We start from the raw sequence: 253,374 nt of genomic DNA, 5'->3' as shown, positions 1-253,374 counted from the left end.
CTATACCGACTGGGTGGGTTTTAGAATTAAAGTATTATGACTTAATTTTTTTTAATTAAAATGTTAACCAATTTGTAATCTAATATTCTTTTATGTGTGCATATTTTGAAACAAGTAGCCAATAGGTTGTGCTAATGGCAAAATAATTTTTTTAAATACTTCTATTGAGAAATTGAAAAATAATGATTGTAAAATGTAATAGTGTTACTCAAGTTTTTCAGTTTTTGTTTAGATGGTTACGCGTTAGTTAAAAGTTTGAGAACTGCTGATCTAAAATATTACTCTTTTTTTCTGTAGTTTTATCGTTTACGCTTAACAGTAATTTGTTCTTAAACATGATCGAAGTGTTTTCAGTCAATAAACCTATGCTTCAGGTTTTCAATAATTATATATATTTTTTAAAACTTCTGTAATTCCGAATGGAATATTTCTTTGCGAAACGTATCTTTCTACGTACGACACATTTCTTGTTATTGAGTCATTATGCGAGAAAAAAAATTGAGGGTGGAACTGAGCGAAGTCGTATTGTTATCTATATGCTGCTGAAGGCTGTTGCTAACGACAGGTTCATTCTTGCTCTCCTTGCCACGAGGAATTTCGTGGACTTGTTCTGATGTTACTGTTAGACAAGTGAGTTAACTCACAATAACACAATACAAGATAGGAACTAATTTGATTTTGAACGTTCTCCACAAAGGCCTCCATTCCGTTATATGGATAGCCTTCAAGTACTTTGCTATAACTGATGAAACTGATGAACTAATCCAGCATCTTTAACCTTTTTTTTTTTTGCATAATTTGATCTCTCAAAATGTTATATACTAAACCACTTGATTCATACCCTACGAATACGAGTTAAAAAATTAATGCATTTGTGAATACCCTATTTGCTGTTTTTAGTAAATATGTTATTGAATGATTGTTAAAGCCAGCAGTTTGAAAAGTTTAATTTTGAGTTATTTTTTGCTTTATGGAATTGTATGGTATTTGGTTAGTAATAAAAGATGAAATGTAGTTTTCTGAACATTTTAACGTAAATGAAATTAAGATCTGATATGATAATATTTATTTCAAAACAAAACAGTAAAATTACAGTAAAACAACAGTAAAATTCTATCCAGAATTAGGTACTGATTAAAGAATCAAATTAAGAGCTAAAGATTTCGTAGTTTATAGCTATTAAAGAGAGCTTTTTATTGTTTGATTGAGAAATTTTAGTTTATCTGGTTATCAACGGATACTGTGCTTTAGTACAGAGTCTTTACTTCATAGGATATAATTTATTAATAAATTATAATTATATAACTTATTAATAATATAATTTCTGATATCAAAGTGATGAAAACAAAATATTAATAAATTTCACGTAATAATTTATTTTTGAGGAAACACTAGAACTGGTAAAATGAAACTTATATTGAAGGGGTCTTTTAGTACCATTAAGAGTAGCATTCTATTTTAGATAATACTGATTTTTAGACTGAAACTTTTAAATCAAAGTTTTTCGAAATAGGTGATAAAAGGTAAAATGCAATTTCTATATATTCCTCTATTGGTGGAATGTGCATTAATAAAATAATATTGTCTCAAATTTTCAAAAATATATTTCGAGATGAAAGTGATTTCATGGATGAGAGATGGAAAGTAGTTTTGCTTTTGAAATTTGAATTTTAAACTAAGATAGTGTTTGGCATTATATCGTTAATGCACTGTAAAACGAAACTTAACAGAGAGTTTTTTTATTAACAGCACTCACACAGTGCGCTGGATATGAGTAATTGATTCAAATAATACTTCGGGAGATACGATAGTGAAGGAGAGAGACACATAGTAATATAATTAAAGTGTATAAAAAACCCTTATAAAGAAGTAATTATACTGCACTAAATGTCATAGTTTAGATCAGGAGAAACCATACTTTAGAACAGCGGTTCTCAACCTTTTGACTAAAACGTACCATCTGAACAAAAATGGAAAATCTTTAGTACCACCACTACAAAGTACTTTTACCACCACCACTCTTGAACAAAGTTCAGATCGCATAAATTTACAAATGTTAGAGAAAAAACTCAATGAGGATGTTAGGATTTTAATTTTTGAATTTAATATTTAAAATTACTTTGCTTCTTTGCGTACCACCTATTTTACTCTTGCGTACCACCGGTTGAGAACCCCTGCTTTAGAACAATGTCTTCCTTTTCCTACAGCACGCTAATAGCTACAGGACTATTTTGTGGTGATAAATTCTGTAGTCTACAATATATCTACTCAGAGTGGCCCTTCGAACCAAATGAATATGTGGTAAGAATACTTCCTGCAATAGAATTTACTAACTCTTCAAGGTCAAACGATGCACTCTTCCTTTATGATCTTCGTGTGTCGTCATTGCCGCTCGAGAGGACTAGTGAATTTAAGCAAATTTGAAATTTGCAGCAATTTACAAGGCAAGCCAAAAGCAGAAATGGTGTTGTGCCTATTCTAGAGTAATATACAGCCTTGTGTGATCATCTTGCATAAAAACCTTGCCAGACGAAATCACCACACTTTCCATTTCTATGTATTTCAATTTTGTTCGCGAGATGTCATCATATACCACCTACTTGCCAGATTAACTGATGCCTAAAATCATTGGTAAGCTCCTCCCTTTAATAAACACCACTGCTCCCTTTAATAAACCCCACCATAAATTAACGCATTGTTACCGGTTCCTGATATTTTTTTACCATCTTTATTTATCCAATGCCTGGCCATTGACCATCAGGTCATTAAGCAACGAGCTGTCCAATACTTCTCTACAATACAGTCCAAACTCTTAAGTGCAGAGCACACGTCCAAATGAGCAGCGCCCGTGACTTGTCCAGAATCACACAAAGCACGTAAAGGTAAGGCAGTCAGATTAAAATGAAACAAATGAACACCAAGGCAGTCATGACCAGTCAATAGTCTAAACTCTATTTGCGGCCGTCGCAGTAGCAGATTTTGCGTTACCCAGGGTGCACCACTTAGAAGCCTGCTACCGACAATTTTTAATTACCCCCAATTAACCCCAATTGTTTTCGCATCTAAAAGCAGCAAACTTAAAAGGGACGAAACGAAATGGCCGCAGTACACTTTATATCGTCTGATATCATTAAACCATGATGTCCGAGCGTTAGTTGGTACGCAATAGTTGGTTTGCAGTGAAGAAACTACTGTGTGGTCCCGGTCACATTTTGGTAATAAAAATATAAAGTGGTCACTATTTGACATTATTGCTAGAAGCAGTCCTTCAAACAGCCTTTGCTTGAGGTTCTGAAGTCTTTCCTGCCCATGGTAGCATGGGATTATGAATTTCCTCCAGAATCCCAATTATAGTACCTCGAATAAAATCATTTATATATTTTTATAGTGCATAGTTTTGTTTATGATATCTTAATCGAGCGTCACTATACGCAATAGTTGGTTTGCACTGAAAAACTACTGTGTGTCCCGGTCGCGTAATGGCAAACCGCACATTGAGTTGATCAATGTTACCAAACTTTGCTTACTGCGCATGCTCAATAGTATACCGCTGGCGTGGGAGGAAATCCTGGCGACTAATAAGCAACACAAGGCTGTTTGTTAGCCATGTTAGAGAGTAAATTTTTTTTTTTTTTTTTTTTTTTTTTTTTTTTTTACAATTGCATTACTATAGAAATTTGTTGTGTGCTTATTGATGTGCTTCTGTTTCATTTAATTTTGTCTTATTTTGTTCATAAATATTACAATTAATATCAGGTATTTGACTTGTTGCTAGTATACAGTAACAAGCAGTCCTTCAAACAGTCTTTGCCTGAGGTTTTGAGGTCTTTCCCGTCCATGGTAATGGGATTGTGAATTTCCTCCAGAATCCCAGTTAAAGTACCTAGTACCTCGAATAAAAACATTTATATATTTTTTCTAGTGCACATTTTTGTTTCTGATATCTTAAAGGAAACGTATGAAATAATTAGAATGATATGCTCATCATTTGGAAAAGTCTATAGAATTACTGAATTTTGAGCGTTCACCATTTGAACATAGTGATGCCATTAATGGAAGGAAAATTTTAAAACCTGAAAATGCGCTAGCTTCCCGTTGGTGATCTATGGTTATGCAAATCGCCAACGACTAATTCTTAAATTTTAATAAAACAAGTATTACAGTAATAATCAAAGCATTTATTTTTATAGGTTATAACAATAATCATAAAAAGTACCGTTTTTACGAAAGACTGCCACACAAAGTAGCAGTTTGGATTCTGACTTCGCTGACAATTTAATGCGTATTATTTAATTTACAACATATATTGAAAACATCAGTTCCAATTATATCGATTTAAATTAGAAGAAATTATTGTTAAATCTGTTTGTTTGATAAAACATTGAGATGATAAACCATCAAGCAGTTTTTCTAACACATTAATGACAGTTGTTTTCGCTTATACGTAATAAAGAATTAAATTAAATAGAGGGAAAGATTGAAAAAAAAAAGGAAGAATAGAAAAATGATGTTGACTAGGCTTTTGCACGAGCTTAGAATGGAAATAAAGATATGTTATTTCTTACTTTACTGTGTTACTTTATTGGAAAGTTTTTGTTATTCGAATTTACTAGAGAATAATATCTGATAAATTCAAGCAATTTTCAAATAATTTCCTTTCATTATTTCAGAGTTTCCTTTATATAGTGTCAGAGATAATCCTTAAAAACAAAACATAAGTCATGAAGAACTGACTGTTTTAAGGAAGGAAAATAAGACATTAGGCAATAATCCGACAGATGATCGGAAAAGTGTGCACATTTGTTATGTTTCAACACAGTGTAGTAATTAAAGCCTGATATTTAGGCACTTAAAATATTTAGGCATTTATGTACTTAAACCCTCAAAAAAATCTAAGCGAGCGGTATAAGGAATGTGCGAATAATATTACACACAAATTATTAATAATTATAAATCATAGCCAGTCATTATTTACAAAATTCAAATTGACTGGCCATTAGTGAAAATTTTGCACTAGTAATGTAAGAATCACTCAAATCTTATTTACAGAATTATATATTACTTATTTCACATTATTATTTTTGTTTAATTTTTAAACTCAAAAAGCGAAACAAAAAAATTTATTCAAAAACATTTACACAAAACCGATCTATATTAGTAAAATTATTATCGAATGCTTCAACCAACAGTGTTCGCATAGTCTGGAACTTTTACGTGTAACGGATTAAGACATAATTAATACTTTGATTAGCTAGTCGTTTCCAGAGCGGTAACAGCGCTAACTCTGGGAGTTTAGCCTGTGTTTAATTTTCATGCGGGAGCATTTCCGTGGTTTTCCCCACGTGTAAATCAATACTAGCCCGTTTCCCTTAAAAAGTCTTCCAAGGAAGCAACCGTTCCCTTACTCAGATGGAATTTGTGTTCTTTGCTATAAAGCAAATAACATTAGCCAGGGTCGTCCACTTTTCAAGCTGATGCCTTGCCTTTCAATTTGCATTTTAATCACCACAAATTCAAAACAATAAACATAAAATTATTTAAGTCTGAATTAACCTACATAATTATTCTCTCTTACGAATATTTAATGCAGTTCAAAAGACTGGAGGGAAAGTGTACCATATATCAGTTGGTTGTTATTTTTTTCGAATAAAGTTTACTATTAAATGAGACTTGGTTGAGACTACTATTAAATGAGACTTGGTTGAGACTACTATTAAATGAGACTTGGTTGAGACTACTTTTAAATGAGACTTGGTTGAGACTACTATTAAATGAGACTTGGTTGACACTACTATTAAATGAGACTTGGTTTACTATTGAAGGAGATGTGGTTGAAGTCTGATTCATATTTAATTCATCTTCGGACATGTACTGTTACACATATGATTATTGCCCGAAACTTATATAACTGTTTTTGTAAACAAATCGCAACCTAGTTAAATTTTCTCCCAATATTGGTGTACTCTTGTATAGACTGTAAATAGCAGACTATGAAATGTAACTTCAGGTGTAAAATAAATATATAAATAAAATAAAGAATAGCTGTGCATCACCAGATTTGCAATAGAAGCTATTCTATTGACATTTTATCAAATGTAACTAATTAAATTTTATCAAATGTAACTAATTAAATTTTATCAAATGTAACCAATTAAAAGTCAAAATTGTAAATTGCTAATATTTCTGCGTTTGTAAAATATTAGTTAAAATTATATCAAGATTTTCAGAAATGGTAATTTCTTTTGAAGAGCCATTATAAATTGTAGTTGAAGAATCAATACACATAAATACCTGGAAAAAATTAAATTACTGTCATGAGAAAAGACAAAGTAAGATATGCCTTTTCCTCTTCCGAATTGTTCTGTTGTTTATGTAAAGAAATAACATAAAATGTTTAACAGCAACGAGCGAGAAGGGGAAAAAAGCTTTGAAATTTATTATGAAAAACGTACGATAAATGCCGTAGCTAATTATAAGATAATTGATTAAAACAAAATAAAAAATCTAAACGCTTTCTGATTTTATTACGCCCAAAGGGGTAGTTCTGCCATTTACACATACATGCACATTTCAAGAGCATTTGGGCTAATGGCCCTTTGGGCTAAAAATATTTATAAACAGCATATCTTTAGAATTTCCGATAGGCAGTTCCGCGCGCTGAAGATAAAAATGCTTTATTCCATACAGTGTTGCCACTGCTCGCAATACAACCAGTAGCTATACTTTAAACTACTAAAAACGTTAAAATACAACGCATTTCAAAACGAAAGCTAATTCAGTTCGCGAGGAACTAAAACAAATCGCAAATGAGCAAATAAGAAAATGAGCTGAGATGTCTCTCGCCGTCTTTTTATAGCTTTTAATCGGTCGCGAGATATTTCTGGTAATTTGTTTGCTTCTCAAAATTTCTGTAAAGCAAAAGAGTAGAATTACTGTATTGTAATACTATAGTAGATTATATTTTATATTACGTCTTTTGTTCCAATTTCATAAATTATTAATAATATTTTATTATAACATTCGTTAATTTATTTTATATTTGTTCATAACAAAATTGTTTATATTTTTATAGTTTATGTATTTTTTATATAAAACTAATAAATATGGCAAAGACTAATAAATATGTATCTTTTTGGCAAAACTTTCTAATACCAGTATTCGGGTAGAACACTTAAAAAATGTCGAACACTATTGATATGTTTTTTTTTGGGTCCGGTACTTCAATCACTAGCACCAAACCATTGATGATGATGCAGCGAAAGTTGTAAATTACTTTTTTCCTTTTTCGTTTTGGCATTTTTTGCACCTATCATGCAGTTTGCTAATGTGCTTATGTTATTTGTGTTTCTAAATATGATTCGTTTCGAACTGAATATGGAATGGATTTTAAACGTGTTATTTTAATTTATTTTGCATTATTACCACAACTTTGTTGCAGACTTCAGAGCGCAATTAGATTAGTTTTTGATCTTATTTTTAATATGAATTTATTCCTATATATATATATATATGTAATAATAAAATTCCATAGTCAAAAATACACTTAAAATTCTAACTGTATGTTCTTTTCATTTTTTAATGGCGACGGTCTTTTATTTGAAAGTACGTGGAATTAAACCCACAGCTCCGTAGTCAAGTTGGTTTTCCCACCTTTTCTACACGTACAGTTATAGAATGTTCTGGAGATATTTAAAGCGAACTGGAATGGTTGACGAGGCTGACGTCATTTCTTGGAAGCTCCGCCTTTCCAGAGGCTATAAAAGGACTCACAAAGGAATATCGGGGTATTTTCTTTAATGTAATGATGCAGTAAACTTCATACAAAAAGTTATTAGTAATTCTTTTTTATTTACTCCGGAAATATGATTTTTGTAACTGCTATTTCTCCTGACCAATAATAAATGGATCCTTTGTTTTTTAAACTTATCGTCTGATAATTTAAGCTACGACTACATCTATATTTCTTCACCAATCTATTTATTCCGGACAGAAGCTGGTACATCACACACACACACACACACACACACACACATATATATATATATATATATATATATATATATATATATATATATATAGATAGATAGATATTATATAGATATATATCCCTCTAAGTGCGACTTTAAAATACTTTCAGTTTTTTTTTCTTATAACATAAGTTTGTTACCCAATATTTGCAAAACAGAGCAAATAATAAATACACAATAATGTATTTGTCACTTAGCTTTAAAAACATTTAGTTGTGTTGCTGCCATTACAGTTTTTTAGTATAGGAGAAATGTATAACCAATATTAAGTTAAAACTGAATTTAACACCAACTACTAAGTCAAACTAAATTTAAACTTCGTTTTCTTTCTTTTGACAAAAAAAAGGATAAGTTAAAAAATAATATCCACATTTTTTTGCTATTTCCTGTACATTTATTGGCCTTTTTATTTCCTAAGATGATATTTAGTAAAAACATTTAGAAAGTTAAACCTTTGTTCTCTCTTCCAGATGAAATAAAATTAAAATTCAACAATTTTAGTCAAAATTTTTGTCGACCTAAATCATGAATGCATTATGTCTTGGAGTTTTTGGGCGCAAGAGCCATACAGAAATGTCTCAAAGATCGCCCTGAGCGGTAGCTTAACAGCCCGAAATAAGCCTATACATTTAACACATACAGAAATTTTATATTTATTAATAACAACAATATAACACATATTGCTATTGTGTATGAAAAACCTACTTAACCAAAAAGATATTTAGTAAAGAAAAAACTAAAATAAAATTCTTAAAGCGAATATTGAGTTTGTATTTTACATAGCATTGCATCTATATCTAGATTGCTGGACGTGGTAGACGTGCAAAGAGTATATAAAAATAGTAATCTGCATATTTTGTTCTTATTTTAAGTTTTGTATGCTTCATATCGGAAAACAAGGTGCCAGCGAGTATGAGTATTATTTAAAAAAGACGACATTACATAGAAATAGTTGTGAAGCGTTGAAAACTTTTATTTAAATGGGTACAGTTTACATTAAAAGTTTATTCGAATTAATTTCCTGCGTTGCGTATCTAATTTAAACTCTGATTAAATTTAATAGTGAACTTTCGAGTTCGCTGGTAAATCTGATGTTAGCTAAGAATGGAACAACATATATGTTAAAATGTTTTTCATATCTTCAGAAGTCTTAAAATGTATCATCAACACGTCTTTTTGTAAAACTGTAAAAGTCCCTCATAGTTGTCGTTGTAAATATTACATTACTGTTATAGAGCTCCATAGTTGTAGTTGACTATGTAGTTACTTTTAAAATGAGATTTCAGTTTTTTCTATTGTTGAAATTCTTTGAAATATCTTTTATTAATCGCTTTTGAATTAAAAATGCATATTCGGTTCGTATAAGTAAATCGTATGCAGTCTAAATTATCTAACTGGTTAACATTTGAAAAATCAACGAGATATACACTCATCTTCTGGTTCATTTTTTTGATTCGATACAGGACGCATCAGCGGCTTATGATAAATAGGGGGTGACATATGACTTAGGAACTGCAGTACAGTACCCTCTTTATGTACGAGAGGGGGGGGAGCTCGCGAACATAGGAACACACATTTTGACAAATGTATTGATTTTCTTGAGAGAATAGACAAATATCTAGGAATAATACAAAAACTTGGAGGGCTTATGATTTTTTAAGAGGGTTTTGCCTCAAATTGGATACCTGTGTTCTAAAATACTGTCAAAAAATGAAATATCAAATCCTTTTTTTACCACTTCAATTTCATAATTTCCAGCGTTTTTAATAATGGAGTATTTCAATAGTAACGCGGGGATTACTAATGAGATATGAAATCATTATTCACATGTTTTGCCTTAAAAGTTGCATTTTTTAATTATAATAAAAGTACATTAAGTGGCAGAAAATAATAAAATATCCAGAATACTTTATTTTGGAACAACACACCAACAGTTATGTACATTATTAATGATGAAAATCTTCTTTTAGAGAATGAAAATTAGGTTAAAAAAAGAATATGACATAGATGTTTTCATTGAATCAAAAAGTCATTCAACAATTGAAACTGTCTGACGATCCCGACTTACGACAGCAGCTTTGCAGTATACTTCCTTTTGAAACATCCAACTATAGCTGTTATCAAACACGATGATGTCTGCAAAGAAAATTGTTATTGTAAGGTTAAATTAAATTTAAATGTAAATAATAAAAATATTACAGCTTGAAATGAAACTTTCTAATACGGAACACGTAGTACGCATTTGTTATCCATAGCCATTTTCAAATTGCAAATATAATTTATTCTAAAATACTTAAATAGGTAACAGTGAATGAAACTATTTAAGGAAAACACTTTAAAAAGCTTAACAAATACTTCATTTTAAAAAGAAAAATATTGAAAAGTTGAAACAGTGAATAATGCTGAAAGTTAAGAACATACCAGTGGCACGTACTTGTCATTACTGACAATAGCTAATTGTCGAATAAAAAGTATTGTCAATTATTTGCTGAATTCTTTTTTAACAGTTAATATCTGATTTCTTATATGCTAGAAGTTGCAATTCAATGAAAAGCAATAAATATTTTCCTTTTTTTACACTAAGGGGCTTTACTTCCTTTTATAATAGTCATTAAAGGTTTTTCAATGAACAAATATTTTAAAAAATGACACATTGACAATTTATTTTACAGTTTACAATTTAAAAAATTTCCTTGTTTTAAAAAAATATTCTGTGTTTTTAATATAAATTTCTGTACGAATTGGATGTTTGCTCTTATGTCTGTAGTTAGAAAGAAGAAACATTTTCGTAAACAGCTGTTATTTTATTTTAAGTTGATAGTTTTCTTAAAGATACTACAGACGGCTAGATAGGATATCAAATAAATATTAATAAAATGTTAATAATAATCTAAATATTAATTTAAATACTCAAAGATATTTTTAGATACCAAAATTACGAATGTTCACGTAAACACTTCACTTTCATTTCATTATATTTCATCATCATTTATAAGGAAATTCGGATTTTATTATATAGTATATATATATATATATATATATATATATATATATATATATATATATTTAAATTAAAATATAGGTCGGTCTATAGCAAGGTCTAAGCATTAGTTATTAAAAACCGAATTACAAACTATTTAATTCACAACAGCTTGTTTATTCACGTCATAATATCAAAGATTTTAATATTGGTTAAAACATTTTATTATATTTTGTCACTCTATGCAGTGTATTCAATAAAGTGTGGTTCACACATCTAAAGGAGCGTCTTTTTATGCATATTTGTTTATAATGATCCTGATATTACTACATTGTTCTGTTATGTATAAGAGTTGGTAAATTCGTTTTATGGATTATTCAGAAGCAGAAAAAGGTTTCACAAGTATATAATAAAGAGGAAGTGCTGAGTATATCAAACATATAACTGTAGCAATTTTCTGAATATTGGTTTTGCAAGAACTTCACGCGTGGCAGCTTTTCTTTTTTAAAACCAGATGTGTTTCACTCGCGTGTCATGGTTCCATCGAAATGGGCACGCCTGTAATGGATATTATCGAACGCGGAGCTCTGGAACTGGTATATGTTTATGGAGTCTCCTTTAAAAATTTCCGAAATTGTCGTTTGGTGTTCCACGCCAAAGAGACATATTTTAAGGCTCCTGTCATTTGAAACAAACATAGATACTAAGAATTACCAAAATAAAAAATCTCCTGCATGCATTTATTAACGTATTATTACAAGAGAATGAGCATGTTTCCTGGATGTTGCAAAGTGGTGCAAAATGTGATACAGTAGATTTTACCACGAAGATGCTGGACGAGTGTTTTTAATGTAAAAGCTATTACCATTGATATAACCAGCTCTTACCAGTCTATTTTACTGTTTGTGAGGTTGGTTAAAACAAAATTTGAATTTTGTTCATAAAACATTCTCCCCCCCGCGTCGGAAGATTTGAAATTGAATACCACTGTTGAATACCAAACTCTAAACAAGGAAAAGCCTCAGAAGGCCTCCAAGAATATAGAAAACGTTAGTGAAATACATCCAACTAAAGATATGTCATATCCAAAAAAAAAAAAAAAAAAAAGTTATATCTCACAAATATATATACTTACTGCTTCTGCGATGAGGCTACTTTAAATTAAATGTCCTGTACAGAATGAGATTTACATAATTTAAAATCTCCAACTATTATGTGCCATTTGTTCTATTTTATGGAACTGACTTCCCATTATACTCAATATACTCTTTGTATTCTTCTATGAGCTAGATCAGGGGTTCTCAATTTGTTCTACGTGTAGCCCTAGGGCTACGAGACGGCTTAAACAGAGGTTCGTGAAAACATTATCAGCAATGGTGAAAAACAACACAGAATTGTAATAAATGCTGATAGAAAGCAAAGTATTTAAGAAATTCTCATTAAATAAAAAGGAAATAACTTTCCATTTTGATTGATTGATTCTTGAAGGCCGTCTTTTTAAAAAAGGGCGCGTTACTTCATTTTTGGAGGACAAAAGTATGAATACATTAAAATGCTTTTTTTTTTCGTTTATAAACACTGAATGCATGGCAAGAAGACTCTTAACATATATCTGTACTTAAAAATAATTATCGTAACAAACGGAATTGTATTCCTAATTTTAGATTTTATCTATTCAAATCTAATCCTGACTTGCATAGTCAAGTATCATATCCGTAAGACGTGGACAACAATTCAAGACTACCTTACAAACATTGTTTTAAATGATATCGTATTATTTAAATGATTTCGTATTGTGTTCAAATGTAACAATTTTTTAGATAAATAATATGATGTAACATTATTAGTTTTGTGTTCAAGTGTAATGACAATCAGCGTTTTTCTTACGGGTCGAGTGCTTAGGAATATTTTTGTCAGAGATCTAGACTTAATTAGTAATTAATAAATTCTTAAATTCGCTTCTTTTCACACGTATTGTTTCAAAAACTGATACTGAGTATATTAATAATAGTATACATTTATTTAAAAGAAAAGTGTTAGTGTTGCGTTTATTTCGAAATAAATAATACAATTATTAGTTTGTTTGATAAAATTAATATTAATCTGTTTGATTATATTTTTCTGTCCTAATTCCTTAAAGTATACAAATTTTATGGTAGTAATATAATACTGTACTTAGGTATACTAAGATAATACTGGAGGGGAGAGGGGACTTATGGTTTCTAACGAAAGGTTTGGTACTCTATAATCACAAATTCTTATTGAGGGCTTAAGGTATACAGGAAAGAAAAGAAGACTGGGACCGCTGGCTTAGATTAACCAATTAATTCTGTTCTAAAGATAGCGATATTTTTGTTTGCATCGAATAAATACCATATTATTGCTAACGATCACTAAAATCACAAATACTGCCATTTTGGATTTTGAGAATCTAATCGATAGTTTTAATTCAAGAAGTTTAAATTTAAATAAAAGGTAGTTTTTAACAGATATAAATTAAAATCTTACAGATTCCAGGCCTTTCACATTTATACATGCCCATTTCTGAGGACATGTATGTATCAATCCTTTGCTTCGGTATAAGTTCTTTGACCTTGGAATTGTCCATATTGTCTTCTTTATATAGCAGTGAGAAGCCAATATCCTTACTCTTAGTTTCGAATTCCCATTCGACGTATGAACCAGGTTCGGTTACGGTCATGATGAGTTCTACTTTAGACATTCTTGTTACAGTATATTTCTTGATTCCAGGGAGTTGAGAAAATTGTTTGCTTGATCTGCGAATGTAATAGCGTTCTGGAACCAATCCACCATAATTTATCTACAGGAAAGCATTAAACAGACAAATAAAATTTATCCGTGATATACTTAACATATTAAAATTAAAAACAGAGAGCTAAATGTTAACTGTAGAAGATAACAACTTGAACGCTTTTATATTTAGGAAGGGCTCTGCTTTATTTATTTGATTTAAGAAATACATTTGGATTTATATCGTTATACCGGGTGATCAAAAAGTCAGTATAAATTTGAAAACTTAATAAATCACGGAATAATGTAGATAGAGAGGTAAAAATTGACACACATACTTAAAATGACATGTGTTTAGTGTGACATGTGTCTAAATGTTTTATTAGAACCACAAAAAAAAAAGTACTGTTATCGGGCCTTTTTTCTTCGAGGAAATGCGCGATTCTGATTTTGTAACTGCTACCGTGATGGGTGAGAGGTACGCCGACATGTTACAGAATCGCATCGTGCCCAGCCTGGCTGATAAACACCTGCTGAACGTACGATTTTTACGCTACTTTCGTCATGCTTGGCCTCCCAGGTCCCCAGACCTCAGTCCGTGCGATTATTGGCTTTCGGGTTACCTGAAGTCGCAGCTGTATTGTGATCGACCGACATCTCTAGGGATGCTGAAAGCATCCGACGCCAATGCCTCACCATAACTCCAGACATGCTTTACAGTGCTGTTCACAACATTATTCCTCGACTACAGCTATTGTTGAGGAATGATGGTAAACATAATGAGCATTTCCTGTAAAGAACATCATCTTTGCTTTGTCTTAATTTGTTATGCTAATTATTGCTTTTCTGATCAGATTATTGCTTTTCTAATTATTGCTTTTCTAATAAAACCCCATGTCATTCTAAGTATGTGTGTCAATTTTTACCTCTCTATCTACATTATTCCGTGATTTATTAAGTTTTCAAATTTATACTGACTTTTTGATCACCCGGTATATAATAGTTTCATGTATGTTTAAAGTATCTAAAATGCTATGTTTGCCTATGTAATAAATAAAACAAATTAACTGTTTTCGAATTACAAAAATATTTTATCAAATAAAAATGAATAATATATTGCATTGTGATTACCGTAATTTCCGGAAGAAACGCCGCGGCGTTTACGTGTTTAAAACTTAAATTTTCAGCGGGTGCGGCGTTTAGGTGCACTAAAAATAAAATATTTCCTATGATGGTCATAGTACATAGTTTGGATGGCCTTGTCATTGTGCATAGACTGGTGCTGTTCCCACACAAAAGACCACTCAGTTGCTTTTTGCGAACGTTATTTTGTTTTCATTCTTTCCCTTGAACGGACCTACATGCCTTATTCACCCTAAACGAGATCTCAGAACAATAACATTCTTCCCCCTTTCAAATCAACATTCTCATCAGTTTGAATAGTCTCTCTCCTCTGCCATTCGATGAATCTTCCAGGACCCATCCTCTCCCCACCCCTGCCTTTTCTGCAATTTTTTTCAAAGACGGACACGACTCCACCTGCCTCGAAATAACGAACTCTGACGTATTTCCCCTTCAGCATGAATGGATTTTTCTTGGCATTCTGCCAAATACAGATCCCATCAGTTTGGGTACAAGTACTTGTTGGATAGTTTTTAATTAGGGAGCGGACAATTTTTGAAAATGTCTCTAAACGGCACAGAAGCTATACATTTCTTACCTTTAATTTATTTTTGAGTTATGGTTTCATTTCATGCTTTTTTCTTAACTGGTATGTCATATATCAGAACTTAGGTTGAGTTTTTGCATCTATACGGCCCACGACGATGTCACGCGCAATTTAATCTATTGCGGCGTTTACGCTGATACGGCGTTTCTGTGTAATTTTAATTTTTTTCCCGCCATTTTTCTCGAGTGCGGCGTTTACGCTGATGCGGCCTTTCTTCCGGAAATTACGGTACCTGCAATAAATGTTCTGGCTTTAAATTACATGCAGATGAGCATAATTGCAGTACAAAGGTAAATTAATTTAGTCTGTGAAATGTATATGATAAGCTAAAAATTAATTATTCTTCATAATTGTACAAAATATTATTCTGTTACCTAAATTAATCCACACATGAGAATTAAAAAATGTTTGATTACTACATGTCTATAACAAAAGCAGAGACTGATTATGAATCTCACTGATGATGACTACAAGAAATGACTATTTCATATATTCGAAATCTAACAGGTGCCCCTTATTGTTAAAGATTATGTCAGAACTTACAAAACTTGTTGTTGCAATGAATAAACAAAAGATCCAGAAATACTTACAAATGTTTTACATGCTGGATTTCCATCAGGATCAGTGCGCGTACCACCGAGAAAAGCAGGCAAAACATCAGCATCAATACTTTTTAGCAATGCTTCTTTCCATCCATCTACAAGAAAAAAAAAAAAGTAAGCATAATGGCATTTTCATTCGTACTCATGCTTCGATACTCAAAAGACGTGCTGATATTTAAATTCTAACTTTTTAATGTTATATTAAGAATGCGTCTGCATCTTGCTGCCACTTAATATAGTGCCAATGGGAAGTTTCAAGCTGAGAACACTTGAAGTTCTCGACTGCCAAAGAATGTAGAAATTATAAATAACTAAAGAGCTTAAGTGAAAGAAACTGTGCCATTAAATCGTAATTTTACAGGAAAAAGGAATATTGCTTGTAATAACATGATATCTAACAAGAAACTGTTCAAACGTATATGTATGTCTCATGAAATTACACTCACATTATCAGATATTGGATGCAAATAGTTAAGAACTAAGCCATTTCAGATGATTTTAGGTGAGAGTAATAGAATGAAGACTTGACACATATACTCTTTAGACTTGTAAAATGGGGTTTCAAGTATTTGTCATAAAAATCCCATATTTCAATACACGTTGCTAGACTGAGGTGCAATCGATATTTCTAAGCTCGTTATAGTATGGGGATGCATTCTGTTCCCAAGTGAACTATTAATTGTATAATTTTTACTGGTAAGCTAGTAAACGAGAAATAATGTTTGAAACTTTTGTGTATCCTGATGAGCAGGGTGATCATAAATAACTCGACGATCTCATGAAGACATCGGGAGCACAGAAAGCGAGAAGGAATCCCTTGCAGCTTTTACGGGACAGTGCATCGGGATCACAAAAAGCGAGAAGGAATTCATTGCAGCTTTTACAGGATAAGTCAGGGTGATACGCGCTTGCGAGGATAACAGTGGCAGATTACTTATTCTAGTTGAAAATAATGTGACGGTATCTTGAAAATTTTCAGTGAGAACACCAGGATTTAACCATGGTATGAGGTTTTGTATTACGGTAAAAAGCACAAATTGTGTGCAAAGCAGTATGAGTAAAACAAAAAATAACAAAAATATTTCTCAACTATTGCTTTCTGAAACGTGAGAGTTAAAATAAACATGAACCGAGAAAGAAATAAAAAAAAGTTCCGTAAAAGTGATGAGAAAATATTCAAGTATAAAAGTTACAAATATTTTATATGTTCTTCGTTGTTATCTACATATAACTTGATTTGCCCCGTCTAAAATTTGCGTGACAGTGGTTGGATGCGTGGTTAAACACGTGCGAAGATTTGACTGGTCGTCAGATATGCTACCTGCCAACACTACAAGGGCTCGGACCCTTATCTCTGTGGACCAACCACACCAGACGGAATTCAGAATTATATACTCTCTCCTTACCGAAGGAACACCACCCTCTCCGGTGGGCAAACCGCCTGGCCAAGTACAGAGATATTACCTCTCTCCTCACAGGACAGTAGTCTTTGCCAATGCCTCCCGCAGTCCAACCATATAAAACGACCTTTCTTTCGGGTTTCGAAACCGGCAAGTTCATGAAGTTTATACCCCCGTGGCCGAGATTGCCTAGTTACACTTAGCCAGTAGCTTCACAGAGTTTTCTGAGTCGATCCCCGGGGGGATAAACTAAATATAAGACAAAATTCACGTTAGCATGATGCATATCAGCTGGAAGATAGCCTGTATGTTTCTCAAGATGCTTTTCATCGAGCTATTATGTACACAGAATTTATTCCGGTGAGTCATGGAGCCAAACCGTACGTAATCTTCCCAGACCGTTTATACACTTGCAACAATTGCAACAAGGAAGGATATGACGAACGTCAAAATCGCATGAAAAAAGAGGTTGGGATATGCAAATGGTTAGCATTTCAGCGCATTAAGACGACGCAGGAGGGAGAAACGACATTCGAAACACTGCATAAAAGAAAAGCTGTGTAGTTGATTTCTCATTCGGAATCTGCTTTGTAAGGTTGGAGTTTGCTCAGAATATCGTGTTATGCTTCGAATAAGCTTGGATTGCTGAGGGTCATACTGAACGGCATACAGGATCTGAACGCCCTCTTATGATTATCGCCAGACAGGACAGATATATTGGGAGGTCATCCCTGCAAAACCGTACGACCATATCACGGAGCATTAGTCAGGAAATGGGCATGTTTGAACCACGCCCAGTAGTATCAGCTCATAAGGGGCGTCAACGTTTGCAGCAGCGTGGACTATCAGCAGGGTGATCATTACTTCGGTTTCCCTTGACAATGCAGCATAGAGAGAGACAGAGACTAATAGTTCAAACGACAAAGCTGGGTAGAGGAGTGGCATAATGTCGCCTTTTCAAACGCATTCCGGTTCTACGTGCAGTATTATGATAGCTGTATACGTGTCTGGAGTGTTCGAGGAGACCGCACATGACCTGCTTGCATTCGATATCGGCATAGGGGCCCTGCACCTGGTGTGATGGTTTGGGCAGCCATTGGGTTCACGACACGCAAATTTCTAGTTCAAATCGACGGTAATTTCAATGCAGTTAGGTGCATTTCTGACATTTTACGTCCAGTGGTTTTGCTCTGTCTTCTCACCTTCCTCGATACACAGGGTATTCGATTGCTGCCCTGGCGTGTATGGTCTCCAGATCTGTCACCCATTGAGAACATATGGTCATGGATTGCTGACAGACTGGCCCGCCACCCCTCTCCAGCTATGAAGGTTAATGAAGTGGGGCATAGACTTGAAGCAGCATAAAATGAGTTGCCCATTTCTGTCATCCAAGCTCAATTTGATTCCATGCCTAATGGGGTTAAGGGCCGTTTTAGCTGCCAGGGGTGGCAGCTGTTTCTAATAATTTCGCATCCCTTTAAACCTCCAAAATGCTTACAAATTTAATCATTTTGTCTTCATGCCATACTGTTTACGTGCAATAAATATCTTTTTTGTACTTTCTTTCCTTCATGGTGTTGACATTTTAATGGCCAGCAATGTGGAACAAACTCGGAAATTACGAGAAACCACACTTAGTTTCTTAAATTGTTTTATAGATACCTTTAGCGGATTAAATTCTTTAAGCAACGGGAAAATATAGAGTAAATGATGCAATGAACGAAATGATCTTGAAAACATAGTTTCATACTGATAATCACATGCAGTGGTATGCACGCTACACGTAACTAGCATTCTGCAAAACAGGACGGACTCAACTGTGGAATCACATGCGTGGACAATATTAATGCATTGTTCCTGTCTATGATATTGAATGACGTGTAAATTGTGGCAGATAATTTCCGAAAAATCTGGGATCTAAGCATAATTCAGCGTGTCTGCAATCCGCTGCAATTCTGCAACGTGGTCTAAAAGTAATAACGATTAGTGTCCGAGTAATAAAAAAAGTTTTTTCTTGTTTAGCTTCTTGGCATAAATTATGGATCTGATGATATTTGCACAATACTTTCGTAACAATCTTTCAAGTAATACGAATGAATTCCTAATAATTGCAACTGTAAAATTTTCTTAGTTCTTTTCCCTGAAATGCGTAACCAATGTAGAAAATATGGAAATTAACGAGTGAGAGTATATGGTTACACGGAGAATACATGGGTAATTTCTAAGATCGCCTGATATAGCTCTTTCTTGCTTAAATCCCTTTAAAGGGATTTAAGCAAGAAATGACTGACTTATGAAATGTCATTCTAATGCTCTTTCCCTATACCAGAGGGAGGTAGTTTGGAAAGAAAGTTAAAAAAATTCACCCTATAGGAAATTCTGAAGTATGACAAACTGCCCAAAATTCCTATGGCAGAAACATAGGGCTTTTGCAGCGTTCCTCGTGGAGTTGTCAAGTAGAAACAACCCATCCAAATCTGGCGAAAAGAAGCAGTACTGATCAAGCATAAATAGAGTACTAATACTGAAATACTTCTGAATAACGCATTTAATACTTGAAGTACACTCACTTTGTTCAGCTCGGCAGATGCATTTATACTCCATTTACGGTACTATCAACCCATGTGTGAATATTGAATAGATGTTTTTAATGAGTTATTGGCTTGCTTGTTTTCTTTTGTTAAAGAATATATCTCTGTTGCTTTCCCTTATTAAATCTTTCTAACGCCTTATGGGTTTCTTCGTCACGCAGAATCCCGTGTCATTATGAAATCGTGCTTTACTTAATGTTATAACTTTCCTTTGCCTGACTTTTGTTCTTAAAGAGTTCTAACAGTCCAAACAAATATGCATCGTATTTGTTTGGACTGTTAGAACTCTTTAAGAAATGGGTTGTAATCTTATTGCCAATGGAATATTTTAAATATCTTTCGTTTCTATTCTTCATCAAGTATAATATATTTGCAAATATTTAGCTGACAGTATGGATCTTTTAGATAAGGAAGATTGGTTGTTTTTTTGTTCATATTGTTTAACAATGTTTCGTAGTCTTTTCCTTCCATTATTCTTTCACATACGAAAATTTAACAATATTTTCCTTACGATTGTTTTGCATTTTCTTTGGAACATCGTTATCTACTACTTACGACTTGAAAAGCATATGGTAGTTTAAATAGTTGATTAGCAGGAAACAACAGTGGAAAGTAGATCATAGTTTAGATTGTTGAACGCAGCCGGAAAATGAGAAACGTTGACATTTAAGCAGTGATTTTAGTGACATGAGACTCCTCTGCTCCGCAAATATGCAGTGTCATTAGGATTCAAGTTTTTATACTTTTAAATAACAGGTATACGCTATTGTGGCAACAATTCTTATATATAGTAAAATATATCAGAGGCTAACTGATTATGAAAACTTAAAATCAATATATATGTTCTCATACATTTCTTTTTCACAAGGTGCTTCAGTTACAAATAAAGAAACAATATGCGGAATTTTTCGAAACTTTGGTTTGAGTGACTGTTATATTTGAGAGAGATTTCATATTATTACAAGTAGCAAAGACGAACCGAATAATCGTTTTAAAGAATGATCTTCAAACGAAACGTACAATAACATTCACAGTCAATTTTACAGTTTCAAGAGCAAAAGCAATCGAACTTCAAGGGAAAACTTGCAAAAACATTTTCAGTGACTTTCTAAATTTACACTACAAAGTTCGCAATAAAATTCAAGAATTCCAATCACTTTATTTGAATTAGAGTAGTAGTAATTCAATTTAGGACTACATGGTGCGCCAAAATAATCTATCCCGTTTCAAATAATTTTATTTTTGAAATTTACGAACACAGAGAGAATATTAACGGCTGAAAGGAAAGGAGTTGTATGTGACTCCTTTTAGTTATACGATAGACGATAATGATATCCCTGTCACAATTACTCCAGCACATCCTTTTTTATCACCTTCGCAGCAACAGTTATGGGCGTTTTGAGATCATGCCTGCTAATGAAGAATGATAGAAAATAACACCAGAGCATCGTAAACAAGTCCCCCCTAAAAAGGAAAAGAAAACTATATGATTAGAGACGCAGATTAAAAGGAAAACTGTAAAACTAAATCAGGTGTTTTAATGAGATTGATTCAATACATTAAGAGCAGCACTTGATCAAGAAAGCTTCGCCAGCACTTTATTGACGTTCGAAAAGTTTGAGATTTCCATTTTTTCATTTAGTATGTATCAAACTAATAATACTAAAAATGTATGGCATTATGTTCATCTAAAAATGGCTGATCCATTTTAAATCACCATGTAATAAAAATGTAATTTAAAAGTTTAATTAATAATGGGATGTTACGTCAGAAAAAATAAGTATTAATTTTTAATTAATTAAAAATTTGTAAGTGATATTTCCCAAGTATTTTCAGCAAACAGTTTAAAAACGAAATGTAACTTTCGATAGTTTGTTACAAAGTATTTAAATTGCTTTAACATTTAAAAACACACATAAATTTATATTCATACCTCTTCCAAATATGTTGATTTTCTTGATCGTTGGACCAGATAAGAAAGGTTTGATCACAGAAAATGCTAATGTGAAGTAAAATTGCGCTGAAATATAAAACAAAATTCAGCTATTACATAAAAAGAAGTTTCGAACAATCCTCTTATTCTGAAACATTTTGATAATTTACTTGCAATTTTAAGCATTTTAATATTGAGGATAGCTGAACTTGGTTATGTAAATTAAATACTCTTTTAAAACAAGAATAAGCATTTAAGAATAGAAAAAATCATTAATATTATTTTTATATTTTGATAGGAGTCAATGAAAAACAGAAAATTATTGGATGTACATATAATAAATTTTCACCATTTAGCAATTTATTTTTAGAGGATGATTTAATAATATTTATACTCGCATATTTCGAATTATATACAATTAAATTACTGCTGTGAATGAAAAGCGTTCTTAAATAGCGGTGAATCGTCTGTTGTAATTGCTATTATCGAACGCATTTTCTTCTTTTTTATATTTCCCATGGACGTTTTGTTTTATTCTGGTGTTAATAAAAGCAAGTTTTCCATCGTTCAGCAATTAACAAACTTAACCCTTTTATTCAAGGCCTAGTTAAACCGCAATCCAATTACTCCGTCTCCGGTTGATCGCGAAATGACTGTAACACGTAAATAGAAAAACAGTGAGTATTTTAATATATGTACGTTAAAATACAAGGTTGTTATTGCGATTTCGATTGTCACATTGGCGTGTTTCTCTTCTATTCACGTAAATAGAAGTTTTAAATTAAAAAAAAAGATGAATATCATTATAGATTACTATAACTTGATCATTTCATAATGCGAAATCTGGTGAATATCTACAAGCAAAATTTAGCAAAGAATGTTTTAAAGCGAAACACAAAACATTGTCTTGGTCGCGAATAATATTAACAGTACTTTATCATATAAATTTACTAAACAGTTCATAGAAATATATCAATAAAATTTAATTTTAACTCAGCCAGTAAGAAATTAATTTATGATGCGCGCATTTAATAATGTGAGTAACTAAAAGTACTCTTCCAATATGCGTTTCGGTACAGTGTTAACAAATCCAGCTAGAAAACTGGAAGCTTTCGAGTTTTCAATTTGCGCGAGGGCATGGTTAATTATCAAGACTTTCACTCTCTCTGTGTCAAAGGAAAAAGAAATAATCACTTCATAAGGAAGTCTGAACTAAAATGGAAGCGGACGGTAACTCGACATTTTTTTCGCTTTGTAACGATCAAGTTTGATCTCCTCTCTCAAGCTCTATTGGAGGTAGGAAGTAAGACCTCCATGTCAGTCCAAGTCCTTTCTTACCTTCATGTCAAGCCCTCTTTATACTCGGGGGGGGGATAAGGAATTTAAAGTATGCCTTTCTTTTCGTCATGGCATACATGTCAAAGAATCTAGCGCAGGATATGCAGGAGCAACAAACTCTTTGCCGGATTGAAAATTATGTCAGCTTCGGAATCATTTTCAGTTCTGTATCTGTATCGATCCTTTTACAGGTATCTAAATATAATAATTCAAAGAAATTCGTCCGGTTTTGATTTTATGCCGTTGCTAATCAAAAGTCTTATCTACGGATGAGACATTTTCAATCGTATGCTAGGTGCAGTCTTAACGCAGTGTCGATCCTATGCTAGGTTCTAGGCAATGCTGATTCATATCTGGGCAATTAACTCTGCACTGCGTCGGTATTATTCCGTTGTCTACCTTATTATACTCTGTCGATCGTACGCCTCTGATGATTTTGCTTGTGATAAAACCTGGTTTAATCTTCTTGCTTATTTAATACATCATTTTTTTGTGCCTGCTAATGTGCTCCTTGAAAAGTTTTACACCTCTCGTCTCTTAAAACAAATATATAATCATTCTTTCCGACTTTACAAATTACTTCTAGTATTCAATAGCTTCTTGATTTTCATAAATGGATTACTTATCTTAAATTCTCACTTTTCTACAATTTTTATCAAATTTAAAAATAAAATTTTCTTATAAATTGATGGTATTCAGACTATGAACACCAAATTTTCAACATCTATTTGCAACGTTTTTCGGGAGAGCGAAGTGCAAAAATTTAATTCTGTGAAAAATGTGATCAAATTATACATTTATGACCTTATCACTTTCAATAATTTGGAGTTAATTAAAGCAGCTAATATTTGTCCCAAATGTTTTGAAACTTATTTCAACTAATTACAATGATAACGAAATTCATTATCTTGGCATTAAAATTCTCAATTGTTAGTAACTAAACTTTTTGTAAAAAATAAAAGACTTTTTAACTTTCCTTAAATTAAATTCCTACATTGAAACTCCAGTATTTAAAAAAAGTTATTGCTAACACTATTATCAACCATATTTTAAAATATTTTAATATACATAACGCACGTGTAAAATAATTTGCACTACACTTAACAATTAATCAAGAAATTAAAATCCTAAAATCATATTTATTATTAATCAAATTCCTGTCAATTTTATTAACTTACTTCCCCACAAAGCAGAAAGTATACATTACGTCAGGGGTTCTCAACAGGTGGTACGCAAAGAAGCAAACTATTTTTAATTATTTAATTCAAAAATTAAAACCCCATCATCCTGATTGAGTTTTTTTCTCTAACACTCGTAAATTTATGCGATCTGAGCTTTGTTCAAGAGTGGTGGTGGTAGTAGTACTTTGTAGTGGTGGTGGTACTAAAGGTTTTAAATTTTTGTTTAGATGGTACGTGTTAGTCAAAAGGTTGAGAGCCGCTGCATTACGTCCTTTTAATTTTAATGTGTTGTTACTTATACAATATACTTAAACCAAATTTGGAGGTATTTACTGGAAGCATACAATATAGTTAGAAATTTGTCAATAATATTCCTATATAGTTTGTAAATATAGTTAGAAATTTGTCAATAATATTTCTATTTCTTTTACTAACAAATGGCCATTTCTATTCCAGTTCTATTAAATGCCAAACAGCTGAAGTTGTTTTACTGTAAACTCACTTTTTTCCTCTTGAAAGCGTTTGCTACTCCCATCGCCCTTCTTATCCAAGGTTCTTTTTTAACTAAATTTTTAGATACACTTAAAGAATTTAATACGCATAAAAATAATTTACTTCCGTTTTTTTCAATTAATTAGTTAATTTTAAAATTTCTTTCCCAATTTTTACATTTTTAATAAATATTTTTTTTAAATATCAAATATTAAAAAAATAATTTGCTTAATTATGCGAAATTAATGACAATGGATGTTCGTACATTTTTTAAACGGTTTTCATTGTTATTGCAGAAATATTTTACCTAAAATTTTTATGTTTTAAATGTTCCATTTGCTAACCCTTATTCTTCACTATCTTTATACACCATAATTTCCAAGACAATAAAGCCTTTTCTAGTATCGGAAGAGGTATTTTATCCCATCGCTCTCGAACAGCTTTTCAAAGTCTAAGGAGGTTGTAAGTCGACGCTTGGCCGACCCGCTTAAGAAGCGGTCCAAAAGCGTCCAAAAGCGCAAAAATACATTGTTGATAGATCAGGAGATTTAATAGGGCTATGAGTGAAGGGTATGGCTTTGATACCCGTTTCTTTTCCATTTTTTCACACAAATTTAACAGTAGATTTTGACATGTCGCTAGTTGTATTGTCTTGATAAAATTCTATTGATTGATTCAAAAGAATAAATTGAATTTAAATAAATTAAATTTAAATAAAAGTTTAAACAAATTTAAATTTTAACAAACATTAAAACATAACATACGTAAAAAAAACCTACGTTTGTAACATACGTAAACAAACAAACATACGTAAAAGAGCAAATTAAAGTTAAAATAATTAAAAAATGTGCAAACATATAAAAGATTTAATTTTCGAACTAATCTACAATATCATTTTAAATTCAGATAGCATAAGTAAATCAAGTGCAAAACCAAACCATGAAAATAAATTCACCAATTTAGCAAATTAAAATTAATCTAATTTTTTTTTTAAAAAAATGCATTAGTGAATGACTGTTGAGCAGGCAGAAGACAGACTTATCAAGGAGAAGTTGCCTCCAAACCTAACTCTTCAATCATTCAGTTCGTGTTTCGTCATTCATGAAGGCAAGGATAAAAGTCAAAACCAAAAGTAAAGAGTGAAGAATGTCCAAAAAGAAATACCAATAAAGAGAAGGTATTTTATATTTGAAATTTGGGTATAAAATATGTTTTTGATAATATGTGCAGTTGATCTTAACATTTTTATCCTTTCCTTTTTATCTTAATTTGCTGTTACATGAAAAAACATGAAAAACCAGCAACAATCATAAATCTCTTAGAAAAATTATCTTTAGAATCCTTGAACCATGTTTTAAGATTTTTTTCTTGTCTTTGATGATAATAAATGGATCTCTTTTGATTGCAGTCATTTAAGTACACCCAATATTATTCTACACTCATGTCCATAAATTAAGGATAATTCGGAGTCACGCGGAAATCGAAATCTAAAATAAATATATCACCTGTATAATCACTACACACATCTTCAAGAATCATATGCAAATTTCAGGAAGTAACCAGATGACACCGATGGTACGTCACAATGACGAGAGTGTAAGAGAGTGATATAAAAGGAATACAGGCAAAGAAGTAAAATTGTTCGCAGGCGCTTTATAAACATTTCAGTGCAATAACCGAATAGTTATGACACAAAGGACGCATTTGGATGATTTTTTACGTGGTAGAATTATCGGCCGTCTGGAATGTGGGCGTACCCAACTGGAAGTATCAGGCGAACTTGGAATTGCCCAAAGTGTCATCTCCAGGCTTCGGCAACGATTCCAAGATGAGGGTAATGCGAGTAGACGTTACAGCACAGGTCGCCCCAGAGTTACAACGCCGAATGAGGACCGGTATTTGGCAGTTACTGCCAAAAGAAACAGACGGACCACAGCCTCAGACCTATCTCGTCAGCTCTCTTCAGGCACTGGTGCGACAATTTCAAGGCAGACCATGTACAGACGCTTAGGGCAGATTGGTCTATATGCTCGTAGACCTGTCAGATGCGTTCCACTTACTGCAACTCACTGTCGCCTGCGGTTAGCCTGGAGTAGAGAGCATGCATTGTGGACATCGCAACAGCGGGCTTGTGTGATGTTTTCCGACGAGTCCAGGTTTAGCTTGCAGTCTGATTCTCGCCGGACTTTTATATGGAGAGCTCCAGGTACCCGTTACCACCAAGAAAACATCATTGAACGACACCATTACGGTGGTGCAGAAGTGCTCGTTTGGCGTGGAATTATTCTGGGCTCCAGAACTGACCTGCATGTTCAAATTGAAACCATGACATGCCAAATCTGTCGGGCGGGGCGCCATGGGCGCACAATTTGTGTTTATGGATGACAACGCCCGTCCTCGCCGTGAAAACATCGTAAGCGAATGCCTTCATTCGGAGGATATCACCCGTATGGAATGGCCAACATTCTCACCGGACTTGAATCCAGTAAAGCACGTGTAGGACATGCTTGGCCGACGAGTTGCAGCCCGTCAACCTCCTCCTTTATGTCTACCGGAACTTCGGAGAGCATTGCTTTTTGAGTGGTGTAATATTCCCCAAGATCAGATCGATAATTTGATACTCAGCATGCCTAGGCGCTGTACGGACTGTATTGCATCGTCTTGGAGACATACAATGTATTAACAATCATACCAACCATGTAATATTGGTTTTTTGTAAATAGGATTTTTTTTTTTTTTTTGTAATTTGCTCCAGGGAGAAAGATCGCTAATTTTTTTAATAATATCAAACATATAGCATCGTTTTTTGCTCTTTACCTTTTGTTTAATAAATAAACTTTACAAATAAGTCAAATTTGTTTTGCTTCTAACTCTTCCTTTGCCTGATTTTGCATTATCCTTAATTTATGGACATGAGTGTATTTTGAGAACATGTTTCCACGTTTATCCGGATAAATATTTCTCATAATTTTGCGTTCTGCATTCTGCGATATGTCGTGGAGAAAGACGATGCACATATGTTTTTTCGCCTTTTTAAGATTCAAATCAGCATTAATCACTTTGTTTACTGTTGACACCGAACATTTTAATGATTTTGCAATTGTCCTTTGACCTGGCGGATTTTCTTTTAAAATCTTACTTTGCAACATTTGAAACATTCCGTTTTTTCTTTGGATACGTATACGGAACAATTTTTCCACTTGAAGGTAAATTTTGACGTTTTTTCCTTTTGTTGTTGACAACATTACCTATGCGACATTTTGCATGAAAATGAAACTGTCAAGTAGCGGACGATAACTTATACTTTCAAAAATATAGTTGCAGTTAAATTAAAAATTACAAGCAGATTTTTTTATAGCAAAGCAAAATCATCTAAAAATTGTGCGAACAACCTAGTTTTACACCACTTTTTAAAAAATCATTTAATTATTAGAAATTAATGTCATTTTAATTTCCACGTTTGCACTGCATTTTCATATTTCAATTTTTCAAACTAAATATTTTGTACCTCAACTCATTTCTCGCGATCTATCATTTCCACAATATTCTAGCTTCCTAACTGCAAGTCAACTAACTGAATTCCTTTTTTGAGATGAATTTTCGAAAGTTTGAAGACAGCCACATGGATTTTTGCGCTTTCTTTTCATTTTATAATTTCATTTTAATTCCATTCGAATTAGTTTATTAATTCTATTTTATTTTATTTTACCTAGTTACAGGTATATTACTTTTTAATATTTCTAATTTGTCACTGAAGCTATTTAACGGTTTTGTTCTGGAATTTGCAACTTCCTGCACTAATTATTATTTTAAATTCTTACTTAATTTTGATTAATTTATTCTGAATAAATTCGTTTCTTCATAATTATGACTTCAAAAATGTTTAGCTTTTATTTTACAACAGCTATTTTTTATTTCTAAAGGTTTTTTTATCAGTTCCTGCAATTTCTTTGGTTCGAAATTTAATTAATATTTATTTAGCATATTGCTTTTAATATTTATGTAGCACGTTGCTCTTGATTTATATGGTTTTTATTGCTTTTTATTTTTTTAACGCATTGCTTTTCATTTACCCAATAGTTATTCACTGTTTTTTCACTCGAAAATTTAAGTAATAATTTTAGCAGTTAGCTTTTGATTTACTCAATGGTTTTTCTAGTTTCTTTCTTCCTTTTTCTTCTTTATATACTTTCCTATTCTTTTTTTATCCTTTTAACATGTTTGTAATTTTTATTTTGGGGTTACATCGGAACATGTTGTTAGAGAGTAGATCACCTTTCAGAATTTAACTTTGATTTATTATTCTCTTTTGATCGTCTTGCTTCATACTGTTTCATCTGTTTAATTTGTATACAGTATTTTTTGTTTAGGGTCACGTCTATTTAATTTGTATACAGTATTTTTTGTTTAGGGTCACGTCTATTTAATTTGTATACAGTATTTTTTGTTTAGGGTCATGTCTATTCAATATTTACCAATTTATGGTTACGGCATTCCATTTTCGAACCAAATGACTCAGTTTTGTTTACTTAAATTTTGCTTTAAAAATTTAATCTTTTTTTTTATTTTTAACAGTTATTTAGCATATCTTAGTTTCAATGTTAATTGAAAAATACTAATTTAATTGCTTTTAATTTGACTGATTATTTTTCTAATTTCTAATTTTAAGAATTCTTATTTTACACCGCTTAATTTTTATGCACAATTTCTTGTTTTGTGGGATGATCTTTGAAATATGGTAACAGGTAATTTGGCGATTTTGGTTATAGTTTGTATGGCGATAATGGCTACTAGCTAGGATTCCATCTATAATCTGAAACGTGCACACTTCCAATTAGAGTTTATTTATCCTAGACAAAGCTAAGGACGCATATATAGACAAACCAGAGATCATGTGACATGTCATGGAATATTCATGGAGGAATCTAAAACATAATTCATGAATTCAAAAGGGGAAAGGGAAATTCGCAACAATATACGAGGGCTATCCAGAAAGTAGATTACGTTTTGGAATAAAAAAATAAACAAAGTATAGGAAACAAATTTTATTATATACAGATGAAAGACACACTCAAATACTACTTTTCTACATAGTCACCATACAAATTAAGGCATTTATCGTAGCGATGTACGAGCTTGGAAATTCCTTCGTCGAAAAATTCGGTCGCCTGCGCCTTCAACCACTTCGTTACCTCTTTTTGCAGCTGTGCATCGTCATCAAAACGCTGCATAGCCAGCCACTTCTTCATTGCTGGGAATAGGTGGAAGTCGCTCGGTGCCAGGTCGGGACTGTACGGCGGATGAGGAAACAACTCCCACTTAAAAGATTCAAGAACTTTACGAGTGACATTTGCCGTGTGGGGCCGGGCGTTGTCGTGAATCAACAAGATCTTAGAGCTCAACATTCCTCTGCGCTTGTTTTGAATTGCTCTTCTGAGTTTTTGGAGAGTTTGGCAATACCTTTGAGAGTTTATTGTAGTGCCTCTTTCCAGGAAGTCCACCAAAATTACACCTTTTCTGTCCCAAAAAACAGTCGCCATCATCTTCCTTGCCGACATTGTTTGCATGCATTTCTTGGGTTTTTGGGGAGAACTTGTGTGCCCCCACTGCATTGATTGCAATTTCGTTTCACAGTTCACATGTTTCACCCATGTTTCGTCACCAGTAACGATGCGATCGAGTAAAGAGTCACCATCCTTATGGTAAGCGTCCAAAAAGTTCAACGCTGCAGCCATTCGCTGATTTTTGTGGTCCTCTGTCAAGATTTTTGGAATCCGTCTTGCACAAAACTTGTGGTAACCAAGCTTTTCGCTGATGATTTCGTGCAACAAACTTCGCGAAATTTGTGGAAAACTCAAAGAAAGTTCCGTTATTGTGAAATTTCGATTTTCACGGACTTTAGCATCGAGTTTTTCGAGAAGTTCGGCGGTCACTATGCTGGGTCTCCCACTTCGATCTTCGTCGTGAACATTGGTTCGGCCATTTTGAAATCTTATGACCCACTGACGCACTCCACCTTCAGTGATAATGTTGTCCCCATACACTTCACGAAGCTGCCGATAGATTTCTATCGGTTTACAGTTTTTTGCAGTCAGAAACCTTATTACTGAGCGCACCTCGCAGCTCGCGGGATTTTCAATTAACGCAGACATTTCAAACCGTCACAGTATCTGAACGGAGCACAGCACGAACCTCTCACTAGCACGGCTAGATGCAGACTGAGCTGCGCAACGCTCTGACCCCAAGATGGCCGCGCTAGCCCCGCCCCTAGCGGACACAGACGGAAACGTAATCTACTTCCTGGATGGCCCTCGTATGTAATACTTCACGCAGTTTTTTTATCTTGTATGAAGCACTGTTGTGTGAGATATGTTCTGTATATCTGCGCTGAATATTTAGATCCCATGCCTTCTCAAAGGTGAATTAAAAAGTTTTGAAACATCTATGTAATGATTAAAAAGAGCTGCTTGAATGGTGCATTTATGTAGGATTGATTGCAAATAAGTATGAATGTCCAACATGTGGGAAGAAGGATATTAGAGATGATGATTAGAGATGATGAAATGAAGAATATTAAAGATGATGATATGAAGGATATTAGAGATAAGGGAGCATAAGGAACGATACTTGGTTCGCTGAACGTCATTTGAGTATGGGTGAAATTTTATATTATTTGGTCAATTGTCTGCTAGTTGGTTTCTAGTTTATGATTTTTGTTGAAATTGATAAAACAAGTTTGGAAATCGCAAGAATCAGAAAGGCAGGAGAGTGGAAAGAAAATGAGTGTTTGGTGAGGTCGAAAGCGGAAGTAACATGTCCTTCTTAAGGCTGTGCCAGATAGAAGTAAAGATTGCTTATTAAGTTTCATTAAGCAATATATTCTACCATACACTCTAATATCTGATTGCTAGAAATCGTACGCCTATTTGGAGAACGAAGGATTTCAGCATCTTGTTGTTAACCATAAATATCATACTAATTCAGAAGTCAAACAACAAAAATCAGCGTTATACCTACAAAATTATTTTATTATACCTACAAAATTTTGTAGGTATAACGCTGATTTTTGTTGTTTGACTTCTGAATTAGTATTTATTCGGCGTGTTATTGTGTCTTAATCATAAATATCATTTCAAGGATCATGGGCCAGGAGGACATGCGAATATGATTAAGCGCACATAGAGTACCATTAAAAGTGCAATTAAAATATGATATGCAATATGATAAAGATAACTTTGCTTTTTATTTAGCAGAGCATGTATGGCGAAAAATTCACATAAGAAATCCTTCAATGATTTTGTTGAATCTATTAAAAAGTATATCCGCCATATACTCAAGATTCTGAAGACAATTAGGTCAGTCAGTATTTTTTATTATTTGAAGAGATTATTTTTTACCATTATGTATCTATGTTATTGTGTATTATGTCGTGGTGACGATTTTAAATACATCCTGTGCCAAATTAGTTTACACACTATTCTAAATATAAGCAATAAAGAAATTAATATACTATTATTAGAAAATCTTGTCCTCGGTATGAAACGTTTTTAGCAGTAAATTAAGTTTTAAGTAACCAAGATATCTTCAACCATATTTTTTATTAATTTAGTGCATGTATTTTTTGTACATTAGGCTTTTACAGCACTTCACAGTAATTGTGTCAGTAAAACAAAACCTACATGCAAATAAGTTCCGTGTTTTAAATAATTTAAATTAGGTTTTCGAAACCATTTTCAATGCTTGTCTTATAAATTCAGAGATATATTTTTAAATGATTTTTAGAATGGATAATTTAATGCAAACGATTTTTAATCTAATTTCTTGTACATTTTATCTATTTATTTTACATGTGTATATGTATTTTATCCTTGTATATAGATATATGCAAAAGTATGTATCGAAACATGCATAGAATACATATTTTTCAGCGATCAGGTATTTTCATGAATGTTCTTTTTACCGATTTTAAAGATTCAACAAATTTTCGCTGCATTTCCGTGCAAAATTCTTTTAATTTATGCCTGAGATCATTTAAATGTTGCATATATAAATTTATCCTACAAAAAAACGGATTTCTGTACATGTTTGTTCTGCTGCTTTTCGAAAAATTTTATTGCGATTTCCGCTAATAGACATTTCGAAACAATTTCGCTATCCTCTAAAATGTTATGCACAGAACTTCAGAATAAATATCAAAATGTAACTAGTTCGTTCAGTTCCAAAACTCATAATTTGGAATTAAATTTTCTTTAAAGAATAAAATAAAATAGCTTAGTAGAATGAATGCCGTAATTTAAATTGATTTTATCCATAAATTGAGGTTAATTATTTATTTTACGGCATAAAAATTAAAAGATAGTTAATAATAATGTAAATTGGAAATAAAAGACAAATTTAACATTGAAACACTTACCATTTATTAAATAACCTGCTTTTAACCTCTCTGGATAGTTTGCTTCATACATTGTGACTAAACTGCTTAAGGTATCCAGAGCTGCCAAGAAATCGAAAGAAAATGAGTAATTCAATTAAATAGAAAATTTGAGGCGCAAAATCAAACTTATATGCATTTTTATTTCAAGTTAGATATATAAATTGAAAAAGGTTGCAACAATATAAGATAAACATTTTTTTTCCTAGTGTTGATACAAGTGAGAAAAAGCTTTTCTATAACACCTGAAGAAAAATTCAAGGTTAATTGGTTCTAGTGAAAAAATGGATAAATTTTTATACTGGGACGAAGCAGAATATCGCATTATAATAGTGTAAGAAAGTTACACCCTGCTTTCTATCTATGGAAACGGGAATTTTAAGTTTTGATTATTCAACTAGTTTATTCAACTATGGCAAAGCACACTAAGGCTATCTGCCTATGGGAAGGGATGCAATTGTGGAGGACTTCTTAAGGAAATTGGATCCTATACACGTTACACATAAGGATAACCACGAAAATGCTTACGCAGCCAGCCCGTTTGCCGGGATTCCAACCCCGAACTACCAGTATTCAGCGATGTTACCGCTCGACCAGTGGGTAAATTTAAAGGCATAGATGATGAATATCCTATTTTATGGTTTCAGAATATACATCTATGAAACTCAGAAAGCATGAAATGTTATTAAACATGCTTTGAAATTAGCCGTCAGTTTCACACTATAGGCTCCTTTTTAAAATAATTTTCATAACAAGCTTCTAACAATTATATGTAGATTTAATTCAGTATCACTACAGTTCTTAATGAGTAAAAACTTACTTTGTTTGTGGGTAGCTGTTGAGAATGAAAAGTTTTCGAAATTGAATATATAGATCCACTTATCCACGGTTTTACCTCGCTGAAAAAAGTACACAAAACTGAGTCCAAAATCATGCTTTTACAACGTTTACTTAGTTAGGAAAAAAACTGATAACATTAAAAACATATTTTACCTTAGCACTTTCTTCTTTCATAGCTAAAATGTCAGTTTCAAGCCTTCTTACAATGCTTTTCATTGCATCGGATTTTTTTATCGATTTAAGCATGCCTAAAAAAAATTTTAGATACTATTTTTTATATTTATTTAGATGCTATATTATATAAACATGTATATGCCCTTTATTAATGAAATTTTTCATACATTATAACAACTGAAATTTATACAGATAATAATTTTCTATTTTATTTCTTTACTTCATTTTTAATATAGTTAAAAATACGGAGAAATGTAATAAGGGTAACGAAGGCGTTAACATTTTTATAAATGATATAATTATGCTAATATACAACAATTTTTTATATAATAAAATCATAATTAAAAGCACTTTATAAGTAAAATGGGAATGTTTTAAAAATTACATGATATGTATAATAGCCTGGACACTGGTACAAAATTTAGCCGATTGACTTGAAATAGTTGGTCTTAACAGCATATTCTGCACAGATTACGGATAGCAGCAGTAAGCCTTCTTATTCTTCTCTGTTTATTCTACATATATATTGGATAAAATTTTGTTGTATGAAAATATATATATATATAGTTAACATATACGTAATAGCAATGTTGATGGCGTAGCATGCACAGTTCACAGAACCATATTGAATCCATATTGAAAAGGAAGCATTCTGATTGTGTAGAATTTTAAAATTTAAAATTCGTAATGACTAAGAAACTTGGGACTCGATATGGATTAAATTCCATTTTTATTTAAATTAACATTTGTGGCCACAATTCACTTTGCATTCTAATCATGCCCTTTTCCAGAACATTTAGTTTTTTCAATACTATTGCGATAGGAAAACGGCACAGCGAAATTGCGTCCAAACAGCACACAGAGAGAAGTTAAAGTGCGCATTTATCAAATATGGCAGTCAGTTAAGAGAAAGGTTTTGGTTTAGGTTAGAAAGGCTTCAGTTCTCAGAGTTTAGGTTCCGAATTAAGTATATTACGAGCGTTACTTAAGCTCTAGAATAGATTTATCTAGAAATGTCGCAGTCCAGAAATGTTATTAATTTTTTTAGAATAAAGGGGAAATATCCAGATTAAAAACGAGGAGTTAAGAGGATATTATTAAATTAAATCATAATTATATATTTTTGATATTACATATATTAAATATATACATTTATGTGTGTGTATGCAAAAGGTTTAATATAAAAAAGTATAAAAATATATTTTATGCCTCAAGGGAGCAATTTTAAGCTGAAATTAAAGTATGAAGAGAAATTAAGCCAGCACAGCAATACTTAAAAAAATCTTTTACAATTTCAGAATCTGACTTACGGTATTGTTCGATGTATTGAACACAGCTGAAATTGAAATATGATTCTGCATAAACGCTTTTAAACTGTTTTAATATAAATATTTGAATTCCAATATAAATGGATTTGATTGTATTTCTTTATCAAATAAGTAGCAAGTTTAAGATAACAGGCTTACCTTTTGTGTCTAAATTTCCAAAATGCGAATAAAGAACTGGTGATCCTTCTTTATCGAAACCTATCCTATTGAGAGTAAGATATTTTTCAACAACCTAAAGTGAAATAGAAGTTAAATATTAAAATAACTGTATTGTTTTTTAATGTTGTTTTTTCCATTTCAACTTAGTTTCATTTATGCAAAATAGTTTATAAATGAAACAGTAAAAAGCAATAGTGCAAAACAGTGGAAATGAAATTCTTACAATAAAATTACCGAAATCCTGAAAATATGGGAAAATTCAGTTCGAGAGATTTTATTTAAGTTTTAATTTTATTCTTGCAAGTTCGTAGAAAATAAGTTTAAAATGATTTTTTTAAACATTTTATTAAATATTGAAAAATAAACAAAGAAAGAAAACGAATTAAATTCAAAATGAAATAGCTGATATTTTTTTTTCAAACACTTGCGAGTATGCACTAAGAAAGTATTTAAAAATACATATTTTCAAGCTAACATATATATATATATATATATATATATATATATATATGCATCTTTTAAACCGAAATAACATGCTTATTGTTTAATTTACAACAATAAATTCATTTAAAACTTTTAACTAGAGTGGAATAAATTGTCAGCTTATTGCAGTTCGAAAATGAGATAAAAAATTTCACTGGTAAATAGAGCATTCTTTTAAATATGGTTGTATAAATTTATGAATCATAAATGAAATTCTTGAAAATGTTATTATGGATATAAAATAGCAAGAGAAAAAACTCTTACCTCTTTTAAGGTATAATCAGTCAAAATTGTGTCGATATTATTTGCTTTTTTCCATGCAATATGCTGTAAATTTAAAAAAAAAAAAAAAAAAAAAAAAAAAAAAAAAAGATTAGTGTAAAAGCAGTTTAACGTATTAACTTTGTTACATCATGGGAAATCTCGTGACAACAATATCTAAGAAATGACACATTTATAGTTACTGCTCAGTGTTTATTAAATTGTTAGCAGGTATTTCAAGTGAACGAACAGAAACTTAAATAAAATATTTCTTAATCTGCAAAATGGATCGCCATGATGACGAGAAAGAAAACGCAGGTGAATATCTCATTCCAGAAAATATTTATCACATCTTAGTGTTGTAAATATCTGGTCATTAATTTATGTGTGAATCAAAATTTAAAAATCATAGTTTTATATACTTTAAGCAAGTTGACCTAATGTATTTTACTTATTGAACACAACGCAAATTTTTCTTACAGAGAAGATTTATATATTTCTCATAGAAATGAGATCTTATTTTAATTCCTTTTCTACCAGATCATTCTTCGCAAGATTTTATATTGTTTAATTTGTTTCACGGTTTCTTCGGCATTTTGGGAGTAACAACACCAATAGTAAATTTTCTTTTAAATCGAATAACTTATTGATAACTTTGATTTGTATATTGATTAAAAATGTCTCGCGAAAAACCTGTTCCGAAATTCAATAGATTACACCTTTTTGGCAGTTAAATAAACATTTCTTTAGGCATAGCAACATTTAACAAAGAGGCCACAGGTTAGATGATCTAGCTAGAAATGTTGCTACTCTTTCATCAACTACAAATTACTATATCTTCCAAAAACTATAAAAAGAAAAGATTTCACGCTTTTATTTTATCTCTGGCTATTTTTTTTTTCTATTGGCTATTTTTAAAATTTCATAAGACTAATCTATTTTACTCGTATTATACTTGCGTAATAGATAACAGGCTAACATAAGATGCATTAGCCTTGTTTTGATACGGAAGCTACTGTTTTTGTATACTTTTTAAGGAAAACGAAACAAAAAGAAGGCGGATGTAACGGTCTTTTTGCTAACGTGTAGAGTCATTAAGTGTTTTTTGAAAGCCGGAGAGATTAAAAATGAGCAGTGCTCTCAGTTCAGGATGAATCTGAACAAGAGATCGAAACTTTAGGGTGGATAGAAGGCAGCTATACGAGCAATATTCGTCATAGAATATATGGTCGGAACACAAGCGGTGAGAAGTTAAAGGGTAGGTTTAGTTTTCCACTGGAGCATTTAAAAAATTAACTCAAGAATGAGAGGAGATGCTTCAGAAAACATTTTATTAACAGAACATGCTCATAGAAATTGCTCGAAGACCTTCCGCCAGCTTTAATGCAGGCTTCACACCTACGGAATAGGGATTGACGCACATGTGCGAAACACACCAGGCATTTGCAGAATATCGCCGGCAACAATGGCGATCCTGGCGACTAGATCCATATTGATTTCAATGGGGCACTAGCAGATTAGGCGTTTCATATGGCTCCGCGGAGAAAAGTCCAAACACGAGAGATCCAGCGGTCTTGATGGCCAAGCTATGGGACCATTTCGACCAATCCATTGCCATGGAAATTTCGTGGTTCGTATAATCAGCAATCCTCTCGGAAATCCACCGTAGAAAAATGCCGCTGGGTGCGAGGACCGACCCTTTTGTACCATTTATTTACAATACCACCTAGCAGCTTTCCGTTTGCATTCCCACCAAACCTTCTATGACGAATATTACTTGCATAACTGCGTTCTATCAGCCTCTAAAGTTTTATCCACTTGTTCATATTCACCTTGTATAATGCAACATAGAATTAAGCTTCTTTTATAACATTTACGACTGTTTTATGAGAGTTTTAATTTTTTATCAACTCTTCGCAGTCAAGATTTCTGCAATATTGTAAGATGATTTTATCAAATGCATTACAATAGCACAAAACATTATAAATTTGAAACAATCCATTAAATTATTAATGGTTCTACTACTGGCGATCATAATGCTAGAGAGCCTGACAGGAAGAGAACGAATGCTAAAGTTTGGTTGACACGACAGAACCCATGATATCTTCAAACATTCAGGGTATAGTTCCAGGAAATGTTGACTTTTCGATTCTAGCAGTTTTCTTGCTCAAAGAATTTTATATAAAATGGAACTACAGAAGATTAATTTAAAAATATTTAATTGATTAATTTAAAAAGAAAGATATTTAGGTATTTCAAAAAGGCAGCAAAGAAGTTAGTTGTACACATAAACACATACTGTGCACATCCTGCCGGATTAATAAAATTAAATGAAGGGATTTGCATTATATTTATTCTGCAGTATAATTTTTATTGCATAATTTATATCAATGAAAAAAAAAGGATCGACAGAATTTTATCTTGGTTTTTTACTATCTTTCAATTTGCTTACTTTTTGTTTAATTTATGGAATTAAAAAAAAAAAAGGCTTGATATTGCTAAAATGTTCTCGTACTTTGACAGCAATTTTAGATATAAAGATGCAGTGTATTTCAAGAGGCAAAAAACTTCCTTTTACTAGCTACTTGAAAGAGTGCATTTTTGGCGATTTTAGAAATAAATCAATAACTAAATATAGTAATAAATGCTTTATCAATATTTAACTTATGATGTTGGGAAGCCCCAACTTGTCAGCAACAGCAGTAGTGACTGCTATGAACTGGAAATTACACAAACTCTTAAGAAGGGTTTAACTCCCTTTTTATTTCACTTTAGAAATCACAGTTGCGTTCACTTGACGCTCACAAACTACGCCGACCCGGCGGTTGAACAAAATAGACAAAAATGCAACTAAAAATAAATGACAGGATGAATAAATAACGAAGTCACTACCTACGAGGCTCTATAATCGTAACTAACTTAATCTCAGCTGTATCTAAGATACAGCTGAGATTCAGCAAACTTTCTGATTAAGAATTTGAAAGATTCAACGAACTGTCGAAATAGGCACACAGGCCGAAACGCGCGGTTCTTAAACTTTCTACCAAGCAACCTTCACGCTCGTGATTCAAGAAGCACACTTACAATCTCGCTTCCCTTCTATTTAACTCAATTTCTGCTAAAATTTGAATACTCTGCTCGTTCTACTACGATTTATATACTCTGGCATTGGCAATTCTAGGGGAAAGTAAAATAAATGTTAGTTAAAATAAATATAAACCCTACAAATTTATTTATTTGAGAATTCCCGTAATACAGCAGTTTTTAAAGCTATTCTTATCATATGTGATGATTCTTTTTTTAGTAAAACCAAGAAATTATTTATTAAATTTTAAACAGGTATGTACGACTACTACATATTTTGAACCACGAGATACATGTTGGTATAAGAAGAGATGCTAGAAGTGCGTGCCTCTAATATCCAGGGATAGTTGAACAGAGGTCCTTTACTGGCGCATATTATGGCGCCGGGGTTCAGGGGCGATGCCGGCTTGGTCTAACTCTATCAGTACTGCTTCTCCGCCTTCTTTCTTATTCCACAAATTTCCTATGTATACGTTTTATAACTTCTTAAATATTAGCATTTTCTTGGGTGTAGAACCGAAAGAAACACTGAATATAACAGTGAATAAAAGTTTCGTAACTTTTAGATCTAACAAGAATATTTTGCTTTTGATTATATGTGATTCAGTTTTTAATATATGAAAAAATCTTCATATTCAAAGTTCCTTCTATTTTGAGTTGAAATTAAAAGTTTTAAAGATTCTTGTCTTTAGGTTATGAAGCTATATTCATTGAATTAATATAATTTAAATAGTCCAGTGTCTTCAGTTTCTGAATTAATAGGGTTTAAATAGCTAGGGTCTTCAGTTTACCATATTCGTTTTCATATTCCTTGTTGAAGATTTAATACTTTTACTAATGCATCTTAATTCCCATTATGTATTTTAATGTTCTTTGAAAAGTTTCGAAACACGGCCCAGCTATGTGTTGTTTTCTAAATTCATAATTATTTAATTTGAAGTATTGTTTTTTTAATTTGGTTATTCATTTCCAAAAAACTAGGTGAGCGGGATCACAGAAATCCTCTCATTCATAAATATTTAGGTTTCAGATTTGTTCTTCAGCTTAGTTTGCATTTTAAATATAAAACAGATAAATGAATTATAAAGAAAGAGGAGATGCTACACTACAAGCATTTTTTAATTCATTTCTTATGCAAGGAACTATTACTGTAGTGCCATCTTATCTGCGGATCATGATGAAGTTTTCAAGAACTGTCGTGGTTTGATGAAGTTACTAATAATACCAATTACTGTACATTCACGATATCCATGTAACGGGCATAATTATTGAAATAAAGTTTCATTCATAAACAAATTACTGTAGTGTACTAAAATATCAATAAAATACGCGGCTCATTCACATTGTGTTATACTGCATATATGAAAGCAATGCATTTTAACGTTTCAATCTGATACTCAAAATACGATACAGCAGGGAGAAATGCAAGGGATTATATTGTATGTTTGAGAGGATGCCAGCATAACAAAATTATTTCTTTTTATTAAAGCACTACAAAAGCAATTAAATATGTGTTAATGTTCAACAGGATGTTCATGATCGAGATTGGTCTGGTAAGCTAGTTCTAGACATTGTATTTTTTAACTGTATTATATACAGTCTTAGCTTAGTATACCCTTTGGATATTATATTTCTCCAATTTAGCATTTACAGAGAAAGAAAATCAGGGCTACAGTAAAACGCAGATTCTAAATCAGAGGATAAGACGACCATATATTTCATCTTCAATTTTTTTTAATAAAATTAAAACTAACATAATGTTGTACGTGTAGATATTTATTTTCGCACTTACATTTCGCAGCATCGTCTCAGCCGGATTCATGTTGAAGTTTCGAGCTATAATAAAGTAATAATTAGTTAAATACAATCAAGCCTTTTATATTTCATTTAGTAATGCTATTAAAATGAACAAAACATATATGATCTTACCTCTCAGAAAGCGAATAAACATATTATCATCTTCAAACATTTCTTGACTCATTTCACCTTCCACTGCGCCTCAACTGAAAAAAATGAAACCAAATTTTATTTAACTTAAATTTACAAAAAAAAAAATGTGTACATGTTGGTTTATTTAAAAACTATTTTTTTAATCAATAGATGCATTAAATATGCATTTCACTTAAGATAACTGGATTGCATGTTAAGCTAACTGTACCGACAAACTACCAGTCTAATTTGTTCTTGGAAAAGAAATAACATGCATTATAAGCTTTTCCTTTTCAAATTAATCGTAGTAAATTCGTTATTTATCAATTTATCATCATTATTCCATATTATACACTACATTATACACCGTGTCCGCAAGAGTCCTTATCTGTGTTTTACTTTTCGAAATCGTTGGTCGTAGCCATAAATTTCCAGAAACAAAAATGTTTTAAAAGACGCAAAGATTCATGTTTTGGCAATTTTAAATTTAAAGAAATCATTTTCTTAAAAATTATGAAATTTAACTATTTTTATACGTTTTTCTGGTCTTTATGCTTATCTTTAAGAGAATGTTGTACTCGTTATAAAAATTAGAACATAAAATGTTTGATCCCCTTACGACAAAACTGGCCGAAGTATTTGACACGAAAATCGAATATCATAATAGAGAACCGTACAAAAATCCAAGAACCTAATGCTTGCATTGGTGCGCAACTAAAAATAAAATATTGCTTAGAAAAATGTTTTTAATATTTAACAGTTTATGTAAAGAGAATGTTTGCATGGATTCTTGCGAAAAATATTGATCTATTTAAATTTCTTTTGGAAAAAATGGACATCATATTCATAGAATCTTATAGAACTCATGTTATAGAAAACGCTGGCAGCCTCCGATATTGGCACGTATTCAGCTCGTAATACTATCCTCATTAATTAAAAAGTGAAACGTATCTTTAGATTAATGAATTTTTTTACCATTATTTGATTATGATTCTAAAGTAATAAAACATCATGAGGATATTAAGGCTACACTTTGAAAACTTATAAATCACTTGTGCGAAAATTCTTTCGATATACGAAATGTAACAAAATTATAAATAAAGACATTAGTAAATCACAAATAAATATCATTGAATCGATTTTAAGAAAGAAAAATCAAACTCGAATTATTCTAAATTAATTTATTTAATCGACTCCTCAAAGCAAGTTGAGAATGGTGCTAAATATCACAAATTTCGAAATTGAATATCTTAGTCATTTTTTTGTCGTATGGGAGTCAAACATTTTGTATTTTGTGTTTTATAACGAGTATAACATTTTCTTAAACATAAGTATAGGTTCAGGAGGAAGGTATGAGAAGCTGATTTCGTATCGTATATAAAATTCATTTTTTGAAATCTAAAATTGCCAAAATATAAATCAATGCGTCATTTAAAACATGTTTTGTACTTTTGTACTATCTGCAGCAAAAAATAAGGGCTGAGTAAGGACCTTTGTAGACACGATACATATACAAATATTCCTCATCTTAACAAACTTTCATTTTACGAAATTTCGCTTTTTAAGAAAAATCTAACCTAGTACCTTTTCGGTTAATAAACGAAATCCGAACAGGAATTTCGTTTTACGAAGGGAGGTGAAAAACGAAAGTACGGTACGATGTTTACTTAAGCCAATGACTGAAGAGAAGTATGACATTGCGATACATTTTCATTTCTTGCTGAGAGCTGTGTGGTTTAACAGAATATGTCAACCGAAGTAGTTAGGTGAAAGAATAGGGCCCATAGCAGCATATTTAAAGCTGAGAGTACCAAAGCACAAAAAATTTCGAATTTTATAATGCCCATTCAAGCACAGAAATTGTAGCCACAGTGATATAAAGAATACAAACGACGACAGCATATAAATAAATGACTGTTAGCATCTATCATCACTGTGTGATGTGCATCTCCTATCACGAATCATCTACATATTTCGTATGATCTGATAGGTTTTTGTTTAAAGTCACTGGAATGTTTAAAGCCTTTTATCATATAAATTAATAGTAAGTAAGACTCTTGAGCTATTTTAGCTTATGAAAGGTTATAGAGCAATGCCTCAGCTTTCTTAAGAAGAAGTAAATATATATAGTATGTATATTAACCAAGTTTTTGAATTCACAGTGAATTTATATGTTAGTAATTTAAAATTTGCTTTACAAAGAAAAACGTATTTAAAATAAAGACATAAAAACACAGAGACTCCATCACAGGCACGGAGAGGGTATTTAAAGCTAAACGCTGGATAGTTCAAAAGACTTTAAGAAACATACAAATCTACGCAGCCACATTATCATGGGTAAGGTAGCAAATGCAGATACAAATGGCGCTAAGGGAATTTGGCGAACTTCTGGCGTAAATAACTGATGAGATGAAATGTTTTCCTTAGCAGATATTTAATATTGACAAAAGCGCTCTGTTTTGTAAAAGGATGCCAGCACAGGTATTTATTTTAAAAGAGGAAAATCTATGCCTTGATTCAAGGTAGCGATAGATCGGATCACTATTAACACGGGAGGCAGTAGTCCACGTTAGCCAGACTGCAGCTTTTCACAAAGCGTTGACTCTCCCACTACAGAAACAATTAATTAGCACAGCGCATTTTTTAATTCTATATTCCTATACACAACATACATATGTGTAATAATTAGGATAAGTGTAAGTCATGATATTGAAACCCAAAACAGCATATGTGTAGTGAAGAACGTGCAGATGTGGCCGAATAATATTTCCTTTTTTTCCGGTTCCCCAAACATTTCAGTAAGCTAACATTGTGCTTGCGTTTCGAGAATTAAAACTGTACCCTTACATTTTAAAATTATAATTCTGAAGCGAACAAGCGCTTGTCTTGTTAGCTGGAAAAGCAGAAGCAAAGTGCAATATGTTCGAAGCGAAATCTTATTTCAGAGTAGATTATTAATTTAGAAGTCGAACAACAAAAATCAGCGTTATATTTGCAAATTTTTACAAGATTAATTTCGATGGTTTTTATCAAACCATCATCCTCAGCTGCCAAATAGCAAATGAACGAGATGAGATATAGTGATAAGATAAGATAAGAATGGCTGGATAGGAGTTAATATACTGGTGCCATCTATTGATGGAATAAGAAAACTAAAACATAATTTCCTTAAAGGCTGAAGGTAAAGATGGATTAGAATTAGGGTCGTAAACTAGAACAGAGAGATTTTTTTGAATGTGAAGCGCCCCTAGAAAATCTAATTCACCATTGAAGCATTACCCACATAACTCTAAAGGGGTTGTATTGTATAGAAAATAACTAATTCAGTAATAAAAATGGCTACAAGAGAGAATTGCTGTAAAATATTATATACATTTCTCACTTTGGCACAATAAGATAAGAATGGCTGGACAGGAGTTAAGCTACTGGTGCCATCTATTGATGGAACAAGAAAACAAAGATTTTAAGATATCCGACTCTCATCATTAGAAAGTATATTAGGTACAGAAAACACACGCATTTACAGACCATTATAATTTAATAAATTCTAATATATAGTGAAAAGCAGTTAAACATTTTAAATAAAATTAACATAATTAGCTGAACCACCTTTAAGAAGAAAATCAAGATAAAAATTTAATCCGTATAAAAGAAAATGCGGGCATTTTGAATGCAACTGAAAATAAAGCATAAAAAACGCCAAATAAAGCATAAAACCGTTAAAATGGTTAAAAATATTAAATAAAACAATTTTTTAACAACAAAGGAGACTTATTAAAGAATTTACCTAACACCCCAAAACTACAAATAAGTTTTCCCCGTTTTTACTGAAAATTAACATCTTTCAGTTCTTTTACAACTTTTCTCTAAAAATTAAAAATTAATAAATAAAATAATGGAAATTCAATAAACGTAAAAGATTCAGTAGAACTTAGATCAGTGTACATATTAATTAAAATCACAGAAGTAGTCCATCGGATATCCAGATAACTCATTTGCAATGTTTCCCAAAGTGTGAGTCAAGAGACAGGTTTTGGTGGGTTACGAAAAGTTTTAAGTACTCTTTTTTTTACTGTACAATTTGTAACGTATTTTCTCCCGCCTTTCCGCGTATCTTTCTGATATCAATGGAAGCACGTATGGCTGGCATCAAGAAGTCCGGAGTTCGATTCCTGGCGAGAGCAATGCACACGTTTCCTGCTCCTAAATAAAATGTCTACCGCTTCCTATAAATTATGTCTTATATCTGTAAATACAAATATTACCCCAACCAATGAATTGTTGCTAATTTTATATGTTCATTTATTATTACTCTATTATTAAATTACTTTCTTCTACGTATCTTTGTTTTTCATTTTTTCTTAGAAATGACGTGTATGTGCGTCACAAAGTTAAAAAGGTTTCGGAAATACAATGTATATGCAAATGAGAGATTTCATTACTTCGTTTCTCATATTTTTTTTAATAGAAACTACACAGTCAAAAAATAAAAAAAAAAAAGAAAAAAATTCTATTCCTCTAAAATAAAATGAGAATTTTTTTTTTATGATCACTTACAAAATTAAGAAATAGAACTGTTTTTTATTTGCCCAAACAAACAAATCATTTCTCTTAATGAGTTAATTTCTTTTACTTAAGCCCTAAAAATACATAATCTTAATTCAGAAGTGAAACAACAAAAATCAGCGATATACCTACAAAATTTTCACAGGACTAGTTTCGATGCTTTTACCGAACCATCATCTTCAGCTGCAAAACCGCAAATGAACAAGATAGGAAATAATGATTAGATAAGATAAGAAAGCCTGGACAAGAATAAGCAAGTGGCGCCATCTGTTGGCGAAACCAGAACTAAAACATAATTTCTCTAAAAGCCGAAGCAAATTTGGATTGGAATTAGGATCGTTAACTAGAACAGAAAGATTTTTATGAATGTGAAATGCCTCTAGAAAATCCAGTTCTCCAATGGAAGATGTTTTTTGAATAATTTTGGCAGCAGAAAAATTTAAAGTGTGATTTTCGGACCAACAATGTTGAGCAACAGAAGACTTCTGTATTTCCTTTTTTCTAACATATGCCTCATGTTCTTTGACGCGAAATTTTAAGGCTCTCTTAGTTTGACCAATGTAAATTAAACCACACTGGCAAGGAATCCTATAAATACCCCAGGAATTCATATCCGGAATGGGGTCCTTGAGTATAGAAGTTGGAATTTTATTGATGGGAGAATAAACAGCCCGAAAGTTAAATTTCTGCAAAATATGTGCAACTTTATAGCTAATTGATGGAAAGAAGGGAATGACAACAGAATTTTTATAATCTCCTAAAATAAGAGTGTGGCTTTTAGTGTGTTCAGATGAGAATTTTTTAACTGCTTGATTAATAATGTTGGGTGAAAAGCCCCTGTCAATGGCTATTGCTTTTAAATAATTTAGTTCTTCATCAAGGGCTAATTTGGAGGAGCAAACTTGAAGAGCACGGAAAACATAGGAATAAAATGAAGCTAACTTTTGTTTAGTCGGATGACATGATTTAAAGTGTGGTGGAAGGCAAACCGATGAAGGTTTACGGTAAACTGTAGTACTGAAGTTAGATGTGTTACGTGTGACCAGAATGTCGAGAAACGGAAGAGAACTGCAAGTCTCAAGTTCAAAAGTGAACTGAATAGCAGGATCAATAGAATTCATTGTTGAAAGAACTTTATTTAAATCATCTTTATTACCTTCAAACAGGGTAAAAGTATCGTCTACGTAGCGGAACCATGTCGGGAAGTTTAAAGTTTCAAACAATTTTGATTCATAATAATGCATGTAGATATCAGCCAGGATGGGACTGAGGGGGCTTCCCATGGCTAATCCCTCAGTTTGTTTGTAATATTTATTTTGGAAAACAAAATGTGTTTGTTTCAAACAGAGTTGAGTGAGAGAAATTAGCTCCTCAATTTCGATGCAAGAGAAATGAAATTCGCGAAGTCTGGTTTCTAGACATCTTAATGCACCCTCCACTGGGACATTGGTGAATAATGATTTTACATCAAAAGAAACCATGAGTGAATTACTAGGAGAAATGTTTTTAACCTTTTTTACAAACTCTATTGAATTTTTTATGGTGTAAATGTTATTGTCTAATAGATTGGAAAATCTAGAAACCAAATATTTAGCTAATGGATACGAGGCAGTACCTAAATTTGATACAGTAGGGCGGAAAGGAATACCACTTTTATGAATTTTGGGAAGAGCATATAATCTGGCACAATTCGCAACAGATGGGATAAGCGAATGTTTTAAGTTGCTTGAAATGATTTGCGAAGATTTGATCGCAGTTTTTATTTTGGATAAGTCCGAAGGTGAAGGATCTTTAGGGATCGGATTATATGGTCCTTCGTTTAAGAGTTTAGTGACACCATCGATGTAAGTGTTCTTATCCATGACGACTATCTGGCCGCCTTTGTCGGCCTTTGAAATGATAATATCCGGGTTAGAATGAATTTCGCGCATTGTAGCTCTTTCTCTCGCAGTTAGATTTGGTTTCAAAGGTTTATTATTGAATTTCACATTATGAGCGATAAGATGCCTAATCATTTCTTTCTGTGAATCTGAAACTTTACTGAACTTGAATCTGAAACAAGTTTCAAGTTCAGTAAAGTTTCAGATTCACAGAAAGAAATGATTAGGCATCTTATCGCTCATAATGTGAAATTCAATAATAAACCTTTGAAACCAAATCTAACTGCGAGAGAAAGAGCTACAATGCGCGAAATTCATTCTAACCCGGATATTATCATTTCAAAGGCCGACAAAGGCGGCCAGATAGTCGTCATGGATAAGAACACTTACATCGATGGTGTCACTAAACTCTTAAACGAAGGACCATATAATCCGATCCCTAAAGATCCTTCACCTTCGGACTTATCCAAAATAAAAACTGCGATCAAATCTTCGCAAATCATTTCAAGCAACTTAAAACATTCGCTTATCCCATCTGTTGCGAATTGTGCCAGATTATATGCTCTTCCCAAAATTCATAAAAGTGGTATTCCTTTCCGCCCTATTGTATCAAATTTAGGTACTGCCTCGTATCCTTTAGCTAAATATTTGGTTTCTAGATTTTCCACTCTATTAGACAATAACATTTACACCATAAAAAATTCAATAGAGTTTGTAAAAAAGGTTAAAAACATTTCTCCTAGTAATTTACTCATGGTTTCTTTTGATGTAAAATCATTATTCACCAATGTCCCAGTGGAGGGTGCATTAAGATGTCTAGAAACCAGACTTCGCGAATTTCATTTCTCTTGCATCGAAATTGAGGAGCTAATTTCTCTCACTCAACTCTGTTTGAAACAAACACATTTTGTTTTCCAAAATAAATATTACAAACAAACTGAGGGATTAGCCATGGGAAGCCCCCTCAGTCCCATCCTGGCTGATATCTACATGCATTATTATGAATCAAAATTGTTTGAAACTTTAAACTTCCCGACATGGTTCCGCTACGTAGACGATACTTTTACCCTGTTTGAAGGTAATAAAGATGATTTAAATAAAGTTCTTTCAACAATGAATTCTATTGATCCTGCTATTCAGTTCACTTTTGAACTTGAGACTTGCAATTCTCTTCCGTTTCTCGACATTCTGGTCACACGTAACACATCCAACTTCAGTACTACAGTTTACCGTAAACCTTCATCGGTTTGCCTTCCACCACACTTTAAATCATGTCATCCGACTAAACAAAAGTTAGCTTCATTTTATTCCTATGTTTTCCGTGCTCTTCAAGTTTGCTCCTCCAAATTAGCCCTTGATGAAGAACTAAATTATTTAAAAGCAATAGCTATTGACAGGGGCTTTTCACCCAACATTATTAATCAAGCAGTTAAAAAATTCTCATCTGAACACACTAAAAGCCACACTCTTATTTTAGGAGATTATAAAAATTCTGTTGTCATTCCCTTCTTTCCATCAATTAGCTATAAAGTTGCACATATTTTGCAGAAATTTAACTTTCGGGCTGTTTATTCTCCCATCAATAAAATTCCAACTTCTATACTCAAGGACCCCATTCCGGATATGAATTCCTGGGGTATTTATAGGATTCCTTGCCAGTGTGGTTTAATTTACATTGGCCAAACTAAGAGAGCCTTAAAATTTCGCGTCAAAGAACATGAGGCTTATGTTAGAAAAAAGGAAATACAGAAGTCTTCTGTTGCTTAACATTGTTGGTCCGAAAATCACACTTTAAATTTTTCTGCTGCCAAAATTATTCAAAAAACATCTTCCATTGGAGAACTGGATTTTCTAGAGGCATTTCACATTCATAAAAATCTTTCTGTTCTAGTTAACGATCCTAATTCCAATCCAAATTTGCTTCGGCTTTTAGAGAAATTATGTTTTAGTTCTGGTTTCGCCAACAGATGGCGCCACTTGCTTATTCTTGTCCAGGCTTTCTTATCTTATCTAATCATTATTTCCTATCTTGTTCATTTGCGGTTTTGCAGCTGAAGATGATGGTTCGGTAAAACCATCGAAACTAGTCCTGTGAAAATTTTGTAGGTATAACGCTGATTTTTGTTGTTTGACTTCTGAATTAGTATTTATTCGGCGTGTTATTGTGTCTTAATACATAATCTTATTTTCATTATTTTTTTGGTTCTAATGAGCGAACTATATTTTTGTGTTAGGGGGAATAAGAAATGGAAATTTAAATGTATCATTTTTATTGACATAATATAATACTGGGATTATTATTTAAAATTCTACAAAAAGCTGAAACTAATTAACACATTGTCCAATCTTTCTCTTTCTTAACGTCTTATATCAAATGGAAGAGACACTCGTCAATATGAAATTTAAAGATTGGGCAAAGAGTCAAAATTAGTTTGGCGTAAATTGATTAAAACCCTATCAAGGCGATCAGACAGAGGTATCTCTTCTTCAAGGGCCAAAAAAAAAAGTTTTCTTTGAGTAGATTATATATGAAGCACAGGAAAAAAGTTTCTGAAATTCGTTAACCATACGCGGTTTCCGAACAACGCGAGGAAATGGAAAACTCTGAAAAGCTGCAAGACTAATACGGGAGCATTCAGAGAAATTTGGATAAGTTGCATGTATGGAAAACATTAATCAAAACTCATGCAGAATTATAGTTGCGTTAGTAACATTTTAAGGAAATCTGGCACGTGTCCACTTTCTGCAAAAGGAAAACCCCGAAAACCGAACATGCAGCCACATCATTCGGCTGAGGTCGAATCCAGGACGTCCTGCTTAGCGACTTTATCCATTCGGCCAGTGATGGGCGTAAATTTCCTTACAATTTGTTATTTAATGCAGATGCGCTGGAATATATCTAATAAAATTTTCGCAATAAATACTACAGCGTAAAACAGCAGAACTAGTTAAAATGTCGTACTCACCTCTTCAATTGCTTCTTTCTCTTCCAACGTGTATTCTTCTAGAGTCATCTTCAAATATTTTGCTTAACAACTGCAAAAGTATTTAATATTGAATTAAACACAAAGAAGTGAAGAATATGCATCACATTTCGAGCAAAATGTTTACTTTAAATTATACAATATATTATCTTTAATTTGCTACGTTTTAAACAAATGGATAACTAATATTTAAAAAGCAGTCGCATACAGTACACTGACAGGATGAAAATAATAAATTGATTACTGCTATTGGTACTAACTTATTTAGTTTATCGGAATCAAGAAATGAACAAGTAAGTTTGCCCAGACTTACACAATAACTGTTCCAAGAAATTTGCTTTTAAAATAAACCTCTTTATGACATTTAACTTCAGTTTCTCTACAGTTGCAGATCATAGCGACATCGTTCACTAATCCAAAATCTTATCTTTCTAGATTTTATCTGCTTTCTAGAAAACTTTCCGTTCAAATGCATTTTATGCAACTTGCCTAGAAGATTGTATTATTAAATAAGGAACTTAAACCAGGAAAAAGTATGAATTTAATATTGTAGCTAGGAATAAATTTTGAAAGAAATTTTGATTTGCTAACTAGACAGAGGAAATGCTCCATGAAATAACTTCTAATTTAGATAAAAGGGAAAGTAAAAAATACTTATAATCAAAGCGTTCTAACATTGTGTAAATTTAGGCTTTGCTTTTCTCAACATCCGTCCGTTTTTGCCTCTTTTCATAAGTGCTGCACAAGCTAATATAGCTACGCGTATTAAAAAAATGTTTTATAATAATCGCTTCTGCACAAGAAAAAGGGGAAAGGAAAAAAAGAAAAAATTCTCAAAAAAAGGCAGTCACACATAACAAGAATATATGGCATTTTGAAGTTTCGAAGTAACCTCCTCTAACTGTCTTTTGCAAGTGCGAAAGTCAGGTGTAGTAAACAGCAGTCAGAAGTCCATTATGCTAATTATTACAAAACTAGCAGCTGGGGACGAGTGCTTGAAACTCAAAAGGGTAGGTAATGTCTTAAGTTTGGTACCCAAAATAGTAGGTAAGGAATTCTTTTCTTAAGGTATACGTAAATGAATTAAAATAGGATATATCATTGTTATTGCTCAACATGCATGAGTTTGAATAAGTATGTTGTGTATGATACTGGTATCAGAATCAAATTGCTTGCATGCCGAAAGTACGATTTGAAAGCAATTGCGAGGGCCTAAATTTTTATTTTTGAATAAAATAAAATATTTTAACGAAATAAATTTTTTAAAACTAAATTTTAAAATTCACGTAATGCATATTTATTAAATATACATTAATAATAATAGAAACACCGCTGAGAAAATATTCAGATTTATGCTTTGTGTTCAACTTGAAGTATAGAAATTAGTACCTGCAAGGAATTGCAGTTGGTTACATTTTGTAATTCAGATGTATTGACAGCTAAATAGTAAATTTTCAGACTTTCATTTATTTCAAATAATTTAAATATGTTCAACTAGCGTCTAAATAACTTATTTTTATTTTACACTAATAATAAACAAATTATGAGAATTTTTCAAGTTTTCAGAGAAAGCGTTTCAAATGGAACAAAACTTGAGAATAAATTGTAACAATATGTTCGCTTTCTTTTATTTATTGGATTTGTCTTCGACATATATCGAAAAAATTAATATGTTTATATGTAAATACTGATAAACTTCTTTATTTATTACAGTTACTACAGTTTGACAATCGACACCATTTTTTTACTACAGTTTGACAATCGACACCATTTTGATTCTGATAAAATTTGTAGCCTTGGAGAAAAATTTCGAAATACTAGCTTTATCATAGTAGATACTCGGTTCATACTTACTTTGAGTTTCTTGAAGCAATGTAACGTATTCCCTATGATTTAGAGTTTGTCCACAAATAAAGTTTACAGCTTTAATTACCATTTCCATAACTTCCATCCGCAAACGTTAGGTACAAAATATTTCTTGATTAATATAATGTATTGGTCAAAGCATGCTGTGAAATTTATTGGTCAAAGCATGCTGTGAAATTTGTTTTCTTTCACTATACTTCTGAATTTTACCTTTACTAAATTATATCCATTTTGCAGTTTTTATTTTAGAATGAATATCCTGTGCAGCAGTTTTTCTTTCACAAGAATTATTTCCATGAATTTCTTAAATATTTCATCAAAAATATCTCATTCGAAAATAGCAGGAACCTTTTGCTATATCTGTGATGCCAGCCAGCATTCTCGTGAACAATTAAAAGTTCAGAAAACTTCAAAATCTGTATTGTTTCTTTCATTTGACATCGTAAATCACTAGGCATTTCGTAAGAACATTCTGCTGTCGTGCTGGCTGAAAAACTATTATTTTTAAATAATTATTATTTGTCAGGACAAAGAAGAGTAGCAGGTTTAATTGAACAATACTTAAGGAATATGCCAGCAGTAAATGGTTTTGATCGTTTTATAATGATGCGCTAGAGTAAGTGGACTGTTGCTTCAACTGAGTTTATTTACTTTAGTTTAAAAAAAATATGATAAAAAATCTGACATCTGAAAAAAAATTAGATTCATTCTTATATGCCGTAAATACGATCCCATATATTTAATTTTTGTTTGATAAGTAATTAAAGTCTGTACTTTATACTTTATCTTTTGCTTTTTTGAGTAATTTATCATGAATTAACGATAAAAGAGAGTGCTGATCGCAAGTATTCAAAGAGATTCAAAGACCTCATATTCAGCAGATGATGCAGAGGACGTTGCTGTATAAATTGCTCAGGACATTGCTGTGTAAATTGAAGGATGTTGCTCATCAGGACATTGATCTATAAATTAAAGATCTTTGCTTAAAGATTCAGCATGTTTAATTTTCACATTAACCTTTTCATCATCATTCTCAGTATCTCTCTCATGACTGCAAGCGATGTCTTCGCATCCGTTTATCCTTTGAGAAACATGCCTAGGAATTCATTGTAGACAGTTGGAGGCTACCAGCAAACGACCAGTAAAGTCGCTGAACTCGGGTATTATGGTACGGGGTTTGAAGCCCGGCGGGTTCGTGTACGTTATTGCGGTTTGCCCCAACTGTTACGAGTATATGAACTAGTTCCCTTTATAAAATCCTCCACGTAAGCATTCCACCCGTTAGGCGGAGAGCCCTCGAGTGCTTTGCCATAATCCAAATAAACCAAACCAAACCATTGTCAACTGGTGTCTGACTGCTATTGTTGCTTTCATCTTTAACACATGTAAATAATTTTTTTCTATCGTAATTTACATTAGAAGGGCCATCAAATAGCTCATTCTTAATAAGAAAAGCCAGAAGAGCAATCACTTAATTTCTCAATGATTTCTTAAACTGATTGCGGCCTCAATAGAGATTTCTATTGGCAAAGACCCGATTAATAAAAGTTCTTACGTATTTCCAATAAATTTTATTCAGTGTCAATAAAATGTGTATTTTTCGTTTTTATGTCGACACTTACTTCTATGTCGATATTTCTTACTTAGGATACAATAAATATATCATTTCTGGCTTGACAAATATTGCCACTGCGCAAAATATAATGTTCTGCATTTAATCTTCTACGCATTCGCACTTTTAATAAGTTTTCGGAATGTTACAATTCAGCAAAACAAACGATATTAATTTTTTAATTTAATAAATCTGTAAACTGCTTAACAAATGAATGATTAAAAAACAACGCATTTCTTGGTACTTTAAAATCTTAATGTTTTTGACAGTATATTTTTTCGATGTAAATCAAAAGCATGCTGCGTTACTGTAATTATTATTGCAAACTCAGATCAAATATTGCAACGCTCGGGAAATCTACTCGAGCGAATCTGGCAACGTAAAGAAATAATAACAATAGATTTAATGTATAGAATTTTATGATTGCAGGTTAAGATTAATGCAGATCACAGAAGCTTAACGTTAAAATACAAGGATGATTCATTCAGTTATAAGTATAATATTAATGTAAATATACTGCATTTAAAAATTCTCTTTATTTCTTCCCCTTAAACGTGTTTACTCATTAACGAACTGTAATCACATTTCCATAACACCATTCTCGGAAGCACAAGTAATGCGCTTCCTTGCATGTCCTAAGGAATATAGAATTAGGAATCTGTACGATAGCATTGTTCTTTAACGAACCATTGGAATTACTAAAACATGTATAACATAATTGCGGCCTACTATTGCGTCATTGTATTGCGTACACCCATTCAGAACCCACAAATAAACGTTTCCATATATAATTAATTTTTTCGTATTTCGTATTTTCTAAATATTTAGTTTGCATTCATTAGAAACATGCGTGTAATGCATATTTGTGCAATCCACGTAAAGTCATTTATAATTCTTAGGTTGAGATCTTCGAATAGAATTTCAACTGAATAACTAATGATTTTGTTTTTTACATTATTATATAGTTGATTTAATTTCAAATTAGGATTAAATTATGATGAAATTATTTTAATTTTTATCCCGAGTTAGCCCAGAAGGGCTATTAATTTCGTTTTGGCATTTGACGTTGAAAACTAAATGTCCGTTTCCCTTTTCAAATTGTTGCCACCAAATATTATCGTCCTGTGTTAAATTTAAAGAAATTAAATAATGAAGAATCTGTATAAATGTGTATGTGGATCTCGCATTGTGATAAAACGACGTTACCTAGAGGCATTCAATTTATAATAAGCTACGTCTCCACCCGAATATGGGTATCTGGAAGCCAAAGTTTGAAATTTGTTTTATTACCTATTTCATATTTTGTAAAGCATTTATGAGTTTCTGATTAAGAAACTCAACGATTTCAAAACGAGGAATGGCAACACTTTACCAAAAAATAAAAAATAAAAAATATCTCCAGTGTGCAAGACTGTGGAAATGCGCTTTTTAAATTATTTTGTGATATTGCTGTTGAATTGAACTTTATGGTTTAAAGTGCCAAGAACATAATATTTAATAAATAAAGGTAACATACAAAACGTTAAAAAACGTCCCTCTGTGTGTAATATAAAATCTAAAAGCTTTCATTTTTTTAAAATTTTTTATCTATGCAATTTCTTTTGCATTATTAAAAATTTATTTGCTGTTGAAAATTTTATTTTTCTTCACTTGGCGTTTCCAAAGTTTTCAGGAGCGCAGTGTCTCAGATTTCGCTGATTCGTTTTTGGTTTGAAAATAAGCCTATAAACTATCAATATTCTGCTTTTATGATATTCAGCATTTTATTTTTATTGGAATACTGTTTATATATTTTGTTATATTAATTAAGGATATTTTATGTATTCTGTACATGAAGCGACTTTTCAGCCTTTCCCATTTCAGTAATATCTAGAAAAAGGGTAAAAAATCGGTCCACTTCGGGCCTTTTCTTTCCTTTTGCAGGCTTTTGGGGAAACATAAAAATCGGGCTATTTTGATCTTTCATTACATTCCCCCTCTTTACTATACAGCGAAACGAACACGGTTTACGAATTTAATTTGTTCTTAAAGGCCGTTCTTGATATGAAATGTTCGTAAACCAAAACTATTTCGCTTAGCAATTAATCTAAAAGAAATTAGTATGTACTTGAACCACAGATAGTTTCTCATTCAGATGAAAAGGTTACCGTATCTGTACAATGGAAAGTGGACGGCATAAATAAAAAGTGATGAGGAAGAGAAAAAGAAGAGAACTATTGTTTCAATGAAAAATCCTCTTTCATAAAAAATGAGGTAAATATTTTTCTGAGACATTTCCTTTTATTTTTATTTTACAGTTTAGAGCCACTCAGCTGTGTCTAAGAATCACGTCGCTCAAAATGTGTCCGATGTGATGTTATTCTCTAGGTTTGTCACTGAAATTGCTTGCGTTGTACCTTACTACTGTTTTATTAGGGTGGCATTGTTAAATGAAAATTTCGCATCTTACTCATTTCGTACAAATTGCGCGGATTAAAGAAACAGAACCATATTTTTTTCCCTTCCTCCGATTTCCTGTGTAACACTAATACGATGCTTTTATCTACTGCTCGAAAGCGCCCTGTATCACGTCAAAGCGTCATTTCCGCACACACATTCCCTTACAAATTCTACTTAATTTGATTCCTCCGTCTGTCTTTCAATTTTTGCCATATATTTTTAAATCACCTTGTATATTTACAACCATTAGATATTTTTCAGGTAAATGTCACTTAAAAAGCGTGTAAATCCGCGTGTAATCAAACATGTATGTATAACGCGCATGCATGGATCTCCTAACATATAGTCGAAAACTTGAAAAAATGTATTTCTGCAAATGTTGAAACAAAGGTTATGGATAATCAGAAAACTACTAACCCTAAAAAATTCTTTTAACATATAGTGAAGGAAAATTCGAATTTTATCCACTAAAAAGCTCTCTAAAAAAGCAAGCTCTATAAACTCTGAAAAATATTGTTTTATTTCCTTGTTGCCAGTTCTTTTATGACTATCGATTTTCTTTTATATTTTTACGTGAGTGCTTTGAAATGACACTGAACGTTGAACTTTTATACGAACTAGAACTTGAACTATAACAATATTTTTGATAATCTTTAGTAAGAATAGTTTGTTTCAACATGAAAATTTTGATCATAGTGTTTACATGATATACACATTACTAATCAGCCAATAACTATACTTCCTATCTGCGTACTGTACTAGCTGTTCCAAAACATGGCTGCGATAAAAACTGATATAGATTACTGGAGAAGTCAAACAACCAGAAAAAGCTAATGTTTATAAAATTTGCAGGACTATTTTCCATGGTTTAACCACAGAGCCATATGCCTCAGCTGCCTAAGTGCAAATGAACGAGATAATATATGGTGATAAGATAAGAATGGCTGGATAGAAGTTAAGCTATTGGTGCCATCTATTGATGAAACAAGAAAACTAAAGCAAAATGTCTTTAAAGGCTGAAGCCAAAAATGAATTGCAATTAGGGTCGTTAACTAGAGCAGAAAGATTTTTTTTGAATGTGAAACGCCTTAATAAAATACAATTCCCCAATGAAAGTTGTTTTGTGAATAATTTCTGCTGCAGAAATATACAAAGTGGGATTTTCGGACTAACAGTGCTGGGTAATAAATGATTTCTTAGTTTCCTTCTTCTTAACATATGCCTCGTATTCTTGAACGCGAACTTTTAAGACTGTCTTAGTTTGACCAATGTAAATTAAACCACATTTGCAAGGAATCCTGTAAATACCCCAGGAACAATACTGATAGGAAGAAAAACTTTTAAGACTGTCTTAGTTTAACCAATGTAAATTAAACCACATTTGCAAGGAATCCTGTAAATACCCCAGGAACTCGTACTGATAGGAGGAAAAACACCCGAAGTTTAAATTTCTGCAAATTACATGCAATTTTATAGCTAATCGATGAAAAGAAAGGAATGACGACATAATGCTTGTAATCTCCTAAAACGATAGTGTGCCTTTTTATGTATTGAGATGAGAATTTTTTAACTGCTTGGTCAATAATGTTGGGTGAAAAATCCCTGTCGATAGCAACCGCTTTTAAATAATTTAGTTCTTGATCAAGAGTCAGTTTGTAGGAGCAAATATGTAATGCACGTAAAACAAAAGAATAAAATAAAGCTAACTTCTGTTTAGTCCGATGACATGATATGAAGTGTGGTTAAAGACAAAGCGATAAACATTATTAGTGAAGTTAGTTATGTTACGTGTGACCGAAATGTCGAGGAACGGAAGAGAAGTAGATGTCTCTAGTTCAAAGGTGAACTGAATAGCAGCATCAATGGAAATCGTTATTATCTTTATTACTGTCAAACAGAGTAGAAGTATCGTCTACATAGCATAACCATACCGGGAAGAGTTTCAAATAATTTTGATTCATAATAATGCACATAGATTTCAGCAAGGATGGAACTAGTGGGATTCCTATCTGAAAGGATGGAACCAGCGGGGCTCTCTTAGTCCTATCATTGCTGATATCTAAAGTATTATGAATGAAAATTATTTGGAACTTCAACGGCATGCAAAATTTGCGGATTTACGGAGTAATTTAAAATAAATTATACCCAAAAAGTGCTTTTGATTTCTGCAATGAGTTTATTTTATAAATACATACCGTGAGAAGTTAATTCTTACTAACCATCAAAACTTTACCAACTGAATATTTTTGCATGTCTTTTATTGACGTAAATTTAAACCTTTTAATTTAAACTTAAGTCGTGATTACAAAGAAAAAGGTACTCAATTTTACTCAATTTTCGGTAATTAAAATTAAGTAAAATTTATTTTGAGCAGTGTTGCTAAATAGCAGCCCGCAAGTTAAATCTAACTCGCAAATCTAATTTTTATAGCCCTTTTATTACTTTTCTTCGGATAATTTTATTTTTCGAGCTGCTGGAATGCAATTTTGCACTCGCATGCGTGAACGTGTCTTCAAAATGCTTGTCACATTTCATCAGGTTTTTCATGTTTTCTGGCCTCCAGCACAGTACAGAATTTTAAGGTATTTCAAAGTTAGATAAAATCGGGATATTTTCAAAGAATTCCGTTACGTCAATGAAAGCTATTCCAATTGAGCATTCAGAACAATATTTTCCTTGTTTCGTCATCATAAGTAATTTTTAGAGGAAAATATTATGTTATAAATAAATCACAATGAAGAATTGATTCCGGAATTTTATTAACTACACAATTCTGAAATATTTCAACCATAAATAGAAAATTTGGTCCATATAAATGTACTCTTGACAACTAATAAATTTGAGTTTGGGGATTTTCGATGATATCCAATGCTCAACACGACGTAAAAGAAAAAAATATTGGATTTGAATTGTGGAAATTTCTCTCACATCAGCAGTACCCATTTCGGAAGAAATAGGTGGTTTATTAATAGTTTACATTAGAGAGACACCTTTTTTCCATGCTGAAGATTTTAAATCGAACTCCAGAAACAGCCTAAAATTTGCCCAACATATTCTAATATTCTCAGATTTGTAACCTCAGAAATTGAACGGAACTTCAAGCAGCCAGTGAATCGCATGTAAAGTCTATTTTAAAATGTAAGCTATGTTATTACAAGTTTAAAATAAATATTTAATTATAGACGTATGTAAAATGTTTAATAGTCTTGATTAGTTCTGCTCCTTTGCTTCTATAATCTGAAAAAACGAAAGTAAGTGTAGTTGGTTGTTAACCTTTATAATTTTAATCTACGAAAAACACATAAAATTAACAGTGTATTTTAAGATACTTCGCTTAAAAAATGAAACAGCTTCCATAAAATTATGCACCATATTTTAAAAACACTTTATTAATTTAAGTCTGCGTCTGTTATTAATATTGAAAAAACTAAAACTTCCAGAAAATTTTCTGTGTACTATAAAACATCCTGCGGAAAGAACTCTGATTAACTGTATTCCTCTACTTCTGTTATTATGACGCAGTTCAACCATGCATTTGTTTGATAATAGACAAATTTACATTACTGATAGTATACACCATTTACATTGTTGATAACACGCAGGCCACTATTCATTGTTGATAACATACAAATTTGCTTTCATTTCAACTAAGATACACACAATACAGTAAACAAAAATTCCGGTTGGAAAAGTCTAAATTATATTTGAATCTTCACTCTCATACCTTTAGTTTCAATTAGAAATAATATTCTGCTCGACTTTATAGTTCTGGAAGAATAAAATTCAGATTTCGGTAATTCAATAATTGCTGTGAAACAAGTAGAAATGTGATTATTAATTAAGAAACAGGTTTCAAGTTCTTTACTCGTTGAAGCTTTTCAAGCATAACAATAAATACGGTGCATAACAACATTGCACCCAAATGCTTTGTCTCAGGGTATAACTTTATCTCATTCTACAACGTACAGCTCACAAAAAAATTTAACGAACTTTTATCTGGTTTCAAAGGTACAGCAATTACCAAAATCCAAAATCAATATTCAGCGTTATGATAATTTCTTTAAAGTTTTTATTATAGCTGAAAACATTTTAAGAAATATTCTTTTATTTGAGAAATCAAAAGTGCTAACTTTCCCGAGGTGATGATATGAGGTTTTATTTTTACTCTTTATTAGTTGCAAATATGAAAATAATACTCGTTTTTAATACTCTCTGTTCATTCTGCAATTGCATTATCACTTCATTCCCAAGTTTTCCACTTCCAGAAAAATTACAGCCTTTGATTTCTTAAGTAGAACTTTTTTTTATTGCTTCTAACCAAAGTTAAAACTTGCTTTTCGGTTCAGTTATGACAGCTTCGAAGATTGCGTAGACTTTACACACTTTACAGTATTTTAAAATCAAAGCAAAGTTGATCAGTGTTAATTAATTCTCAGCAAATTCAAAATTCTCATCACTATACTAAATTTTATGAAAGCTCATTTTCCGTTTAAGTGACAGATATGTTCCCACTTCCATCTACAGTGGTACGTATCTTTGCAAGCTTTTCCTAGGCGTGTATATCTGTGCATGTGTGTGTGCATGCATGTGCAGAAAATTTGTATATTTCTTTGTATTTTGGAATGTCCACAAAAATCATCATTTAGTAACATGAAATAATTTAAAGAATGCAAAGTATCACAAATCATTAAAAGAATCAAAATTACCAGGAAAATTTCAAACCAAACTTCATCTCTTTAATGTGTATTATGTAGCCTACGTAATTCTAATATGCCATTTGAAGATTTTCTTCATCTAAAGATTGAGAATTTTCTCCGTTCCAAAACATATTATTATAAAAGAAAATCGTTCTCAGTTTCATAATGTTACGTTTTCTGTTATCTACATCAGGTACAGTAAAATCAGATTCGAGAATTCATCCAACAATAAGGCCTTTAATTCTTCTTAAAGTAAACCATTTGCTGTCAGAACGTTTTGCAAGCGCCAGAGTTTATTTAAATAGTTAGATTATTTGAATAAGTCAAAACACACAAGAACAATCTATTTTAAGAGAAGGATCCCTTCGTGCACAGCTTTCTATGGGAAAATGGCTTGTAGCCACATTACATATGGAAAAAACTATGATCTATAAAAAGAAAAGGTTCGATTTTTTCCAAAGCAGGAATTCGATTTTCGATTTTTTTTATTATTAATTTTTCCATGACTCACTTGACGTATGAAAGTGAAAGAAATAATGGCAAAACTGCATAGGAAATAACAGCTTTTAAGTCAGGAAATCACGGATAAGCAAATCATGAAGAAACCCACGAAAGAATTCATGCAGCCGTTTGCCTGAGTTAGATTTCAGATTTTTACCATTGTAAATATTCAGCCACTAGTGGGTGCTAACAACAGAACAGCAGTAATGCATTTTAGTGTCTTGTGCGAGTTCACCAGAGTTTAGTAAGTGTATGAGCAGAAAGCTCTGCAGCTAGATCCAAGGAGCAATTTAGTTTGAAAGGAAATTAGTTTCGATTTAGTTTGAAGGACTTATTAGGATTCAAACAATTACGCAAAAGAAGCTTACAAATCTTTACAAACCAGTAAAGTTACGGGCGCAGGTGAAGATACAGACTCGTTAAGGAAAGTTACTGAACCTCTGTCAAAAACGTGATAAAGGAGGATATTTGCTTGACAAAATGGAACTATTTGGAAGAGAATGCCAACACCAACGTTTACATCAAAAGAGAAAACTCTATATGGAGTTTCAAAGGTCACAAAATATCGGAGCACTGTTATGACGGGCAGAAATGATTCACGGGTCTTAAATTATTATTAGTCCAAAGGAATTTCAGTCCCGAAGGACTATTGCTTTCGTTTTGGTATTTTGCGTCGGACTCATAAACGTCGGTTTACTTTTCAAACTGTTGCCACAAAATGTTAGAGTTCTGCATTATATTTGAAGAAATTAAATAATGAAAAATCTGCATAAATAATTGTCTATTTCTCGCATTGTGATAAAACAATGGTACATAGAGCCATCGAATTTTGAATGACGAAATCCTACTGCGAATATGGGCATCTGAAATCCCAAATTTGGAATTTGTTTTATTATAGATTTTATATTTTGTAAAACTTTAACGAATTTTTGATTTACAAACTCAATGCTTTAAAAGCGAGAAATGGCAACGTTATATATATAAAAAAAATACTTTTATCTCCAGCTCGCGAGACTGTGTATATCGGAAATTCTAAAGATATGGTTAATTTAACATTATTTTGCGATATTGCTCTTGAACTGAATTTTATGGTTTAAGTGCAAAGAACATGATATTTAATAAATAAAGGTAACACTCAAAACGTTAAAAAAACGCCCCTTTGGACGTAATTTAAAATCTGAAAAATTTCAGATTTTTTTTTTTTTTTTTCTACAGAATTAAATATTAGCTTAAATTATTAGCTCTCTTCTTTACAACTCCAGTGCCAACTATCCTTCTCCAGAGCTAAATCAGCTATCACCTGATATTTTCTCATTTAAAAAGTGTGTTTATTTGCCTTTGTTTTTATATACTTTTATATGTTTTTCGCATTTATATACTTTTATATATTTTTCCCATTTGTATAATTTACATCCGAGCAGTGGCGGCTCGTGGCTAAAATTAGTAGGGGGTGCTGTTCGAAAAAAATTTAATCTTTAAAATTGCGTAAAAGGAATATAAAAAGAAAATTTAGTTTGAAACTTCATGAAATCTATCTTACAAGAAAAAAAAAGTAAACATTTCTTAATTATTTTAACAAAAATTGTTACAGTTCAATCTTTGTATATTCTTTTAAAAATGAAATCCATTCCTCTTGTTTTAATTTGCGCGAAAAGATCAATAATTTTCTCCTTGATTTCTGGATGACAGCTGAGGAAATTTTTCTTTACGTAATGCAAGCGCATTTAGTCTTTCCGAATTCCTAGTGCTTCTTAGAAATGTTTTCATTCTTTTCAATGTTGAAAAGCAGCGTTCTGCTTCTGATGTAGTCATGGGAACTCTCAAGAGAATTTTGATCAGTTTCGTAATTTAACTAAGAACATCATTTAGATTATTTTCGAAGATAAATTTCAGTAGCTCAATTAAGTATTTTTGGATATTCAGACCTACAATAGAATACTTTTAGTTCAGTTTCAAGCTTTTCTTTGTTAATCATTGGATATGCTTCAGTGGTCAGTACTATTTCTTGTGTAGAATGTTCATTCCCAAAACTAAGCATTTCTTGTTAAACAATTTAGCAACTGCTAACTGTTTAGCGGAAGAATATTTGTGCATTATATCAATACATAGTATAAAGTCACATATTTCCTTAGATTCTTCCATCAGTGTCTTTGAAAAATTCTCACAGTACTTTGAGTTTCTTAAATCTAAAACAGCAGTTTTGAAATTTGTTTTAAATTCATTAACTTTAAACACACTAATTTCTCTGGATTGCATTTAGTTGTATATTATTTCAACATGAGGCATCTGATAAAAACGCTCTAACCAAAATTTGAAATTATCATCATTTAGATATTTTAAAATTCCTGTTGCTTTTGCAATAGTTTGATCTGCATTTGCGGTTGAGTGAAGGCAATTTTTTAAAAGTTGCAAATTTTCATGAACTCTGTATATGGTCCGTATTATGAAGTTCCACCTTGTGGAAGAATACCACACGCGTGGAATAAAAAGAAGTGCTCTTCTCCATGAGTATACACATAAAATAATAATATTGTAGTTTTTTTAAAAAGTTGCACTTAAGCAGTTTAGAGATTCGACTTACGTAAAAGTTTACAGAACGCATTATTTAGGTAATTACCTCAACCTCAGGTACTCATTCCAGCGAATAATGAGAGGCTCATTAAAAGAGCTAACTTCTGCTTTCAACTTCTGTTCGTAATTACGCGCAATATATAGCCTGCATTTTACTGCACATTCCTAGATTGTATGACTTGCTACCGTTTTTGTAAAGAAATCAAAATTTATTTGAGTTGTCAGAGATCCGTCAACATTTTAAATGCGTACTTAGTTTGGTTGGTTTGATTTATTTGATTAAAGCAGAGCACACGAGGGCTATATAACTCAGGAGAGGGATGCCTTCGGAGACTTTTCAAGGCGAACTGGCTCGTATTTACGTTACACGTGAGGAAAACCACAAAAACGCCCATGCAGCCAGACATTTCTCCGGAAATCGAACTGACCGGCTATCATTAACCGAACTATATACCCCAGACCGAACTATCATTGTTCAGCGAATTTACCGGTTGGCCGCTGGTGGTCCTCTAAATAGGTGCTTAAATTATCAAACGTTGGATAAACTCTGAAGAAACGCCATTTTTCGAATATTTCACAAGCAAAAAATTCTAAGAATTTAGTTAACTCAAACAAGAAAAATAATGTTCAAAGTAGAAATAAAGTATATTTTTATGATCTAATGAGCAAAAAATATTTATAAAATAAATTTATATATATTACATAAAATATGTATATTTAATATAATAATTGTATATGTATTTAAATTATTATAACTAAATATATATATATATATATATATATATATATATATTTGTAATAAAATTCTATGTAAATTATGAACAGAATAAAAATGCTTCTGACCCAGAGCTAATACTTCGCTTTCGATTAAAATTCAAACCGAAATAAAATCCTATTTAAGCCTTTCTTGGAATCGTTATTATTAAAGTAGACTATGTCTATGAGTTGACAATTTTGTTTAAATAATGCTTCTTGATAAACGATGTCCAGTTGATTAAGGAACTATGACTTTCCTAAAATACCTTCGGAAATTTTGGGTTTTTTCCCAAGATTAAATATATTTTTCAAAGACTATCTTTATCAAAATACCTGTAACACAGCATAACTGCGAAACAAAAATGTTTCTTCTACTATCGATGGTAAAGCTATATGATGCTTATATATATATATATATATATATATATATATATATATATATAATATATAATATATAAGTATAACCAATACTACCATTAAACTATTTTAATCGAAAATTTTGAAACGCAGGTGGCCCCTGAATATTTTTTAATGAGATAATTCTAGTAAAAACAAATAAAAAAATGGAAACATTTTGTATCTTATATTTTTTATAAATGTGTACGGTTTTCAAACATTATTAGATGCTAGATTATAATAAATTGAAATAACTACTGTTGCAATCCCATACATATTGACAAGTCTTTCATAACAATAAAACAAAGTATCTTAGCTCACCTAAACATATCTCAAACATAAATTATACAAATTATAGTAAAACAAAAATACTTACCCAAAAGTATTGGATTATATATATACCGAATGCTATAGATTATATATACTGAACTGATCAAAATGTCAAGATTTCATTCAACAACAAAAGATCCAAATGCATTTTGACGAAAATATTCCTCACCCGATGCACAGGATACCAGAACTGAAACAGGTAATGGTTCTTAAAAGATGCGCTTTACTATTCATATGCAATCCGTATAATCACAGGAAAATACAGAATCACGTGTTTGCCGTATTAATATTTCACTCAAGTAATGCTAAGAATTGCCTCACACGAGTTTGAGGAAAACAAAGCGCCAGTTGGAAACAAAGAACCAAGTACAATTATCAACAATTTGGAATATTACCATTTTTTACGTTAACATTCATTGTCTTAAACATATGATAAAAATGATGTATTGCATAATAAATGGACAGCAGTTAAGAGTCCATTATGATGAGGACAAAACCTGGAGTTAAACCTTCAGATTTACTTCAGATTACTAAAGAAAAATATACTATATTTTCGTTGATATTACGATGTTATAACTCTTTAAAATTTAAAAGGATTTGGGGAGTGTAGAAATATAGAAATCTACTACAAAAGTCATGAAAATGTAATTTATTATTAAAATAAGAATTTGTGGAGGTTTTATTTAATTTACTTTACAGTTATTTTATGTTTAAGGACTTTACTATCGCTTTTGCTCTCAACTCACACTTTCTTGCCAGAATGCAAAATTGTCTAACGCGTGTATATTCAAATGAGGTAGAAAGAAGTCAGTATTTAACGGAAGGTTTTTGGAAAGTGAAATCAGAGCGTGCTCTGCCTGTCTGAAAACCACGTTGCTAACTTGATTTTTTAGCGATTAGATTTCTGTAGCGTTGGGCCACTCTTTGCCATTAGATTTGTTTACGCCGACTATCGAGTCAGAACCAGCTTGCGCGATATTTAGCCTGTGAAGCCGTTAAGATAACTTAAATTCATTTAATTTTAAGTTATACATTACTTTATGAGTCAAGCCAAAAGTGTTGCCATTTGTAAGCACGAGTTGAAGACCAACTGTGAACTTTATTTGAGTTAATAAAGGGTTCTTTACAAACTTTCCCGAACTCTGTCGTACTTAGGATTATTCTCTAAACAAACGTCGAACTAGTTTATGATAGCAAAGTTTAGGAGACATTAAAAATTTAACGGTCGCAACCATTTGGATGATCTTAAGAGGGGTATATGTCCTTTCATTCAACTCTGGTGTGTATTATTTTAAAAGTGCAGAATTCATCTTACCAATAAAGCACCGCATTCATTATTTTAATTAATAAAGCCAACTACTTGAAAAGGACTAAATTAAGACTTTGATTGCTTCTCCAACTTATCACTGACTTTATAACTGCGTGTTGTTAATCCTGTTGGCAACTTCATCAGTAATCACGGCTGACTCAAAGTACGAGTGTCGTTGAGCCCATGTCTTAAGCACAATAAGTGACGACCCAGCTCCATCTCAGTTTCAATAGAGAGCGTAGGAGAACATTCAAGAGTGATGGTATATGAAAGTCTCTTACTTTTCTACACCTGCTAATTCTCGATCAGTATATTTTAATCTAATCCATTCGTAAAGGCCCATCTGTAAACATATACCAGTGACTGTTCCGAGATTAGAACCCGAAACCAGAGATCATGAAGTTCATATAAACATTTGGTATTTCGGGACCACGCAACAAAAACAACTTATAAGATACACTCAAATCATCATGAACTATCTATGGGATATTATGCACTCCGCTTATAGAGCCTTTTTTTAAAATCTCGCATGGTTTAATTACTTAGTTATGAGAATTTCTTGGTTTTCCACCACTCCTTAAAAGGAACCTCCTCTTATTACGCGAATTTAAATATCTTGTACTTTTATTCTCTTAATTGTTTTGATTTACAGTGAAATCATTCCGCATTCATGTCATCAGGTATACACCCGATAGGTTACAACAAAATGCGAAATAATGTCAGAGCCTGATTTTTTCCCATTCTTTTCTTTCCTACGTAATCTTATGAAAAAGTACAGTGTTTCATTTTAAAAACCGAAATTTCGTTTTCTTTTCAACATGTTGTCTAGTAAGGATTTTAAGTTTTGCTAACGTTTATTTTATTTTAAAACTTTGCTATCCTATCTTATTTTCCATGTCCGGCTAGAATAAGCGCAAGTAGGAATTGTTTATGCTAATGAGGTTGCTAATAGCTATTTAAGAAGCAGCTTTTAGCCAAGGGACGAGAGCGACGTCTTGCTGCCTTGCCACGCGTGTGCTTTTCAGTCAGTTCATGTCTGCCTTTAAGGTCAGAACTTAATTCTTGCTGATATTTGAAGACGTATTGTAGTTTTTGCATTTCGCTCACTACATACGTAGTGACAAAAAGCCAATCTTCGCGTTAAAGGTCTCTGTAAAGCAGCATTTTAGTTCTTATTTAGTGAAATAACCTTGTTTCATATTTTCTACGTTTTAGACCAAAAGTGTTGGTCTCTGTTCCCGAAGTGCGGGAGCGACTGTACGCTGGGAGAAATAAAGGGTAAAGTTAACTCTTCTTATTGGTTTTGTTTGCCTTACACGAGCATAGTTTGAGTAAGCTCCTTGCTCCCATTCCGGATTACCAAATGTTCCCAAAAGTAATTAAAAGGAATAGCAGTCCTGACAGTCTATGCGAATTCCTCAATGTTGGATAACCAAGACTGTCATTTTCTCATTGTTTTATCTGAAGTTATCAAATTAGAATTTTCGAAGTAGTCTTTGAGTTGCAAATACAGAAGGTTTGAGAAAAGCTTTTCTGTTTTATTTTTTTCCTTGATTAAAATGTGAATTTAATTTTTTTCAGATGTTTCTTTTGCTAAAGCATTTCCATCAATGTCCTCTTTAAGTATTTTTATTGCTCTTAAAAAAGAGGAGAATTTGCAAATCAAATTTTAATGCTTGGTAGCACCATACACCCGATAATTTAAACAAGTAAATAATCAGCAACGTTCCGATATTTGGAAATCATCTAAAACAAGTTAACTAAACTAAAATCGTATCGAAACCTATTTTCAACTGTAGTAAAAACGTTATGCAAGTAAGTAAAGTATTTGTTTTTCTCTCGCAAAAGTCTTGAAGAAAAAAGAAAATCTGAAAGATTAATTTCAGCATTTTTTATTCTTCTTTGGATATCACTCAGTTTATTATGTGAACTTTCAGTCAATCCCGAAATTGGTATATTATGATCGTTTGATTGATTTATGTTGTTTATAATTCATGAATGATCGTATGCCAATATAATTAACTTGCCATTTTATTCACATTTAATAAATGAAAAAAATCAGGCTTTACTTGTCATTAACTTCAAGTCAAAAACTTCTCTGCATTTACATAAACAAAAATGGGTCTTTCAGCAGTAGCAATTTTTTAAATTAAAATTTCCGTAATTATTACATTGTTTAGAAAAATTTCCATGTTATTGAACTGTTTAAATTATCCACGATTTCGTTTTGAAAATCTTGAGATGAATGCCTGCTTTAGAAGAAAAACCAAACATAGTAATTTATTTAATTAAAAATAATGTCCTCTTTAAGTATTACAAATTAACAAACTGTTCTGAGGTATGCGACGCTTAGGCTACTTTAAAGACCAAAACAGGTTACTTGAAAACGGTTTTAGCAATTGTCCTCCTTTATCAGAGGTAAGCAAAAGCAATTACCTCACTTCAATATGTCTAAGAATCATGCACGCGAAAGTAAATACCCTTCGAGACAGCAAGTGTATCACAATCAGTTCAGTAATGTTCGAATGGGAGCAATACTATTCTTAAATAATCTGGTATTTGAAGAAGGAAACTTGTGCAGTTACATAAAAAAAAAAAGGAAAAACAAATTCACAGTAATTTTTTCCCTTCTTTAAAAGAACTGCATAAATTATCTGTTTTGTTATTTCATATTTTTCAGAAATAATTGAGTACATTAGTCTTATCTGGATTAAGAGGCCTTCATTTGTTAAAATACAGGAATTATATCTGACGATATATAGTAAGTAGCGACTCTATGAATCTGTGATTTTCATTTCTGAAAACAAGTTAATTATGTGGTATGAGACTCTATTTTTAGATATTATGAAAAGAACAAAAGAGTTTAACATTATGTAAAAATTCTTTCTAAATTCTTGAATCCTAAAAAGTTAAAAAATTATTGGAAAAAAAAAAAAAAAAAAAAAAAAGGAAATGCAGGAAGGAAATGTGGTAAATTTCATAAATCTAATTTAGTTGAATTTAAAATGCATGAAATAGCATTTTCGTTACTATTCAAGGAAATGGAAGGATTTTCAAGTATTTTGGAATATGAATTTACGATTAATATCATAATTAACATTTTTATTTTTTCTTACTTATTTTAACAGTCATATGATATTGTAATAATATCATATAGTAATAACTAAAAACATACAAATTCGATAACCCGGAGTACTTCTTTAACTGACTGAAAATTCTAAATATTTTTAAAATTTATTATCGGCAAATATGAGGTCCCAAACACAAAACGTCCGCACAGAATTAAAGACTGTAGCATAGCAAGCACAGACTAAAACTCAAATTACAAATTTTATTAACTTAAATATGAATATGAATACTAATATATAAAATTCAAATATGTTTAAATATGAATACTGCTAGGTTGAGAAGCTGTCTAAACAAAGTTATTCTCAGCATACAAATAAATATGAATATTAAAAATGAATATTAAATTAGTATATTTAGATTCGGGGCCGGATATAACATCAATTGAAAATACATTTTAAGAATAACGTGAATTAAGCATCGCCATTCATTGCTGCATAATTTGGAGAACATCATCCCAGTTATCTATCAAACATTGATGTAAATTTTCTGTGAAAGACATAATTTGAAATATGTGTTAATCTTATTGAAAGCATTAAAATATTCCGGATACATGTGACTGTTCGTATGCATGCAAGCTTAGCAAAATAAATTAGAATTCTTGAACTACAATGAATGTTTGAATCATTGTTATTATTATTTTTGTTATTCTATAAATACATAACTGACTGTTACATAATACACAAAAGAATAAATGCCAATTTGAAATTTATAATTAGACAAAGTGCAGCTCAACTAATATTTGTTTTTGAGAAAAATTGCTATTTTAATAGAGATAGATCTTACAGAGGTACGCAAGATTTTTTAGTAAACCTAACACCAATATAATCTGGAATTTGCTTATATTTGTATTCTATTAAATTAAAATGTCTCATATAAAACGCAGTCTACTGATTCATCTTTTACAAAATATTGGAAATCTATATGGACCCGGCTACCTACTACTGAAACTTAACTCAGCTAACATTTGGTATTATTTCCCATGCTGTGAAGATAAAGCACGAATTCTGATAAAGCACGAAGATAAAGCACGAATTCTGATAAAGCACGAAGATAAAGCACGAATAACGTTATTTCCAGCTGTGACATGCTATAAATTTTTACGTGACTTTTTCAAAGCCGTAAAATCTGAAAAACTGAAAGTCTTTGCAAAGGGTATGTAAGGTATTCAGTTTGAACTTTAAATAAAAAAAGAAATTAGCTAGAAACATACAAAACAATCCAACACAGTAAAGTGTTAACTAAGTAAAGTGTTTTTCTAATCATTTATTTTTGAATTCATGTTTTACTATATGTTCCGTTCCAAATAGAGGACTTTGGCTTTTGAAAGTAGAGCATTTATGCGAGACATTGTGTAAGCTTAAATGATGTAAATTTAAGAAGAAATTATCATTAATTTATATGAGGAAAGTGAACGTAACCCAGATCATAAAAACCAGTGCTTAAAATTTAAAATAACATAAAAGAAATAATGGTATGATAAAGACAGAGTCCATGTATGTGTAAGAAGTTTTGTGTACCATAAACCACGTATGTGTAAGGGAGTTTCTGTGCCATATGTGTGTAAACTGCATAGAGATCGCATACAGTGAAGGAAGTAAGGGTGGTATTAATGATGTATGAGAAAAGATGAAGATAATATAATAATATCTTAATCAGCATTTGTAGGCATTAAGCCATGGCGTTTATAATTTTTATGATTGCATCGCACGAAGTAGAAGGTCGATATTGTGATTTACGGTAACCTTTAAAGAAGGAAAGTACGTTTAATTCTACGGATGATACATTTTTCCCACGGCTCAGTTCTTTATAAGCGATCAAAGCGTCATATAAAGCGCGTTAAAGCTATTTGGTACTTTTATAATCAAAGTCCTGCATTATTGCAATCACTGCATAAACTAAAACCCTCTTCAGATTTCTTATGTTAACCGAAAAAGCTTTTAATTTAGGCCTTTCTTATAAAGCGAAATGACACTAAACGAATTTTCTAAACATCGTGTTCATAAACGTTCTTGCGTGGCCTATATTTTTGGAGCGGTTTGTTGTAAACATACAATTCCAGTCACGGAAATAATGTGATTCTACAAAACTGATTTTTAAAAATTTTTAATTTTCGAAACATGAATATTTGCATCATTTAAAGCATTAAGTGAATTTTTATATTTCTACACTTAAGGGGACTCGTACACCTTAAAACCCATAAGATCTTCGAATATGTGACTGTTGTAAGAATTGGGATAACTTATTTATTTTAAAAGCAGTTACTTCCAACTTTTTACAGCTGACTACACAATATAGCTGCTTTTTGAAATACTGATCAGAATGTTTGTGTTGCCACAAATATTTTTATAATTTAATCCGCTTTGTGACAAAATCTTTTGTCATGTTTCCACCTTGCGCGCACAGTTTAAAACATTCTGTTGCATAATTTAATTCCATATTTAATAGGTAGCTTTTATAACATTTGGAAACTACTGTAAAACAAAATTCCTAAGAATTGCATGTTAAATTTTTATTTTTAAAGTTGAGTTTATAAAATGTATTTTATTAAAAAATCTGTAATGTTTTCGTGTATAAAATTTTTTAATATTAAAATATTCATCAGATTTTTGGTTCAGTTAGAAAATAGTGCCCATATAAAGAATTCCATCAAATTTCAAGTTTGTACCATTAGCCATTTTTAAAATATCATTCGTGCCATGTGGAAACATGACGGAACGTTTTGTCACAAAGCGGATTAAATTACAAAAATATTTGTGACAACACAAACTTTCTGGTTACTAGTTCCCAAAGCAGCTATATTATGGAGTCAGCTGTAAAAAGTTGAAAGTAATTGCTTTTAAAATAATTAAAATAACACAATTCTTGCAACAGTTGAATATTCAAAGATCATAAGGGGTTTAAAGTGTATGAGCCCCCCTTAAGAATTCCGAAAATAAAGATCACATAAGGCTTTCTGCGGACATGATGTACAATTTTAAATATGTTGTAGTTTATATAGAACGCTTTATTCATATAAAAAAACAACTTTGTAATTATAATAATATTGTAGAGACATTAGGTTATTTTGAAGGCAGGGGACATGAAAAATAAGCAAAACCCTCGACGAGATTTGAACCTCGGACCTCTCGAATACGCGCCGAGCATGCTGACCACTACACCAAGAAGGCATGCTAAAAAAGCGAGAGAAATACCTTATAATATTATGAAATGCCTTTCTAAAGTAATAAAATTCACTAAAATTGATATATGAAAAGAAAAGTTAATCTAACTATATTGTTACGAAAAAGTTCATTTTTAAATGTCCCGTTTCACCTTTCTTCCATCCTTAAGAAAATGTTTGGAAAAACTTTGTATAAACAGATTAAATTGGTAACTAAGAGGCAAAAATATTTTCAGTGAAGATTAGTACGGTAGTTTCTCACTGGAAGCGCTTTTATAGAAAAGACGCTATCTGCATTTGGAATAGAGAATATTCTGCCTCGCTAAAAGTACAACAGACAGTACAAAAAGTGCATTCTCTATAGTGTTTTACAGAATAAAAGTTGATCAGCTTTCAACTGATTTTAAATTAATTCAAAGTTTATCAGGGTAGGGCTATTTTAAAAGCTATTTAAAGCGGTGCGGAAAGGGGTATATTTGGTATATTAGACAATTGTATGGTATATTTCAAGGGCTTTTGGGCAGCTGCGGTAGAGGCGATAAAGATGTTAATTACATTCTTCTTGAGAGTATTTATCATGGACAGCAGAGAAAGTTACTTCAGGCAACTTTAAAGGGCCTGTCTGAATCCCAACCACGAATGTTTCTGAACGTTTTTGAACTAAAAACACAATTTATGTTTTTTAAAATTTCCTTATCAATTTAGATTTTTTAGTTTTTCTTATTTTTTCAGTTTTTTTCATTTAATTTTTAATTAATCTCTTTTTCATTTTTTTGCGGTATTTTATTGTATGGCTGTTTACTTATATAGTTAGCACTATGATTTACATGGGTAAGCCTATTTGTGGTACACGAGGAGATGAAAATAGAGATATTAGTAATAATAATAAAACTAAAGGAAAAGAAAAACAGAAAAAAGATAAGAAAAGAAATTCTCTTTAATGTTTCTGTTCTAAGTTTGATGTAAACCATTTTTCACAAGCAGAAGAGGAATTCTGTCGACTTTAGAAATATGTATCCACTGCAACTTATTCATTTATGAATGTTAATAAAGAATATTTCACATTACATCTAAAATTTGTTATAACCACTTTAACCATTTCAGTTCAAAACTTAAGTATTTCAGTAACTAAGACAATAACACGCCGAATAAATACTAATTCAAAAGTCAAACAACAAAAATCAGCGTAATATTTTCAAAATTTTTACAGGACTAGTTGCGGTTTTGCAGCTGAGGATGGTGGTTCGGTAAAACCATCGAAACTAGTCCTGTAAAAATTTTGAAAATATTACGCTGATTTTTGTTGTTTGACTTCTGAATTAGTATTTCAGTAACGTTAGTATCTCAAATTTATAAATGCATTTTATAATTTAATGCGTTTTGTTTTAGTTTTATTCTCTCTCTCTCTATATATAAATGGAAAAATAATTTGATTCCATTTCAGAAGGACGGAAAAACATCGACGTTTATGACTTAACAGAACAACGACTCAAATAGAAACCTTTTTGCTAGATGTTATAAAAAGTTTCTAAAATTTAGAAAAATTTAACAATTTAAAGAACCTTTGACGTATACAAGCAGAACGTTTGCAGATACTGAGCGTACAATCACTTAGTCAACGGGACATTTAGCCGACACATACTTTAGCCCACACTGACAGTTAATCGACTAGATATTTAATCGACAGGACCAAGTAGCCGGAACGGAAATTTGGCCGACACGGACATTTAGCTGATAAGACACTTAACCGGCAGCACATTTATCCTACAATGACATATAGCCGACACGGACATTTAACCGACAAGACATTTTACTGACAAGACATTTTGGCGAAAGAAAGTTTAGCTGACAAAGCTCACATGTAAACAAAAAAAGAAAAAATACAACAAAGTATTAGGTAAATTTGCCCATATTTATAAAACAAAAGCTTGTTTCGAGGCATGGTTTATGGAAAATGTTATGAAGGTTATGGCACCACATTTTTCACTTTATTTAATGTTAAAGAAACAATAGGTTTTAAAATTACACAGAAAAAAAGCAACCTTATTTGCAGATTTTGATATCAATTTCGGGAACAGTCATACCTAGGTCTCTCCATTTCAGAAGGAACATTTCAGCAGTCGAGGAGCGAAATAATTATTAAATAATATAAATAAAATAACTAAATATAACTAATAAATAATTTATTAGTTATATTTTGTTTTGAATTTACGTAATCCAAATGCAATTTAGATAGATGTTACATTAATTTTAATTTTTAACTTGAATATATTATTACGAATCTTTACCATACAGTAAGAAACGTTACAATTTATCAGCGTATAGCGTATAACAACACTTAAGGCAACTAAGATGTACTCTGGCCGTCATAAAACTTATTTCGCAATTAAAAATAATAGTAACAGCACTGTAATAATCTGAAAGAGGGTTTGACATATTTCGTCAGGGAACATGAATCGTATGTTTGAAAGGAGAAATAAACATATTTTTGAAAACTAATCACAACTGGACACTTAACCATAATTTTGACTATGGATCTATAAAAGTCTTCTGTAGAGCTTCTTCAGTAAACTGGATTTCTTTGAACCCTTTCCCATTTACAAAAAATTTCAAAAAATTTAGCTAATGATATAAAATTTTCAACATTTTCAAAATTCTAAAATCTTAAGCTTTTCACGTTTCATTACTATTTTTCTAGACACATCGCTTTACATTTGCTCCGCTCATTTCTTTCTATTTAAAATCGTTAAATAGAAAAAAATTCTTATTTCATTCCCTAAAATTTTCTTTCCTCCCTCTGAAATAGAAAGACCTATGTATGATTGCTCGCGAAATTATTTCAAAAATCTGCACCAAAATAAGGTTACTTCCCTGTCTAATTTTAAGATCTACACTCTGTTTAGCTTTACATAAAGTCAAAAATGGGGTACCTGTCTATAAACCTTCCTTGGAAACATCCTTTTATCAGATAAATATGGATAAATTTACTTAAAACATTGTCTCATGTTTTTGTCCGCATGAATTCACTGTCAGGAAAGCGTGCTGTGGACTAAATATGCTGCCAGTTACACGCATTCGCAATTAAAATATATCGCTGGTTTAACGTACCGTACGCTAAATGACATGTCGGCTAAGCTTCCTTTCGACTTTATGCCTTGTGGGTTAAATGTCGCTGTCGTCTTGATGTCCTGCCGAATAAATGTTATGTCGGCAACTTGCTGTTGTCTAAGTGTCCACTCTACTACACGGTTGCTGGCTAAATACCACGAAAATCAAGCGGAATCTATAGCGCCTCTCATAAATATAACTTATGTCTTGAATTGCGACAATATAAGAAGTATAATTACAAACTGAACAACGTGTTAAAAACATTAGACGTTTCTCTCTCAGTGCATATGTCGCAGCCTAGAAGGTCATTTGAAATTGGTACTTTGAAAACATTTGAATTTCGTTTATACGATATTTCCTCCTTCCATCAAAATTATTTTTAAATTAATGATTGCAAATAGGGATTCATCTTTTATTTGGTGTAAATCAAGATATGTCACTACACAATTTCATTCATGTATCAAGAGATGAGGAAAAAGCTTGTTTTCCTTGATTTATGATTACGAAATAGCAATTCTTGTCATTTCCCCTAATTATAAGATCTTTCACCTTCTCAAACTGTGACGGTAGGTAAAATAATATCTTTATCTTTAGACAGTTTTAGAGAGATGAGCGGCATATTAGTTTCTTACAATCATTCGTACCTTAAATGAAAAAGGGGAGCTGTCATATACAAAAACGTAATTTTGTTTCTTCTGAATATCAATTTCGTATTTGCAACAAATTAGTAGTACTGCAAAGAGCCTACATTCTACCAAAATAAAAATCAATATACGTAAGTTCAATGTATAATTACAACTTATAATTTAACGTATTACAACAAAAATAATTAAACGTAAAATTACAATTTAAAATATAACGTATAATTTGTAAGTGCAGTGACAATCAATATGCAAGCAGAAAGCTACGTAACCATGTTGTGAAAAAATGCTAAAACGATAAATACATTTGCCGTATCTGTGTATGCGTATATAAGCCAAAATTAGGATGTAATATGGAGCACTAGCATTATTAAGTAAAAAAAAAACAGCAAGTAATATGCTTTTTATTTATAGAATTTGCTTTTCTTTGGGAGCATAAAATAGTTCCAAACTAAAGCGAATTATCGCTGTGTAACAAAAGTAGTAATAGTAACTAACAATAGTAACTACAAAGTTGTTGTTAACTATGTGTACTATTATTACAAGTAGTTACCATTTATAACAATAGTGACTACAAAGACATGAAAAGTTTTAAATAACTTGTTTATTAAAACAGAACTTAGAACCTAAACGCACTTCGTGTGCTAACAGTGCTAACCATCATTTGTGGCGATATAAGTGAAGTTACAAAAAGTGCTAACCACCATTTGTGGCGATAAGTGAAGTTACAGTCAAATTCAAATTTAAAACCTCAGCTAGTTTGTCAAGGACTACACAATTAAATTTAAATCTAAACTGGCTCAGAAATCTAACCGGCATATCAAATGTAAGTGCCGTGAGCAATAACACAAAGCCGAGTAATTACAAACCTATCAGAGCTGATATGAACTGAGTAACGTTCCCGTGAGAGGTAAAAGCACGCATTTTTCTTACACTCTCAAAACCTCAGCTTTAATACTCTCTTAATACAATTTACATTCTGGTAAGGAAATGGAAAGGAGAAGCTACAATAAAGGTTGAAATTATTAATAACTGTTTAATATAAAGAATCTCTGGACCATAGAAATCTTGCATTTTATTTTGATAATAAGTTTTTAAGCAACTTTGTGAGTAACAATGATTTCAGTAAATGTATGATAAAATCTTTCTTTTATATTAACTGATTTTTGAAATGCCAGTATTTTTGCAAATAGGTGTGTTAACTGAGCTCAGTACAAGTAAGTTTTATGATAGGAACTTAATTACAGTACTATTCAGTCATGACGCAGATCGATGTACTGTGATTTTGGACATTACTTGAAAATTCAGAATTACAAACTTAAACAAAAAAAAAAGAAAAAAAAAACTTTTATTGCCATTGAAAATTTAGTTGTACGACAAAATAGAGAATGAGATCAAAGGGGAAGAATGATGACCTAGAATGACGTAGAAAAACTATCTCGAAATGAAGAGAAGATGGAAGTTGTGAATAATGTTTTAAATCTTCAAAATGCTCACTGAACTGAAACCATGCAATAATCTATAATAAAAATTTCAGTTTAACAGATAAAGTTAGAAGCTTAATATTTTGTATGTTTTCTTAATAATAGCTCATTACACAATACATTTTATGATTTTGGATAATACGCATACATAGACAGAGCCAGGACAACGGTGAGGTAGTTGAGGCACTGGCTCAGTTGAGCAAATAAAAAGGGCGACAAATTAGAAATGAAGGTACAGAAATTTGTTTTAAAATATATTATGATTTTTATCTTTTAACTTCGAAATTGTCAGTAAAATTTATTACAAGTAAAATTTTTAAAATAGCATTATAGAGCTAATTTATGCTTGTGTAACGATTTGCATAAACTAAACTTACAGACCATAGAAAATATCATACTGCAGATAGTAGTAATTCTCTGCTATCTCTCATTCATTTGAACTGGCTCTTTTTGTTTCTTCTCTGTTGTCTCTCATTCATTTGAACTAACTTTTTCTGCTTCTGCTTCGTCATAATAATTCAGTGTTGCCAGATCGTTCGATTTTGCGCAAATTTGCGACCTTTGACAAAACTTGTGCTACTAAAATTTTAGTATTTGCGATTTTGAAACATCCATCATTTTCTTATGCTATTTTTTGCGACTTCAAAGATTTTTTTAATGTATCGTAAAATGCTTTTATTTTTAAATACCTTATCAATTAAATATAATTTATATTAAAAAATAGTTTATTTAGGCTTAAATAGAAGTTGACATCTGGCAATCTTATTTAGATGTGGACTTTCCTTTTCAAGGCTGCACATCCTGACGCCGGTGAACGAGAAAGGGGTATGGGAAGTGAAAAAATTGAAGAAAGAAAACAAAAATGCTTCGGGACCTCTCATCCACCCTGCCTTGTCCCCCGTGCATTTTGTTTTCAGTTAGTCCCCCCCCCCCAGTTCTATGATTATAATGAATCGAACCAAAGAACTTGCAGCTTGCTCGCCATATATTGGGTATCCAAACAGAGAAATAAATTAAATTTATACTAAACTTACAGATTATAATATTGCTAATAACTATGCAATGAATTATGGAGTACTTGAAAATCAAAGCAGCGGCATTTTTTCTAAATAACAACAAAAATATATTTAACAGTGAAAGAACAAGGTTTTCTTAAGTAATCAGAATCTGAAACAGATCCACTACACAGAACGAACGGAAAACTCACTGAAAAGCATTTCTCAATTAAAATGTTCACAATTAACTAAAAAAACAATGAATTAAAAAAATTAACTGCCAGCTCAAAAGATTTAATTCAAAAGAGCTAACAGTCTAAACATGAGGAATCTCTTAAGTATGGATATCCGTAAATTAATTTTAAAATCAAAACCCAAACTAAATGAGAATTAATCAATTAAGAAATGGATATTTAAACAACTGAAAATGAGCAATATTGTTTTAAAATTTTTCGTTAAAGCTAAGATACGTAATTAAACAGACTAAGAAATCGAATACAGTCTGTAACTTACAGAACTAATAGACAGTAATTTGTGATGATGTCAGCGGTCATGTGATGCTGCGTAACTATGACGTCATAAAATCACGTGATCTCTGACGTCATTTGCGATTTTTTGCGACGTTTTTAGTCTCATTTTGCTATTTTAGTTAAAAATTTTCTGGCAACACTTTAAATAATGACATTAATGTCTACTAACGGAGCGTAGAGGGCAACGCAACTGCTGAGAGAACTAAGGAATAACGGTCTTTTAGAATAGCACCCGAAGTGTTATTGAAAATGTAATGCACCACGTTTTTAGTCTTTGCTCCATTTTTTTAAATAAAATTTTCCAATGAACGATGCTCATGGACCAAGGTTTTTGTCTTGTATTCATATTTAGTTTGAGCGAGAACTGTACAAGCAGTTTCATTACTTCCGAAGTAGACACAGAATGCTAAAGGATTAAATAAATTTCCTCATTTTTTTGTGTCATTCTTTGCTAACTGGACTGTAAAGTTAAAATATGAAGCACCATTAAATCTCATTATTTTTTAGATTATGCGTATGTCCAGGAATTATGAGGTCGTTAAAAAGCGTAATATGAGAGTTGGTCTATTGAAAAATTTAAATTAGAATTAGCTGACATATAAATTTTTCGCTCAAGCTGAATAGGGCTTCTCTCGAGGAAACCATCATTTAACAGCTAAAATATCTGCGAAAATTAAAGACTCGTTTCATTGCTTAATTGATTATAACGAAGCTTGGGATACTATATGTAGTAGGAGAAATGCTTTTGTGGATGATATTCTGATAGAAATGTCACATATTCAAGTTACAAGTCTATATTCAGCCAATATGTTCACCATAAACTATTCCAAAACAAGCTCATGTTTAACAAGCCCTCCACGAAGGCATCCCTCCCCTTAGGTAGATAGCCCTAGTGTGCTTTGCCGTATTCTCAATACACACAATACACAAAACACCAAAACAAGCTGCCTGTGTTATAGTCCGGCCATTTGTGTAAACGAATATTAATGTAAAAACCAAGAGCTTAGAACTTATTACTGACTACATGCTAAGAAGCATTTTCAATATCCGCGAAACATCGCTTTAATTGCTTAAAAGTAAAGTCCTGAAACTACGAAATTTACTGCACCTAAGAGAATTTTAGCCAACGATAGAAACACGTTCGGGTAATTTTAGAAAAGCCTAATCTCAGTGTGATTATCATGTTTAATTTGCATTAATATTACAATATACAAAGGATTATTAATCTCAGTTAAGAATTGGATTATGAATCTTAATTAAGAATTGTCATGGATTCTCGCGCATTAGTAACTTAATCGCGGCATAGCATTGTTTCAAACTTCATATAACGAAATCATGACTCGTACTAAAATATGTGATATTTTCAGTTATAAGACAACACGCGCCTCAGAATTTCAAGACACGTGTGCCAAGGGTGCCTTATGACAATATTTTTGTTTTCAAACTAAGTATTGTGAATATAAATTTTGTTAAATTATGGCATTCTATTTCATTCTCTGTTTATTGAGGTCATTTAGCTAAAAGACAAATTTCTTATGTGTAGAACATTTTCGCCTGGGTCGAAATTAGCTGATTATAAAAGTTCGTTTTCCAGTTGAAAATATGAAGTTGAAAAATATATCTTTCTCGAGAAAATTATCTGGCGCGTGTTATCTTATAGTGGAAAAAAATCCAAAATTTTCGAGAGAGGAAAATGAAACGTTGTAATTAAAATAAAGCGTTAATAAGCGAATTTCAAAACGAAATCCTAATCGTAGTCAAATAAAAATGCCAAATGCTAATCAAAAGAAGTTTATGGCGCCAGTATTGAAAATATAGACGTGATAATATTTTAATATTTTATGATACATTCGTTTTCATTTGACAGGCTGGCGAAATGTGGCCATTCACATTCAATAAGTAATTCATCCAGAAAAAGTATTACCAGATAAGTCAGAAGTAAGTATGGTTGAAGTTCGAGAATTTAATTTTATTCAAATAAAAACACACTGGTACTAGAAATTTCTAGAAACGAGGAGAATAAAATAAACATTAAATTGATAAATTTCAATGATCCTCCATTACAGCCAATAATTTCAAACAAAACAAATATTTTCTTAATAGAACATGGACCGGATCAAAGGCAAGATGCTGATTTCAGAGAATCCACTTCAGAGCATGGCAGAAGATTTTCACAAGAATGGTTTTTAACAAATGTTCTAAATGCAACCGGCTTAATTTTTCAAACTGATTTCTGTGGTTATTTTGTTTTCCATGCTTTTTGCGAAGGTAAGACAGATTCTATTATTTTCAATCCAAACAGTGGTTCCGAAGATTGGGGAAAACTGAAACTGAATTTCCAATCACGAAAATTCTGTTTCCTCGAGATGCTTATTTTCAATCGAAATGTTTTCTAAAAAAAATAAGGGAGTGATTTCATAGATGATTTCCTGCCTAAAACAGTAGAATCAGTAAAAGAAAAGGGCGATATATCTTACCCGTTATATTAGAGGGCATTTTTGTTTCTTCAAAACGTAATTTACCTTTTACTGTTACACATGAAAATATTGTCAGTAGTGCAAGAAAGTAAATTGAAAAAAAAAAAAAAAAAAAAATAGGGGGGGGGGAGAGCAGTTTTATATATCTCCCGTTCTACTGGGCCAATTAACAAAATTCAACTTGCGTTTTTCATGTCTCGAAAGCGCGACTTAAAATATGTATTAGATTTATAGAGCATCGTTCTAATATAGGTATTTTTACACAAAATCGGACTTTTTCTGAAATAACATACCAATTTAAGACACAATAACACGCCGAATAAATACTAATTCAGAAGTCAAACAACAAAAATCAGCGTTATATTTACAAAATTTTCACAGGACTAGTTTCGATGGTTTTACCGAACCACCATCCTAAGCTGCAAAACCGCAAATGAACAAGATAAGAAATAATGATTAGATAAGATAAGAAAAAAAAGATTTAAAATATTCTCATTTCAACACACTAAAAGGCACACTCTTGTTTTAGGAGATTATAAAAATTCTGTTGTCATTCCCTTCTTTCCATCAATTAGCTATAAAGTTGCACATATTTCGCAGAAATTTAACTTTCGGGTTGTTTATTCTCCCATCAATAAAATTCCGAGTTCCATACTCAAGGACCCCATTCCGGATATGAATTCCTGGGGTATTTATAAGATTCCTTGCCAGTGTGGTTTAATTTACATTGGCCAAACTAAGAGAGGCTTAAAATTTCGCGTCAAAGAACATGAGGCATATGTTAGAAAAAAGGAAACACAGAAGTCTTCTGTTGCTCAACATTGTTGGTCCAAAAATCACATTTTCAATTTTTCTGCTACCAAAATTATTCAAAAAACATCTTCCATTGGGGAACTGGATTTTCTAGAGGCCTTTCACATTCATAAAAATCATTCTGTTCTAGTTAACGATCCTAATTCCAATCCAAATTTGCCTTCGGTTTTTAAAGAAATTATATTTTTAAATCTTTTTTTTTTCTTATCTTATCTAATCATTATTTCCTATCTTGTTCATTTGCGGTTTTGCAGCTGAGGATGGTGGTTCGGTAAAACCATCGAAACTAGTCCTGTGAAAATTTTGTAAATATAACGCTGATTTTTGTTCTTTGACTTCTGAATTAGAACATACCAATTTGTTTCCATAGTTCAATTCTACGACTCAAAGTACGCCACACTACCAAGTTTTGCAATAATTGCACGAGTAGTTTTTAAAAAATTAGCTCTCAAAATATTAGCTCCTCAGTGTTAATTGAGTTTGGTATATATTTATTAATCTCTCTTTTTATTAAACGTATTTGATTCTTCCTTTCACATTTCGAAATTTAGGTTCATTCCGAATAAAATTCGCCCATTTTTAGTTCGAAGGGCTTTGCTCCTGAAGGACTCTAGTTTTCGTTTTGCGATTGTACGTTGAATCACTATAAACGGCGAATAACGTTTCACACTGTTGCCACCAAATTTTAGAGTCCTGCATTATATTTGAAGAAACTAAATAATGAAAAATCTGCATAAATGTATGTATGTTTCTCGCCCTGTGATAAAACATAGGTACATAAAGCCATCGAATTTTGAATGGCGTAATCCTCCTACGAATATGGTCATGTGGACGATCAAATTTGAAATTTGGAATTTGTTTGATTATCGATTTCATATTTTGTAAAACTTTAACAAATTTTTGAGTAACAAACTCAACGATTTAAAAGCGACCAATGGCAACACTCTACGGGGGAAAAGAAAACTTTTTATCTCCAACGTGCGGGACTGTGTATCGGAAATTCTAAAAGATATGCTCATTTTAAAATTATTTTGCCACATTGCTATTGAATTGAATTTTATGGTTTAAGTACAAAGAACATGATATTTAATAAATAAAGGTAACACACAAAACGTTAAGAAAAACACCTCTTTGGACGTAATTTAAAATCTAAAACCTTTCAGATTTTTCGCGTTTTTTTTTTTTTTTTTTTTTTTTTTTTTTTGGATTCATTTTTAAAATTTGTAATTTTATATAATTTTTATAAATTTTTCAATAAAAAAAGTTTGAATTATAATCTAAAAAATCTTATATCATCATCTTAAAGTAGGTGTATTTCTAAACATTCCTACAAAACATTACAGTTTTTTATTCAAAATTTCCAGAGATATACGTGAATTTATATATTGGCTCGTTTTGAAATTTGGCTTATTAGCTGAAAGCGATAAAACATCAAATGTGGTTTAGACACTTTGCTAAAGTTATTTGGATGTAGAAACAGTGTGACCTTTTTCCTGCTCCGTCATAATGGAAGAGAAAGGAAAATTGGTTGCCACATATTAAAACGTTCGCAAGTGAATTATTCGCGGCGCAAACTGACAAAATTTCGCCAAGATAAATTATTGAATTTCTTTGTAAATTTCGCACCAAATTTACAACAGTTAATATCTAGGCATAATTTGAGTCGTATAATCGAAATATGGAAAAGATTGGTATGTTACCTCAGAAAAAGTCCGATTTTGTGTCAAAAAACCTATGTTAGAACAATGCTATATATATCTAATATATAATTTAAGTAGCGCTTTCTTTTTTTTTTTTTTTTTTTTTTTTTTTTTTTTTTTTTTTTTTTGATTCATTTTTAAAATTTGTAATTTTATATAATTTTTATAAATTTTTCAATAAAAAAGTTTGAATTATAATCTAAAAAATCTTTTACCATCATCTTAAAGTAGGTGTATTTCTAAACATTCCTACAAAACATTACAGTTTTTTATTCAAAATTTCCAGAGATATACGTGAATTTATATATTGGTTCGTTTTGAAATTTGGCTTATTAGCTGAAAGCGATAAAACATCAAATGTGGTTTAGACACTTTGCTAAAGTTATTTGGATGTAGAAACAGTGTGACCTTTTTCCTGCTCCGTCATAATGGAAGAGAAAGGAAAATTGGTTGCCACATATTAAAAAGTTCGCAAGTGAATTATTCGCGGCGCAAACTGACAAAATTTCGCCAAGATAAATTATTGAATTTCTTTGTAAATTTCGCACCAAATTTACAACAGTTAATATCTAGGCATAATTTGAGTCGTATAATCGAAATATGGAAAAGATTGGTATGTTACCTCAGAAAAAGTCCGATTTTGTGTCAAAAAACCTATGTTAGAACAATGCTATATATATCTAATATATAATTTAAGTAGCGCTTTCCAGACATCAAAATCGTAATTTGAATTTTGTCAATCGGTCCAGTAGAACGGGAGATATATAGAACTGTCCTTTTTTTTTCCCGCAGTGTACCTTGATTGAATTAACAAATCATTATGATAGAAATATTGCCTATCAAATAGCTTATCATAGAAAGGTATCCGTTTCTTATCTGTCTAATAAATGAGTTTAACTTGCTGTTAGATAATCATATTCAATTTGAAATTCGATCTAGAATCGAAAAGCAATTTGGGGGGGGGATATTTACTTGCACAACAGATGTTTTGGCTTTGAACAACTAATTGTACCGTATGATTAGGTACGTGTATATAAAAGACGAATTCATTTCTATTGAAGAAAGCTTTATAAATTTTATAGAAACAACAGAGAAAACTGGTAGCGGTTTAGCATACGAAATTATTAATAAGTTAAAAAAAGATAGTATCGACATTCAAAATGTTCGCAATCAAGGATATGATAATGGAGCCAAACATGGCTGGACTGTTATGTGATGTAAGGGTAAAAGTTGGACCTTCCTGGTAAACTTTACGTCATTCTATTGTCTTTTATGGGCTGTACATGTGGTCTTTTTATGCCCTTAATTTTTATGGCTGGATTGAATGAAGGTGTGTGAAAAACATTATTTCTCTAAGTAATGATTCAAGCTACATACTTTCCTTGTTAGGCTCATAGTTTATACTTCATATGCGAAAATGCCACTACTACAAATTCAAGCATGTTAATATTTTTTAGAACTGTACAGAAAATTTATAATTTTTTGCATCTTCAACGAATAGATGAGATTCACTCATATCCGATTTAAAAACAACATTAAAAGGTCACACGGATACGTGATAGACATCATGTTGTAAACGTTGTTAAAGAGCTTACATCTAAAAATAACTGAAGTACATCGATTATTAAAAGACATGGCGTTATATGACAAACTTTTGCAGTGATATGAAAATAATAGCCTTTTGAAACAAATCAATTTTAACTCTTCATGTCTGTTATGTTATCTCCTTAGAATTTAATACTGCAAGAAATCGAAAAAGTAAATAAAGCCTTGCAGTCAAAAATTGTAATTATCTACGAAGTCGCATGCGAGAGAGATTATGTCTTTCATTACACGAAATGAGAGAAAAATACTTTTCAACGCATTCTTAAAAAACCTAAAACTTCAGCTTTAAAGATGAATACATCATAAGAATTTAAATAAAAATGAAAAGGAAAGGTTAAACACGAAAGGTTAAATTGAGAAGAATCAATTGATATGAAGTGTATTTTTTCAGAAAAATATATTTCTATAGCAGAAATTAAAGAAAAGTTGTTTTAATCTCGCATTTGAAATAGTGGTATGAAAAAGTAAATGAAATATCTTCCGATTTTCAGTTTTTAACTGGTGAACAATTTATAGCATTAGATTTGAGTAATTTATAGGCAGCAGCTTCTAATTTAACACATGAATGAATGCTGAATGCTATTTAAATAAAAAACTAGAAGCTTAGATCTTTTAAAAATAATTCGTGATTGCAATTTAATTCAATTGTATTCAAATTTGTAAGCAGAGATAAGAATTATTTCAGCGTTGCCAGTTACTATTGATCGTGGCGAAAGAAACTTGAACAAACTTAATATAATGAAGAATTATATGACATCTTAAGGTCATTAACATTTTCTGGTAGATGCAGTCGCATTTCCATCATATCGCAAACATGCTCGATGGGAGAGAGATCTGACGATCTGGTTGGCCGAGGAATTATTTAACAAGCTGTAAGACAGTTCATAGCAACACTTTCTGTATGTACTCTGGCATTATGTTTCTGAAAAATAAACCCAGGGTACTGCAAAAGGAATGGTAGCAAAACAGGTCTCAGAATATCGTTGACATACCACTCTGTTGTAAGTGTGCCTCTAATGCCGACAAGCGGGGTCTAGCTATCAAGAGAAATGGCACTCAAGATTAGACTCCTGATTGAGAACCTGTGTGGCGTGCAATAGGGAAAGTAGGATCGGCACGCTGCTCTGGGCGTCTCAAGGCACGTCTTCGATGATCGTCAAGACAGAGTTTCAAGCGGGAATCGTTGCTAAAGACTATACGTCTCCAGTCAGCATCATTCATGCAGGCGTGAGTGGTAGGTGGTTTAACGGTCGGTACGAGCGTAGATTTTGCTCTATCAGCTGTCTGTGAGTGGTCATAGTAGACACTCGTGTGCAGGTCACACGTGTGATGGTTGATGTTAGCGATGAATCAGGCGCTGTGACAGCTGATCTGACAATCACTCTGTCCTCCCTATCTGTTGTTGCCCTAGGTCGATCGCTACCATCATGACGTTGCCATTGTCAACCCATTCTTGCTAGCATCTTCTAATCGCCACATCGCTTCGACTCATATGACGAGCGATTCTTCTATTTGCCCAACCTGCCTCTTTCAATTCAATAACACGACCTCTTTCAAACTTTGACAGTTGCTCGTAATGAGCTCGAATCCTGAGGCGAGGCAATTTTTCAGTCGTTGAAAGGTATTCTAAATCGCAATGCAACAGAAAATTTTAACAACAGTTCAAGAACAGCTCCTTATATACATCTGCTGGATACACAGTTCCCGATGCACTGGAGATCACACTATTCATTCATTGTAGACAAAATTTTTACAATTTGCATAATTGGTCAAACATTTATGCATACGAAATTTCAAAGCAATCGGATGATTCCTTCTTGGTGCGTCGACGTGTTTGTTATAGAGTGTAATTGTTAAGTACAGTAGAATCTCGGATTAAATACGCCTCGAATAACGAATAATTTCACACACGAAGAAATTAATGTGAACACGAAACGTCTCAAGTGACGATTAGTGTCTCTTCAGTTAAGAAACACGCAAGTTGGTAGCAAAATATTTTCAAAGACATTTTAATGTAACCTCTAAGATAGAATTAACCACCAAGGACTTCTAGAAACATTATTTTATTGGATTCACTTGCTGAACTGTCATTAACAAAGCTTGGCAGTAAGTGATTTACAGGGCTATGAATTCACTCTGGAGGAACTTATGACCGTTTTCTTTTGCAGTCAAAGGTTTTCGAGGTTTTGAAATGGAAACACAAAGTATCTATACAATATGTATGATATTATGTCTGTATGAAAAACATGGGCTAAGAAGTAAACAAAAAGACATAGAAGATTTATTACAGAATCATAAAAAATAGCTCAACAGAAAAGGCTGGATGCCTTCAGAAGACGTAACAAAAAGCAATTTTGGAGGAAATAACTTTAAAGGAATGTGAAAAAAGAGATGGACCTAGTTAAGTTTTCATCCAAAAAATTTGTGCAAAATAGAGTAAAGTGCAAAATTACATGGATTGATGTATTACCCTAGTGCAGTAGCAAGCTACAGTAAAGTATTTTCGATGACATCTCCATGCCTCAATTTAAACATTTTAAAACACAGACGAGAACAAATCAGATTGGATAAATCTTGAAAGAAACGAAGACCTGAGAGTCTAATGGCACTAAAAGGTAAAGAAAAGTAGAAGAAGCCACATAAAGACAGTTTTATGTGTTTACAGAAGGGTCTTCTCACCCAAACTATATCTATCGATGCACTCTTCCTAGTTACTCCCTAATTATGCCATTCACTTATGGTCGATGTAAAACTAAATTATAGTTGCGTCTGTTTTATGTGTTTAATATTGTGTAAAATTAAATTTGTGTCTATTTTATGTGTTTGATATTGTCTTAGATTTAAAGATTCTGTTGGTTTGTGTTAGGAATTTGAGCACAAAGCACTGTTTGTAAATTTTTAGTACGCAATCATACGCTATCCAAGAACAAATAATCCATTTTACATTTATTCCAGTGGGGAAAATGGTTTCGAAATGACTCCTCAGTACTTTCCTCGACCTAAAGGGGATTTCACATTTAATTGCTTCAAACATTTTTTAATATTACAAAATAAACAAAATTAAAATAAATAAAATTAAACTTTAATCTGAAAATTTCATATTAAAATTGAATACTTTAAATGAAAGATTAAAATTAATGAAATTAACAGCATTAAAATTTTAAAGAGTTTAAAAACCTTAAAATTTAATAAAAACGTAAGTTATAAAATTTCAAAAAAATTTCAAATTAATCTTCAAAGGCTGATTCTAAACATAAAATCATATATTTAAATCGAATTGAGACTTATAGAGTGCAAAATTTTGTTGAAATATCATATAATTACCGCTACGTGGAGATCTCTGGGCTTATGTTATTGAAAAAAAAAAACTTAATTTTTCATCACATAGCTATGTCTTATTGGAACTCCAACTCTGACTTATCTTAAATCTGATTTTACTTTACCAATAGTAACTGTAAATGTAGCTGGAAGGACATATTTAGAAGTATGATTTCTCTATGGAAATTCTGATTTGTTAATTTGTAAATTAGTCCGTTATGCTAGACGCGGTCGAAAGCTTTCGCAACTTCTAGCATGAGTAAGGCAACGTTTTGACGATAATGAAGCGCCACGCCAGCTAACTCTAAAAGTCTTACTAATTGTTTAGTAGTAGAAAGATTTTGTCCGAATCCAAACTGCTCAATTGGTAGAAGTTCAAAATACGGTTTAATTCTACACAGAATGATTCCTCCAAAATTGTTTCCCAAGCCTGATAATAGGCTGATTGGCTCGTAAGCATCTGGCCTGTTTGTATCTTTACCAGATTTAGCAAAAAGGATAATTTTCGCGCATTTTCATTTTACTGTGAAAATAGAAAAATATTCAGACAGGCATTAACTAGCAAATCTGACAATAAAACTTTTTGGTAAGTTTTTAATTGCAACATTAGAAATATTGTCGAAGCCTGGTGCTTTTTGAATTCTTAATTTTTAAATGATATTGACAATTTCATTAGGGATTGCAGAAATCATTTCGGTTTTTCACAGCAGAAGCACTTAGTCAGTCTCTTGCAAAGTAGCAGACTTCGTACACAAACTTGACATCACAAGATGAAGCATTTGGAATAAACCGGTTACGAAAATTGTCCTCAAAGACTGCAACATTTTTTTTTTCATGTGATAATGCTGCTTTATTATTCATGTAAATAGGTATATTACATGTATAGCTTCTTTTAAATTTATTAATAAATGACCAGAAGGAACCATCAGTGGTACCAAGACTCAAAATTTTATTTTTCCCAATTTTACTTTCTGTACTCATTATTATTTTTCTTATTTCTTATTTTTTGAGTCTGCTAAGTTCTCTTTTTAGATTTGGATCGCACGTAGTATCCAATAATTTTCTAAGTCTATTGCACTGCCTAATAAGAAAGCTAATGTAGCAAGGCAATCCAACAACAAACTGGTCTTGCGGCACAGTACGTGAAGCTTCTTCTAAAGCAAAATGGATGCTGTTAGTAAGATTATAAATTGCAAGGTCAGTCGCTTTAAAATTTTTTAATCCATTAATATTTGGGGGATTCTTGTACATTAAATTATGAAAACGTCATCAGTCTGGAATTTTAGTAGTAGTATTTTCTTTAAACTTAGTGGTACCTAATGTAATTAATATAGGGATATGATCAGAAGTAAGTTCATGCTTTACCTCCAGTCCCATATTGATTGCAGTAGTAGTAAGAAGAAGTCAAGAATAACAGTATATTTGGGGATTGTGTGGGTGAAGTACATTCGGCTGGCGGATGAATAGCACCAGGATGACTAACAATAAAATTATGAAAGATCTTTCCATCATTTGTAGTTCGTCGGCACCTCCAGTCAAAATTCTTAGCTTTAAGATAACCAGCTAATATAATTGGTTTGTCTTTTGGAAGTAACGTGAAAAGAATATTTTCAGTAAGGGAATTTTGTGATGGGTTTTATATTTATAGCGCTAAAGTAAGTAGTTCCAAAGAAATGTAAAACAACAGAAACTGTAACAAGTTCAAAATGAAATTTTCGTGCTTTCACCTATGAAACAAGATTGCAAAAATTCCGGACGTAGAATCCTTTATAGGTTATTTTTTTATAGGTTGTTCTGGTCCCATCTATATAATCTATAATTTTAATTTTGCAACGTTTTATTAATCTTTAATTTTTGAACGATAGTTTTTAATTTTAATTTTGCAACTTCGTGTAGCAAAAGTTTCAGAAACTAATGCGATATCTACAACATATTCTGTTAAAAATATTGAAATTCAGTTACTTTATTAAGAATGCTAAACGCATTTCAAACTACTAGTCAAATGGGTGCTTTTAAAGGTGACCGCTTAACCATTAACTGCTTTTTGACATGGAATGTCCTGAGTTAGATTTGAGATTTGTCCGAGTTGCTGGAATATTAATGCAAGTCTAGAATCTTTTAAAAGTGTGACTAATGTAGTCAAATTTTCAAAAACTTGTTAAGCTTCTTTAACAAGTTCTAATTTTAGCGGAGATAGCTTGGATGTATGATTTATTTGCTACATCACGATCAGAATACAGTTTACGTTTGGTTTCTTTAACTTTAGGTAACTTTCCACATCCTCGGAAACCGGAGGTGTGTTTTTGTCCACAATTCGAACTCGTGAGCGTGAAATCTTTGCTGTTATGTGTACAGTCAGAAAAGAGATGATTTTAGCCACACCTTACACATTTGGGCTCATGATTGCATCCTTGTTGAGTGTCGTGGAACCCCTGGCAGCGAAAACATTGCAGGGGTTCTTCACGTCCTATATAGGATTAAATTTTAATTGTTAAGTCACACAAAAATATTTCGTTAAATATTTATTTGGATTTTTCATTCTTATGTAAAATAACTAAGAATAATGGCAGTTTTAAGACTTCACCATTGCGTCGTTGTTTGGCATCAATAATTTGATATTCCATTTTTAATAGGTCTTGTTTTATTTCCTTCGTCTCGGTGTCAACATGTAAACTGCGTATTACCACTTTTAAGTTTCTGTTTTCAGATAGAACATAGGAATGTAATTTAATATCTAATTTTTTGAGTAATTTGGTCATTTTTTGGTATGTTTCAGCATTTTCAGCAATAACTTTAAAAGCTCCAGATTACTGTTGATTATAGTCAAATTTGAGTTTGAAGTGAGGGCAGATGCTTTCTCCGGTCTCATACAGCTTTCACCCGTACTAGAAATTATTGGAAGACATATAAGGACTGAATTACGGTTACAGCTACATAGGAAACCAATTAGGTATTTAATTACAATACCTATTAGGGGGGTGATACAGGGATTGAACCAAAATGTCACCAAGTTTGGCGATTTTAGACGATTTCTCGCCAAATTATCGAGATAGCCATTTACTCAATGTTCAATAGACTTGCCTGAATTCTTACTTTTTCGTCAGAGCATTCTCTCTGTAGGATTTCATATTACGTTATACAGAAAAATACAGTTTCTGATATAATTGCATTAAAATCTTCTATCTATGTACAAGATTCGTAAAATTATGCATATCTGATACTATTTTTGCGTATAATATAATAAATGTAATATTAAGTAAAAGATTGGAAATAATTGGTATCTAAAAGATATGGCTATCTCTTAACTTTTGCAATACATCCACTTATTCTAATATTTTTTGATAATTTGCCATTGTTTGCTTTACACAATCAGTTTTAAGTACCCAGGATATCGCTAACCATCTCATTCTGAGCTTCTCAAAGTCTTATCAGTCTTAACGTATAAATGTAAATAAAATATGCAAAAGAGTACTTCCTTCGAAGTACTTCAATAAAACGAACGAAGGTTTCTTCAGACAAAGCACACCAGGCGTATCTACAAAATATCAAATGCTAACATGGAGATCCTTCTAAGAAAATCTGACTGATATGCTGTAATAGAGTAGAGCATGAAACACACATGTAACGTTTCATTCCACTCCTGATTTGAACTCGGGAAGAGCTATCAGAATTCAGCTCCTCATCCACTTAGGCATGGTGAACTAGCGACAAAAATTAATTTTTGAAACACTCTCAGAAAAGTAATATCTTCCTTTGAATGATATAATATGTGTGTTTAATTTTAGGTTAATAGGTACACATAAATTTCTAGTAGTTCAAAAGTCCTAACATAAGGTAAACATTAAAAAAATATCCTTTATTTTCGGAATAATAGTTTTGTAAAAGACGCAGTTGAAAGACTTCTCTGTTTTTATCATAAATGTTAACTAATTCCGATATAGTTAATATCAAAATTTATTACAGAATCATTGCATCATATGTAGAAAGTATTATTTTTAAACCGTAAATATATGTATTAATAAATGCAGAGGTAGGAAGAATTCTGCAATTTCTCAAATTCAAATACTAAAACAATTTTTGTTCATTTCGTAACAATGAGAATCAGGAAAATAAATGTTATTTAATACTCGTATTAAGTTTTCTTATTTGCGCCCTATTTTCAAATATGTGTTTAAGGAAAAACATATTTGATAATAGATTTTTTTAAATACACACCCTAACTTATTTATATTAAGAAGATAACGTGAAATTTAGTGAATGAAGTACATAGTAAAAACTTTTGTATTTTTTGAAGTTCACGCTTTTATAATAATTTTTTTATAATTACAATAAAGTGTGATAAAATTTCTTTGAATAACGTTTCAGATTTTTTATATTTTCCAGAATTTTTTTAAATCAAAACAATTGTAGAGGATTATTTCAAGAGTTAACACAGGCAAATATTGATATAGAATGCTAAGTTCTGTCGAGAAAAGCTTAGCAGAGCTCTAACGGTTAACCCGCTGAACACTAGTAGTACGACTCGAGTTCGAATCCTAGCGAACGGGGTAGGTGCATGGGAGCTTTCGTGGTTGTCCTCATGGGTAGGTGAATAAAGAGCCAGTTTTTCTTAAAATATCTTCCACGAAAATGTTTATAAAACTATATATATATCCTGGTGGCTAAAATCGAATTTTTAAAAAAGCAAAATTCCTTTGCATTAGATAAAAAATAAATATATATTTTAAGGAGAAACAAATTAACATTTTAAACCTTTAATTACAATTCGTGAGTTTCGAGGATTTGAATATCTCAACGTTAAGTAAATGCAAAAATACCGGAACTGAAACTATCAGAATTAAATACAACTTTTAGACTTTTCAAGGTGCAGTGTAATTATTTAGTTTTTCTTTATGTCTACTGTTAAATACTATAATACCGTTATTCATTTGATTAAATGTGGTAAAGCAGGCGAGCGGTAGCTATCTGTCGGTGGGATGGCTTCATGGAGCATTTCTAGTTGAAACTAACTTGTATTCACACTTTTTTTATAATAAAAGTAAAAAATTTTAGTTGGCGTAATTAAGAGGCACCATTTTGATAAAAAAATGGTTCTTCTCTTAATAAAAAAAATCTCGCTTTATATAAAAATAAAAAAATATATAATTTAGAAAAAATAAAAAATAAATCTATAATAATAACTTTTTTTTTATTTTTCTCAATTACATTTTAACTTTTTAATAAGAAATAAATTTCCCTTAACTAATAGCATAACTAAATTATTCTTGCATTTTAATGAAGTTCTTAAGGCATCCTTTCCCCTAGGCAAATGGCCAGGCTTTGACATAATCTAAAAAATTGAATTCATTTTAATTAAAAATGTTTAAAGTAAGTTATTTTCTGTAATTGTACAAAGTACAAATTTAACCATAAACCGTAAATGTTTCTTACATAAAGTGCAGTTATTTTTGGAATACAAAAATTTAATTTTAAAATTTAGGCTTTTGAATGCGTTATGTTTTAATTCCTTTTCTCTATTATTAAGGAAAGAGAAAAATAAATGTATTATTTATTAAAGTTAATTTGGCATCATCAATAATATGAAGTTAAAGTGAGCTATTTTTATTAAGAAAATAACTAGAGCCATTTCAAATAATATCAATATAAGAACAGTAAACTTACATTCGTAGGGGAAACTCTGGAGAAACAAAGATAAATGGAGAAATAGAAGCGTTGCGAATAGATAAGAGATACCTTGTTGCAACTGCGCCAAGTTCGATTTTGTCCTGGGTGCGTCTTGTTTCTGACAAAAGAGCACGCTTTCTGATCAAAATATTTCGAAGAGTAGAAAACTTAGAAGATGATTTCTTTTCAATTCGAAAAATTTTAATGACGTAAAATGTATTACTAATTCTGCTTGCGTCATATAATAAAATGGAAAAGGAAAACACACTATATTCATTTCGCAAATCAAATTTCAGGTTGTCATTTTTATGAGAACACATGCCAGACAATTCGCCAATTCACAAATTTTGATTTATTTAATAACTTTCCCTAAGCCATCAACGACACAAAAGATATATGACGGAAAAGAAATGATTTTGACCCATGCCATTTGCTTTTGAAGAGTATTTCGTTTCAAAAGCTTCCTTCTGATGTATAAACGGTTAATTAAAAATCATTTTCTTTTAAAAATAAATACTGTTGCAAATTTAACCGTCTCCACTGATGGCAGTGTTTTGTTAAATATCTTGAAACGGAAGTTAGCAAAGTAAGACTTCGGGGAATGTATTACAAGGCCATGGATAGTAGAGTAAGTTTCTAAATAACAACCGTCTGATTTCCTTTTCTGTACATTTAGTTCAGTGTATGTTTCCTTTCATGTAACTAGTTTGTTGCTAAAGGCAGTGGTTGTTAACCTTTTCAGTGAACGGCATCTTCTTGAATTTGAAAATAGGTTTTTCACATTGCCTTGAAAAACATTTACTTTTTTATTGCAAATTTATTGCAAGATCATTTGTTTATTGTGAAATAAAGAAATATATATAGTTACGTATAATACAAAATCGTTGTACCAGTTTTAATACCTAAGCTGTTCTTCTTTCATAACAATAGACCCACCAGCGGCCGAGCGGTAAAGTCGCTGAACACTGGTAGTTCAGTCCGAGGTTCGAATCCCACAGACGGGCTGGCTGCATGGGTGGTTTCGTGGTTTTCTCCATGTGTAACATGTATACGAGCCAGTTTCTCTTAGAAAGTCCTCCAAGAAGGCATTCCTCCCTTAGGCAGATAGCACTCGAGGCTTTGCCGTAATTAAATAACCTAACCTAACCTTTCATAATAATATCTTTGATGCCAGGTCTCTTTATTAAAAGTGCCTCACGTGAGTAATCACTTTTATTTTAAGCGATTTCTGCCTTTTATTTTATGAGTAAAGTGAAGAAAATCTTATTTCAGGCAGGTAAGCAAGGATAAAATTATTTGTAATGCTTCTTTTACCAGCTACGTATAGTACATCAGAAACGTCTCATTTTTTTATTATTTTTCATTAATTAGCTAAAATCAGTTGAATTTGAGTCAAATTAGAAATAAATCTAATATAGACTCCATGTAAAGTGTCCATGAAATAGTTCATTCAGTTGTTGGACGTCTACAGCAAATTTAGCTATACAGTTTATAGACTTCGTTAGAGCTAATTTAGGTATAATTATTATTTTTTCGTTTCCAGGACGATTGAATCAAGCAAAGGACATGATTCTTTTCGTTTTCCAGAACAGGTGAATCCCCTCCCCCGAAAAAAAAAATCATACTCGATTTCTTCGTTTTTTTTTTCAATAAATGTGGATTATTTTCATTAGTTATGGTATATTCATCTTCTAAGTAAGACTGGTTTATACTCCTGCCTAATAATATCTGGAAAGCGCAGGGATTAATGGGATTAATGAAACCACTTATTCATTTGAGTCTATTTCCACCATACTGTAGTCAACCATAATAGACTGGAAGGCCCTCTAGGGCTGCCAACAAATGACTTTATTAGATAAATTGTTCAAGTTGACAATTACAATTAACTAACCAAATATAAACTTTACATACATCTTGTTTTACAACAGATTAAACAAACAGAAAACAATAACTTAAATAACCTTTAATTAGGTTTACAACAAAAATATTATATAATGTAATACAACCCGTATTGCAATTAAAATACATAATTACAAAAACACATAAAGCCATATACCTTCATCACCTACTCAGTAACTGCAATTATTTTAATAAACTTATCTTCAAATTATTTAATCTTATAATAACAATTCTTTTATAATTACAGATATTAACGTATAAGACATTTTCATTTTTTGTATCTTTTTAAAAATCTTTACTAAACCTAATTTTGTTATCTCGTTTTGAAACAGTTTATTCAAGTCCTGGTTTCCTGAAGAGCTGGTAAAAGCTCAATCCACTCTTTACTTGTACGAATTCCTTTAAAACTTTCAAAAGCAGGCATAACTATATCTACAGAATTATTTTCAGGAGCAATTTTTGCATATAAATCAGCCAATTCATTACCGTAAATCCCAATACGTACTAGAATCTAATGAAATTTTATATTTCTTTTAAGATATTCGTATTAAACACTGATATGTTTCATGAATCAAATTAGTAAAAGTTCTTCCGAACATCTGGGCTTGTAATGCGCTTTGACTATTTGAATAAACATTCCCTTTTTCTGAACGAGAATTTGTAGCCAGCCAGTCCAGAGCTTACACTATAACACAAACTTCTGCTTGCAAAACAGATACATTATTACTTAATCTATATTTATGAATTACACTAATATGAGTTCCAAAAAAGTCTATAAAATAAGTATCGTACTTTTGAGTTTCTAAAATCTGCGAAAATCTTAAATCCTTTACCCAAATTAAAATCATACAATAAAACAGGACGAGATTTATTCTTTAAAGATTGAATTTCAACTTCTTGAGCATTTAAATATAGTCCAAAACCTTGGATTAAGTCGTTACAATTTTGAAGTTCAAACAAGAACTTTTCTTTTTGTGCCACCGAAATATGGATTCACATCCACTTAATACAAATAAACATTTGAGACAGTCCTAAAACATCTTGTGATGTGTAACATAGACATTCTTTGTATTTTTAAAATTACGTTTTTTTATTCTTACATCATTTCTGTTTCAAGCGGGACAAGCATAAAGAATTTTAAGCTCTTTTCTTCTTTTATAAGAAATTTTCTTCATATCACAAGAAAGAGTCCAAGAAGCACGGCAACGTCGTAACGACATTGCAAACTCGTCGCGGATGTCGTTGCAAATACGTTGCAATATGTCCTCTTTAAGACGCCCAGATGTCCGCGAAACTCCACTGTTTTGCAAACGTTGCAAAGACGTCTTTATTACGTCTTTGCAGATGAGGTTTTTGTCGCAAAAACGTCGTTATTGCATCTTTCTTATATTATATTTCGGTTGTGAAAGAATGCTATAAGGTCGTCTTAACAACGCCTAAATGTTCGCAGAATTCGACCTTTTTGCAACAGTTGTGAAAACGTCGTTATTATGTCCTTCCGTTATTATGTACATTACATATTGATTTATGCAGAAAAATAACCTTAAATAAATAATGCATTTTTCTTCTTTTTTAGAATTTTGTATTCCTTGTATTTTTCTAAAGTTTAAATATTTTATCATTTCCTGAAAACCAGAAGATAATACAATTTGTTCTCTTTAGAATAAATATTCATAATTAATAATTGCCTTAATTATTTTCAGTACTTTAAACTATATTTTTAAAATAAATTCCAAGTTACGATTATTTAAGATTTCATCATTTTTTCCTTAATCCTTTAGAAGTGAGAGTAATTATGAAAGTGGTCATTATAAATACATAACAATAATAATAGGTTTTAAGTAAATAAAACTCCATCAGACATAAATAAAAGTAAGGCTATATATGTGGGTAAAAAAAGAGCGTTTTTGATTATAACAGCATTATCACATTTAGTTCTGTTAAATCTCAGAGACAATGAAAATTGCCCCTGTTATGATAAATTAGAAAGCGTAAGGTAACATAATCAGTATTTTATCTGAACTCAAGTATAAATTTATTCGCGTTTCATAGTAAAAAATATAACCATTAGCTTCTATATCTCCAAGATATGTAAATGAAAGACTATAAAGTAGTTAATAAATATGATCAAACATATTTTATACAAAAATATACCTAAAGCTAATAACCAAAAAAAAAAAAAACTTCCCATATTCACATATAAAATGAAATAATAACCTAACAAACAACATACATGACAGCACTATTTAAGAAAAAACATGAACTAGCAGTGTTTGAAAGTATAAATAGCAGAAGGAAGGTAACAGAACAAAAATTTCCAATTAATAAAAAATTATTTGCGTTTTTTAAATAGTAAGCAGTTAAGAGTGCAATAATTATGGATTGCAATATTTACTAGTAATGCTGTTTCTTAACAACATTTCTTTCGATCATATGTAAATTTATTTACTTATTTTTAGTTTATACATTTTAGAATAGGGGTAGAATACAATGATTATTTCATGCACTTTTTATAATCAATAACTTTCCTTTTGATACTGTACAGAAGTAACTTAAATAATATAGTATACGATAAAGAGCTAAGTACGTTAAAGTAAGTTCTTCGTTAAATAGCACACGATGAAACTTTTTGTTCCTATTTATTATAAATTTCTCTGTTATCACAAGCACATAAAATGGAAGCAAAGAAAATAGAAGGTACTTAAATTTAATAAAGAACAAAACCTAATTTTCAACATTCATTAATTGAGATAATCTAATAGACATACATAACGGCAATATTAAAAAAAAAAAAAAAAAAAAAAAAAAACGCGAAATACACAATGTTTGGAAGAATAGATACCAAACGACAAGTAATGAAACTGGAATTTGCAATCAATAAAAATATTTAGTGTTTTTTAATATTACACAATTAAGTATCACATAATTATAGATTACGATATTTCATAGTAATGCTAATGTTTCCTTAACACTATTTTTTCGATCATATGCGCAAAGGCTGAGCACTAACCTGTCATCATGAATACAATAATCGATTAATATGAATGATATACGATATAGCATTTAGGACGTTATAACCGAATCCGTGTATCCAAATATTGCACCCCTGGAACCACTGAAGATTAGAGAAACCACCATATAATTGGAATCACCGGAAACACATAAAACACCAAAACAGAACACTATTTCACTGTATGGACGATTTTAGCATGATGCAAGCAGATATTCGCAAACAAAATAAGCAGAAATTCTGCATTGCCACAATGATTTCTGGTGAATTCAAAATAAACTGCTATTATTATATTCTTGTAGTACATCGTTCTCTTTCTGTATGAAGCTCTCCAGTATTTAATTCCGGCAACTGCAAAAGCGTGAAGAAAATATTCCTGAAAATAAGATGGAGTTTGAAATTATTGCGCAGTTACTAACTTCTTGGAATTTGGCAGCTAGCCAAAGCGCGCAAGCCTTGATGATCAGATGTTCGCTTATATAATCATCCAGTAAATAATATATGTACATGGAATGTCAATCGGTCGAACAGCAATTCTGTGTAACCTTTCAGCGATTTGTAGGATTGCATTAAACCTTTCGACGGTTCTTCTGATAATTTAATAGAATCCTTTTTAAATGGCACAGAAGAATTATTTCAACTGAATAGAATTACAAACTATGTTCGCAAGATTATATTTACAAAAAAAATATTTATCGGGCTCGCTAAAACATTTATAATGTCAATGTCGCCAAATCCCGAGTGTACCGTATACTAGGATTAAAACAAGCCTTTTTAAATGCATGGAGATGGACAAAAACGTCACAAACAGTTCATCAGAATTTTTATAGTTAATGAATTTCGTATTTTTGTTCACAGTTTCTCTAATTTTGATGTCAGCATTTATTACTAATTTATCAAAGCCGTTAATTTTGTCGTTTTCCATTAAAAGTGTTAATATTTCTTTCTCCTTTTCCATTAATTTTTCCGTCCTGCTCCTCCTGAATGTCGGTGAGTTTTCCGTCATATATATTGGACAGCCATTAAATATGCATGGATATGCATCGTTTTTTAACATTGGATGGTTTTTCGGAATTTTTAAAATCGCCCCATTTTTATCCGTAAATACATCTTCACACACAATAATATCTTCGCGAAAATTGTACTTTTTGCTCTGTATGCGGTAAAATGTTTTAATTATGTCAGCATATTAATTCGAATAAATTCGTTCTTACTTCAAAAATAATAAATAAAGTCATATTTTAGCAGTGCAAAAATTGCTAACGCGATTTGCATTGATTTCGGAAATATGATTTTTTTTAAATATATAAAATGCATAACTTGATAACTTGGTTTATAGATTAGTTTCATTTCTAAATATTTTGCTATACTATTTATAAAAATATTTTAAGTATTAATTATTTTAACAAAATTTTAAACAATAATTTTTAGTAGTAATTAAATTTAATAATTCTAGTATTTAAATTAAATTTATATTTCATTAAATGAACCTACGTTAGACTAATATATTTAGGTGAAATAAAGTAATGAAGCATTGCAAAATAAATCTTATGCGGACTTCAGATTCTTGAACGAGCAGATTTAGTTTCTTTTCATTCTAAAAGTAACACTGATGAACTATGAAAAAGATGCTGAAACGACCACGTCTAAAAGCGGTCATATCATGACGTTTCAGCGAGGTCGACAAAATTGCCAAGATGCAACGGCAAGTATGTTACGTCTTCGCAACGTTGTAAAGACGTCGTAAAAGTTACCACGACCACTTTGCAACCTCTCGAACCAGTTTTGCAACGTCGTGTGCTACTTGGGAGCTTTAAATGACTACAGTTTATTTAATGCCAATGAGCACTGTGTTTTAGTTTGCTTCAAATGAGGAATGACAGTGAGTTGATCATCAATTACGATGCCCCAATATTTAATCTCTCTTACATTCCTTAACGTTGTACCGTTCATTCTTCCTCTAAGGAGGCATAATAATTCTTCCCGTCTTAGCGATTACAGTAATAGAATGTTTTCTTGGATCAAACTTCAACTTCACTTTCTTAGACCAATTATAAATTTGCTTCCATTTATATCCATGTAAATAGTGTGTCTTCCACTAGCGGAAATTAAATCATTGGCATAAGCCTGTAATTTTACATTACACATAAAGTTCAAATCAAAAATAGTATCACAGATTAAGTTTCAGAGCAAGTGACCAGAATTTGATCCTTGAGGACATCCTTTAAAAATTTCTTATTAACGTGAATATTGCCTTTATTAAAAATTATAATACGGCCCTTTAAAAAATCTGTAATAAATAAAAAAAATCTAGGACACTTAATCTTTTTTAATTGAAGTAGCACATATGGCCACCAGACATTATGAAAAACCACGTACATTAACAGATACCAAAGTTTAATGCTTATTTAATTTTCTGTTATTGTTAATTTCCTTTAAACAATTTGAAATTGCCAAAATGTGGCTTTTTTCTTCAATAAAACCATAATGATCACTTTTTAATACATTGTTAATATTTAAATAAAACCATAATCTATCTATTAGTTTTCAACTTATCAAAATTTTACCAAAGGTATGTAGTAAACAAATTGATCTGTAGGAGGAAGGAACATTTCGATCCCTACCCTCTTTATTAAATAATATCAAATTAGCATCTTTCCATCTCTTTGGAAAATACTACTTGAGAAATATAAATTGCAAATGTTTCAAAATGCAGAATCAATTTCTATACTATCTTATATTGAATTAAGAAATAGGCCATCATTCCCAGAAGCACGCGCTTTCTTCACTTGATGAATAACATCAAGAAGTTCGTCCACTTTAAAATCTAAATCATTTATCTCATTTATAAACACGATTACGATTCTTCCTTATAAGCTTTTGTGCTTCCGAATCCAAACTTGGATCGTCTTTACGAAAATGGTAATCTATCAGATATTCCATGGTTTCTTTCATGGACGGAGTCTTAGAGTCATCATCGTTTTTCAATACATTCAATATCACATATGTTCTATTTTTATAACTCCAAAGAGAATACCATATGATTGACTTATGTTGGTGCAACGACACAGCTCATCCCAAGAATGATTCTTCCTCACATTCATTTCTTTTTAATAAGAAGCTCTGAATTTCTTGTATCTCAATTCATGAAAACTTCTACCTTCTTCATTATGCACACACTGAGAAAATTTCCTCTTAGTCCTTAACTGATATCTTAATGAAACCAAATTTGAACTCCACCAAACAGAAGTTATTTTTTGGTGGAATCTTCTTTATCTTATTTTTCTCAGAGATGTTTATTAAAGTGTCTGTTAACAAGCTCCCATTATCCTCGATATTTGAAGTATGTAAATCCTTCTTTTTAATGTTATGAATATATAGAACAATGAATATATAGAAATTTTTACTTCCTTGTACGAAGTAAAAAGGAAGTATTGTAATCGCGAAAAGTTTCAGGCAGCATATTTCAAAGAAAATATCCATTTTGACCGCTATCGAATGCAATTTAACGATGTTTTTGCGTGATATCTGTACGCAAGAACAGAATAAAATACTGTTTTCCTTCAAAAAAATTATAAAACTGCTTTAAAATTAATTCTGAAGAGAATTTTTCGTGGCGTCTGTACGAACGTATGTACGTACGTGCTTGCGTACGTACGTATCTCGCATAACTCAAAAACGAGTAACCTCAGAACGTTGAAATTTTGTATGTAGGACTGCTATAACATGTAGATGTGTACCTCGTATTTTGGTTGCAATCGGCCGCACCAAACGTATATAAATATATTTATAAATATATCCACTCTATTACCCGGCTCAGTGATCTCAGTTTCATTACTCTTATATGTTTGTAAATTGTACATTTTTTGCTTTAAAAATGATTGAATTACGTTGTTTTTATCTTCCGGTTAAGGATTTTATGCCTTTAGTAAATCTGTGTGCAATATTTTTAGAATTATAAGCAATTTTAAAGTTGTTTAATTGCCGCTAAGCCTGTTTTTAATGGCGGCCAGTGATGTTTACATTTGAAACAGGAGACTAGTGGATTTGTTGCCAATCTAGAGAAACTTAGCTTCGCAACAGCAAAGATAATGCATTCATTTATTATTGCCAATTAAATCATGCTTAATTCTTTCTGGAATTTTTTCGAGGAAATAAGCGTTTGAGATTTACTTCGTAAATTTTAATATAAATATTTTGAGTTTTTATGTACTTTTGCCTTCTCGCGAAGTGAGAACTGAATTAATTAAATGAGAAATACTCAATCGTCTGTGAAAAACTGTTTCTTTTTTGTTTTGCTTTCTTGATTTCTTTTATACATAGTTCTAGCTTTATTATAGTATTTGAATAGAACATGTGGCAACGATTAGATAATTCTTTAAATGATATACATTTTGTGCATTCTGAGTTATAATATGAATGAAATATAATACTGTTAAGTAAATCTAGCGCCAGAGTGTCGCTATGGTAAACAAAGGGAATTTTTAAAAATGCATTTATTCTATTGTGGTTTATGCGCTGTCGGCGAAGTAGGTTTAATTCAATCTAATAAGTTTAAATAAAATGCAAGAAAAAATGCGTATAATTTAATATTCCGTACAAGGAAGTCATGTGGTGTACACATCAGATTTGTTAAACTGTACTTCTGAATCATGACACTGTACTTATTTTATTTCCAAAAAATAAATTAATATAATTCTGATCACTATAAGAAATGTCAGTTCTCTCCTTTCATCCAACAGGATAGTCCATTCTTGCAATTGTTATATCAATTCATGAATTCCCCCTCGCTCCATGAAAAGGTGGAGGGGAGTCTGGATCATTTGAAAAACAATATGGATTAATAAATTCAATTGCAAGTCTTCCTCTAGACTCCTCTTCTTGCAGGGTCCCAAATATTATTTAGTACATGAAAATCGGCTCCAGTCAATACTTCAAAATTTTCTGCATATAAAATTCTTCGAGATTTGAAGCAAACAGTCATTTAATTCAGAATAAGGAGAATTATGTGCAGCAATTAATACAAATCATTTTGTCCATGATTTATTTTTAGAGCCAAAATAGTTTAAGGAAAAATTTTGAAAACAAACTGCATTATTAAAAATGATTATTCCCGCTAAGGGATTCTCTAAATCACATTGATAGATTCCAAATTCATGAAAATTTAAATTCTAATGAAAATTCTTTTATTTTACTATTTACATGATAAGGCTTCCTCAAAAGAGCAAAAGAATAATTTTGCGAAATTGACCTTTATTGAAGTTAATACATCGCAGGTCTATCATGATAAAGATTAATTTGAACACCTTTTAAATCCTTTAAAGAACTATTAACCATAAGCGCTTCTCCTTATTAAAATATCACGTTATCTTTTCAAACAAATACAATTTTTATCTAAGCTAGTATGCTTGATGTCTAAACCTAATTTATATTCATTAATTGTTCTAATGCAATCCCAATTCCAATGATTACGTCCTTTTTGTACACATCTTGCATATATTAATTCCTTTTTACATTTTTTATAAAAATGTCCAAATTCTTGACATTTATAATATTTTACTACATTAAGATATTCTTTTACAGAAGATTCATTTACAGAATTACGGAGCAGACATTGTTTTTGTAAGTGTATAGCGGTTATGCCGCAGGAAGCTCTTAAAATATTGTCCAGCCAAAAGCATTCTCAATAGATTTGCAGAACAGGAATATGCATGGGAGACCTGTGAATTTATCCCCAGAGGATTAGACTTCAAAATTTGGGGTAGAATTGGGGAAATTTATGCTGTTATCTTATAAAATACCTAATGATTGAGCCAACAACAAGACTCTTTTGCCCTCTTTAGCGTGATAAAATGTATGGGTGTATGTAATGTATAAATGTAAAATGTATGTTACTTTATGATAAATGTATGGGTAAATGTAAAATGTATGTTACTTTCAGACAACTTAGATAAGCCACAATAACATGTTATAAATCTCCAGTCGTTGAACTCATCTCTTCACGAAACAAAATTAAAATAGTATTTCAAATAATCTAAATAAATAAGAACATAATAACAAGAAATATAGATAAATTTCGCTTGCAGAAGCTAGAACAGAACATAAAACACAAAGAAAACAAAATGTTTAAATTTTTCAAAAACGAATAAGGAAAATACTGAAAACCAGAAAATATATTAGCTTCTCTCCGCAAATGCACATATTATTCAAATAGCTTATAACTACGACAACAATAATCAAGTCACAGATTAAAACTTTCTAATAAGACGCGGTTCGGCTCTCGGTTTTAAATATTGAAAGAGGCATTAAGTCTCACTCTGAGGACAGAAAAGCAAAATTTATCATTTCCTTCAGCTTCCACTAAGTGACTTAAACTGACATATTTTATGTCTCCTTTATTTTTTTATAATATATTAATTTTCTCAAAATTTCTATGTTTTTTCCTATTTTTACAATTAGGGTACCCCTTGGGAGACACAACATCGAAGTAGCATTCGCTAGTTTCCTCGTAGAGGGTAGTTTCCATTGAAAATTTAGAAACCTCTCTCGCGTTATTTACAATGCTTTCTCGCACCCTTCTCCCCGTATTCTCGCCCCAGGTTTAGAACCGGTTTCAGCAATCACGTTATGCCAACGGTAATACTAAAGCAAAGTTGTTTCGCAAGTCGCAGATATTGCAATATTTTATGTACATTTACATTTTTCCCAAATCTAAAATTAAATTTATAAATAGAATATCAGGAAATCAATAAAAATAACACGAAGAAATCAGTTTTAAAATTAGCGTTGATTTAACAGTTGGCTTCACTCAACCAGTAAATTAATAAAAAATTGAAAATCAAAAAGATCTGGCAATTTTTTTTTCCTCCTTAATAAAAGCACTGCCTCTCTATTAGTCTGGCAATTTTTTTTTTCCCTCCTTAATAAAAGCACTGCCTCTCTATTAGGAAAGCTATTGGGCACTCAGACACCAAATGTTACGAAACTTTCAAGACTGATAAAATGCATAACCAAAACATTTAATCCAAAGGGTTCATTTCGCAATTACCCGCAAATCCCAAAGCAGGGCATGTAATGTGGCGTGCACTGGCAAAATTTGTAGCCATACGTTGGCAAACAAAACATTCCTGTGAGTTACAAAGTCATGTATGATAAGGCGATTTCTGACAAGTGGCATTTGTGTCGTAAGGCAGTGAGAATTGTTTAAATACTGTGATATGCAGCAAAAATGCCAACAAGTAGGTTGCGACCTACCGGTCTATAACGAATTGAATTTTTGATCGATCACAGACGGAGACAATTTCAGCATGCAAACGCCACTTAATCGTGATTGATTAGAAACAAAAGGCCGTGGCTTCCTCAGTATCTTAATTCAATGGTCTCGAATCGGCGGTCTGTTGCGCTGCATGCAGATCTCGAACTATTTTTATGGGCCTGTTAATGCGTTTCACATATGCATTCGTTTTAATACCGTGCATCCAGATTTCGTTATATCAGAATATAAAATTTAAAATCTTAATATCAACTGCATAAGAGACATATGGATTGTGTTCATATGCGCGTATGCTATCAAAAGAAAAAGAAACAAAATGGCTAGTTTTACCATGTAAGTTAAAAACTATACATTTACAAGGTTCAGGATCGGCTGAACGCAACTGCTGCCCGCAACGTCACTATGCTTACGTCATTTAGTAAAGGAGATTATTAAGAAATTAAAAAAAGCACTAGGCATAAATGGAATCACTAATCCTGCGCTGAGAAACCTTCCTATGAAATCGCCATTCTCATCTCCAAAACTGAAAGCATTCTCATCTCCAAAACTGGAACAAAATCATGCAAAAACCGATGAATACAGGCTCATATGCCTACTCTCAGCTCTATCCTTAAGAAAATGAACATCTATCTCAGTCTTCTCCCCCCCGGAACAGTTCGGCTTTCGGAAAACGTTATCTAGTACTAAGGAGTTGCTCCTGAGTTTGTTGGAGTTGCTCTAGACAATCATCTGACCATCGCTATCCTCATGATAGATGTGTCAAAATCTCGATCGCGTCAGACATGAGCGGCTGATTACTAAGCTCATCGATCTCGGCTTTGATAATGCTAGTCTGTGTCAAAGATGCTTTCTCGTCTGAAAGGGAATTCCACAGGGCTTGGTCTTAGGACCAGTCCTTTTTTTATTCTTCGTCGCAGACTTTCCTAATATTCGCTCAAATAACTCCATATTAGCCTGCTACGTGGACGACACTACTCTTACAGTGAAGCCCGCAAATGTCAGTTTTGTTATACGCAAAATACAGGACTTTGTGCCACTAATTGAAGACTAATGTGCGAAGCGGAAGATGAAAATCAATGCACAATAGTCACAATTAATGCTCATTCGTAGGAGAAAAAGAAACACCCATATCAAAAAGTAGCTATACTTATTTAATGAGCTTGTCCCCATCGTGGGCCATTCTAAATATCTCAGCGTCACCGTAAATAATCGTCTCACGTGGGCACACCATATTGACAACACTCTACTTCATGCTTTCAAAGTTATGAATTGCCTCTTCCCTATCATCGGAAAATTTTCCAAGCTTGATCTTCGCAAGAAGAGACTTATCTCTCACCCGATTATCCGAACACCTACGGTTCGCCGGCCCGGGCCGCTGTCACGGATTATCATTTAAATAAATTACTGATTGTGCGAAATAAGTGCCTTACGACCATCACTACCGCACATTATTTTGTCAAGAACAAGGTTTTGCACGATGACTTAAAAATCTCCACGATTAGAGACTACCTGCAAAAGGCATGAAAGATTCTTTTATGATGCCAGATACTGTAATTTTTTTAAAGTTTTTGCGATACTTTCCACTATAAAGTACTGACGGATGATTGGCATTTAAGACCTTTTGCAGATCTTTACATCTGCAGCAGTCATGATTTTCCCACTTAGTGTGTGTTATATTATTTGCATGAATTATCCTTTGCTTTCAGCGAAATCAAGCAGCAGACCCAAGAGCCAGGACTTGGGTGAGTGACCACCCACGTGACCACGGACTCTCTTTTTATGGACTTTTATTAGAACTGTGCATTATTTTTATGCCTCATCTATATTTTTCTGAGTAGCACACATAGCTCAGGAGTAAGGGAAAATTTTGTTTTTGTGCCTTACTACAGCCTTTATTTACGAAAATTTATTTTATTCATCATTTTGACTTATTTTCTGCTCCAGCCAATGAGAGTGCAGCAACTCACATGATTGTAGCTCCATGCGTAAACTGTGCTATAAATTATATTTTAATTATATAACTTCTTACGAATGTTCAGTACATATGTATATAAACATCTTTACTGGAGACTATCAGTTAACCCAGCTGTACGGCCGTTTTGACTTTTCAACTTTCTAATCATCTTTACTACTGCATCGTTTGATTATTATAAACATTGCACTTCACATTTACTCACCCAAGCAGCGATGCCCAGAGCCTGGACTCTGCAGGGTTGCCTCCCACCTGCGGACTTTCCACACCTTATCTCTGCATTCCTGTATTACCATGCTTTGGAATCATATTTATTAGATGGTTTACAAACCGTAGTTTACGGGAAAATTATGTTTTTTGTACCTGATATTGTACATATTTTTGTCATCGTGTTTTGCAGCATTTCTACTGTTATCTCCTCGGCCTATCAGATATCTTGTACGCATCACGTGATTAGGCGTCACACTCCCCTTCACGTTTCATCCTTTCTCCTAGACTTACCACGACATTTCTCTCTCTGCATCGCTCTATGCTGCATTAACTGATGACAGCTGGTAAAAAACCTGCAAATATATTGGTTAGGGCCGGCATATAGCGGAAACTGGAAACCTGGTAAGGAACTCATTCTTGCACTTACTTTTGCAAGTGATAGGAAAGGCTGCTGCTCTTAGTGAATTTAATAGAGCGTAGAATGTAATGGCCCGAAGACTCGGAATGAGTATCTCCGAAACTGCCCGACTAGTAGGTTGTTCACGATCTGCCGTTGTTAGTATTTATGCAAGGTGGATAAATGACGGTGAAATCACAAATAGACGCCAAGGTGTTGGACGTCCATGCGTCATCAAAGAGAAAGGACGTTGGAGATTGTCTCGCTTGGTACAGTAAAATCAGCGCCAGACAGTGCTTTAGCTAACAGCCCAATTCAAGGCAGGTCCAAGTTTTGGAATACATAGTTCAGCGGACACTGTTGGATATGGAACTGCGCAGTAGACGTCCTACTCGTGTGCCTTTGTTAACCAAGCGTCATTGCCAACTGTGCCTACAGTGGGTCCGGGATTATCGAGACTGGACCATGGATAAGTGGAAGACAGTTGCCTTGTCGTATAAATTACGTCTATGGCGTGTCAGGGTACGCGGACTTTCAGGTGAATAGTTGTTCCCTCCTGTACAGCAGATCATACACAGGCTGCTGGTGGCGGTATTATGCTCTGAAGGGCGGCTCTGGGAACCTTAGTTGTGCTAGAACAGACTATAAAAGCTGCGAACTATCTGAACATAACTGCGGATCAATTGCAACCTTACATAGCGTTTGTCTTCCCAACTGGAAACTTCTTCCAGCAGGAAAACGCACCATGTCACAAAACTCGAAACGTGTTGGGGTAATTCGAGGAGCATAATGATTGAGGTTCGAAATGAGATATACTAATTCTAAGGAAAGATGCTAAATGTTCATCTGTCAGTCTACTTCTGAAATAATTCTTTTTAAGATTCATAGTTGAAAACACTTTAGCACTGATTTTCTGAGCGTGAGATATTAAATTTGGGAAACTTACTTCCGATAATGATTTGTAAAACTAACTTTGGCATATTTAGAAGCAACTGTTTGAGATGATAATTAGATTGCATCTCAATTAATTCAAGCTGCAAATCTGACCTCACTGTTTCACAATTTACGTTGAAAGGCATCGTAAAAATATCCAATTCTGTTTGAATGGCACTGAAATCTTGAAATCAGAGTTCGAAATCAAAATGCAGTTTTTTCAAGCCATTTTCATAATTCTTAAGCTTCTCTTCATTTACTAAGGGTATTGAATTTAACCTCGGGAAATGAGACAAGCCGTCCTTAGCTAGCTGCCCAGCAAACGAATAAAAGGTTTAGTTTAAAAGCTTTGAGATAAGCCCATATATCGCCGATAAATTGATTATTCCCTTGCATCTAGAGAAAGTAAAAATATCATCAGTCCTTTGAAAAAAGGGAAGAGGAAAAAATAATATTTAAACAAAATAGAAAAGGAGATGGATATATAATATATCAATATTTATTTCTTTTAATTTGCCTCGGACCGGTAAATTAAAATTTTATCCGCGGTCCGGATAGAACTTTCCGGCGGACCGTAGTTTGCCCATCCCTGTTATACCGTCAACAGGAAAAACCTCTTCCCTCCTATCGCTTATTTATTTATTATTTAATTTCGTTTAATTTTATCGCCAAATCTCGAAATGTATGTACAACTTTAAAGTTGGATTTATCTTTACTATTTGATCCTCCCTTTCGTAGTCCCAAGCAATTCATACTATAGCGAGTTCATACTAAATGAGTTATGTTATAATTGTGGAGTTACGGGTTCAGTTAAACATTTTGTAAATGAATGTGATTTAACTTATGATATAAGACAAAAGTTTGGACATATTAATACATTTACTGGAAAAAACACTGAATTTGAATTTGCTAGGGAATTAATGAATTTTATTAATAATAATCGTGTTAATGTCGGAATTTTGATTTAACATGTGTTTAGTGTTTTTATGATAGAACATAGTCTGTGTCTTGTGTTTTGTCCTTTTGTTTAGTTAGTTTCTAACCATTCTATTTATTTTAATTATTATTGTGCCGCCGGAACCTTGCGGACATCCTTGGGTTTGGTCTTGCTGGATGACACCGCTGTTATGCGGTAGAATCAATTTTCGCTCTGAAAGGTAACTCTCCAGGGTGTGGTAAATAATCCGCGGACATTTCGCCTCTCTCCGGGCATGTTGTATAGCCGGCCACCACAGAGTGTCAAAGGCACTCTTTAGGTCTAATGATATGAATGCTGTGTGGTGGCCGGTAAATTTGTTCTCTAAAATGCTCTCCTTGACTTTCATGAGTGCGTGGATTGTTGATCTTCCTGCTCTAAATCCGTATTGGTTTCCGCTTAAGTATTTGGTAGTATGCAGGTGGTGTCGCAGTCTGTTCATGAGTAACTTTTCAAATGTCTTGCCAAGCGCTGATAGTAGGCATATTGGACGATAGGAGTCCGCTCTTTTTGGGTCTTTATTCTTTTTGAGGAAAAGAATAACTTGGCCAATTTTGAAGCACCTGGGGAATGTTCCAGTGGAAAGCAGTTTGTTGAAAAGGGTACGGAAGAGGTTGACGTGCGACCGTATTGCGATCTTAACTATTCGGTAGTTTATTCCGTCTGGCCCCGGTGCTTTCTTTTGCGGTAGCTGTCGCAGGACATGTAGGATTTCTTGATTTGTGAAAAGAGCATCGTTCATGGCATCTGTAGTCAGGGTTTGGTTACGCATGGTTGCTTGTGTCGTTGTGTCATCTGTAGGATCGTCCTTCGTAAAATCCGTGTTGAGCACTTCTGTCAATGTAGCTTCAGTGAGGTGTTCATTGGTGTTAGGTGTGGGCAGGAGATGAATGGAGGCCTGTTTGAACAGCTTTCCCGCCACTATCTTGTGATGTATGCCGTAGGTATTTGTAATTTCTGTACAGAACTTTCTCCAGCTGTCCAGTTTGGCGGTAATGATCATTTTTTTTTTGTATTGGGCTCTTTCCTTCTGATATATAGTTAGTTAGAGGTGATGCTCAGTCGTCGCTCACTTTTTAGCCGTCGTCTTAAGGCCCGACACTTTTCTGTTGCGCTCGTAATTGGCTATTCCACCAGTTTAATGTGGTGACCCGTCGTATTGTTCGTACTGGTAGGATGTCGTCACAAGTCGTCCTAATGGTTGACATCAGTTCACTCGTGAGTACATGTAGTTCCTCTCTAGTGGTTGCTTGCTCAATTCGATTGCTAAAGGGTGCCAGTCGTGATTTGATACCTGTAACGAATGACCTGACCTTGCGACCTGGTAGGTTGTACCTTCTGATGATAGTTGTTTCTGTGGCTCTGGCAATAGTGAATCGTATGTAATTGTGGTCGGAAAGGCTTACGCCTTCCACGACTATCCAATGTACTAGTTGTGCCATTTGAAAGGTCGAGACTGTGAGGTCCGGCCACCCTCTTGAGTGGACGCGATCAAAAGTCGGTGGCGCATCTTACTGGTTATGCAAGATCAGGTTGTTGCTTGAAATAAAATCCTCCAAGGTACGTCCCTTTGGCTCTGTGGTACCATATACCCATGTTGTACTATGACAGTTAAAGTCTCCCGCAAACAACACGTTGTCTATTTGTTTGCTCTCGCATCAGTTGTTGCATTTGCAAAATACTGTTTTCGATATCTGCCTTTGGCGGAGAGTACACGGAGACTAGGATTGCTGTCAGATTGTGCACCTCTAGCAGGATGGCCACTATGTCCCTTTCCGCAATGATTACAGTGGGGGTCCACATAGGGTTGCAATTTACTATAATGGCTCTTGGCAGCTCGTTGGTATCTTCCTTTTGGAAAACAGTCCACTGTAGGGGGTAGCCCACAGCTTTGCCATGTAAACAATAAGGTTCTTGTCCTAGTAGGAAGTCGATCTGTTCTGTGGAGGTGTATATGGCTGCCTGTGCCGTTGCGGCACGAGCGCGTTGCAGATTTATCTGCAAACATTGTATTGCGTCCTGTCTGCGCGATTGCGTACTGTTGATGTTCAACTGTATATTGTTATGCTGTACATTTGAGGGTTGCTGATTCTGTCTACTTCTTGTAGTATTTTCCATTGTCTGATTGTTAGTATTCCGTATTGTTACGGATGTTCTGTACGTTTCGCTGGTATTGCGGGCAGTCTGAATGGTACGCTGGGTGGTGAATGTTGTATCTGTCCCCGTAGCGGTAGTTAGCTTCTCTACAGTTGATACATTGTGGCATCTGAGTGTTGCATTCTCTAACTCCGTGATTGCCTGCGCAGAAGGAGTAGAACTGCTTGCTTTTGCAGTCGACCTGCGTGTGTCCGAACTGCTGGCATCTGTAGCATCGCTTGATGCCAATATGCTCAGTGATTCGGTGGGCCTGCCAGCCAAGGAAGATTTTTCTCTGACGCATGATGACCTCAAAGCTTGCGGGCTCACATTCAAATATCCCCTTGACCCTGCCCTCGCGGCGCTCTTGGAGTCGGTGGAGAGTCCTGAAGGTGGGGCTGGGCATATTTGAGGCACCCCTAATTTCTGCAAGTACGTCTTCGGAATTTGCTGTTTCGGGCAGGTCATGTACCGCGAATCTGGGCTTACGCATTTTTGGCCTGCTGATGTCCACCGGGATTTCTGTCTGCTTGATCTGCTGTTCAAGGGCTGCGACATCTTCTTTGGATTTGCAGACTACTTCAAAGCCGCCTTTGTTGCTCTTTGTTACTCTTTCAACGCCGACTTTGGCCAGCGTCTGGAGTGCAGCCAGTGAATCTAGTAGGCGCGCTCGAAGATCTGTTGACAGAAGGAATTTGGCGCCTCGATTTGTCGTAGTCGCTACCTGCCTGATATCCTTGTATATGATGGTGACTTTCTCCACGTGGGGCAGGTCCGATGTAAGTACTGCTGAGGCGTCTATTATGGTATGCGATGTAGAGGTGGAATCACTATCAGCTGGAATAAGCACGAGACATGATATTCCGTGTAATACTGTGTGCGCTATTTGGTGTGCTGAGGCTAAATCGATAATAGTGGTGAGTTGAACTTGGGGTGATGATCTAAGATAAATTTAATGTTGCACTCTAAAACTGTCACTGAAAGGTAATAGTTGTGGCACATAATATGAGCTCACTGTAGCTGCATTATTTACATTTAACAGAATGACCTTTTAGAAACGTGTGAACAGCCGTATGGTGAATACACTTTCAGAAGAGTCCGATAAATATTACAAGATAAATATTACAATTAATGCAATTACAATATAATATTTTAGCACATTATAATGCAAATAAGGATCTTAAGAGGGTTCCATATTATACTGCATTCAAATGAGAAAACACAAGATCAAACAAAATAAATGTAATAATTAATACAAATTAATAAACAGAACCAGATAATAATTATCGAAAAACACACTAGAGGCACATATAACCAATAAATGTTAGTTAAAAAGGTTGATTAAGGAATCAGAAATAACTAAAAGCTAAAAATTAATACAAAATTAAACAATTGTCAAACCGTAAGGACGGACCCTGTGCTGCTTTTGCAAGAAAATAAAACAGGGTATGTTGGCAAGATGGCCGACAGAGTACGAACATAGAGAATTTACAATACAGTAGGCAGTAAATAATCAGAACATGGAATAACAATGATACAGGGAAAACATTTAAATAAATTAAACAACCATTAAATTCTATGCGAAAAAAACCTTTTTAGATGGCTGTTCTAGGGCGTATGAGGTCAAAGTTATTGATTTTTACAAAAATAAGTAAAATTTACACTTGATATTAAAATACCTTGAACATATAATGTTAACAGTGCATGTAATTAAAGATACCCAAATGCAAAAAATAAGTTGAAATAAACATAAATGCAATAAACAGAAAGAAAACTATTAGACAGTTAAAAACATCTTTAGAGCAGATCGCTAAGGTTATTAAGGGCCAAGTTATTGAATTTTAACAAAATAAGCAAAATATGAACTGAGAGAGACGCTAGAATGGTCGAAGAATATTCTAAGTTCTGATATCAAATGTTGAAAAAATTCAGTTACAGGCTATTGCGGTATATTAATGGAAGGAGAATAACAGTCCTACCTTAGTCTTCTTCAGATGGAGTGGCTATGTCGAGTAGATCGCGAAATTTTGAATTTTGAGAAAATAAGACTAAAGTTTTGGGCACTAAAGTTACACTGAAAACTTAGACCTACCCCGGTCGCCACGTGGTAGCTCGTCGGCACGTTTCCGTCGAGGTGACGGTTATGCTGGTAAGCACAAACACCGTTGAAATGCGGCGGACGGATTCCTTTGTATTTGGAATAAAAATTTCTTCTGTGGGGTAGATATTTCTGCGGTTAATAATGCTTGTTATGGGAGCTCAGCTGACACACATCTTACCTCACAGGCAGATCCAGACCTATCCTAAGTTATTTGCAGCCGTATTTTTTGATGAACCGCAAACAATACACGGCCTAGCTTAAAACAAGAATCAGAAATTCAGTAATGATTTTATAGTAACTGCGCACATGACATTGCATATCTGGGGGTGATTCTATACATAGTTTGTCTGATCATCACTTCTGTTAAGTGATACGATAACAGTTTCTTTCAAATACTTTGTAGTGATTACTTTTATATACTCAATAACCTTCAAAAATGACAATTCTACTTTGATTTAATGTTACTGGTGTTTAACTTAACAATTATCTAGTATCTCACAGCCCAAGAATGGCTGCGTAGCTGATACCTCAGAACATTAGGGGGTTCTTCGCAGATTGAATTTTCGACTAAAAGCACTTCAGTCATTCGCGTTTCTGAGCTTTTTCTCTTCGATTTGAGTTAGGCTAAAAAGCCTGGGTATTAAAAGGTTTTCCTTAGGAAGTTCTTAAGCAAGCATTCTTCTGTAGTCAGGCAACTCTTGAGTGTTGATCTATAATTAAGTACAGCTACTCTAAAAAGTAATCGACCTTAGTTAAATTATCTAAGCAATGCGTCATTAAAAACAATGAACTAGAAATTTTATTTGAACAATGTGGAAATTACCGAACGAAGATATGCCTCATACATATTTCCAAAGAAATTAAATAAATTTGTAATTCCTTAGTTCGGGGTCTAGGTTTTTTTTCTAAAATAGGAACAAAAAAGAATTTATATTATAATTAATATTTTCTAGGATGTCCCTTAGTAAGGGCTTTTAATCTTACAAGTAGTTTTTTTAGTGTAATCACTTTTTATTTTATACCATTCTTCTCTAAATTTTGTTTTAGATTCTACTTGTTTGCAATATCTTTATTTCTAATACTTCGACCTATTTTTTCACATAAATATTCAGTTGGATTTAAGCAGATTGTAGAGGCGTTTCATGTACTTCTGTTGTGCTGCACAACAGCTAAAGTCTGATATTTATCAATTTATGCTTCAGATCATTATCCTGCATGGATACAAAATCTTTCGATAATCCCCCAGAAAGATAATCCCCAGATTAGCATTGGCATGTAAATTTGTTTTCAAAATGTTAATATACACCTTACAGTGCATTATATCATCGATAAAATACAGTTTCCCTACACGGACATGCAAGTCCATGTAGGGACATGTTCCCACAAAACCATAACAGAACGGCCGCCATGCTTTACTCTAAGTCGGATATTTCTGAATTCAGATTCTTTATTTGGTTATCTCTATACCTTATGATTGCCATCTACTCCAAAAAAGTTATACTTACTTTCATCACTAAATAAAACGCTTTTCTAAACGTATAGGGACTCGTTTACATATTTGTTTCATAAATAAAAGCCTTTTCTTTCTAATGACTTTAGATACGTAATATTGTTTTCGAGCTAATCGTACTTTATAACCAAACTCTCTTAAGGCATTTATTACAGTTAGGACACAGACGTTTTTCGTAATCAGTACTTTCAATTTTGGACAATTTAAATATCGGATCGTTTTTAACTTGTTGTAAAAGATATCTTGCATCATACCTAGTCAACCTTTTTGGTCGTCCGAATTTACAAAATTTGTTGACTCCAGATGCCTTTTTACTACGCACTCACAGTTGAAAGTGGTCATTTGATAGTCTGAGCAATTTTTTAATATGTTTCTTGTTTCTCATATTAATTACAGTTTTCCTTTCTTTAACTGTAGTTTCTTTTCCTTTGAGAGGCATTTTAAAATTTCTCTTTTAAAATTGCAGAAATGAGTATGATTCAAGCATAAAAGTTTCGAATAACCTTAAGTAAATACTCTTGTAACATTTAAGGATGTCTTCAAATGTTTAATTTAAACCCTGTAACTCTTCAAACGACCTATGAATGGCGAGCGTCGAATACCTTAATGACTAGTATACAGCTTGATAAAGACTACAGTAAAAGAAGGTTAACTATAAGCAATCAGAACTATACTGTTATATCATTTTAAAGACACTGATTAATAAAGTAGAATACCTTTTAAATAAACTGTAGTCACTACCGCTGTGCTTCTGAGAGAATCGTCACGTTTTACAAATATTCCAAAGTGAGGTAAGCACAGAGAAATAAAATCAAAGATATAGTTAAATCGTAATTTGAACCTTTCAGTTCTTTAATATTCAAGAATAATTATTAGTTTTGGTTTGGTTTATTAGATTACGGCAAAGCACTCGAGGGCTATCTGCCTTAAGGGAGGGATGCCTTCGTGGAGGACTTTTTAAGGAAAACTGGCTCGTATACACGTTACACATGTGGAAAACTACGAAAAAAACCTATGCAGCCAGCCTGTTCGCGGGATTCGAACCTCAGACCAAACTACCACCGTTCAGCGACGTTACCGCTCGGCCGCTGGTGGGCGAATAATTATTAAAGTGTTTTCAAATACTTGTTTGTTAAAATTAGTGGAGACTAAAATGTTGTTATCCGCACTCTTGCAATGAGTGGGTGTGCAGTATTTGAGTTCCATAGTTCAGTTTAAAAATCGAAGGCAGACTTTTGACCATAGCGACAGACACCATGATGGAGTTTATTAAATTTTACAATTGCGGATAGTTTAAAAAATTCCAGACAGTCAGGTAATTAACATTTTTATCATCCTCGACTTAAGAGATGGCGACAAGTTTGTTTTATAACATTTGAAAATTCCAAATCTTTAAAAAGAGATACATTTTTGTACGTTAGAATAGTGAAGACTCTGAAAATAATATAATATGACGTGTCATAATAAATTGAGAAAATCAGCTCTTAAAGTGAAATTTTGAGGAAATATGTATAAAGTTCTGAAATGGGAAAAAATAAATTAATCGTTAGAACTTATTGCTAATACTTTTAAATGCTAATTAATACTTAAAGTTTACTGTTTTGTAGGATTTATGAAATAAATTGTAAATATAAAATCTGGGTATAAAAATTGGAGGAGAGACATAACATTTATAAAATGACGTAGGACTCTGTAGTAAGCTGCAACTAATTATTTGCAGGAAGGGAAGTGACGTAATGACATTATGCGATAGACGTCATTATGACGTAATAACATTAACCAAGTAGCCCTTCTATTTCACGCTGTATCATACTCTTTTTTTAGTGTAGAAAATCACCTAATTCATATTTTATTATCATCCTTGTTTTAAATGAGAGAGAGGAGCTTGTTTTTTGTTCTGGAAAGAGTCCAAAATAGTGTAATCGATACATTTTGAAATCTGAACATCATAAACGTCATATAAAGGGATTATCGAAAATTCACCTAAACATCAGACAGGAAGTTAAAAACTTTTGAGAACTTTCGTGTGTTCGTTAAACAAAAATATCTTTGAAAAACGTTTAAGTATTAAATGTAAAAATATCTAGACAACGTGTGCCAAAACGTGAATAGTTATCAGGAAGTAGATCAAAAACCAGTGACAAACTTTCGACTTTAGCGACAAAATCACCATAATTAACTACATAAAAGTTTATACAAAATCGCTCATATGTATTCAGAAGATAGACACAACGTTCTATAATTAGACAGTTAAAACTATAAAAAAAAACAACGAAATTTGTCGATGCAGCGCTTTTGGGGGATTTTTCCAAATGCAGGTTGAAAATATGGAAAGTCGCTAAGCTTATCACCAGTTCACTCAATGAAAATACAAAATAATTAATGAAGATATAAAAATAGAAATAAACATATTTTGAGTATCAGTACACAGTAACTTAAAAAGAAATATGAAACACAACCAATGGAAAACTTTAGAAAGACATCTTATATTTTAGTACTGCTAACGCATTACAAAAAGTTTGCATTTTATATGATAATAAATAACTGATTACTGATTAATGCATATCGCCGAAAAAGTGCACTGAAATGATCATAGTAGTAATATGTTTTACTACAGCAATTAACATATTGAATACGCTTATAAAATGCAATGCTGTCGGCAGCTGATCATTGTTTCGACACAAGTTCAAATAGCCGGTGAACAACTTGCATTGACATTTTCATAGGTAACATTAATAGGAGCCATTTCCTCGAAACATCTGTGTTTATTTAAAAATAAAAATACTGTAAATTTTCATTTTCTTTTAAACATATTGAAAGCTACATTTCTATTTGGTTTGTTAACTGTCTCTTTATCACAGACATCACAGATTTTTCTTGTAATTCCGTTCATGAGATATTGGACTTCAGATCCAGTATCTGACGGAACCACTGGGTTTTTGAACTGGACTATAACATTCCATAAAAAATTGTAACCACTCTTCATATATATATAAGAATAAAAATAATAATTATATATAAAAATTAAAAAGTGGGAGCCTTCAGCGTTTATCTTAATGTATAATGACGCATAAATGTTAAAGATATATTCTTTCTACTCATGACAATTATGCAGGTTCTTAAATTACTCATATTTATACACGTGATTACACTATTAGTATAAAAATATTTAATATTTACTACAGTAATATTCAAAAACACAATTTTTCAAAACTCTTTAATTCACATCATTCTCAAAATAATTCACAAATTTTAATAATAACTCACCATTATTGTTATCAATCACAATTAACCCTCCTCAGACAAAATATTTGAAAAATAGTAAAATTTGTTACTTAATTTATTCAGCATAATAATTTAAAATTAAATATATGATACCATAAAATTTTTATTTAATTTTTTAATTTTTATCAAACTATGCGACATTGTTAAAAAAATCATATATTGAGAATAAAACATTGAAACTAATTTTGAAGAATACTGAAATCGGTTGTGTAATGTTTCACTACGGCAAAATTTTCAACATCTAAATAAAAGCCTTTTACGACTTAGCCACCATAAACACATTTGATGACGCACTTACGAATAAGCAATGACGATGACTTTTATAGATGGAAAAAACGCAAAGGCATCCCATGACTGACACAGCTTTCAGAATATTTTAGATTCAAAAATGGTATATCCTTGACCTATTCTTACGAGGTAGAAGAAACGTTTCGCTGACGTAACATGGCATATACGTAGGTAGTTAGTTCATCATGCTTTAATTTCTGATTTTGCAGCTACTTTACCCTTGGCATTAAAGCGTATCATGACCGACTGGGCTGTGGAAATGAAGAAACATTTTTTGGAGAAACAGAGGGAGTCCGGTATCTTGCAGTCAACCGGGTGGTGATGGAAGATTATCCGTTACAATTACGCTGTGTTGTAGATAGCTGCACGTTTGAAGAATCACAAAACAATTTTTATTTTCTGAAGAATGATATCTTAGAAATTCAAATGTGCTGATCTGGGACAACATTATGAATACAATTACTTTACGACAACTATACAACGTATCATATCTTCAAACAATGGACAAAGTCAACAAGCGACTTCTACATGTTAGTGGAGCAGGATCTAAGAGCTTTGATGCTTTGTAAGATTTTGAGAATTCAAATGGCTTAAACATCGTAAGATCTGTTTTCCCCTAAATGAAGAAACAGATTTGATTTAAATTTTAATATTTGTATAAAGAGGTCACAAAATTAAAATCGGCAAATTCAGAGAATACGCTCATAGTATGCCTAGTTATTTTAAACCACAATGCACTCTCGGTATCCGTGTTTGTCAAATAACAACCTTGTTCAGCTGTATGACTGATGACGTGAAAATGACACTGATCAATCGTTTCAGGAAAAGGACGTGAAGGAACGTTACCATTCAACATCTTTGTTTCAGTGTACTAAATTGAATTTGCAAATGGATGAATCCACTTATATCTTCGAATTACCAGATTCAAAAACTCACATAACTTTGGCTCACAATTCAAGGGCTCGCATGCTTACACACATAACTTTCAAAAGGAGCTTATTCTTTGCAGACGCATATCAGGAAGTGAAATATTTAATCTTTTGCATGAATTTATATCAAGTTAAATATCGTGGGAAAACTGTGCGGATATACGCATTGATAATGAAATGGTAAGTCATTGCTAAACATAAAGGTGAGACAAAGAACTGTAGCAGCGTTCTTTGTAGATTCGCGTTAATTTCGAGAAAAGTACCTTCTGAGCTTTTGACAGTATTAAATGAAACATTAAAAATAATAAACTATATAAAATTGCGACCGCTTAAAACCAGGCTCTTCAGACTAATGCGTAAATATTGGAAGCCATCCATGAATCCCTTCTGCTGCATACTAAATAAAATGGTTTTCTCGAAGAGAAGCTTTGGCATGTTAATTGAACTGTGTTCAGAGGCAGTAGCATTTTTGATGTGCTATAATTGTGTACTGGTGACCGTAGTAAATGATGCAGCTTGAATGCAAGCTATCATATTTGGCCAGCATTTTTAGCAAAATTAAATAAAGGAATCTGTTACTACAAAGAAATAAATGCTACATTTTTCTTTTACAAACGTCAAAAACATTTTCTTCTATAAGAAACGAATGTAATGGTTGGGAGTGCATGGAAAAAGAGAATATCGATTGCTTTCCTAATACAAAGAGCTTTTTGAATAAAAATAACATCGAAGTTTTAAAAAAATTACGGAAAAACATTGACGAACATCTCGAAGCCATGACGGACTTGTTTCAATAGTATTTTCCAGCAGCTCAAGAGAAGGAGGACCTTAAATTAGTTTATAAGATATTTCTACCCGCCTTCTTAGCTTCCCTTCGTGGTGTGGTGGTCTGCACGCTGGGCGCGTATTCCAGAGGTCCATGGTTCGATTCCCGGCGAAGGCGTTGCTAATTTTCCATGACTCCTACTTCCAGAAAAACACCTAATACCTCTACAAGTTCATCATGAAGAACAAAAATCCAACGAGCTTAAATTCAATAGAATAGGTGGTCTTCATAGATGCGAAAACAGCGAACTAAACCAACTTCTGCGGGGTTTTAGCTGCATTTACAAGACAAATTCAAAATCTAATCTGAGAAAGCAAATTAGTAACTGCTGCCTTTATTGACCGCATACCTCTGTTTTGTTACATTTTCCGCTCATACTAACCTAGTACCAAAACAAAATACGGTTAATTCCTAGTGTACGGTATACACGGGATTTGGCGACTTTCGGAGACATTATGATGAGCAGTAAACGAGTCATTTTGGTGTTGGCGACAATTTTCAAAATTCCGCCAAGGCCATACCGTATACTAATATTTTACCCGAAATACAGAAACCGCTTAAATGCAGAACCAGAAATTAGGCTATAATCATCATCTGAACTTAAAATAAGAAAAATCGCACCCAAAATTAGAACCACACGAATCTCATTAAACGTTTACGTGTTATATCTTAATTCCCCTTCCCTCGAGGTCTTTTTTTTTTTTTTTTTTTTACTGAGATTGTTTCAGATTTGTCTCTCTCTGTACTTTGACAGTCTTGACTCTGAGGTATGAAATATACTAGCTCGACTCCAACTTAACACATAACCAAGTGGGTAGAGTGACGGCCAGTCTTTTCACATGTGGGTTCTCGACAGTTCCACATCCTTTATGGTGTGTTCGAATGTCATGAAAGTCGGGAGACCGACTTTCATAAAATTCGATTCCCAAATACTTTCATTAGCACGTGTGCTTATAAGCAAATGATGTCTTAATTCAGTCCTACTGTTGTACTACAGTGCGCTTTAATAAATAAAATTAAATCCAAAATGTTTTCCGTGAGAAAAAATAAAAATTTTGAATACAAAATAATCGATCTGTTTTCGCTTTAAAAAAATTACAGAATTGTAAGGGCACGTCTTCGTACAGCCCTCAGTAACAATGGCTATGAGGAAACACATTTCCTCGTTGTTCCTTTCGGAAAAGTTTCAGCAAAAGCTCATATTTTAAAACGAAGTTTAAAGCAAAAAATAATCACGATTTTCTTATAATAACCGTTGGAACTTGGAATACAAGCGTAAAGAATGGGTACGAAAATTTCAGCCTTGCTTGACAGAAGGATTGTTATGAACATGGTTCCCAGAAGAATGATGCGCATGGCAGCCAGCACATTCTGAAAAACTGGCAACTTCTACTAAGTTGGTTACGTTAACACGTAAGTACCCTGTATGAATCTTTTTTACTGTTACATCTGTTGGAATGCAAATGATTTAATTTGAAATAACATTTATGTGATGAGAAAGCTTTGACAAAACCATGGGTATTGATTGGTAACTGAGAATTTACCAAGATAATATTGTAAATTGCAGTGTTTTTAAAATAATTTCAGTGCATGTTTCATGAAACTGTTATTTAGAATATGCCTTTGCTTTCCATTCCCTTACTGTTTATCCCATCTTCCTCCTCTTAGCTCTACTTCTAAGCCTATTAATTTGTAAGTTATAGAATAGGCTTTTAGGAGCTTCGCTGTAGAAATTGATTTTAAAAAGGGCTCCGATAACCAAAACGTGTGAGAACATTGGTCTACAGTATAGGGACTATACAGATATCAACTTATAAACGTGAAATAAATCTACAATTGCAGTTTCTCTGGAAGATTATTGTGACTAATGGTAATAACATCACTAATTTGAGCAGTAAAATGTGGTCGGATTATTTACTTAACCGCAATGTAACCTTGATATTTTTTTTTAAATTCCTCTTATCCCAACAGCAATTGTGAATAAGAAAATTTATCAGTTTTCTCCTTGATAATTCTTATCATAGAATGAGGGAAGGTAATTTAAAAATTAAATACAGTATATTTATTGATGCTAATCTATTTATGTTTATCGTTTATAAAGTTATGCTTATACGAACGCAATATTTTTCTCGTAAAACCAAAATATAATACATTATTTTTTAGAAAAACATCTTTCTCCTAAGTATTTTTCTTATATGTTGATCGATAAGAAATACTAAATTAGCATATGCGACTATTTTTAAATTCAGAAATCTTTCGCTTAACAAAATTTATCAACTCCAGTGAAATGTCGTATTAAATTGAATCAATTGTACATGTATGTACACTGCTCAAAAAAAAAAAATGGGACAGTCCTATATCTCCCGATCTACTGGGCCGATTGACAAAATTCAAATTGCGTTCTTCATGTCTCGAAAGCGCGACTTAGGATATATATTAGATTTATATATAGCACTATTCTAACATAGGTATTTTGACACAAAATCGGACTTTTTCTGAAATAACATACCAATTTTTTTACATCTTTCGATTCTACGACTCAAATTATGCCAGAATACCAAGTTTTGTAAAAATCGTACGAATAGTTTTTAAAATATTAGCTCTCAAAATTTTAGCTCCTCAATGTTAATTGAATTTGGCAAATATTTATTAATATCTCTTTTTTTATTAAACCTTTTTGATTTTTTCTCTCACATTTCGAAATTTTGGTTCATTCCAAATAAAATTTACCCAATTTTTGCGTTTTATTTTTTAAATTTCTATTTTTAAATAATTTCTATAGATTTTTCGAAAAAAATTTTGAATTATAACCTATAAAAATTTTACCATCATCTTAAAGTAGGTGTATTTTTAAGCATATCTGCAAAAAATTAGACTTTTTTATTCAAAATTTTCTAAGATATACACGAATTTACATAATTTCGCGTTTTGAAATTTGGCACCTATTTTTTTGAGCGATAATAACGCCAAATGTGGTCTATGGATTTTTGTTACACTGAATTGCCACAGCTATTCTTAACCTTAAACTTCAAGTAAAATTTTACGGAGAATTAATTATATGACATTTTTTCCCTCAATGATGCGTAATAAATATTTATTAATACTATATGAAAGGCTATTTTTTTAAATTATAGATGATATTATTCAAATTTTTAACTATTTTTTTTTTTTTTTAAATTTCTCTCGTATCTTTTTTTTTTTTTTTTTTTTTTTCAAACTTAAGAGTAAGTTTTTGAAAGAGTAAATTTTTACCTTCGGCGTTTTATCGTCTGCTACTTTACTTCGTTTAAATCGAATTGTCTAAAACTGAGAATTTTCGTTTGATATTTATTTGAATTTTATGACATTAACTGCATAATTTATTTCTAAACAAACTGTTGCTTTTGAAGTGGCTGAAAGAGCGGCTGATACTATTATCCATATTTTTAAAGCACAATATATTTTTATACAAACATAATATTTAGAATAATCATTTTTTATAAAAGTCAAATTATGATATAAACATACAACCCTCTAGAGACTGAATTAATGGAAGTTCAATGGTTATGTAGAAATGATCTGCAGCTACTTAATGGCTGGATAAGTCAGCAGATTCTGTGGATAAGTAAGACTAATTATATAAACGACACCAACATTCTGGATTCAATAAACAACGAGGATACGATGTTTACTAAATGAATATAAGAAGTTTTAAAACATAAAAAATCAACTCATTTTTTTTCCTAAAATGTATTTTTGTGCGTAACGCATTTTCATTATATCCTTAAAATTCTAATTTAGAATGTAATTGTCAAGAACTGAATCCTAATCATCAGTAATATAATAAGTAATTATTACGGTTATTAATAAATCCTTCTTATAAAGTAATTGAAAATATTTCAAGAAACTTTCTGTCCGAATGCAAACATTTTTCTATTGAAATATTTTTAATTTTATATTAATCAAGATTGCACACCATATTACTTATTTCCACTTCAATTCTTACTGTCAGTTCTAGTAGAATTTACAAATCAATTATATTTAATTAAGGATTGGATTGGATTATTTAATTATGGCAAAGCACACGAGGGCTATCTGCCTAAAGGGAGGGATGCCTTCGTGGAGGACTTTCTAAGGGAAACTGGCTCGTATACACGTTACACATAGGGAAAACCACGAAACTGCCCATGCGGCCAGCCCTTTCGCGGGATTCGAAACTCGAACTGAACTACCAGTGTTCAGCGTCTTTACCGCTCGGCCGTTGGTGGGCTATTTAATTAAGGAATGACCATCTAAGTTAAGAAACAGCGTACCGTAACATTTCAATTATTGGTTCCGTATCTTTCATGTTACTCCCGATTGGCTAGCTACATGATTTTTAATGAGTATTCGGATTTTACTAGTAAGTTCGCTTGGAAATCGCGCTTAAACTAGGTTAGTTGGTTATTTGAACATAGAAAGAACATGGGAGCTATTTGATTAAGATGCTTTCATAGAGAATCTTTGTAAAGAGAACCTAAAAAACTACGAAAACCAACCATGCAGCCTGGGTTAGACTGAGCAGCAAACAATTAGTATTTAACAATCTTTTCTTTTTCAAATGCTAGGCAACTGATGAGGCTCCAATTAAATCTCCAATTTAATATTTTATTTGTAAATATTTAAAATATTGTTGTATTCTTTGACACAAAAAGCAGAATTTAAGTTTTGTTAACTCGTTAGTAAACTACCAAGCCGTAGTGCAAATGAATATTCAATTTTTTGGCAATAATTGTATTCACTTAATATTCTTGGAATATGAGCTAAAGAAGGAACGTTCTCGGAAGATTAAAGAAGTGTTTAAATCTAGTGATATTAGGTTTGTCTTACAAGCTCAGGATCAAAACGATTCTGCAATTGCCCGAGTAGTTGACTTGTAAATGGATGTGAATTAAGCAAATGACTTTTAATCTTACGTTATTCAGCCAGAAAACGTATTCCAAATGTTTTGTATTGCATGACAATGCATCTTTTCATTATTCAATAATCAGTCGGAGAACCGCTTGTGTTCGGAAAATAAGTATGTATATTCAATCGTCCTGCATGTTCTTCAAATTTGTCTTCTTGTGATTTTTTTTCTTTCTCAAAAACTAAATTTGCCTCTCAAAGGAATGTTTTTTGACATTGAAGAGACAAAATTAATATGACATCTACTTTTAGAGGCATGTCAAAAACAGATCTCTACAAACCTTCTCTTCCATTACATGCTGTGCAGTCAGACAAAACGTTACATCAGCGTAAATTCTATAATCTATTTTTATTACACTCTGATTACTTTATTAACATACAGTGAATATATACCAAATCTTTTACTTTAGCTTAAGTAATTCGGAATTTTTGACGGAATTGTTGTCGGAACTAGGACTTAGAAGATAAGTCAAATTAAATATTTCGATAACCCAGTAAATTCAAGTTCGAAATTTCAATATTTTATTTTCGGAGGGAGGGGAAATGTTTTCAGTTTTGGTCCATTACACTAAGTATATTTGCTTCGATTTTTTATTTTTCCATAAAAGCGAAAATTTTACGCATGGTATACATATAACGCATAGCTTCAAATTAAAATTTAATAATATACAGAGTGGTTATAATTAAAGTTCCACATTGAAACGGTCATAAAAGGAAAACTACTGGATCAAATGTTATCAAACTTGGAAATCGTGTAAAGGAGGTCATGGGAATTTATTTTCCGCGAAAAAAAGGAAATTCGAAACCTCACCACCAGGGGGGGAAATGGCGCTGTATGCAATATTGTTAAACGAAATATGGGTCGGAATCTAACTTAACCTTTTGTTAAACGGGTTTAATATGTTGTATACCCTTAAGAAACTTTGAAGTAGGCAAATTACCATTTAAAGACGTTAAATTCGATAAATGTCGAGTACGCTATCCCTGTAAGTGAGAATTTCGTCCGGGAAAACCACGAATTAGCGATTAGAAAATGTGAGATCGCAAATCACTCTCACAAGTGTGTACAATCTGGAAATCGTTTTCTTACAGATCGCTAATTTGTAATTTTTTAAGCCTGAATTCGGTACTAAAACATGAAGATACTGATTCAAAACGCTTTTAATCGATTTGGGCCAAAGAAATCTCTCATGTTATCTAGCTAGTTCCATTGCATTCTCCTACTGCATTCGATTGCGTAACAGTCATTTCACACCGTTTACTGTTTAATGACAGCTAGTTTTATAACTGAACCATTTTTTTCTGAAGAGCAGTCGACAGCTGGACCACTGCGATTGCAGCTCACTTAGAGCCAATATTAAAATGTTTCGTGATACGTGAACTGCAGTAACGTGGCATTTTATATACTACGATTTTTATGCAGGGCTGGGCACCACCTCAAGAGCGTCGCATAGTTACTTAGGCAACATTTCACGAATGAACGTCTTATAGGCCAACACTTACCCTCTTCCCACCAGACCTCAACCTCTGTTACTTTTGTCTATGAGGTTATCTCAAAAGCACTGTTTATGGTGATAATCTAAACAATTTGGCAGAAATGAAAAATGTGATACACTGATAACATTCCTCCTGATATGCTATGTGTAACGTGTATACGAGCCAGTTTCCCTTAAAAGGTCCTCCACGAAGGCATCCCTCCCTTAAGGCAGATAGCCCTCGAGTGCTTTGCCGTAATCTAATAAACCAAACCAAAACCAAACCTGATATGCTAAGAGCTGCTGTTGAGAATGCAGTAACATGATTTAACTTGCTTTCGGAAAATGCTGAACGCTACATTGAACATGCTTTGTAACACGTTTCGGAAAATATTAAACACATTTTAAACAGATGTTTTCGTGTCTTATTTCATTTAACAATATTGTATACAGCGCTATTTTTCCCCTGATGGTGAGTTTTTGAATTCTTTTTTTTCCACCGAAAATAAATTCTCATAACCTCCTTTACACGATTCCCAAGTTTAATAACATTTGGTCCGGTAGTTTTTCTTTTATGACCATTTCAAAATGGAACTTTAATAATAACCACCATGTAAAATAAGCTTTAAAAGTCTGACAGTTTGGTTCAAGTCCCAACTTTGAAAAATATATATATAAATATAAATTTTTATATTAATCCTCTTAGAAAGCATGTTTTAAGAAGCTAATTTTTCTCTCGCGTTATAGATTGTATTAAAAAACATGATCTTTAATATGATTTAGATTGTTTCAGCCGATATAAGAATCGGGTTACTCTGTGGTACAGAATAAACCCTGCTGGACTGTTTCATTTCTTTGTCATTTAGCAAAAATCTTTTAATTAAAATATTTATCCTTTGGACTTCGCTTTAAACTTTATTTATAGCTAAAATGACTAGAAAATGAAAAGCTGTCTTTAGCTGAAACGCAATTCATATAATTGATATTTTAAAAAATTGACAAGAATGCAAAATGTATGGAAGTCTAGCAGTCGAAAAATCTTAATTTTCTTGTGTGAGCACTGAAAATAACTGTAGAAGGAAAGAAGAAAATTAGGGAGAAAAGTAAGCAAAAATTTGCAGGGAAATTTGGCTGTCAGACGTACCAAGATGTTCAAAAAGTTGGACGCTTTCGAATATACTTTCAGGATACTTCAAAGAATTTAGGTGTTCAAAGAGAAAACACTTGGACGAGTACACCAGCAAATACCATCAATTGAGCTTGTGTTAACAGAAAAGACAAAACGATATCATTGCAGATTAAAGTGAAGAGCGACTGGTTTTATACTATATGGTTGTGTAAATTACGTTATAAAACATCATATCGTATCATAAATGGTGAATCCCATGATTTCCTCAGTCGAATTATTTGAAGATTCAGGAGTTTATCCAGTGATGTGTGGATGTCACTTAAAGATGTTTTTTTTCCCTTCCTGATGAAACAGCGGCCGAGCGGTAAAGTCGCTGAACACTGGTAGTTCGGTCCGAGGTTCGAATCCCACGAACGGGCTGGCTGCATGGGCGTTTTCGTGGTTTTCCCCATGTGTAACGTGTATGTGAGCCAGTTTCCCTTAGAAAGTCCTCCAGGAAGGCATCCCTTCCCTTAGGCAGATAGCCGTAGTGTGCTTTGTCATAATAAAATAAACCAAAACCTTTTGATGAAACCAGTCTTTCCTTTCATCTCATAGCTTCAAAATGTTTAGCCTCTAAAGACTGATAAAGGATCTGACGAAATACTTCGTGAAGAACTTTCTAAGGGAAACCAGCTGTCATACGCGGTACACATGAGAAAATACACGAAAACGCCCATGCAACCAGCCCGTTTACCGGGGTTTGAACCCCGGAGTGAACTACCAGTGTTCAGCAACTTTACCGCTAGGCCGTTTGTGGGCCTTTATGAAATGGAAGGCGATAACTTTATTTAAAATGATTGTCAGAAATACCAAAATGTTTCGAAAAGTTGGATACTTTTCAATATACTTTCAGAATGCTTAAAGAAACAGAGAAGAAAAATAAATTTTTTCGTAAAATTTAGTATCCGTATTTTTTTAAATTTAAATCTTTTCAATCTTATGATATTTGATTCTTGCGATTTCAAAAATAAAATATTTGACTAAAATATGAATAACATTTTAAGAAACCAAATGTAGGATAAAATTGTGTAAAGCAATGGGCACAATGATAAAACTGTTTAAAGCAGTGTATGCAAGTCATCCTAAGTTAAAATATCGGTTATACATCTCTCTTATTTTTATATATTTTTTCTGAACGGAACATTGAAAGGCGTGTAAAACTGTGCTTTACTGTATTTTCTCTTTTAATGTAGTATGCAGTTTTCAAACTCATCGTAGTCTGGGTTACAAAGTATTCTTCCGAAAAAAAACGCAGTTCAAATAAATAAAATCAAATTCTGGAAAATTGATATTAATAAATATATTTAAAATGCTCAGTTCGAAGGAATAAATAAAAAATTTTAAAACAATTATCTGAAGAGACAATGCGACACAAACAATTAAAATAAAAGTATAAAAATTTAAAAATGACCTAAAATAATAGCTATGACGAAAAATATATGTAAAGAAAACTATTTGAAAAAAAAAATAAATAAAATAAACGCTGCACCTTTATTTACGCAGTTCGAATAGGTAAATAGTAATTTTTAAAACAGTTATTCGAAAAAAAAAAAAAAAAAAAAAAAAAAAAAACGTGCAACTTAAACAATTAAAATGAAATTCGAAAAAGAAAAAATTACTTAAAATAATAAGTTATAAATAAAAATATAATATAAAGAATATTATTTGGAAAAAAGGAACGATGGTGACTTTTTTTCCTAAGGAAACTAGGTTGCCATATATTAAGAAGTTCGCCAAGTGAAGTATTCTTGGCGCAAACTGACAAAAAAACTGCCAACATAAATTTGTGAATTTCTCCGTAAATTTCACTCCAAATTTTACAAAATTTCATATTTAGGCGTAATTTGAGTCGTAGAATCGAAAGATGTAAAAAAATTGGTATGTTATTTCAGAAAAAGTCCGATTTTGTGTCAAAATACCTATGTTAGAATAGTGCTATATATAAATCTAATATATATCCTAAGTCGCGCTTTCGAGACATGAAGAACGCAATTTGAATTTTGTCAATCGGCCCAGTAGATCGGGAGATATAGGACTGTCCCATTTTTTTTTTTTTTGAGCAGTGTACAACACATTGCAACTCGTCTATTTCTCACCACCCACTTTTATGTATCACTTTAGCTGTTAATATAAAAATAAAGAAATTTTAATTTAAAAAAAATTATATTTTTTATGATACAAGCCGAATTTAATATCTTCATATCTGATAAAAACATACGAAAAGTGTTCGATTAACGTTTTATTTTTGTTTTATCTGCATATTTTTCTTTAGAGCCAACCAACGGTCGCGCGGCGGTAAAGGGGCTGAACACTGGTAATTCAAACTTGTTTTTTTTTCCTAATATGCTCAGTCTGATAGCCCTTTTGTTGAACTATCATATTACATCTGGAATTCCAAGATAAAAGTCCTTTTCTTAAAACATCAGAGTTGATTTTAATCCACTCCTCCTTCACAATCTTCCAAAGTCCATTCAATGTTTTGGGGTGCCGCTTATAAAGAGCTTGTTTTAGAAGTCCAGATGCACAGTAATTCATAAGAGACACATCAGGTAATTTGAGTGGGATGCATTTAAAGGGAATAGCTTCAATTCCGGCTTCATTTCTCATTTTTTCAGAAAATAGAGCAGTAGATCCAGAGCTATGGCTTAGAGCCTATCCTAACGGAACTTAACACAGTAAAGATTAGTTGGATAAAGAGATGGAATTTCTTCTTTAAAAATATTTATTAAAACATATTTCTGATAGTAATCCGAATGAATTTTGACATTTTTTCTACTTTCCTTATTTCAAGTTTTCCGTAATAAGAGAATCCAGTAATAACCATAAAACCTTTACAAAAACTTTCCTTGTTTTCTCTGAACCAACATATTAAGACTTTTTCTCCTGTTTTTAGGATAAACTTCAATCTATTTTTATTGCAATCAGATAAATATATCCAAGCTTCATCAACTGTAATTATATATTTCCATTTTCGGCTGTCAAATAATTTTCATACAGCAATTTGCACATAGTCTAACGCTGAGAAACATGTTTCGGCGTTAGGCAATGAACATCATGTTTTTTTTTTTTTTTTTTTTTTTGTTTTGTTTGTTTTTGTTTTCGTTTTGATTAGCTTTAATTCAGATTTTATAATTTTGTTCACAGTTCCTACATAGGTATTCAAAGGTAATAGCTACATAGGTAATAGCTCTTTGGGGGGGGGTTGGAATTTCCTTTAAAATAGGAGATGCAACTATAGATTTAATATGGGCTATACGTACCTTTGTTGAGTATGCATTTTTTTGCCAGTCATAGACTTTGATGTTTCTTTCCTATCATATTAATTATGTTATTTATGTGTCGTGTAGAAATATCAAAACTATACTTTTCACATCCTTTTTTAATAATTGAATAAGAGCATTTCTCTTCGGGCAGCGCAAAAGTATAGCCTTCGATTCATTGCTTATTTTTCAACTAAATTTTTAAGAAAAGAATATTTTTAATTCTGCAGAGAATAATTAAGCCTTATTTCAATTTGATGCCAGTCACGTTTGTATTTTAAAATTAAAATTAAATTCATGGTCAAAATCAAAATCTTTAGAAAAGTATGTAAACACACTCTGTATATGAAGGAAGAAAGAAGTACTCTAATTTGGACTATTTCTGTTTAGACTTGAGTACAGGTTTAGTTGTTTGTGTTCGGCTGTCAACTCTAATAGTGCAAAACGTTTCCTGAAGTTTCTTCAAATTCATACTACTTGCCAATCATGCACTTTCGAATGGTTTTCCACATGCGCAAATTTTTCGGGAATGCGCCATAAGATCGGCAGTTTCTCTGCCCGCACAGAATCGACATAGCTCACAAATCGATTTGGATTCTGCTCTGTAGCAATTCTGTGCTTGTGCCAATCTTACTCAGATACCCTAAAAATTATAATTTAAACAAATCCGTACCCTCTTGGTTATGAACTATTGCAAACTATATGCTATGAAATTATCTGATATATACTGATTTCAAACCTATGCAGTGCTGTCATGCGCTTGCGACGGTTTTGTGCAATTGACAAATGTGCTTTAATTCTCTTACTCATAATTACATCATTATCAAAATTTCTTTCTTGTCGTTTGACTCCTACGCAGTGTTGATTCTATGCATTGTGAATCCTAACAATGTAAGAAAATCCGTCGTCGTTAACTTCACATGCTCGCTGTTGACCAAAGGTAATGAGATCCCTACCGATTTTACTCTTCACAATGTAAATTCAACAAATCCTGAGCGTGTGCCAAATCTATTTCACTGAACCTATATCCATATCCTATTTTTCATCAGTAGATATGACCAATTACTGTCTATATCCAACATAATTTGTTGCACAATAAAGATCTTTCCGTACATCTCTCATCTTCATTGATCTCATTCTTTTATCCTGATTCATTGATTCCCATGACTCTCGAAATTTCATACAGAGCTGAACTGATAAAACTTGGTTATCACTCATAATACTCTGTATTACTTGTCCAAAGTCAGATATATAGATAACTGCCTTTAAAGTTAGTAAAGGTCTTTAAGATCGATTTTAACATTCATTCTGATATAAATCACTTATCACAGATGGATAGCCAAGAGCCAGATGTCACAGTATTTTTATCTGATGAATAATAATACTAGCTTTTGTGCCAATTTTTAAAATACCACTTCGTTACCTAGATATTCTTATTTCAATGCCAAACATTTGGTAGCCCTTGGTGACAGACCTTATAATATATACAGATTACGTTAGGTTATTTAATATGGGAAAGCAAACGAGGGCTATCTACCTAATGTGGTGGGATGCTTACGGGAGGACATTTTAAAGAATATTGCTTGCATTCACGTTACACAGGAATTAAACAAAAGTCAGTACACAAACAAGGTTAGGCTTTTCCCAACGTTGACGTTATTTCTTATAGAATTGGAAGAAAGAAGCCACAGAGGGAGTAGATGCTTTTGAGCACTCTAGGAGTCAACGACGTCACACAGTAACCTTGTAATATGGAGTATTGTAATGTTGTATATTTTGAAGCAAGGCACGAAAACCAGCCATGCAGCTAGACCGTTTGCCTAGAATCCAGCTCAAGTCGAACTCTCAGTATTCGGCGATTCTAATCATTTGGCCACTGGTCGGGCCTAAGATAAGTAGGATTTTAAATACGGTTTATAACCATTGATTTTAGTTTAAAACCGCTTTTTCCTTTTAGCAACATTTAAAAATTATGTTCAGCTGTAGTTATAACGTCTATAAAATACCGTCTAGACCAGCGTTCGCCAACCGGTGGTCCGTGAAAACTTTTCGATGGTCCCCAGAAAAATTGGGACATAATTAATATTTTTATGAAGGTTCAGTTTAAAAAATGACGAGTAACAACACCTATTATGGAATATGAATTATCTTTTTTTTTTTTTTAATTTTAGCTACTAGTTTTAGCGAAATTTTTTTTTGAATTTAGCGACTTTTTAGCTACTTTTGCAGGTGTATCTAATATTGTAATCCACGGATATGCTGCTGTTATCAATAATAGCGCGAACTGGAATCCTCTTTCCTTTTGAATTAGAAACATACGCTATTGTAGTCGTTAATGACAGTTTTTCTCCGTGTCAATAGGCAACTTAATGGATTTTTATGAGAACCAACTGCATTCTTGTTTATAAATGCATCACTAGAAGTTTCCGTTTTTGTTTTGTCTCTTTATCGATGGCGCTATTGCTGAGTAAAAGATGATTATTATGTTTACAATAATTAAAATTCGCGGCATAGCACTATCAGTTTATTGATATTGCACTGCGTTTGCCGGTTAGTTCTTGCTTTTCTTGAAGTTCGTTTTCAGTGATACGGAAATGTGAAGTTTTCTGTACAAGAAGGTAAGATGTTCTTACTTTTCATGTAATTTTTCATTGTGAACGAAATATGTGTAGTTTGCTTATTATTACTATATAAACGTATTTACCTTTTTACTTCCTTATACGAAGTAAAAAGGAAGTATTGTAATCGCAAAAAGTTTCAGGCAGCATATTTCAACGAAAATATCCATTTTGACCGCTATCGAATGCAATTTAACGATGTTTTTGCGTGATATCTGTACGTAAGAACAGAATAAAAGACTCGTTTCCTCCAAAAAAAATTATAAAACTGCTTTAAAGTTAATTCTAAAGAGAATTTTTCGTGGCGTCTGTACGAACGTATGTAGGTACCTACGTATTTCGCATAACTCCAAAACGAGTAGCCTCAGAACGTTGAAATTTTGTATATAGAACTGCTATAACATGTCGATGTGCACCTCGTATTTTGGTTGCAATCGGCCGCACCAAACGTATATAAATATATTTATATACATATCCACTCTGTTACCCGGCTCAGTGAGCTCAGTTTCTTTACTCTTATATGTTTGTAAATTGTACATTTTTTGCTTTAAAAATGGTTGAATTATGTTGTTCTTATCTTCCGGTTAAGGTAAATCTGTATGCAATATTTTTAGAATTATCAACAATTTTAAAGTTGTTTAAGTGCCGCTAAGCCTAATAATTTTTTTGATGGCGGCCATTGATTGTTTACATTTGAAACAGCAGACTAGTGGATTTGTTACCAATCTAGAGAAACTTAGCTTCGCAACAACAAAGATAACGCCTTCATTTATTATTGCCAATTAAATCATGCTTAATCCTTTCTAGATTTTTTTCGAGGAAATAAGTGTTTAAGATTTACTTCGTAATTTTTAATATAGATATTTTGAGTTTTTATGTATTTTTGCCATGTCGCGAAGTGAAAACTGAATTAATTGAATGAGAAATACTCAATCGTCTGTGAAAAACTGTTTCTTTTTGTTTTGTTTGCTTAATTTCTTTTATACATCGTTCTAGCTTTATTATAGTATTTGAATATAACATGTGGCAACGATTAGATAATTCTTTAAATGATATAAATTTTGTGCATTCTGAGTTATAATATGAACGAAATATAATACTGTTAAGTAAACCTAGCGCCAGAGTGTCGCTATGGTAAACAAAGGGAATTTTAAAGAATGCATTTATTCTATTGTGGTTTATGCGCTGTAGGCGAAGTAGATTTAATTAAATCCAATAAGTTTAAATGAAATGCAAGAAAAAATGCGTATAATTTAATATTCCGTACAAGGAAATCATGTGGTGTACACATCAGATTTTTAAAAATTTATATTAGTAGTCCGCCAAATATAAAATTATATATGTATTTGTCCGCGAAGTTGTAAAGGTTGACGACCGCTAGTCTAGCCCATGTTTGGTAAAATTCACTGAGTGTTAAGTAAAAACAGGTTGATACTGATAATGGATGTAAATTCTAAAACTTGCTAAATGAATTATTTTTGTATTGTAGATGAAAAAAAAAAAAGGTAAAACGTAATTAAGCATCCTCTGAAATATGTTGCGAGTTATTTTCTTCCGTTAAGCCATCTAAAGTCTTTCTTACTTTCATTAAAAAATGTCTTCATTACTGTGATAATTCGATATGCATTGTATTCTTCCTTAATTTTTAGGGGAAAATTATCTCCTTCCAATTGCTGATAACTCATGGATTACGACCAAAACCTTGAAACAAACACTGCTGCTCATTACCCTTGAATTATAACGAGAAAACTCCATTTCTTTTGTTAATATTGCAAAACCGTCCAAAACTACGGAATAAGAGGAAAAATTCAGATATCAAATACACTTGGTAATTGCAAGAAGCTTTTATTTACAGATTAAAATTAATTTCTTGACAAAAGTTAATCTGATTTTATTACATTTCTTTTCCTCCTAAAATAGCGTTTCCTCTTAAGATTTCACTGAAAAAGAAATTTTATTTTGCAATATACTTATAACGCGATAGGTTTAATGGAGTTAATTCAGCGTCCGAGATCTGATTGCTCTAGTACGATTACGAGAAAGTTGATTAATAGACTCTCTAACTTCTTGATACATCACGACGTATTTTTGACTACATACATATACATAGTCAAAAATTTCGAAGAGGAATAGTAATGCTTTGGCTACTGCCATATAAAGCGAAAATTATTACTTTGAGACAGCTTCATTCAAAATTAATTCCGAAAAAAATAAAATTTTAAATAAACTATGCCTAAAAGTATATTTTGTCACATATTAAAATGAAATACTTCAAAAATTATCATCTAGTCCATGATGCTTATTTAACTATATGTAACGATTAACTTCATTTCACAAGACAAGCAGAATAACCAAATACCTTATCAGTTTTTTGTTTATTTAATCAGGTGTGGAAAAGCATATAGTTTGCTGCCTATGGTATATAGGATGATTTCGTGATCAATTTTCGAAGAAAAACTGGGTCGTATTAATGTTGCACAATAAAAGAAATCACAAAAAATCCATGCAGCTAATTCTGTTCCTGGGAATTCGATTCCAGATCCAAAAATCAGTATTCAGAATTCTTAACCATTCGGTCACTGGTGGACGAAAGGACTTCTTTTTGTTAATCTTTTATGCAACAGCCTGCTTGACCCTTTCCCGCACGCTACCTTTTAAATTCGGAATTTTGATTATAAAAAAGGTAGGCAGTCTAATTAGGCCTAGAGGAGTACATAAGTAAAATTTTGTGAAGATAGCACTTATCGTTTATTTCTGTGGGTGTGCCCGAAGAGGGCACACTGATTGATTAGAGCTTAGAACATTGAAACGAGCATTGGTGTCAATGAACTGACTGAAGAGATGCAGAGAAACAAAGAATACAGACTCTCAGTTGTCTAGATTATCGGTGAGCCTGGTCTGGGCACAAATAGGGTTCGCCGTTTGATTTTAGGCAAGATTTCAAGGTAAAAATTTAAAACAAATATTTTCCCATAACAACTTAAAGGTTAGAGGGAAATCTGACTAGATAGAGGTTTGGTATGGTTTATTTGATTATGGCAAAGCATGCTACCATTATCTGCCTAAGATAAGGATGCCTTCGTGGGGAACGTTCTAAGGCAACTGGTTCGTTTATTTATTACACATGGGGAAAACCTCGAAAAAGCCCATAAGCTGCACCTTTCACACTGGGAATTGAATAAAGGTCGAACTGTCAGTGTTCTGCTACTTTATCGTTCAACTCGGTGGCGGCAACTCTAATGATACATAAAACTTTATGGAAATAATATCTATTTTATATAAAACGTTTAATGGGGGTAATGTCAAGGTTTTGTGACATTCTGAATTTGTGCAACACTCTGATGTTTTATTTAAACGTTATGAGGATAAAAAAAAGTATTTTATACATTGTTTAAATTCAGCAGCACCCGAATTGCACAAATTCAGCACGGCGCTCGGCTTCCGCATTGTGAGCATTAAACATTATTATATATTGTTATTGCACAGCTACATATGAGGCAATAGAAATGTTCTACTACATTCCACGCTTGGCGCACATTTGCTGACTGACGCCTTGTTAACAGAAGCTCACTCATACAGATGTATGATTATATTTAAATCATCCTAAATGAAAGTATGATGTATGTCACTTAAAGTTTGGGAATATGCGACTTGCAAATATTGTATTAAGTGGATTTTATTTCTTACCACTCTGATTACTTTGTGCCTGCTACTATTGAATGTTGACAGTTTTCTATAATTTTTTATAAATACATTTTCTCATTAACTAAATCCTTTTCATAGCATTATCCCACTCATGAATAGTTTCAGTTTTGCTTCCTTATTGCATTAAAACCAGAAAATTTAAATAAGTTTTACTTTATAATAATTATTTTGGAAGTTATTTTAATACTCAAATTATTTCAAAGTCAAAATAATTTCTAAGTATTTGACTTTAAGCAACATATTAAAAATGTAATTTGTAAGATAATTTTTATCTTGAATAAGATAACATTGAAAAAAAAAATTAGTGCAAAATCACGTTTTTTAAAAAAATTCTTTTGAACAGTGTAAAGTAAAAATAATTCTGCAGGTAAAAAGCATTTCCCCTCCCGCCAAAAAAAAAACGTCTTAAATCGAGATCATGAAACGAGAGGGAGGGGGGCGAAGATGAAGAATAAACATTTGTATAAAATACTATCGGATGCATTAGAACTATACCTTTAGCTTATTTTTTAATCCAAATCTCAAAGTAAAATTTAAACTGCCAAATAATTTTAGCAATTAATTAAAGTAAATTTTAATTAAAATCTTAAATTAAAATATACGCTAACATATTGTAATCATCTAATTTCTTCTGGAAGACAGTGTGTAATAAGAATTGAGTATGAAAGGGCTTTCTTAAAGTTTTATATTGTTTATCAGTAGAGAATATCAATAGAGATGTCCCGGGTTAATGCGAAAGATTTTATAGGATATTAGATGACTACGCATGTTGACTATCATGGGAACATAATATAACTTCTGTATATTTAAAAGGTGAAGAAATATGTAATACTATTTCATGTAAATATTTAATGATTTAAATTAGGCATATCATGAATTAAATGCATTTTCACTGAAATCAATGAGATTAAAAACTAAAAAAATAATATTTTTAAGAATTTTATCTATTGCTTTAAATAATTTAGCTTATTAATTACTAACATACGTATTATGTATGAAAGAATAATATCTTGCGTTTTCCCGAATGACAACAGACTTAATGAAAAGCGAAACAGCGCATTAAAATGAAACATCGCGAAATCGTGTTCCGAGACTATTGGCCCTTTTGGGATGAATTTTTGATTAGAGCTTTACAAATGAGAAACAGATAATTCATTGATAACTGGCATTAAGAAAACGTACCTGTACCTTCTGTTAAATATTTTCAAAGCATTGAAAATTTATTTAAAAAATGGTTCATTTGGTTATTTAGTAAAATCTTTTAGAAACTGCACAGGCAGAGGTATCTGGTTATACACTCGTGCTTAAAATATAAGCTACAAATACTAAAAGGACAGGTATGAATGGGATGTAAAAATGGGAATTAAAACATACAATTTACATATGAAGTACTGGTTGCATCGCCAAATGAAAGTAGGCAACCAAAATTAAATAAAATGCAAAAAACTCAATCCATAGTCACACCATAACGCCTTAAAAAGGAGCTTTCCAGACTAAGCGTCAGTTCGCAGGCAGTAATAATACAGTGTAATGAGATAAACAAATCGGAAAGCATGAGCCGATGCACCATCTGCACAATGAAATGCGTTGGGAAGCTGTCAGGATGTTGCAAGCTGGTGCAAGACACCCGCTATTGCAAGAGAGCTAGATATGCATCGCAGTGACATCAATAGGCTATGTAATCGTTGCCAAGGGGATCAAAACCCCTGTAGAAGATATGGCTTTGGACGCCGGAGGATTAACACAACGGCAAACGATTGCCAACTGTTGCTATGTGCAAGACGCCGTAGATCGCTAACAGCTTGTCTTCGTATGTCAGCGTGGAGGGATGGGCCTGTGAACATCACAACTGGACATCACAGCACTGGGGGCCATGCGCTCTTTACGAAGAAAGTGTTAAGTTAAGTAAAGAGAAAGTGTTAAGTTAATATTACTCGTTCTGTTAGAAAAATTATATTGTCAGTAAATGCAAAAAATCCACAATCAAATAAAAATTCAGTAGCAATTAGTTATTTTTCAGTGTTACATTATATGTATTACTTTCTCAAAAGTATTATTTTAATATTTTATTCCATATTCGTAGTTTAATGCCTTACCATGTATTTGTCGTATTTAGCTTTAACGTTTTTCAACACTAAAATATCTGGATGATATCTTCTAACTTATGATTCAACAACATTTTTCAAATGCACATTGTTTAATACTTTTTTAATGTAAATACTTTGCTCAGTTGCATTGATCTGGATTTGTCCTGAAGATTTTCTTGTTCAGAATCAGGGTGTACATATTCCGTACTACGCTATGAAATGAATTCCTTCTTATAAGAATATTCTATTATTGTATGCAAATATATCCGTCAACTTCCATATTGTATAGAAATCTTGTAAAAGAGTATAGGGGATGAAATATATTTTAATACAATTATATAAAATAAAACTTTAAATTTTTAATCGATTCCAATCTTAAAAACTTGTCTTTTTAAATCTAAAGACGGTTATTATTTTCATGCTATTTGAGGCCTTTCTTTGCATCAGATTCCTTTTGAGAATTCTCTCTTTGATCTTTAAATTATTTTAAAAAGTGCGAATCTTGATACAAGCACTTGATTTCAATTGTAATTAGAATGCCAAATATCTCTATCACAGAAACTCTGGATATGAATGGAAGGAAGGATAGAACATTCTTTTGTATCTTGTTGTTCTAAACAGACAAAGTATAATTTTTTCCCACATAAAAGTGCCGTTCACCGTTTGAGGAAAAATGCTTAAAAACAAATTATATATATTCAGGTCTGATTAATAAATTACAATGTTAATAAATTCAGCATGAATGAATCAAACTCATAAACGTAATTTTTAAAACACCGCATATTCCTTATTGATTCTCAGTGAGATATGGAGGAAATATTCAATGAGATAAACAAATAAGAATTCTTGGAATATGACTAACATAAAAACATCACGAATCTTTCTTTTTCCATAGTAAGCACTGGTGCAGTTACGAAATGAGAAGTAAAAAATGCGTGCAAGAACGTATCAGTCAAATTTTATTCGAAGTTGACAGAACATTTGTTAGTAACAATAGTCCAAAAACAATTGCAAAGTAGCACACTAATAAGGCTTATACACTGATTACCATAAATTAAGGAAAAATCACAAAAATCACGATTACTGAAAAAGTTACATGTAGAATTTAATGAAACTTACCCACAATATAGTAAGGTATCAAATAACATAAAAAGAAATTACCAGACAATTGTGGTAGTATAGAAATTAACACATGTATAAAATGAACAAATCGAAGGTGTCAGTTTGCTATAGGAAAAGTACCTTCAATATGGAATATGATCGCCTCTAGAAGCAATACAGCACATATAGCGATGTGTGATGCTTTCAATTATGCGGTCTATCAGTTTCATAGGAAGCGAGAGCCATTGCTCTTGCAAAGCAGTTACAACTGCTTTGAAAGAGCGACAAAGATTTGAAAGGGCGGATTGAGAGCATCTAGACGTCTCCCTAAACGTCATAAAGCATCCCAAACGTGCTCGATAGGATTCAAGTCCGGGGATCGAGCTGGTCCCTCCATGCGCATAATTGTTTTCCTGTTGAAGATAATCATCTACGATGCGAGCCCTGTGTGGTCTTGCGTTGTTGTCCTGTAACAGGAAAGCATCACATATTGCCCCGGCATATGGGCTTACATAACCATCAAGGATGTCATCTCTATAAATTTGAGCATTCACAGTTTTCCTTGGAAAGACATGAAGGTCTGTGCGTCCACCCAGAAAGATGCCACCCCAAACACAGACACTGCCCCTTCCGTATGTATCTCTTTCACGGATGTTTGATGGATGATAACGGGTTCTAGTTTCTCTCCATATCAAATAACACCTACTATCGCTTTCTAGACTAAACCTGGACTCATTCGTAAAGAGAACCGCCCTCCATTGATCAGGCGTCCAGTAGACATTGTAATATCTTGTTATTTAATAAATAAATATAATTATAGTTGAAGTGGCAACGCCATATTTGTATTAAACCGTTACTCAGTAACGTGAGATATTGTTTTAAAAAGATTGGGATTCTGAAGATTTTACCAGCTAGGAGTAGTATGCAAATTTTACCACTTAAGAATTGTATAAAATTTGTCTATCACCGTGAACTAGAAATAAAATTTATGTTCTACTAAGAAGATTGTCTGTTTTGTAAATTACTGCAAAATACATTACAGTCTTAATTAATTGGAGGTTCCACAGAGATCCTGGAAATTAGGAGTGCAATTATCAATTTCGATGGTGCTGGTCTCCTAATCCCAGAAATTTGCTGAATTTTTTAGAACAAGTTTGCTAATACTAATTGCCGAGTTTGTTTATTTCAAGGAGAAATGGATGTAAGAAGTCTGCCGTTTTAAAAACAGATTTGAAGCAGATCATTCAAAGGTTACCTTCTGCGCTTCTATAACTTGCGTCCGAGCAAAAATCTGTCAAAACAGGATACTGCTGATCTCTGAAGATAAGATTAACTTTTGGTTTTCTTAAAAAAGCTTTTATTGAATTTTAATACTTTATTTCAGAATTATAGTTTATCGTGTAAGATTTTGTTTAAAATAACTGACCCCAAAATTATTCAGCTTAAATTTATAACTGATATTTGTGGTAAAGAAGTATTTTGAAATCATTATTTATGCTTTACTTTTATTTGTATTGAATTTTTATGTTGATAATTGATATGTGGAAACCATCCCGGTGTTTATATATATAAAAAAAAAAACTGCTAGCTGAATTTTGAATTTGTTGCCAAGCAGGCGCGTGGAAAATAAGTAGCAACGTGTTAAACTGACGGGTGCTACTTTGGTAGACGGTTGCACGGATTTTTGGCGATTTACGTTGGCGCAATTGTTGGCGAAATTTTTACAATCGTCAGCCATCTTGAAAAACGCTGTTTTTACGCATAGTAAAGTATTCGAAACTTAAAAAAAAAGTAAATATCGTTAAAAGTAATGGATTAATTTTTTGTTGAAAATGTCTTTTTAAGACGGCAGGCAAGTGTAAATAAATACATTTACTATGAGTATAAAATACTAAAGTAAGGCTATTATTACTTTCATATAGCAAAAAAGAATAAAAACACCGCTATAAAAACATTGTGCCGACGTTTAATTAGATTAAAATATTACTGAAATTGAATATCGAATTAAAAACCATCCTACCAACATTTAAAAGAATTAGAATATTATTAAATTCAAATACTTTAAAATACGTTATATAAAATAAAATTAACATTAAAACATATGTGACAATAATTATCTCAGCAATTTTTGAAAATAATGTATTAATTTTTTAAAAAAAAATTGAAATACACAATTATAAAATAAAAGAAAAATTACATTTTTTGAGTAATTTAACCTCTTGTTTATTGATAAGTACCACAAAAAATCGAAATCATAATTGAATCGGCTCTTTTGACCATCTTCATCTGTTATCCACATATCTCGCACTTCATTGAAGAAGCAATTAGCGAGGTTTCCTCCAAAAATTTAAAATAAGTTTCCTCTGACGCTATTAACAATTTAAAAATAAATCTTTGATTAGGAAAGACAGGTTGGCCAAAATAAGGTCTCAAAGGGCAATTTTTTTATTCCAATACCAATAATTCTTGGTAATTACCAATAACAACATTGATCTTCGAAACGGAGATATCCATTCCATTTGAAATGTGAGGAATTCGAAGAGATGAATAATAAAATTTTAAAATGGCGCGGTAATGCAGAAAATATTCAGTAACCAATCAAGGAGCTGATTACGTCACGCATAGAATTAAAATTATTTAAATAATCATTCATAATAAAACCATTTTTAAAACAAATGCAAAATTAAATTGTATTTTAATATTTAACAGCCATAAATAATGTTTAAAACATTAGATTAAATTTATAGATATTAATAAAACCAATTACTTTTTAAGTAAGGTGACGTCATTGATTACATCATCCACAACATAAAATTATATAAAATATTATAAACAACAAAATTTTTATTTTAAATAAAAATGTAAAATTAAATTGATTTTTAATATTTAGAAGCTATAAATAATATTTAAAACACGGAAGTTATGCATAATAAAACACATTATTTTTTTAATAAAATGACAACAAAGTATCGGTTACCATAAATAACTTATCCAGCAATGGGTTTACCATAAGTTTTATTACTCGCCAAAAAAAAAATCGCCAAAATCCGTGCAACCATCTACCAAAGTAGCACCAACTGACGTAGTGTGATTTGATTATACTGCAGAATTGGCAAAAGTTTTTTTCTTAGTTCTCGCCATCCAGGCGTGTGATAGATAGTAACGTCATCCCGATGTATTACAGATTGTATATTCTAAAAGTTGTATTGCCAAACTGGAAAAAATTGTTTTTGTTATCGCCAACCAGGTGTAGAGATATATAGTAAAGTTGTCAAACTGACGTGGGTAAAATTTCATTGTATTGCCTAACTGGCAAAGGTGTTTATATAGTTATAGCTAACGAGGCTTGTGAATAGTGAGTTAAAACGTCAACCCGACGTAGTATTATGGTATTTTGTGCCAACCTGGCAAAGTTGTTTAAATAATTCTCTCTAATTGGTTAGTGTGAATTTCGTATTTGAGAAATTAAGTCTCGCCAGAAATTATACATTTTTAGTACAAGTACGATCTTTTAGATTCAATTTCAAAAGGAAGCCTAATAAAGGTAACTTGTGTCAACATGTCATTCTTAGCTAGAAGTAAAAAACAGGATTTAAAAGTACTAGCAGAAGAGTTAGGTTTAACCGTGAAACCTGAATTTAAGATTGCTCAGTTGCATAAACTGATTACTGAAAGTCCAGATTATGATGAGGAGTTTACTCGAGAACTATTGGCTGCAATTAGAGAAGAAAGGGAACGAAAAGAAGAATGTGAAAGAGAAGAAAGAGAAAGAGAAAAGGAAAGTGAAAGAGAAAGAGAAAAAGAACGCGAAAGAGAAGAAAGAGAAAGAAAAGAAGAACGCGAAAGAGAAGAAAGAGAAAGTAAAGAAGAGCGTGAAAGAGAAGAGCGAATTAGAGCCTTTGAGCTACAGAAACTTCAGTTGGAAGCAATGGCTGCATCAGCACAGTCGGTAGAAACTACGCAGTTAGCTGAGCAGCCTTTAAAAATCAGAATTCACGATGTCATGCCACGTTTCAACCCTAAAGAAGATGAAATAAGTTTATTTCTGGTGTTATTTGAGCGTCAAGCTAAAATAATGAATATACCTGCTGAAAATCAAGTGACTCAACTTATTTCATTGCTACCTCCCGACATTGTTCAGCTTATTGCTAGAGAACCAGAAGAGGACGCGAAAAAGTATGAATATGTAAAAACTTTACTGTTACAACAATTTAAATTGAGTGCGGAAAAATTTCGACAACTATTTAATAAACACCAAAAATCTACTGAAAGTACTTGGTATGATTTCTGCTATGAATTAAAGAATTATTTAGAAGGATGGCTTAACGGATTAAACATTAAAACTTTTGAACAGCTAAAAGATCTCATGCTGGTTGATCAAATATAAAAGCGTACCTCTCCTGATTTCAAAGAACATTTATGGATCAATGGACAACCATCATTTCACCTACTGAAATAGTTAAGAAAATTGAAGATTTTGAAGATGTGAGAAAAACAATAAAACCGAAATTTTCTGTCAATCAGACTGAGAAAATTAACAAAGGATCATTTAAACCGCGTTATGATAATTTTGTGAAAAAAATAGAGCATCCGCCTCATTTTTAGCATTCTGATAAATGGGACGATTCAAAATACCAGAAAGATCACCGACAAAGAAGTCAATTTCAAAACAAGAACCAAGAAAATTTATATGACAAAAGGTATCGACCACGTTGTTTCGAGTGTGGATCATACGAACATTTTAAGCCTCAGTGTCCTCGCTTAAAACCAAGTGAAAAGATGAATTGCGTATCTTCGAATGATGATTTGTTAGAGACATATACAATTAACGGTTTAGTTAATGGGCATGAAATGCCTATTCTTCGAGACACAGGAGGCACTGTTGATGTTATTTCTCGGAAATACATAGATAACGCAAAAATGACTGGAGAACATGTCTGGGTACAATATCTTTTAAATGACCATTTAGTGTGTTTACCGTTAGCGAAAGTTGAAATTAATTGCGAACTTGGTCATATAAAGACAAAGGCAGCTGTTGTTACAAATGATCCAGGCAGATATGTATTGGGTAACAAAACTGCCCAGTTGTTCAAAAATAAATCATTCTTAAATTTAGAAAAAATAAATGCAGTTTTGACACGATCTCAAGTAAAAAGATCTCGTGAAGAAAATCGAAATAGAGAAACCGAAATGGAGAAACTAGAAAAACTGACGTTTATTGACACTGATGAAGATATTTTACCGCAAGCTGATGAGAAAGACAAGGAAATTAAGAAAGTGATTAATATTAATTCAAAGGAATTCATTGAATCTCAGCATCAAAGCAGAGATCTAGCGTCATTGCTTAACGAAGCTAAAAATGAAAATTCCAGCAAGACAAATGATTTCAAAGTAAAAGAAAATGGATTGTTGGTGAAAAGGAAAATAGATAAAAATGGAAATGAAAGGGAATTAATTGATATTCCTGAAAAATATAGGGATCAAATGCAGAACTATACATCTTTGATACAGAACCAAACAAATAATAGTACTAAAACTCAAAGTAATTTGGTCAATACTCACCCTCCTCGCAAGTCAAGCTCCTGTCAATGCTTCACAGAAATCTGAAAAACAATCTAAGCGTTCATCTCTTGATGAGAAAACTGAAGTTATTTATATGGAAGTTGACTCACCTTATTTACCTGGTGATTCATCTTCTATGGATCATGTGTATGATTGTCCCTCTACAAGTTCCCCAGTTCCTTCTTCTCCAAAAAGGAAAGATGTGTTTAACAGTTCGTTAGCAGCAGATCAAAGAACTTCTTATAAAAGAACTCATGAAGGTGCTTAAAGCTGAGAAATTAAAAATACATTCAGAATATAAGCTCGCGTCAGAAAACTTAGCAAAGAGGCATAAACATGATAGAGGATACTCAAAGTTGCCACATTCAATGAGAATGCAAGTAACAGATAAGAAAAAAGGTTCATCTCGCGACAAGCAAAAACTATCTGAAAAGAAAGAACTGACAAAATTAAACGATTCTCAGTTAAAAGTTCCAGATGAATTGCCAAGTTCTGGAGTTGAGATGCAAGTCAAGGAGAAGTTTTTAAAGAAACTAAACAGACAAGAGCAAGTTGTTGAAGAAGAAATACTGCCACAAAAGCCTCTGTCACACTCACCTGATTTCAGTGAGGAGTTTATTTTGAAAACTGATGTTTCAAACTTTGGTGTGAGTGTAATTTTAGCTCAAAAAGATGAACGAGACAATGAACATCCAGTATTATACCTCAGTAAGAAGTTTACAGAAACTGAAAAAAAGTACTCTACCACAGAAAAGGAATGCGCCGCCATAATATTTGCTGTAAAGAAACTTCAATGTTATTTAGACGGGCATACTAAATTCCTCATCATGACCGATCATAATACCTTAGTTTGGCTCAAAAATAATGTGAGTCTAAATCCACGACTTATGAGATGGGAACTAGTACTACAACCCTACAATTACACGATCGTTCATCGAAGTGGTAAAAACCATAAAAATGTAGACGCATTAAGTCGTACTCCCTGGCCTGATTAAATAATTTGTTTCTCTATATAGATAAAAAATATTTTGTTCCTTCCTCTCTTCCTCAGTGTATGTTATTACGTTACATCTTGTATTTCAATTCTGTATTGTGCTAATATTGTTGTTATGAAAATAAAAAATAAAAAAAAAAAAAAAAAAACGTAAAAAAAACGTTTATCTGGAGGGGGGAGAGGTTGTAATATCTTGTTATTTAATAAATAAATATATTGTTGAAGTGGCAACGCCATATTTGTATTAAACCGTTACTCAGTAACGTGAGATATTGTTTCAAAAAGATTGGGATTCTGAAGATTTTACCAGCTAGGAGTAGTATGCAAATTTTGCCACTTAAGAATTGTATAAAATTTGTCTATCACCGTGAACTAGAAATAAAATTTATGTTCTACTAAGAAGATTGTCTGTTTTGTAAATTACTGCAAAATACATTACAACATGTTGTCGTGCCCAATGAAAACGGTCCCTTCTATGGCGTGACGTGAGCGGCACACAAATGGCTGGTCGCCTCGCAAACAGACCACCTTCGTGAAGCCTTCTACGCATAGTTGACGTTGGCACCAACCTTCCGGTGGCTGCAGCAAGGGAGGATCTAAAAAGAGTCGGAGTAGCAGTTCTATTCCTGCGTGCACATAATGTCAAATATTGGTCATCGGCGCTCGTCGTAGCAGTTGGCCGTCCTTGGCTGAACCTCCTAGATGCCGAATCTGTGGTTTGAAATTGCCTCCAAAGTATATGAACCACAGAAGGACTCACATTTAGCCATGTGTCTACCTCTTTTTGACTTTGTCCTGACTTAGTCTCTCAATGGCTCTCCATCGTAGTTCTGCAGGCAAATGATGCCTGGATGTCATTGTTACGAATTGGCTATCTCAGATTTCTGATGTCACTGTCACAGTGAAATTGTGGGCTTGCTCTCAAACATGGACTTATATGCTCCTCGCAGATGACGTATTCCGAAAGCAGCGCCACTAATTTGCATATCGCAGTTTTACTCAGCTACTCTTACTTGGCAACATATTCAAGTTTTACACGGTTTGGCTTATTTTTGAGGGAGTTATCGCTATTTTTGTGATTTTTCCTTAATTTATGATAACCAGTGTATTTTTTTCAGTTACATGGATAACAGTTTGTATGTTATAGAATTTCCACACGTCATGTTCAAGCTATAATAAAATTAATGAAACAATTCCTGAATTTTATGTTAAATGAAATGAATGATCTCTTGAAAAACAATATTTTGGGCTTCGTTGCTTTAATAAGCATTTGTGTCGACTAGCAAGAAGACTAGCAAGAAGAAGAAAAGTAACTACACCAATAAAAAAAAACCAAACAAATATCATAATAAAGATCGGTTCTTTCAAGTTCAACAATCATCAAATGACAGAATGAGAAGTTCTATAGATCGCAATTTTTCATTAATTTTTCAGCATGTCATTTTTATAGAAAATAAAATCTGTTCTAAAATGCAGAACCATATGACACATTTAAACTACAACAGAAGAATAAACTTCAAACAAAATTGTTTTAGAATTATATTAACCTACGAGTACCTTAAATAATTATCACTAATGAAATGAAGAAGTGGATTTATTCTGTAAAATTATTCTAGTACGTCAATTAGGAAAATTACAGTTTTGTCGAAAATGTTTTAAAATTCTCAGAAAAGCGGTATATTCAAAATAATTCTTTATACATTATGAAGTAAATCAAGAAATCTGGGAGGAAAATGTCTCGAGAATGTTAGCTAACTATGATACTATCTAGGAAATATACGAAAGCTCAACAAAAATAGTCTCTTATGTATATTATTTACTGAGACTTTAAAAACTGAGAATGAGAAAAACTGTACAGTGGTCATCAAAATCCTTTTGCAAAAACTCCTTTCGCTAAACCTTCAGCAAACCTCTTCGCTTTTTTCCTGATTTCAGTCCTTTCGCTAAAAAACATATGATGCAATTTCCGTGTAATTATTTTTATAGCAGAACGTATGATGATGGCTCAATCATGAAAGAATTCATTTCTTTATAGCAAAGCATGTAGTATCGATGTAGGTTATAAGTCACAAGAAAAGTTACTAACATCTGTACCTTGTGCTTTTGAGATTTGATTTCAAACACAAACTCTACACGGTGTATCTAAATAACATACTGGTCTGTCATACCATAATAAAAAAGATTTACATTGGAACTTGAGTCAGAAAATGCGACGACGGCACGGCGACAGCTAGAGGCCAATGTTCGCAGGCTTATGGGAGAATGGGAATCGGGATCATTTTAGGCGAGGAAGTTGCAGGAGCTGCATAAATCCGTTTACTAACTCAAGAACTCGCCGATATGCATTACTTGTTTGGCGTCGCGGACCAGTCGCATAGCCACCACAATCGTCCGACCTGACTCCCTTGGATTTCTACCTGTAGGTATACATGAAGTCCATGGCATACAAAACAACCATACTATCGGTCGTAGATCTCGTCACGACTATCGTAGAAGCGGCAGCAAGTGTCCATGACACACCTGCCCATTTTGAATGGGTCCATGAATCCATGTGTCGAAATTGTGAAATATGCATTGTGGCGACTTTAAGAAATTTTGAGCACCTTCTGTGATTTAGCCATATTCTTTAATACAAATCGTATTAACACCTCTTTGGATTTACTTTCTTTCTCCCCCTCTACACCTGCGAACACTGCCCTCTAGTGGTCACCATGTGCATATTCGACACAAGTTACTATGTAAATTTTGTTTGTCATGGTATGACAGACAAGCATGTTCAATTTGGCAACGAGCTTTTGAGACACCCTGTAATAGTCTGCAGTTTAATTCTCTCTCATTTTCTCTAGTTCAAAGCAGTCTACCAGCCCACCAGCGGCCGCGAACATGAAGTCGTTGAGCACTCGTAGTTCGGTCCGAGGTTTGAATCACGCGAACGGGCTGGCTGCATGGGCGTTTTCGTGGCTTTTTCCATGTGCAACATGTATACGAGCCAGTTTCCCTTTAAATGTTTTCCACGAAAGCATCCCTCCTCTTAGGCAGATAGCCCTCGAGGCTTTCCGTAATCACGTTAACCAAACAATAGCACTCTCCCCCTCAGATAGTCACACGTGATTCATACTAAAACATCTATTATCTTCGGCATATGTAACCGTCATGGAACTGCAAGAATAAGACTATCCCAGAACACTAAAAGTGAAGTTTGGTTTGAAATTACCAGTAGACGTTCTCTAAAAAATCTTCCAAATATTTTAAAGTCTTTAAATATTTCTACTTTGTGCTCTCAAAAAATTCTAAAATATCAAATAACAAGATATTCATAATAATAGAGTGTATTGTTGTATTGAAGAATTCATGAACAAATCAGGCTCAAAATGAGATAACAACTTAGATTTCTCTAAGCTGTTCAAATTATCATACACAGGTTCGATCAGGATTAAATACAATGTAGAATTCTGTTAGTTGCACACTATGGTAGACAAAGAAACAAACGCATATATTTCACGTCTAATATACTTGTTTCCTTTAATGTTTCCTTAAGTTCACATTTAACATTTGACATCAGTATCTGATGCGTTAAGTTTAATGAAGTGTGAAAATAATAAATCAAGAATATGATGGATGTCGAAAGAGAAACCAAGCGCTCTGACATATGGCATTTTTCATGAAACACAATACTCATACTCGTACTAAAATTACGTTGCCTAAAATTCATTTTCATCATCCCCTTCCTTTCCTTTTTTTTATTTTGTCATTTAGTTGTTTAATTTTTTTTCCTCTACAACGAATAGCTTGAAAACTTTCCTCGTTTGAAAAACCATTCAAATGAGGAAATAGCCCTAGGCTTGGTTGGCTGATTTGGTTTATTTGATTACGGCAAAGCACATAATGGCTATCTGCCTAAGGGAAGGACTTTCTAAAGGAAACTGGCTCGTTCTTCTGTTACACATGCAGAAAGCCACGAAAACACACACGCAGCCATCCCGTTCCCCGAGATTCGAACCCGGAATGAACTGCTTTCTGTAGACTGTGCAAGTTTGAGTAAATCTTTTGAAATTTACGACAATCATTCCGGCGAACGTTTGGTGACCGCTCTTTATTTAGCTACATAATCAACAGATGCAAGTTTCGGATGCAACATATGAAAAATTTAAATGAATATTATAAGTTCAGGCTTTGAGATTATCTGACAAACAAACCCATTAAAACTTTTTGCCACCTATTGCGGCGATAAAATCCTTAAAAGTATTAAAAATAGCATTAAGAAAAACTTCATGAATTCAGCGTCATATAAATTTGCATAAATATAAGAAGTTGCGCTAAACTGTGAGGTGTTTTTTATTGCACCATTTTGCTGAACCTAGATAGTGTGCTGAGTATTCGCACCTCTATAACGTATCTTCCCGTCAATTCGAAAATTCTCTACTGCTTATTGTAGTGCAGAAGAAAAGTTCCAAATGTTAACAACTTTTTTTAATGCTACAGAAACCACCGAAAAATAGCAATTAACGTTTATCCTTCTTTATGAAAACTAAACTGGCTTATTGAGGATGGAATGCCATAAAACCAAAGCGAAGATCTTATGATTTGTAATGTGATTTCTCACTTATCCATTGCTATCGCTGAATTGTTTGGCGACAGCTTTTGTTTGTAGAAAAGAGTCGACGGGAAAACAAGTAATTATCAAGTAATGTAAAAAGAACTGGTGACAAAGTGTGTAAAATAAAAACTAGAAACTGGTTTAAAGGATGTTTACTTTGGTACTTCTTTAGTAGAAGCCACATGACAGGGACAAGTTGCGAGAAATAATAATCTGTTTGATGAGATATTGAACACTAGTGCTAGGTGCCCACTCAGAGGCCAAGTTTAAAAAAAAACTATTAAATGACAGGTTTAATTCCCAGCTAACAGGGTAGGTGTATTGTAGGTTTTGTGGTTTTCCTAATGTGTAACCTAAATAGGAGTTAGTTTCCCTTGAAATGTCCTTCACGAAAGCATCCCCTCTTAGACACAGGTAACCCTCAAGTACTTTGTCATAATATAATTAATCCTAAACTTAATAAATGCTTTTGCTGGATATTATTATCCCCAAATTATAAAACCTGTTTAACCATTCTGTTAATTTCGGAAATATATTTCGTCACCGAAAGGTGCCAATAGATAATCTATTGGCACCTTTCAGTGACGAAATATATTTCTACGAGTATCTATGAGTGCCTGCTAATATATAAATATCACAATAACTAATGAAGACGATTAAAAATATTTTTACACCTTATATTATTTAAAACTAAATACCAAATGTTGTGAAATACCAAATGACTTTTTAACGGATAATTTAAAAGTTTTGTGATCTTGCAATGATGAATCTATGATAAACACGTAAGCAGAAAATTGATCAAGAACTAAGTTTTAAATTAAATATGCAGTGATAATGGTATGAAGAAAGAGTGCTGTGCTTATTAAATTACATAAAGAATGTTTTGTTTTAGGAACTAATTTGTTTTGTCGATGATTATCTTTGTTTTTAACTGAACATGTTGATGATTATCTTTGTTTTTAACTGAAATCTCACAACACATTAATGTCATTGTTCTACTCATTGTTTATTATTTAATCCAAGACTGACATGGTTAATCGTAAACAAGCGTATAATTCAAGTTCGAATGCTATAGGAGGAAAATATAACTTGCAGCCTTGACGTTACGCGTAGAGTCTCTGTTTTAGTTTTTGGTATTAAAAACAAACTTTTTGGATTTTAGAAGTTTCCAAACTACTCCAAAAGAAAGCCTTGTGGTAAAAAGCGATTTAATGCTTAGTGTTCCAAACAATTTACTTTTTTACATGTTACCTAGTTCTGCGCTACATTTTTAAAGCTCACTTTATTTAAAACTCGAATGGAGTTAGACAAATAGCGCTCGCATTACTTACTTTAATTGCACAATTTAAGTCTGTACTCTAACACTCTTTTACTTACGACACCAAACAGGTGAAAATTTTCTAAGATTATCAGTGCTAACTTTTGTAAGTAATTCTAAGAACTCATATGCCTGCTGAAGCAAAACTATTACTTTACATGAAATGGACAACATGTGCCAAACAATTTTCCATTGAAAGATACAAGCGGCAATTTTGCCTGTTAATCGAAAATGCATCAATTAATACCTTGCTTTATAGATTATTTTGATTTTTAAATATCTTTCTGTAATATTTATAAAAACAGAAATTTAAATGTTAACTATTTTTAACAAAACTTTAAACACTAATCTAGCACGCGTCTTTCAGCATTAATTACAATTAAATTTTAAAAGCATTTATACCAAATTTGTATTTTATTAGGTGAATTATGTGTTTAGATAAAATAAAGTAATGAAAAATTACACAATGAATCTTGTGCAGACTTCAGATTCTTGAAAGTGTAGATTTAATTTCTGCTCGTTCTAAAAATAACCCTGATAAACTAGAAAGAAAAGTTAGAACGATCACGACTAAAAGCGGTCACATCACGACGTTTCATCGACATCGACAAATTGCCATGTTGCGAAGGAAATATTTTGCGTGTTCGCTGCGTTGTAGAGATGTCGCGTAAGGCTGTGTTCAGACGGAGGCATAAAGGGCATAAGTGGTTAAAGCCGAGCTGCGTTGCTAAGTCAACCAGTCTGTACTAAGTCACATAATCTGGTTTAAGACATGGACCTTTTACAAGGTCCATGGTTTAAGGCTCGTGGCACAAGGTTCCAAGTTTTCAACTTTACGTCGAGTTTGGGATAAGCGTCGACCAATCAGAGCGAAACTAAAACGAAGCGGCTTTCTTTAGACGATTTCAAAGGCGACATTCATTTTAGTATGGAGCACATCGTATCCGAATGAGGTGTAATCGTGTCCGAACGAAATAATGAGTTGATCTCGCAAGAAATCTACGATGATGACATGCATTTTTTAATGAGTTTTCACAATAAATTAAAAAATATGGATGAAACTCTTAAAGCTAAAGTTAAGCTGAGGATCATGCACGCTGTGTATGATCCTGTAGATGATTGATCCCATCCATTATTTTTCATTTTATTATGAAAATTCTTTTAATAAAATGCATGCTTGCAAAAATTTTATTTTTTCTATGTAAATTAATATTATTATTACTTTCTTTCTGTTTATAATTTTTGTATAAATTATTACTATCATTTTCTTCCTGTTTAGTTATTTTTGTATTTGAGAATAAATTTATTGAAAAAGCTAGAAATATTGTATTGCTATTTGCTTCAAATGTTGAAGCGTGAGCGTTTTTGTGGTTTTCCTTATCTGTAATGTAAATACGAGCCTGGTTCCCTTAGAATAGTCCACGAAGGCATCCTTTCCTTTAAGCAGATAGTTCTTGCGTGCTCTGCTATAATGAAAGAAAACAAGCCAAACCTTACTTCTTTTAATAGTGTTCCTGCTTTTAAAGTAAATGTTATCAGCAAAAAGTTTTCAAGTGCCTCATTCCATTTCGTTCGTTGTTTATTGAAATAACTCGTCTAAATAATATATATTTTTTATGCTTAGAATAATGTTGCTACAATTAAAATGAGCTGATGTCAGAAATATGTTTCTTTTTCTTTGCTCAAAGTATCAAGTTGTGTATGCACTTCTTAAAAAAAAATAATTGTCGCACCAGCGGTCGAGCGGTAAATTCGCTAAGCACTGGTAGTTCGACCTGGGTTCAATTCTAGGTGAATGGACTAGCTGTTTTGCATTATTGTCTTGGTTCTAATTTATATTTTATTGTTCTTACCTTCAACAGTTAACAATATTTGCTAAGAAAATCTTTCTGCTTACCTTTCCTTGATGAAATCCACAGGACGCTTGAATTTGTTGCCATTTTATCACACGAAAAAGTTTATTTACAGCTATTTACAATCTATTTGCTTACAGAAGAACATTCATAATTTTTCTATCGTTGCCACTACATCTCAATCAAATAATCCATAAAGCGGTAAGAAAAAATAATAAACATAAAATAAGAAAGCTGCGCCCTCTCGTGGCCAGCAACATAAAGCAGTGGCGTTTTCATGTTTTCCCACGTCTAAGATCGATACGAGCCCATTTCCCTCAGAAAGTCCTCCACAAATTCATCACTCCCCTTAGGCAAATATCCCTACCCTGCTTTGTCATAAACTAACAAAAATCTATTTCGCGCGTGCTGTCCAATAACGGAGAATATCCATTTTATACAAGTTAAACAAATATTTATTTCAAATCCTTAAAAAAGAAGTAAATTTGAAAAAAAAAAATGAAAATATATCTAAATGAAATGACCATGTCTTCTCAAGTAAGGTGAGAACAACGGAGTGTTAAAATGATAAATCAGCAATATGGTGGATGTCGAAAGAGAGAGTAAAAACTTTGTCATATGCCTCTTTTATGAAATACAATACTCACACTAAAGTTATCATGCCTACAACTCATTTTATCATCATCTTCTTTTCCTTTCCTTCTTTCTTTTAAGATTTTGCTGTTTTGTCTTTATTTCTTTCTTTGTAAGGATTATGTTAATTTTATTAACATTTAAATTTTGAGTTAATCTTCGTTTAATATCGCTTCTTAATTTCAACTAGCCACTTCCGGCCAGAACGTAATTTTTAGAATCACATTTGCATGCTAATGATGGAGAGCGGTATTTAACTGCGAAGTTCTACTGTCTGAGAGAGAGAGAGAGATACCAGATATTCTGGCTGCACGCGTCCACCTTTTTAGGCTACTATCTCGTAAGCTATTATTACGTTCGTCCATACTTTAGGCCCTTCTTAGCTTATTAATCGATTAGCGTTAAGGGGCCAACTCTGTTAGAATTTTGATAGCTTCGGCTATATCTCTTTAGTTAAGATTAGTTTAGTTTAATTCTTAGTCTCTTAAGCTCGAGCCCGAGTGTCAGTTTTATTGTACAACTCCAAGACGGAGTTCTGTTACACTTAATAGGAGCTATAGTTATTTTACCCTTCTACCTTGTTGTTTCCAGTCACACGAACTTTCCTTTGCAATAAACTTCAAAATATCATAACTATTTATTCGTCAAATGTGAAAATTTAAAAGCTCCACAAAAATCATTGAACAAGGCGGATACTGATCTAATTACAAATAATGTTAAACTATGGACTTCTACATATATAGACTTCTACAAGATACAGGAGTTGGACAAAAATATGGAAACACCTTTAAAAAAACATGTTTCTCTACTTAATATGGTGTAGGAAACCCGTTGGCATCCAAAACAGATTGCAGTCTTCTCGGAATGGATAAACACAGTTCCTGTATGTTTGCCAAGGGAATATTATACCATTCTTCCTGCAAAACGGTGGCAAGTTCAGATAACGATGTTGGTGGTGGATAACGAGAATGCACTTTCCGTTCCAATGTAGACCACAAAGGTTCGATAATATTCAGGTCTGGTGACTGTGGTGGCCAGGGCAGATGGGACAACTCATCCTCATGCTAAGAAAACCAGTCCTGGACAATGTGAGCTGTGTGAACAGGGGCTTTGTCGTCTTGGAAGACACCATCACCATCGGGGAACAAAGTTTGTACCATGGGATGAACTTGATCGGCCAAAATGTTCACATAAGTCTTGGCAGTCATGTGCCCTGACACAGTTATCATGGGGCTAGCAGAGAACCACGATATGGCTGCCCAAACCATAACAGAACCCCCGCCATGTTTCACTCTTGGCAACAAGCAGTCTGTATTATAGGCTTGAGATGGCGTTCTCCAGACGTAAACTCTGCCAGAAGTGGGAAACAATGTGAAAGAAAACTCGTCAGACCATATTACTCGCTTCCACTGCTCTATAGCCCAGGCTTTATGACTTAAACACCACCTTTTCCTGTTACGGGCATTAGCATCACTGATGAGTGGCTTCTCAATTGCAGCACGGCCAGCAATTCCCTGTTTATGAAGCTCCCTTCTAATTGTTTTGGTACTCACAGGGTTCGGTAACACAACATTCATTTCAGCAGTAACTCTTATTTTTCGTCACAATTGCCCTTAATGATCGTCAGTCACGATCACTCAGGACACACTTTCGTCCGCGCTGTGATTAAGCAGATGATGTTTTTCCGCTTTTCAAATATGCGAAATAAATCTTCGATACAGTACCTCTTGAAACACTAAACACCTCGGCTACCTTGCTTACGGAAGCACCTACCATACGTGCTCCAACAATTTGCCCACGTTCGAAGTCTGTTAACTCTGACATAATGCAATGACAACCTCACATAACAGTACTCCGACAACAACTGAACTGTTTAGCACATTTACGAAGTTGTATAGGTGGCGTCAGTAGTCAAAAACGCCAGCGCCACCTATATATTTCATTAAAATCAATCTCTCTTTTCAAACATGCATTTCACAAGGTGTTTCCATATTTTTGTCCATCCACTGTATGAACTTCTACATATGGCCATTCTACTTATAGACATTCTTTCACTCTCTTGAGACATGAATGCACTCTGAAGACTTGGACTACTACATAGACTTTATACTTTTGATTTTATTACTTTATTAATTTTACTACATTATTGACGTTTACAAGATATGGACTTTTACATATATGGTCTTTTACATATATAAGTCTTTTACATATGGTCTTTCACATATATTTATATGTTGACTTCTACATGGACTTTATATTTTATTTTTATTTTAAAAGTTATATAAGTTGAAAGTTATATTATGTATTCAAGATTTGTATTTACTTATGTTTTGTACATTAACCAATTGTAACGTAATTTGTACGCTAAATTGTTTCAATAAATGCCGATGAGCTGCAGATGGTGGATAGTACCATCAATAGAGCAGACAAACCGAAAGTCTAAATGATGGTGCGGTTGTTCTATTGACGGTCTTCTGTCACACAAACTCAAGCGATTATTCGCTTTACACTTCTTAAGATTCTTCCCTTCCTACATCTTTACAGTGGATGGTTTGAAAAATGTTTTGAGTATCTATGTTGAAGTGTCATATAATAATAATAATAATTATATATAATATGCTGATATTCAAGTTAATTTTATTCCGATCATCCCGAAATTCTCTTAATTGACTTACATACATATTCTAAACTAATATTCACATTTATACATTTCATATGATATTAATTTAATAAATATTTATGATTATATAACATTTCCATTTAAAGTATAAAATTCTGTGTAATTAATTTTGACCAAATTACATTAACTTTTATTACTTTTATTACTATTTTTACTTATTTTACTTTTCCTCAAATTAGCGTATGTGAGCGACCGCAAGTTAATTCTTGTGCAACTGTGCAGACCTTTTTACTTATCACGCTCAATAGACAGTAGAAGACATCAGAAGAGGAAAAAATCATTATTATTCAAACAGCGCATTAGGAAATTACGTATTTGCGTTTCGCAGTTATCTTTCTACACCGTACAACTGCACTTCTATAAAACGCAGTTGTAATAAATTTAGAAGGCACATTGCTTGTAGCGTGGTAAATTAGCATATAAATCGAATCACAGAATTACGAAATTCGATAACGTTTGCCATTTGCTTGAATAACAGTTAAATACATCCGCTAATTAAAAAAACCAGTGAATATTCAAATAAAAAGATCACTATAACAGTAACATATATGTTGCCATTAGCCCCTCAGAAAATCCCTACTAACTTCACACTTTTCCTACCGTTCTTACCATTTTATGAAAAATTTCTAGAAGTGATCTTTCGCGAGTATCTTTAACCGTGCTGACGTTGCTGCCTCGATTTCCTGAATCGATTCACAACGGTTACTAGCAGCCGTGCGGTTAAGCCGCTGAACATTGGTAGTTCGGTGGGGGATACGAATTCGAGCGAAAGGGCTGGCTACATGGCGCGTTTTAGTGGTTTTCCCCATGTGAAATGTGTACACAGACCAGTTCCCTTAAAAACTCCCCCACAAAGGCATCTCTTCCATTAACCGGTTATCCCTCAATTGCATTGTCATAATCAAATAAACCAAACCAAACCATAATAAGTATTAGTGTTCTTTAATTAAAGATGGTTTGGTAACATATGCATATCCAGAGTTATATTCAATTTATTCGTAAACAAATGTAGCATCATTTTCATCTATTTTCTGTCCCTGTGATTGTATACTAAAATTAAATACAAATTTTTATCACTAAGCAAAACTAATGTTACATCTCAAATAAATTTTAACCTAGAAACCATTTTAGTCTATTATGAATAACCTAGTCTATAATGAATAAATTAAACTTGATCCACCTGTAGCAAACCATTACATCTTTAAATGAAAGTTCAAAAATTATTAAATAGTTTAATTGTAAAGGATTAATTATTAATAATTATTAATAATTAAGTATGGATTTCTCCTTTTTTGATTTTACCATTACATGAACTATTATTACTTTTTTATAAATATAAATTTATAAAAAAGCTAACTTCTGATTCCCATGATAACTGAGAAACGTTACTATTAAAACTTCATTTAACCTTAAGAAAAAATATATATAATACTCTGTAGGGTTATTATTTTATCTAAACACTTATTTATAGATTTAGTCTGTACTGTCACTTCTCCTTTCCGTTTCCCTACCAGAATTCAAATCATGTTAAGATGATGTTTTTAAAGATTGTAAGAAAGATCGACTTTCTGCCTTTCGACGCCACGTTACTGGGTTTCGCCAGCTTTGATAAGATTACAATTCTTTGCCTTTTCGTTACTGCATCAAACATTCAATTGTTACACTGGTGAGAAGCTCTGAGCCAACTTAGAATTTGAGATCTATTGTGTAATCTTTGACTATTAGGCTTAGTTTAATTCTTGAATTTGGCTTTTACTTTAAATTACTATATCGCAACAAGTTGCGGTTGATTCAAGTTCTGATGTAATAGAAAAAGTTGGTTTTTAATCCTTCATAAAACTTTGCAGTTCTTTTCAGACACAGCTATAGTTCGCTCTCTGTTAGAAGTATGGACTTAAATTATGCTACTAAAGAATACCAAATTCTATAACTTAAATGACGCATGAAAATTATATATCACGTGGGAATAATTTCTTCTTTTCATGAGTTCAGTGGCAAACATTTCTATCGATATCGTCATCTGAATTCATAAAAAGAAGTTACTTGCTTGTAGGCAGATTGCTTAGCATTAAGAGAGCAAGACATCAGGGTAAACTTGATTATACGTGATTTTCGATGTTTTGAATTTCGAAAAAAAATATTGCAACATTCTTTATCCTTATGTTATTACCGGATATTTCATTTCGAGATGTATGATAAAATGACTGCCTATACAAAAAGGCGCGATAAAGTGATCGCTGCTTGTCGTTCACTCGGCTAGCTTAAATCCTCCATTTTTAATAATTACTATCGCTAGGAAAAATAGTTTAACGCATAGTTTCGTATTGTAGATTTGTCTTAAAAATTGGTCTGCATTTAATTCTTAAGTCTACTCATGAAGTTCGTTTTATTAAGGAAAGCAGAATCAAATTTTTGGAAGCATTCAGTATAGGATAGTGTATTAACTCTTTCGCATCGAGAGACGACCAAATCTGTTTTCAACAAACGTCGAAAACGCCCGTGTTTAAGAATTTGTCTTGGAATAGTTTTCCTTTCTCCCTGCTAGTTCATCCATTGTGTGCAGTTTCACATTAGGGACGGATTGCACCTGCGAACGTCAATAGCTTTCCGTATTTCTCCTTTATTTGCTTCAAAAGAATGATTGACGTGTCTTTTAACAACTCGCGAAACCAATGAGCTATACACTAACGTGGAGGGGAAAGAACTAGGTAGAAAATAAACGAGGCGTTGGGGCGGTTTGTCGTTGCCTGAATGAACGGGCGTTACGGGCGACTTCGATGCGAAAGAGTTAAAAAGCAATCATTTGGCTTAGATTTATTAAAAGATAGTTTTCTGCCCAAATTATATTCCTTGTGTTGCTATCCATTGTCAGTGGTGACAACATAATATTTATGTTGAAATATTATTAATAGCTGCGATTATTGCTTGATTTTTATATAAACTTATTTTTCATAGTTTCGCGACGTTCTTTAACATGAGAACTCTCAACCTGTTAAAAAATTAGATTTTTCCCGATGTAGAAATAGAAGTAGATCACTAACTTCACTGAACCAAAAGAAACGCAGGATCATGATGTTATTGCTACTGGAAGTTTAGTATGGGAGCCAAGTAACGTTTTAGTTATAAATTTCTTATGAAACAAAACCTTTACAAAGCTGGCTATATAGGAAGAAACATCATCTTACGTAATAACAGTTCAATTTCGAAAGTTGATTACTCTGTTGCAATGCTCATATTACAAAGCATAAATTTTAGCAAATGAGCGCAGCATATCTCTAACAGATCTTTCAACAAAACCAAAATTTCTCGATTGAATATACCCTAATACAAATATTGCAGTTCTCAAATGATTAAATTTCCAAACAAGACTGGAATTTATTGAATCGAAAACAAAATTTCCGTGATCCAAATTTTGTAATTATATATTGATATTCCTATGCAAAGGCTTCGCCGATCTACGAAATGTTCCGCGGTCTTTCCTTACCCAATTCGCAAGTATTTTAACAGTTTTCTACATGTTTCCTTTCGCCTTTAAAGTACTTACGCAGCGATCCATTAAGCCTAGGATTTCAGCCCGAAAGAATTTATAACTTTATTCTGTTCTTGATGACATCCTTCAAATCCTTGTTGTCATTCTAATGTGAATTCCGCAAATTCTGCTTCAGCTTTCGAAACAAAGCAAGGTCCGTGGAAACGATAGACGCCAGAGAATCTAAACAGCAGTCTGGGAAATCTGAACTTTGTGTGCTAGTGTGTTGTCATGGAAACGCAGCTCTTTTCTACTGTGTTTGCCGTGGCGTTTTATCATTATGGATTGTCATAACTGAGTCAACGGATTATCAAAATAAAAGCCTATTCTCCTGATATTATATAACATACAATTCAATAAGCAATCAGCCTTCTTCGTGCCTAAAAAAGCTGCCCAAATTCTTTTAGGGAAATTTCTAGGATTAGAATATGTGGAGTCGGAAAAAACTGCTTTTTAACATGTTTTTTAGCGGACTACAGCGGTGAAAACATACTTCATCTCTTGTCACTGAGCATGAATAAATTTTTTATCAGCGCCTATCATGGGGAATTTCGATAATAAACAACCAGAAAATCTTTCATATTTGGTGTCAACATTCTCATCACCCGTCTGGCGTATACACTCGACTTTCCTAAGTTTTCACCCAAAACGATTTCCACGAATCCAAATCTGGCGCTACTCTTGTAGAAAATGAGAAACTGACAATTGTATGCTTTCCAACCCATGTTCTTTGAATTTAAAAAGCATTTTTAGAGGTCACGCGCCCACACTGCAGACTGTCCAAAGATCATTTTCGATTGACATTCTCTCCTATATAAAAATGGGAGAAAACAATGGCCGAAAAGGGTTTTATGATAATATATTTTTCTTTTAACCGCGCAAATCTTAGGCACACAGCTACGAAGAGCTTTGATGTATCATTAGGTTTGCTCCATGGCCGATGGCTCTGAAGAAATAAGCGCAACGTGCCGCATAAAAATAATTTTTATAACAAACACGAGATGAAAAACGCGTGTAAACGAGCTGTCGGTATCCTTACAGTATTACTGGGAGTTGCTTTTAACAGCAGTAGGTAATTATCTTACGGAATACATAAACATTCTTAAATTATCTGTTAAAAATGAAATACCCAATCATAAAAATGAATGAAATCGGCGGCCGTTAATCTGCTTCACTCCAACGCCTATCGAAATACAACAGTAAACACAAGAAAGCAGCATATCAACGAAATCATTAAGAAAGAGAGGGAAGTCCCCACCAGCTTCAGTGCAAACTTTGAATATTGATTTAATTAACGCAAACAAATGACATATTCTCCACATAAGCTGCTTGAAAATAAAGGTAAATTCTTAATACTTTGTATATTTCTGTTTATTGTATAATGATTATTTTTCTTCTCTTTCCTGTGTTAGAGTAAACGTGATTTTGAGTTAATCTTGGATGTACCCTCGGTATTATCTTTGATAATTGGGAGTTGATTGTACTTAATGTTACTAATAGTTTTCAAGAAGGGAAAAAAAAAGATTCCCGAAGCTAAAATTAACGAAAATTTTTTTATGATAACAATGACTGAAGAAATTCTTATCATTTTATTGGTTATATCAATGGCATGATCAGAGTCGTAGCTAGGGCTTTCAGCGCCCAGGGACAACTGAAGATTTCGAGCCCCCTACTGCTTGCCAAGGATGGAAAACATTTAATTCTAAAATGTCGTAACATCAGTTTGGCGCCCCTTGGATTCTGCGCCAGGGGACAGATGCCCCCCTTGACCCCCTCTAGCTACGCCCCTGGGCATGATGTAATAACTACTTCATTAAAGAAAGTTCAGGTACTACTTAGACGGTTGCGTTTTGGCGATTTACGTTGGTATAAAATACTAAAGTAAGGTTATTATTACTTTCATATAGCAAAGAATAGAATAAAAACACCGCTATAAAAACATTATGCCCTGGAGTACTACAGTAGTTGCTGAGGACACTAATACTACACTGGGGAACTGTATACCCCCATAGAGTAAAAAATATTTTAATTAGGTTTGTATTATATATATTCACTCTTTCATTAATAATGACACTTAAATACAATATTGACTATTACTATGATAAGAGTTTTCTGAACAACTGTGAGTTTCATTTGCATTTTGGACATAAACTAATTTTATGTGAGTTGCAAACAAATTCTTTACATCTCTCACACTTTACTGTAGTTTTTCTGTCATTTTTTCTAGGACAAACACTGCAACGTCCTGCTTTCTTTTCACTGTTCACCTGTGTAGCTTGTTGATTGCCATTTTAATTGTCCTTCTGGGTACTTTCAATTCCCAATACTTCATTTATCACCTGTCGAACTTTTGTTTGTAATGTCGGTTTCACTGATCTTATTTCAATCCATGGTATAGTTCACGTCCTAGTTGCAAAAGAAAAGACTTTCTTGGTATGGTTTGCTCTCCTTTTACAGCCATATTGGTATTAAAAATAATAGCAGCATTAACCGCAGCTATATTCATAAGCCCATAGAACACACATAGAGGCCATCTTCTAGCCTTTCTTGAGCAGCTGTATGCAGTGCATAGCTGATCCAGAGTATCCACACCTCCTTTAGTTTTATTGTAAAAATCAATTATTTCAGGTTTTCTCGTGTCGGATATAACATCTTTCCCTTGATGCATCGTAGATAGGAGTAGCACCATTTTATTTCTCTTGTAATAAAATGATGTCATAGTCTTCTTATCATCAAAAATAAACAGGGAAGTCCCTAACTCTCTACCACTGATCATGGTCATTTCTGGTGGAATCTGCCTTTTATTTCTTCTCAAAAGTACCCACCATTGCCAGGTTATGGTCATCAAGTAGCGAGGATGCAAGTAACATAGATGTAAACCAATTATCTTTGTTGACATTTCGGTTTGTGCCGTGTATGGGCTTTTACAATTCTTTCACAAAATAGTCTGCCAAAGGAATTTCACCATTATGTGTTGCCTTTCCAACGTAGGGTATCATATTAACAGCATAAAATGTTTTACTGTCACATAGCACTAGTTTGATGCCGTATTTGGCTGGCTTATTTGGTATATACATTCTAAATGGGAATCGTCCACGAAAGGCTAATAGCTGTTCATCAATTGTACAACATGTTGATGGAGTATACATTTCTTGGCAGTTAGACGCAAACATATCAGTAATTTCTCTAATTGCAGCAAATGGATCGCTGACTTTCCTGACATCCCTTGTGCTTTTATCATCAAAGCGAATACAGTTTGTAAGAAACCGAAAACGTTCTTTACTCATTGCGACACGATATAAAGGTTTACCATAGAAATTGTTCCACATGTCCTCCACAAATAAGTGATTATCTTTGAGAGCTGCACTGGTAATCAAAATTCCAAAATGTGCATTCATTTCTTCTACACATGTATCCCCTGTGAAAGACTGGACACTAGAATATTTTTTCCTTTGACGAGCAATTTCATCATTTGTATTTTTTACCATAATCGCCATCATATCGCAATTCATAAAGAGATTCCAACATTGTCTTGACAGCTTTGACAGTGACAGCTTTTGCTGTTCGCTTTGGACCAGGCATACACATCACTATATTCCTTTTTGGAGTTTTTCCTCTTGGAGGAGGTTCTGATTGCCATTTATGTCCATTTTTACCCATAAGAATTTTTTGTTTCGGAGTCCTAATTGTTCCATGTTGAGTAAACCGTAAATTTTCACTTTTACGCCTTTTTGTTGAAGCTTGTTCATTTTCATTACAACCAGCTCTTTTCCTTTTTAGGGTAACATTACTATCATTTTCACATGTAGATTCAATTTCAATTATTTCACTTTCCGTATCAGGTTGAACTTCCACCTCATCATCAGCAACGTCATCCTCTTTGAGACAATTGACATCACTACATTCTTCCTCAAATATGTCATCATTGCTTTCTGATTCGTCATCATTCATAAGAATATTTATAATTTCTTCTGAAGATATCGATTCTCGTGACATTCTGGAGGGCTGTAAAGGAAAACGAATGCATTTAGTAAGATAATCTTATCAGGTTCAATGTTCCGTCTAACCTTCTTCGGGAACATGCAAGGACCTGACTCGGAACAGAGAGCTTACTAAAGCTATGTTCAACAATTGTGGGAAGTAGACAGGATACACAAGAAGGGTATACAAAACCCTTTATTTTTCTCTATTTACAATAACTTCCGTAGTTCGGAATACACAGACCCGCTACTTGGGGTCTAACGTAAAAATATAAAAATAGAACTAAACTCTAATTTAACTTTAAAATAATAAACGTGGAAGATTGGCCTTATATTAACAGGAAGCCGTATGTAGTACAGAGAACTGTGAACACTACAATACGTTTTAAAAATTATCAAGAGGATTAAAACCTCTGGCCTGGACGGCAACCAGCAACTGAGTCAAACTTCTAAAGTAAGCGGCCTGCTTCGACTAACTACTTCCTCACTTTCGCTTGGCAAAAAGCCACAACTTAAATACTTGGCGTTCGCCAGACAAACTTTGCATAAAATACTTTAACGCTTATAATTCTGGCCGGAAGTAGAAAATAAGAAGTGATAGTAAAGATTTAAAATAAAATAAACGTTAGTAAAACTTAAGATCCTTACAATCTGAATAAATTAATTAGTAAAAGACCAATATTTAAATATAAGATAATATTACATAACTCACAATGAGCATAAAATATATAAACTTTCAGTTCTGAATGATAAAACGCAAAAAAATATACTATATTATACTTACATGAATACTACACTGGGGAATAGAGTGCCCGTTGACTGCGGTTATTCAGAAACACAACCATCTAAAACAAGTTCAAACCTGCAACTGAATAGATGTTTGTGAGTTAGGAGAATAACTGCAACCACAATCAGACAACTGCTGCCATTTCCTGAAAATCAGAAAAACTAAATGATCTGGGGAATTTACTACCCCAGTATAGTATTCCAGGGTTAATCGTGGATGTCCCTCGGTATTATCCTTGATAATTGGGAGTTGATTGTATTTAATGTTACTAATAGTTTTCAAGAAGGAAAAAAAAAAAAAAAAAAAGATTCCCGAAGCTAAAATTAACAAACATTTTTTGTGATTAACAATGACTGAAGAAATTCTTATCATTTTATTGGTTATATCAATGGCATGATGTAATGACTACTTCATTAAAGAAAGTTCGAGTACTACTTTGGTAGACGGTTGCACGGATTTTTGGCGATTTACGTTGGCGCAATTGTTGGCGCGATTTTTACAATCGCCAGCTATTTTGAAAAACGCTGTTTTTACGCATAGTAAAGTATTCGAAACTTTAAAAAAAAATAAAAAATAAATAAAATAAATATCGTTAAAAGTAATGGATTAATTTTTTGTTGAAAATATCGTTTTTTTAAGATGGCAGACAAGTGTAAATAAATATTACTATGAGTATAAAATACTAAAGTAAGGTTATTATTACTTTCATATAGCAAAGAAGAGAATAAAAACACCGCTATAAAAATATTGTGTCAACGTTTAATTAGATTAAAATATTACTGAAATTGAATATCGAATTAATGACCAACATTTATACCAACATTTAAAAGAATTAGAATATTATTAAATTCAAATACTTTAAAATACGTTATATAGAATATAATTAACATTAAAACATATGTGACAATAATTATCTCAGTAAATTTTGAAAATAGTGTATTAATTTTTTTAACAAAAATTAAAGTATACAATTATAAAATAGAAGAAAATATGTAATTACATTTTTTTTGAGTCATTTAACCTGTTGTTTATTGATAAGTATCGCAAAAAAACCTTTTTATTTCTGGATAATGCCCTTTATAACTGTGGGTGCGCCATGCACCTCCCAATTTTGTGCAGATTGCATCTTCTTAAAGGACAAAAATTAGACATGTAAACTCTGTGGCAAGGCGATACAAGCCTCTGGAAGCAGAAGGAAAGACAGAAGAGGGAGAGGTTTTGATACTCCTGTTATTATTCTAGCATACAGCGGGGAATACCTATCCTGCTTTCTCCATATTCCTGAGTGAATCCCGAATTGTGCCTGACGTCTGAGAAAGTCCGTAAATAGTATTCTCCAGATGAGGTATAAGCTGAGATGGGGAGGGAGAGTTGCGACACAATTAAGCTTTTATACCGCATACCATTTCAAATCACATGGCAGTTTAATGTACAGGTGTTGGGTTCAGACTTCATTGATATATGCGCAATATAGATCCTGGTGGTATTGCAATACAATCCCAGGATCATGATTCTCCACCACCAGGATTTGGCGATCGTAATCCCCATTCGCCCATTAAAAGGGGGATCATATAAGGTATTTCTTCCGCCTTCTTAGCATGCCTTCGTGGTGTAATGGTCAGCACGCTGGGCGCGTATACGAGAGGTCTGTGGTTTGAGTCCCGGCGAGGGCATTGCTCATTTTTCATCCCTCCTGCTTTCAAAAAATACGTAATGTCTCTACAGCTGTACATAAATATGTGTGATCAACATGTTATTGTAAAATATGTGACATGTGAAATCTCTGATAAATAATTTTTATTGGATTATAGTAATAAACAATTGATCAGCATCCGCAAACAATGAATGTGTGCATCGAATTTAACTCATTGTAGCACCGTACCGGTTTTCTGCAGAACCTACATAAAAATAAATAAATAAATAAGTAAACAATAAGTATAACACATCTTAGATGCGTATTTCTGTGACTTTCCTTTACACCATGTGTAACAGTTTGAATTATGTATTGTTAATTTATTTCAGAATATATTTCAAAATGTTTCATGATGGTTATCATTAGAAGTAATCTAACTTCTAGTGAATATCAAATTTTAATTGATGTTTTAAACCTTAACAATTATCCTGCAAGATAGGATACAAAATCATACTAATTATTTCATTTAGCAAAATACTTTATCAACCTTTACGAAGAAAGATGGAGTTTGTTTACATCCGTTTGACATATGAAGGAAGTCTCCACTTCTGACACGATTTAAAGACTTAACAAAAACCTTTAAACTCAGGCTCTTTTTTTTTTTTTTTTTTTTTTTTCTCGAGCAGACTTCCTTCAATCATTTTAAGAAGAACTTTCCGCCTTTGTCTACGGACGTCATAAGTTGTTTGTTACTAAAACATCTTACACAGAAAGGTTTGTTAAAAACATAGACGTACAGTGAAACCTCATTTTCCCGAGTTAAAAGTGATGAAATAATTTTAGATAATACAAGTGAAATATAAACAATGAAAAGTAGAAAAAAATATATATCATTTTTTATCAACCTGTTATCATACATTTACATATTTATATTGAATAAAATAATCAGTGATCTTTCAGATTCGTCCTCGTAATGCATACAAGTAGGTATGATAAATCACAATTTGGTGAATGCACAAAATGTGATAAAGAATGCAGTGAATATTTCAATTACATTATTAAAGTGAAACACACATTGCCATTTATTCCCCTGAAAAGACTTCCCTACCCTTCAAACATACTTATTTCATATAATTTGGTATATTTGGTATGCCGAAAGAATTGTAACTCAGTTTTCAGAGTCTATAAACATATTGTTAAGAGTTTCATAAATGTGTTTACTTCAGAATCATAATCTTGTAATCACGTAAAAAATTTATCAAACTACAAATATTTTTCATTTTGAATTAATTACAATAATATTACATTCTTTGCATATACCAATACTGAATCCTTCCAGAGCTTTCTAGAACAACAAATTCTATAAAATGTTGTGAAAAAGATCTCCATTTCGAAAAACAAAAATATATACTTTTCACTATAATCTGCACAGAAATGTTCGTCACTTAATCTCCTAATGGGTATCAGCAACCCCTATACCAACAATGTTAAATTGGACATTTTCGATGTACCTTTTCTCAAAATCTACTGTAGATACACGCTTGAAATTTTGTCTGTAATTAAAAAATACTTATTTGATTATATTGAAATGAGCTTTTGAAACATTTTGGAGTAATTTACAAAATATTTTGTTAGGCATAGTAAAGTTTAGCACTTTTCTCACAATTTTTTTTTAATTTGTTTTTCTTAGTGTATCACAAAAAGCTCATTTCAGTAAATATTAGAAATCCTAATAAATTAGCCATAAAAAGTTTAGATACATGTGAGCAGTAGTTCCTGAGGAAAGGTACATCGAGAATAGAAAAATCACGTTTGAGAAAAACTCGTTTTTATGTAAAAATCCTCATTTATTAAAGCATTCGATGAAAAATCAAAACTAGATTTTTTTTTACAGTTCTAATTTTCTTAGAGATTAAAGAATGGTATTTTTAGAAAGATAAAAGTGTAGAGAATTTGAAAATGCATCTGTAAGTTATTAAAAATAACATATAATTTTTTTTCTAAATTGATATGTTATTTTTAATAACTTACAAATGCAAACATTTCTCTCTTCCGTTTCGCTACTAAATTTGACCTCTACCCTCTGATTTTAATATCAAATATCTGGGTCAATTTTTCTCGCATAGGTGTCACACATTTTGTGTTTTATGAGTACAAAATTTTCCTAAATAATATAAGGACTGCATCTAGATTTTGTAATTTAGATTTGCAAGTATAAGGACCGGATCTAGATTTTGTAATTTTTACAAAATTGTTTTATTTAAATTTAGAAACGCCAAAATATGAATATTAATGCCATTTGAAATCATTTTGTAATCGGAAGTATAAGTCTGCGACTAACTATTGCGAAAATAAAAGCCGAGAGTTACGGACTTTTGTGGACACGGTACTCTCTCCATTTATATATACATTTACAGTTACGTAAGAGCACGAAAACCTTAACATTTCAAATAAGCATTCCTCGTTTTAAATTGTTAAAAATGCAATAAAATAAATAAAAAAACAATAAATAATACGTCCAAAGGAACGTTTTCTTAACATTTTGTGAGTTACGTTTATTTATTAAATATCATATTCTTCGCACTTAAACCATAAAATTCAATTCAACAGCAATATCGAAAAATAATTTTAAAATGAGCATATCTTTAGAATTTCCGATACAAAGTCTCGCGCTCTGGAGATAAAAATGTTTTTTTTTCTGTACAGTGTTGCAATTGCTCGCTTTGAAATCGTTTAGTCTGTTAATCAAAAATTCATTGACGTGTTGCAAAATATGAAATCGATAATAAAACTAATTTCAAATTCAAATTAAGGCTTCCACGTACCTATAATCTATGGAAGATTACGTTTTTCAAATTTTGATGGTACCGTCACAATGCGAGAAACATACATACAATCCTGCAGATTCTTTATTATTTAATTTATTTAATTATATACAGGGTGATAATATTTGGTGGCAACAATTAAAAAAGTGAAATAACGCTTATCGTGAAGCTACGCAAAATGCCACAACGAAATTAATAGTTCTTCTGAACAAATTTCCCCTTTGGACTAATTATGCAACGAAATGTATTATCAGCTGCTGTAAACTGGATTTCGCGATCTGAGGAAAGAAACATCCGTAATTTACTGGTGAACTTTAGATTTTGTCCCACAATGAGATGATGCATACGCAGTCCGTTAGTGAAATATTTTTTAAATATACTTGGAAAAAGGGGCAAACCATTTAGTGACATTGAAATAATTAAAGAATGTATTGTTGAAGCAGTGAGTATGTTAGATCCAAAAAATGTCGACAAATACAAACAATTACCTCTTTCAAGAAGAACTGTAACAGATCGACAGCACGAATTAGCGCAAAATGTAACAGAGCAACTTCATGCAATTATACAAAATGAAGATGTTTATTTTTCAATTGCTTTAGATGAAAGCACTGATAAAACAGATTCGGCACAAGTTTTATATTTTATTCGTGCTATAACTAAAGATTTTCAATGTTACGAAGAACTACTTGCGTTGGGTACACTAACTGGAAGAACTCGCGGAGCCGATATTTTCGAAAACTTCAAAGAAGTATGTAATAAATTACAATTGAATGTCAGTAATTTAGTCAGTGTCTGCACCGATGGCGCACCTTCCATGAGAGGCAAAAAAGAAGGATTCTTTGCTTTGTTAAAAAAGGAAAACTTAAACTTGAAAAAATTGATATCATTTCACTGCATTTTGCATCAGCAAAATCTACCATTTTGCAAGACACTCTGGATAGAACCATTGCCATTGTCAACTATATTCGCGTAAATAGAATGCGTCATCGTGAATTTCGGCAGATGCTCTCTTAGATGCGGAAACGTATAGTATTAACCTGCCATACTACTGCAAGGTTCGCTGGCTATCAACAGGTCAGGTTTTGATAAAAGTTTTGTCTTTACGACAACAAATTTTAAACTTTTATAAAGAACAAGGAAAACAATGTGATCTATCAGATGAAGTATTTCTCAGAAACCTTGCATTTTTGTCTGATATGATGACAAAACAAAACAATTTAAATATTTGCCTGCAAGGTGAAACGAGGTATATTTATGAAATGTGGCAAAAGATCCAAGCGTTTAGAAAAAATGTTAAATGAGCAGAACTGTGAAAATAAAATATTCGATGAATATGTAGGTGTCTTGGATTGTTTAATAGAAGAGTATACTAATAGATTTTCTGATTTTGACGAGCACACTCCTGCTATGAAACTGGCATTTGAACCACATTTAATAGATATATCCGAGCCTCCTGCAGAACTACAAATGGAGTTAATTGATTTAGGGGAAGATAGTATCATCAAATCCCTTTTTAATGCTAAAAAGGATCCCATAGAAATCTGGAAAACTGCTGTTGAATATCCATGCCTTCGAGAACATGCTCGCCATTTACTTTCCTGCTTCGGAAGTACCTACTGTTGCGAGACAACATTTTCTCTCATGTCAAAAATAAAAACAAATTTAAGAACGCAAATTACAGATGCACATTTAGAGGATCAATTAAAGCTGTGTGTTACGAAGCTTGATCCAAATATACAATTACTGTCAAACAAAAAACAAAGCCAAATAAGTCACTAACTTAGTGAATAAAAAATATTTTTATTATATTTTTTATAATATTTTTATATTATTTTATATGTATATTATGTTTAAAATTTTGTAGTATTATATTTTATTTTTTCTATATAATGCAATAAATTGTTAAATCTATAGAAAACTATAATAATTTCACAAAAGTCACTTTCTTAGGTCAATCAGCTTATGCGGCCTCTCTTATTGCTGCCTAATTTAAATGTGGCCTCTAATGGTAAAAATGTTCCCCACCTCTGGTATATTCCAAGACTTTCAGCGGATACACGAAATCGCAGATAATTGTAAATGCTGTATATAACAGGATATTAGTGTACTATACATAATTATAGTGAGTTAAATTCATAAAGTATGCAAGTCTTTAACATTACCAAATTTATATTATGTAATAATAATGTATTTAGTACACAATAATACATTACATATAATATTATTAAATAAACTAATATAAAATACACTAGAATTTACTCTCTAATGTCCACTAATGTATTTTACACGCTGTGTATGTCTCTAATGTTCACTAATGTATTTTACACGGTATGTATGTATACTAATATGCTGTCTCTCTTTCATATCTATGTATGTATCTATGCAGTAATTCATTAACTTAATCTGCAAAAACAGAGCGAGAATAAAAAAATGCAATTCTTTTGTTGCACATCATAACATAATGATTTAAAGCAGGGTTTCTTAAACTGTGGGTCGCCAAAAATTTTAGCCGTCTTGATATTTCTTTAACTTATTATAATAATTTTACAATTACCAAATATTTTTACAGTGTATCTGAAAATATATAGAGATAAGACCATACAGACAAAGAAAAAACAAAAACGTTTCGACGCATTCTTTTTATAGTATAAACGTTCATTTTCCTTGCTTTGCACGTGACGCTGTGATTTCGTCTGTTACTTATTTAAAATTTTCACTTTGTTTTATGTCTTAAAATTAGAAATTACAGTTAATGACCTAAAACTGCCATATTATATTACAGTGCAAGTGAAAAAAGTGACAGTTTCACTCACGCCTTTGTCGGATTTGCGCAATACTTATGAGGTCCCACAAAAGTTTTGTAAATACTATGGGGTCCTGGGGGGTCGTGAAAAAATCTCAGTGATAAAAGGGGGTCGCGACTGAAAAAAGTTTAAGAAACCCTGATTTAAAGAGCCACTAAATAGCATAGTAGCTTCTAAGCGCTAGCAGCATTATTAGACGTGTGTGATTGTGTCCTGGTTGCGGTTAACAGAACTTTGAAAAGATAGAGTTGCAATAATATTGTTACTAATGAAAATAGATTGAACGTTAGAAGTGAGTGGAAGAAAGTATGGGTACGTAAAACAAGAGAAATCAACTAACCACTGAGATTATCTAACAACCGTATACACATATTCTTTGCAAACATAAATCACTTGAGTCTAAAATCTGAAAACTAAGCGAATTATTGCTATATTCAGTAAGTAGACAGGGAAAATGAGAAGGGTGTAAAAGACCAGTTTATTAAACTCAGATAATTTAACAGAAGGTACTTGTTGTGCTTACAAAACCAGTCACCCTTTATGGTGTAACTCAGAATGAAATTAGTTTAATTTTAAACTAAGTTAAGTAGCCCAGAGACGACACAGAGAGAATAGGCGTAAGCTGGCTCAAACCTAATATCGGCTTGGCAAGCCTAATGGCGAAAGTAATGCAATGGCGCAGACAAACTGCTCTCAAAAGATTCAACTAGTAACGTGGCTTTCAGCAAGCAGAACACGGTCTGATTCAAGTCTAAAACCTTTCTTTAGAAAAGCCAGTTAACATAAATTAACTGCTCAATAAAAATAAATAAATAGCTACAACCTATTTCTGACCATCGACTTGGTGTGTGAGCTCTGAATTTATAGGGTTCTCTGAAACCTGATAATATAAGATTCCGCTGTAACACTTCACTTCTCGTTTTGAGTTACAATGGCCTTCAAACCGTGTTAATCCGTGAGAAAACTGTACTCGTTATGCTTGAACTGTTAATCAGTTATATCAGTGGTGCCCAACCTTTGGATTCTCGCGAGCACATTTCCAAAACGTCAACATTTTTGTTGAACGTATTACCAATCTTATGTTATACATATGAAATATTAATTTCGGAAAATGGGTTCGAGATGAATAATATTGGTTGGACTTTATGGAAATCAGAGAAACGGAGTTCAAAATTATTTTTCAATGCATTTAGGTTTTCCGAATATTTCTTGTGTCAATTGCCTTGTGGTCATTAATGTAGCTTGATAAATTCTGAAAATGGGTGAAATTTTTATCTTTCATCTGATTTATCCAGAAATTTAACTTTATCTGAAAAGCAGTTACAGTCCCAGTCAACTGAAAAAGGGTTTTCTCTTTTCCCTGGAGATCTTCGTTTAGTTTGTTCAGTTTAGCTGTTATATCCGTGAGAAAATACAGATAGGATACCAATTATTATCGTCCAATTCTTTTATAACTCTCGTTTCTGGATTCCCAAAACTGCTTTATTGGCGAAATAAGTTCTACAAATCGTTGAAGTACTTTTCCCCTACTGAGCCATCTAACATCGGAAGGAAGCAATAAGATTCCATGTTCGCTATCAAGTTCATCAGTCAGCAATCAATTATTTTATAACGTCTTGCAAGACACATTTCTTATGACTATAAATGCTTACCATATTTTAACAATTAAGAAATATAAATGAAGGGTTATTTTAAAAATATTTTTTGTTCGTAGTACCTAATCGGGCTGGCGAGCACATATAAAACGATCGGCGAGCACAAGGCTGGGCACACCTGAGGTATACTATTGCCTGTTGTAATTTCGCTTGCATTTCGAAACTTATTAATCACAAAACTGATGGGGACTTTTTCTCTTAGTGCTGTTTTGAATAGCGGATAAGTGAAATATTAGCTATTGAACCAGCGAATAAAGGTATAGGACTCTAAATCCAAAGAAAGATTTGCTTTGATATATGTTATTTAAATTAAATGTACAGCGTTATATTATAAACATAGGCAAGATGAATATTAGATGGAGCTTTGAATTAGATATGAAAAATCAGAAATTTGTCTTTATAATTATTACCTATCAACTTTCCAACACTTCAAGATGTATTAATAATAGTATTAATAAAATTTTGCTCGTTAAAATAGCAAAATTTTATTAATACTATTAAATTATAAATTTATGTAATATACTATTACTATAAATGTAATACTTTACAAACGGTGGATTCATAGTATTGCGTTTATTATCTGTGATTTGTATGGCCGAAGGTTTGATTTCAGGTAACCTTCTTTCGTGTTAAATGTAAAAATGTTCTCTCATCTGCTGCAAAGTAAGTGAACCTAGCGCTGAAGTGTCACTATGGTATATAAATATAGTGAACTTTAAAAGAGTGCATTTATTCTGGTGAGGCATTTATTCTGGTTTTCTCAGTCAGGATGGCGCCTGTCAGTTTATATTTTGACGTGTCATTATAATAAGAAGCAAACTTATTTAAATATAAATTAATGGATTTATTTTATTGCCTTACTGCTATCAGGTCTATATGATACATGTTTTTTATAACAGAGTTTCCATTACTTTTAAACAACTTAGCTGAACTAAGAAATGAATTAATAACATTAATTTATTTTTAAAGGCGCTCAAGTTTCCCAATACTGTATTACTGGTTTCTAGCATTAAAATTTATGATTAGAAATAACGTACTGAAGTTTAGTTTAAGCCTATTATAATGAACTGGGTATACCCCTGGAGCCGACATAAGTAATTCCTAATTTTTCTTTAATTTGAGCTATAACTTTTATTTCGTCGGACCATGCTTTCCAAAGTCCACAAAGTGAATTTAGATGGCGGCTGAACTGCCTGCAGTTTGTTTCAGAAGATCGTGACACTGGAATAGCACCTAGAGACTGAAAATGAAATATATCGTATTATCAATCTTTTGCTTTATTTTTGTATGTAAAACTTGCATTGAATGAGATGCTTTTGTTTTTCTTGTTTCCATGTGCAATTTACACTCCAACTATACAGTTAATTTAATTATGATTATTTCTGAAGCAGTTACACATACTATTGGATGGATAATGCATACTACTCGACAGATTAAAGAATCAACATAAATTGTATTATTATTTGAATGTAAATATATAAGGTAAGACGTGATTTCTCTTTTGAATTGTTTTATTCTTATAATGACTGAAACAAAAAACTCTGATGTGTACAACACATGACTTCCTTGTACGGAATATTAAATTATACGCAATTTTCCTGCATTTCATTTAAACATATTGAATTAACAGTTAACGAATTTTAAATTAAAACTGCTTCGTCTATTGCGCATAAACCACACCAGAATAAATGCACTCTTTTAAAGTTCACTATATTTATATACTATAGTGACACTTCAGCGCTAGGTTCACTTACTTTGCAGCAGATGAGAGAACATTTTTCTGAATGTATTCTTGAGAAATGTAGAAATGCAAAAGTGTAGCTTTAGGCATAAATAAAAATAACGGAATTTCGACAGGAACGTAAAAGGAAAGTTAATATATCAAATTTTCAAATATCAATTGATAAGAAAACTAGTTTTACAGAAAACTATTTGTTCACTGTTGAATTGAAAAAGTGTTACGTGCTTTAATCTCATAAATAAAATGGATGCACGAAAACTTAAACGAATTACCTTCTGATTTTCAATTTTTAACTGATGAAACATTAATGTCATTAAATTCGGTTAATCTAAAGGCAGAAGCTTAGCATTTAAATATAAGAATACTATAAATGCTGCAGAAATTTAGTCGGAAATATCTAATTTTAATAACCTCAAGAATGTAGTTTAGTTTAATCGTATCGGAATTTGGAACAAGTATTAAGAATATTTTTATGTTGCAGGTTTTTCGTAACTGCTGAGAGAAGATAGAGCAAACTTAAAATAATAACATACTGTATAAGTTATTCGCTTGGTGAAGAAAATCTTTCAAACATGGTCATGCTGTGCGCATATTTTTTCAAACATCGCATTCTATAGCAACATGGGTATTAAACAAAGCTGTTCTATTTCAGATATAACCATTCTATATAGAACTATAAAATTCAATGGAAATGGAAGTAGATTTTGAACCAATTATTGATGATTTTACTTTATTAAAAGCAAAAGATATTGACTTATTAAAAATGCTTGGAAATAAGTGCGATACTTTTTATATTAGTTACGTTACTCTTTATACTATTTTGATATTATTTAACATTTATCAAAAAGGAAATTTTTATTGTTTTTCATTTCTAAACTGTATATTATTATCAGTGTTAGTTTTCGGCATATATAAAAATATGATTAAATATTATAAGAGTTTTGGTATTATGATTTAAAATTTAATGCCGAATGAAGTATATACAAAAAAATTTCGAGACATTGCTAACGTATACTGTGTGTAAGTCAAAATATCAATTTTAATTTGCAATAGTCCCTTAAAACATTATTTAATTTGAGTACTTCTCCTTTCCATCCTTTACGTAATGTTGGTGATGCGCATAATTCAGAACTGAAACTAAAAAATTTTAAACCAGAGCATTTTCTCTTTGAATTAAGTTCTATCATGGAATACGTCAAAAAAAAAAATTTTTTTTTCCTGTATAGTGTTGCTACTGCTTACTTTGAAATCGTTTAGTTTGTTAATCAAATATTTGTCAAAGTTTTACAAAATATGAAATAGATAATAAAACAAATTCGAAATTCAAAATTCGAGTGTCCAGGTGTCCATGTTCGGGTGGAGGATAACGTTATTCAAAATTTGATGGCTCTAGGTACCGTTGTGTTTCATAATGCGAAAAACATACACAGATTCATGCAGATTCTTCATTATTAGTCCAAAGGGCAATTTGTCCAGAAGGGCTATTAATTTCGTTTTGGCATTTTGCGTGGTACACTATAAAAAGGCGTTTCACTTTTCAAATTGTTGCCATCAAATATTAGAGCCCTGCATTATTTTTAAAGAAATTAAATAATGAAGAATCTGCATGAACGTATGTAGCATGTTTGTTGCAATGTAAAAAGAAACAAAGGTTCCCAGAGGCATCAAACTTTGAATAACGTAGTAGACCTCCACCGAAACATGGGCAATTAAGACTCCCAAATTTTGAATTTGTTTTATTATCTATTTCATATTTTGTAACACTTAACGAATTTTTGATAGCAAATTCAACGATTTCAAAGAGAGCAATGGCAACATTGTACAAAAAAAAAAAAAAAAGTAATAATAATATCTCCAGTGAGCGAGACTGTGTACCGGAAATTATAAAGAAATGCTCTTTTTAAATCTTTTCTGATATTGTTGTTGAATTGAATTTTATGTTTTAAATGGGAAGAACGTGATATTTGAAAAATAATGGTAACACACAAAACGTTAAGAAAACGCCCCTTTGGACGTAATATAAAATCTGAAAGCTTTCATAAATTTATATAGATATATGTTTCGTAGAAACTGAATTTTTCATGCAGAAATATCCCTAAACCATTATGCCTCGATCTTCATGCTTAACATCAGGCAATAAGTTTTCTTTACATTTCATTTCCCCTTGTTTTGTATTTTTTCATTATTTAATTTATTTAAATATAATACATGACGATACTATTTGGTGGCAACAGTTTCGCCGTTTATAGTGAAAAGCCACAAAATGCCGTTTTGAGATTAACACCCTTCTTTGGGATACCGCCCCTTTGAACCAAAAAAAAAAAGTACCCTTTTGAACTTTCTGAATAGAATTAATAATTAGTTTTGAAAATCTTCAAATAAAAATTCTTCCACATTTATCAGAACTTCTACTTGTTTCAGATATTTTTCTTTATTAATAACGGTCCATGCGCTCTAATACTTTTCTATCTTAAAAGACTGTAGTTAATAAAGATTTTATAAACAGTATTTTTAGTAAGTTTGTAAAGCTATTAGAATATTTATTTGCAACAAAAAACATCAACTATGTCCTCGTCAGTATTCGAACTTCGGATCGTCTAACTGTGGCTAGACTTGCCACCATTTGCGCTATGAATACATGCAGGTAAAGGAAAGCGAAAATTCTTCATAGTTTCCTCCGCTTAAAGGGCAATTTTGGAGAGGGAGGAAGGGATCCCAGACGGGTCAATTGATATGATGACGAATTGTCATCTTTTGAACTTCGGGTGTCACTGCAGAGACATAGTAAAGTTATTCGATATTTTGAAACGTTAAAAGCCGGGTCTTTACTAACGGTCGATTTTCAGATCTAAAAACATTGATAAGAACAGCATATTTTTTGATGCAATGAAAATTAAATTACACACTATTTTCATTTCAGTATCAACTTTAAAAAAACGCATAATAAACGATTTGCTAATATTCCGTTACTGGTAATGAGAAATAACATCTTTATAATACATCGAAACAAAATTCCTGGAAAATATGTATAAAGGCAGAACATTCATAAGAATAAATTAAATAATTTACCTTTGGAAGCTTTTCTTCTCTATTTACATCGGTAAGTTAATACGGAAATGTGTTGCTAATATGAGTTTTTAGTTTACAATTAACGGAATTGACAAATGTTAAATACAGCAGCTATATATTATCGTAAAAAACTCTAATACAACTAAAAATCTTGAAATTTAGAGATGCAGATCACAAAATATGAATATTAATGATCATCCAATAAAAGGTGAACCCAAGTAAAATTCCATAGAATATACTTACCTACCGTCCTCCCCTCATTACTTACCATGCCTGAGAAGGTTTGGATTATCTAATGGCATTCAATTAAAAATGCCGAAAACGAAACATGACTTAACCAATTAAGGGGAAATATTTTCAGCTGCTACTACTTCGCTTTTCATAATAATCCAGATTTTCCAATGTTTAGATTTCATTAAGAGTATAGCAACATCGAGTATCGAAATTATTTTCGTATAATTGGGATTACACGAAAGTAAGCTGTTTTTATTTGCACAATTTTGTTCGGCAAAAGAATGAATATGCGTAGAATGTTGTGCTGACATATAACCTGGAGTTTAGAAATGAAATACTATTTGTATAAAATTACTTCTGAGTATCCACCTGCGTTTAGAATATATCTTATTGAGAACTGGTTACATCATTATAACTATTTTACAGACTCTTCCATTTATGATCAAGATGCGTTCAAGAAAGGCATACGAAATAAAGCTTTCTTGATGTATGCTATACAACACTAAATTGATTGTAAACAAATTAAAATAGGTCATTATCAAAACATTACTTTTGCACAACTTTTTTATCACAATTTTTTCTTAAAAAAAGGAAAGAAATATAAATGATTGCAGTATAATTTACATGTTCTTATTATTTTCAACTGGTTAAATATTTGATACAGATAAAATAGAGTAAATTCCAGTAATTAAATTACATAACAGGCGTTGTAAAACGTGTTATAAAATACACTTGCATTATAAATGTCAAAAAATATGTATGTGAAATGCAGAATCGCGCATTATTTGGCGCTTTTTACAAGAGTAAGAAGAATTGGTTACTCCTTTGACTTTTCAAGTGAAAATAGATTGATACGTACATGGAAAAAGTCAAGGGAGTGCGCAATGACGAATTTGTGCATTTCTCTGATTTAAGTGAAATTAGGTCGATGTGTACATGGATACCGAGTTTGTGCAATTCTTAAAAACGCGCCAAGCAATGAGAGATTCTTCATTTTCCCCAAATTTGTTATAGAAAAGTATCAAAATACGATTATCACTTAATTCGCTGCACTCAGAAAGATGCTCTGCTTTCATGATGTTGCAGTATCGGTTGATTGTTGATTATATAAAACGCGAGAAAGGATGAGATGTATTCTTGAAGAATTTTTTCTAGAGACAGTTAGGTCGCATTCACGTTCACATGGAGAAAACTACAAAATCCCCATAAAATCAGCCATTTAAACTCGAGATGAACTACCAGTAATTAGAAGCCTTATTCGCTTGAGTAATGTTAGGCTGTGTGTTGTTTAGACACCGAAGGTATAAGTTATGAACATAACTGAACTTTTTTTGATTTAATGCAATGTAATCGGTAATTTATTTATTGCTCATTCATGCTGCAAAAGATTAGGAATTGTAAAAGTTTGGAATAGATGTAAAAATACAGACTCTGAATTTATTTTTAAGACCGAAGTTTCAAGTACGTAAGAAAAGGTCGCGATCTGTGAGACTGTACCCCTGTTAGCAGACACTACAGAGTTATGGTTTTTGTACGTTGTCATGGAATGTTAATTATCATTAATTTTTTTTATTTGCATTGTTATTTAATTTATTAACTCTTTTTCGAATTCTATTTTATTTTAAATAACTACGCAGAAGTATCATTTTTTAAAGTATACTTCATTATTTCATAAATATACTAAATATTACATAAATTTCACACATCATTATTTCATAAGTCACTGTTTCATATTTTTAATTTCATAATTTTGACATGTCATCTTAGTAGAATTAAACTTGTGGTGTCTCTCTTCATGAGTCATAAATTCAAAGATCGTTTCGTTTCAGGAGTCAAGGTTGGGACAGCATTAGAATTTCAAATCAAAATTTCAAAAGAGTTCACGGAACATAGAAATAACATTTATTAACGATAAACTTATATTAATTCCGCTTATAGCGGCCATGAAACATAATCAAGCATCAAATAAATATGACATGCGTCATTCTTCATGTTCAAGCGTCAAGTGATATATTTTTCATCGGCGCGCATCAAGAGCGCCACCTATCTACCAAAAAGACGGAACATACTCCGCCCCGATGAACATTGGTTCATTACAACATTATTATAAAGATCTTCAATTTTAGATTCAAACAAGTTTTCCAAAGTTCAACAGTATATCATATAAAATAAAAATGCATAATGACAAATTTAAATTGAATAACAACATTAAATTTAGCACAAAATTTTACAAATAAAACATACTTACAATCTCTAGAAGGAAAACAAAATAATGAAACTGCTAAATTACCATAATCCACAATTGTGGTCCATTCTCTGAATCTGAAACATAATTGAATTAATAATAATAATAAAGACACAAATTATGAATATACAATTAATGTTTTTTTTTTTTTAGAGTCTTATTCACTCAATGGTAAGCGGGAAAGTTTATGTATAGGACGCTTCATTTCGCCCAATAAAGTTTTTAGTTTCACAACACGAACTTTTCCATCAGCACCAGGATATAGTTCAATTACTCGTCCAAGTCGCCACTTTAATGGAGGCAAATTTTCGTCCTTTATCAAGACTAAGTCATTGAGGGCTAAATTTGGTTTATCCCTCAACCATTTGGTACGCCCTTGTAATTGTGAAAGATAATCTCTAGACCAATGTTTCCAAAAGCTCTGGAAAATTTGCTGTGTCAATTTCCATCTTTCAGCAGGGGTTAGCTTATTATTTGTAAGATCAGGTTCAGGAATTGCTGTTAATGTAGTCCCAATTAGGAAATGTCCAGGTGTTAAAGGATTAAAATCTTCAGGGTCAGATGAGATGGAAACTATTGGCCTTGAATTCAAACACGCCTCGATCTGTGTAATTAAAGTGTGAAATTCTTCGTATGTCAGAACCTGGGTACCAATAGTCCTCTTTAAGTGAATCTTCATTTGTTTCACTCCAGCCTCCCAAAGGCCTCCAAAGTTAGGGGCAGCAGGAGGATTGAAGATCCATTGAATATTTTCACCGCTCAGGTAGTTTTGAAATGCTTCGTCAGAGGAAAGTGTAGCTGTGTATCTTCTTAATTCTCGATCAGCCCCAACAAAGTTGGTTCCTCTATCGGAAAAGATTTTCTTGGGTTTTCCTCTGCGTGACACAAATCTTTTCAGAGATGCTAGGAATGCTTCAGTTGTTAGATCACTGACCACTTCTAGGTGAATGGCCTTTGTGGTGAAACATATGTAAAGGCAAACGTAACATTTATATCTCGTTCCTCCTCTTCCTTTCCTAGCTTTAATTAAAAAGGGGCCTGCAAAATCTAGTCCTGTATTCGAGAATGTTCTATCCGGCAATACGCGAGAAGCAGGTAGGTCGCCCATTATCTGACTGGATGTGCTTGTTCGATTTCTAAAACATTTTATACATTTCCAAATTATTTTTCTTACAATTTCTCGGCCATTAACGATCCAATATTTCTGTCGCAGAGCAGATAATGTTAATGTGGCTCCTCCGTGAAGGTTCACTTCGTCAAAGTGTTTGACTATCAATTCAGTAACTTGGTGACTTTTGGGAAGAATGATTGGATACTTTGTGTTTTCTGAAAGATTCGAGTTACAGAGTCTACCACCGACTCTAAGGATTTCTTCTCTATCAAGAAAAGGATTTAATTTCAGGATTTTACTGCTGAGATTCAATTTCTTCCCTGCTTTCAAAAGTCTAATTTCTTCTCTAAATTCGGAATTTTGCATGATTTTAAAAATCAAATTGCTTGCCTTATCCAATTCTTGAACTGTTAAAAAACTCTTGAGTTTTAAAGATGTAGGTTTAATATTGTGGCAGAATCTTAAACACCATGCAGTTACGCGTTTCAATTTTTTCCAGGATGAAAATCTGGATGTCAATTCAAATCCAGCCTCTTGGCTAATAACAGAACATACAGTAGTTTGACGCTGTTTTACCTGTACCCCTTCTACCATAGGCTCAATCAAAGGATCAAAAGATGATGAAGATACATTTTTCTCTTTTAACCACACTGGTCCATTGAACCAAAGTTTATTTTCCACTAGATCAGAAGCTCTTAATCCACGTGAAACTATGTCAGCCGGATTGTCATTTCCCTTACAGTATTTCCATTGCGAAGGTGATACACCATCTTGTATTTCACGTACACGATTAGCAACAAAGGGTTTCCATTTATCAGCGGTACCCCTGATCCAGTGAAGAACAATTTTAGAGTCACTAAAACAAAATACATTATCTTCTTGGATATTAAATAATTTCCTTAAATATTTAACTATTCTTGCGGCAATAATAGCTCCCATAAGTTCTAAACGAGGTAAGGTTAATTTTTAAGTGGGGATACACGGCTCTTTGAAAGAACAAAAGACGTACAGCAAGAATCAGGATCACGAAAATATGCAATAGCTCCATATCCCTTGAGGCTGGCGTCACAAAAGACAAAAAGCTCTATTTTATCGAAATTTACACTTTCATCATTTAATATGTATTTTCTAGGAATACACAAGTTGAGAATAACTTCAATTTCAAAGTACCAAGTTTTAAATTTTTCACTCAAATAACTGGGCAAAATTGTGTCCCAATCAATACCCAATTCCCATAACTCTTGTAATAAGAATTTTATTCTGATAACAAAAGGTGCAATGAATCCAACTGGATCATAAATTTTTGCCACAATCTGTAATACCTTTCGCTTCGTAACGTGTTTCCAGTCAACTGGTTGTAAAAGTTCTTGTACATCTAATTTCAATGTGTCCTCATCCAAATCCCAAATTATTCCCAGCACCTTTAACGTTTTCTTATCCAAATTATCTTCCTTATTAATTAAACCAATATCTTGCCAATGATTTTTTAAAGATACGGAATTTGATTCAAATTTTCTTAAGTTCATACCAGCGTCTTGAAGAATTTTAACTGCATCAGTTGATAACGAGAAAACTTCTTCAACGGAGTCTGCTCCATGGATAAGGTCATCAACATATAAGAACTTATTTAACATGTCAACAGCTTTCCTATATTTCTTTTCATAACCCTTAATATGATGTTTGATAGTGGCGGACAAAATAAACGGACTTGTTGTCATTCCAAACGGCACTCGGCACATTCGGAAAACCTTAAAGCCTAAACTATTGTCACTATTGTCGTAAGAATGATCAAACCACAAGAACCTTAAAAAATTTCTATCTTCACTATCAATTTGAATTTGGTGAAAAGCCTTCTCTATGTCTGCACAAAATGCAACTTTATGTACGCGAAATTTTAAAATTATATCCAACAAGTTAGGATTTAAATTAGGGCCTGATATCAAACATTCATTTAACGATTTAGCTCCTTCAGACTTAGAAGAGGCATCATAAACTATTCTTATTCTTGTTGTTACTTTTCCTTCACGTATAACGGGCCTATGAGGCATATAATAACAGTTAGGTTCATTTTCAACAAACTTACATTGTTCAACAATCCCCCTTTCAACTTTTTCTCTAATTATATTATCATATTCATTATATAGGAAATCATTTCCCTTTAATTTATGCTTAAGTCCTAGAAATCATTGTTTAGCAACGAAAAAATTATCAGCGAGTTGTGATTTATTGTCCTTCCAAAAGAGTTTTGTTTCGTACCTGCCGTTATTAAATTTTAAACTGTCGTTAAAATGCTTAATAGTATCCAAATCAGTTTCCGAAAATGTTTTATTTTCATTTTCAATTCCTATCGAATCCAATTTCCAAAATGACTGTAAATCAAATGTGTTTCCTTCAACGGCAGATAAAAACAACGCATTAATTCGAGTATTATTATTTTTTACTTTTCCCATCACTGTGTATCCAAATATCGTCGGTACTATAAACAAACCATCATTTATCATTGAATTACTTCCTGTTTGTATATACCAGAAATGCTCCGCGCCAAGCAGAATATTTATGTTCTCATTAACGGGACTTGTATCCGAAAGTTCCAAGCTTAGTCATAAATTCTTTAATGTTTTGACATGTTGATGGCGCCTGGAATTCTATTGATGATATTAATTCTATCCCTATAGCTTCTACAACAAGGCAGCGATCATCGTTTTTATTTTTTATTTTTAGACTATATACATCAAATTCTTGCGAGTTACCGCGCTGATTTCCAAACGAATAAATTGTTAGAAATTCTTTTCTAATGACTTGCAATTCCAAATCGCGCGCTAACTTGTGGGTGATGAAGTTTCGTTCACTACCTGAATCAATTAATAATCTGACGATTCTCGATTTATTTTTGCTTTGAGCAATAACAGAACATGTCTGTAAAAGCACACTATTTTCAGGTTTTAGAGTGTTACAGTGGGAAGTAGATACTAAAGTTTTATTTTGCGTATCTGCGGAGTTAACATCTTCCATTTTTTTCGATTTCAAACGGCAGAAAAGTTTATTATGATTTTTGTCGTTACAATTTTCGCATGGTTGTATTTTTGAATGACAAAACGACCGCAAATGTGATCTCAGAAAGCATCTGTAACAGCGACCTTCATGTTTTAATTTCTTTCGTTTTTGTTCGTCGGAAAATTTCAAACATCCGGCAGATGTATGTTCGTTTGATTTGCAGAATATGCAAAACATTTTTACCGATGTGTTAAAAGCAGAAGCTTGTGATTTGACTTTATAATTTTTTAAGCCTTGTTTAGGATTAACCCCTGTGTATTTATTACCTTTTGAGCTATTAATCAAAATACTTGCTTCTCGGCATTCAGTTTCTATTTTAATGAACTCTATTAATTCACTTACTTCTATATTTTGGTTAGATGTTCTTTTTCTATGGAATTCAAGAGCTAAATCTTCAGGTAACAATTTAAGAATTATTGGGTTCAATAACTGTCCGTATGAACCGCTAGTAACATCTAAACTACTTAAATTTCTAACGCAGATTTGTAACTGATCATAGAGCTTTCTTAACCCAAAAACATTTGAAGAACTTTTAACTGGTTCTAACTGTAACAACATCTGCATGAATTTTGATATAATAACATCTTTACGACCAAACCTCTCTTCTAAACTTTTAATGCATAGATCATAATTTTCTTCAGATAAAGCATAACCAGAAACACAATTATATGCTGAACCAGATAATAAACTTTTCAAATATGTAAACTTATCTATTTTAGATAAACTTGGATTAGAATGAATAGCATTATCATACGAATTAAAGAATTCGAGCCATTTACTGGGATCACCAGCAAATTTTTCAATATTTAATTTAGGTAACTTTACTGAAGCACTACTTGTAACAACATTATTACCATTCACAGTACTACTAATACCATTACTAGTTGCAATTATACTTCTTTCAACAACTTCATTATTGTTAATTTTCTTTACTTTACTAACAATCTTAGCTTTAAACGTTATAATTTTTTCATCATACTCTTCACATACAAGTAGTTCGTTATCATATTCTTTTTCATCAATTATGAGAGCATCGATCTTTGAGTCAAGAGTTTTAAGTTTCTCATGGTATTCAATTAACAATTCATATGATGAATTTAGATCTTCTACATGTTCTTTACTTAATTCTTCCGATAATAATTTCTCAAGTTTATTTAAAAGTGTAGTAACTTTACTACGTACAATAGCACGTTTCTTTTTCTCTTTTGCTAAATCATCCATTATGTTTCGTTTTCAAAGATCGATACCAAGAACAAATAAATCAAATTTCTTACCAAGGTTGGGAGAGCATTAGAATTTCAAATCAAAATTTCAAAAGAGTTCACGGAACATAGAAATAACATTTATTAACGATAAACTTATATTAATTCCGCTTATAGCGGCCATGAAACATAATCAAGCATCAAATAAATATGACATGCGTCATTCTTCATGTTCAAGCGTCAAGTGATATATTTTTCATCGGCGCGCATCAAGAGCGCCACCTATCTACCAAAAAGACGGAACAAAACTCATGATCTAATATCCATTTAATAGATCCCAGATCTGGGATCTAGGAAAAATTCCAAATCTGGAATAGCCTAAGTTCCGAAGAGCCTGGAACTTTGTACTGGGTTCTTACGATAGTAGTCACTTACAGAGTACCTATAAAGGTGTTTACTGTCTGTGGTGCACTATCGATATATGATTTCTTGAAGACTCTTGGTAATGATACAATACTCTAGGTGATGAGATAGCTAAATGGACTAAGACTCGACATTCCCAACAAATGCTTCCGAGCAAGTCCCGGTCACTTGAAGGGGAATATCCGTCATTTCTTTTCACTAAACCCAAATCCTGAGTAAACAGAGTACATCTTTAAAACACAAAAACTCTTTTCTTTTTCTTATTTCAAACTGCCAGCCGTCCTAATGAATAAAATCAAGACTTGTAGTTCGATTTCCGGTTCATATTCTAGCCAAGAAAGAAGTCGATTGCATAAGCATTTTCAGAATTTTCTTAATGTGTAACATAGGTTTGAACCAGATTCATTAAAATACCCTTCTCGAAGCCTCGTTCCCCTTAGGCGTTCTTGAAATGCTCTGTCATAATCTTATAAATTCATTTCTTATTTCACACTATATACAAGATAACGAACTTCATTTAAATTTTTGATTTCAAACTTCATTTACATTTTAATTCCGCCTAAAGCCTTTCTTAAATATTTTATACAAGAATGCGATCGTAAACCAATTCCTTCTTTCCCAAATTTCTGACAATACATAATATAAAGAACAATATAAAGAACAAGCAGTGGCCTTGAACGTGATTCTTATCAAAACAGAATATCATTTTTCACTGATTTACGATATCATATGACTGTCAAAAATCCTTCTGTAAAGAATGAAGATTGCTTTCGCTGTCATTAATTAACTTTTCTTTCTTTTCCTATCGAAAATGACTAAGAATGTAAAAAGATTCCTTTTGTAAATCATTGTATTTTTTATTGTTTTTATGAAGGAAAGACCATAAAAAATAACATCTAATCTTCCTAAAATATCTAATCTGTAATTCATTATCTACAGTACACTGCATTAATATTTATTTCTTAAGGATATTTACCATAAATATAGCTGCGACGTTTTAATCTTTAAGGTAACTCTCATATAACTGCTTTAACATAATCGCTATTTTATTCAAGCGCTCAAAAAAGAAATCTTTTCATTAAGCAGTCCGAAAGATGACTTCTTACCGAGGTTTCCTTTTACTTTCCTTTTTTTAAGTAGTCAAAAAAGTAGTCTTCTAATTAAGCAGCCCAAAACATACTGTTACGAATTTTGTACGTATATAAAATAAAAAAAAAATTATTTATGATCTAGCATTCATTTATTAGATGAAATTATATTAAGTGAAACTATTATTATTATTAGTTGAAATTATTACCATTTATTGGGTGAAATTATATGTGACACTACACATTGTATAATGTAATATGAAAATCTAAAGAAGCGAAGCTTTGCCGGAAAAGTAAAAATACAGGAGCAAGGCTATATAACATTGAGTAAATCGTTATCTCGCTAAACTGGTAAGATATCTCCAAGCTGGCAATGCTTTGGCGACTAATTTTTGGCGCTCAATTTGGGTAGAAATTGCCATAGCGACCATTTGGCGACACTTTATTCCGGCCCCTTTATAACGGTTAAATGTTTTGCAATTGAATGACCTTTCTATTAGGTGGTCGCAGGCCACGAGGCAGGGTTTCCTGGAACGAAGCCCTATCCTAGATTAATAAATATAGGTAGCCTGTAAACCTGTAACTACATGTAATCTAACGTGTAATTGAGCCTATATGTAGTTGTAACCATATCAGGCCCTCATATGCCTTCCAGTAATTTCAAAAAGTGGTAAGTACTAGAGATTTCTTGGCAGCGAGGGAAAAACTATATAAGGCTGGGGAGAGCATCAATTTCTAAGTAGGTGTTTAGTGTGTAGAGCTGAATTCTGTGTGTTGAGGTATCCGTGAGAGCTTCGTCTTTTAGATGCGCTTTGTAGTGCGTTGTGTGTAACGTTCTTAGTGGTTTGAATTGCAAGTACTGATTTTGGTCTGTGATACTGAGAAGAGCGGTACGAGTATTTTCCTGGAAAGTTACAGAACTGTAAAATATTTCTTTTGGTAAAATAAATTTTATTAAGTTATCATCGGTCCTGTGTGCAATTAATCCATTACTAACAAGTTACATCAAACAACGCACCATAGTGCTCATAACATCTAAAAAGCAGTCTACCATCAGGATATTAACTCAAAGCTTTAAGAAATACTAAGTCAAATAGCATTTTTATTTATTTTATTTTTAAACATTCATTACCTTTTCTATTTTTATTTAGTTCTATTAATGTTATTTGTTTTTACTTAAGTGCTTTTTACTTAGGTTACACCCTTTGCTTGTCAGCATATAATTCAAATATAGTTATCCTTTTCCCTCAATAAACTGCTCCAATGTGAAATACTGTAAAGTAGTATTTAGAAAGCCAGTGGTTAACTTAAAATGCACGTAGATTTAATTGATAACTAAACCCGAAGAGGTGGAATATGCAGACTAAAAGCTAAATACTGGTCTGCATGGTGGTGCGTAAAATAAACAAGTTAATAGAAAATAAATAAGTAATAAAAAGTACATAGAAAAAATAATAAATAAACAAATGCATAAAAAAGCTCTCAGATTTTATATTACGCCCAAAGGGACTTTTTTTTTTACATTTTGAGCGTTACGTTTGTTTATTAAATACCATGTTCTTTGCACTTAAACCATAAAGTTAAATTCAACAGCAATATCACAATATATTTAAAAGAGCAAATGTTTAGACTTTCCGATACTCAGTCTCGCACGCTGAAGTAATAGGTTTTTTTTTCCGTACATTGTCGCAATTGTTCGCTTTAAAACTGTTGAGTTTCTTAATCGAAAACTCATAAATGCTTTACAAAATATGAAACATAAAATAAAATCCAAATTTTGGCTTCCAGATGCCCATATTCGGATGGAGACGTACGTTATTTAAAATTTGATGGCTCTAGGTACCATTGTTTTATCACAATACGAAAACCCCACATAAATTTTATGCAGATTCTTCATTATTTAATTTCTTTAAATATAATACAGGGCTCTAATATTTGGTGGCAATAATTTAAAAAGTGATTCGCCGTTTACAGTGAATCAATGCAAAATGCCAAAACGAAATTAATAACCCTTCCGGGTAAAAGGCTTTTCTACCCCTTTGGGCTAAAAATAAAACATAGTTATTTTATTTAAACATCATAATTTTCCATTTTTACAATTGAAGTAAAATTTGGAAACTAATTACAGAATGACTTCTGTTACGATAAATCAGTGGATCATCGTTTCGTTAATAAATTGCACCAGCTCCAACGTCACAGAAAAATTAAAATTTTTCAGCTTTTGAGCAAGGAAAGTTTCCCTGTTGTTGTTTGTTCAAAAATGAAAGCAGTCATTCATCGTAACGGATGCAATAAATGTAACTGATAATTTAGATGAAGTGCATAAAACGTGAAGGCAAAATGAAATCTATTTACTTGTTGAATAGTTGCACCATCTTTTAGCATGTGAAAGGTTTTGGTGATTTTAATTTATAGATTTATAATTTTTTTCAATGCTTTTGGGCGGTGTTTCTTTAATTCCTCAACTAACATTTTTTTAAAGCTGAAATAGTTTTAAGAAGGGATATGTTTAAATATCCATCTCTTATATTTTAAATTACATTCTAAATACCGTGAAGGTTTTATCAAGTTTAAACACATTGTTGAAGATTCTCAATTAAATTAAATATACTTACATTTCTATATAACAAGAAAATATTTCTGAATAATTTAAAACTAGCCTCTTCAAAAAATATTATTATAACACAAAATATTTATATCTCATGTAAATTTATCAACTTTTAGGCTATGAAGGGAATAAACAAAATATGCTACATTTGTGCTGATAGTAGCCTGTTCATATCGCACCATGAACAATCGTGCAGTGTTTTATGTGCGCAAGAGAATGCACAATGCCGAATTCGGGCAATTCTCTGATTTTTCTAAACCGAAATTGATCAATATGTATTCAAAAAGGAAGAAAACTTACCTCATCAGCTACATGTTTTAGCTTAAACACACCAGAAAATTGTACAAGATACTTCGGCTTGGGGTAAAAATCAGAAAATTGCAAAATTCAGCATCAGTTCAGCTTCGATACTAAACCTATTGAATTTTATGGATGGTTGTATTGTAAGATTTATCCTAAGTTTTTAACAGTTAGTTTTAGTCAAAGCTACTTACCTGTTCCTTCTAATTTCAGCTTAAAGTTTCCTGTCAGAGTGTGGTTTTAGAATCATGGTTAATGCAAATGAGGAAGAGCGGTACTTAAGTCGAAGTTCCACTGACTTCATTAGAGAGCCAGAGATTCTGTGTTTGCCTTTTGGCTACACTTTCTCTAAGCCATCACTACGCTTGGTCGTATTTCAGACCTTTCATAGCTTCGCCGTTTAGTTAACATTTAGAGGCCAACTCCTTTAGAATTTTGATAGCTTCGGCTATATATTTTTAGCTAAGCATTAGTTAAGTCTTATTTCTTATTATTCTTGAGTTCAAGCCCAAGTGGAGGCTTTCTGTAGGCTCTAAGACATGAGCCGTCTGTACATTCTTAATTTGAGAATTTGAGAAGTAAAGGGTAAGTAACCCTTCTTGAGTTTACGTTTCTATTTCCTGAGCTAAAGGGATTATTCGCTTACCAGTTTCCGAGTTTCAACACATATAGCGTAAGAGAAGAGGCTGGAACTTTATAGTATGATACATTACTAAAAGTTAAATGTTATTAAAAGTTATTTTTATGAAGGTTTACGTTATCCCCACAAGGTTCCCGCTATCTTTTACAAGCGTTTATGTGTGCCGCTAACTGGCACAGAGTTAACAAAATAGTACCGAATGTATTTTAAACATAATTAACGTATAGATAATTTTCCCTATTTTTTGTTTTTTACGTATTATAAAAATCTGTTTTCAAAATAACTTGGATCTTTCCTTAAGAAAATATGCCAAAGAAGATGACAAGCCGTAAGGGACTTTGCTAAACAGTACTGAAAACATGTCATTAAGCATAGTAACACTACCCTCTGTTACGGGCTGTCAATCCTTGACGAATGCCTGGATTACCTGCTTCTTCTCCAAAAATTTTACTGTAACTAACAGCATAGTTAATTATGCACATTCTTTTCAATTTCTATTATCAAATTGCGTGTACTGAACTTATTACTAGTGAATGTCTCCTTGACAAACCCACTCAGAGATAAATTAAAAAGATATTCATCTACGACTTTATCTCTCTGGACTTACATCTGGAACTACACTACTTGAAGCGCCCGTTGAGGAAACTACGTTCGACAGCCGAAACACGTTGTGCATAACTCACTATAATCACGGCGCTCAGGGAGAGCTGGTGAGTTGAAGTATATAGACCTCTACTGGAGGCTGAGTGGTTAAGACCGTAATTGGAGTACTTGCTGGCTGCATGGTTCGTGTTCATATGTAAGTTGAATGCAAGCTAGTTTAGTTGTGAAATTCCACCCCGAAGGCATTTTTTCTCCATGGCAGATAATCCTTGTGAGCTTTGCCGTATTCAAATGGATGATGATGGATATCTGTTCTGATATCCTCTTCTGATAGCATCTGCTCACTTCTCAGCTTCAGTTCCACAAAAGGAAAAATCTACTCTATCCTTCTTTTCACTTTCTTTCAAATAAGTGGCCATATTAGTTTTTGTTTGCTAACATCATTATCTCTCAGAAGACACCTGAACAAGCGCGAAAAGATTATTTCAATAAGAAGGCATATTATAATTACAGTACAACACTTTAATCCATCATTTTGAATTTTTATAGTCACGTTAAGTTACTGTTGATTCAAAATTGCCGGAATGGGTCACAATTATGTAAATAATTAGAAAAACCTCATTGAAAAAACTTCTGGCATAATAACCCGAAACTTGCGTTATTTGAGATGGTAACTGAAATAATTTGTATATTTGATTTATGAGAGATCATAATACGCCACTATTCTTTATATATATAAGCGTCTAAAGTGTGTGTCGCCGATAGTTTATTGTTGCCACTCGGAAAAATGAGCGCGGAAATTAATGTTTCCGCAGTTTTTAATTAATATCTGGAACGATTAAAGTCGTAACAAGATGAGAACGGTATCGATGGATTCGGAGAATTTTTTAGAATCCGAGGATATGCGTCTCAAATTTCAACTCGCCGTCGTTCCGTAGATATTGGAGAAAAAAAGAATTTGGCACGTAGCCAAATCTCTCTAATAGGAAAAACCCAAGAAAGAAAGTGGAAAATATATGGAAAACGTAGGGCAAAATTAATTTTTAATTAATATCTCGGCTAACCAAAGTCCAAAGAAGACGCGAATGGTCCAAATGGCGTGCCATGGACCTACAGAATCCAACGGTGTGATTCGATAAGCCCGGGAGCGAGTCGTTTCGGAGGAGATGTTACTTCACCCCATGTATATATGCGGCTTAAGTGTCTGTTTGTCGCCGATAGTTTATTGGTTGCTTGCGTAACTGTACTAGCCAATGGGGTGAAGTTGCCACTGCACAGGGTTGCCATTTCAATTCAGACGTAGACAATTTCCTGTAAAACTTGCCTTTGCTATGACCATCAATAAGTCTCAGGCCCAAACGCTTAAGCGTGCTGGCATTTTATTACCTGAGCCTGCATTTGGACACAGTCATCTTTATGTTGCCTGTTCCAGAGTTCGGGAAAGAATGGGCATAAAATTAAAAATAATAGATGGTCCTCTGCAAGGTGAGCTTAAAAATGATGGAAAGATATACACAAGAAATGTTGTGTACAAAGAGATTTTTTACACGTGAATTAACATTTTATTATTTAAATCACCTTTATTTATTGAGCTAGCGGTGACTCTTAAGAAATATACCGCCAGTGGTTTCCTTCATTGCACTCTACTTTAAGCAATTAAGCAAGCAGAAGGGGGGAAACCCCGTGGGACAGTAAGCAAAGGGGCGTCCTCGCCGCCTGCCCTGGGTAATTCAGTTTAAATTGGCAGACACCTTTGCACAAATCATTTTAATTACAATTTATAATATCTAAAACAGTGGTTATTTCATATGACTGCCGGGCTTCTAGTATGTTATAACTCGCGTTAAACAATATACGTTTCCTGGCTACGCACATACATATCGACAGGCACACAAAAAAATAAATAAATAAATAAATAAATAAATAAAATAAAATAAAATAAAATAAAATAAATGTCTGGCAATTAGTCGTTTTGTAACAATACGAAATACGATGAACTATGTTACTTGAAGGTCAAACATAATTTTTTTTTTAACTTTTTAGGCAAAATTCTAATAATGACTGTATAGGTCAAGCTGTGTGATCACGCAGGCAGATGTATCGGTTTATAAGCAGTCTCTAAGCAATTGTCTAGTTGCCTGCCTGCCGCTGTCTTTTTTTTTTTTTTTCAATAAAACTTTTGTTTTAATATACAGTGAAATTCTGGTTTACGAATTTCATTAATACGTGAACCGAAACAATCGTAAGCCGAAATAGTTTTCCCAGAAGAATTTATGTAAAATAATTTAATTCGTTTGGGGACCACCGTTGATTGCTTATTTAAATTTTACAAAAGTACTTTATAAACAAGTTTATAAACTAAATTTAATAAAAATCGGCAAATATAAAACAGAAAAAAAAAGCGTAATAAGTAAGCGTAATATTACATAGATAAGATAGGCGGAAATTTTATTTTACCGTAACTGTAGCGAGGAGAAGAGGACGGTATAAGCAGAAAACGATGTGAAAAATGTCACTTTTTGGATGTTAAATTCCTTTCCATAAAAACATCAAATAACCAACTATCTTTAAGTAACACACTTCTTTCATCTTTCCTTTGTTTATAGGCATCACTCGAGTGTGCTTGAGACTCACTGGGTCTCTACACAAAATGTTTCAAATATGATTTGTTTTTCCTGATTTTTAAAATGTTTCTATAATGAGAGATGGCATACTCATTGAAAATTAGTATAATGCAGTATATTGTCCTCTTCAGCATACTTAATTGAAAATAATAATACTCTGCAGCAAACTCATTGAAAATAAGTACACTGCAGCTTGCAGTATACTTACTTTAATGAATATACTATACTTGCACTATACTTACTAAATATAAACTGAAAATAAGTCTACTGCTCACTAAAACACTTCAAGCATATTCATTGAAAATAAGTTTACTGCAGCTTGCTACGTGGAAGTGCAGAAGGTAAGAAATGTTAAACACCGTTCTGACATCAATAAGATTAATATTCATTGTAGTTTTTTTTTTCTGTTGAGCTTATTATTATAGTCCTTTAGTAAATTCTTATCTTCACGGTTAACTTCCTATTTCATGATGCCTAGCAGTCAAAATCTCTGTCTTCAAACTCGATCTGGTAACATTTTACACTACGCTGAATTCATGGTCCTTGAAGTCACTTGCTGCCAGTCTTTGTTAAGGAATGAGCAATTTTAAAATAATATTTCCAAGATCCTGCTCTGTTAAATATTTGGTACCTCGAAACTACTCATGTTCCCGACTTGAGTAAACGTAAATCGAGACACCTTTCGTCATCCGAAGTGATTTCGTTCAGATAATTTCTTCGTGAACCGAATTGTTCGTAAACTCGTATTACTTAACATTTTAGTTCAATAACTAAGGCTTAAAATATCCTGTTATAGTTGTAAAATATTTTTTTTCTATTCTTTGATTAAATATCATTTCCATCATTTTTTAATAATGAAACAGCATTAACATATAAAATAAACAAATAGAGTAGTGATAAAATATGCAAGCAGACATATTTTTGAGACATTCAAATTCAGACCTGAATACTCCACTCACTATAATTGCATTTTATAATGATAAAAACCATCCGTTCTTTTCATTATGTGGGCTTTTATCAGTGTGTGGGCTTATATCACTATCGGCTTCTATCAATGTGGTTTTTTGAATCTGCATGGGCTTTTATCTATGTGCTGTGTTATCGGTATGGGTATTTGTCTCGGGGGCAATTATCACAGTGGGTTTTTTTTTTGTGGGCTTTTGTCAGGGAAACTCTCCAGTTATACCACGAAGGCACGTGGTAGGGTGGGAGAAAAAATTTACAAGCTAATACAATCACCAAGATTCGCCACCGAGGAGGGGGAGCTGAATACCACCTTCAGAGGTAATATCCACTCAGCCACTTGTGAGTTCCTGCATGTAGGCTACTCTGGCGAATATTTACCTTTAATTAGGCTCACCTTTAATTAGGCTCAGTCTCTTATACTATTTAGTTTTTTTGATAATGTTAAATTTATATTTTAGGAAATTAAGCTTGGAAAAAATTCTATCAAGCATAAATCCATTCTTTTTCTAATAGAATCAATTTAATTTAAAAATGCATTTATCAGCTGCAAAAGGAAAATAAAATTGCTTACCGAATGGTAATTGTAAGTAAATAAAACATCAGCTGAACCAAAATCACCGAACTTTACGTTTGCATTCCATTTTAGTCTTAATCAAATGTAAACATCCAATTAAATATCATGTAGACTCAAGAGTTTTACTGAATTAAGATAATAACGAAAAATATTTTAACTTAATTAGGATCTGATGTAAAAGAGAATATTTGCAAACACCTCCAGAAAATCTAGGTTACGTTGAATCTCCGGTTTACTCACCTAACGTAAAATAGTTAATATTATAATTCATAGACCATCGATACATTTTCGATGGACTATGACAGATAAATTTCTAAACTGGAAAATACTTTAATATTTTTTTTCGTTTGAAACTTCTTTGAAAATAGCACAGTGTTAATTGAAGTCAAATTATTTGCTCCTCGCTTTTCGAAATAAAGTTTAATCAAGCTGAATAGAGATGTCTTGTGATTCTAATTGGGAGTTAGTAGTTTTTTCCGCAATACGGTGACTTACAGTTTTACATAAATTTCCTAATAAATGCATTTTTTTAACTTTATAGTTTTACATAAATTTCCTAATAAATGCATTTTTTTAACTTTATGAGTTGAACTGTGCGGTGCAATTAATATTGATTGTGTCGTTCAGCGTCTTATATTTTTTCCTTTAGAGAGTTAAATTTTGCTACGGTATGCTTATTAATTTCGCTGTCTCGTTACAATATCGTTATTGGTTGTGTAGCAAATACGACATGATTTATTCCGCCTGTTAGGTTTGTGGTGTTAATCCTCTCAGCGTTACTAACGGAAAATTTCGTACAGAAGGGTGGCTTACGAAATCATTACACATGAAAATTTCTGCCAGCTTTAAATGTATCTGATTTCCCGTAGGATGTATATTGGAAGAAAAGGAATGAAAATAGAAAGTGAAAGAGTCATTTTTTTAAATATAATCAAGAAAATAGCATTTATTCATGACATTTTGAGGAACTTTGAAATTTCAGGGCTAAACCGTGTAAAATGTTTTGCAGTAATTTCCTGCAAAAAAAGAAGTTTTTCTCCAGGAGAATAGGACTTCATAATATGACTGCCTTCGAAATTGATCCATTTGTTTTTCAAAATTTTTGCCATTTTAAAGGTTTTTGGAGATATTTCAAATTTTACATTTGTGTGTTTCCCTTCCAAATAAAGATGGTAATGTTTTCCTTATCGGAAAGTGCATGCTGTGCAAATATTGAAAATTATAATTTATGTTAATGTTAGAAATATTCTACTTTGTAAACAAATTATATCTAACATTTTAAATGGCCAGGAAATAAAAGTGATCCCACCGGAAGAAAAACATGCTAAGTAACAGAAAAGAAAATGAAAAGTTTACCAATGCTAAACACCTTCTATCAAAATGCAGATCATAAAATATATTTTTAAAAGGAAGAAGCTTTGAATCTGTTATAAACCAAGAAATGGAATCCAGTTCTGAAACTTTTAAAGGAAATGGATCGTATTCAGGTTCCACAAACAGCGAAAGCAATCATACAGCCAGCCCGTTCGCCTAGAATCGAACTCGAGATGAAATTCCAGCATTCACTGGTCTTAATCACTCGGGAAATTGAATAGAGATTAACGCAACTTGAAAACATTTTATTGTAAAAACAGACATTATCAAATGAAAAGTTTAGCAATGCTATTAGCAATGCAGGTATACGAAAATGTTCTACGGAATTTTACACAAACGTTTCAAATACTGACACGTTTTAGTATTAAATAAAGCCAAACGTTTCAGTTACTTGAAACAATTTCAAAAGACAGCGGCAATATTTTGATGGCATAGATTGGTTGATGGAACAGATTTTTTAATATAATGATTTTTGACTTTTTGATGGAATAGATGGATTGATATTTTTATGGAGTGGAAATTGGAATAGAATTTATAGAAGTGTTCCCCAAAACTTTTTAACACTTTATCTATATTATTCAAACCATATAAAATTCCAAAAATCACACAATAATTTGTGCCAAAAGAAGGGTCTGGAAATTCCATAGACATTTCCGTAATTTACCATTGTCCAAATTGTGTAATTTACCATTTATGTTTAAAATAATTCCTGAATATTATTGCAAATTAACATAATATGTGTTATTTAAGTTCAGGGATGCATACGTCTGTTAATAACAGGAATAAAAAGTAAAATGATCTCACTTAACCAAAAAGTAACCTTTTATTTAAATTATGATTCCAGCTGCTAACAATAAAGTAATTAAATTAGCATTATAATATGATATAAAATAAAGTTTAACAAAGACTGTTTTCTGTAATTTACACTCATAATTTTTTTTCTTTTCATTATTCCTGAATATGGCAAATTATACGAATGCTATCTACCTAAGGTTAAATGTCTTTGTGGAGGACGTTTTAAAAGAAACTTGCTTATATTTGTATGGGGAAAAACCAACAAAAACGTCCTACACACAACCCGTATTTACACATAAGATATGAAAAGATTTGCAATCTAGCTCTAAACAACATACTGAACATTATAAGAAATAAAAAAAATTAGCTTGAAAATTGGTTGACGTTTCTCTGAAAGAACTCAAGCTATAATTCATAGGCACAGTGCTGTAATTTCATAATACAAGTAAACACTTTTTACGGCCTTAATACCATAATAAAATATGAAAACTTGCGTTAATAAAAGCAGTAATAAGCGTCAGTTTTATAAAATCAACCAGTCGCATGTGCATATAGGAATAAAATATAAACAACTCATCCAAGTTTCAAAAGCTGTTTTTCTGAAAGTCTGAGGTCATAAAATGGAAACTTAAGCATAGAAAATTAATGCAACTTATAGAACTTAATAGTATTTTAAACTGACATAGTTAATTAACAAAGGTCATTAATAAATAATTTTTTATAAAGTTTTACTGAAAAGTTTTTATGAACAGTATAATCTAAAAAAGATTAGAAAAAGGAAGTTAAGTAACTGCATGCCCTTATCTATATAAAAAAATTGCTAAGTTAATTATGAGATGATTATTTTCTTCTTTTTTGTTAATTTCATATTCATTTATAGCAAAAGTTATTTCTTTTTTGTTTAAATTTCTTGTTTTGTTTTCATAAATTTATTAGTTAATAAAGAATATGAAAGTAAAAATTATCCTTCTTTCCATCTTGCGTTCCCAAATCATAATACAAATATCCATTTACAATTATTAACGTATGTCTGCGATGTTATGGTCATGGGATGATTTGTACGTAATTTATTTTTTAACACGATATTTTCGACGGCGATGTTTTTAAACTGCGAAGTTTTTGAACAGCTTTATTTTCGACGACGATATTTTGTGCCACGATGTCTTAGAACAGCGATATTTTCTCTTTGCTTTATTTTCTCCTACGATGTTTTAGAACTGCGATATTTTCTCCTTGCTTTATTTTCTCCCACGATGTTTTGCATCATGACGTTTTCGCCTCCGCGACGTTTTCGTCTGCGATGTTTTCAGCTATAACCCATTTCTTGAATAGAGTACTCGTCTCAGGATAATTTTTATCCATAGTGCGCCTAAAATACTTAATACAATAGGTTAAATGTATAAATGGACTACCTTTCGAAAGATTTAACTAGCAGACAAAACATATCAGGAAGGAAAGAAAAGGACCCTTACTGCAAATGCACCTAAAAAAAAAAAAAAAAAAAAGATGATTCTGACATCTTAATCTAAGAAACACAAAAGGAAAATTGAAGCAATTTGTCTTTTTTATTTATTACTGCATAGATTGATGGAAATTAATGAAGGAAATGAATGGAATTTTCTCCATTCTTTCATAACAAAACTATGTTTAATCAATTTCTTTCTTTATATTGACTCTTAAGATCATATAATACATTACGCCTAACTGTTTTAGAACAGTTCGTACTGGAGCGGGAAAATACTGTTTTCACCAGTAGCCTAGTTGTGTATTTTGAGTTAAAATTTCTTGAACGGCTTTTCTTGAACGACTCATTTTCTGTGGATACGGTGGAACTGTTGTTTGTGCCATTAAGACTTTTCCGTCTCGAAAATATTCAAATAAATTCCTTCTAAAACAATTCTCCCATGCAAGAACGCAGCCGGAAGTTGTAAATAAAGTAAAGTGTAAAAACCTGGATAACTTTTGATATGTTTTTGCGAAATTTAGCCTTTCTATAAACTGCGGTTTGTATACACTACCTGTATTAATGTTTTTTGGCATGCAAGGTTGGTTGAACTCGACTTGCCTGACGTGGCGGCGAGTTTGGTAAACTCTTTTTCATTGATTGATATTCGGGTAAAAATTGACTCTATTGCGTTAAAACCAGTTTTATTCAAAAGATTATATGTTCCGGTTTCAGAAAATGTATAGCTTGTTTGATTATTTTAAATAGTTTTAAACTTATGAAATTAAAAATTTCGAATATTGAGCTGACGTGGTGGCGAGTTTGGTAAGCTCTTTTTATTCATTGATATTCTGGTAAATATTGACTTTTTTTTGTGCTGAAACCAGTTTTATTTGAAAGATTTCATGTTCCGGTTTCAGAATATGTACTGTTTCTTTGATTATTTTGAATAGTTTTAAAATTACGAACTTCTAAAAAATTTGAATACTGAGCCAGGCCTAATGGATGCTGTCCATTGAAATTTGACATTTATAGAGTATTTTATTTATTTGCGAATATGTTCTAAAGTCGCATTTTGTCCCAGTCTTGTGTGCTTACATTAGAATGAATGATAATACAAGAGAATCCATTCCTATGGATAATAAGATCCTGGAAGACGACGAAGATGTATTTTTAGTGATCGATAGATTAAATAAAGTTGTTGAGGATATGGGAGAGAAAAGAATTTCAGAGGCACTTATTGAAACACTGAATCAAGGATTAGTTTACATTGCTAACTGGGTGACTCGTTAATTAATGCTAACTGGGTAACTCGTTAATTAATTTAATGGATGTTGAAATGGGAAAAAAATGAAGAAAACAGAAGATAAATTGGAAAACTTAATACAAGACATCGCTGAAATAAAAGAATATATCAAAGGAGATGTGAAAGTTAGGGAAAACAAGGAGAATGAGGAGAAAGTGAGTGGAAATACTGGTGTAATAGATAACAAGGTTGAGAAGGATAAGGTGGTGAAACCTAAGGGATCTGAGTATAATGAAATTGTAGTAAAAATCACTTAAGAATGATATAGATGTATTTACGGAAATGAAACGAACTATTAGTCCACCAAATTTAGGCGTAAGAGTTATTAATTCTTTTAGTAGAAAAAATGGAGATGTGGTTGTGCAGCTAGCCAATCGAGATTATAAAATACTAGAGAGAGCAATTGTTGAAAATGAGAAACTAGCGAATATTATGAGACCTCGTAGGGAAAAAAATATTAATCCAAAGGTTATAATTTATAATATTTCTGATACTGTGGAGGATGATCAAATCATCGAAAAAATTAAAATGGAATGTGAATGTGGTGGAGACTGTACTAGGCCATTGTTTAGGATTCCGACAAGTGAAAGAGAGGTATCTCATCGTGTATTTTAGATCTCCGGCGTCTGTCAAGATTTCCTTTTGAAGGAGCAGCGATTGGTAATTGGATGGAAATCCTATGCAGTAAAATTGTATCTACGTCCAAAGCGATGCTCAAATTGCTATGGATACGGTCATCTGAAGAAATTTTGTAAGAGCGAATGAGCATGCAGCAATTGTTCTTTAAATCATTTAAGATCGGAATGTAAATTGACTGCTAAGTGTTGTATCAATTGTAAAGAAAAAATAAGAAGTATGGAACTAAACGTGCAGAAGAGCATGATGTTTTTCAAAGGATTGTTCGGTGCGTTTGGAAGAAATATGTTTTATTAAAGATCACTTAGGTATATAAAAATTATAAAGTCGTGCTGGATTAGCACGTTGGCTGGGACTGACAAATTTCCTTGTTTTTATGCGTTTTTTATTTTAGAAATTCTGTTTTGTATTTCACAAATTTTGCAAGCTTCTATTCTTGATTTTTACAAGAAGATATTTGTACCATATTGGATTTTTGAATCTTGATTCTCTTGCCCACCTCTCGTGTCAGGTAAGTGACTTTTGATCTTACACTGTTAAATTTTAAGTGATTTGATTTTACATACTTTAGCTTTTAACAGTGAAGAGGTTGTTTGATTTTAGAAATTTTATGAGATTTGTCTCTATCATTGAGATTTTAACTCATATTTTACGTCTTTATTTGGTTTTAAATATGAAGATTTTAAGCTTAAATTTAAATCATTGTGCTGCTGCAGGAGTCCAGCTCTCAGCTATAGATAAAATTTTGAGTAAAACCCTAGATTTTATTGCGCTGCAGGAGCCGTATTATATAGAAGGTAAAATGGCACACGTTAAAAGTAAATGGAGGGCTATAAATGCAGATAGCGGAAGAGCGGCCATTATTGTTGTAAATGAAAATATGGAGTTTTCTGTAGGGACGGTCTCCGACTGTATTGTGAAAATTATTGTAAAAAGGGAAGTATTGAAAGTGAGTATCACCTCTGTTTATTTCTCACCTGCGGAGGACCTGAATGAACATCTTGGTGAACTGGAAGAAGGTTTTAACGTTTATGCTGAAGATTTTATTATAATTGGTGATTTTAATGCTAAACGTTTTAAGGAGGGCTAAGATTTTGGATAAAAGGGGGATTTTAGTCAACGATTTTATTTTACAACATGATTTACAACTTTTTAACTATAGTGATTCTAGACCTACCATTTTCTCGACGGTGGGTGTTGGATGGACTGATCTAGCGTTTGGGTCGTCGACACCAAAAATGAGGAACGCTGAAATGGAAATTCTAGATACTGAATCACTGAGAGATCATAAATATATTTTAGTGAGATTAAAAGATTTCCAAATTGAAGATGATTACTCCTATGCTTACAGTAGAAATTTAAGAAAAGTCAAACATATGCGTGATATCACCCCTTCTTCATCTTTCACATCATAGAGAAAACACCCCACCCTTTTGTATTTTTAACATTTATTGCACAAACACAAAACTAATACTAAAACTACAATACTAATAACTGAAATATACAAAGTAATACAATTAATTTCGGTTTCATTAATGGCTCCCACGAGTCTTCCCTATGACCTCTCTGTCGGTCTCCCTCTTGGAAACTAAACTTTCGGTGCCTTCAAATTGACAGCCAGCGCCCTCTATGCATCTTGTTGGTTGGCGTCACCCATAGATCACAATATTGGTAAAAGTATTGAATACTATTAAAATACAATAATTAAGTGTGAGACATCAATGGAAGTAAATGAGTGTGTTTTTCGATTGGAAGAATTATTAATCGAAAATATGGATAAGTATCTAAAAGTAAAACGTAAGAGAAAACAAAGACAATATACTAGTTGGTGGACTCAAGACTTGGACAAGCAAAGGAGGATTATTCGTGCACTAAGGAAGAGTTCCCAGGTTAGCGAGATCAATGATAATGTTAGATTGAAGAGGAAAACTGAATACCAAAGAAATTTGGCTCTTTTCAAAAAGAAAAGAAAAAAATTAAAAAAAAAAAAAAAAGAAATTCTAGAAATAGGATCTTTCTTCTAATTAATTATTATCGGACTGCAAAAGGAAGGTTAAGAAGTCAAAAGATTTTGAAACAGTCACAGGAAGTGGGGGTCGCCTCTGTGGAGGAGATTTATAGGAAAATAATGGAAGAAGTCATACATGGAAAGCAGAATAGTGATTGAAGTACCGCAGGGGAGGTCAATATGGAAGATGATGACAAAACTGAAGGTGCTTTTACCTATGAAGAAATTTCTTATACGATTAAGTGTTTAAGAGTACATGCTACCCCCCCGATTAGATAAGGTCGGGGTTTGGCTAATTAAGAAATTATTTGAGGAGTTTCTTTCATTTCATTTGATTTTATATAATAGATGTCTTTATTTGTGTATTTTTCCAGATGCTTGGGAAATTGGTCAAATGATACTTATTCCAAAAGGTAATGGAGGCTATAGACCTATTTGCCTCTTAAAGACGTATGCAAAAATTTATGACAAACTAATTACAGGTGACAGGTGACGGAGGACGGGGACGCCTGGTGTTTAACATAGGTAAACAGGCGTGTGTCCCACGCCCTCCCCTATCTAGGAATAACAACTTCCTGGGGCCCCGTGAGAACAAACTAATTACAAATAGAATTCAACACAAATTAAGAGAAATAAACTATATTAGTGACAGGCAATATGGCCTTTAACGAGGCAAGTATATGGATTTGGCCTTATATAACGTTTTATTTTATTTGAAAGTTTAGAAGCAAAGACATCATGTTGCCCTGATCTTTTTCGATATCTCTGGGGCGTTTGACTCAATTATTTGCCGTCTCTGCTATGTGAACTGAAGAAAATAGGGTTCACACAAAACAACTTTTTTGAAATTATTAAAGATTATCTAAAAATAGGATGATTGTTTTCAAAAATAAAAATGATTCTGTTGATCTTGTTTATGATGTTGAAAGATGATGTCCTCAAGGCTCCTGCTGCGCATCCCTATTCTGGAGCCTCTTTGTTAATAAAATTCTTATTAACATGATTGGTGTTGAATTATTCTGCTTTGCAGATAATATTTTGGCTATTATCTATGAGGATTCTTTAGAGAAACTCGAAAAAACCTTTAAGAGTTTAGAGGAAAATTTTATGAACTGGAGTAGAGAAGAAAATATAGAGTTTAACAATGAAAAAATAAATGTCATTTTCTTTCCTAGGGGTGGTAAGGCTACTAGAAAACCAAAGTTGAAATTTAATGATATTAAGAGTAATTTTAAAAGTCACTTTAAATATCTTGGAGTGACTAATGATGAAAAGCTAACTTTTATTGAGCATTTTAAGGCGAATCACAGAGATATAGAGAAAATTTAAAAATATTATAGAAGTACCTTTGATTCACAAACTTTAGAGATAAAAAGCACCACCCTTAGAGATATTTATTTAAATGCTATAAGGCCAAAAATTTTACATGGTATTGGAATGTGGGGCTGCCGGGCAGGGGAATTGATTAGACTGAGGACTAAACTAGCTTCATTGCAAAGGATCTGGCTGCTTGCAGTTACAAGATCTTTCCGTCTTATGAAGGGAATCCACTGGGGCTTAAATCCACATCTTCTTAAAGTTTTATATGCAACAGTAACTGAAAAGATTGTTTCATATGGTGCTGCAATTTGGGCAGCACCAATGCAAGGACGCAAAGTCCGACATTTAAATAGTATACAGAGACCATTTCTCTTAAATATCACTCGTGCCTTCCGCACATCACCAACTAACGCCCTCGCAGTTGCAGCTGGAGTCTTGCCTTTACCTATTGCGGTTGAAAAGGACGCAGCTTATCAGTTGATTAGACAACTTGGCTGTTCAGTTCAGTTTGGAGATCACTCTTTCTCCTCCCATGATTATGAAGCAGCAATAAACAGAGAAGATCAACACCCCTCCCTCTATGGTACGGGAGTTAAAGTTAATCTCAAACCGAGTCATCAAGTTTCTCATGCTGATCTGGTCTTTTATACTGATGGCTCTAAATTGGAAGATCAGGTTGGCTGTGCATATATAGCCATACTGCAAGATCAGACAACTCTTCACCAGTGGAAATGCCATCTGTCTTCTTTTAACAGCGTCTTCCAGAGTGAGGCTATTGCTATTCGACAAGCAATACAAACAATCATTAATCATCGATATTCATATTCCTATGTTCTTACCGATAGTCTATCCACATTGTATGCCATTTTAAATCCTCTGCATTCATCCCCCATTATTGTGGACATTCAAACTAGCTTGTCTCGACATAAAAATCTACACATTTGTTTAGAATGGACAAAAGCTCATGTGGGGAACTACGGTAATGAAACTGTCGATAGGCTTGCTAAAGAAGCAGCACAGAATCACGAGATAACACAGACCTTGACGGTTTCACGCCCAGTATCTAATCTAAAGCGTCACTTACTTCTTACAGCCATCTCCTTGTGGCAAAATGCATGGAGTTCGGAGGAAACTGGTCGCCGAGCTTTTGCCCATGTCCCTAAAGTAGATTTAGACCGATTAATCATGCCACCACAGCTGATCTTCTACATTACGGGCCACGGGCCTTTTCCCTTATATTTCGAGAGACATGGACTCTCTTCCTCAGCACTCTGTAGTTGTGGACAACTGGGCAATCCAGAACACTATCTAATCGATTATCCACTTACTACTGAATTCCATATTCCTTTTCCACCAACGGATAGGACTGCCTTTAGTCGTTTTTTGATTAAGCAACGGCATCAAGTCAAAAAGATTGTCCGTTTAATTGACAAACTGATGAATCTGGGACTTGATCTTTGTGCCTTATAATATCGACATATGATTCAACTTCTTCAACTGCTTGTATATATTATAACCCATCTACTTTTATGCTCTGAAGTGTTTGTAACTATTGTAATCCATCTGTTATAAGTCGCTGTGTATAGCAGCAGTCAAATATTTGTATATTCTCTCTCAGCATCTTTTTCTAAGTGCAACCAGGTAATATTGTCTATAACAGCTGTCCTTGTACCTATGGTACATTTAATACCAGGTGCTGTTTAGTATCTGTATATCTTGCATTTGCCTATTTACCGATGAATAATAATGTTATCTTTTGCATATGCACATTTATTATCAAGTGCTGTTAAATATCTGTATATATTGAATTTGCATATTTATCTGTTGCATATGTATTGTCCTAATAGTCTCTTTGTTGTCCATAGCAGCTATCAATGTACTTATGGTACATTTTTTACCAGGTGCTGTTAAATATCTGAATATATTAAATCTGCATATTTACCTATGAATAATAATGTTATTGTCTTTATTTTTATCTTTTGCCCATGTATTATCAAACATATAACTGTCTGTATTCCCTCATAATGCACTATGATAATATCTACATTGAACGTATTTTGCGTTTTTCACTGTATAATAGTATATAATATCTTGGCATATCTAGTTGGGCGTATTAATGGTACATTGTTTGCCAGTTGCTGTTAAACATCGGTATACCATATACTTGCACATTTGGCTATACATTATACTGTTACTGTCTTCTTTTCATCAATTGCCCATGTAATATCATACATTTAATTCTCTGTGTAATAATAACACTGAATGTATTGGGGTCGCTAGAGATTTTCATTGTATAATATATCCAACCATTATCCATTGTTTTAAATATATCCATTGTATTTATACCAACATTGAATGTATTTTGTGTTTTTCCCGGTATAATATATGTTCATAATTTGTGGCATACTTAAGTCTATATTTCATCCTTTGCAAATGTATAGTAACACATTTAACTGTCTGCATCAATTTATTTGCTGCATAAGGATCACAAGTGTCATGATAATTTTAAATGTATATTTGTGTTACCAACACTGAATGTATTTTATATTTCTATTGTATAGTATTGTATAGTATCTACTGTATCGTATCGTATTATGGTATTGTTTTGTATTGTATAGTATCTTATATCAGTTGGCTTTATACAGGTTAAATATGTTAATTTTTATTCATTATAATCGTTTAATTAGCTTTTGTATTGTATTGTATTGTAGTATTGTATAGTATTGTATGGTATCTTATATAAGTTATCTTTTATGCAGGTAACTGCATCAATTTATTTGCTGCATTAGGATCACTGGTATCATGACAATTTTAAATGTATTTTTGTGTCACCAACACTGAATGTATTTTGTATTTTCATTGTATAGTATTGTATAGCATCTACTGTATCGTATTATATTGTGGTATTGTATCTACTGTATCGTATTGTATTGTAATATTGTATAGTATTGTATAGTATCTTATATTCGTTAACTTTTATACAGGCTAAATATGTTATTTTTATTCCTCATAATCGTATAATTAGCCTTATTGCATGTTTTTCCCACAATACCACGTGATCAAGTGTATTGTACCGCTATTGCATTCTGTTACATTGTATTCTTTTATTTTTATTTCTTTTGGTATATCCTCTGTGTATTGCTGTAATCATTTACATTCATTATTTCACTATGTTCTCTATTTTTATGTTATATTGTCATTAAGTCTAATTCTACTGTCTATATTTATTCATTGTATATTATTGGGCTGCCCAACATCAGACTGTACTTTAGCTTATGTATATTCTATATTTGTGTGTATTACACCTTTGTAAAATTTTTGCTTATTGTCCAAACTCGTCCTTTTTGGCCCTGCATGCTTTTGTTATTTTATTTAATAAATGTGGGGCCTGGGCGGTTGTTGGGACTGTCTTTCGTGGGCATTTAGTCTGTTGGACTGCCCCCGGGTTGAATTTGGCTCTGGGTTTGGGCGCCCGGCGCGTGGCGTCTTGTAATTCCTCTTTAGGCTCTAGATATAGGTGGACGTGGTGCTATACCGATTAACCTTTTGGTAAAGGGACAGTGCCCACGTCCTCCGTTGCTTATCGCTTATTACAGAAGTTATTTGCTTACTTGCTGGCATTCCGCCACTGTCAATATTTTATAACTTTTATTATGAAAACTTTTTACTTAGCTATGGTTTCAAAAAGATTTTAACGTGTGAAAATGGTCATGTTTTAAATGGTAACGCCGTGACAGGAAAAGATTTTATTAATATACATCCAAAAGATTTCAAGGGTATACCAATCGTGAAAGGGGGGTTTTTATTCTAAGGCGAAACTTCTACCGTATCTAAAATCTTCCTATATGAAGAACATCTTATCTATATCTATAATTTATCTATATTCGACAAGGTTTAGTTAAATATTTATTTATAATATGTACAGTTAATTAGTTAATTAATCAGCATATGAAAAATTCTACAAATCAAAGGAGATGGCTTAATGAGCCATTCCCGTCAAGCATCTAACATGTAAATAACTTTACTTCAGGTGAGGGCGCTGCTATCGCTGTATGACATTATATTCTTCTACAATACCGTACGATAAAGATTTAATGAATACTGGCACGATTGATATATATACACTGATAGCGTCGGATATGAAGGTGGAACTGGTTGTGCTTTTCTTATTTTTTTATTACGGAGTCCAAATCTATAACAGAAAAATACGATTAGAAGGAAATAAATCAAAGTATCAAGTTGAAGCGGTTGCAATTATAGAGGCACTGCGGTGGAATAAAAATTGAGACAGTACTTTACAATACATATTTATTCTGATGTTCTCTCGGCCCTACAAGGCTAGTCGAATCCGAAACCAAGCAATAGAATTCTTTTGGATATAAAAAACATTTATAACAAAATAAGAGAGAAAAATGCTATATATTTTCATTGGGTCAAGGCACATATTGGTGTTACTGGGAATGAGATGGCGGATATGCTAGCCAAAGAGGCAGCCATGGGAGAGGGGGATATTTATGACGATATTAGTGATTCCAGAAGAATCACCTTGAGAAAAATGAAAGCAAGTATAATTGAGAAATGGGCTTGGGAATGGAATGGTTCAAATAAAAATAAGGATTACTTGACAGTTTTGACTATGAAAAGAAAAATGAGTCTATTTAATAATAAAGATACTATTCAAGTTATCAAGGATCATGGTAGATTCCCGGCTTATTTAAAACGTTTTATTAATCTCCAGGGCAATGATCGATGCTTGAATTGCGGGAACTACGGAAATGCAGCTCATTTTATGGAAGAATGTAAACTGTCCGAAAGTATGAGGACGAGATTTGGAAAAATAAATGAACAGAATCCAATTGAAAAAAGAAAATTCTTGAATAGCTATGCAGCAGAAATTATGAGGATTGTGAATGAAAACAAGACTATCATAGGAATAAGACATTAAATATTTTAGGGTTCTTCTTTTTTTTTTTTTTTTTTGTTTTACGAGTTACTATTTTATGTTTTCGAATCGACTATGCTTATGATTTTCCTTATTTTTTATTGTGTGAGTACATTTTTAAGATACATAGTCTGCGTTAATCTGTTTAATCTGTGTTTTAATGTTTTTTTTTTATCTTTTAACTGTATTTTTGTTTGTCTGTGTCGGGTGTATTGCGTTAAACATGAGGCCGGTTATTATCGGCCAGGAGGGTTGCAGCTCACTCGTATAAATCAATAAATCAACAAGGCCAGTTTTAGAAATTTACAAATGAGCCCACATGAGTAGACTGCTTTAAAGATAACTGCATATTATTTCTAAAATTTGAATTAAGCATATCTCAAATAATATTATTTATCACATAGGAATAGATTTCTTTATCTCGTTTGAATAATTTGGTTGTAAAAACAATTTTCTCCCTGACGTATTCTGTCTGCTAGTCCTCTGTAAAAATTTAAATTTCTTGCTTGGTACGAAGTTACCATACAGAAATATTCAAGTTAAGGGATGTTGAAACCCTAAAAAATCTTCAAAAATTTGTGATTTCGGATTTTTGCATTTTCAAATTCTTTACACTTTTATCTTTCTAAAAATGTCATTCTTCAATCTCTAGGAAAATTAGAACTGTAAAAATTCCAGTTTTAATTTATCATCGACTGCTCTGATCAATGAGGATTTTTACATAAAAACCCGTTTTTCTCCAAACGTGATTTCTTTTATATTCGATGTACCTTTTCTCAGGAACTACTGCTCACAGATATTTAAATTTTTATGGCTTATTTATTAGGTTTTCTAATATTTACTGAAATGAGCTTTTTGTGATAAACTTCGAAAAAAAAATTAACTTTTTTGTGTGAGAAAAGTGCTATATTTTACTATGCCTAACAAAGTATTCTGTAAATTACTATAAATTTCAGAATGTTTCAAAAGCTCATTTCAGTATAATCCTATAGGTATACTTTAATTACACAAAAACTTTCAAGCGTGTAGCTACAGCAGATTTTGAGAAAATGTACATCGAAAATAGCCAATTTAACATTGTCAGTATAGGGGTTGCTGATACCCCTTATGTACCCGTCTAGGAACGTATAAATATGAGATAAGTTTTTATGTTTCTTTGTTTTATTAATTTAAAAAATATAAGCACTAGACAAGTTTCATGTTTGTTTATTTAACTGAGTAATGTAACATACAAGAGGGCCATCTCCCTAACAAGAAGATTGCCATTATAAAGGCATTTTTAAGGGACACTGGGTCATATTTACAGGTAATTCATTCAGAATCATCCACAAATTGTCAGTAATGCGCTCTCAAAAACAGTTACTAAACCGTGTTTTTGATATGTAACAAGCATTCAGAAAATACCAATGAGCATAATTTTCCTACATAAAACGACTTTTTCGTTAATACCTGTCATCTCATCCCTAAACAAAAGGAGGATATTTACTCGTTGAAAAATTCTGATACATGATAAAGCAAATTAACAAATTAATTTAAGTTTCTTTTCCTATAATTCCTCACACATATTAAGATTATAGACAAATTACCTCCTACGCTCAAATTTCCCCTCAAACAAGTAAATCGCAATTAATAACTTATTAATATTATACAGATTACGTTTGTAACTTAATAAATTTTCTTTAATTCTTGCATATTTTCCCTTATAACTTACAATAGATTTCAGGTAATATTTGAATTTTTCATGCACAGCAACAGTCTGCAACGAAGTGAATTTTCCGTAATAATACGACTCACGTAATGTGATGAGCGGGCGCAACTCGACCCTCCTGGCAGACTTTACCTCGCATTGTGGTGTTTTCATGGGTTGCGACAAAGCAAACTAGAAACAGAAACAGTACAACAAAGATGTTAGAAAAACATTCAAAGAGAAATAAATAAGCATACGCAGAAAGTATTATCATATGTACCTGTGGTTTTTTTATATAAAAATACATATGAGTTTTATAAAAATATATATAGTTTTCTTTTTTAATAAAACTCAATGTATTTATCAAAGTAACTTAAACAAATCTCTGGTATAAAGAAGATAAAATAAAAAGATAGGCTCTCGTCACCTTGTTATTCTTCTCGAGCATCTGCTATTTGAATACATATTTACAATAAAAGGTAGAATGTTTGTCCTGTTGACGGGTGTGTTCGTTACGTTAATTAATCGAAATGCTTGAGAGAAATACGTTATGTCACGACTTTTCTACTATAAATAGAGAAGAAATCTATACTTCAGCATCCAGAAGGCAGCCAACACATTCAGAAATGGCTTGGCTTCCAGTGATAACGATTGCTCTTGCATTCTCTTGCTGCATTCCTCAAGGATATGGATCAGCTTCAAAGAAAGCTATATTCCAAAACGAAGAGTTTTTACGGTACTTCTTAGAGACGGTAACAGATTACTTGGAAAACTATGGAGTAATACAAAAAGACCAAGAAAGAGATATATTGGAAAGTTACGAGAGCATCATAGCATCCCTGCAAAAAAATCAGAAAGGAAATAAAATAAAACATGCCGTAGCGTCCAAAATTGCAGAACTCATTGTAGAGAGTGTCGAAGACAATACTGATGTTACCTACAATTTAGATGGAGGTATTCAGGCCACAGCTGCAGCATTTCAAGACACCATCGGCAGTGTTGATGAAAATTTTATAGAAACGGTGAGAGATATTGTTGCAGTGATGTTTAATACTGACCTAGAAGATGAAATTCAACAGGAAATAGAAGAGCGGAATAACGCTATATTTCAAGAATTAAATCAGGAAAATACAGCAGAAAGCATGCAAATACAACAACGAAAAGAAACAACAACTACAACGGAAGATGTCTCAATAAATGAAATAGAAGACACATTCCTAAACACTAATACAGAAAGTGACACCTATGACCACAGCATCATCAACTCTGCTTCTGAAGAATACCAACCATACAGCGCAACACTATTGACGGAGAACTATTTTCAAGAATCCGCAGCAGGTTCCGTTAGCACTCAAGAATTAATCACAGCGATCAGTTCAACACTTGCAACCTCAAATGCCCTTAATGCAATAATATCGGGGGAAATTTCTCTGACAGATGTTATTTATGCCGCTTCGCAGGATATAGCTCAGGTTTATAGATTATCTCAAGAGTTCGTCCAAAGCATTCTCACCCAGTATTCATCTACATATGGCACAGGAACAACAGCAGAAGAAATAGCACTTGCACTTGCATCAGCTTCGTCAAAGCTCCTTATACAATCAGGAGCAGTAACACCTGGCCAGGAACAGAGTGTTGGACAAAGCATTGGTTCCATCATGTTGTCGGTTTTCCAACAGCTACAGTCCCAAATAACACGACCTGCTTTATCTCCTGCACCGCGTCCTCTACCCGCAACACGCCCTGCCATTGCTTCTTTCTTAGCACAGCAGACGCAACAAGCGGGTTCTCTAAGCAGCGCATCATCCGCCGCATCCACTGCTACGACGTCCCAGGCGCTTCAAACGTCCAGCGCATCACAGTTTACAGCAGCCACTTCCCAAACGTCTTCAGCAGTTTCCGTAAGTAATGAAGCCTTGCAGAGTGCAATCATTTCGAACATAGCGTCTTCGAGCGCACTAAATGCAATAAGTACAGGACAACTTTCTGTGCAAAATCTCATTTCAGTAGCATCCCAAATCCTTAAAAATTCTTTCGGTATTTCTCAAAGTTCGGCACAAAGCATTCTCAGCCAGACTTTGTATAATCATGGAAGAGGATCATCGACCGGAGCACTCGCTGCAGCACTTGCATCAGCTTTCTCACAGCTTCTTGTACAATCAGGAGCCGTAACAGCGGGTCAGGAATACAGTATTGGACAAAGGGTTGGTTCCAACCTGTCGTCGGTTCTGCAACAGCTACAGTCCCAAATAACACGACCTGCTCCAGCTCCTGCACCGCGTCCTCTACCGGCACCACGCCCTGCCATTGCTTCTTTCATAGCACAGCAGACGCAACAAGCGGCTTCTCTAAGCAGCGCATCATCCGCCGCATCCACTGCTACGACGTCCCAGGCGCTTCAAACGTCCAGCGCATCACAGTTTACAGCAGCCACTTCCCAAACGTCTTCAGCAGTTCCCGTGAGTAATGAAGCCTTGCAGAGTGCAATCATTTCGAACATAGCGTCTTCGAGCGCACTAAATGCAATAAGTACAGGACAACTTTCTGTGCAAAATCTCATTTCAGTCGCGTCCCAAATCCTTACAAATTCCTTCGGTATTTCTCAAAGTTCAGCACAAAGCATTCTCAGCCAGACTTTGTCTAATCATGGAAGAGGATCATCGACTGGAGCACTCGCTGCAGCACTTGCATCAGCTTTCTCACAGCTTCTTGTGCAATCAGGAGCCGTAACAGCTGGTCAGGAATACAGTATTGGACAAAGCGTTGGTTCCAACCTGTCGTCGGTTCTGCAACAGCTACAATCCCAAATAACACGTCGTGCTCCAGCTCCTGCACCGCGTCCTCTACCGGCACCACGCCCTGCCCCTGCTTCTTTCATAGCACAGCAGACGCAACAAGCGGCTTCTCTAAGCAGCGCATCATCCGCCGCATCCACTGCTACGACGTCCCAGGAGCTTCAAACGTCCAGCTCATCACAGTTTACAGCAGCCACTTCCCAAACGTCTTCAGCAGTTTCCTTGAGTAATGAAGCCTTGCAGAGTGCAATCATTTCGAACATAGCGTCTTCGAGCGCACTAAATGCTATAAGTACAGGACACATTTCTGTGCAAAATCTCATTTCAGTAGCGTCCCAAATCCTTACAAATTCCTTCGGTATTTCTCAAAGTTCGGCACAAAGCATTCTCAGCCAGACTTTGTCTAATCATGGAAGAGGATCATCGACTGGTGCACTCGCTGCAGCACTTGCATCTGCTTTCTCTCAGCTTCTTGTACAATCAGGAGCCGTAACAGCTGGTCAGGAATACAGTATTGGACAAAGCGTTGGTTCCAACCTGTCGTCGGATCTGCAACAGCTACAATCCCAAATAACACGACCTGCTCCAGCTCCTGCACCGCGTCCTCTACCGGCACCACGCCCTGCCCCTGCTTCTTTGATAGCACAGCAGACGCAACAAGCGGCTTCTCTAAGCAGCGCATCATCCGCCGCATCCACTGCTACGACGTCCCAGGCGCTTCAAACGTCCAGCGCATCACAGTTTACAGCAGCCACTTCCCAAACGTCTTCAGCAATTTCCGTGAGTAATGAAGCCTTGCAGAGTGCAATCATTTCGAACATAGCGTCTTCGAGCGCACTAAATGCAATAAGTACAGGACAACTTTCTGTGCAAAATCTCATTTCAGTCGCGTCCCAAATCCTTACAAATTCCTTCGGTATTTCTCAAAGTTCAGCACAAAGCATTCTCAGCCAGACTTTGTCTAATCATGGAAGAGGATCATCGACTGGAGCACTCGCTGCAGCACTTGCATCAGCTTTCTCACAGCTTCTTGTGCAATCAGGAGCCGTAACAGCTGGTCAGGAATACAGTATTGGACAAAGCGTTGGTTCCAACCTGTCGTCGGTTCTGCAACAGCTACAGTCCCAAATAACACGACCTGCTCCAGCTCCTGCACCGCGTCCTCTACCGGCACCACGCCCTGCCCCTGCTTCTTTCATAGCACAGCAGACGCAACAAGCGGCTTCTCTAAGCAGCGCATCATCCGCCGCATCCACTGCTACGACGTCCCAGGCGCTTCAAACGTCCAGCGCATCACAGTTTACAGCAGCCACTTCCAAAACGTCTTCAGCAGTTTCCGTGAGTAATGAAGCCTTGCAGAGTGCAATCATTTCGAACATAGCGTCTTCGAGCGCACTAAATGCAATAAGTACAGGACAACTTTCTGTGCAAAATCTCATTTCAGTCGCGTCCCAAATCCTTACAAATTCCTTCGGTATTTCTCAAAGTTCGGCACAAAGCATTCTCAGCCAGACTTTGTCTAATCATGGAAGAGGATCATCGACTGGAGCACTCGCTGCAGCACTTGCATCAGCTTTCTCACAGCTTCTTGTACAATCAGGAGCCGTAACAGCTGGTCAGGAATACAGTATTGGACAAAGCGTTGGTTCCAACCTGTCTGCGGTTCTGCAACAGCTACAGTCCCAAATAACACGACCTGCTCCAGCTCCTGCACCGCGTCCTCTACCGGCACCACGCCCTGCCCCTGCTTCTTTCATAGCACAGCAGACGCAACAAGCGGCTTCTCTAAGCAGCGCATCATCCGCCGCATCCACTGCTACGACGTCCCAGGCGCTTCAAAGGTCCAGCGCATCACAGTTTACAGCAGCCACTTCCCAAACGTCTTCAGCAGTTTCCGTGAGTAATGAAGCCTTGCAGAGTGCAATCATTTCGAACATAGCGTCTTCGAGCGCACTAAATGCAATAAGTACAGGACAACTTTCTGTGCAAAATCTCATTTCAGTAGCGTCCCAAATCCTTACAAATTCCTTCGGTATTTCTCAAAGTTCGGCACAAAGCATTCTCAGCCAGACTTTGTCTAATCATGGAAGAGGATCATCGACTGGAACACTCGCTGCAGCACTTGCATCAGCTTTCTCACAGCTTCTTGTACAATCAGGAGCCGTAACAGCTGGTCAGGAATACAGTATTGGACAAAGCGTTGGTTCCAACCTGTCGTCGGTTCTGCAACAGCTACAGTCCCAAATAACACGACCTGCTCCAGCTCCTGCACCGCGTCCTCTACCGGCACCACGCCCTGCCCCTGCTTCTTTCATAGCACAGCAGACGCAACAAGCGGCTTCTCTAAGCAGCGCATCATCCGCCGCATCCACTGCTACGACGTCCCAGGCGCTTCAAACGTCCAGCGCATCACAGATTACAGCAGCCACTTCCCAAACGTCTTCAGCAGTTTCCGTGAGTAATGAAGCCTTGCAGAGTGCAATCATTTCGAACATAGCGTCTTCGAGCGCACTAAATGCAATAAGTACAGGACAACTTTCTGTGCAAAATCTCATTTCAGTCGCGTCCCAAATCCTTACAAATTCCTACGGTATTTCTCAAAGTTCAGCACAAAGCATTCTCAGCCAGGCTTTGTCTAATCATGGAAGAGGATCATCGACTGGAACACTCGCTGCAGCACTTGCATCAGCTTTCTCACAGCTTCTTGTACAATCAGGAGCCGTAACAGCTGGTCAGGAATACAGTATTGGACAAAGCGTTGGTTCCAACCTGTCGTCGGTTCTGCAACAGCTACAGTCCCAAATAACACGATCTGCTCCAGCTCCTGCACCTCGTCCTCTACCGGCACCACGCCCTGCCCCTGCTTCTTTCATAGCACAGCAGACGCAACAAGCGGCTTCTCTTAGCAGCGCATCTACCGCCGCATCCACTGCTACGACGTCCCAGGCGCTTCAAACGTCCAGCGCATCACAGTTTACAGCAGCCACTTCCCAAACGTCTTCAGCAGTTTCCGTGAGTAATGAAGCCTTGCAGAGTGCAATCATTTCAAACATAGCGTCTTCGAGCGCACTAAATGCAATAAGTACAGGACAAATTTCTGTGCAAAATCTCATTTCAGTAGCGTCCCAAATCCTTACAAATTCCTTCGGTATTTCTCAAAGTTCGGCACAAAGCATTCTCAGCCAGACTTTGTCTAATCATGGAAGAGGATCATCGACTGGAGCACTCGCTGCAGCACTTGCATCAGCTTTCTCACAGCTTCTTGTACAATCAGGAGCCGTAACAGCTGGTCAGGAATACAGTATTGGACAAAGCGTTGGTTCCAACCTGTCGTCGGTTCTGCAACAGTTACAGTCCCAAATAACACGACCTGCTCCAGCTCCTGCACCGCGTCCTCTACCGGCACCACGCCCTGTCCCTGCTTCATTCATAGCACAGCAGACGCAACAAGCGGCTTCTCTAAGCAGTGCATCATCTGCTGCATCCACTGCTACGACGTCCCAGGCGCTTCAAACGTCCAGCGCATCACAGTTTACAGCAGCCACTTCCCAAACGTCTTCAGCAGTTTCCGTGAGTAATGAAGCTTTGCAGAGTGCAATCATTTCGAACATAGCGTCTTCGAGCGCACTAAATGCAATAAGTACAGGACAACTTTCTGTACAAAATCTCATTTCAGTCACGTCCCAAATCCTTACAAATTCCTACGGTATTTCTCAAAGTTCAGCACAAAGCATTCTCAGCCAGGCTTTGTCTAATCATGGAAGAGGATCATCGACTGGAACACTCGCTGCAGCACTTGCATCAGCTTTCTCACAGCTTCTTGTACAATCAGGAGCCGTAACAGCTGGTCAGGAATACAGTATTGGACAAAGCGTTGGTTCCAACCTGTCGTCGGTTCTGCAACAGCTACAGTCCCAAATAACACGACCTGCTCCAGCTCCTGCACCGCGTCCTCTACCGGCACCACGCTCTGCCCCTGCTTCTTTGATAGCACAGCAGACGCAACAAGCGGCTTCTCTAAGCAGCGCATCATCCGCCGCATCCACTGCTACGACGTCCCAGGCGCTTCAAACGTCCAGCGCATCACAGTTTACAGCAGCCACTTCCCAAACGTCTTCAGCAGTTTCCGTGAGTAATGAAGCCTTGCAGAGTGCAATCATTTCGAACATAGCGTCTTCGAGCGCACTAAATGCAATAAGTACAGGACAAATTTCTGTGCAAAATCTCATTTCAGTAGCGTCCCAAATCCTTACAAATTCCTTCGGTATTTCTCAAAGTTCGGCACAAAGCATTCTCAGCCAGACTTTGTCTAATCATGGAAGAGGATCATCGACTGGAGCACTCGCTGCAGCACTTGCATCAGCTTTCTCACAGCTTCTTGTACAATCAGGAGCCGTAACAGCTGGTCAGGAATACAGTATTGGACAAAGCGTTGGTTCTAACCTGTCGTCGGTCCTGCAACAGCTACAGTCCCAAATAACACGACCTGCTCCAGCTCCTGCACCGCGTCCTCTACCGGCACCACGCCCTGCCCCTGCTTCTTTCATAGCACAGCAGACGCAACAAGCGGCTTCTCTAAGCAGCGCATCATCCGCCGCATCCACTGCTACGTCGTCCCAGGCGCTTCAAAGGTCCAGCGCATCACAGTTGACAGCAGCCACTTCCCAAACGTCTTCAGCAGTTTCCGTGAGTAATGAAGCCTTGCAGAGTGCAATCATTTCGAACATAGCGTCTTCGAGCGCACTAAATGCAATAAGTACAGGACAACTTTCTGTGCAAAATCTCATTTCAGTAGCGTCCCAAATCCTTACAAATTCCTTCGGTATTTCTCAAAGTTCGGCACAAAGCATTCTCAGCCAGACTTTGTCTAATCATGGAAGAGGATCATCGACTGGAACACTCGCTGCAGCACTTGCATCAGCTTTCTCACAGCTTCTTGTACAATCAGGAGCCGTAACAGCTGGTCAGGAATACAGTATTGGACAAAGCGTTGGTTCCAACCTGTCGTCGGTTCTGCAACAGCTACAGTCCCAAATAACACGACCTGCTCCAGCTCCTGCACCGCGTCCTCTACCGGCACCACGCCCTGCCCCTGCTTCTTTCTTAGCACAGCAGACGCAAGAAGCGGCTTCTCTAAGCAGCGCATCATCCGCCGCATCCACTGCTACGACGTCCCAGGCGCTTCAAACGTCCAGCGCATCACAGTTTACAGCAGCCACTTCCCAAACGTCTTCAGCAGTTTCCGTGAGTAATGAAGCCTTGCAGAGTGCAATCATTTCGAACATAGCATCTTCGAGCGCACTAAATGCAATAAGTACAGGACAAATTTCTGTGCAAAATCTCATTTCAGTAGCGTCCCAAATCCTTACAAATTCCTTCGGTATTTCTCAAAGTTCGGCACAAAGCATTCTCAGCCAGACTTTGTCTAATCATGGAAGAGGTTCATCGACTGGAGCACTTGCTGCAGCACTTGCATCAGCTTTCTCACAGCTTCTTGTACAATCAGGAGCCGTAACAGCTGGTCAGGAATACAGTATTGGACAAAGCGTTGGTTCCAACCTGTCGTCGGTTCTGCAACAGTTACAGTCCCAAATAACACGACCTGCTCCAGCTCCTGCACCGCGTCCTCTACCGGCACCACGCCCTGTCCCTGCTTCATTCATAGCACAGCAGACGCAACAAGCGGCTTCTCTAAGCAGTGCATCATCTGCTGCATCCACTGCTACGACGTCCCAGGCGCTTCAAACGTCCAGCGCATCACAGTTTACAGCAGCCACTTCCCAAACGTCTTCAGCAGTTTCCGTGAGTAATGAAGCTTTGCAGAGTGCAATCATTTCGAACATAGCGTCTTCGAGCGCACTAAATGCAATAAGTACAGGACAACTTTCTGTGCAAAATCTCATTTCAGTAGCGTCCCAAATCCTTACAAATTCCTTCGGTATTTCTCAAAGTTCGGCACAAAGCATTCTCAGCCAGACTTTGTCTAATCATGGAAGAGGATCATCGACTGGAACACTCGCTGCAGCACTTGCATCAGCTTTCTCACAGCTTCTTGTAGAATCAGGAGCCGTAACAGCTGGTCAGGAATACAGTATTGGACAAAGCGTTGGTTCCAACCTGTCGTCGGTTCTGCAACAGCTACAGTCCCAAATAACACGACCTGCTCCAGCTCCTGCACCGCGTCCTCTACCGGCACCACGCCCTGCCCCTGCTTCTTTCTTAGCACAGCAGACGCAACAAGCGGCTTCTCTAAGCAGCGCATCATCCGCCGCATCCACTGCTACGACGTCCCAGGCGCTTCAAACGTCCAGCGCATCACAGTTTACAGCAGCGACTTCCCAAACGTCTTCAGCAGTTTCCGTGAGTAATGAAGCCTTGCAGAGTGCAATCATTTCGAACATAGCATCTTCGAGCGCACTAAATGCAATAAGTACAGGACAAATTTCTGTGCAAAATCTCATTTCAGTAGCGTCCCAAATCCTTACAAATTCCTTCGGTATTTCTCAAAGTTCGGCACAAAGCATTCTCAGCCAGACTTTGTCTAATCATGGAAGAGGTTCATCGACTGGAGCACTTGCTGCAGCACTTGCATCAGCTTTCTCACAGCTTCTTGTACAATCAGGAGCCGTAACAGCTGGTCAGGAATACAGTATTGGACAAAGCGTTGGTTCCAACCTGTCGTCGGTTCTGCAACAGTTACAGTCCCAAATAACACGACCTGCTCCAGCTCCTGCACCGCGTCCTCTACCGGCACCACGCCCTGTCCCTGCTTCATTCATAGCACAGCAGACGCAACAAGCGGCTTCTCTAAGCAGTGCATCATCTGCTGCATCCACTGCTACGACGTCCCAGGCGCTTCAAACGTCCAGCGCATCACAGTTTACAGCAGCCACTTCCCAAACGTCTTCAGCAGTTTCCGTGAGTAATGAAGCTTTGCAGAGTGCAATCATTTCGAACATAGCGTCTTCGAGCGCACTAAATGCAATAAGTACAGGACAACTTTCTGTGCAAAATCTCATTTCAGTAGCGTCCCAAATCCTTACAAATTCCTTCGGTATTTCTCAAAGTTCGGCACAAAGCATTCTCAGCCAGACTTTGTCTAATCATGGAAGAGGATCATCGACTGGAACACTCGCTGCAGCACTTGCATCAGCTTTCTCACAGCTTCTTGTACAATCAGGAGCCGTAACAGCTGGTCAGGAATACAGTATTGGACAAAGCGTTGGTTCCAACCTGTCGTCGGTTCTGCAACAGCTACAGTCCCAAATAACACGACCTGCTCCAGCTCCTGCACCGCGTCCTCTACCGGCACCACGCCCTGCCCCTGCTTCTTTCTTAGCACAGCAGACGCAACAAGCGGCTTCTCTAAGCAGCGCATCATCCGCCGCATCCACTGCTACGACGTCCCAGGCGCTTCAAACGTCCAGCGCATCACAGGTTACAGCAGCGACTTCCCAAACGTCTTCAGCAGTTTCCGTGAGTAATGAAGCCTTGCAGAGTGCAATCATTTCGAACATAGCATCTTCGAGCGCACTAAATGCAATAAGTACAGGAAAAATTTCTGTGCAAAATCTCATTTCAGTAGCGTCCCAAATCCTTACAAATTCCTTCGGTATTTCTCAAAGTTCGGCACAAAGCATTCTCAGCCAGACTTTGTCTAATCATGGAAGAGGATCATCGACTGGAGCACTCGCTGCAGCACTTGCATCAGCTTTCTCACAGCTTCTTGTACAATCAGGAGCCGTAACAGCTGGTCAGGAATACAGTATTGGACAAAGCGTTGGTTCTAACCTGTCGTCGGTCCTGCAACAGCTACAGTCCCAAATAACACGACCTGCTCCAGCTCCTGCACCGCGTCCTCTACCGGCACCACGCCCTGCCCCTGCTTCTTTCATAGCACAGCAGACGCAACAAGCGGCTTCTCTAAGCAGCGCATCATCCGCCGCATCCACTGCTACGTCGTCCCAGGCGCTTCAAAGGTCCAGCGCATCACAGTTGACAGCAGCCACTTCCCAAACGTCTTCAGCAGTTTCCGTGAGTAATGAAGCTTTGCAGAGTGCAATCATTTCGAACATAGCGTCTTCGAGCGCACTAAATGCAATAAGTACAGGACAACTTTCTGTGCAAAATCTCATTTCAGTAGCGTCCCAAATCCTTACAAATTCCTTCGGTATTTCTCAAAGTTCGGCACAAAGCATTCTCAGCCAGACTTTGTCTAATCATGGAAGAGGATCATCGACTGGAACACTCGCTGCAGCACTTGCATCAGCTTTCTCACAGCTTCTTGTACAATCAGGAGCCGTAACAGCTGGTCAGGAATACAGTATTGGACAAAGCGTTGGTTCCAACCTGTCGTCGGTTCTGCAACAGCTACAGTCCCAAATAACACGACCTGCTCCAGCTCCTGCACCGCGTCCTCTACCGGCACCACGCCCTGCCCCTGCTTCTTTCTTAGCACAGCAGACGCAACAAGCGGCTTCTCTAAGCAGCGCATCATCCGCCGCATCCACTGCTACGACGTCCCAGGCGCTTCAAACGTCCAGCGCATCACAGTTTACAGCAGCGACTTCCCAAACGTCTTCAGCAGTTTCCGTGAGTAATGAAGCCTTGCAGAGTGCAATCATTTCGAACATAGCATCTTCGAGCGCACTAAATGCAATAAGTACAGGACAAATTTCTGTGCAAAATCTCATTTCAGTAGCGTCCCAAATCCTTACAAATTCCTTCGGTATTTCTCAAAGTTCGGCACAAAGCATTCTCAGCCAGACTTTGTCTAATCATGGAAGAGGATCATCGACTGGAGCACTCGCTGCAGCACTTGCATCAGCTTTCTCACAGCTTCTTGTACAATCAGGAGCCGTAACAGCTGGTCAGGAATACAGTATTGGACAAAGCGTTGGTTCTAACCTGTCGTCGGTCCTGCAACAGCTACAGTCCCAAATAACACGACCTGCTCCAGCTCCTGCACCGCGTCCTCTACCGGCACCACGCCCTGCCCCTGCTTCTTTCATAGCACAGCAGACGCAACAAGCGGCTTCTCTAAGCAGGGCATCATCCGCCGCATCCACTGCTACGTCGTCCCAGGCGCTTCAAAGGTCCAGCGCATCACAGTTGACAGCAGCCACTTCCCAAACGTCTTCAGCAGTTTCCGTGAGTAATGAAGCCTTGCAGAGTGCAATCATTTCGAACATAGCGTCTTCGAGCGCACTAAATGCAATAAGTACAGGACAACTTTCTGTGCAAAATCTCATTTCAGTAGCGTCCCAAATCCTTACAAATTCCTTCGGTATTTCTCAAAGTTCGGCACAAAGCATTCTCAGCCAGACTTTGTCTAATCATGGAAGAGGATCATCGACTCGAACACTCGCTGCAGCACTTGCATCAGCTTTCTCACAGCTTCTTGTACAATCAGGAGCCGTAACAGCTGGTCAGGAATACAGTATTGGACAAAGCGTTGGTTCCAACCTGTCGTCGGTTCTGCAACAGCTACAGTCCCAAATAACACGACCTGCTCCAGCTCCTGCACCGCGTCCTCTACCGGCACCACGCCCTGCCCCTGCTTCTTTCTTAGCACAGCAGACGCAAGAAGCGGCTTCTCTAAGCAGCGCATCATCCGCCGCATCCACTGCTACGACGTCCCAGGCGCTTCAAACGTCCAGCGCATCACAGTTTACAGCAGCCACTTCCCAAACGTCTTCAGCAGTTTCCGTGAGTAATGAAGCCTTGCAGAGTGCAATCATTCCGAACATAGCATCTTCGAGCGCACTAAATGCAATAAGTACAGGACAAATTTCTGTGCAAAATCTCATTTCAGTAGCGTCCCAAATCCTTACAAATTCCTTCGGTATTTCTCAAAGTTCGGCACAAAGCATTCTCAGCCAGACTTTGTCTAATCATGGAAGAGGTTCATCGACTGGAGCACTTGCTGCAGCACTTGCATCAGCTTTCTCACAGCTTCTTGTACAATCAGGAGCCGTAACAGCTGGTCAGGAATACAGTATTGGACAAAGCGTTGGTTCCAACCTGTCGTCGGTTCTGCAACAGTTACAGTCCCAAATAACACGACCTGCTCCAGCTCCTGCACCGCGTCCTCTACCGGCACCACGCCCTGTCCCTGCTTCATTCATAGCACAGCAGACGCAACAAGCGGCTTCTCTAAGCAGTGCATCATCTGCTGCATCCACTGCTACGACGTCCCAGGCGCTTCAAACGTCCAGCGCATCACAGTTTACAGCAGCCACTTCCCAAACGTCTTCAGCAGTTTCCGTGAGTAATGAAGCTTTGCAGAGTGCAATCATTTCGAACATAGCGTCTTCGAGCGCACTAAATGCAATAAGTACAGGACAACTTTCTGTGCAAAATCTCATTTCAGTAGCGTCCCAAATCCTTACAAATTCCTTCGGTATTTCTCAAAGTTCGGCACAAAGCATTCTCAGCCAGACTTTGTCTAATCATGGAAGAGGATCATCGACTGGAACACTCGCTGCAGCACTTGCATCAGCTTTCTCACAGCTTCTTGTACAATCAGGAGCCGTAACAGCTGGTCAGGAATACAGTATTGGACAAAGCGTTGGTTCCAACCTGTCGTCGGTTCTGCAACAGTTACAGTCCCAAATAACACGACCTGCTCCAGCTCCTGCACCGCGTCCTCTACCGGCACCACGCCCTGTCCCTGCTTCATTCATAGCACAGCAGACGCAACAAGCGGCTTCTCTAAGCAGTGCATCATCTGCTGCATCCACTGCTACGACGTCCCAGGCGCTTCAAACGTCCAGCGCATCACAGTTTACAGCAGCCACTTCCCAAACGTCTTCAGCAGTTTCCGTGAGTAATGAAGCTTTGCAGAGTGCAATCATTTCGAACATAGCGTCTTCGAGCGCACTAAATGCAATAAGTACAGGACAACTTTCTGTGCAAAATCTCATTTCAGTCGCGTCCCAAATCCTTACAAATTCCTACAGTATTTCTCAAAGTTCAGCACAAAGCATTCTCAGCCAGGCTTTGTCTAATCATGGAAGAGGATCATCGACTGGAACACTCGCTGCAGCACTTGCATCAGCTTTCTCACAGCTTCTTGTACAATCAGGAGCCGTAACAGCTGGTCAGGAATACAGTATTGGACAAAGCGTTGGTTCCAACCTGTCGTCGGTTCTGCAACAGCTACAGTCCCAAATAACACGACCTGCTCCAGCTCCTGCACCGCGTCCTCTACCGGCACCACGCCCTGCCCCTGCTTCTTTGATATCACAGCAGACGCAACAAGCGGCTTCTCTAAGCAGCGCATCATCCGCCGCATCCACTGCTACGACGTCCCAGGCGCTTCAAACGTCCAGCGCATCACAGTTTACAGCAGCCACTTCCCAAACGTCTTCAGCAGTTTCCGTGAGTAATGAAGCCTTGCAGAGTGCAATCATTTCGAACATAGCGTCTTCGAGCGCACTAAATGCAATAAGTACAGGACAAATTTCTGTGCAAAATCTCATTTCAGTAGCGTCCCAAATCCTTACAAATTCCTTCGGTATTTCTCAAAGTTCGGCACAAAGCATTCTCAGCCAGACTTTGTCTAATCATGGAAGAGGATCATCGACTGGAGCACTCGCTGCAGCACTTGCATCAGCTTTCTCACAGCTTCTTGTACAATCAGGAGCCGTAACAGCTGGTCAGGAATACAGTATTGGACAAAGCGTTGGTTCTAACCTGTCGTCGGTCCTGCAACAGCTACAGTCCCAAATAACACGACCTGCTCCAGCTCCTGCACCGCGTCCTCTACCGGCACCACGCCCTGCCCCTGCTTCTTTCATAGCACAGCAGACGCAACAAGCGGCTTCTCTAAGCAGCGCATCATCCGCCGCATCCACTGCTACGTCGTCCCAGGCGCTTCAAAGGTCCAGCGCATCACAGTTGACAGCAGCCACTTCCCAAACGTCTTCAGCAGTTTCCGTGAGTAATGAAGCCTTGCAGAGTGCAATCATTTCGAACATAGCGTCTTCGAGCGCACTAAATGCAATAAGTACAGGACAACTTTCTGTGCAAAATCTCATTTCAGTAGCGTCCCAAATCCTTACAAATTCCTTCGGTATTTCTCAAAGTTCGGCACAAAGCATTCTCAGCCAGACTTTGTCTAATCATGGAAGAGGATCATCGACTCGAACACTCGCTGCAGCACTTGCATCAGCTTTCTCACAGCTTCTTGTACAATCAGGAGCCGTAACAGCTGGTCAGGAATACAGTATTGGACAAAGCGTTGGTTCCAACCTGTCGTCGGTTCTGCAACAGCTACAGTCCCAAATAACACGACCTGCTCCAGCTCCTGCACCGCGTCCTCTACCGGCACCACGCCCTGCCCCTGCTTCTTTCTTAGCACAGCAGACGCAAGAAGCGGCTTCTCTAAGCAGCGCATCATCCGCCGCATCCACTGCTACGACGTCCCAGGCGCTTCAAACGTCCAGCGCATCACAGTTTACAGCAGCCACTTCCCAAACGTCTTCAGCAGTTTCCGTGAGTAATGAAGCCTTGCAGAGTGCAATCATTCCGAACATAGCATCTTCGAGCGCACTAAATGCAATAAGTACAGGACAAATTTCTGTGCAAAATCTCATTTCAGTAGCGTCCCAAATCCTTACAAATTCCTTCGGTATTTCTCAAAGTTCGGCACAAAGCATTCTCAGCCAGACTTTGTCTAATCATGGAAGAGGTTCATCGACTGGAGCACTTGCTGCAGCACTTGCATCAGCTTTCTCACAGCTTCTTGTACAATCAGGAGCCGTAACAGCTGGTCAGGAATACAGTATTGGACAAAGCGTTGGTTCCAACCTGTCGTCGGTTCTGCAACAGTTACAGTCCCAAATAACACGACCTGCTCCAGCTCCTGCACCGCGTCCTCTACCGGCACCACGCCCTGTCCCTGCTTCATTCATAGCACAGCAGACGCAACAAGCGGCTTCTCTAAGCAGTGCATCATCTGCTGCATCCACTGCTACGACGTCCCAGGCGCTTCAAACGTCCAGCGCATCACAGTTTACAGCAGCCACTTCCCAAACGTCTTCAGCAGTTTCCGTGAGTAATGAAGCTTTGCAGAGTGCAATCATTTCGAACATAGCGTCTTCGAGCGCACTAAATGCAATAAGTACAGGACAACTTTCTGTGCAAAATCTCATTTCAGTAGCGTCCCAAATCCTTACAAATTCCTTCGGTATTTCTCAAAGTTCGGCACAAAGCATTCTCAGCCAGACTTTGTCTAATCATGGAAGAGGATCATCGACTGGAACACTCGCTGCAGCACTTGCATCAGCTTTCTCACAGCTTCTTGTACAATCAGGAGCCGTAACAGCTGGTCAGGAATACAGTATTGGACAAAGCGTTGGTTCCAACCTGTCGTCGGTTCTGCAACAGTTACAGTCCCAAATAACACGACCTGCTCCAGCTCCTGCACCGCGTCCTCTACCGGCACCACGCCCTGTCCCTGCTTCATTCATAGCACAGCAGACGCAACAAGCGGCTTCTCTAAGCAGTGCATCATCTGCTGCATCCACTGCTACGACGTCCCAGGCGCTTCAAACGTCCAGCGCATCACAGTTTACAGCAGCCACTTCCCAAACGTCTTCAGCAGTTTCCGTGAGTAATGAAGCTTTGCAGAGTGCAATCATTTCGAACATAGCGTCTTCGAGCGCACTAAATGCAATAAGTACAGGACAACTTTCTGTGCAAAATCTCATTTCAGTCGCGTCCCAAATCCTTACAAATTCCTACAGTATTTCTCAAAGTTCAGCACAAAGCATTCTCAGCCAGGCTTTGTCTAATCATGGAAGAGGATCATCGACTGGAACACTCGCTGCAGCACTTGCATCAGCTTTCTCACAGCTTCTTGTACAATCAGGAGCCGTAACAGCTGGTCAGGAATACAGTATTGGACAAAGCGTTGGTTCCAACCTGTCGTCGGTTCTGCAACAGCTACAGTCCCAAATAACACGACCTGCTCCAGCTCCTGCACCGCGTCCTCTACCGGCACCACGCCCTGCCCCTGCTTCTTTGATAGCACAGCAGACGCAACAAGCGGCTTCTCTAAGCAGCGCATCATCCGCCGCATCCACTGCTACGACGTCCCAGGCGCTTCAAACGTCCAGCGCATCACAGTTTACAGCAGCCACTTCCCAAACGTCTTCAGCAGTTTCCGTGAGTAATGAAGCCTTGCAGAGTGCAATCATTTCGAACATAGCGTCTTCGAGCGCACTAAATGCAATAAGTACAGGACAAATTTCTGTGCAAAATCTCATTTCAGTAGCGTCCCAAATCCTTACAAATTCCTTCGGTATTTCTCAAAGTTCGGCACAAAGCATTCTCAGCCAGACTTTGTCTAATCATGGAAGAGGATCATCGACTGGAGCACTCGCTGCAGCACTTGCATCAGCTTTCTCACAGCTTCTTGTACAATCAGGAGCCGTAACAGCTGGTCAGGAATACAGTATTGGACAAAGCGTTGGTTCTAACCTGTCGTCGGTCCTGCAACAGCTACAGTCCCAAATAACACGACCTGCTCCAGCTCCTGCACCGCGTCCTCTACCGGCACCACGCCCTGCCCCTGCTTCTTTCATAGCACAGCAGACGCAACAAGCGGCTTCTCTAAGCAGCGCATCATCCGCCGCATCCACTGCTACGTCGTCCCAGGCGCTTCAAAGGTCCAGCGCATCACAGTTGACAGCAGCCACTTCCCAAACGTCTTCAGCAGTTTCCGTGAGTAATGAAGCCTTGCAGAGTGCAATCATTTCGAACATAGCGTCTTCGAGCGCACTAAATGCAATAAGTACAGGACAACTTTCTGTGCAAAATCTCATTTCAGTAGCGTCCCAAATCCTTACAAATTCCTTCGGTATTTCTCAAAGTTCGGCACAAAGCATTCTCAGCCAGACTTTGTCTAATCATGGAAGAGGATCATCGACTGGAACACTCGCTGCAGCACTTGCATCAGCTTTCTCACAGCTTCTTGTACAATCAGGAGCCGTAACAGCTGGTCAGGAATACAGTATTGGACAAAGCGTTGGTTCCAACCTGTCGTCGGTTCTGCAACAGCTACAGTCCCAAATAACACGACCTGCTCCAGCTCCTGCACCGCGTCCTCTACCGGCACCACGCCCTGCCCCTGCTTCTTTCTTAGCACAGCAGACGCAAGAAGCGGCTTCTCTAAGCAGCGCATCATCCGCCGCATCCACTGCTACGACGTCCCAGGCGCTTCAAACGTCCAGCGCATCACAGTTTACAGCAGCCACTTCCCAAACGTCTTCAGCAGTTTCCGTGAGTAATGAAGCCTTGCAGAGTGCAATCATTTCGAACATAGCGTCTTCGAGCGCACTAAATGCAATAAGTACAGGACAACTTTCTGTGCAAAATCTCATTTCAGTCGCGTCCCAAATCCTTACAAATTCCTTCGGTATTTCTCAAAGTTCGGCACAAAGCATTCTCAGCCAGACTTTGTCTAATCATGGAAGAGGATCATCGACTGGAGCACTCGCTGCAGCACTTGCATCAGCTTTCTCACAGCTTCTTGTACAATCAGGAGCCGTAACAGCTGGTCAGGAATACAGTATTGGACAAAGCGTTGGTTCCAACCTGTCGTCGGTTCTGCAACACCTACAGTTCCAAATAACACGACCTGTTCCAGCTCCTGCACCGCGTCCTCTACCGGCACCACGCCCTGCCCCTGCTTCTTTGATAGCACAGCAGACGCAACAAGCGGCTTCTCTAAGGAGCGCATCATCCGCCGCATCCACTGCTAAGACGTTCCAGGCGCTTCAAACGTCCAGCGCATCACAGTTTACAGCAGCCTCTTCCCAAACGTCTTCAGCAGTTTCCGTGAGTAATGAAGCCTTGCAGAGTGCAATCATTTCGAACATAGCGTCTTCGAGCGCACTAAATGCAATAAGTACAGGACAAATTTCTGTGCAAAATCTCATTTCAGTAGCGTCCCAAATCCTTACAAATTCCTTCGGTATTTCTCAAAGTTCGGCACAAAGCATTCTCAGCCAGACTTTGTCTAATCATGGAAGAGGATCATCGACTGGAGCACTCGCTGCAGCACTTGCATCAGCTTTCTCACAGCTTCTTGTACAATCAGGAGCCGTAACAGCTGGTCAGGAATACAGTATTGGACAAAGCGTTGGTTCTAACCTGTCGTCGGTCCTGCAACAGCTACAGTCCCAAATAACACGACCTGCTCCAGCTCCTGCACCGCGTCCTCTACCGGCACCACGCCCTGCCCCTGCTTCTTTCATAGCACAGCAGACGCAACAAGCGGCTTCTCTAAGCAGCGCATCATCCGCCGCATCCACTGCTACGTCGTCCCAGGCGCTTCAAAGGTCCAGCGCATCACAGTTAACAGCAGTTACTTCCCAAACGTCTTCAGCAGTTTCCGTGAGTAATGAAGCCTTGCAGAGTGCAATCATTTCGAACATAGCGTCTTCGAGCGCACTAAATGCAATAAGTACAGGACAACTTTCTGTGCAAAATCTCATTTCAGTAGCGTCCCAAATCCTTACAAATTCCTTCGGTATTTCTCAAAGTTCGGCACAAAGCATTCTCAGCCAGACTTTGTCTAATCATGGAAGAGGATCATCGACTGGAACACTCGCTGCAGCACTTGCATCAGCTTTCTCACAGCTTCTTGTACAATCAGGAGCCGTAACAGCTGGTCAGGAATACAGTATTGGACAAAGCGTTGGTTCCAACCTGTCGTCGGTTCTGCAACAGCTACAGTCCCAAATAACACGACCTGCTCCAGCTCCTGCACCGCGTCCTCTACCGGCACCACGCCCTGCCCCTGCTTCTTTCTTAGCACAGCAGACGCAAGAAGCGGCTTCTCTAAGCAGCGCATCATCCGCCGCATCCACTGCTACGACGTCCCAGGCGCTTCAAACGTCCAGCGCATCACAGTTTACAGCAGCCACTTCCCAAACGTCTTCAGCAGTTTCCGTGAGTAATGAAGCCTTGCAGAGTGCAATCATTTCGAACATAGCGTCTTCGAGCGCACTAAATGCAATAAGTACAGGACAACTTTCTGTGCAAAATCTCATTTCAGTCGCGTCCCAAATCCTTACAAATTCCTTCGGTATTTCTCAAAGTTCGGCACAAAGCATTCTCAGCCAGACTTTGTCTAATCATGGAAGAGGATCATCGACTGGAGCACTCGCTGCAGCACTTGCATCAGCTTTCTCACAGCTTCTTGTACAATCAGGAGCCGTAACAGCTGGTCAGGAATACAGTATTGGACAAAGCGTTGGTTCCAACCTGTCGTCGGTTCTGCAACACCTACAGTTCCAAATAACACGACCTGTTCCAGCTCCTGCACCGCGTCCTCTACCGGCACCACGCCCTGCCCCTGCTTCTTTGATAGCACAGCAGACGCAACAAGCGGCTTCTCTAAGGAGCGCATCATCCGCCGCATCCACTGCTACGACGTTCCAGGCGCTTCAAACGTCCAGCGCATCACAGTTTACAGCAGCCTCTTCCCAAACGTCTTCAGCAGTTTCCGTGAGTAATGAAGCCTTGCAGAGTGCAATCATTTCGAACATAGCGTCTTCGAGCGCACTAAATGCAATAAGTACAGGACAAATTTCTGTGCAAAATCTCATTTCAGTAGCGTCCCAAATCCTTACAAATTCCTTCGGTATTTCTCAAAGTTCGGCACAAAGCATTCTCAGCCAGACTTTGTCTAATCATGGAAGAGGATCATCGACTGGAGCACTTGCTGCAGCACTTGCATCAGCTTTCTCACAGCTTCTTGTACAATCAGGAGCCGTAACAGCTGGTCAGGAATACAGTATTGGACAAAGCGTTGGTTCCAACCTGTCGTCGGTTCTGCAACAGTTACAGTCCCAAATAACACGACCTCCTCCAGCTCCTGCACCGCGTCCTCTACCGGCACCACGCCCTGCCCCTGCTTCTTTCATAGCACAGCAGACGCAACAAGCGGCTTCTCTAAGCAGTGCATCATCTGCTGCATCCACTGCTACGACGTCCCAGGCGCTTCAAACGTCCAGCGCATCACAGTTTACAGCAGCCACTTCCCAAACGTCTTCAGCAGTTTCCGTGAGTAATGTAGCTTTGCAGAGTGCAATCATTTCGAACATAGCGTCTTCGAGCGCACTAAATGCAATAAGTACAGGACAACTTTCTGTGCAAAATCTCATTTCAGTAGCGTCCCAAATCCTTACAAATTCCTTCGGTATTTCTCAAAGTTCAGCACAAAGCATTCTCAGCCAGGCTTTGTCTAATCATGGAAGAGGATCATCGACTGGAGCACTCGCTGCAGCACTTGCATCAGCTTTCTCACAGCTTCTTGTACAATCAGGAGCCGTAACAGCTGGTCAGGAATATAGTATTGGACAAAGCGTTGGTTCCAACCTGTCGTCGGTTCTGCAACAGCTACAGTCCCAAATAACACGATCTGCTCCAGCTCCTGCACCTCGTCCTCTACCGGCACCACGCCCTGCCCCTGCTTCTTTCATAGCACAGCAGACGCAACAAGCGTCTTCTCTAAGCAGCGCATCAACCGCCGCATCCACTGCTACGACGTCGCAGGCGCTTCAAACGTCCAGCGCATCACAGTTTACAGCAGCCACTTCCCAAACGTCTTCAGTAGTTTCCGTGAGTAATGAAGCCTTGCAGAGTGCAATCATTTCGAACATAGCGTCTTCGAGCGCACTAAATGCAATAAGTACAGGACAACTTTCTGTGCAAAATCTCATTTCAGTCGCGTCCAAAATCCTTACAAATTCCTTCGGTATTTCTCAAAGTTCGGCACAAAGCATTCTCAGCCAGAATTTGTCTAATCATGGAAGAGGATCATCGACTGGAACACTCGCTGCAGCACTTGCATCAGCTTTTTCACAGCTTCTTGTACAATCAGGAGCCGTTACAGCTGGTCAGGAATACAGTATTGGACAAAGCGTTGGTTCCAACCTGTCGTCGGTTCTGCAACAGCTACAATCCCAAATAACACGACCTGCTCCAGCTCCTGCACCGCGTCCTCTACCGGCACCACGCCCTGCCCCTGCTTCTTTCATAGCACAGCAGACGCAACAAGCGGCTTCTCTAAGCAGTGCATCATCTGCTGCATCCACTGCTACGACGTCCCAGGCGCTTCAAACGTCCAGCGCATCACAGTTTACAGCAGCCACTTCCAAAACGTCTTCAGCAGTTTCCGTGAGTAATGAAGCTTTGCAGAGTGCAATCATTTCGAACATAGCGTCTTCGAGCGCACTAAATGCAATAAGTACAGGACAACTTTCTGTGCAAAATCTCATTTCAGTCGCGTCCCAAATCCTTACAAATTCCTTCGGTATTTCTCAAAGTTCAGCACAAAGCATTCTCAGCCAGGCTTTGTCTAGTCATGGAAGAGGATCATCGACTGGAGCACTCGCTGCAGCACTTGCATCAGCTTTCTCACAGCTTCTTGTACAATCAGGAGCCGTAACAGCTGGTCAGGAATACAGTATTGGACAAAGCGTTGGTTCCAACCTGTCGTCGGTTCTGCAACAGCTACAGTCCCAAATAACACGACCTGCTCCAGCTCCAGCACCGCGTCCGCTACCAGCACCACGCCCTGTCCCTGCTTCTTTCCTAGCGCAGCAGACGCAACAAGCGGCTTCTCTAAGCAGCGCATCAACCGCCGCATCCACTGCTACGACGTCCCAGGCGCTTCAAACGTCCAGCGCATCACAGTTTACAGCAGCGACTTCCCAAACGTCTTCAGTAGTTTCCGTGAGTAATGAAGCCTTGCAGAGTGCAATCATTTCGAACATAGCGTCTTCGAGCGCACTAAATGCAATAAGTACAGGACAACTTTCTGTGCAAAATCTCATTTCAGTAGCGTCCCAAATCCTTACAAATTCCTTCGGTATTTCTCAAAGTTCAGCACAAAGCATTCTCAGCCAGGCTTTGTCTAATCATGGAAGAGGATCATCGACTGGAGCACTCGCTGCAGCACTTGCATCAGCTTTCTCACAGCTTCTTGTACAATCAGGAGCCGTAACAGCTGGTCAGGAATACAGTATTGGACAAAGCGTTGGTTCCAACCTGTCGTCGGTTCTGCAACAGCTACAGTCCCAAATAACACGACCTGCTCCAGCTCCTGCACCGCGTCCTCTACCGGCACCACGCACTGCTCCTGCTTCTTTCATAGCACAGCAGACGCAACAAGCGGCTTCTCTAAGCAGCGCATCTTCCGCCGCATCCACTGCTACGACGTCCCAGGCGCTTCAAACGTCTAGCGCATCACAGTTTACAGCAGCCACTTCCCAAACATCTTCAGCAGTTTCCGTGAGTAATGAAGCTTTGCAGAGTGCAATCATTTCGAACATAGCGTCTTCGAGCGCACTAAATGCAATAAGTACAGGACAACTTTCTGTGCAAAATCTCATTTCAGTCGCGTCCCAAATCCTTACAAATTCCTTCGGTATTTCTCAAAGTTCAGCACAAAGCATTCTCAGCCAGGCTTTGTCTAATCATGGAAGAGGATCATCGACTGGAGCACTAGCTGCAGCTCTTGCATCAGCTTTCTCACAGCTTCTTGTACAATCAGGAGCCGTAACAGCTGGTCAGGAATACAGTATTGGGCAAAGCGTTGGTTCCAACCTGTCGTCGGTTCTGCAACAGCTACAGTCCCAAATAACACGACCTGTTCCAGCTCTTGCACCGCGTCCTCCACCGGCACCACGCCCTGCCCCTGCTTCTTTCATAGCACAGCAGACGCAACAAGCGGCTTCTCTAAGCAGCGCATCATCCGCCGCATCCACAGCTACGACGTCCCAGGCGCTTCAAACGTCCAGCGCATCACAGTTTACAGCAGCCACTTCCCAAACGTCTTCAGTAGTTTCCGTGAGTAATGAAGCCTTGCAGAGTGCAATCATTTCGAACATAGCGTCTTCGAGCGCACTAAATGCAATAAGTACAGGACAACTTTCTGTGCAAAATCTCATTTCAGTCGCGTCCCGAATCCTTACAAATTCCTTCGGTATTTCTCAAAGTTCGGCACAAAGCATTCTCAGCCAGGCTTTGTCTGATCATGGAAGAGGATCATCGACTGGAGCACTCGCTGCAGCACTTGCATCAGCTTTCTCACAGCTTCTTGTACAATCAGGAGCCGTAACAGCTGGTCAGGAATACAGTATTGGACAAAGCGTTGGTTCCAACCTGTCGTCGGTTCTGCAACAGCTACAGTCCGAAATAACACGACCTGCTCCAGCTCCTGCACCGCGTCCTCTACCAGCACCACGCCCTGCCCCCGCTTCTTTCATAGCACAGGAAGCGCAACATGCTTCTTCTTCAAGTAGCGGGACGTCCGCAGTTAGCATTACATCACCTTCGAATGTGAGGGAATCGTCGAGTGGTTCAGATTACAGTAGTTCCTTTGCCGGCTCTCAAATACCTATTTCTCCGGAATATTCATCAACCGGTTCTGCGGCGTTTCTAAGCGCTACTGGAATAAACACTCAGGAACTGTTATCTCCTGTAACGGATGCAAGGATTTCTTCTCTGAGTGGAGCACTTTCTTCAGCCTTCTCTGGTGGCAAAGTGGATTTCCAATTATTATCAAATGCTATTGCGAAGACTAGTGGAGAAATTCAGCATAGCTCAAATTTATCGGAAAGTGAAGTTATTGTAGAGGCGTTGCTTGAAACGATTGCAGCTCTTATCGAACTGCTTTCTCCCAGAGCCTCTGGTAGCTCTTCTGCACTTGCTTATAACCTTGTTCAGGTCTTTGGTTAGGTATATTCCAGGATGATGTTAGGTTCAGTTTTACACTTGTTTTAACTGTAAGATATTATGATGCGACTATGAATCATAAGTACTGTCTAAATAAATATATTTGCTTTAAAATTTCTTGTTCTTTGATTTAAATGGGTAAATGATTTCCGCGTCAGCTGTTTTTATGTGCTGCATACTATTTTTTACGTATAATTTTATGTACAACATTGGTATATTGATAAGCATATGTTTACCCGAATATTATTCCTTATTACTTTTCACTTTCCGAAAACAAACTAAAAACATTGATGAAAATAAGTTTGAAATGTATACCATTCAATGAAGTATTTTTATATTGATTTTGAATTAAAACCTGTAGCTTTAATGTGCGAATTAATGTGGCTTTATATGGTAGCATCAAATTCCTTGATTAAAATGCATTAATCCGATATAAGTAATTTATAACTTTTAAGTTTTTAAATGGATTCTCAACATAAAGTTATTGTATGTCAATTCTCATTGACATACAATATGGTTGAATGAACATTGAATGGTTGCCAAAACAATGACCAATTAAGGCAATATTGTACGGTGCGGAATATTACGTCCCACGTTTCAATGGATGTATTCAAACTTTAAATAATGCATTTATTTTAAATGTATATAAAAATAAACACAATATAATAATAACATTAAATCACATTAAAATATAGTACTTATATAAGGTCAACAGGTAAAATACATATTTTTGAAATGAGTTGTTTGTAAATTTCGAATTTAATTTTTGCCTTAATCACTCTGACATGTTTGTCTTCACCAAAAAGAAGCTTAATACATCCATTTATTGGCCATCTTTCAGGCGATAGATTTTTCATCCTTGAGAAGCATCCTAGCTCATTTATTTTCCCATTATCTTCTTCTACTATCCATTTGGACCTCTGCTGCAAATTATTAAGATACTGTATATGGCATTTCTTCTCAAAAAATGCTAATTATTTCTGCCGTCGTTTTTCAATTATACAATCGACTGTCTTAAACCTGAATTAAATTTGCCACTGCAATAATATTTATGGGTCTGACAATTAAGAACTGGCAGTGTTGAATACATCGCCATACATTAGTACATTAGTATCGGGCGATAGAGGTACAGGAGGTCTTGTATATAGGATTCCTTCTATTTGGGTAACGGCCTGTTAGGCATTTTTCATAACTCAATCTGGAACTGCCCCAAACTCTTTCAAGATGTTACTTAAACACCGTAACTCCACTTTACCAGATACCACTAAAATTCCAGTCAATTCCCTCAGTTGACACGTAACTAGCAAGTGAATCGTCTGGTTTTACAACTAAATTGCTTAATCTAGACATTTCCATTGGATCATATGAAATTTGTGGCATTGTTCTGTACGAGCATAAATAATTGTACAGCATAAATCTGTACAAGCCACAAATATCTTCAAATGCTCTATGAAAATGTTCTCTTCTGTTGTTAAATCGATGACAGTTTCGAGGTGAATGGCTTTTTTCACTAAGCATATAGAATGCATACATATATTTTATAATAAATTCCCTTTCTTTGATGCCTATACTTGGCAAGGAATGGGCCACAAAAATTCACACCTGAACAGTTGCATGGGAAGTCAAGCGTCACCCCCTCTTCCGGTAAACCACCCATTAATTGTTCAAATCCTATGGGTTTGACTCAAACACTTAATGTAATCGTGCAGGACTTTTGTATGCTTTTCTTGTGTGAACTGTAACCTGCGAATTTCTACATCTTGCCTGAATTAGCCGAAACGTTTCTCTAACTTAATGTAGAAAAGTAGTAGGGCCTAGATGAAAATATCGCTTATGATAGACTTCTATTATGAGATTAGTTAATTTACGAACTTCAGGCAGAATAACTGGGAATTAACGTTAAAACTTACATTAGCATGCTTTATTCTGTAGTTCCTTCTTAGTTCGCCCTCCTTGTCTAAAAAGGGGTTTAAACATTTTATCTTCCTTTTGTCAGTAACACTTGCTTTGTGACATAAACATTTTATCACCTCTATAAACTTTTTAACTTTGAACCTTCTTTATTAGGAAAATTTCCCCATTGTTGATTTCCTCCGTTGTCAAGGGCTCCAGTCTCTTTTCAGCTGGACTCTTCAGGTTATGGATAAATTTGAAAACATTGTAAGGATCTTAAGTTTTACTAACGTTTATTTTATTTTAAATCTTTACTATCACTTCTTATTTTCTACTTCCGGCCAGAATTATAAGCGTGAAGGAGTTTATGCAAAGTTGTCTGGCGAACGCCAAGTATTTAAGTGTGACCTTTTTGCCAAGCAGAAGAGAGGAAGCCGTGAGTTCGAAGCAGACCGCTTACCTTAGAAGTTACGCAGTTGCTACTTTACCTTCCAGGCCAGAGGTTTTAATCCTCTTGATAAATTAAACGTATTGTAGTGTTCACAGTCTCTGTGCTACATACGCTTTCTGTTATTATAAGGCCAATCTTATTCTAAAGTTAAATTAGAGTTTAGTTTTATTTTGATATCTTTTAAGTTAGACCCCGAGTGGAGGGTCATTGTATTCCGAAGTACGGAAGTCATTGTATATAAAGAAAAAATAAAGGGTTTTGTATACCCTTCGTCTGTATCCTGTCTACTTACTACAATTAGTGAACATAGCTTTAGTAAGCTCTCTGTTCTAGTCAGGTCATTGTATGTTTCCGAAGAAGGTTAGAAGAAACATTGAACCTGATAGTGGCGCCCGACGAAGAATAACCATGGCCGAGTTTCAAGAAGAACCTGTGCTGCCGGCAGAAACAGCTCAGAATCCAGAAATGCCAGCTGCCGCCCTGGAAGGATTTGGGTATATTGTCCAGACCATGCGCGCTTCGATGAAACCAGAAGCAACGTTTAATGGAAACTCACAGGTAACCAGTTTTTTGGAAAAATTGGATGACCACTTCATGCTCTACCCCGTGCACGAGTATCAAAAAGTTACCTTAGCTACCAGCGCTTTGAGGGGCCAAGCGCTTAACTGGTTCAAATGTATCGGCAGAAGTCTCTTGGGTCAAGCAGGAAGTCCCACCTATACCTACGAAAATTTCAAGACTGCCCTACTAAAAGCCTTCCCTGTTGTAAGGGATCGTGCGAAATTAGAAACAGAACTTTTTAGTATATATCAACAAAGAATGGAAAACATCTCGAGTTTTATTTTAAGAAAAATTCACGTTTTCAAGCTCTTGTATGGAAACCGTCCGGATCCTGAAATAATTCAAGTGATTTTGCCGAGGTTACTACCCCAAGTGCAAGACTTTATTGAATTGAGAAATCCGACTACACTGGAAAAATTATTTGAGCTAGCAATCCAGTTTAAAAGTAGAAGAACGGCGGACGTCGAAAGAAGACGCCAATATCAACAGCGAAACCAATTTGGTACGCCAAGACTACAGCAAACTCAAGCACATGGCTACGGAGAAAAAGCGAATCAGTGGGCAAGGAAACCCGAGCATTCAAAAACAGCCGGCGAACGTCGACAGTTCAATAGCAACCCAGGAAAAAAGTCTCAAGGCCAGTGGAGAAAGAAGGAAAGCACCGAAAGAAAAAATAATTTAAACTAAAACGGATTTCTGCTGACGAGAGGGTGCGGAAATCCGAAGGCCACGAAAATCCCTCTTCCTACAAGTTAAATACAGTAATGGTGAAAAATTTAACTCTTCCGAAGATTGAAGTCTTGGTAAATAATATCCCGGCCACCGCACTCCTGGATACCGGCGCGCAGTGTTCCTGTGTGGCAGAAGTCTTTTTTAGAAAGTATTTTCGCAAATACCGCATATATAATGCGGATAATACAACAGTATTAGCGGCGCAAGGAGAACAATGTAAGTGCGTAGGTAAAGTACCTTTGTACATCCGTATCAAGGACGAACAAGTAAAGGTGATGTTTTTTATAGTAAAGAATTTGCAAGCACACTTAATACTAGGAATAGACTTTCTTTCAGACGCACAAGCTACACTGGATTTTAATGAAGCGTCTCTTAAGCTGACGATGAAACCAGTGCGTGTAGAAAAGGTTGAACCGCCGAGGTTAAATCTTGACCACCTGCCTAATGACGAGCAAGATAGAATCCGACAAGTGGTAAGTGAATTTGCTTCCTTATTTAGTGATATTCCAGGATTTACCCAGGTTACTAACCATAGTATTGACACCGGAGATGCATTGCCGGTTCGTCAAAAACCATACCGGTATGATAAGAATAAGGAAAAAATTATAGAATGGCATATTACCGATATGCTACGTAAAAAGATCGTAACGCCTATCTCAAGTAGTTATGCTAGTCCGGTGGTTTTATGTAAGAAAAATAATGATTATCCTTTGGAGCATCCAAAAAGGTGGAGATTCGCTATTGATTACCGTAAATTAAATTCCATAACGAAATATCCGGTATATCCGTTACCGATTATAGAAGAAATTTTAAGGAACATAAAATCAACCAAATTTATGACAACTTTAAACTTAACGAATGGTTATTTTCAAATAGGGATCAGGCCTGAGGACGTGCCTAAGACTGCTTTTATAACCAAGTCTGGCACTTATGCATTTTTGCGAATGCCGTTTGGCCTTTCAGGCGCCCCAGCAACATTTCAGCGATGCATGGACATTGTGTTAAGACCTGTTCTCGGAAAGTCCACATTTATCTATTTAGACGATATCATTATTACTAGTGATAATCTAGACCAACATGTACAGGATTTAAGACAGGTGTTTTCTTTATTAAATGAGGCCGGTCTAAAAGTTAATGTCGAAAAATGCAAATTTGCAGCCCCTGAATTAAAATATTTAGGTTACAAAATATCGCAAAAAGGGATCGAGACAGATGAATCAAAAATAATCGCTGTACAAAAGTATCCGACTCCAAACACGGCAAAGAAGCTCTCTTCTTTTCTAGGACTTTGTTCATATTATAGGTCCTTTATAAAAGATTTTGCGGCTATCGCTGAGCCATTGTTAAAATTAAAAAGGAAAAAGGCAAGATTCTCGTGGACGGCCGAAGCCAATAGTGCTTTCAAAAAATTAAAACAAGCATTAACGCAAGCCCCTGTGTTGAAATTTCCTGAAAAGGATGAAAATTTAGAAATTTCAGCGGATGCTTCGGATTATGCGGTAGGAGCGGTACTTTCGCAAAATCAGCAGCCAGTAGCATTTTTTAGCCGAACTTTAAATCAAACACAAAGAAACTATTCCGCGACCGAGAGAGAGGCACTTGCAGTTCTGTTAGCAGTGCAAAAGTTCCGAGTCTATTTTGGAAAGGCGCCGATAACAGTATATTCTGATCATGCGGCGGTAACTAGATTGTACTCTGGAAAAAATTTATCCCCAAGGTTAATAAGATGGGCACTCAAGCTGCAAGAATATAATCTGGTAATCAAGCATACCCCCGGAAAGGAAAATATCGTAGCAGGTGCCCTGTCACGAATTAAATTAGACGAACAGGGTAATACCGTAAAAGTTGCAATGCTGACAGCGTGTACAATAAATTCCCGAGAAACTGTAATAACCGAACTGGGTAAGGATCCTGAGTTTGGAAGTATTTATGAGTATTTAAAGGATCCTGAAAATTTTAGCCACCAAGATATTGTGGCGATAAGAAATAGGGCGGCCCATTACGAACTAATAGATGGTCTATTATTTTATACAAAAACTACGAATTCCAACAACGAATTTCGACCTGTTATCCCAGCTAGTCTTAGATTAAATATCCTGCAAGAGCTCCATGACAGCCCTTTAGCTTCTCATGCTGGTATTCGAAAAACTACTCAACGCGTACGCGAGGCAGTCTACTTTCCTGAACTGCAAAAGTTAACAAGGGCGTATGTCCAGTCCTGCCCAACATGTCAAGCCGTTAATTATATTAATTTCCGCCCGGCCGGGTTTCTAAATAGTATTAAATCCGAATTTCCAAATGAAATAATCGGCATCGATTTATTGGGCCCTTTCCCAAAAAGTCAGTTAAAAAAAAGTTGCTATCTCCTTGTTATAGTTGATCATTTTAGTAAATGGACCGAAATTGTTCCCTTAAAACGAGCCTCCGCGAAATTAGTTACCGATTCTATTTTAAATAAATATATTTTAAAATACGGGGCGCCCCTAAAAGTTATATCGGATAATGGTCCTCAATTTGTAAGTAATATATTTGAAGACATGTGCCAAAAACTGGGCATACGTCATTTAAAAATGGTCCCGTATCGGCCGCAATCAAATATAGCGGAACGGGTCAACAGAAATATAGTGAAAATTATCCGTAGTTATGTTAAAAATTTTCATAAAAGCTGGGATAACTATGTCAATGAATTTGCTTTCGCCCTTAGGACCGCAAAACATGATACAACGGGCAAAACTCCTGCTGAGTTATTTCTAGGCAGAAAGGTTATAACACCGTTAGATAAACTATTTTATGTGCAACAAAGAGCCCCAGAATTTAAAATGGGTGATATACAAAAACTAATAAAAGAAGCAAAAAAGAATACGGAAGTAGCACAAAGAAAACAAAAATTGTATTATGACTTGAAACGACGGGGAGTAACTTATAAAGTAGGGGATGAAGTACTAAAAATTAAGCATTCACTTTCTTCAGCACCAGAAGATAAAACTGCCAAATTTTTTCCACGCTTTGAAGGACCATATGTTATAGAAAAAATAACTCACGCTGTTGTAGTGTTAAAGGCAAGAAATGGTGAAACCTGTTCCGCAAACATTGACCAGATAAAACCATTCTATGACCGTAATAAAATGCAAATCTTTTCAGATCTTTTGCAGGATCCGGTACGGCAGACACCGCAGGTACAAGTTCCAGAGGTGGGAAAACGACAAGTACAAGGGCAAGCCAATGAGAGACAGAAGCAAGTGAAAAGAAAATTGCCCCGCGGAAAAATTGAAGGTACAAAGAAAAAGAAGCCGTTCCACCGTCAAAAAAACAGAGTTCACGAACACCCCCAGAATGAAGAAGGGAGAAGGACGACGTATGTGGAAAAGACCGGGACAAAGGACGGCAACTATAACCCGGCTGTGAAACGGAAGATTGACTCATCCGACAGAACTCTCCGCAGCAAAAGTCGCCGAACTGCGGAAGGGCCATCAGCGGCGGAGGAAAAAGTACAAGAAAAATTTGAACGGCCAACAACGAGGTCCAAGCAGGATCACGACAGAAGTTTCCCGGTTCCACCAAGACCAGCTGCCTTCAAACGGCCAAGACCACAAGCAGAGGACAGAAGGAAGATGTTCAAGGGTGGCCGTAGTGGTGAAAAACGGAAGCTTCCAGAGGAAAGCACTGAAGGGCGAGCCCGTACAAGAAGGAGGATCAACCAAGCTACGGTCTGCAGCACCTTTAAAGACTGGGCCCAGAAAAGGATGTCTGAATATTACAAAGATAAGTAAAATTTTATGTTACTTTACAAACTTAAGTTAATCTTTCATTCTTACTGCAAGTGGCAGATTTCAAGAAGTTTTACCTCATGCGAGGTCTACCTTTATCGCCAAAAGGGTGAGAAATGAGTTGTGACCGATTTTCTTATTATGTTTTTCAATTACTCGCGCGTAAAACTAAAGTTGATGTATAATAGCGTTGTGTAAAGACTTAAATATTGTAAAAAGTTATTGTATAAATTTTATTTAAAACATTCTAACAAGAAAGAAGTTTTAGTCTGAAAGACTTTTTGAAATGTAGTATTATTTCAATGTAGAAAGAATTGGCACTTGCTTTGAAAAGAATAGAAGTTAACAATGTACTACTAATGTATGTTTTCAAATGTGTAAAATTAACGGCATCTTGATATGTTCTTGTATACATGTGAACTGTTATTTTGAATGTTTAGAAATACCGTGATATGGTAAAAGTGAAAGTAATGTTAAAAATTTGTTATTCGTGTGACTGTAAAGATTAAATCATGGTGAATAGGTGTTAAAGGTTGAATGATGTAGTTAGGCTCTCTGACGCTACACTTTAGAGTTAGCCACTTTCAGAATAGTACCTCAGGGTCTAGAGTTGAAATTAGGGTGTGTTAAGAGGTCTCGTATGTTGAATTTTAACACGTTAGTGTTTTGATTGTAGGAGGAAGTGTTGAACACATAGACAGAAACACATTCGTGTTTGGTGTTTTTACAACACATGTCAGAGAGCACGGGGAGAGATAATTAAAATAGTCATGAATGAAATAAGAATGTTAAGAAAAGTATATTCTATATGTTATTTACAATGTCATTCTGTAACATTTCATTAAACTAGTTTTCCTTCCAGATCTCTGGAAGGAACCAGAATTGAATAAAGCTCCTGTTTTGATGCAGTACAGATGAAAAAGAAAAAAGATTGTTGTATATTCCGGGAGCTGCTATTGTAACAAATTTCTTTCTTTTAAAATTTTCTAGTTTCTAGCTAAGTTATGACTGTAAAAGGTTGGCCTCGCGTTAGTTTCTAGAGCTAAAAGTTTTCAACAAGGTCGTTTTAGACCTCAGTTTCAAACTAATTAACTCTGGCGGGAAGTATGTAAGGATCTTAAGTTTTACTAACGTTTATTTTATTTTAAATCTTTACTATCACTTCTTATTTTCTACTTCCGGCCAGAATTATAAGCGTGAAGGAGTTTATGCAAAGTTGTCTGGCGAACGCCAAGTATTTAAGTGTGGCCTTTTTGCCAAGCAGAAGAGAGGAAGCCGTGAGTTCGAAGCAGACCGCTTACCTTAGAAGTTACGCAGTTGCTACTTTGCCTTCCAGGCCAGAGGTTTTAATCCTCTTGATAAATTAAACGTATTTTAGTGTTCACAGTCTCTGTGCTACATACGCTTTCTGTTATTATAAGGCCAATCTTATTCTAAAGTTAAATTAGAGTTTAGTTTTATTTTGATATCTTTTAAGTTAGACCCCGAGTGGAGGGTCATTGTATTCCGAAGTACGGAAGTCATTGTATATAAAGAAAAAATAAAGGGTTTTGTATACCCTTCGTCTGTATCCTGTCTACTTACTACAATTAGTGAACATAGCTTTAGTAAGCTCTCTGTTCTAGTCAGGTCATTGTATGTTTCCGAAGAAGGTTAGAAGAAACATTGAACCTGATAACATAAATTAAGAAATGCAATATTTTTGTATAGTTATTAAAATATTAAATACCTTTGAATAATGGGGTTAGCAGTCACCGCAAGAACAGTTAAGTCGTAATGTGCTAATAGTTTAAGTTCACTAGTAAACTCGTCTCTTTGAAATAAGTGCGGTTTTGTACTCGGAAGATACGCGTCGGCATAGTTGAATTTTTATCAAGTCCTGTATTGTCGCCATACGGCAACAAAGGTTTTTAGAAGGTAAGGCTCTTTTCGAATTCTGGAAAGGACAATCATGGAATCACTCCACAGGAAGATGTCACTCGTTTATTTATGACAAACACGGGAATTTCACGACTAGGATACACTAGATCAGTTAGAAACGTAGATCCCTTGAATCACAGTTTATTCTTAACCAGTTTCTCTGGATTTATTCCTCTTGAAATAAGATCTGTGAGTTTGCTCTTGGAAGATACGTGTCGACATTCTTGAATCTTTGTCAAGTCCTGTATTGTCGCCATACGGTTTGCAATGAAAGTTTTCAGAAGGTAAGGCTCTTTTCACATCCACGAAAGGGCAATCATTGAGTCACTAGACAGGAAGATGTCAGTCGTCTTTAGCTGTAAGGCACTAAGAACTGCTGCGCACAACTTTAACCTCGTTTTGGTAGCACGCTTAAGAGGTGATACATGTGATTTGCTACAAACCAAGATCACTTCGAAGGCAACCTTTTCTGATGTTCTTTTGCAGTAAATAACGCATCCATAAGCATATTCGGAAGCATCCGCAAATCCGTGAAGCTCAACATAAAATGCTTTTTTCTATTAGTATGCACCTTTTAACATTTACATTGTTTATTGCCGGCAAGGACTCGATGAAGTTTTTCCATTGGTGCGCCTCCCCCCGTTTCAGAAAGCGGATCTCTTTATTGTAGAGTTATTAGGATTTTTTGAAAGCATGAGACCCGGGACTCGAATCTCAGACCTCTCGATACGCGCCGAGTGTGCTGATCATTACACCAAGGAGGCATGCTAAGAACGTGGGAGAAATACCTTAAAGCAGCGGTTCTCAACCTTTTGACTAAACTACTCTAAAACACTTAAGATACGTGTACCATCTAAATAAAAACTGAAAACCTTTAGTACCACCACTACAAAGTACTACTACCATCACCATTCTTGAACAAAGCTCAGATCGCATAAATTCACGAGTGTTAGAGAAAAAACTCAACCAGGACTTTGGGGTTTTTATTTTTGAATTTAATAGTTAAAAATACTTTGCTTCTTTGCGTACCACCTATTTTTCTCTTGCGTACCACCGGCTGAGAACCCCTGCCTTAAAGTATTCCTTCAGTCACCACAATTCTTAAGAAGATTTTCACTTTCGTTACCACAGTGCCCAAGAGTCCTAAAGGTTAAATATACGTAAAATTGTTGAAAGCGCTCATCTCTTTTGTAGGCTGAGCCATGCTTTCCTCCTGAATTAGGAAAATAAAATGGTCTGGGTTTCCATGTAGTATCTAGCGCTTTATAACTGAAGTAAAACTCTTGTAACGAGATAAGGCGCTCTCACTGTGCCGTAGGTTACAGTTTTGAAATCACAACTCTTAACTGGTTCGTTTTTCCTCTGCCTCTAAAGATTTCTTAGAAGTTTAGTTTGGCTCGGGTCAATTAATGACATTTATCTAATGTCAACCACAAGCACATAAATATGTTTAAGAAATTATTTTAAATAGGTCTTCCTCTAAAACCTCGTGTTATACAGCAGGGAGTTAAGAGAATTCCCTAAGGATGTTTGTGATGACGCACTGAAAACTCCACGAAGCTTTTATATACTTTTATCACGGCGATAGACTCCTAAATGCGGTATTATATGTTCCTACTTCTTCCTCTCACTCCGAAGTTTCTCTAATGGGACCCAATTTTTCGTATTCGAATAAAAACTCCCTACATAATGCTAAATACTCAAGCTCCTTCAAAAAGAGATTCCATAGCAAATTTATTTCTTAAAGGCAATATATTTCGATTCTCCTGAACACACTGATTCATCTTTAAACGGGATCTTTACTGAAAACGTCCCTGTACTATTTCTTTATTCCGCAAACTGCTCTTTGCAAATTATTGCTTCATTTTTAGCTACCTCAATCTGCACATTGTTTACTTCCCAAAATTTCTCCAAAGTTTTGTTTATACCAGTGTTTTCCTAAATTAAGCCATAATGTACCGTTCTCTACATTTCAGTGAGAACATTTGCTGTGTATCCAGAAACCGTATTTTGAAAAATCAAATTATTATTAGCCGGACAAATTTGACCTGGCAGCAATAAAAAAGATCTTGGAACTTAAGGCAAATTTGTACGATCTGGCGTATTAAACTTTTCATTCGCGACTTATATTGATATATTTTAAGTCTGTACATTATTGTTAAACATCTTTGATGGTATGAAATTCGCGATTTTAGATACAGTAAAAGAATCCAATTCTTTTTCAAATCTTCCTTCAAAGTTAGAAATTATCGCGCTGACAACAGGTTTAATTTTTGTCAATGTATCACCGATACCAAAAACTATCAAATTAGTTTTCTTTTTC

General features: G+C 34.3%; 3 protein-coding genes across 8 annotated transcripts; 1 reads left to right on the top strand and 2 right to left on the bottom strand.

Moving 5' to 3' along the window:
- Nucleotides 1–9,915: 9,915 nt before the first annotated feature.
- Nucleotides 9,916–41,783, bottom strand: LOC118182627 (SEC14-like protein 2). Its single transcript, XM_035352001.2, has 11 exons — nt 41,714–41,783; nt 41,577–41,620; nt 36,704–36,766; nt 35,936–36,029; nt 34,449–34,543; nt 34,276–34,354; nt 33,438–33,518; nt 22,014–22,100; nt 16,078–16,184; nt 13,516–13,828; nt 9,916–10,163 (listed from the first exon to the last, which is right to left on the bottom strand). Exons 1-11 carry the CDS (start codon nt 41,763–41,765, stop codon nt 10,057–10,059), a joined length of 1,122 nt encoding a protein of 373 aa, XP_035207892.2. The 5' UTR covers nt 41,766–41,783; the 3' UTR covers nt 9,916–10,056.
- Nucleotides 41,784–51,120: 9,337 nt separating this feature from the next.
- LOC146998384 (uncharacterized) lies at nt 51,121–184,183 on the bottom strand. Of its 6 annotated transcripts, none has more exons than XR_015039412.1 (2): nt 183,993–184,183; nt 51,121–51,195 (listed from the first exon to the last, which is right to left on the bottom strand). XR_015039412.1 is itself a non-coding variant. In XM_085810614.1 (2 exons), exon 2 carries the CDS (start codon nt 169,492–169,494, stop codon nt 168,967–168,969), a length of 528 nt encoding a protein of 175 aa, XP_085666740.1. In that variant the 5' UTR covers nt 169,495–169,503; nt 170,263–170,629; the 3' UTR covers nt 168,963–168,966. The 6 variants fall into 6 exon arrangements, 1 of the variants encoding a protein (XP_085666740.1); XR_015039411.1 differs by lacking the exon at nt 183,993–184,183 and adding an exon at nt 170,263–170,629; XR_015039413.1 differs by lacking the exon at nt 183,993–184,183 and adding an exon at nt 149,895–152,288.
- A 33,596-nt stretch (nt 184,184–217,779) lies between these two features.
- Nucleotides 217,780–241,841, top strand: LOC118196689 (uncharacterized). The gene is made up of 2 exons (XM_085809822.1): nt 217,780–221,871; nt 221,974–241,841. Exons 1-2 carry the CDS (start codon nt 217,803–217,805, stop codon nt 241,728–241,730), a joined length of 23,826 nt encoding a protein of 7,941 aa, XP_085665948.1. The 5' UTR covers nt 217,780–217,802; the 3' UTR covers nt 241,731–241,841.
- Nucleotides 241,842–253,374: the final 11,533 nt, after the last annotated feature.

This window comes from Stegodyphus dumicola, chromosome 2 (assembly GCF_044657685.1).
Source record: "Stegodyphus dumicola isolate Sdum_Otavi_A_Nest chromosome 2, ASM4465768v1".
Lineage (NCBI taxonomy): Eukaryota > Metazoa > Arthropoda > Arachnida > Araneae > Eresidae > Stegodyphus > Stegodyphus dumicola.
The sequence above is the reverse complement of the archived record's forward strand: the minus strand, read 5'-3'. Positions and strand labels throughout refer to the sequence as shown.

Bases quoted from the DNA above. Each gene is read 5' to 3' on its own strand.
- LOC118196689 (XM_085809822.1), top strand. From the start codon at position 217,803: ATGGCTTGGCTTCCAGTGATAACGATTGCTCTTGCATTCTCTTGCTGC. The intron at 221,872-221,973 runs GTAATGAAGCCT...ATCTCATTTCAG, and splicing joins GTCTTCAGCAGTTTCCGTGA to TAGCGTCCCAAATCCTTACA.
- LOC118182627 (XM_035352001.2), bottom strand. From the start codon at position 41,765: ATGAGTCAAGAAATGTTTGAAGATGATAATATGTTTATTCGCTTTCTG. The intron at 34,355-34,448 runs GTAAAATATGTT...TACTTTTTTCAG, and splicing joins TGAAAGAAGAAAGTGCTAAG to CGAGGTAAAACCGTGGATAA. The intron at 33,519-34,275 runs GTAAGTTTTTAC...ATTTCTTGGCAG, and splicing joins AACAGCTACCCACAAACAAA to CTCTGGATACCTTAAGCAGT.
- LOC146998384 (XM_085810614.1), bottom strand. From the start codon at position 169,494: ATGTCACGAGAATCGATATCTTCAGAAGAAATTATAAATATTCTTATG.